Consider the following 288,358-nt stretch of genomic DNA (forward strand, 5'->3'; position numbering starts at 1 on the left):
CACATGTCTACTCTGATCACTCGATCCAAAGTCGTCACACAGCTATTCAATTACTTCCCACTGTCTGAATATTTTGCATAGCACTTAACCCCACTGGATATTTCCTGTTTATTTCACAGAGTGTCATCTGTCTCCCCACACAGAAAGTGGTCTTTTTCTCCCTCATTCACCCTTGTGTCCTCAGTACATAGAGCAGTACCGGGTACCTAATGAATGCATTATAAATGTTTGTGAAAAGAATATAAATGAATAACTTTGCCCCTCCCCCACCCAATTTTTTTCTTTAAAGGAAATCATCTACAATTCTTAGAACATCAGTACTGGATACATGTAAGTCACTTGCAACCCCCTCGCAGTAATCAGGTCCTGCTAATGGCTGAGAACTGCCACCATGCCCAAGGACAAGAAATATGTCTTCTCGCAGGAGGGCAGCATAATGGAGAAGTTCTTTTAGAGATGTGAATCTGCACAGCATGTGCAGGACACATTAGAGGGGAAAGGCAAGAGCCAAAACGACCAGACGAATGTCTATTTTATCTGTCCATGTGTGGAGGGTTGGGGCCTGAACCAGTGGCTGTAAAAGGCACAGATGCAAGGACCACAGTGGCAGAAGTAACAGGGTCAGAGGCAGATTAGGTTTGTGGAGGGGGCCACACGGGGAGCTACTGGGAGCTCAGAATTGTGGCAGTGATTTATTTTTAATATATATTTTTAAAAGTTTACTTATTTATTTTGAGAGAGGGTGTGTGCATGAGCAGGGGAGGGACAGAGAGAGGGAGACAGAGAGAATCCCAAGCAGGCTGCACACTGTTAGCACAGAGCCTGATCTAATAAATGTATAGATTCACACATTCATATAGCAGGATGTTCCTTTATAATTTGATTTTTCTTACATGATAATCATGAAAATCATGCATTCTTTTAAAGACTGGAAAAACCTATTTGGTGTCGATAACACATCAATCAAAAATGTTAAAGTAATTATAGCTATGTGCCAAATGAATATAATTATTTTGAATAAATTCAATGAAAAGCAGCAATTGGGTCTTTCCAGTTTTTTTTTTTAACACTTTGAGGATTTAGCTGACTTTTTTAATGTTTATTTTTAAGAGAGAGAAAGAGCCAGAGCAAGCGAGTGGGGGAGGGGCGGGGGGGCAGGGGATGTGTGTTGACAGCAGAGAGCCTGACGTGGGGCTCGAACTCACAAACCATGAGATCATGACCTGAGCCGAAGTCTCAGGCTAAGAGGCTTAACTGACTGAACCACCCAGGCACCCCTGACATTTTTACTTTACCTATACTTGGTATGGATTGTCAGTGTTCTATTGCTGCTGTTACAGATAATCACAAACTTAGGAGCTTAAACACAGTTCTGCAAGTCAGAAGTCTGGCACAGTTCTCACTGGACTAACCTGATGGTGTAGGCAGGGCTGCTTCTGTTTCTGGATGCTCTGGGGGGAGAATATATTTCCTTTACCTTTCCAGCTTCGAGAGGCTGCCCACGTGTTGTGACTGGTGTTCCCTTCCTCCATCTTCGAAGCCAGCAATGCATCTCTCTAACCCTTTCTCCATCACTGAATGTTTCTCTCTGACCACAGCTGGAAGAGGCTCTCTAATCCTCAGGACCTCTGCAATTAGACTGGGTCCACCCAGAGCATCCAGGACAGTCTCCCCATCTCAAGGTCTGGACCACAGCTGCAAAGTCCATTTTGCTATGTAAGGGGGCACGTTCACAGGTTCTGGTGGTTGGGGGGTAGACATCTTTGAACGGCCGTTATTCTGCTAGCCACATGTGGAATCCTGTAGCTATAATTTTCATCCATTAGAAGTAAACCTTTAAATGTTGCCAATTTCCTCTTGTGGCTGGGTTCTCCAGTGGCTACTCATGTCACGGGAGGAAAAGGCAACTCAAAAACTTGACTTGATCAATTTTATTGTCTTTGTTTTAGAAAGGTATTTTATTTCACTTATGTATACCCCCACTTTGTCCTAGGACCTTTAAGGGTCCCTAAGAATATGAAAAGGATGATGTGTCAGGTGCAGAAACATGGCCTCCTCTCTTTCCCTCTTTTCGTGTGGACCCTCTTGCAACAGTTGAGCACAAATGAGCCTGAAGTTGAGGGAGTTGATAAAACATAATACCAGGACCTGCCTCCTAAGATAGTTGTGAGGGTTAAATGAAGTACATTTAATTAATTTATTTATTGAATGATCCTAACCCTTAGAGCAAGAGCTGATGTATAAGTTTTGAATAAAAATTTTTAAAAATTATTTTTTACCATTTCAGAAGTATGCCTCAATGACCAAAGGTTAAATGTTTTCCTCCTAGGGGTATAATTTCACTCCTCAAAGTACCCTCTTGGGAGGTGCCAAAACCTCATGGGTTTCATTGTGACCTGCATGTCCTCATTCCTGTATGAGCCAGCAAGTTAGCCCATGTCTCTCGAGGTATCCAGACTTGGGGTAACAGGGGAACTTTCACACCCCAGGACTCTACAGCGTCAGCTCTGGCCTGCTTTTCTTCCAAGGAGAGATTCTATGATATTTAGAAACTCAGACTTTGAGTGGAAATCCTTAATAATCACTCTCCACATATTGCTTTGAAGATTCAAGATAAAGTTAACATCTTCTAACACTCTGATATTGCCACTCTTGTCTTCTCTTCTTCCCTAAATATCCAGGCTTCCCCCTCTGTATTTGCCTAGAAGTTTTAAAGTTCCTCTATGGCTTTTTCTAGCCTATGCTCAGCAGAGCTCCCTGGTAACCTCCCAATCAGCAGTAACTTTTCCAGGATAAGGATAGTGGCCCTTATCTCAATCACTAAGGGCTCCAGTTCTAGAAAAAAGTGAGCAGTCTGGGATGTAGATATGGGGTGACAACAAGGTGGTAAAATCCCACTTGAATTCCGCCCCCCCCTCCCTTTCTCTTCCCCTCTGAAAACAGTAGGTCTTGTCCCACAGTTCAGGCTAAACTATGGCCATATCAACTTTCCATTTTGCTTGAATACTCAAATACCCTCATGCCCTATTAGCAAGAAGTGGTATTTCGGGAAATCACCAAATCTAAGCCATTGACCAATCTCCCAGGAGCTTGCAGAGTGCAACAATATTCAGACCTGTTCCTTCACGCCAGGCTGAAAGAGCAGTGGATCGATGGCTGCACAACTGAGATGTCTTCTACCTAGTGTCACTATGGGGACCAGTTCTGCTCAGTCCTTCCAATGCTTGCCCCCTCATTTGGACTCTGAAGTGATAAGTCTTTCAGATGACACCCTCATTCTCAGGAATGTTCCATTTCAGTCTTTTCACTGCCAGGATGGCTGGTCCAGAAGAGCCACTGGTATGAATGGTGCATTGTGTAGGAACTAGCCCTGTGTCACACACTTTGAGGTCTCAGGTCCAGGTCATCAGCCTAGATGTCCTCTATGCATAAGGTTGATTTTATTTTAGGAACCTCATAGCCCTTCCCTACCCTGGGTTTAGTGGGAGCCTTCCATCCCCTTCCTCAGCAGTTCTACCTAACCAGACCTCAGAGAGCAGTTTAGAACATTGGCCCCTTGTCTTCCAAAATGTCTTGGGCTCCTATGCAAATCAGTTGTCATCTTCCTCCAAAATCAGTTTCCCCAAGCAGCAGCCTTGCTGTGTTGATAAAATTCAGATATGCCCCAAACCCAGAACAGTGAGTGCCAGTTAGACCTATATTAAACTACTAACAGAGCCACTTAAAGGCAGAGGGAAGAGACGAGCCTCTCTTGATAATACGTACACCCACACATTTCAGATGAAAAAGCAAAGTCTGAAGACAAAATCAGATAATGCAGTGTGAACTTTTTGTATCAGGCACATTTTTATTTGATCTGTCTAAACATCAAAATACATTTCACCAATCTCCTCTTTTGTCTGATTTGGGTGATCTCCGGAAGATTTGAATAATTGAGATGTACAGATAGTAGTACAGATAGTATAACTTTTCTTTAAATATGTTGTTTATTGACAGGGCTTCCAAAAAGATATTTTGATACAGAAAATCCATTCTCTCCTTGGATACAAATATTTGTTAAAAGCAAATTGCTAGCAGATGGAATCCCTTAAGACCTCCCACAGCAAGAGCAAAGTGTTGCTACTGTGGATAAGCCATGCTCAGAGTTTCCTCCCTTGTGCTGAAAGGAAACGATAGCAGGATGCATCATTTACTCTTAATTGTGTATTATAGCATAGACATAATGCTTTGTGACACATGATTTGAATAAGCAGGGAGAAACATATTCCACTCACCAGAATTGTTAAACAGTTTATGAAACACTTTGGGAGAGGCTGATCCGTAGCCAACACTATTCGTGGCTGTCTTAATCCCCAGACTGGTCTCCACTGGTCTTTTAGCCTAGAGCTTATTGAAAAACCTCAACTGCCTCTCAGAAGGAGAACTGATTAAGGGTTGTCTCTCTCAAACCCTGAATCTTTATGCCTAAGTCAGGGAGAGCAAACAGACTTTCGTCTAAAGAGCCGACTCTGATCAATAACCGATTCAGCATTTGCACCCTGCTGACAGCCAAGAGTAATGTCTGCTTAGGCATGGAGGGGCACGCATGGGGTGCACAGCTTTGCCTCACTCACCTGGGTCTTCCCAGGGCCTCCCTCAAACAGTGCCCAGCTGACAGAAGGCATTCAGTCAGAGTATGGAAAATAAGTCAGAGGATGGGCTAATTAATCTATCACTTCCGGCTTCTATCTTTGAAAAAGCACAGGGTTGTAGAAATCACACTAAACTAGAGAATGTTTGTTCTAGGGCCATCAACTACCTGGGTAAGTCTCTTTACCACTGAGTCTCAATTTCCCTCTGTATAAAATGAATCTAGCAATACCCACCCTGATTGATTAGCAGGTGAAATAATGTGCTTTCCTGAAAACAACCAGTACCCTACATTTCTATGTAGCTGAATCCATCAACCGCCACTTTCTTGTGAGCTTTTCAGCCTGCTCAACTGACACTCAGGGCCTCCTAGACATGTACATCGTGGTTTTTCAGGAGCAGCTTCCTCCCGGAAACCAGCCTTGGAAGAAGGGAGAAAGACTACGGAGCAGCATGTCAGAAAAGGTAGTTTGTAGCAAATAGACTCAGTGGTGATGAAATCGTTAACTCCTGGGCAGAATTACACCGTGAACTTTACAATAACATAATAAAAGGAGAACATGAAAATTCTAAGTGCTACACGGTGGCATTTAGATACAAGAGGTTTCCAGAGGTATCTCCTTGACAACCAAAGACATGTGGAGGGAGCATAACCCTCTGTAGCCTGTTTCTGTCAAAACAAACTATCACTTCATTACATCTGTTCTAGGTGGGGGGCCTCTCTGTGTTCCACAGAAAATCATATTTATTCATTAGAGGAGATTTCCTACTCTGTTTAAATGATTCCGAAATGAAAATCCCAGGGACTTTAGAAGATCGCTTTCAGAGTTTTTAGGGCAGTGTTCCAGCTCCTCGAAGATAGGCCCCATCTATCTCTCATTCTCTCCGCTCCGCTCAGACCTCTGCAAGAGCTTTCCATGTACTCGGAATAAAATTGCAAACTCTCATAACACTGACAGGGCCTGAATGATCTGGAGCTGCCTCACTTCCCTAGATGCCTGTGCTACTGCACTGCCCCTCACCCACTCTGCGGAGGCAGGCTGTTCCTTAAACAGCCACCCCGCCCCTCCAGACTTTTGCCTGTGCTGTGTCCTCCCCCAGGAACACTTTTCACCTAGAGTCACAAGAATCTCTCCCTCCCTTCTTTCAGTTCCCTTATCAAAGAGGACTTCGCTGCCATTCTATTTGAATTAGCAGTCCCTACCCCACCATTATTGGTTCTCTAACTTTCTCAACGTTTTTCTCCATCACTCTTAAGCTATCTGACATTGTTATTCCAATGTGTGTGTATGTATACACATATCAACAAATATATACGTTGTTTATTTGCTTTTGGTTTATCTTCCCTTATCAGATTGGAAGCCCCTATGACAGGCACTCTGCTTTGATTTCACTGCTCTAGCTCCACTGCTTGGAGCCATACCCGGGGTGGTGTGCACTCAATAAAATGAATGAATGAATGACCACCCCCTACCCAGCCTGCTCTCCCATCCTGTTCATCCGCACCCCCCTCCCCATGTGCACATTACCGTCTCATCTCCGTGCCCTCGCACACTGGGGCCCCTCCACCTAGAATGCCTTTTCCCTTCTTCATGGTTCCAGAAGGGACTCTGTCCACCACACAGGGCGGAACTGACTGAGGAAAAAGGGGAGGAGGAGCTTGCCAGAAAAAAAGTTGCAGCAGGAGAGAACTGTGACAGGAAACACAGGGAGAACTGGAGAGATAATCTGCTCTAGAGAAGAAGGAAAGGAGTGAGGGAAACAGAGAAGAGCCATTCTCCCCAACCCCAGCCTCATGCTCAGACACACACACGATGCTTTGTCACCAGCAACTGAGATGCAGGCCTCCCACCTGTCCTCTCTCCCCCTACTTTCCATCCACCAAAGTCTTCCTTTTCTCCTTAATGCCCACCCAGGGGATCCCCCACCCAGCCCCTCAGAGTTTATGCACCCTGGCAACCTTGGTCAGGTACTCTGTCCAGCATTAGAGAGGGTTTTAGTTTTTTCACATTTTTTTTCTTTCTACAACTAAATAGTAAACTCCTTTGAGAAACAAAAATATATAGACTTTTGAGAAATGTTTGAATCTTGACTCCAACAATTAGTACTATATTTCATTGAATCTAAACCAGCATTATTTTATAAACCACTAAAAACAGAAAAATACAGCTAGTTAACTGTAAGACATGATCAATTATAAAATGCATCCTGATGGCAGGGGCACCTGGGTGGCTCAGTCGGTTAAGTGTCCAACTTCAGCTTAGGTTGTGCTCTTGCGGTTCTTGGGTTGGAGACCCACGTCGGGCTCTGTGCTGATGGCTCAGAGCCTGGAGCCTGCTTCGGTTTCTGTGTCTCCCTCTCTCTCTGCCTCTCCCCTCCTCATTCTCTGTCTGTCAAAAATAAACTTCAAAAAAAATTTTTTTAAATGCATCCTGATGGCAGAGATCTGAGAATGTAAAAAGGAAACATCAAAGCATCGGTGAAATGCAGAGGGTATGTGGTCTTAGACGAGTGGCTAAACCTCTTTGAGCTTTAGACTGTCCATGTGTAGAATGAAAACCATACTTTTTAATTTGTTCAACAAGTATTTATTGAGTGTTTACGTGATACAATTTTTTGGTTGAAAGGAATAGGAACTGGCTCTGGGTAACTTTAGCACAAGTAGATTTACTGGAAGGGTATTGGGAGCTCAGAGAATTCAAGAGGCTCTGGAGAAGCAGGCTCCAGAGGAACACTGAGGGTAGGAGATGGTAACAGTCATGGCAACAGTCTCCCGCCAGGAAGGGGTCTGGTCAGGACAGAGATGCTAGTAGTCAACACTTCCTCTTGCCCTTGGGCAAACTCTTTCCTCCTCTGATGGATGGAGCCTGCCCCCTGGTGCAGGGGGCCCAGCCAGCATCTGTCCCCTTTGGCTTCTAAAGTAGGAGAGAAGCACCTGAATTTGCCCATCAAAGCTTCATACAAGAGGATAAGAGATAATTCCCCAAAGTAATTTGGGTCACTATCAGGGAGGCAAGGAATGTGGGATGGATGCTACATGGCAAAACAAAAGCCAAGATAAAGATGAATATCACAGTGAGTTCCTAATATGTGCCAGGCACCATGCCCAAAACAGTCATGGCTCCTGCTTTCATAGGGTAACTATCCAGTAAAAAGGACATTACCAATAACAGCAACAACAAAAAGGATACTTTCAATGAAGAAGAAAAGCGATTGCCGTGAGAGAGGAAGAGAGGATAACTGGGGGGACTTCCTGCCTAGTTAAGTCCTGTGACCCATTCTCAGTCCTCATTTTATATGAACTGTCCAAGCTTTGACGCAGTTGATCACTTCCTCTCTATGAAAAACCTTCTTCACTTGGCTTCAAGGAGATCATGTCTTCATGGTTTTCCTTCTCCTTCCCTAGCTGTTCCTTCACCTTTGCTGGATGCTTCATTTCCCCAACCCTTCCATGCTAGTGGGCTCCAGGGCTTAGCCTTCAGACTCCTACTCTGTCTATATCCACTCCCTTGGTAAGTCCATCCAATCTCACAGTCATAAATAATGTCTGTGCACTGATGACTGACAAATGTGTTTCTCCAGGCAGGACCTCTACACTGAGCCCCAGACCTGTGTCCAACTCATGCCTCGATATCTCCATTGGGATGTCCAATCCCAAATGGAGGTTCAAAGTTATCATGTCTAAATCTAATTCTTCATCTTTCCTCTGCCAAGCCTATCCCCTTGTCTTCTCCATTTTAGGCAATGGCAACACCATCCTCCCACAAACCTGGGTATCTCCTTTGACTCTGGTCTCTCTCTTACATCCTACAGCTAATTCACCAGCAAACCCTGTTGGCTCCAGATCTATCCACTTCTCATACTTTCACAGCTACCACCCTGGCCCAAGCCTGGACTAGGGTAACAGCCCCCCAAAAGGCTGGCCTGTTTCTGTCCTTGACCCCACTACATTCTAATTTCAACACAATGCCTTGAGTAATCTTTTAAAAGTCTAGATCGGATTATGTACCCCTCCCCAAACTCTTGTGATAGCCACCAAGTCCCCACTCGGTCTTCCTTCTGACCTCTCCAGACCTGATCTCCTGGCTCTCTTGTTCATTCACTCTGTGCTAGCAGGGGTTCTCCCTACAAGTGCTCTTTTTGTAAGTGCTCTTCCCTCCTCCCAGAATGTTCTCTCCTCTGGGTTTCCACATGTCTTCCTCCCTTCCCTTTGAGGTCTTTACCAAAATGTTATCTTCTCTATTAGGCACTCTCTCACTACCATATTTAAAATTGCAGCACCCCCAAACATGCACACACACATAATACTTTCCCCAATTCCCCATTTTATTTTCCCCATGCCATTCAGCACTATCTGGCATATTATATATTTTATCTATGGGTGTGTTCCCCACTAGAATATAAAATGCATAAGGCCAGGACTTCCATTCCCTGCTTACAATATTTCCTGGCACATGTAGACCCTCAATAAATAATTGTTGAATGAACCAAGTTGTCTCACCTTTCTGCATATCACTTGAAGAAAATGTAAGAAATAACCCCGCCTACAAGAGAAGATTTCCATAAGAAGCCAGTGAAATACTGTGCCTTATATACTGAGCTGCACTGTATACAATGAGGAAGTAGAGAATGTGTCTCCCACACGGCCACGATTTGACACCCTGCTCATTTAGCAATCCTTCCCATGGACTGAAAAATGAAGACTTGTTTTGCTGTCTACAATACAAGCTAAAGACTGAAAGGTCTTTCCCTTCCCTCTATAACAAAGGTATATTTCCTATCCTCTCCTCACCACATCCTCATAAAAAAAAAACACCCACATGAAATACAAACAGGCTGAAAACACCTATATAGCAACATTACTGTATAATAATAGTAATGATTGGTCGCCTTTCCAAAAATATGTTTTTAAAGCACCCAAATCTGTTAGGCTTTTATAAAAAGAAAATGAAGTACATGGTGGGCTAAGCTAGTAGGGAAAGAGGAAGATGAATACAGTGGGGGAGCTCACTAACCCCTTCTGTAGAAATATTCCCTGCGGCCGAACCACAGGCCGACTAGCCTCAAACTGACTTCTTCCCAGGACAGATCTGAGCCGCATTCATATTGCATCAGCCCCCAAGGAAACTGAGCGCCTGGACGTATCCCACCTGGCAGGCTGGGAATATATAATTATAAGTCTTCAGATAGCAATTGTACATGTTTCAGTGGATTAGGAAAGGCAACTAAACAGAGAGTGATTGAATGCAATGCAGTGTGTTAGGACGGGGCCGATTTTCCAGCATTTGTGTTCTTTCCAGAGGCTTCCTCCCTTTCCATCTTCATGGTTTGCCTGTCACATCAGACAAGTTGATTGCAGAAGGACTCCATCATTCTCGAAATGCAGCTGAAAGCAAGGATTATCAAAGAGGAGCACCTGCCATGAGGCAAAGCTACAGAGGACCTGAAAGGAAGTCTGCCATCTTGCTGTGACTCTTATGAGGTCATACCTGGAAGGCTGCCATGACCAAGGCTAGCATAGGGTAGTACCTTGAGGGAGGGAGAGTGGGAATAAGGGTCATGGGGGGATAATATGATAATAAGAACTACCATGAATTAAGTGCTTACTTTGTACCAGGACTCTATTAGGTACATCATAGGCATGCATTACCTAATTTCATTCTTGCACTAACCCCCCTGAGGTTGGTACGGATACGCTCACGATTCTACAAGTGTAGAAAGAGGCTCAGAGTGGTGGTGGGAGGCTTCCAGTGTTCCTCATGTGCTAACACTAAGAGCACTTCCAATTTTCATGATCTGAAGCGCCTAGTCCCAGAGAGCGGGCACACACAACAAGACTTTGTCTCCTTGTAAGAGGTCGCAGAAGGATCTTGCTCATAAAGCCGCCTCTGCCCGTCCACATTTCCTAGAACTCAGCAGGCTGGGCTGTACTCTCACCGATTTGACTAGACTCTGGCTATGTGCCCCTAAAGAATCCACCTTGATGAAGCAGAGAAGGTATGGTTTCTAAATCTGGGTTTTTATAAAGAAATATTGCCATCTGGTGGACACCTGGTCACACTTTTTTAAAAATTGTGAAAATTCTCATTTAAAAAATTGTGAAAATTCTCAGAAGCAAGGGGAAGGGTGACGTCTTCTGAACTTGAGTTGTCCTCTTGTAGCTTCAACCCTTTTCGCTTTGGTTGTGGGACCCTTGTATGTACTGCGCCATGAAATAGGCTTATTCTTTTGGTACACTCACATCAGTCTTCAGAATTTACATTAACCTAAAAATAATGTGACCACTATCCACCTGCCTACCACCCATAAAAATCAAGTCCTCACATTTTCACCATCATGATAAGTCATCTCCATCAACCCAGTTGTTTAATCCAGCAATCTGGGGGGCACCTGGGTGGCTTGGTCGGTTCAGCATCCGAATTCAGCTCAGGTCATGATCTCCTGGTTCGTGGGTTCGAGCCCCGCATCAGGCTCTGTGCTGACAGCTCAGAGCCTAGAGCGTGCTTAGACTCTGTGTCTCCCTCTCTCTCTGCCCCTCCCCCACTTGTGCTCTCTCTGTCTGTCTGTCTCTCTTTCAAAATAAATAAACATTTAAAAAAAATCCAGCAACTTGGGAGTTATTTTGACACCTTCTTCTTCCTCACCTATCCTCCCTCCGTCCCAACATACAGTCCCTCACCAATGTCTCATCAATCCTGTCTCAAAAATATACTTCAAATCTATCCACCAATCTCTCCATTCCTTTGGTCACAATGCTGGTTCAAACCACCATCTCTTGCTTAGACTTATACAGTAGCCTCTTAACTGATTTCCTTGCTCCTTATCTGAGTCCTGCCTGTGTTGTAAATCTCATATCACTGTCCCACTATTGTGCTGCATTCTGGCAACACTGGTCTTCTTTTGGATTTATATAACACCCCAAGCTCTTTGCTACCTCAGGACCTTCACACATGCTATTGTCATTGGCTGAGTTGCTCTTTGCACTTGAATATTGCCTATGTATATTTCAGGTACGAATTGGAAATACTTGACTCTCAATGTAAATTATTTCCATTATTCTTTTTTATGACATCCTTTTAATTTTTTTCTCTTAGGGCATGTTACTTTTTATAATTATACATTTGTATATTTGATTTTTCAAAAAGTTTTCCAATTCTTCACCTATGTTATGACTGTGAGTTCCATGAAGTAAAGAGCTATTTAATCTTTGTACCCTTGGTGCCTAACATGCATTGGAGATTATTTTTTTAAAAAAATGAAAGCTTACTATTATGACCAATATTACTACCATTGTCAGTAATAATACTCCCCTACCTTATTTTAGCATGTGGTTTATTAAAAGTGCTGTTGTCATTTCACCAAAGAGGACACACAGATGTTGCTATGAGTGTTCGTTTCCCCCCCAAATTCACATATTAAATCCTAATGCCTAATGTGATGGTATTAGGAGGTGGGCACTCTAGGAGGTGATTAGATCATGAAGGTTGAGTCTCATGACAGGATCAGTGTCCTTATAAGAAAAAGGGAAAAGGTGACTCTTTCTTTCTGTCATGTGAGGATACAAAGAGAAGATGGCCAGCTGTAAACCAGGAAAAGGTTCTTGGTCCTCATCCAGAACCTGACCATGCTGACTTCCAGCATCCAGAACTGTAAGGAAATGAATGTTGGTTGTTTAAGCCACCCAATCTATGGTATTCTGCTGTAGCAAGCAGAACTAAGACAAATGGCAAATAAGCACATGAAAAGATGTTCAACACTATTAGGTGTTACGAATCTCTTTACCCGAAGAAATACCTTTTTAATTGTGTTGTCCTTTGCAGTGATACCAAACTGAGTATCTTTGTACTCCTGCCCAATGAAGTCCCCGCTTCTTACTTTTATGCATAACCAAAGGGTCCACTGAAGCGTTTTACCGGCAAGAGCTGGTTTTTTCCTGTCAACCAACCTCCTAGAAAAATGTGTTCAGGTTGAGAGTCCCAATCCATTAGTGGATAGAGAAACCCACTGGTGGGGCTGCAACCAGCATTGACTTAAAAGATACACTAGAGGGGTGCCTGCGTGGCTCAGTCGGTTGAGCATCCGACTTCAGCTCAGGTCATGATCTCTCGGTTGATGAGTTTGAGCCCTGTGTCGGGCGCTGTGCTGACAGCTCGGAGCCTGGAGCCTGCTTCAGATTCTGTGTCTCCCTCTCTCTCTGCCCCTCCCCCGCTCATGCTCTGTCTCTCTCTGTCTCAAAAATAAAATATTAAAAAAAAAAAAGATACACTAGAAAAAACAGACACAAGAGGTGTTTGCAATATTGGCATTTTTATCTCCATGAAACAGAAACATGCAGAAGGGAACCTATTTTTTCTTCTCCCCACCTTTCTACCTCAACCCACAAAAAAGATAGCACTTATACTCACCTTCCAGGAGAGACAGAATTCCTACCCTTGCAGCCTCTCTATAGCCCCCCTCACAGTTGGCCCAAGGAGGAAGCCAGCAGGTGCTTATCCAAGAGATTGGAGCCTCATTCACATCTGGTGCTTCTTTTATTATTTATGTATTTATTTATTTTTGAGAGAGAGAGAGAGAGAGAGAGAGAGAGAGAGAGAGAGAGAGAGAAAGTGCAAGCAGGAAAGGGACAGAGAGAGGGAGGGAGATACAGAATCTGAAACAGGCTCCAGGCTCTGAGCTGTCGGCCCAGAGCCCGACACAGGGTTCGAACTCGGGAAAGGCAAGATCACGACCTGAGCCAAAGCTGGATGCTTAACCGAATGAGCCACCCAGGTGCCCCTCACATCTGGTGCTTCTTAATGGCTGCCTGGTCTGCTACCCGTATCCTCTTCTCCTTCATGCACCCACATGCAATGGCAGTCACACCCCGGGCATGAATGTTCCTTGAGGGTAGGCCTGGCAATACTTGTGCTGTCTGTCCAGATTTTTGGTCCTCAATGTGAGGTTGAGGCAGGCCAGTCCTCCTCTCCTGCAGCAGGTAAGGTGAGTGGATTAGAACCGCTGTGCAGGTCTTGCTGTTCTAGACTTCACCAATCTCCACTTGAGGGAGTAGAAAACCCACGTTGGCTTCCAGACCCAACCCTCCAGCTAACCAGATGTTCCTTCTGTTCCAAGCAGATACGGCTGGCTCTGTGTTTCTGATTGGCTCCCTCAGCAGGGAGCCTTGGCCGTTAGGGGCGTCACAACTCCACTTCCAACTGCATATAAGAAATACATGTGACTTTGATAAAATGTACACCAGATTCATTTCATGAATATTTAAAAGCTTCACTCATTTGCTCTAAGACTTTAGGCAAGTTTTTAACCATTCTTAGTCTAGCATTTTTAATATAAGGTGACAGGACTTGAATCTCACCCAGAGTGCAGAGAATACCTACTTTGTAGGGTGGTTGTAGAGATTTCATAAGATAATGCACACAAAGAACAGTGCCTTACACACAGTAAGAGCTTAATAAATGTTACATACTAGTGTTCATATTATTTCCTTCCAGCTTAAAAAAAAAAAAAAACTATTTTACTGTATCACAATACATATGTGCAATGACTAGGAATTTAGTCCAAAACACTCTCTCATCATGGTTGTCGAAACAAGGGAAATGTGAAAGTCAATAATAGCAAAAAAAGAAGAGAAAATTATGATTCAGGGAAGAATAAAGACATGTTCTAAGAGCCAAGAGAAAGAGAAAGAGAAAATGAGTCATGAAAATAGAGGCCAAGAAACACTGAAGCTTGTGTAGCGTCTCTGTAACCTCATTCTAAATTCAAGCAATACAGCCTCACAGAGCTGTAACTATCAGAAAATCAGAACCTGATACTACCACCACCCAGACTGGCACATTTTTACCTGTCGGGCAAGCAACTTTGTGCCCGTATGGGGAGTTAGTGATACATGATTAAACGCAGTTGATTCAACACAGAATTATTTCTACCCCTTCCTCAAATCACACTAAAATAACAATAAATGAAAGCAAAGAGGTATAAGTCACAGGAACAAGGAAAATGAGAGAGAGGGCTAAAGTAGACAAAAAATAGATAGTACATGAACAGACAAGGCAGCTGACTTAGCAGAAAAAAGAAAGCTGAAAGCCAAATATCTGAGAAGGGTAGGGGGAGTGCTAATATAAAGCAAGCTGGTTCAGGGACACCTTGCTAATAGAAAGCAAGTTGCTAGAGTGCGTGACTCCTAATCTCAGGGTCGTGAGTTCAAGTCCCATGGCCCCATGTTGGGTGTGGAGCCTACTTAAAAAAAAAGAAAAAGAAAAAAAGAAAAAAGGAAAGCAAGGTGGTTCATTCCACCCAAATCCAGAAAGACTCAGGAATTGGAGGCACCAACCATTTTTGAGGGTAAGGATGTGAAGTGGGGCTCAAAATAGAATTGGTTGAAAGTTTTTATAAGACCTCCAAATCCCTGCCACTTACTTTTGCAGCCAGCCAGCCAGCCACTTTCCCTCACTCAGGAAGCTGACTGGAGATGTATTCCTATTAGAATGTAAGTTCCGTGAGGGCAGGAATTTTCATCTATTTTGATTGCTGGTGGGTTTGATTGAAAGCACCTAGAATTATGCCTGGCACAAAGTGCAAAGGGGATACCAGGTAAGTATTTGTTGAACGAATAAATGATTGGGAACCCAGAGAGTAGGGACACGAACCACAGCTGAGTACAAGGTACTCAAAAACAAACAAACAAAAACAAAAACAAAAAAACAGATAAGATAAGAATCTAGATTTAAAAAGCAAAACAAAACAAAAACCATGATGAGATTTTCAGGCTCATAGAAGTCTGGCAGCCAGCCTTAATCCTTCCCACCTCCAAAGAGAGTCTCTGACCTCCTCCTTTCTGGCGTATTTGGAAAGTCCAAGAGAAAAAACCTACAGAAACCAACAGAGGTCTGCACTCAGAGACCAAATTTCTGCTACCTCACCTATGTAAGCCCTGTACATACACACACCCAGAGGCTCTAATCAGAACCAACCAAGAATCAGTAGACTTTTGTGGAAAGCTAGCATGAAAGACACATATTAAAAACAAGGAACTAGACCTTTTTAAAAAGAAACACAAAAACTCAAAAGAAACAAAGGAGACCATGAAAAAAATCTCCAAAAAAGAAAAATACTTTCCAAATGGATACTGCATCCATTTAACCAGAACATTTATTACTAAACGTTTTTTTAACGTTTATTCATTTTTGACAGAAAGACAGAGCACCAGCGGGGGAGAGGCAGAGAGAGAGAGAGACACAATCCAAAGCAGGCTCCAGGTTCTTAGCCGTCAGCACAGAGCCCGATGCCAGGCTCGAACCCACAAACCGCGAGATCATGAACCAAGCCAAAATCAGACGCTTAACCATCTGAGCCACCCAGGCACTCCCAGAACACTTATTACTAAAAAATAAAGTATGTGTGTGGTGGATGGGGAGAGAGAGGAGGCATTCAAAGAATAAGGTTTTTCTTTTTTTAATGTCAAGAAGACAACATCATTGGAATGTATATCTCTTAGAGGAAACACTTACAACAGGTGTTGCACTTTGGGAGAAAAGTGTGGTCCACCATAACACTTAATTTGAAAGTTTCCTGAGTATTATTCTTATATAAAAAGAGTATACAATACCATCAATATGACACTGAAATGCATGTCCACAAAATAACAATGTATATTTTATAAGGACACATACACATAAAAAGATACACATCAGAATTAGGTAGAATTAGAATGTTTGCCCATGAATAGGAAGGAAATAGGAGTAGGAACAGGGTAAAAAAAAAAAAAAAAGGAGGTATGAATGAAAATTCTATCAGATAAGAGAAGGCCCATGCACAGATTAATAATGAAAGTAAATCAAGAACTGAGAAATATGATTAGCTGAAGCTTCTGCACCTGAGTTAAAAGAGGGAGTGTCACTATATTATTCACAATTATATGGGCTGAAACGAGCCAGAAACAATGGACTGGCTCACTGAAAAAATCCAGGAGTAGTCTTCTTCAGGAAGAATTGGATCCGGACTCAAATGATGTCTACAACTCTCAGTTCTGCTCTCCCAAAATTCAGTGGCTTAGAATAACCATTTTACTTTGTTCACATGTGTTAGGAATTCAAGAAAGGCTCAACTGGACATTTTGTTTCTCATTCACTTGGTGTCAGGTGATGTCTGGCCAGAGCCAGAAGTTCGTCTTCTACAATAGCTTCTTCATTCACATCTGTCCGGTATCTTGGTGGTCTGTGTCCCCACCCCTGCACGCACGCACATATTCTCTCTCTCTCTCTCTCTCTCTCTCTCTCTCTCTCTCTCTCACATACACACTGTGCATTATAGCTTAGTTTTTATTCAAGGGCTATTTCTGTAAGCTACCTTTATCGTAAGTAACCTAGCACATCTAAAGTTCCTTGTTTCCATCATCTCTTCAGTAATTTGGTCTGTTAGCAGGGACTGATGGAGTATAGGGAAATCTTCATGACCTCACAGTTATTGTTGCAGGGCCATAGTTTAATCTCTAAAAGAAGCTAACAGGCTTTATAGAGTAGAACTAGAGATATAAATCTTGGCTGAGAGCAGATCCATGTTTTTCCGAAATCGGAGGGCCTGTAAGGCAAAGTTCAGTGCAGTATAAAATTATGATGCATTATACAAATGTGGGGGCTTATTAACAATTGTGGACTGACCAGTATGTCTGCATGGAAAAACTCCTTTCTTTCAAAGCCAGCATACAGTAAAACTTGTTTTTTTTATATCGAAGCCACAGAAGATTTGGGGGTTTTATTTCTTGTTTGTTTTGGCAGAGGAATGGAGCACAGTTCGAGGTGCCTTCTAGAAAGAATAATCTGGATTTACTTAAGAAGAATTGGGAGAGGAACTCAATCTATGATCTCTAAATATTTTCATTGTGCACTTCATCAGTAAGGACTTTGAGTATGTTGTCCCAATATGTGTTTTTATTTACATATTATTTACCTGAACTACTGTACTAAGGAAAAGACACATATTAAATGTAGCTATAATTTCCAATATTTTTTTATCTTGCCCTCAGTTGGCTCTCTTGGAGACTCGAGTCAGAAAGACCAGTGGAGAGGCTATTGCAATTATCAAGTGAAGTTTTTAAGAAAATAACTCACTTGTCAAGTTCATCATTAAGATACATATTAATTTAAGGGTGTTAATAAAGATAAGCTTTCTCTTTTAAGGAGGAGGAGTGAGCATGCTATTATGGGTGGAAGTGCTGAACACTGGTCCCAGTGTTACCAGCCTAAGAAAAGAGGTCAGGGTGGCAACTGCACTGGGAAATACAATTAATATTTGTAAAGGGCTTAGGGCCAATCAGATTAAGAGGCAGGGTCAAAGGCAAGATTCATTATTACTGCCAGGTTCCTGAATTCCAAACCAATTCCAAAAATGTGACCTAATCTACCAAGAGCTTTGGCAGATTTACAGACAGAGTAGCTTGAGTGAAGTTGCCAGCATTGTACCCCACAATGTCCTCAAATTGCTAATGAATAGAATTTGGCATATGTCCTTCTAGTCCCAGAATAAGAGCCTCTGCTCTCAACAAAACTTGTTTAATTTCCTTTCCTGGCATTCAAAGCCTCCCATGATCTGGCCCGGGTACACTTTCATTCATTCTCTCAGTATTTCATGAGCACTGTTCTCTATCAGGCAACGTTATAAGAGCTGAGGAACAACAGTAAGCCAAACAGACCTGCCCTCATGGAGCTTACAGCCTGACGAGGGAGACAGACCATACAAAAATAGTGTTAGATAATGGTAAGTGGAAAGAAGAATAATGCATAGTTTAGAGTGACAGGGGAGACCGCTGCTTACAGTCAAGATGGGGGTAAAGGAACTGGTTTATCTTCCTACCTGAAACAACCTAAAAACAGACAAAATATATGAAACAACAGTTTGTAAAACACTGCACTTCAGGTGACGAGAGAAGAGGGATTCCTGAGAGAAAAAACAAATGAGGGGAGCCCTCCACCTCGCCCAGTGTACTGCCTTGAGGGAGTTTCCAGACACAGCAGAGAGCTGGGAATTCAGGAAGAGCCTGGTGGGCCCCTTGAGTTGAGATAGTGGGGATGGGAGCTTGGGGAAGTCAAAGCAAGTAGGACAACTTGCCACTACAGAGCACCAGAGAGAAGAGGGTTGAACAGAAAGAGAACCCAGAGACTGGCAGAAGGTCCCCTTGAGTATCATGATACATATGATGGGAGTAATGAGTAATGGGAAACTCGTGGGGATGAAGCGAACCACCCAAGGCCAGGGAAAGAGCCACCCGTCAGGATCAGAGGTAACAGGGCCTGATGATCACACAGGGCCAGGAATGGTGCCTCTTCCTACCAACCAGAAGGGAAAACCTCAAGATTTCTGGAGCATTGGGTACACATTCAGGTCTTACTTCAGTAGGGGAAAAATCACTTCTGGGGTGATAACTGTTCCAATCTTGTTGAATAAATCTTAACCGCAAGACCTAAAAGGATAAATCTGTTTCCAAGTAACTTAACTATGTTCCAGAACAAAGCTCAAGGCTATTTATAGGAATACAAAAATATCTAGCACAATCCATCAGAGGCCTCTGGAAGTAGATCCATACCCAAATTGTTACTGGAACCATACATGACTAATAAATACAAGAAGAGATGTCCAAGTTTTTTGATAACTCAGGAAATAGGAAAATAACAACAAGATGGGGAGGGTTTAAAACACCAGAGGAATGTGGTCAGAACACTCCTCAAATTAATACACCTTTATTACATTCAACATTTCAATGTGGTTCATAATTCTCAAGGTAGTCTGAGGACAGAAATAGTTCATATTTCTATTTTTAGAAATACTGAGATAATAGAGTAATACTAATAATAATGCCAGGATCCTGGCATTGTTGGTATTTTTCTCTCAGTGAATCTCTCATTTTTCTAGAGCAATACCGAGACACACACAAAAAAAAAAAAACAAACAACTCATTTTAATTGCATTTTCTGAGATTCCCCTACATCCCAAAAAGCATTTTAGATATTCTGAGAACCATGCAGTGTAAATTGGAGTCACCAAGGTTGCAGGCTTGGTATTTTCCATTCTCACCAGAACATAAAGCTAAATGAAATTAGCAGGTCTGTTATCAGAGTGCCAGAGCGAATACTTTCCATTCCCATCACAGCTTAGCTCACCGGTCCACAGAATCGACTGTGTCTGAGTCAAAACCCAGTGGCATAGGCTATAGATGGACCAATAATCTAATCATCATCCACCAGGCTGCTTCCTTTTCTGACTCTCCAGGGGCCTTCTATTTTCTTCAGGGGAGCTCTGGGGTGGGTGGTTGACAAAGAGAATGTTTCTGTTGAACAATTTAATTACTTAGCATCTAAGTAGATTCCACGTCAGGGCCAACGTCCAGCTCTTCTGGCCGAGTTCTAGAAAAGAGCCAGGGCCTGGCATTACTCAGATTGGCATTAGTTACTCTTGCTCCTGTGGTTTCTGTAAGTGAGAGCATTGATGCTGGGTACCACTGACGGTGAAGGAGAAAAAAATCCCAAAACTCCTCTGTGAACCTGGAGGCCAGATGGATTGTGTGGATGGGAAACTTTAAAGAAAACCGGAGGAGAGTATGACAGGAATGAGGGAAGAGAGGGGACTTGCCCCATTCATTTCCCAGCCTTTCCCCTGGATCCTGACACCCTCCTTCCCTCCACAGCTCTGCTGGCTGTTTTTCCTCCAGGTCCGGATTGACTCTTTGGGACCTCACTCCTCATCCCCTGCGATAATTTATTTTGTCCAGGATGTCTTCAATCATTCTGTCTTGGAGAGACCCAGGCCAGAAGGAGGGAAGAACCTCAGTCCCCGTCTAGCCCTCTCTTTAGTGAAATAGCATTTGAGGGCAAAATAGAGATTGGGTATAACCTTATTTCATTGGGAAAATGAGAAGGAATTGGAAGAGCAGGAGGGCGAGGAGGAGAACGGGAGGAACAGGCAGAGAAAAGGGGGAGTAGGAAAATAGTGAGGGAAGAAGGGGGAGGAGGAAGGAGAATATGCAGACATTAACTACCCAAATATTGGTACTGTCACTTTGTTGTGTTGCTGCAATCACTACTCATGACTGGGAGGTACTTGAAATTATACAGACTATATTCCTTTAACATAGAAAATTCAGATGCATTAAAATCTGAAGAATTAGTAAAATCTAGGCTACAATTTGCCATACTGGAAACGTTTTCAAGTCTACTTGTCTACACCTCTCTAGAGTGGCAGATAAATATTTTAAGCCTTGTGACCCATAAGGTCTCTGCCACAACCTTCACTCTATCATTGTAAAGCAAAAGCAGCCAAAGACAATAGATAAATGAACGGGTGTGGTTGTGTTCCAATAACACTTTATTTACCAAAACAGATGGCTACTGGTCTGGCCCTCTGGCTGTACTTTGTCAACCCCTGGCCTATACAATGCTTTTTTTCTTCTTTTTATAATATGAAAAAAGACACATTTACAATATGCAAACAACTCACATTATTCATAGAGAAAGAAAGAAAGAAAATTCGTGCGGTATTAAAATATGTAGGTTAGCTGAAACTCCAGCACCCGGAGAAAATCACTGTTAACATTTGGGCAAACGTCGCTGCAGATATACTGATTTGGACGTGTGTGTATGTACATGTATGCTTCTTTATATGCGAGTGGGAAATGCTACGCGTGCTCTTCTATAACCTGCTTTCTATGCTCAAAAATATATTCAGGGTATCCTCTCATGTGAATATATTTACATCTTTTCATGGGGCGTTTTAGAAGGCGGTACCATGTTTTCTCTGGACATTTGGGTTGCTCCTCCCTATAGCCTCTGCACCTCTACCTTCTAGCTGACCACTGATTGAAACCCTCTACTGATGGGAATTTTGTTAGCTTTTGAGCCCATATATTTGGCCTCTAGACAACAGTATCCGAAGACTTCCACTCTCCAGAGCTAGAGGGCTTAGCTCCATAACAGCCAGATAGTTGAGTTAGTAATCACCTAATGTAAGTTACTGCCTCATCGTTGGGCCACACCCACCCAGGCCTCCAAAGGCTTCCACCCACTTGAGGATGGAACTGTGATCAACTGCCTACTGATCTGTACCCACAGTTTTGGTCATAGCTCCAGCCTGTGGCGATACACGTTTCAACAAGTTCCTTGGGAATTTCCAAGATTGTGGGTGCTTCTCCCTAACCTAACTTTTACCATGGGAAGATGGCAGCCTCTGACTGAGCAGAAAAACCAGTTTGTGAAACACTTACCCAGGTAACGTATTCAAAAGGAGGTACCTCTCCATAACTTCCAGGGCAGGTTCAGGCAGAATGTGGCCATGTGCAACAGGACAAATAAAATTCTTAGGGAGCAAATCTGATATTCTAGAAAAGTTGTTCTGAAGTCTGTGGAGATGTCATCACCCACAGACTGATCAATTTGCCCCACTTTTTTTTCTTCATCTTTCTTCACCCATCTCTTTCTGACCGATGTTTTAGTTAGGGTGCTGTTACTGAATATTGAATAGTGCTTCACATATGAATTGCAACTAATTTTAAAAATCAGTTTTTTCTGAGGTATAAAACCATTTCTCTTGCTTGTGTCATGAGGGATTATATAGCAGAAAAAAACACCTCTTTAAAAAAAATTAACTTCCATAGAATTGGAATGTTAGAGACCACTCTCTTACAATCCCTTTATTTTAAAAACAAAAAGGGGCACCTGGGTAACTCAGTCAGTTAAGCGTCTGATTTGTGCTCAGGTCATGATCTCACGGTCTGTGGGTTCGAGCCCAGCATCTAGGAGCCCAGCATCTAGCTCTGTGCTGACAGCTCAGAGCCTGGAGCCTGTTTCAGATTCTGTGTCTCCCTCTCTCTGCCCCTCCTCCACTTGTGCTCTGTCTCTCTCAAGAATAAATAAAATTAAAAAAAAATTTTTTTAAGACAAGCAAATGCCTGGTAAAGTGCCCCAAATTCACAGTTTGTTAATGGCAAAGTCAGGACTTACTCCCAAAGGCTTCATCTCATAATGTATAATATTTTGTTTTACTATACCGCCATTCTTAGGCAACTCATTTATTTATTTGTATTTATTTGTCTCAAGTGCCATTGGAGGGGTAGAAAATAAGTCGGGTGAGAACATAAAAAGGGAAGGAAAAAGAGTTTTTAAAAGTCTAAAAGAAAAAAATTAGAGGAAATTAAATAGGCTTACAGTATAAGGAAGGTTAAGTGCAATTAAAAATTTTCCAGGTGCTATGTGGAAGACCAAGGGGTCAGGCCCTCCTGGGCTGCGCTGAGTATTCCTGTTATGATTGACTGTAAGTCCAAGTGAGATCTCAGAGATCATTTGCCTAGAGTGATACTGTGGAGTTTCTCCCAGTCCTCTGTTCAGCCCTGACACCTCTGTTCCTGACCATTCATAGCTGTATCCATCAGCGGGCATTGCCCTCAGGGAACTGCTTTGCGTATGGCTTTGCCTCTTCCCAGGAATGCAGGATATGGAGGAGATATACAACTCCTGTACTCGCTGGGATTCAGGCCCAGCTGTAACCACATTGAGAGGGAGCTTCTCCCTCTGCCCAATCCTGCCAACCTCACCTCCTTACAGGTGAGATGTAACTTTTTAACCACTTGCCAATAAAACTTCAAATAAGGTGTTTCTAGGTAACTCAATCTAAGACACTACTCAAATGAACACTTTCTGCATATCACTCAGAAAGGGAATAAAGCCCAGATTTCCTGTCCCATCCTCTTATTAACCTAAACCATTCTCAGCTGTTTTCCCTCTTTTGCGGGCTAAAAAGCTCCTGTTAAGTACAACTTGACATAAGCTGTCCTCCCAGCAGGGGTAGCTTCCCAAGCTGTGGGATGCTAACTATGAGTGTGTTCTATACAATGATTATGCTTATACTGGATGGGCTGATTTTTTTACTTTAACAGTTGTTATCTTAGCTTGGGATTCCCCAGAAGCAAACCGTGCAATGAGAATTCAAGTGAAAATGAGCTATTAGCATCCAGACCAGCTTCACTGATGTGCCATCTATAGAGTCCTGCACATCTATGCAGAAACACAGGACCCCACACTTGGTCTAATACTCTGCTCTTACCAACTTGAAATTCTTTATAACTTATGAACATTCTTCTTTATCTTGCATGGGGGCCTGCAAATCACATAGTTGGTCCTGATTAGAATGTGTTCCCAGGAAATACTGGTAGGGGAATGGGACCTAGAAGGGTAAGAAGGGCAATAAAGAATGTGATATCGAGCAAAATCCCATAGAAGAGGGGAGGGAATTTAGTCTAATCTCATAGGGAGCTCTGTAGACAGCAGAGATCCACCCCGGGGTTGTCTCAACTGGAGGCAAAGGAACCACAGTATTTATGCCTCTATTCTCCTAGGTCACTGGTTAAAGGGTGTAGTGGGGACAGGGGAGCATTAATTCCCAGGTACTCCCAGCTGTCCCTGGCACAGGCAAAGCAAATCCTGCAGCTGTTGAGGGTGGTACTCTGACAATGAGATGCAGGTTGCTATGACCGCTCTCCTGGGGCAAGGCATCCAACCAGCAACTACCTCTATTTGCAGTATCCCTGCCGCAACCTCATCTAATTGTTTCACTGGGAATGATACTTGAGTAGGGGTCAGGAGGAAAGTAAGAGTTAAGGTGATGTCCTCATCGCGGTCCTTGGCTGCTAGCTTCCCCGGGCCTCACTTCTTCTCTTCAGTTGGTGAAACTCAACACACACATCCCTCACCAGTGCCACCAGACTCCATTTCAAGCATGCACTCTGCCCACACTGGTTCCGAGTGACCTACTTTGGCCTCACCTTCTCTTTTGTCTCCATCCTGTCAAACAAGAAAGCAGATACCTGGGGATACACGGGAGGTCTGCTGACTGGTAAGATTTCTGCATGCCCACTTTTTTTACTCTTTCTGGACTTTTCGAGGGTGAGCGCCTTGTCTGACTCATATTTGTGTCCCTCCATCACCTTTAGTGCAATGCTTGGCACACAACAGGTGCTCAATGAATGTTCCTTGAATGGCTGTTTGTATGAATAGTTTGCACTCTGTATAAACAGAAGTGGCTCTTCAAACTATCTGACCTGAACCCATTCAGAAAAGACCAACCAAATCCAATTAATTCATTATGCAGAGCTCTGCCAGGTATTGGGTATTTGGAAACCCAAATTTCATGGGGGAGAGATGGAGAAGCTCGTGATGGGTGCATGCACTTCAAATTCAACAATCCGCAGTTATATCTCCATTTTCTGGGAAACAAAATCTCCCCATGGCCCCAGGGCCCTTTAAATTTTACTGTGACTGTTTTCTTAAGAAATTCCTGGAGCAGAGCCTAACTTTTGTGTAGGGGGTTGGCAGCGCTTACATTCGAGGCCCAGGGGACGGTTGGCATAGGGGTTAGCGAGGCGTTTGCACGCGAAGGAAACTTTTGAGGAGTCTTTTGAGGAGCAGCACAGCGGAGGGTCGTGTGAAGTGGGGGGCCCGAGAGTCCTTGAACTCCAGGGCCTCCATGAATCTGGGAAGGGAAAACGGGGATGGCCAAGGCGGCCAGACGTTTGTGGAGGTCCACAGCTCCCGACCTCTCTACTTTGGCGGCCCGGACACGGCACTGATTCTGCGGCCGAAGCTGAGAACAGCCAGGGTGCCTGGGCCAGAGGGAGGGCCAGGGCCGGAGGAAGGAGTCAGGGGCCGCCGCCGCCCCGCCCGTCGGGCTGTCCGCCCCGCCCACCCCGAGCGAGGCGGAGCCGGCGCCCGGAGGAGCAGGAGGAGGAGGAGAGGTCGGAGCCGTCTCCAGGAGCCCTTAGAGACCGAGTCCCCGGCGGCGGCGGCGGGGGGAGCGCACCGGCAGGCGAGTAGGCACCGAACGGCGGGCGCAGGTGGCGAGTCTGGTCCCCGCGGGCACAGGGGCGCAGCGCGGGGCGTCGGCCGGCCAGTTCGGGGGCCGCCTCCGAGTTCCCAGTGCTGGGAAGCGAGATGGAGGGAGGGAACGGAGGAAGGAAGGAAGGAGGGAAGAGTGTCCTGGAGGGCGGGGACTGGTCGGGGCCCTGGGCCCCGGAGAAGGGGATGGGGGAGGGAGGGCGAGGGACGCCGAGACCCAGAGACGGACTGCGCGCCCGCCCTCGACGGGCGGCGGCCGGGAGCCGCGGAAAGCGGGGGCCCCAGGGAGCTACGGCTGGGGACGAGGCCCCGGGATGGGGGCGGGAGCGGGAGGAAAGGTCTCGCCCTCGCCCGCGTCCTCGCCGCCCCGCGGCCGTGCGCCCCGCGCCCGGTTGTGGTTGGAGGCTCCGGTGTTCCCAGCCCTTCCTTGCGGCGGTGCCAGGCTCTGGAGGCGGGCAGGCATCTGGGGGCGACTGGGGCGCCACGCCCCTCTTCCCTACTTTCTTCCGGCTCTTTCTTGGGACTAGCGGGCGGGCGAGCAGCCCCGGAACCCGCTCGCCGCTGGGTCTAGCGGGGAGATAGCGGGTCGGGGGGGAGAACCCACCTCACATGTTCCGCGAGGGACCCCCAGCAGTGAGTGGCTCCGAGACGCTATTTGCAGGTGGTATGGGGAGGTCGAGGCTCACGAGTCTTGGGTGATTTTTTTTTTTTTTTAAAGCATTGTCGGGACATTTATTGCGTGGATCGGGGTGACTTATTTTTCCCCTTAATTTTATCTGGGGCATATCAGTTAAAACTAATTTTAAAACGCTGTCACTAAAGTCGTCGGACTTGTCCCTCGCCTTATGTTTGTGCCTTGTAAACTTAAACCATTCATAACTTTCACAGAAGAACTCATGGTTCTTGTTAAATCACCGCCGTGGAGTGAAACTTTGGACAACTGGAAATCTAAGAGAAGAAACTGATGAGGCCTGTTATCTTGTAGTCACCCTTGACCGGGCGTGGTTGTATACAAACAAGGTTATAGAGAAGGAAATGGGCAAAAACTGGAGAGAAGGCAGATCCCCTGCGCCCACGTGTCGGGGCACGTTTAATGGCTGCTCCAAGTGGAAACAAACAGGGAATTTATTAAGACCTTGTGGAGTTGGACAAACTTCACATGATTAGCTTCCTTCCCATCAGTTATTTCCTCTCCTCCCCTGCTGTCTTTGCGGACACTGTTTATATTTCCTGGGGCTGTTGTAGCTTGGTCTGAATGGATTGTCTATAATGAATCTTTTGGATGTTGTCAGAGTCAGGGTCTGTGTCTGTGTGTTCTCTACTTTTAAAAGCGGAGTTCGGCTTTGTTTTTAAAGTGCTGGTCACCACACTGCACCATTGCTGGTGTTTCTGGGCTCTGCGTGTAAATTATCCCAGGATGGCGGCCCTTACCTAGGAGAACCAGGAAGGCAGGCAACGCAAGAATGACGGGGTCGGGTATTACTATTGCCAAAACAATCACATTCAAGTAAAGAGCTGTTTGGTTTGGTTTTTTTTTTTTTTTTTTTAGGCCAAATTTTATGTATTAACAAGCTCCCCTCTTTTTTTTTTCAATAAACAAACATGATTTACACACACATAATTTTTAAAAGTAATCAAACATGTTACAGACTCTTCAATGACAAAAGGACTTTGGGATCAAATGTTTAGTCCCTTTGCTTCCCTAACAGTTAACTAGCACCATAAAATGCTGGTTTAAGTCCAAAAAATGGTGAACAGTCTAACGATGGTGTTTTTGTAAAACCATGTAAGAAATGTTGTATTTACTGTGTTTAACCCAGGTAATTCACTAGTTATTGAACCCCGACAGCATTTAAGTTTCTGTAGAAATACATACAAATGTGAATCTGTTTCACAAGAGACTGAAAAGATTAATATAAAGAGAGCAAGCTCCGGTCTCATTTGGAAGATTAGCTCTCTAACAACAAGATTCGAGGTATTGGGCTTGTATTGTCACTTGTTGAAGGACATGGGTGGTTTGTCAAGTTGTGACAGCAAAGAGGCTCAGTCAAAACACTTGAGGAAATGGTTAGCTAATACCAGATTAATTTTGTTTGTTTTTTATGTTGAAAATCTCTCTGAGACCAAAAAGAGCTAAAAGTTTCAAATTTAGAATTAAGTAATTTATTGCTGGATAAATTGTAGGATTTGTTTTGGGTGTTGTTTTTGTTTTTTTAAGTTTTGTATGTCAGCTCAAGCTTAATTTAGGGAGGTAAGTTGTGGAAGTCAACATTTTTGGGGCCTGATTTGGAAGAGAAGCTGTTTCATAGTGATTTGAGGTCTGAGTTCTGGTGTCAGACAGATCTGGGTGGGAATATTAGTTCTTTAACCTTTTCAGTCTGATTTGTATAATGGGGATGATAGTGGTCTCTATCTCAATGATTTTCATGAAAATATATGAAACAGCCTTTGCAAACTTTTTGTACCCAACACAGTTAATGTTCAACATGATGAGATTTTACTTTTCTAGCTTTCTCTAGCAGTAGGCTATTGGACAGATTACAAGATGGTAGTTTGAGCCTTCTGGAAATGCTAGATAAACCTATTTATTTTATTTTTAAACTTTATTTATTTATTTTGAGAGAGAGAGCGCGCACGCGTGGGGGCGTGAATGTGAGTCCGGGAGGGACAGAGAGAGGCAGGCTTGGTGCTGGCAGCGTGGAGCCCGACATGGGGCTAGATCTCATGAACCTAGCTGTGACCTGAGCTGAAATCAAGAGGCTTAATTTACTGAGCCACCCAGGGCCCCTGGAGCTATTTTAAATTACAAAGAAGATACCTGATTTTATAGATAGAGCTATCTATCTAAAGGTATATAATATCTGTGTACATATGTGTGTATGTTTCTACCACAGTGGTATGAATAATTATGATTCATTAAAGTTTTAATTAATTAAAGTTTTAATATGCTTTTAGTGCTAAAATTATAGTCATATAATATTTTTAGAGCCAGGCAGTCAGAAACATTTCATTAATCATATTTTAAATTTAAAGAGTTTATATTTTAAAAAGTTTTGTTTATTAGTCCTGGATAGGAAATTAAACCAGGAACAGAAATATTTATCTTTAACCAAGTATGATTTTTAATTAAAGTATGAAAAAATGTGACCCAAGGGTTTCCAGTTATTTTTCATGTACTGATGCTCAATGCCAACAGATAAGCCATCAGAAGTGTTTAGTACTGATTAGGAGCATTTTGTAAACGTTTTATAAAAGTGTCGTGACCGATTGTAAACTTTTGTGAGAATGAGTGTTCAGCTGATTCAGGGACTCTACTCATCACATTATTGAATCATTTGTGAAATTTAAAAAATGCTTCTATCTTTAAATCAAATCCTTTTAAGCACCTGTTGTTTTGTCCTTAATGTATATCAGGTGCCTGAGGTTGGACTGATTGGAATCGTAGCTCGTGTAACAGATGACTTATCATTTTACTAATTGTACCACAGGGAGGCCGAGGTGGTGTTTTATAGTATTTTAAAGTAATTGTAAAGCATACAGTGTTATTATGAATCATTTCTTGCCTATGACATTATACTCTGAACCAGTGAAGGACTTGATTGAATAAATTATTGATTCTTTTCACTCCTACAACATCATAGCATAGAGATGGATTCCTGACTCTTGCTTCTAGGTGTGTAGAGTGTGGGCAAATTGCTTCATCTGTCTCTGCTTCCATGAGGTATTATGAGGGAGAAATGAGTTCATCTGTCTAAAGCGTTTAGAACAGAGTCTGTGTTCAACAAATACTAATGGTAAATTATTACTTCCTGAGATTTTCTCTTTTCTAAATGCTATGTAATTAGCACGTATTATTTTTGTAAAAAGGAAAACAACTGTATGAAATTGTAATGTTTCCCCCAAACTTGAAAAAGCTCAGTAATTATAGGGGTGCCTGGGTGGCTCACTCGGTTGAGAGTCCGACTTCGGCTCAGGTCATGGTCTCACGGTTCATGAGTTCGACCCCCCACACGGGGCTCTGTGCTGACAGCTCAGAGCCTGGAGCCTGCTTCAGATTCTGTGTCTCCCTCTCTCTTTGCCCCTCCCCTGCTCTCACTCACCCTCTCCCTCTCTCTCTCTCTCTCTCTCTCTCTCTCTCTAAAAATAAAATTAAAAAATTTTTTTAAAAAAGCTCAGTAATTATAAAGTCCTGCCAAACAGTACTTACAAAGTAAGAGAATATGATTAGGTAATTGTCATTGCATTTTTTAAATGTGAAATGGATTGCTACATTAATTTGTTCAACAAATTAATTCTCCTAGATCTCAATGCCATTTTCCTTTCTTATTAGAAACTTAAAAAGGGGCGCCTGGGTGGCTCAGTCGGTTGAGCGGCTGAATTCCGCTCAGGTCATGATCTGGGGGTCTGTGAGTTTGAGCCCCACGTCAGGCTCTGTGCTGACAGCTCGGAGCCTGGAGCCTGTTTCGGATTCTGTGTCTCCCTCTCTCTGCCCCTCCCCCGCTCATGCTCTGTCTCTCTGTGTCAAAAATAAACAGTAAAAAAAATAAAAAAAAAAAAACACTAATCCATGCAGTCTATGTTATGTTAGGTTAAGTAGGGGAAGGGAAGTGTGCACAGTTACAGTGCATTATTAACAATTACAGCTAGGTAAAAAAAAAAAGATTTATGCAGATGAAGGAAAGTCTAGAAGAAAATACAGACCAATGGATGGTGGGATTCTGGTACTTTCCTACTTTTCTTCCCCGTTTCCCCAATGAGTATATATGTAATAAAGTCTACTTGTGTAACAATTACTTGGTAAAAACTCTGGTTTATTAGCTACAAATAGCAGGCTTTTGTTGTTTGAGAAAAAAACACCAGCTTGCATAGCAGTTGAAGATCCTTAAATGTCCAAACATTTGTAGTGAAAATTGGTTAGCAGTAAAAGGCTGTTTCAGAAGTTCATATAGGTTTATCTTCCTAAGAGGTGTTTGAAATTAAGGACTGCATACAGACCAAGTCTACCAACCTTGACTTCATGGAAATGGTCACTTCTCAGATCTAGGCTCTGCATTGACAAGTTGCATGCCTACAGCACCTTCAGCTGTCAGGTGCCTCCACGATAGTCACAAGGAAGACATAAGTGCACTTAGTTTGGCAGGAAAGTTTGACAGATAAAAAGTATTTAGAGCACAATTGTGTGCTTCCATTTATTGAGCTGTTCTACAGGTGCATCCAGCGAGAGGGCCTGAGGGATGGTGGGGGAGGGGAGTGGGAGTTCCATTTAGAAGCTATAAATCAAATCGACAGAAAGATGGGAAGAGGGCTCCTTTTAGGGATGAGCTGACCCACCTGAAGAGAATTATCAGTGCCTTTACATCGGGATTAGCTGTCTTTCAGTCAGAAGGCAAAGCTAAAAATTGCCTCAGAGACCCAGCAGCCCTGAAGTGATCTGTGAAGTCGACCTCTCCCGCGCGTGGACTCCCAAAGAGGCCTTGAGTGTACAGATGAAGGAACTGGCCTGCTGAGTCCCATTCTAGAACCACCTCATACCAACAAGGCCCGGCCTCCCCACTGTTCTCTCTTAGGAAGAGTAGTGATCAGGTGGCTTGGACGCAGGGCAGAGGGGAGTGATTTGACTGAAGGTTCCTTCTAGCTGGATTTTTCCATTTATTGCCAAGTCTCTTCAAAATCATTTCTAGTGTCACTTAGATGTTTGGTTTATCACGTCAGGCTTTATTGGGTACCGTAAAAGTGTTTATTGTGAGTGTCTGGTTGTCCTCCTCTGACAAGGAGGGTTTCTGTCTTCTTTTAATGGGTCTGCATTTCAGAAGATTACTGTATGATAAAAATCAGGGTGTTGCAGACTGTTAAGACTTTTGATACTTTCAATTCTGCTGGAGAATTAGTAGCTAAAAAAAAATTTCTTGTAGGGCTGCTTAGTGAATCAGTTACTAAGCATCTTCTGTAGTTTTTCACATTCATTGATTATAAGCAGAGACTTACAGAATAGACCACCGTTCTCCTTGCAGTCAATGTCACATGATTGACGTAGGCTTCCCCGTCGGTTGATCAAGGAGACTAGTCTACATTCTGGTTTACCTGGGGTGGCGGCATCATAAATGCTCACTGGAGGGGGCTGTGAATCAGTCATCAGCTCTGCACTTGCATTCCTGTATAGAGAGTTCATCCTGAATGGCTGTGTGCAAACCACATGAGCCCATTGGGGGTGGAATCTTAACTTTACCAATATAGAATAATCACGCTTTTATTTAGCGGCAGATGCTATGGGCCAGGATGTCCCTGAGCACTGGACATTAAACCCTAACCCTCCTGGGACCCTTTGACTAAGACCCCCAGCTTGTGGGGACCTCAAATTTGTCTGCTTTTCACAGAAGAATTTCTTGCAGAAGAGCAACACAATTTAGCTCTCAACGTGGGCTAAACAAATCTAAGGATGGAAAGAGGACTCAAAATCCAAAAGCTGCTTGGACTTTATTGAGGCTTAGTAAGGACTTTGTTGATATAAAACCATCACACTGGGTTTATTCAACCTGAATCTCGGGTAAATTGGAAAAATGTTGAAACCAGCAGACTTGATGCCTGTCCTGTACCCAGACTACTGAAACCTTTTGAATTATTAGAGCATGGCCTGTGCATTACACCATGGGGCTTCGCCTGGGTGTATAAGGTCATGACTGGCTGTCAGGGGAGAGTTGGATGCCTGGCCAACTAGCAGAAGGATTGAATTGTGACTTCTTGACAGGGCTGCCTTGAACTCTTGTACACGTTGTTCACTGCACAAGAGTGTCTGGCCAAGGAACCAAGTGGGGCTCAAATCTGCTCAAAAAACCATGTGTCCTAGGCTAGAACTGTCTGCCAGGAGGAGGGGGCACTTCCTGATGCCATCAAGTCTGCAAGGCTAGGTCCACTTGGAGGGGTTGCTTTTTTCTAACTCCTGCAAAGGCACAATGTGGCTGCAGTGGCTCTGCCTCTCAAGGGCCTCTTTGGCCACAATAAACTGTAAATGCCATGAGCTGGTAGAGTCTGACATGTAGTAGGTGTTTAATAAATGCCAGTGGAATAAAGGAATAGAACCATGTTCTCTGTAGCATGTGTCAGTGCAGTGCCTGAGCCAGTGTTCTTTTTTAATCAAGTAAAATTGATCGTATCTGCTAGGAAGTGCATGTTCCCTGTGATGGGCTTCTCAGTCTTCCATTCATCATTTCTAAGGGGCAGATCAAGATCAGTATTTGGGGTGTTGTCGACATTCTTTACTGTTAGTAACACCGACAACATGCTCAGTATTGCTGGGGTCCCTGCACCCCTTTCATGATCTACCTGATGAAGGGAATACAGTGGTGACTCCTGGGAATGTGCAAAGGGATCCTTGTTATTTATTGACCAGCTTGGGCCCTCTCCTGGGGGGCAGGATGCAGAGGACAGTGGCTGCAGGAGCCTTTGGAACTTACCTGGGAGCAACTGCTTCTCCTGTAAAATGGTTTTTCTAGTTTATGGTAAGACAAGGGAGAGCCTTATTGCTAAAGCTACCAAAACCTAAGGGAGTTTGTCTGTGCCCCCTCTGTGCCAGCTGGCACTTCTTGCATACTTTCTCTTTTACGTTGATCCTTTAGAAAGCAAAGCCTACTCAGAATTAACTTCCTCTTCCTGGCTGCTCTCCCCAGAGGCAGTCCCACTGCAGGTAGGACAGGCCATGTTGAATCAAACTGCTAAGACAGTGGTTCTGAGGATAAGGGTGCTGGTTTGGACTTGGGACTTTAGCCTTCCGAACCTTTATGAAGGGACTACCTAGCTTGTGGGGAAAAAAAAAAAAAAGTCCACAGGCACAAAACCGTAAATGCCTTTCACATTTGATCTTGGTTAAGTGCAGCCTTCTTCAGGCAAACTCAGATTCCCAAAACAGAAATAGCAGGATTCCCTACCAAATTTCTTAAAATTTTTTTTAATGTTCATTTATTTTTGAGAAAGAGAGCGTGAGCAGGGGAGGGGCAGAGAGAGGGAGACCTAGAATCTGAAGCAGGCTCCAGGCTCTGAGCTGTCAGTGCACAGCCGGAAGAGTGGCTCGAACCCATGAATCATGAGATCATGACCTGAGCTGAAGGCAGATTCTTAACGGACTGAGCTACCCAGATGCCCCCCCTACTGAATTTCTTTAGGTAGTAGACTCACCTATTGCATTTACAGTTATGATTTGATTTTACAAAATTCCAGGAGGCTCAACTTTTCAGGAATATCTCTCTGTTGAATTAAGTAGAATATCCCTATACATGCTTGCCCACCCCCCTTTTTTAAACATAAATCTCTGATGAGCAGCATGCTTCAGCCATTACCGTCCAAATTGAGAAAGCAAATAAATGCCCCCGGCACATTGCCTGGGAGGTAATCTTAGTGTTTCTGTCTTTACCTCCCATTTGCCTGCAGTTCTCTGACTTTCTTCTGGCTATAATAAATAGCAGGGGCCTCAGGGACACCCCACGCCCAGCAGGTGATGCAAAACAGGGCGGAGATCACCCTCTCCAGGCTCGCCGTGCTCACCTGAACTCTGGACCAAGGTTTCTTTCATTTACTGTTGTCCCCGTGAGAACTCTCTGCCTCAGTCAAGATTTCCCAGACACCTTCTGTGCTGAACTCCTACTTAGCTTTGTGCCTTCCAGGCTGGTCTTGTCCTCTTCCTCACACTCCTGTGAAAAATGGCTTATATAGCCTCTTCATTTTTTAAAAAATAGGTCATGTATTTATATGGTCCCGCAAACCCTCACAACCATATATAAACACTGAGAAACCTTGCTGCACCCCTTCCCCATCCAAGTCTTTCCCACACTCTATAGGTTGTAACTTGTAAATATAGCAAATAAAAATATGTGTGTATATATATATGTGTGTGTGTGTGTGTGTGTGTGTGTATATTTGAATTAGGGGTGCCTGGCTGTCTCAGTCAGTAGACCACGCAGCTCTCAATCTAGGGTTGGAGGTTCGAGCCCCACAGTGTGTGTAGAGATTACTTAAAAATAAAATCATTAAAAATATATATAAATAAATAAATTACCAGTATGTCCTGGAGATCTCTCTCTTAGCACATTATTTTGCCACTGTGTGGACATACCATAGTTTATTCATCCAATCCCCTGTTGCTGGACTTTTGGATTATTTCCAACCTTTTGCTATTATAAGCAGTGCTGCAACAAATAAAGGTGTACTGGGTCATCTTGCCTGTGTGCAGGTGCACCTAAAGGACGGGTTCCCAGAGGCCGGTCTGCTGAATCAAAGGGCCCTTCCATCCCCCTCTGGAACGGTTGGCTCACTTTGCCTTCTCACCGGCAATTCTCTGGATGGTCTTTTACCCCACAGCCCCACCAGCAGGAAGTCTGTTGGCTCTGGGGCGCCTGGGTGGCTCGGTTGTTCAGGTGTCTGAATTCGGCTCAGGTTATGATCTCACGGTTCATGGGTTCAAGCCCCGCGTCGGGCTCTGTGCTGACAGCTCAGAGCCTGGAGCCTACTTCGGATTCTGTGTCTGCCTCTCCCATGCTCATGCTGTCTGTCTGTCAGTAATAAATGTTAAAAAACAACAACAAAAAAGAAGCGTGTCAGCTCTATTTTTGCTAATCTGGTTGGTGAGAAATGGTAACTTGGAGTTGTTTAAATTCTTCGGGTTATGAGTGAGGTGGTGGTTTGGGGCCATTGGTACATTTTCCCCTGTGCACTGTCCATCCTGCTGTGGGCATTTCTTGACCTTTCCTCCGGAAGCAAGCCTCTGTCAAAATCTCTTAAATACAGACTTAAGAATGTGATGGCTCTTTTGGGCCTAAGGGTAGAGGGGGCTGCCAAATTGTCAGTGCAAAATTGAGAGAAGTGGAAAGTAGGGTTTTATGCCAGTTGCTAATGTCTGATTTATAAATAGTTTTCGGCTAATGGTATTATTAAACTGGGGCTTCTCCAAAACCATTATAAGGATGATCTTCTAGTCTAGAATTTGTCTCAAACAAAAACAAGAGAAGAGATTGAGAATACATAAATTCCAATGGTATTTCCTGCAAGATCTTTTAAGAAATGTAGAATTTTCTATTTATATGTTTCACCTGAAAGGCCCTACGTGTCACATTTTTTTTGTTTCCCCGCTGAATTGGGCTCCTGTTCTTCCTTTGACTTCAGCATCAGAGAGCTGTCTACTCTATGTCCGAAGTGAAAGAGAAGAGGGAAGGACCGCGTAAGAAGACCAGCTGGAGTTCAGGATTTGACGAGAGGCGGGAGGTTGGAATTGCACAGATTCACCCCTCTTCTGGAGGTGCTCTTTCAGTCAGCTCTGGGGATGAGGATATGTTAACAGAAAAGTAATTGTCATCTTTTAAAAAATGAAATCCATCAAAAGAGAAAAATCGTGGTTTAGCAAAAAGATGAGTGTGGGTTTTTTGGTTTGCTTGTAGAAATTCATATGAGGCAGTCCTGTGTATCTCTATCAAAAAAAAAAAGAGGGAAAAGCCAAACAAACCCCACATCAGCAATAAACTCTCTTCCCCAGAGTTCACACATTTAGTAGAGGCCCATGGAAGCTCCAGAAAGGAGGACCTGCTCCTCCAGGGCCCCCTTGTTACTGCCTGAGTATGTCAATTTCTCTGGATGCTTTTTATTTTTCCTTCCAGTGCTTCTTTCTGTTGCGTTAATGCTGGCCTCCCCAACTATAGTGTTAGCTCCATAGGACAGGCTCTTGGTTTGCTGTTCTGTCCCCAGGACCTAGAAGGTTACCTAGCACCTTAAGGTGTTCCATCAACAGTAGGTGATAAATGATGCACATTAAATGGGCACATACCTTCTGGACCTGGCTGGGTCTCTGCAGTCAACCATGATAGAGGTCCCATGTCAGACATGGGCCTGGCATGGGCAGGGGCGGTGGCATGTGAGCCATTCCTGGCCTGGTCCTTCAGCAGGATTCTTTAGCCCTTATGTGATCTCTGACAGCGTGCGTGATGGTTGAGAGCTCAAGCTTGCAGTCTGAATAACCTGGGCAAGTCACCTGACTTCTCAGAGCCTCTGTTTGCAAAATAGAGATAATAACACCATATTTCATCAAATTCGAGATGCCATCAATTATGAGACATGCTATTCTGTGTGCCAATAAGAAAAAAAATTGCTGCTGATTCAACTCTAACCCACATCAACCATTATCAACCTTAAGGCTATTTTCTGTGGCTGCTATAATAGATTACTACAAATGTAACAGCTTAAAACAACACACATGTATTGTCTCCTAGTTCTGTAGGTCAGAAGTTGGCAAGGGTTTGGCTTGTTGCTTTGGGTTTTACAAGTCCTGAGTCTTATTGAGAGGTTCTGGGAAGAATCCATTTGCAGGGTCATTGAGGTTGTTGGTAGAATCCAGTTCCTTGCAGTTGTCAGACTCCTTGCTGGCTGCCAGCTGGGGGGCCACCCTCAGCTCTTAGAGACCTCTCTCTGGTCCTTGCACTTGTACCCTGCATCTCAGAGCCAGCAGTAGCATGACAAGTCCTTCTCATGCCCAGAATCTCTCTGAGGCCTCCTTCTGCTCCATGTTTGCCTCCATTCAGAGAAAGTTCTCTGCTTTCAAGGGTTCATTTGATTTAATTGGGCCCACCTGGATAATCCAGAGTATTTCCCCCCCCCCCCCCATATTAAGGTCTGTAACCTACCTTAATTATAGCTGTGAAGTCCCTTTTGCCATGTAGTATAATATATTCACAGGTTCCAAGGATTAGGACATAGCCATCTTTGGGGGACCATTCTGCCTACTCAAAGAGCCATCCCAATATCAGGGATGTAAACAGAATATGCTTCCTAGAATTGATGAAATACTATCTTTAGCTCAGGAATAAAGGAGCTACTGATATATATATAAACATTCAGTGTGTTAATAGTAAGGGCTCAAGTATTAAGGATTGTTGTTGTAATTAGTATTAGGATCATAGTGCTCACATTAAAGCTATCTTTAATTTCAGTTGAAGTTATTCACATAGTTAAATGCATTTGGAGCTGATTGGGAGAAGATAGTGTTCCAGCAGGTAATTTGATGCCGATGATGTTCATTTGCTAGGAGCTTTACATGCACTTATTCTCACCTTGCGGAATACTGGCTCCGTTTACAGGCAAGGAAGCAAGTTCTGAGAGGTTGAATACCACTTAAGAGCTCAGTAGCAAGTGGTGGTGGCATCTTGCTCTGAAGCCCGGTCTGTCTGAGGTCTGCGCTCTTCCTGGCGCATGCTCCCTGTCCCACAGTCCCTGGTGGGACCATGTGAAAAGTACAACAGGGAGAGGTGGCCACCAGGTTTGTGGGCTGGAGGGGGTGGTTTCCTGGAAAGGGAAGGAACACAGAGGAAGAGACAGTGCCCTGTGACATGTCTGTCTTGTACTCAGATGTTTCTTTGCTAAGAATGATTTAGCTCATTGAGGACAAAGGTTCTGTCCTTTCATCGTTTTTTCAGTTTTTAGTAAGTACAAAAATGATCTTTTTTCATTCAACAGATATTTATCAATTACCTTCTCTGGAGATACAGCTATGAATAATACTGTGATTTATAATAAGAAATACATATATGGTTCATCGGTCCTGGCACTAAATTCCTACAGTTCTTGGATTTTTTTAAGTGATGAGAGTGATAAACATTCTTTTGTTGTGTTAATGAGGTGACTTTTGGGCCCACCCATAGGCTGGGGGCTGGTTACCAGAGGAATGAACCCCTAATTACAAAGTGGGAACTTACCCTCCCAGAGGAGGAGAAAGGCTGGAGTTTGAATCAGTCACCAGCGGACAGTGATTTGATCAATTGTGTCTATGCAATGAAACCTCCATAAAAACCCAAAAGGAGGAGGTGAAGATAGCTTCTGGTTGGTGAACACCTAGAGATGCAGGGAGAAGACCACGCCTGGGAAGCTCACTGCCCTCTCCCCACGCTTTGCCCAATGCGTCTCTTCCATCTGGCTGTTCCTGAGTTATGGCCTTTTATAATAAACCAGGGAGGTAGTAAGTAGAAGGAGTTGAGTTCCGCGAGCCATTCTCACACATTAACCAAACACAGGGAGGGGGTCGTGGAAACCCTGGATCTGTAGCCGGTGGTTCAGAAGCACAGGTGACAACCTGGGCTTGAGACTGGCGTCAGAAGTGGCAGGCCGGGGTGGGGTGGGGTGGGGTGGGGCGGTCTTGTGGGACCAAACCCTTAACGTGTGGGGTCTGGTGCTATCTCAGGTAGACAGCGTGAGAATTGAGTTGAGTTATGGAACACTCAGCTGGTGTTGAGAATTGCTTTCTGATGTGGATCCCCCTTCTTCCCCTGTGAACTGGAATTGGTGACCAGAACCCTTTTATATACTGTGTGTGATTTTCAAAGGGAGATAAGTTTAGCATTGGGGAATTTCTGCTTTTTAAACTATTTTAAGTGTAACCAGGACAAAGGGGGAAAAAAGGAGAAGAGTGGTTTAGCAGAATGGGAGTAAAAGTAGTTGCTACCTGAATTCAATAAACTACTCTAAGATTGCGGTCTCTAGAATTTTCCCAAGGTGTAAGTGCAGATTGTCTATCTTAGGCGCTTGAAATTCAGGTAAACATTGTTGAAAACCAATATTATCATCTGCTCAAAACCTGCTTTTCTTCCTGCCCTTTCTTTCCTTCTTTATTTCTTTTTTAAAGTTTATTTATTTTGGGAGAGAGAGGGAAAGCAAGCAGGGGAAGGGCAGAGAGAGGGAGAGAGAGAGTCCCAAGCAGGTTCCGTGCTGTCAGCGCAGAGCTCAACATAGGGCTCTATCCCATGAACCATGAGATCATGACCTGAGCTGAAATCAAGAGTCGGAAACTTAATCAGCTGAGCCACCCAGTTGCCCCTCTTCTTGCCTTTTCTAATTCGACTCAAGACTTATTCATCCACCCAGGATGCCAGGCTCTGAACCAAGTCATCTGGAACCCCTCTCTCCTCCTCACCTACCTCCAGTTTAGATACTCTTGGGTCCTACCAATGCCTGCTGCATCTGCTTCCTGACCAGCCCACATGCCTGCCCTTTACCCCCACTGCCTCTCACCTGGATGGTTGCTATGGCTTCGAACTGACCTCGACCCTTCACACTGCTACCAGTGGAGTAAGTAAAACTTCAATCTGAATATGTCACTTCCTATCTAGCAGCTCCCCAAAGGTATCACAGTCCAGCAGTTAAGTGTTCATACTGTCTAGGTTCAAGGCCTGGCTATGTTTCTTACAAGCTTTGGAATCTCAGAAGAATTCTTTATTCACTTTGTATCTCCATTTCCCATCCCCAAAATGGGAGTGGTAGTAGCACCTACCAAACAGATAGGTTTGTGGAATTGAAATGAATTACTCTGTGTGGAGCAGAAAGCGCTCAGTGAACACTGTTCTCCCCCAGTCCTCGATAGCTGGAGTTCACCTTTCCTGTTGCCCCCGGCCCCACCCAGTGCCATGCAGGACTTGGTCTTCGGACGGAGCTCTCTGTTGATGAGCCATAGCTAGCGAGGTTCACATGTGCACAGTACGTATTTAGGCATTTGCGTAGCAATTTGCCAGTCATTTTAGGTCTCTTGAATCTGATGAAAAAAAATTGGGACCTGCATTTTATATTTCATTTTTCTAAGAGTTCATTTTTAGTGCATTTTATCAAAGTATTGGTCCATGATGAATTGGAAGTAAAACCAAAAATCTGATCTCTCACCACAGATAGTTTGAGAAGCACTACTGTGTTCCCACATGCCCTCTTAGTTGATTCACTCACACTGACCAGGTTACTCTTACTCACTGTGTAGCCTTAAATCTCTCTGAATTTCTTCCCATCCTTTCCTCTGCCTAGGGTTTATTACATATTTATTAAGCACCTAATTAAGTGCCAGTCTCTGGGGACATAAGGATGAATAAGATATGCCTCTACTTTTGAAAAAGTTTCCCTCAAACTACCCAGTGAATTCCTGCCTGTCTTTTGAAATCTAGCATAATTTCCATAATTTCATTCTTTCACCCACTGAGAAAACATTTATTACATACCAACAGAGGCATTACATCCCATTACGAGGCACTTGCTATCTGCTATTCCTGCCCTTAAGGATCACAAGCCAATGGGGGAGACAGACACAAGACGAATAAACAAATAACAGTGATGGGATAGGAATGTTCCACAGCATCATGAGTAGAGAAGTGTGGAGGGGCAGAGGAAGGTGTCCCTGGCTTCTTTGGCCTGGCTAAGGGGGGATGAGGAAGTCAGAATGGTTTCACAGTTAGAGTAAGTATGGCATCATCAAAGATGAAGATCAGGTCTTGAGGTCAAGCTCAGGGCTAAAACCCAGCTCTGCCACTCACTAGTCATATGACTTTGACCACATCTCTGTCTCTTCAGCTTGCTATGACAATACCATGGACAAGGTGACTTATAAATGGCAAATGTATTCCTCACAGTTCTGAAGGCTGGGAGGGCCAAGATTAAGACACTGGCAGGTTCAGTGTCTGATGAGGACCTGCTTTCTGGTTCATAGACAGCTGTCTTCTCACTGAGTCCTCAGGCCAGAAGATGGGGAGCTCTCCAGGGTCTCTTTTAGAAGAGCATTGAATCCCATTCATGAAGCCTCCACCCTTGTGACCTAATCACCTCCCAAAGGCCCCACCTCCAAGTAAGGTGGCATTGGGTTTAGGATTTCAGTGTGAATTTTGAGGGGACACATACATTCTGACCATAACATGCTCTGAACTTCAGGCTCCTCATCTGTAAAATCCGGGCAACAGTACCTGTATATCTCACAAGGGTGTTTTGAGGCTCACCTGAAATTATTATAGACATAGTGTACCTGGAACATGTACAATTCCATAAATGTTGGATGCTGTCACCTTTTTGCTCTCTGCCGTCCTCTCTGGACATTTAAATTTTTTCTTGTGTGGGTTTCCAGAAGCATACTGTTAAACTCATTATGACATTGAATTATGGAGCTTTACCTGCCAATGACAGGCACTGTCCAGTGCACAGAAGATTCAATGTTTAGGGAATTTCTATTAAAATCTAACTTTGAGGGTGTCTTTCCAAAAGCTTTGCGAGGAGTCTGGTTGTTATGGACTGAATGTTTAGGTTCCCTCCAAAATCCGGATGTTGAAATCCTAACTCCTAATACCAAGATAATGGTATTAGGAGGTGAGGCCTTTGGGAAGTGATGAGGTCATGGGGGCAGCTCCTATCCCCATAGGATTAGGTGTCTTGCTCCTGCAACCATGTGAGGACACAATGAGAAGATGGCCATTTTTGAACCTCACCGAATCTGCTAGCAACCTTAATTTTGGACTCCTAGTCTCCATAACTCTGAGAAATAAATGTTTGTTGTTTAAGCCACTCAGTCTATGGTATTTGTGCTCCACAGCACTCGTCCAACATTAATTTCCACTTTATAGATAGGGAAACTGAGGCTCTTTTTATAACATTGGTATTACTTGCCCTGGATCACGGAGTTAGCTAAGGGCAGAAGTGAGATTAGAACCCCACAACTCTTGTTTTCCTATTTTGTGCAGCCTCGTCAAATCTACCTCAAGAGCAGGAGTCTGTCTGGGTGCTCTCCAGGCTCAGAACCGCGTATCACCGCCTGTCCTGGGATGGTTGAGTGGGCAGGAACCAGGCTTGGAGAGGCCTCAGGACACACCCTCTCTCCCCACCTGACTGGCTCACTGCTGCCCCACTGGTATTTATGGGCCACACCCTTCACGGTGAGGGCTCACCTGGAAACCTGGGGTGGAGGTTGGAGGACAGAGGCGTCCTGAGCTGGAAGCAGGAGGCTGCAGGGGACTGGAAGGAGAAGGGGGACCTTGCATAGGAGTGAGTGATCTGTAAGGAAGGCAATGGAGCTAAGGAGGAGCCCGGTGAAGTCAGGCAGTTGGAGACTTAGGAAAGCTCTCGTAAGGATATCCAAAGGGCAGTGAAGCTGGTATTTTGATTTCTTTCCATCACCATAAACATCTTGATGTACTTTTCTTCCCGCCCCACCCCCACCCCCACCTCTTTGCAAGGGGTATCCTTTACACTCTGCTCCAGAATATATTCTGTGCTCTAATCTCTTAGATGGGGTTGTAATCTTTATTATGGAGGCAGGGCAAATGAAGTCACACCGAGGACTCTGACCTTGAATATTTGCTTGAGAAAAGTTTTAAATGTAGGATTTTAGCTTATCTTTAAGTAGCTTATTATTATTATTATTATTATTATTATTATTATTATTATTTTGTTTTGAACAAAAGAAAAAGTTCTCGAAGGGAATAGGATCCGGTGGCTTAGGCAGCCTTGGTAGAGGATAGACCAGGGTAGTGGGTTGAGAACTGGTCTGCACATTAGAATCAGCTGGGGAGTGATTTTGACAATCACGAAGCCCTGGCTACACCCACACAGCCCCTCTGGTCTGGGGCCCCGAAAGTGGTGGAAAAGTCCCAGGTGGGTTCAGCACACGGTCAAGGGTGGGGGGCACCGGGAGGGTGGCCTTCTTGCCGCCTGAGTTCACTCCCCATCTGCAGTGCCAATAATTGACATGAGGGGAAGTCGTGATGTGGCCACCTGTGAGTCTTACGAATCTGGCTCATCCTCATGTCATTTTGGGGTTCGGGAGCAGCCTTTGAGCACACGTCCTCTCTGCACATCCTCTTCCTTGAAACACACTCAGCTCTATCCTGGAGCTGTCTAAGCCATCCCTTAAAAAATGAAAAGCTCTTCCTACATATGACTAAATGATTAGTGTATTCTGTTAGGTAAAAATAAAAAGGAGTGTCCTTTATTTTTATTGTGGTAAAATGTTACCACCCTCATTTTAACAGCACAGTAACTCTGGGAACAAGAACAAGGTGCTCTGGTGCTAAAGGGGTCTTGATCAAAGCTCTGTCTCTCTGGCAGGTCACACCACCTCATGACCGTTTTTTGGGGAAGGCTGAAATCTGGGATTCTGTGACAGAGGTGTTACTCATGTCCAGGTTCAATATGGAGCCTAAGAGCAAATTGTTGTTTTTGAGGGGCATATGTAGGCTCTTGAATTTTGACTAGAAATGGCTTTAGTGGTCGACATAAGTTTTATGTCCAGCAGCATATTTTTACTTTGTCAAGGAAAGGAAAAATGGTGAGGGAAGGTGACCTATAAAATTTACATTCATAGAAATGATTTCTGGGTTTGTTTTGCCAGATACAAATACTGTTTTGTTTTGTTCTGTTTCAGACGGTTGGGATTGAATGTCCATTCCACATAGATTTCCCCCATTCACCCCTGAGAGCTAGAAGCCTTCTGTATGGTAACACTTTCCAGAAGTATCTGAAAGTGGAAGTCCCTCAAGAACTCTTTTGGTCATAGACTGAACAAAAATGAAAAATGAAATCTCAAGAGTGCAATGTGGTTTTAAAACTAACTTTAAAAAAAAAAAAAAACTTTTGTAACTTTGATGATGAGAAGGAGTGGAAGATAACTTTTCTGTGCCTGCTCTTAACCAGGCTTTACAAGCCTTGTAAAATCTAAGTAGTTCATTTTATGGAAGAGAAAACTGTAACTCAGAAAGGTTCAGTAACTTGTCCAAGGCTGCACAGCCAGAATTCAAACCTATCCTTGCTTGACTATACTATGCTATCGTCTAATACTAAAAAAACACGCATAACTCAACAAGCGTTAATTTTCTTACACCTTTAAGAAACTTTTCTTTTATTGTCCTGATAACCATAGAAATCATAAAAGCACATGAAAGCATTGTAAAGCTTGGGGCTTAATGGAGTCAGCGTCTACGTGAAGGACAGAAAGTCCAGAGAAGAGAAAGTGGAACTGCTTCCTGGCAGGTACCATGTTTATAAAAAGCCCAGTAATCATTCATGCAAATTTGTTTCTAAACTGGCTCATAACAGCTGCAAAGACTGGAATTATCAGTTCCCAGCTCAATTGTCTTTTTATTGTTTGTGACTTGTTCTTGTTAAAGATGGGGTTTCATAGGTAGGAACAGTTTTGCTGATTATTAACGTGCCTTTGGCTGATTGTTGTACTGAATGTAGTATTTTGGTAATTTCACCAGAAAACAATACTGAGGAAGTTTAGAGTAAATGTTGGAAAAGTGACAGAATTAAAGGGTTGGCATTGTCCCGAATTTCAGAAAGGGCTCAGAGCTGGCAGTCTGCAAGGGGTACTAATGGACATTCTGGAAACTCTGTTTGCTAAGCAAGTACAATTTTTTTTTTTTTTTTGCATGTTTTTGCAATGTTTTCTAAAGGTTTTTTTTAATGTATACTTTATAAGGTGAGACAGTGTTCATTGTCCATATTGAAAAGAGGGGTCCTGTAATGGCAGAGAACAGGAGCCTGACCAGCACCCAGCTCTGCCACTTGCTGCTGTGTGACCTTGAACAAGTTACGTAACCTTTCACTGCTTCAGTTTCCTCTCCTGGAAAATGGAGGTAGAGCCCCTTCTTCCTGGGGCTATTGTGAGGCATAAATAAGTTGATATATATAAAGTGCTGAAAGCTGTGCCTGGCACTGAGCGAACTAGAAGCCCGGTAAATGTTTGCCATTGTTAGTTTAATTAATTGGAGTTTAATTAATCTAATTGGAGGGCCTGGTGGAGATAATGGTGAGGAGGAAGGAGGATGCTGAAGTTCCCCTTAGCCAACCTTCTGCTGATTCTAGCAGGATAGGTAGTTCTTTTGGGCTCAATGATTTGAGGTTTGTGTTTTTTATTCTTGCAGTACTCCACATTTCTATTTCTGCAGTCTGGAATAGTAGAAAGATCATTGAACTATTTTTTTAAAACATGTTACCATTCTAGCTGTACTTTCAAAAAGTGTTAGATGTGACCTCTGTTGAAAATAGATATTCAGTGGGGGTAGAGCTTGACCCAGGAAGTGATTGGGAGCTCAGTAAGGAGACCGTATCCTTCCAGGTGCTGTGGGAGGGGCCTCGAGCTCAGGCATGGACTGATACCCAAGCATCTGATCCCCTGAGGAGCCAACCCCACCTCCCTCCACCCCCCAAATCATAGTGAAGAGTGTAGTTTTCACCCCGTGGTGAAAAGAAGTGTACCACTTTCTGTAGAAATATATTTTTTCTGGCCCTAAGGTCCAACCAATTTGTCACGTAGATCCTTAGGTGAGGAACACTGAGGGTAGATTCCTTAGTATCTTCAGCAGTTATTCCCAGGGAATATCTGGAGGGGTTGTTCTGGTGGCTGTTTCTTATTTTAATCCTTGAAATGATTAGAAAGATGCAGTTTCATTCTTATTCAGTGATTATGTTCCTACAGAAAATGATAAAGTCCAAGTGCATTATTCTCCTGATCTAATTTGATGAAAGGCCAGCATGAAAGTCCTAAGAAAGGAGAGTGGGGAGTCAGAAGCCTGCCCTCTGGAGTTTTAGGAGCAGAATCATGGGATGGTACAGCTCAAAGGGGCCATTGTGGTCTTGGAGTCCAACTTCTGCTTTTTACAAGTCAGGAAACTGAGGCCCAGAGATCTGCTTGAGTTCATAGCACTAATTGTGGCATCCCTGGGACCCCTGATTCCAGTTCCAGCTGCCTGATGTCCACCCAAATATGACATCCTTGTCATAAAGGGTGTTCTTCAGAGCAATTCTATGCAGAACTATCTGCCGCTACAGAAATGTTCAGTCCAGATACATGTGGCTCTTGAGTACTTGGAACATGACTAGTGTAACTGAGAAGTTGGATTTTTTGCTTTATTTAATTTTAATTAAAATTTATATAGCCACATGTAGCTAATGGCTATCATTGTGGACAATCCAGCTTTAGAGATTCTTGAGGAGGAGAAAAAGGCCTGTCTTCCCCTCCTATCTCATTCTCACCAGGTGAGAGGCTCTCTTTTTCTAGTGGTTCAGGTACGTCTGGCCTTGTGCCGAACCAGGAGACTCACCCTGGGCCAACCACCCCACTTTCTGGGTGGAAGGTGGCTCCTCTGTAAAATGAGGGGTTGGACTTAGATCTCTCTCTGAGGCCTCGTTAGACCTAGTTCTTGCCCCTCATCAGCAGTGTGAACTTTAGCGGGGCACTTAGCCCACCTGTGCCTCAGTTTCCTTATCTGTTACCTGAAGTAGTTAACACCTGCTCTGCATTTGCTCCCACTCCCACCCCCCACGCCCCCCCCCCCACGATATTGGGAGAGGCTCAAATTAGAAAATCAGTGAGGAAATCCCTTTACTACCTCCTCCTTCTTAATTGGTCTTTGTTGTCTGGAAATACGTTTCGTTTTGATATGAGTCGTGGGTGGGTTTTCTTTTCTCTCTGATGCTGCAATTGGTGAACTTCGGTGTCAAGGTGAATCTTTTTGTCAGAGTATAGACAGTAATAACTCAACAGCCCATATGAAATATGAGCTGGAAGGCTCGGTACTGATGATAGATGACAGATTTGATCAGCGGTGCTAGTTTTTCATAATCTTGCTTAACTAGGCATTCCCTCATCCACCCTTCCAAAGTCTGCTATTTCCTCCAAGAAACCAAAGCAGATCCCCTTTCATGAGAACTGTGACTTTTCTTCCTTTTGCTTTTTTTTCTCCCCACATCAGCCTCTTTAAGTCCCATGTGGAATATGTGGTGCCATATGGTCTTCAGTAAACAAACCCGCTCAGGAATTGTCTCCCCAGGTAGCACGTCTACGTCACTGGTCCTCAAACCTTGTCCCCAGGCAGTGATTCTCCGCTGCCATGCCCACAGCTCACTGGTGAGCCTTGACTCTCTCCACAAGTGCATCACCAAATTTTGGTCAAGCCATAAAACCTATTTCTGCTACAACAGAGTAGGTGTGCTGACCTCACATGAGTGGGGTACAGCCTGCTCTGGGTAGCAGGCAGTGTGACATGTAGCTGGGGCCAAAGAAGGATGGTTAGCTGGGCATTTGTGAGAAGGTTGCCCCCACACATATACAATAGTGAAGGCAGGCCAGCAATATGGCCCTTGAGGGCAACCCTAGAGGGTGACCTTTCAGCTGAAGATACCCCTTATAACCCCAGGAAGCATTATTTTACTATGGCAGGATTTGCCTTATAGTTATGGTTGAATGGTGTAGGGTTGACTCTTTTAGGTTTTTTCAGTGGTGCCACCAAAAACTGTAATATACGTAACTACACCAAAGACCACTGTTTCCTATTGCTGAGGTCCCTCAGGATGGCTGCGGGGAATGAGGCAGGACCCAGGGGGCACAAGTGGAGCCTTGCTAACCCAGTACCATCAGAGCTGTTTCAAAGTTCCTTATTTTACCTTTGTCCAAAAGTATTCCCCTGTTTATAATAGAGAAAAAAAAGTTGAAAACCACTACCCTAGGGAAATGGTCCTCAAATTTTACTGAGCCCCAGAGTTACCTGGAGGGTTTGTTAAAACGGAAGTTGTGGGGCCCACCCCTGGAGGAGTCCGTGTTGAGGCTCAAAGAATTGTGGAACTGGTTGCCAGGTGACGCTTATGCTGCTGGTCCTGGGAACACTTTGAAAATAGAACCATTGATTCCAGAGAACAGAAATAATACTCACCACCTCTTGTGTGTCGGGTTCTGTGTTAGATGCGATCAATTCAGTCTCACCTGAAGCTGAAAACTTGTATTACTACGCTCTTTTTACAAACAAGACACAATCATACAGAGTTTAAGCAACTCACCTGTCATTAAATTGCTGGTCATCAGAGAACTGGAATTTAAACTGATGCTGGATGCCGTCCCAATCTGGGATATCTCTTGCCTCTTTTGTAGATAAGGGATCTCCAACCTGCAGCCCAAGGTGGGGATGGGGGAAGGATTTATTGCAGGGGGGTTGAAAATCCGGATGTAAAAGCATGGCCTGCAGACTGAATATCTCACCTATTGGACATCTGTTGTTCACATGCATCTTTGTGATAAAGACACTATGAAGTCATGTTAAGTGTCCCAGCTGGACAAAGTCAATGTGGACTGAGCATTTTCTCACAATGGATACTAAGAGGACAGCTTCTATTACCGAGTGCTAGGAAGTTGTTTGTTTTATTTTTGATGGCAAGAAGTTGTCTTCATACTAGGAAAGATTAGGCGTTATTTCACTAAAGCATGGTGTCTGGTTGCCTTTCCTAGGTCTGGGCCTTGGGGAGAGGGAAGGTAGGCATAATATTGATGAACTGAGTCTCGTTGAAGAAGGTTGCTGGAGAAATAATGCTGTCGTGTTGATTGATTCCACCAGGAATTCATTCAGCCTGCCTTCAGTGGGGACAGGATTCAGCCCCCAGGCCCTGCCCCCATCACCTTGCCCACAGGCCTGAACCAGCTTTCTCCGCTTCCTTCCACTCTCTCCCTGCTCTGTTGCTTGCTAAACCAGCCCTTCCTCTTGGAATCTATCCCGTCCTGCTGCCTGGACCCCTTCTGCATCAGTTGTGTCCTCTCCCACTTGCATTTTTGCTTCTCTCCTGTCTCATTCAAGTAACAGTTTTGGGTGAGCTCTCCATGTAGCAGAAACTTTTTTTCCTCTTCCAACAGATGTGTTCAGGCCTGGCAGCTCTGCTCATAGTTAGGATAATCACACCCCTACAATGTGTCTGACTTGGGCTAAGAACTAAACTTGCATCTTTTGCCACTGACCCCTTGTGGGGCCCCCTACATTCTCTAAGCATCTGTAAAAAGGGAACATAACTTCCTAAGATTGTTGCGAGGGTAACAGGTAAAACGATAACATGGTCAGCACTTAACATGGGGCCTCACGTGTGGTAAGTGCTCAGGATAGTTATGGTTCAGGAAGCTGACTTATGAAGGAAAGGGGAAAAAAGTCATTCTCACTGCTCTTCCCCACACATCCCCTGCATTCAGCCCTTAAGGGTGCCATTCTCTCACCCCTTGTATTGAATCACCTTCTAGATCAGTGCTTCTCAACCCTTGGTTCATTATGACCGCATATGGAGAAAAAAATAAATATAATTAAATTAATTAGCTTAAATTTAAATTAACTTAAATGTTTCCCCCACTAAGATAAATATAATAAGTGAGATAAAGAATAAGATTTTATTGGGTAGGGTTGAGCTTTGGAGGGACATGAACTATGTAATATCTAAGAATTGTTTTACTTCCCTTCCCTGAGAACCAATTTCCACCCCTGGAGTAGGCAGTGGGCAATACTTCTCCAGATGAGAATGCATCCCTTAGATCCTTAATTGTCTAACATTTGGGAAATGCACTAACTTCTTCTGGACGTGTCTATCACCTTTGGTCTCTTCTCACACGAATGATAGCTATCCTCTGTCTGTTGCTCCTCTTCTGGTGCCTTCGATCCCAGCTTTCCTGGCCCACTCAGCCCCACAGCTGGGATTGGGCATCTGAGACATCTGGGACAGGGTCCTGTCTTGGGGGAAAGACATACCTCACTCTATTGCGGCAGGAGGAGCAGGGTCCAGGGGGAGGCTGGGAAAGGAGCAGGGAGAGGTGAGAGTGAGGTGGGGCGTGGCGGCCACAGCAGGTGGGGCCGGGGGAGGTAGCCGGCTGGACTAGCCTAGGAGACGATGAGCGGACCAGAGCTTCCAAGGTACCACTTTGAGCACTGTTCTCTCTAATGATAGTTTTGTCTCTCCATAATCTTAACAGATGACCTTAAAAATAATAAGTGCTGGGGCATCTGGGTGGCTCAGTGAGTTAAGCATCCGACTTTTGATTTTGGCTCAGGTCTTGATCTCCCGGTTTGTGATTTCGAGTCCCATGTCGGGCGGGCTGTTTGCTGACAGTGTGGAGCCTGCTTGGGACTCCCCCTTTCTCTTAAATAAACACACATTTTAAAAAGTGTTACAAGTGCCACTTTTTGAGAAATCTGCTTTTGGGGAAGCAGTGAATGCCTTTCAGGCAGACAGAGCAGAGTCTGCAGAAGTCTGGTGTCATGCAAGCATCAAATGTCAGGCTTGGCAGAGCAGCGGGAATGCCTGGCTGGAGGCAGAGATAGAGCCTAAGTGTGCCTTGCAGATGAGGGTTTGGAGCCATTAAAAATGGTTTTAAGCAGGTGCTTCCTTTTTTTGTGTGTCTCTGATCCATTTTCTCCTTTTTCCCCATTTGCCCTCATTTATAATGTCCCAGAATGTTAATTGATCCTTTACTCTGGGCCTTTCCCAGACTAAGGGAAATTCTGGGCCATTCCCTCTCCCCAGAGGACCTCCTGATCTTTGTTGCAAATCTGGCCCTTTGACATCCATAGTACCAAGCCTCCTTGGCACCTCTGTTTGGATTCCCCGTGGCCACCTGTGTATCCACTCCTTCTGCTTACCGAGGCTCGAAACCTTAGAATGAGCTGATGCTTCTTTTATGTTCTCTAGTTTGGAAACCACAGCAGGGCTTGGAGATCAGCTCTCCCTGTGGCACTGCCCACATTCACTCAGGCATTCAACAAACATTTCCTTCTCTCCCTTTTTCCTCCTTCCATCTCATCTCTGCCTTCCTTCCTTTCATGTAGCTGATACTCAGTGAGCTGAGGTGAGACCTGTGCTGGTTGCCTTGTGTGCATTTTATTTAATACAGTGATTCTATGAAATTTTATATGATCATTATCCTGTTTTGCAGATAAGGAAAGTAAGGATCAAACAGGAAGGCTAACTTGTCCAAATTCACACAGTGAAGTGTCAGAATTAGGGGAAATCTGTGAAGTGTGACACTCCCCCCACCCCCATCTGTCTTTTCACTTCGACCATGAACACAGGATCCAAACTGGTCTCTCCTGTCCTTCACTACTCCATGCCTCCCAGATCCCATTGGGATTCTTCCTCTGCCCCACAAATGCGATCATGTATCTCCCTTACCCCAAATTCCTCAGTTCATAGGCCACTCATGCTGATATCCAATCCCCCCACAACATGGCTGTGCTTTCTGTTGCTTTGAAGACATCGGTATGGTGGCAACCACATGGGATCTGGTTCCAGAAAACCTGGGTCTGGTGCTGGAGCCACCGCTTCCCAGCTGTGGGATCTTGAGCAGGTGACAAATTTTTCTGAGCCTCATGTGTTCATTTAACTCCATGAACATTCATTGTGTGCCTTTGTTGTGCTGACCTGTGTGTGAGGCTTCAAAATTCATTATGGGGAAAGCAAGCATAGTCCCTGCCTTTAGAGAGCTGCAGACTGACCTCAGTCTCCTCCCCTGCACCACAGGGGTTGGTAACCCCGTCTTACGGCTCTGTTGTGGGGAACTGATGGAGATAGAGGGCGGTGTGAATGTGCTTTGCAACACGTAAAGTGCTGCTCATCTGAAGTTAGATTTTCTTCTGCTTCTGCTCCAGTTATGTTCCCTGCATATTTCTACCTCTCCCTTTGCTCGAACTCCTCCCCACCTCGTGCACCTTCACACAACCTGTGTGGTCTTGATGGCCCCACTGGAAAAGTACCTCATCCATGAAACCTTTCCAGAACCTCCATGCTTAATATGAAGTTTTATTCATTCATTGAGGGATTCATGAATATTTATTAAGCACTTAAAAAAAATTTTTTTAATGTTTATTTTTGAGAGAGAGAGGGCAGGGGGAAGGGGCAGAGACAGGGAGACACAGAAACTGAAGTAGGCTCCAGACTCTGCACACAGCCTGACATGGGACTCAAACCCACGAATTGCAAGGTCATGACCTGACCCGAAGTCGGACACTTAACCCACTGAGCCACCCAGGCACCCCTATTCAGCACTTTTCAGAACAGTGTTTTTCAAGGTGAGGTTCAAAGACCCTGGGAGTCTCAAGATCCTTCCAGGGCATCCACAACATCAAATTTATTTTTATAATATTAAGATATTATTTGACCTTTTCATCCTATTGACATTTAGAATGATGCAAAACCAGTGGTGGCTAAAACTCTTGGTGCCTAATCATAAGTAAGGCAGTGCCACCAAATGGTATTAGTGCCCACATTCCTCACCACCACACACACTCACAGTTAAAAAAAAAAAAAAAAAAGCCATTTTCACATAAGTATGTCCTTGAAGCAGTAAAAATTATCAACTTTACTAAGTCTCAGTCCTTGAAGGCACATCTTTTTAACATTCTTTGTGGCACAATTAGGAGAATAAAGCCCTTCTGATGATAAAGTGTGATGATTGTCTCAAGGAAAAACACTTGCGTGATTATTTGAGTTGCAAGCTGAACTGACCCCATTTTTACTTGAAAGAATGTCTGATAGACAAACTATGACTATTCAGACTTGGATATTTGGCGGACAGTTTCTCGAAAAAGAACAAAGTGAGGCTGTTACTTCAAAAAAAACAACTGTCAGTATGTGTTGCCTGTGATGAAATTCTAGCTTGCAAGCAAAAATTGGAATTTTAAAGAACTTGTGTCTGCCCCCATAAGCTTGGCGACAACCCACACATTACTTCCAGTATACTCAAAGACGTTCCGGTGAGATCCGTGGTGATATTAGTGAGTGTGATTTTGATCCTGTGTGATGAAATGTGTCAACATTTGGAATACCTGTGGAATCAGGGAGCCACTGTTTCTCAATGACCAGTGTGAATGCTGCAAACCCTGCCTGGGTAAAAGTTCTATTCAAATGCAAGACAGATTATTCAATTTTCATATAGCAGAGTGTGAAAAGTTCATTGAAAGCGATTGAGGTAACTTTTAAGAACTCATCTCTTGCAGTGGTGCCTGGGTGGCTCAGTCGGTTAAGCGTCCGACTTCGGCTCAAGTCATGATCTCACACTTCACGAGTTCAAGCCCCGAGGCAGGCTCTGTGCTGACAGCTCAGAGCCTGGAGCCTGCTTTGAATGCTGTGTCTCCCTCTCTGTCTGCCCCTCCCCTATTCATGCTCTATCTCTCGCTGTCTCTCAAAAATAAATAATTAAAAGAAAATCATCTCCTGTTAACTTTTGGCATGGTATCAAAGAAACATATCCACAGTTATCTGAAAAGCCTTTCCATCTATATCTGTATAAGCCTAGACTTTCTTCATATATGACAATGGAAACAATATATCACACAGCAGATTGGACTCAGAATCAGAAATGAGAATCTAGCTGTTTCCTATTAGAGATTTGCAGAGACTTGACATTAAGTAGGTTTACAAAAACGTAAATCTCTTCTCACTAATTTTTTTTTTTGTTTTAGAAAACAGTTGTTTTTCATAAAATACTGCTTTTGTTGAGATCTGATGGATTTGTCAGTTTTATATTTATACATATAAATATATTTATAGTTTTTTGGTGTTTTTAGAGAGAGAGTGTGAGCAAGGGAGCAGGGTGGAGGGAGAGGGAATCTTAGGCAGTCTCCATGGTCAGTGTGGAGCCTGACATGGGGCTTGATCCCACAGCCCTGGGATCATGACCTGAGCCGGAATCAGGAGTTGGACGTTCAGCTGACTGAGCCAACCACACACCCCTCCCTATCAGTTATATTTTTAATGGATTAATGAATATTTTCAAAACTTCTGCTTTAATTTCTAACAGTGAATATATCAATAGGTTAAGCCAAATAAACAGAAGCCCTTTGTGAGCCTCAATTTAAAGAGTGTAAAGGGGTCCTAAGACCAAAAGTTTGAGAATTGCTCTATGAGAAGTGTGTGTAAACAGTTGCAGTGCCTGGCAGACACCGTGAGAACTTAAGTCCGTCCTCCAGGGAGGTTCACCCGTGAGTGCCCTGTGGTTCTGGGTTATCTGGCATTACCCGCTTAAGTACAGTATCAGGACAAATAGGCATGAAGTGACTATAGGCTAGTATACAGTGCTCTGTCCTCCATGGCCAGGCCTAGGAATGCGTATTTTATAAGGGCATTAGAGATGTGAAGAAGAGCCATTCACCAGAGGGACTAATAAATGTGTCTGTAGCCCCTTCTGAAAAGTCCAATTTCTGCTGCGGGTAGCAGCCCAAACTGTTAAAAATGGCCATGTTCTTAACTAATGTGACTTCTTCCCTTACCTTTCTCTCTCAGCCACAGTTGGTTGGATCAAGAAGAGCCCCTGATCCTCAGGCAGCCATAGTCTGACAAGCATCCTGATCTGCTCTGACCAGGTCACAGCCCAGTACTGCTCAGCCCAGTAAAATGGGCCTAGTCAGATTCTTTATAAGAATTTGTGCATGAAAGACACCCAGAGCAGGGACAGTTGCCCAGTGGCAGTCTAATCTGTAGGCTGGAAATAAAATCTCAGAGAGGCCATTGGGCAGGCTTTGAGTCAGCAGAAACTATGAGGAAGCAGAGGGAAGACCCAACATGTGTGGCAGGAGCAACAGAAGCGGGAGGAAGAGGCTGGGTCATCGTCAGTGCATGGGACTCCACACTCCTGCTGCTGTTGGGAGACCAGAGAATCTAATTGTGGAGGCTGTTCTGGTTCCTTCCAGTTCTTGGCCTGTTGGTTTGTTTGGTTTGGTTTTGGTCTCAGTGAGGCCCGTCCCATGGCTCTTATTGTCTGTATATACTTACAATAAGTGTCTCATAATTGAGGTCACTCAAGGGAGTCTATTTATTTCCACAAAAGGGCTTAACATATAGGAAGGTGATCAGAAGTCAGTCAGAGAGGTGGGGTTGAGGGAGTTGGCTTGGAGGAGTTGGAGTTAGCAGGGCCTGACTGGACTTGAATGGACAGAGGGCATTCCATCCAGCCCGGGGCAGCAGCATGGCTGAGAGGCCAGTGCCAGGAGGGGAAGAGGATGGGAGGGGCAGTCACCATAGTAGAGGAAGGTAGAGATTGGTCAGCTCAGGTAGCCTCGCGTTGTATAGGGCATTAGAAAACACAGAGGGGGGCCTCTGAGGAGACTGAGGATCTGGAGAGAGAGCATTTGAATCAGGGAAGCTTGTTTTGAGGCCATTTTGGTGATCCTGTAGTGCCAGTGGGGGCGCTGGTTGCCTCGGCCCTGCTTGCAACAGAACTTGAGAAAGGCTTTGGCTTTGAGGATGTGGTTTTTTGTTAAATGCTGTGGTCCACGTTAGGAAAATCCCAGAGACAGCATCCCTGCCCACTGGAACTAGACTGATCCTTTTTTCTCCATCTCCCACCCCGTTTTCTAGGTTAGAACTTCTTCAGGCAAAGTGTGAAAAGTGTAACTGCGAATCAGTTGAATGAATTCATCTGGGATTTGGGATTTTCCCAAAGTCAGAACTACCACAGCAAGGGGCCCTTTTCCTTAAGCCACATAACCCTAGTTGGGCTTTTTGAGATTTCAGGTGTGGAATGTTAGGTCTTACTTTTGTGTTATTCGTACTTGAGTTGTTGTTGTTGTTGTTGTTTTCCCCATAGTCAGTTGAACTCATGGTTTTGAGCTGCCTAACTCAACTGTGCTTGTATGTGTAAGCAGTGGACAAGCAATGGGACTGCCTTTCTCTATGTCTCATACTTGGTGACACCTCTTAGAGCATTTCCATCTTCCAGTGAAGCGTTGATGGGTAGGAGGTCTCTGCCTTTCAAGGGTCTGCATTTTAATGGCAGGACAAGTTAAGTTTGAGTGGAAAAAGAATTTTAGACATTATTCTTGTGAACATGACTTTTTGTGTCTTATCAGTTAATTTTTAACTCATAAAAGTGTGATATTCCAAGTTTGAATGAGCCAGGTATTGAAATGGGGAGAGGTGAAGTAAGAAAGATAACTAATCCTTTCTTGTTGACCTTAGCAAAATGTTAGCTTGTTGAGCAATTGACTTTAGCTCTCTGGACCCCGTCTGTAAAGTGTCAATAATTATAATACCTCCTCAGTGTGGACATGAGAATTAAATGCACTAAAGTGTAACTCTGGGTAGACATGTATTTACTGAGCTGCATGCCATATACTCTGTGTTTGGGGTTAGAGTAGGAAACAAAGTTGAAGTGGGGTTCATAAGAAGTGCTTACAATTATGTTTAGTATATAGCGAAATATTCAAGAAGTGGTACCCATTGTTGTTTGAGAGGGGTGCGCCCAAGTTCAGAAATTCTGGAAGAAGCCTGATTTAGCCAAGGGAAGGGTATGGCAATGCAGGTCTTAAGCAGAAAGCACCCCGAGTGTGCCAGTCTCAGCAAGGAATGATTGTTCCTGCAAAGAAAACTGGATTATCTGATATATAGTTTGGAAAAGTGTCACTTATTGTGCTTTTCACACACATACACACACATAGGGCATTCATTATGACATGGCCTTCAGACACTGAGAACAATGTATATGTTGAGCCTGGCAAATAAATGGATGTCTTTTACCAGTTAAGGCATTCATTTTCATCATAGGTACGTAGAAAGCATGTTTTTCAAAACTGGTCACATGTTCAATTGTGAAGATGTGTTCTGTAAGAATTCTGTCATATTGATCATAGGAAGGTCTGTGGGAATAAAACAGTAGAAAGAAAAGCCAGTTGTGAGTGGTTTTATTAGATTCTGAATTTTTATTGGACACTTGAGAACTGTTCTTAGGAGTTTAGACTCTCATTCTAATGCCCGTGTCCATGTGTGTATTTTTGCATAGTTGGGATCAGTGTGTACATCCTCTTTGTTCGTCTACTTTTGCATCTAACCTTGGTTCATGTTGCCCTTTTCCTGTGTGCTCATAGTTTACATCTTTCTCCTTACGATAGGCGATAAAATAATCCCCTGGGCTGGTAAGTAGCCGTTGGTTTAACTTTGTATCCAAGTACTAGACATTTGGGTTGTTTAGGGTTTCACAAGAATATATTTGCTATAAACATCAGGTACAGATTGCTCAGTCAGCAACTTATTATGCGCCTTCTGGACTGGCACTCTCTGCCAAGGTCTTAGAAGTGATATCAACTCATTAAACTAAGAGTCTTAAGAACTGGCATTCAGGATTTCCTGAGACAGCATCTTATTCTTTGGCTTATTTTTCTTCGTTTAATTAGCAGATATGTAGGGAGGACCTGTCATGTGCCAGAGAGTACCAGGCACTGGTAAGGCAGAAAAGGTCCCCAAATGATGGAGCATACAGTAGCCAATAGATTCGAGACGAATGTGGAAGCAAAAGGCATCATGGTGGCATCGCCATCCTGTAAACACAGTGTCAGTCAGACTTCCAGGTAGACAGTGGACATTTGGTCTTGGTGAGACAAAATGTCTAGATACAGTACAGTGTAACTACTTTAGATTCACTGCAGATGGTGAGGTGGGGGTAGTAAGAATTGCAGAATATTAAAATCAATACAGTTTTAATTATTTCTAAATTAGGCCAGCAAAGTGATGGCTAGGTTTGAAGCTGCATGGTATAGTGAAAAGCACAAGCCTATGAATTCAGATAGTTCTAGATTTGACTCCTAGCTCTGCCACTTGTAGACTTGTGGTATTGTAAAAAAATATCTAAACCTTCTCAATCTCAGTGTCCTTAACTCTAAAATGGGTATAGTATTTTTTTGTCCTTTGGGTTGTTTGTATCCCCAGTGCCCAGCACAGGGTAGGGGCTCAGCAGTTGGTTGTTGGCAGAATAAAAGAGGGATTATGGATGGGTGGGTGGATGGATGGTTGGTTAGATGGATAGCTGGCTGGCTGGCTGGAAGGAAGGAAGGAAGGAAAGAAGGAAGGAAGGAAGGAAGGAAGGAACAAACAAACGAACGAATGAACGATCACTGTGGATTGAGAAAGACTTGAGGGCCTCTTTGCTAAATAATAAAGCAAGAGCAAGTTATATTGGCCTTGGCTATATTACCTTGAGGTTTGCCAAGCAAATTTTCTTACGTCTAAGTTAAGGGAAACCAAATTAAGCCATAATTTTTTCTTTTATCATCTCACTTGTGTCAAGGCTGTAAATGGCAGAAAACATGACTAATTGAGGCCGTAACAAGTAGGGAGCTATTTCTCCAGATCTTCAGAAAGTCTGAAGGAGACAGCTGCTTCTGCCCTTTGCCACTATGGATCTGTCTGTCTCCATTCCTTTGATCTACCCTGTTTGCGGTGTTGGGTTTAAAACATAGACTTTCTTTCTGGTGGTCACTAAACGATTGTCACAGTTCTGTGTCTCATGACCAGTTTCAAAGTTGAGAACCAGTGAGGGATCTACCATGCCGCTTCTGTCATTTATGAGGAGGCAGAATCCTTTCCCAGTACCCCCACAAAGCTCCCCCTCAGGCCAGGACCTTTTCTGAACTCACAGCATCTCTTCCTGAACAAACTGGGGTTCCGTTAGCAGGGAAATGTTGAGGGCTACGGGGAGGCTGAACCACCATAGTGTTGGCCACATTTTCACATAAGTAAACTGAAAAAGCAAAAAAGGCAGAAGTGCAAGTTTGGATATGACTTATTTATAAGACTTTATCTGTGTTAGGGGCTTCAGGACTTGTAAGCCCCCAGCTAGGATGTTAAGATTCTTTTGGTTTTAAGCCAGATGGCACTGTTTTTGTGGCTGGATGTATCTTTGTTGAATGTATGGAGGTTTTTAAATTTTTTTTCTTCTTCCTTTTTGCATGGCAGAAGAAAAGAGGAGTAAAAGAGTTAAAATAGGGGAATATTTTCTAGAGTTAGTGCTAGGCCTCTGAAATGCTGCAACCCTTACTTTTGCCAGAAGCCCTACCCTGACACTGGCCAAAGGACTGTTAACAAAATACTTGTCCAACCAAGCTAAGTGAAGAGAAGAAAATATAAAACACTATTTGAGGGAAGCGGCGGGGGGAGCTTTAGGAGGGTTGGCAGTGAAACTTTGCAGAAGAGAGCAGGAATTTGAGGGTCGTTCAGAATGTCACTAGTGTATAGTTTATGTTGGCTCTGCCCATGTTCAGTGTTCAGAGAACAGAGGGGAAAAGGCCACTTGTACAGCCCGAGAGGGGTGCAAGGACTGCAGAGTTAAGTCGCACATAAACACACAAACACACATGTTCTAGGAATCCAGATTTGTGGTTAAAAAAAAAAAAAGAATTGATTTTTTGGGAGTTTTTGACTTGGATGACGAAATGCCTGATAATCAATATCTACCATTTTCCTTTTTGGACACGCCAGCCTAACAACTTGCATTCCTAAACGATTAAATGAGATACCATGTCAAAAACTTCAAAACTTTTAAGCTTTAAAGAAATACACATATAAGAAAAAACTCACTGTGACTTGCATATGATTTATTGTATTTTATTTGTTAAGGAGGTCAAAGGGCAGAACTGATGCGGATCATTGTTTTCTATTTTTGTCAACTCCAGTGTCAGAATTTGACCATATCCTTGAACCGTGCTGTGTCTGACTTAATTTCTCAAGTGATTGGAAATTAATAATGCCTTGTGTTTACATGAGAGGTCCAAAGTTTCACCCACAAAAGTTCGAGAAAAATGATGCTTTTAGAAAAGGAGAAAAGACACAGTAGACAAATGTCGCTGATTGAACTCTCTGAAGCTGAGGTCTGCTAAGAGGCCAAGTAAAGGAGAGAAAGGTGGAATTCAGAGAGTGAGATACTGGTCTCTGCAGGGTGGCATTCACTGCCATGCTGGGAAAATGCCAGAAGCCTGGGAGAATGGCTGTCCCCTCGGAGCTAACACTGACCACTTGGCGTATCATGATAAATGGGGTTCATTCATGAAGGAAAACACTGCTCTTCTGAAAAGCACCCATATTGAAGTAAGCCACCAGAAAATCCAAATGTATAGAAGATAGATACCTGGCAGGAGAAATCTATGCTTCTTTTTATTTTTTTTTTTCCAAAAAGTTTTCTTAATGTTCCATAGTATAATCTTTGGCCACTGGGACCAAACTGCTTTGGAAGCATACAACAAAAGTAGTGTAGCAAACCACTTGGCATTGAAATTTGAGCCAGCCCTATTCAGAATTAACTGAAAGAAACACTGCCATTACCATAAATAAGGCAGACAGTCTCTTTATTAGTTGAATTCTCTGAGCATTTTTTTGAAGGTAATAAAGCTTTAAGGCTTTCGTAAGAGGCAAAAGGCTATAAAACATGTCAGATGCTTGGATAAAAACTCAGGACATAGCCATGAGTTTGTGTACGTTGAGCCTACCCACCACATCACTGACCCTCAGGGGGTGGGGCACCCTGGTCCACCCCCCAGTGGGGTGTGTGAAAGATGGCAGACATATCCAAACCTAAGCAAGGGAGCTGGGTCATTTAAAAAACCATACACTGTGTGATGATTTGCTTGGGAAAGAGGGAAATATTTTCATAATATAAACATTAGAAAAATTCAGTTGCATAAAATATTTCTGGCTATTTGAGAATATGCATTCATTCAGTAACAAAAAAAAAAAAAAATACGTAGTCCCTGTCAGGCGTCTCCTCAGGCACAGTGGGTACAGCAGTGAATAAACAACGTCCTCTTCTCGTGGAGTTTACATTCCAGTGAAGGAGAGAGATAATAATTCAATAAGATAGCAAATAGAATGCCAGGAAGTGTTAAGTGCTATGAAGAAGAGCAAAGCAGGGTAAGAAAGGAGAGTGTAGGGCCTCTCTGAGGAGAGGACACTCGTCACAGAGACCTGAAGGAAGTGAGGTTGAAAAGTGTGTGTGAGTTGGAGCAGGAGGAAGAATGTGTCTCAGCACTGAGGCAGGCGATTGCTTGGCATATTTGGGTTTTTTTGTTTGTTTTGCTTTTATGTTTCTACATAAGAAATACTTTTTAAAATACGTGTTTTTTAAAGTAATCTCTAGGCCCAAACTTACAACCTCAAGTTTGGGGCTCAGACTTATAACCTCAAGATCAAAAGTCATATGGCTCTACCCACAGAGCCAGCCAGGGGCCCCTGGATTGCTTGGCTCATTTGAGGAGAAGGGGAGGTCAGTGTGTCTGGGTAGAGTGAGCCAGGGCCAGTTCATGTAGAACCCAGGAAGCCGAGGATTTAGCTCGTGTGCTAAACATGCCTAGAAGCCCTTGGAGAGTTGTGAGCAGGGGAGTAAGGTGAAGAAAGATGACACCCCCACTGCTGAGGGACACTAGACTTGGAATGGGGGGAGGAGCATAGCCGAAGCCCAGAGACCCATGGGGATGCTGCCAGCTTAGACCAGGAGACTTGGAGGAGACCCTGAGGTGTGACTGGATCCGAGACGTTTTGAAGGTAGGGCTGACGGGATTTGCTGGTGGGTTGACTAGATGAACAGTAGGTGAGAAAGGAGCCAAAGGTGAATGAGGATTTGGGCTTGAGCAAAGGCATGAATGGTGGTGTCCAGCTTCCAGCACTGGGAGCCCCAGGGGAGCAGTGTGGGGGGATCATTTAAGAATTTGGTTGTGGCCGTTATTAAGCTTGAGATCCTAATAAGGCATCCTTGGGAAGATATCAAGAAGTCAGTCGGATAAATAACTATAGAGTTCAGAGAAGAGGCTGGGGATGGAGAGATGTAGATTTGAAAGTTACTGGATTTAGGGGAGAGGAGAGGATCCAGCAGGGGAGACTGAGAACGCACATCAGTTTCCTGAAACAGCCATGGAAAGGGCACATCAGAATCTGGTTAGGGAAGGGAAGGTTTTTATGGTTTTCAAAGGTGGGTGTCATAAAAGGTTAAGAAAGACTGCCTTACATCATCAGTGTCCACAGCACTTGTAGGGGAGACATGTTCATAGGAACAAAACCTAGCTTAAGCAATAGAAGATAAATAGGAACCTAATTTCTGGATTCACAATTAGTTATAAACATGAACGTTTAGGGCTTTTTTGTTTTTCCTCCCTTTCGTTTATTGAAAACCTAGGGTGTGTTAAGCAAAGAGCTCATTCTTGTGGGAAGGAAGAAAAATACATAGAAGTATAAAGTATGGCCTGTGCAGTCACAAGGCCTTATAATCAAATTGCCTATGCAGGTGCATAAACAAATAAGAACAGGGTTGGGGGGTCAAGGAGACGAGTTGAGCATGGAAATGGCTAGCTGTACAGAACATCATCAGATGCCCTGGGCTGCTGTTAAATCCCTTCCTAGAGGTATGGTGAATAACAGGGGTTTTTTGTTTGTTTATTTGTTTGTTTGTTTGTTTGTTTGTTTTCCTTGGCTCTGGGTGGTAGGTTTTTGTTTGTTTTTGTTTTTTTTCTGTTGCAGTGAGTTCAGGCTTGTGCATTCCCCCAAAGGAAAGTCATCAGATTGTGTAGTTCAGCATGTATATAAAATGGAAAGCTCATGAGAATGTCTGGGAGAGGGTACAAACTAATGTTAACAGTAGAGGCAGCAAAGGTGGCTTTATCCAGGCAGCAAGTGGTAGGTGCAGGAACAGAGAGGTTGTGCCTGCTGTGTTGGTTTTCTTAAGACTTGTCTTCTTACTGTAGAATTATGTCTTTGAGTGGATTATGTTGAACACAGTGGGATTTGTTTTTGTAAGCTATTGATCTCTTGATGATATAGGAAAAGATGAACAAGTCCTTAGAATCTCTATATCTTATCTACTCCTTTGATTGGTTTTCAGTGACCAAGGGACTCTCACTCAATGCCCACCCGTTTTGGTGGCTACAATTTAAAACTGAATCACTCAGTGGAGTCAAAGCCCCCAAACCAGGGTTTGGGTGGCCGCTCCTAGCATCAGCTAAGGAGCATTTATCATTTGCTTCTGAGGCCAAGGCCCGGAGAAGTAGCTCATCCACGTCAAAGGTCTGGCAGAGTGAAACCAAAACCTTCCCTGTCTGGTTTTTCTGATCCAGCTCTGGGCAGTGCCCTTTGCTGCATCCTGCCCTTATTATGCTGCCTGACTCTGTGCAGCAGACATCACCTGAATATTTGTGGGATGACTGTCTTCCTCGCTGTCTCAGCATCCAACAGAAAGTATGTCATCGAAAGGAGTGATAACGATTAGAGAGCTAAGCCCAGTGGACAAAATGATTATTTTCACCATGTGGCAGAAACTCAGTTACCCGGGACACTCCCATAAAGCTGGAACTTGCAGAGGGAAACATAGTTATATATTACAGTGATAAATGCTGCTCAATTTTACTTTTTGTTTTCTTAAGTTTTCTGAGGCTAATAAAAGTTCAACCCTGCCGAGGAGCTGTTGCTGTTTTTTTTAATAGCTCTATTCAAGCATGGTTGGATTTCGAAAATATTTTTTTCATTGAAAAGTAACCAGAAATATGTTGGAGATCATTGTCGCCAGAGAAAGAGTCTAAGGCTCCTATCTCCATTCCTGTGTGCGGAGAGTTCTCACAGTGGGGAATTGTGTCTGGCTAACATTAACTGAGATTCTGGGAGGATGCCTTTGAGTCAGGATTCAATGGAGGGCCCTTGATTCCTATCAGTTTGAAGTCTCTCTGCATCTTCTGCTGCCTGAAGGCCGCATGGGCTATTTCACTCATACCCCTGTTGCAAAGAAAGGAGAACCCTTGAAGAGCTTATGCTCCCTTTTCTCAGACCAGAACCCTGTACGGCAGATGCCTGACTCAATAGCACCGTAGCAAAAGCTCAAGTGAAGCCATCATCTCTTCCACAATCCCCGGTGATGGGTTTTCAGGGTGTTGGCGGGGGTATGGAGCCAACGACCAAGAAAGAATTCTTGAAGACAAACGTCTTTGGTGCAAGACGGGACGAGGACAGGCCTCGTGGGCAGGAAGAGCTGCTCTGGGGTCGTGAAGAGTGACTGCTTATATACTGTGGGGTTGGGGGAGGTAAAGTCAAGAGGAAGTTTCTTAAAGGGATTTCTACATGCTAAAGAGGATTTTTTAGATTATTGGAGGCCTAGCTATTGTCAAGCTAAGGCTATTTTTCCCTCTAGCAAAGTATTATCATTAAGATAGTAGGGAGTTCCTGGAGATTAGGCTATTGAAGAGATATTTGTAAACTGGTGGACTCTATCAGTTTAACCATTTGTTTTCTGCCCTTTCCTTTGTGCTTGAGCAGCCAGAAGTGTCTGAGGAATATCACACAGATCCCACCTGGGGGTTGGGGGGAAGTTGTGCTAGCTTGTGCTTGGCCCTCAGCTTGCCTTACGGTCCCTCATCACCTGGTCATTTTCTTTTCTGTAATTCTGCATGGCCCAGTTTTTTGCCATCATTCATTCTCTATAGATGTATCAGCCACCCCCTGCCTGTCAGATACTGTCATAAAGTAACATCCTGTTGTGACCATAGTTTTTTGGCAGCCGTGTTGTGTTCTTTTTCTTTATCTTCTAAACTTTAACTCTGTCTGTTGAACAGTAGCAGTATAAGCCATGGCCATGGGGTGAGGCACTGTAAGATCCCTAGTTAACAAAGACACATGAAAATATGTTTGCTATATTCTGCGTAGGTAAGTAGACGAATTTATTTTAGGAAGATTTTCACTGTCACATGTTAAAGCTGAAAATGTTTGGTTAACTCTCAGTTAACAACAGCAGAAATTAAATTCAACCAGTCTTTTGGCTAATTGCTGTTTTCTATAAGCATTAAGTAAGTGGTTCTTTCCCTTCAGGACAACAGCTAGTGATCACTGGGCTCTCAACTAGTCTTTGTGCCTTGAACATATTATTCAGTAAGAATTATTGCAAATGATCTACGAGCCTCCAAGCCCCCAAGATTTTCCAGAGGGTCCCATGGCTCAAAGGGTCCAGATTAATTTCTGGGGATTAGATCACATTTAACATTGCACCAGTTCCCATATAAGAACCTGGGGCATAAACCCTTTGGTCCACTGTGTGTACCTCACAAACCCTGAGTAGGGTGACCAACCATCTTGGTTGTGTGTGGCACCGAAGGGATTTCTAGGATGTGGAACTTTCCCTGCTAAAACCAAAAGTCCCAAGCATACCAAGAAGAGTTGGTTTCCCTAATCAAAAGTAGGATCTACGTACAGAAAGGAATATCGCTAAATACGATCTTCTGAAACCAGCAACTTATCTGTAAAATGGAGATAATTCTGTCTTCCTCATGGGGTTGTGATAAGGCTCAACTATTCCTATCTGTGGGGCTGGGTAGCTGGCTATTGCTTTGTCCTTGGAGGGGACCAGCATCATCTCTGATAGGGCCCTCTAACTGCTTGCTCTCCAGAGGCCTGTCAGTGAGTCAGTACTAGTTACTATTTTTTCTTGTAATGTTTATTTTTGAGAGAGAGAGAGAGAGAGAGTGAGTGAGCATGAGTGGGGGAGGGGCAGAGAGAGAGGGAGACACAGAATCTGAAGCAGGCTTTAGGCTCTGAACTGTGAACACAGAGCCTGACGTGAGGCTCAAACCCACAAACCGCAAGATCATGACCTTGAGCTGAAGTCGGATGCTTAACCGACTAAGCCACCCAGGTGCTCCAAATCAGTACTAGTTCTTTCTGATGTGAAGATGCTAGAGATCCTGGGTCATTTCTGTTGGCCCCATGCTTCTCACTATAGTCACCCCCTTTGGGCTTTGCCTGGTACTGCCTCTTGGGTGATGAGGCCTCTCTTGCATGTAAACCTCCCCAACCCGGTGCATTAAGCAGTTTGCAGTCCTCAGTGGGCCTAGGTACTCACTTCCTCTTGGGCATTGGCACAGGTTGTTTCCTCTGCCTTGCTCACGACTCCCTCCTTTGAGTTTCTGGTTAACCTTGGGTGTTCTTCATACTTCAGCTCCAACACTGCTTCCTCTCGTAAGCCTTCCATGATCATCCCAGACTGGTATAGATGCCCCTCCTCTGTGCCCTCAGAGCTCCTCGTACTTACTGCAATTAGATAACATGCTGCTGAAGCTCTTAATTACCTCCTCATTTGTTTCCATGACTTATCGTAGGCTCCTCGAGGAGAAGGCCTATATGTTGCTCTCTGTTGTATCTGCAGCACCTTCCACATTGCCAGGCATGTGGTAGGCTTAGAGAGGCTGATGTGGGGCAGGATAGTGGAAGAACTCACCACCCTCATCTGTAGTTTGCTTTGACCTTGCTATGGCCCTGACCACCCGGTCCTGTCAGTCCTTGGGAGATGTAAGCCACTCTTGATTTTTCTCAGAAGAACCCCATCCTGTCCTTACAGGGACCATCACCCAGTTTAGCTAGGTTTTCATTCACCCTGTAAGACACTAAGCACGTTATGAAAATACATACACAATACCAACCCAAACTGCCAAGGGTTATATAAATATCAGTGGGGAGACTTAGGAACTGAGAATATTACGTAGGGTGGAGGCACACAGTTTTTTTGCTTATTTGTATATACATGGAATAAAAATATTTCTACTGTGGCGAGTTTAAATGTGAAATCCTCACATCGCCTCCCCCCCGCCCTCAGTTCTGAAGACGTAGTGACTTGTAGGCTTAATCGTGAATTTTGGAAGTTTCATTTTATAATTTGATCCAGATTATTTTTCTTTCTCCCTAGTGAACATTAATCGTTTCCTGTGAATTTTCCTGATATTAGGAAACAGATGTTTCATATTTTTATCTGCGTTTTTCCCAAATGCTGAACCAGGACTTTTGTAGTGTGTGTGTGTGTGTGTGTGTGTGTGTGTGTGTGTGTGTGTGTACACTGTGAATTTTTGAGGAATGAGTTATATCAGAATTTGCAAATAAAAGCATAACAGCTATATCTACAGAATTACACAGATTTGTCCAAGGCTGGAAACATTGTTGGACATTCTGTTTAATGTAGTTTGGTACTGTTTAGCTAATGTAGACTTCTGGCCTAAGAATGCATTAGGACTGTCTCATGTTAGTGTGCTTGTCAGAATAAGGAGCAGCTTAGCAAAAAGCACATAGTTAATGCAGCCTTCAGTGCTCTGATTTTTAACTAACTGTATTTTTTTGTTTGTTTGTTTTTACCTTGGTCTCTTAACTGCATGAAGCGCTTCATCTCTTACTAAAACACTGAGTCAGTGTTATCTCTGTGCAGAGTAGGGTGCTAGGATTTTGGGGAGATACAAACACAAATAAGATATGGACCTTGGGATCTTACTCAGTAGAAGAGGTGAAACATATACTAAAATACCTGCTATAAAAGGTAGAGAGTGATAAAGGTTATAGAAATTCATAGAGAAGAGTGGTTTCATTGAGCCCAGAAGGGAAGGAATACTGGCAAGAAGAGTGATGTTTATGCTCGTTTAAAAAAAAAAAAAAAAAAATGACAGTAAAGCAACACTTAATTTAGGTCTAAGTTATTTGGATTATTTTAACTGCATAAGGATGGTCCGTTACATAAGGCATTGTTTTGGTGGATTCTCTAAAAATAATACTAGCCAGAGAAAGACAAGTACTGCATGGTATCATTTATATGTGGAATCAAAACAAATCAAATCAAACTCCTAGAAACAGTAGAAAAGTGGTTGCCAGGGGCTGGGGGGGACACGGGGAGAGGTTGGTAAAAACTTTAAGCTGTAAAATGAATAAGGGCTGAGGATCTAAAGGGAAACATGTTGACTGTAGTTGATAACATTGTATTATATCATTGAGATTTTCTAGAAAAGCAGAACTTAAATTTTCTCACCCCACCCGAAGAAAAAGGTCAATATGTGAGATGATGGGTGTATTAATTAACTAAATAGGAGGAAGCCTTTTGCAATGTGTATCAAATCGCCATGATGGACACTTGAAATATCTTACAGTTTTACTTGTCAATTACACCTCAACAAAGCTGAATTAAAAATGCCAACATTTCTGGAGAGCCTCTAGTGCAGCAGGTGTGGTTCTCTGATGCTTTGTATAAAGGTTTTTTAATAGGAAATGAGGTAGAATTGGTGCTTGAGATAATTATCCCTTTGCACAAAAACACATCTCTTTATTTTGGTTCCTGTGGTTCCAAGAACAAAGGGCTGAGTCCAATCTTGGCCAACTCCAAGGCTCGGTGACCCTGTTTAAGTTGCCTGGCCTGCGTGGGTCTCAGTTTTCTCAGGCGTGTAGTGCGAATTGTCGTATTCCGCAGCTCACTCACAGGGTTGCTGTGAAAATAAAAGTGGGTGTAAATGAACATTGAAAAGCAATCAAAAGCCAAGCATTTTGCCAAGAAACAATGTCATAGCTCATGAGGTTTATACAAAATGTGGCTGTTGCTTATTATTTATTAAAATGCTCTGTAAATTAAAAGGTGTTTATTCTAAAATTCAAAATACAGGGAATATATTTATAGCAAAGACAAATACTAACTCTTGATTATCATATACTATTTAAGAGCTCATTGAAATTCATAACAAAAATATGAAGATCCTTCTATGAATAAGAAAAACATAAGCTTATTTTTCAAGGTGACAAACCATTAATAAACAGGAAAAAAAGTTCATTTTCACTAATTATCTTAGAAATACAAATTAAAACTGCATTAAGAATACCATTTTATGTGTAAAATGTCAACATCTCAGAAATTCCCCATTATTTGGTTGGTGGTGTTATATGCTAATTAAAGGCCCTTTTAAAAACAAAAAATTGTTAATTCTACTGTTAGAAATTTAGGGAAGCTGGGGAAATAAGTGAAAGGGACGAAAAAAGCTAAAGCATGAAGATATCCAATGTAATATTATTTATAATAATAAAGACTGGTGACAATTTGCATTATTTAGTGCAGTATGGGAGTGATTTAGTAAATCGGAACTTTTTACATGAAGGACTGATTTTAGGCCCCTTAAATAATCATTGTGAATATGTGTAGAAACACAGAAAATATTTAAAATAAAATGGAAAAAGAAAATAATAGCCGTCATTTATGGAGCCTTTCCTGGTGGCATTGGGCCAACATTCTCCCTTTTTATTCAGATAGCAACTGTGTGCTTAAAGGTATTTTTACGCGTTAGAAAATTGAGGCTTACAGGTAAATGGTTCAAGGACTTGCATGTCATCAGTGGAGAAGCCAACATTCAGACCTCACCTTCTAGAGGAGGCAACATTCAGACCTCACCTTCTAGAGGAGCCAACATTCAGACCTCACCTCCTAACTCCAAAGCTTTCTCTGGGTTTACTATCAATAGCATTTGAACTGTGGCCATGGTTACATAATAACGTGTGTGTGTGGAGCGTAACAGGCAAAAATAAGTGGTAGCATTACGATGGTGGGCATATGGGCCCAGAGATGTTTGATGTCCTTTTAAAACTGTCATTGGGAAACATACACACACCACCACCACCACCACCAAAAAAGTGCCACTGCCCTTTCCATAGAAAAATAAGAAACAATATATTGAGTAAAATTTCATTTGTTTACTCTGGCTTTTTATGTATTCTCATAGAGGTTGGCAAAATAGGAATTACATGTCTATTTTTAAAATTTCTCACTAGCTTTGGGATAATCAGGATACTTTCCCCCCAGATTATCTACAAAGTAGGTGAGGACACATCCCACCAGCTCTTTAATTAAAAACAAAATTTCAAGTCTCTAACTCTCTGTGGATTAAGGACAGTGAGCAGGTGGGAGAATTTCTCCTGATGAACAGCCCAGACCAGCTCTTCCGAGCAGGAGCCCATCTCAAGGTGGAGATAATGGGGTGGCACCATTTGGTTAAAGTAGGCCAGTTCACCTGCTCAGGGTGTGCCCTTTCCTAGGACAAAAGCCTTTGCACGGTGAGGGAAAATGTCACCATTTTTGTTCCTACTGTCTTTCACCTTTCGGGCTCAAGACTTGTCCTGATTCTTTGACGCATTACAGTATTGCTTTATAAAGTCAGGAGTCCTGGAGCACCCGAGTGGCTCAGTCAGTTAAGTGTCTGACTTCAGCTCAGGTCACGATCTCGTGGTCTGTGAGTTCAAGCCTAATGATGGGCTCTGTGCTAATAGCTCAGATCCTGGAGCCCATTTCTGATTCTGTGTCTCTCTCTGTCCCTCTGTATCTCCCTCTCTCTCTGCCCCAGCTTGTGCTCTGTCTCTCTCTCTCTCAAAAATAAACATTAAAAAAATTTTTTTAAATAAAAAAATAAAGTCAGGAGCCCTGCAACATCTAGTAACACAAATTTCTATGATAGGCTCAAGACACAGGGTATATTTTGCCTCACCTTTGTGGAACATGTATCTTTTACACTTACACCTACAGTAGGGCCTTGTATGTTTTGAAGGCCCTTTTATATCCATTTTGCCATTTGAGATAACATCATGTCAGAATTTGCAAGTGGAAATGAGAACGGATCTGACTAGGAAAGGTGGAGATGTCTTGAGAGCTGGAAACATTCTCCAACATGTTTCTCAGTATAGCCCATTCAGGGTCACTTCCTATTTTGTGGGTGGGGAAATGGAGGCACCTGTTAGTTAAGTGATTTGCTGGAAGTCGTGGTAGTCAAGACAGCTAGAAGCCAGGCCTATAAAACTAATGTTCCCCCCACCCCACCTCCTACAGTGCTATATTCTGTATTTTCTAGAGAATTAACATGAACTAGAAGCAGGTATGATCAGGATCCAGTGGCTGTTTAAAGATCTCCCAGGGCTATAATTTTGTATTTTATAATGACAGTAAATGTTATATAGTAATGGAGTCTAGCAAGTTATCACATGCATTTTAGACGATTCCTATCGAGTGGATCTTTTTACAGTGACACAAATACGTACACCTGTGCTGTTCAGTACAGTGGCTACTATGTCTACTTGATTACTTGAAATATGGCTTATGAGTCTTTAATTGTTTAAATTCCCACATGTGCTAGCAGCTATTGTAGTGGACAGCAATAGTTCAAGACTTCTTGATGCTTTCTTGACATCTCCACTTGGGTAGCTCAAAGTTAACAAGGTCGATCAAATCAATTCTTTTTTTTTTTTTTTTTGTTTCAAATTAGAACTCTTGATTTTCCTCGCACAACCTGTTTCTCCCCTAAAGAAGACACCACTGACCCAGTTGCTTGAGCCAAAACCTAGGTGTCCTCTAGACCCGTTCCTCTCTCTCCTTTCCCACAACCACTTCAGCAGCAGGTCTTAATTGTTTTACTTCCAGAACCTATCCTGAATCCATTCACTTCTCTCCATCTCAACTGCTACCATCCTGTGCCCAAGGTACCATCATTTCTCACTTAAACAATTGAATGGCCTCATACTGGTCACCACTGATCCATCCATCCACTGTTGCCTCTTCCAGACTCCTCCATGCAGCTTCCAGAGAGACATTGTTAAATTCTTCAGTAGGTCACATCACTCCATGCTTACATGGAAAAATTTGTAGAACTTGTCACTATTTGAAGTTATCTTACTTACTTCTTTGTGTACTTGTTTATTTTCTGTCTTCCATTACAGTGGGAGGGCCCCTATATCAGGAGCCTTGTTTACCTCATTTACTGCTATATCTCCAGCAGGTACAACCATGCCTGGCACATACTTTGCATTCAGTAAACGTCTCAATAACAATTAGATTAATGTTTATTGTAGAAGGAGATGAGGTAGGAAGAGTCAAAACACAATTGGTTATTATAATTTTATTGTTAATAACTGAGATAATGTTGACGTCCATATACATGGGAAGTTGGTGGTTTCTTTTACATTCTGGATGCAGTGGGAAGAGGGGCTGTGATGGCTAATTGCATTTATCGGCGAGTGGTAGGCTGGGCCAATGTCCTGATGCAATCTCTGACGTGAGCTACAGAGAGCTCTTTCTCTCCCTAGAAGTCTGTGTATGTCCCAGATCTTGAAACTCTTGTCTTTCCCACTGGTAGAGAAAGGGGAGAGTGTCCTCCTACAAGGTCACTTTTTATATTCATCCAAGGAGAGTTTAGATAGTGCTGGAAAGAAACATACTGTGGAACTGAAGGGTAAAGAATGACAAAGCCATGACTGGACAACAAAAGGAGATTTTCAACAGACTTTTATTTTAAAAATATTTGGAATATACTCACTGAGTTATTTGAAGCCAAGTAAATCCAAAAAAAAAAAAAATAGGGCTTTGTGTACTTTTTTAACTTGAATATTGCTTTTATTAAAAAAATTTTTGAGAGAGCAAGCAAAAGTGGGGGGCGGCAGGGAGGGCAGAGAGAGAAGGAGAGAGAGAATCCAAGCAGACCCCCCACTGTCAGCTCACAGCCTGACATGTGGGGCTCGAGCTCATGAACCTCGAGATCATGACCTGAGCTGAATGAAGTTGGATGCTTAACCAACTGAGCCACCCAGGCGCCCCGAATGTTGCATCTTTTAAAGGAAAGGGTCTTTTCTGTCATTCCTTTATAATGGTCAGCCAAGGCTTTCAGAGGGCATGTTATTACTTAGATCCATGTGCAAAGTTAAGGGAAGCTGATGATCTCGTTAGAGGCATGATCGAGTTGGCCAAGCTCTGAGTTATGTCTGTTCCCTCTCATAGTGAACAAGCATAGGCTGGATTTAAAACATATCCCCTCAGCACTGGCTGGATTTAAAAGATGAAGTGAAAGCTTGCTTTGCTAAAGAACATATTTGGAGACTTTTTATCCCAGTGTGTTTTTATTCACACTCTGGCTCTTGCACTTACAAGCTGGATAACTTTAGGCTGCTGACTTCTATGCCTCAGTTTGCTCACCTGCTAAATGGAGTAATAAAAGGACCTACCCTGTATGGTTACTGAGTAGATTAGAGGAACATGCAAAGCACTTGGAACAGTGCCTGGCACATGACTCCATAAATACCAGCTTTTGTTATTATCCGTAGTGGTACATAATTCTCAACTGAATTGAATGAATACTACTGTTACTGCAGAGAGAGAAAGCTGTCCCTATGGCAGCCAAAGGAGTTCACAAAGGCTTCCCAGAGGAGATGACTTTGGAACTGATGCCTACAGGTAGGCTAATACGATAGGGAAAGGATGTGTTTGACAGAAAGAACAGAATCTGCAAAGGCACAGAGGGGTGAGTGTGTGGCATGTAGGGACCTGTAAATAGGTCTGTGTAGCTAAAAGACAAGATATCTGAGTGCCCGGGAAGAGGTCAGGCATGAGACCACTGCAGCTTTTGAGACTGGGCTAAGGAACTTGGATTTGCTCCTACAACCTAGAGGAAGCCACTGAAGGACTTTCAGCAGGTTCGGGGCTCAGCATGCCACAGTGGCCTCAGTCCAAGGCCTGCTGATTCTGAACAGTGTCCCTGACCAACCTCCTTTCCTACTGTATGGGCGTGGAGTTCACACGTGTGGATCTTATTTTTCTCACTAGGTGTGACTTCTTTGGGGACCACGGATTAATCAATTTAAAAGGATATGTTTTCTGAATTCCTTTCTACCTGATTCTTCTGGTCTTCCTCTCCACCCAGCTAGGACGGATATAGAGGTGCCTATCTTATAGACCCCTTCGAGAATCTGATGGAAGTGATAGACCCTTCCCTCAGAAAAATTGTGAAGACAAAATTTTCGAAAGACCGACACCTACCCCCCCAACCCCGACACCATTAACCTCCTGCTGCATCCCGGTCAGACCCAGGCCTGCTTGTGGTGATTTTGCTCCTCCTCCATGTTGTTTTTATTTTAATTTGCTAGCACATCCCGTAACTCCTCCGTCTGCCGTCACTGCTATTATCTGACCATGTATCATGACAGCAGCCTTGGATCACTTGGTGGTTATAACTAAAACTGAAAGTAATTATCTTATCTTGAGCCATTCACATTTAGGTGAGAGTCTAGTGGCTAAAGGACATGGGATCTGGAGGCAGACCTCTACATGGATTACGATCCCAGCTCTGTCACCAACGTATAACCTTGAGTATGTTACTTAACCTCTCCACGTCTCAGTTTCCTTATTACAAAATGGGAATGATAATATGCTTATCTCATAAGGTTATTGTGAGTGTTAATTGAAGTCAGATGCCAAGAACAGTTCCTGGCACATAGTTAAGTGCTATATAAATATTTGCTATTATTACGTGATTATTTCCAGTAAAATGACATCACAAATGGGGTGATGATGGATTACTAAGAGGAGAAAAATAGATGAATAAAATCTCTTCATGCATTTGACTTGATTTACCAGAACCTGAAGGCCAAAAGTGGATTCCCTCTGTGTCTGATGTGGCTACTTGCCATTGTGGCTGTTGACTACTTGAAATGTGGTTAGTCTGCGTTGTGACGTGCTGGGTCTTAAAGATTTAGTGTGACGAAAAGAATGTGACATGTCTCATTAGTAATTTTTCTATTGGTTACATGGTGAAATGATAATATTCTGAATAAATTCAGTTACACATATCATTAAAATTTCATCCATTTCTTTTTGCCTGTTTAGTGTAACTACTAGAAAATAGAAAATTATATATATATAGCTCATGTTCTATTTCTGTTGAGCAGGACTGCCTTGGGCTCATCCTTATCAATAAAACAAAAATTTGTGCTTATTTGTGATCTATTGGGAAGCCTTGTACACTCTTCCCTATTATCCTGGAGGTTGTGCTGGACTGTCCATTTTTTTAATTGGTTCCATGCAGGGAGCTGTGGCTTGGTCCTAGCAGAAGGGGTTGAGGGACCAAGGCAAGAGCAACAACCAAAGAGGCTTCTGCTGACTTGGAGGGGTTTGGATGAAAACACTACCATTTATAGTTATACTGGCTTCAGACTTTCAGCGCTCCCTGAAGTAGAAGAGAGAAGGCTCTCTATTCAGGAAGTTGAAATATGTAGGCAAAAAACTCTCCCTCTTCCATCAGGAGCCAGAAAAAGCTTTGCTAATCTTTAACTAAAAGAATAAATACTCAACATCATGGCGGTCACTTGGGACTGAAAGCACACCCTTTGCAAGTGTGATTTACTTATGGAATGTTTGCTTAATTCTATTTCAGATTCATTCCACCACTTCCAACCTGAAAACGGTGGGCCACAGGAAGTCTTTCTGGTGAGTTCTCTTTCATTTTTAAAACAATGTGACTGTTTGACATTATTTTTGAAATGATATTCACACTTCTAAGTTAGATACATCCCTACCAGGACTATGATTAGATGTCTATTTATTCACACTTTTTAAAATTTCCTCTCTGAAAGGATTTAAGATGTTTCCATGCCTTAAAAAAAAGTAGATCAATCCACATTCCTTTGCTAAGAACATGGTCAGGGAAAAGATCTATGATTATATGCCAAATACTGTTAAATTTTCTTTTTTTTTTTTTTTTTTTGGTAATGAAACTATTTCCAGGCCCATGTTGATGGTCTGCTTGTTTTAAGCAGTATCCAAAACAACAAAGTGTTATTTCAGCCAAGGAATTCAGACAGTCCCTTGCAGTGTGTTGTAATGAAAATTGGCTTACAGCTACAACGTATTAGCTTTCTTACTGCTGGAGGTTTCTTCTCCTCTCTTTGAACCTAAATGTGATTGTTGTGAGAGAATAGTTATGCATTGGTAGAAAACTGACTTTAGAGTTAGGCAAATAATATACTTTTTAAGTGAAAAATCTTCTGGGGCTTCATGTGGCCTGACTCCCTAATACTGTGGTGATATTCTTATTTGCAGTGCGTAGCAGTTAGCTTTTGCTGCGTAAGAAACCACTCCAAAATATACTGCCAGAAATTCGAGCCGAAATTTCCTGACTCCAAATAACAATCGTTTCATTATCCTGCAATGTTGTGGGTTGGCAGTTTGGGCTGGGCTTTGCTGTGTGATTCTTCTGGTTTCCGGTGGGACCACTCCTGTCTGAAGTCAGCTACAGGTCCACGATGGCTAAGGCATGTGTCTCACCATCCTCCAGGCTACCCTGAGCATGTTCGCATGGGGTTGATCAGGGTACTGAGACAAAGTGGGAACGTCTTGAGGCTGAGGCTCAGCTGTGGCACAGCGTTGTTTCCATCACATTCTTTCGGCCAAAGTGAGCTGTATGGCTGGCCTGGAATCACGAGGCTCCAGAGTCTACCCCCTAGTACAGGAGCTACAGAACTGTACTGCAGGCAGCATGGATAAAGAGAGGGGAAGGATTGTGGCCATTTTTATAGTCCTGCCATACAGGGCTTCTGAGTCACAGGGAAAGAGAAGGGCATGGAGTGAGGACTCCAATCCATGCCTGTCCCATAGCCTGCCATCCTCTGTCCCCATTCTGCTTGACAGGCCCTGGCACTGCCAGCTGGCATCTCAGTTCAGCAGGTTTCGAGGTGTTCTTGCCAGTGTCGGACTGCCCACTCTCTGACCTTCCCTCCACTCTACACTGCCGCACTGGTCATCCTTTGGCTCATCTTTCAGGCTGTCCCTGCTTTGCTCAGAAACTGTCGGTGCCCCAGGTCACCCACAGCACCAGCCTCGACTCCTCTCTCTGGCTTCTCCATATCCATCACCTGGCTACATCCTTTCCTGCTCGCCTCTCACTATTTCCTTTATTCCAGCCATTACCATTTCTCTGGAGGATACTTCATGCTGCTCACCCCTTCTCCACTTGGAAACCCTTCCCATTCTGAAGGTCCCACTGGAATATTCCCTTCTCCACAATATGGCCTCCCCGCCTATTCCTGCCATCTGGACTCTGCCCTGCCCTGAACTATTTCAAAGCCAAACCCTGTGCTCTGTGTTTCACTCCCTTCACCTTGGCTAGTCTTCCTTCTTCCATTGCTTTGTCAGTGATGTCTTTAAACCTAGACATGATTGCCGTGAGATAACTGTTATACAGTGGTAGAAAACGGACTTTAGAGAGCAGACGGCTACCTATACTTTCCTTGCACCACAGAGGTGTATACTGAGAGTATAGCAGGTACTTAGTCCTAACATAGCAGGTATACCTTAGTATAGGTACTTAGTATATATAGCAGGAGGCAGCATGGACACTACAGTTGGTTGTCTGTCAGCAGCTCATCAGGATCACATGTGACACCTGTTAAAACACAAGCACGCGGTCCCTTCCCCTGCGCCCTCCCCATTCATTAGGTCTGGGGTAGACTCCCAGAATCTTAAAGTGCTCAGATGATTCGCATGCGATTGCTGTGCACAAGTTGGCAACCACTTGTTATGGAAAGAATAAGAAATTTATATGAGACCTGGGTCTGAGCCCTGACTCTTCTGCTGCTGGCTGTGGGACCTTATGAACTCAACCTCGTTGAGCTTCAGTTTCTCCCTCTGTAAAATGGGAATGATGTTTAACTTGAGGCCTGCCAGGAGATCTAAAAGGAGGATGTATGTGCAAGTGTTTTATAAACCATAAAAAATAATTAAAGTGCATTAACTGGTTATGGATCTGAGGCTAGCCAAGGTTAAGAAAGGGGAAGTTACCTTCGTGGTAGGGGTGGTCGTGGTAGTGATGGAGGAATAGGCAGTGAGTAGTTGTGTGGTAGTCATGGGAGGATACATAATAACAGCAGCAATAAGTCATATTAGTGTGTACTGGGGTTTTCTTTTCTTTTCTTTTCTTTTTTTTTTTTTTGAGTGCTGACTGTGTGAGCCAGGCACTGCTAACTGCTTTACATGGAATTATTTGAGATTTACGAGAAGAGCCCCCTGTTGAGTTGCATCTGTACCATCATTAGGGCCTATTCCACGATTAGTGAATGAGCCCTTTGGGTTTTTTGTCCTCTTCAAAATACCCAGTTAAAATGTGCTCATCCCTGAAAGAAGAAATACTTGATTGAATTGCTGTCAACCATGGACAGCCTGTCAGTGTCAAGTAAAAGGTCCTGTAGAAGTGTGAACTGCTTTGATTGGATGAGAGGAGATGGGAAAGGTAGAGCAACCATTAGTGGGAGGCACAGGAAAGGGCCAGAGGGCGCCCAGCTGCCCAAGGAAGGATGGAGTGGTGGGAGGTCTGCACAAGGGCCGGAAGAGGGGGAGGAGGACCAAGTCATCTGCTGACAGTTTGGCGCAGGGCTCTTCCTGGTCCAAGGCCACCACCTTCTCAGCCTGCTCACCTAGAGCTTCCCCAAACAGCTACCACAACAGGCGCATTTGTAAAACTGTCTTCCATTCACCATCCAATTTGTTTTACAAATAATAAATATTTTTACTATTATTGTTATTATAATTGTTTTGTTTGCAAGTAACAGAAATCCAACTGAAACTAGTTTCTTTTTTTTTAATTTTTTTTAAATGCTTATTTATTTTTGAGACAGAGACAGAGAGCATGAACAGAGGAGAGAGAGGGAGACACAGAATCCGAAGGAGGCTCCAGGCTCTGAGCTGTCAGCACAGAGCCTGACGTGGGGCTCGAACTCACGAGCTGTGAGATCATGACCTGAGCCGAAGTCGGACACTTAACTGACTGAGCCACCCAGGAGCCCCACTAGTTTCTTGACTTACATGATTAAGATGTCTATATTGGAATGGGCTTCTGGTATAGCTGTGTCCAGGGGTTCAAAAGGTATCATTAGGCCATTATCTTTCACTCTCTCCATTTTTTGGCTCTGCTCAACTCTGTCAACTTCATTCACAGGCAAGCTCTTCCCTCACCATGTGCCAGAGGTGGCCATCAATGTTACATTTCCATCATCCTCACAGCTATGGATCTCAGTGAAAAGGGGTTGCTTCTTTTCCCATTTTTCTAGCAATAGGACCAAGGAGGGATCTTAACGGGCCCAGTTTGGATTCTTTGCCTGAATCAACTTGGTTAGAAGCACACAGAAGACAATAGCAGTATCTATTTGGGCAAGGTTTGTTTCTGTGGCCCTTGAGAGAGGGTGAATCCCATTTCATGGAATGCAATCCCTATGAAAAAAGGAAGAATTTCGTTACCAGTAGAAGGAAGGAAGGAAGGGAGTGCCAAGCAGATAAAATTTTTAGGTACCAGAGTCCACTGATTTAGAAATTCTTAATGGGGGCACGGGGAGGGGTGTCCACTAAACTGGAAAGGTTTAAAATTAGATTCAGCTTCACTTTCATCGGCTATCTATTCCAGGTTTGGTATCATGATCAAGACTAGTAACAGCATATGGAGAGGTCAAGGATGGGTGACCCCACCGTGGGGTCGGATAGGCAGCTTTGGGCTTGAGGATCTCCTACCGCATCCCCAGAATCTATAGGAGTGATTATTAACCTGGACACAGTAAATAGGCTTCAGTAGACCTGTAACCCATTGAATGAAAAAAATGAATGAGCTTCTATAATTATTTGCAAAATTGTGTGTATGCACTTTTTTACTGGAAAAAGGGATTATGCTTCCATTGTTTTCTCTTAGGATTCCATGGCCCCTACCGTTTAAGAGCCATTGCTTCACACGTACTTAAATTGTTTTATATTTGGCTAGCTTAATCTTATGCATCCATTTCTTGTCTTGGCTCAGCTAATAAAGTTTAGTGTCCATGATAAACATAGTTCCCTATGGAACAGACACAGTGATGTCAGTGGCTGAGTATGTTGCATTAAATTGCATGTTGAGGTTTTTAGGCATATATGTAAACTTTTTACAACCATAGCTGCCATTTACCTAAATGCTTACTCTGGTGCCAGGTTCTGTGCTACGTGCTTTATGTGCATTATCTGAACTAGTTATTTATACACATGACTATAATTCCGCAAACCTCAGGTCTATAGTAACACGTACAAGAACCAGCTCCTTCTCTCTGCCACTGTGAGAATACAGAATATAAACTCCATCTTTTCTGTCTTCCCTGTATCTGCTGCTGTGGGTCCACCTCTCTCTACCTTTCTCCCCACAGATGATAGAATCATAGAATCCCAGAGTTGGAAGAGGCCACTAAGATCATGCAATTCAGGGGTTACAAGCTCTGCTCTTTGGTTATCTAGCTTAGGGACTCCCAAGAGGGAAGGGTGGGCAGGACCCAAGTTCCTGCCCTACTTCAGTCACCACTGTCTGCTGAAAACCACTCATCTGCAAGGATAAAAAAGGTTCAGGATTAGATGTCAGACTTGAGGTTGAGTCCAGGCTACTACTTTGCTTACCAACCTGTGTGACCCTAGGAAAGTCACCCAACCTCTCTGAACCATAGGTTCCTTAGTGGTCAAAGGGGATAATAACACTTGCCTCTTGGAGTTGTTAGGGGGACTGAATGAGGTAATACCTGTAAAGTCCTTGGTCTCGTGCCTGGCCCATAGTCTGTTCTTAGCAAAGGTTAGCTGTAATTAGACATTCCACACGTGGCATCCGAGACCTAATTAAGACATGGCTATATTGTCTGTTTATTCAGTGAGGTGTGTCTTTTCTCCATTTTATTTTAAAAACTTAAGCCTATGACTTCTCTGGTTTTTCTTTGGCAATAAAAAGTCCTATGGCCCCCGTAAGTAACACACACACATACCACACATGCACATTTGCTTTGGAAATTGGAAACACTCAATGTGTGGTCAATCAGCAGTCAGTATTCACTCAAGAGAAGACTCACCCCTTCCCCGCCATCTTGCCAGTATGGGTCTCCCCAGCTGCCCACCACTTCAGGCTTCCCCAGGTGAAGTAGGGAGAGAGGGAGGAAGAGAGGAAGATTCTTACCTGACTGCCATTGTCACGCCTGGTACTGGGTCCTCTAAGCCTGGCTGATGGATAAATGGACTCTTTCTCTCCTGGCTGCTTCCGTGGCTTTCTCAAGGCCCCCCTGCTGGAACTTTCCAGCACTCAGGCAGTATGTCTCCTTCTGCTGGCTGTGACCATCAGCCAGCAGCTTCTGGTTTCCATTCACGTTCTGTCTTTGGGATCCTCTCACCATCAGGCTGAATGAAGGCCGTTGGGTAGAACCTGTTTTAAGGAGACCAAAGCTGGCATTCCTGGAGCCCAGAGTTCATACTCCTTCAACCCCCCAGAGGTAGGGGGTGAGCAGTCACTTTCCCTGACACAGCCTTCTATTCTCCCACCTTAGGCCTCCTTAGTAACCCCCTCATATTTTGGTTCCTCAGGCAGAAGTCACATACCAGTCCCCACACTCTAGGAGACCCATATCAAGCCTTCCAGACATTGCCTTTGAAACCCTTTTCTCTAGGCTTGAAATGAAAGGCCAGCTCCCTCCACCCAAGCCATCTTGGGGAGGGTGGGAATCAGAGAATTTCCAAGGAATCTGCCTCACAAAATCCTCATCCCTTTCCACTGCCCTGAACCTGTTTATATATCCTCCTTATGGATCTTTGAGCCAGCTAAGTCAGCTTCTTAGAAATTTCCACATAATGGTCTGGCCCCTTGCTTTGGAATTTCCCATCTGTTGAATCTTGATGCTGGAGTGGAAACTTCCACTTCAGCATCTTGTTAGATTAACTGTTAACCCCTGGCTACTGCAAGGAACTCCTCTTCAGCGCCCCTAAAAGCGACTCTCCGTCCTGTTCTTGAAACTTGAGCGAGCATGGGGAGCCCCCCACCTCCTCCTCTTCTCCCAAATGTCTTCTTCCAATTTTCAGATAACGTGAAGTTGCTGGAAGGATGCTGCTCCCACAAAGCCAGGCCCAGCTCCCAGCTACATTCCCTTTAATGGGTATCAGAAGTGTGTGTGTGACTCCCAGTTTGAAGAAATCGGCCTGGGCAGCAGAGATTCCAATGGCAGCCAGGCTTTTACCAGCACCCTGCCTCTAAGACCACAGGGAAGCCTTTGACCTTGTCTCCGGGAAGGTTTTCCTTACCATCACACCAAAGTGCACTTGTTATAACCGCAAGAGAAAGCTAGTATTTGGAAACTCCATGCTCAATCACCGTCTCCCATGCTCATGACCCTAACATAGTTTTTCTTGTTCTGAGGGCTGATGGGGGCCATGCTTCATGGGGATTTCTAATCAAGGCTCCGTCCATAGTTTATGAACCCTGAAAAATCAAGACTACAGAATATGCCCTACTGTCCTGCAAAGACCACCCCTTCCCCCCTGTTTTGTTTGTTTGTTTGTTTTGTTTTTTGCAGTTTTTCTTTTATGCTTCAGCATCCTTTGGAGTCAGCAGATTTTTCTGCCTTCTCCAGCCCCAGCATTGTGAACCTGGCCTCTCTGGCAAGGTGCCCTCTTTTGTCATGTGCAAGTTGGGCCACTGTGATGGTAGGTAGATCACTCTGTGTTTAGGTCCCCCACCTCCTGGTAAAGGCAGAGTGTCAGATGAGCAAGTGACACATGCTAGCAGGACACTCGAGTCAGAGTTGGAGTCGCTTTGGGGATGATGGCCTAAGAATGTATTAAGTGCATTTTGGGCAATTCCATCATTGGACTGGTTCCCCCAGCAAGACTCAACGTGTATCCAGATGTGAACCTGCCTTATGCCCTCCTGTTAGTTTTTCTGGCTGTTTATAAAGACGGTAGGATCTAGCTCCCTTCTCCTCCATCCCCTGCTCTGTGTCCTCCTTCAAACCCCAGGTGATGTTGGAGACAGAGGCTGACAGGGCAGAACTGAACCCCCCGACCGCTTCTCACCTGTTGTCTTCTCTTGGCCTCCAAGGATACAGCACTTTCCATTTGGCCATTCACATATCTAGATGTATGAAATAGCTAACAGGCTGTCAACTAAAACATTCTTTTTATTTGTGTGCATTTTACAGCAGGGAGGTGTATTGTGTAGACAGGTAGATCAGAGTCCAGACCTTTCCTTAGCTTTTGAGATACTTTGGGCAAGGTCTCTGAGCCTCAGTTTCCTCATTTGCTAAATGAGGATAATGCCAGTTGCCTCATGAGGTAGCTGCATTGAGGAAAGCATTGCATATAATGAATTCAGCACAGCGGCCTGTCACATAGTATATGTTCAATAAATGGTAGGTGTTACCATTATTTGCTTTTGACTGTTGCAATGATTTCTTAAAAATCCTTATAGCCTTGAAAGAAGAAGCCCAATTCTCCAGCAGTTTTTTCTTTTTTGGATCAAATAGGATTTTGAGAAAAAATCAAAATGTGTGCGACCACCTGCTTTGAAAAAGTAGCTTGCAAATCTCATTAGTTCTTTGTCGTGTACAAAGTGACTTTTTTTGGTTGCACAGGCAGCATGCCTCAAGGGCTAAAAATAAAGGTCAACCTGTCCAACCTCAAATCCACCACTAAATACCTTGGGCACCGTGCGACCTCAGGCAAGTCACTTACTCTTGAAGCCTCAACTTCTGCATCAGTACAATGAGGATAACACTGCACAGGGTTATTGAGAGAATTAAGTGAAATAATCCACGTGAAATGTTTAGTACACAGTAAGCACCCAAATAATGGTGGCCACTATCTTCACATCACGATACTACCTTTATTTTGCAGAACATTTCTTTTTCCTTGTGATAAATGGCTTCATGGAGACACTTTTATACGTAAGAACTTCTCACTGTTTTATTCAAGAAAGAACAAGAACATTTAGGAGCAGGTTTGCTTATAAATACCAGGCTGTAGCATATACAAAAGCAAGCTACATTAACTAAACAACTTGTCATATCTTTAGACCTCCTCTCATTTCCTTGTTAAGATTTGAATAAGTGATTTTGCCACTAGATTGGGAGAAGTTTATAGATTATTTTTACAGGGACTGTGAAAATATGCAAACATAGCTATATTTGGCTAGGTGCTTTAAATTCACATCAGTTTCTTTTCTGTTGTCAATAGGACTGGCATAGTTGGAACCTTTGTGGAGCCCAAGGAGGTCTCAAAAGGAGACCTGACCTTCCCATCAGGAGGAGGGGGAGAAGGCAGGGTCTGAGCCAACGGGATGACCCAAAACAAGGGCAGAGGCTTGGTCAGGCAGGGTTGGAAAGCTGGCCAGTGGTGGAGCTCGGATTCCTGATTAAGGAGGTTCGTTCCCTCTAACAGGAATCACGGGGAACACTTCCTTCCTAGGATCCCCCTGGGGCTGTGGGCACTCCGGAGCCAGTAGAGCTCCAGACTTCTTGCATCTTACCAGGTGCCCATGCTGTGCCAAGTACAGGGTTTGTATAGAATGAAGCGGCATCATGATTTGTTGGACTGATTTTGAAGTTTAGGTAACTCATGCCTGTACATCTTTGGTGAATGAATTGCCCAGGGAAGCAGAAACCCGCTCTTATGTTGGGTTTGACTTACCCACCTCCGCAGATAGACTGTTCAGGAGTACTTCCTTTACTTAGAAGCTTAAAACCTGGCTGGTGAGCTAGAGAAAAGGGGAGGCAGTACAGCCTTCAGGGTGGGACGGGTAGGTGGGGAAGCAGTGGGGCCACTTCTGTTGTTTGGTTGGGAGGCGTTTATTGAGCACCTGCGATGTGCCTGGGGCAGGGTGAAGAAGGAGCAGAACCTATGGGGACACTTTTGGCCGCTGACCACCTCGCACTCTCTTTCCCAGCCTCTTAGTCCACTCCCTGAGGTGGGAACTGAGCCATGTGACCATACAGAAATCACCCATTGCCATTTTGTGGACAAGGCTTGCAGGAGCCTCTTGCCGACACAGTAACTCCTCAGCCACCAGTGCTGGCCACAGAGCTAATGACAGTTATGATGCCTGAGTTTCAGGGTCTTTCACCACTGGGGACCCCTTCTGAGATCCTATAGCTAATGTGCCATTCCTAATTTTATATTCTTCTGGTAAAGGGGCCCCCAAATCGAATAAGGCTCAGGGTCCACAAAAACTAGATCTGTTCCTAGGCCAGGGAGAACTGGCACACACTCAGGGTCTTTCCTTCTGCCCTGTTATGCCATCACCAAGAGACTAAACCTACAGTTTGCTTCAACTTTGAGAACAGGTTATGCCCTGTGTGAGACCTCTTCTGTGGCTTTATCTGAGTTCCCACTGGGAGCACGTAATCCTTTCTGTGAAGGGAAGGAAGGCCAGTGAGGAATTGCTGTCTGGGCTCCTTCCTGGCCACCAGACACCCTCAGGAGGTGGCAAGGTCCCACCATTCCTCCAGGAAAGCAGGGCGGGTGCTCTCAGGCCTCCAGTGGCTTTGTGGTTGCACAGAGGGAGGCCCTGCAAAGGGAACCCTGTGTGAGGCCCAGTGGAAAATTCTCCTAAAAAAAAAAAAAGTAATATCCTTGAAACTGTACCAGCTTTGGCAAAACCATAACCCTGATCTCAAGTTTTAGGAGAGTAGACCTGCCAACCTACAGCACTATGCTGATAAAGTGTTCCTGCTCACTGCCTTAATCATGTCCCTTCCCTCATTGCACAAAAGGGCTGGAGTGCTTGTTAATCAGTGAGAATTAAATGTATTGACAAGAAGCAGGAGGAGGGGAAAAGGCCCATTTTGTACTTGAATATCTTCCTAGCGCTTTGCAAAAAAATCCCGTTTGAAAGGAATTTCCTTGTTTCAGTGAAATGCTGGCCAACTTCGCCCCCTGGAGGAGAATTGGAGAATTGCATAAAACGAGCCATCTAAGGCATCCTTATTGTTCTGACAGATAGTCTGGAAAGAAATTGTCAGCCTGTGATGAGTCAGGATAGGGAAAGGGGCCTGGTCTGTAAAACTTTTTGGGGTTTTTTTGGTTGTTCTTTTCTTCTGCCTTCAAACAATTATTCTAAACCTAGGTTCAAATACTTGTTTTGTATCTATAAAGAGTAAAATAGTTAAAATGTTACCAGGTTTAAGGCTCACACCTATTAAACTACAGTGGGCACTTTTTTTTTTTTTTTTTTTTTTTTGGCCAGGTCTCGTGACCAATGCTAAGGATTGAGCCTCCTTTTATCCCTTGAAGTTGTGGTAGAGACAAAAACAACCAGAAAATAGAAATTTTCAACAACCAACTAGATACATATTAGTGATCCTAACTTAGAAACTGCAGCTCACCATTGCCTACATTGGAATCTTTTGAGTTAGTCCTGCTGGTTTAAATTACTTGCCTCTGGGGCGCCTGGGTGGCTCAGTCGGTTAAGTGTCCGACTTCAGCTCAGGTCATGATCTCGCGGTCCGTGAGTTTGAGCCCCGCGTCAGACTCTGTGCTGACAGCTCAGAGCCTGGAGCCTGCTTCCGATTCTGTGTCTCCCTCTCTCTGCCCCTCCCCCGTTCATGCTCTGTCTCTGTCTCAAAAATAAACATTAAAAAAAATTTTTTTTAATAAATTACTTGCCTCAGTTCACTTACACTTGCTACTAGCACCTGCCAGAAAGTAGCTTTCAGTCACAATTAGGCTAACAAAGTAAGACTTACTTCCCTACTACTTCCTATACTTTTAGTATATTTTTAAAACCAAAATGCAAAACAGAAGGGTAATAGCCAAAATATAAAAACCTTCCCATGTATTTCAGCTTTTGTTAAGAGATGATTTTGTCCTGACGCTTTTACTAATCCTTTGTTAATTACTCAACTGCTTTTAATTACCAGATCTGACCCAATTATTTAGCTTCTGTTGTGTCTTCTATAATTAGAGCCTTCATAATAAAAATCTCATCTACTATCTTTTGTTCACCAAGTGGTAGTTCATGTCCCCGGGTGAATGTTTATCATCTCTATTGTTCTAGATTTTCATCCCCCAAGTGGAGGATACAATCACAGTATTTTTATTAGTAATGGTACTAATAGTTTAATAGTTATTGTTTTTCCTTTCCCTGCTCTCAGGAATCCTGAGACACACTTCAGTATTTGAGGGCATGGCATTGTTAAGAGGGTGTTTGTTACTTCTACATCAGATTCATTGCCTACTTGGGGCTGTGTGTCCTTAAAAGAAGGATGGGAAAGGGAAGAGTGTACACATACCTTGTAGGTTATTATTGTCAACCTTTTTTTTCAACATTTGACAGAGGTTTCTAATGATTATTGATCATATGTGTATTTATTGTGTATAATATTTCATCTTGTGCAATTTTTATATAAGAAAATCATTTTTTTAATGTTTATTTATTTTTGAGAGAGACAGAGCACGTGAATGAGGGAGGTACACAGAGAAAGGGAAACACAGAATCCAAAGCAGCCTCCAGGCTCTGAGCTGTCAGCACAGAGCCCCACACAGGGCTCAAACGCACAAACCATGAGACCATGACCTGAGCTGAAGTTGGATGCTTCACTGACTGAGCCACCCAGTTGCCCCAGAAAACCATTTTTTCACTGTACCATCTGTTTGCTTTTTGCACCCAATGTATGGAAACCAACTGTCCTAAGTGCTAAGTAGGCATTACTGGGGGTGGGGGGGGGGTATATTTCCCCCAGGATAAGTTCCTGGGAGATTGCTCTTGTGTCTGGCCTCTTCTTGTGTCTGGCCTCTTGACACACTCTGACGAAGCTCAGAGCAGGTAGTGATCCTGGGGAGCGGGAATTCCTGCTGGCCCCGTCTCAGTCCACAGCACAGGCTGGTTTCTTTTCTTTGTGAATACTTACCCTCCTTGCCTACGGCTGCAGCCACCACCCCTGTTATTTGGAGGAGAAGACACACACCTTTCTCAGTCATCTGCCCCCTTTTCATTGTTGAAAGTGACCATTAATCTAATGTTGAGACAGCCTGATTCATTAATGATTCCTTGATGTTCAGATAATTGCAAGGCTGAGCCACATCAGGATGGTTTGCAAGTTTCCTCTCATTTCAGAATTTTCAAGCTTTCATTATTCGCAAACTGCAACATGCTGACGTTCAGACTCTGCTGACTAGGACAGACAGGAAGGAGAAGGGCAAGGTTTGCCACCGAGAGATGGGTGTTTGGGATAGGGCAGAATATGGCTTCGTGTTTTTCGTAAAGGACAATGTTTTACAGACCTTTTGATGCAATTCTGTAGTAAGCACTTTGAGATGAAACAAGGGACACTGAGGCCTGACCCATTCCCCTTATGCTCCCCAGCTGTGGCTACACCAGTTCTGTCTGTCTCAAAGTACCAGGCTCTTTCCTGTCCCCACCCAGAGCACCCCCTCCAGTTACTTATTACTGGAGTATTTCATGGCCCTTAGTGCAATCTGTATTATCATGTTTATCTCTTTACATTGGAGCTTGATGTTATCACCTAGAAGGACACTGGCACACAACTGACAACTCGGAATATTAGCTGAATGAAGGAAGGAACACACGAGAAAATGAATGTATTCAGTGTCATCAGAGGAACAACAAACACCCTTTGTAAACCATCCCTTAAAGATGAAGTCTACTAATACAGCATTGCAATATTTTTTGTCTTTCCAAATCAACCTATATCTTACAACATGCCAGTGTGGAAGGCCAGTTAGCCTGAGGTGGAGTAGATACTTTTATCGGTTATGGGTCTGCACACTGACAGGAGCTTTATAGAAAAAAGCAATAAATATATTAACACTTAAAATATTCTTGAAATAACCTGAAATCATTCTTTTAACTTTGAGTTAATCATTAATGTAGAAATTAATGGAGACAAACCGGTAGGTAGTTGATAGGAAGAAAGAAAAGGAGCTTCATTTTGGAATTACAGCAAAATTATACAATAGCCCAAATTCCATGATGAGGGAATGTTTACATAAAATGGAATCCTGCCAAAATCATTAAAAATCATGCATACTCACTTCTGTGGTCCAAAAGTGCATAATTTTAATCTAGTCAGGAAGAAAGAGCTGATAAACCTAAACTGAAGGGTGTTTCATAAAATAGCTGGTCTTTACGCAAAAGAATCAGTATCATGAAATACAAAGACAGACTCTGGAACCATCTCTGATGAAAGGAAACTAAGATACGACAGTTGAACTGCAGTGTGGAATTTTGAGTGTTCTTTTGCCGTAAAGGACATTATGGGGACAACTGCTGAAATCTGAATACAGTTGTAGATTGGGTAATATCAATATCAATGTTAGTTTCCGGATTTGACTAATGGGTTATGTAAGAGAGCTCTTTATCTGTAGAAAATACATACTGAAGTATTTAAGGGCCAAGTAACATCATGGCTACCTCTCTTTCTCTCTCATGCTTTCTGTTGGAAAAGAGAATGCAGGGATTAAAGTAAATACAGTAAAATGTTCCCATTTGAGTAACCCAAATCTGGGTGAAAGAGAATTATTTTTGCCATTCCTATAACTTTTCTCTAAGTCTGAAATTATGCCAAAATAAACGTTTTAAAACATGATGCTTATGAAGACTTTGTGATCACATAGGAAAATGCCTTTGCTGAAAAGGAGCAAACTAAAATTGTATGATAGAATGTGATTTCAGCTCCTTAAAAAAAAACTCACGGAGAAAATAGTAGAAGGAAATAGAGCAACGTGTTAACTTCGGTTCTCTATTATCCACATTAATAAATGCTGTACATTTTTCTCTAAGTAGCAGGTATTTCTTGAAAGATCAGGAGGAAAAAATCTTGTAGAAGAAGATGGTAGCTAACTCTCAAAGAACTGAGTGAGCTTCGCCCTTAGTGTCTTTGCCACCATGTACCCACTATACTAGAAGGGTGTCACACATGCGTAGACGGTCTCCAACTTACAACTTTTCGACTTTACAATGGTGGAAAACCAATACACATTCAATAGAAACTGTACTTTGCATTTTGCTGTTTTTCCAGGCTGGCACCGTGAGCTAAGACACTGTCTCGTGGTGCTGGGCACTGACTACCAGCCGCACTCAGCTCCCAGACAAGGACATGATCACGAGGGTGAACAGCAAATGCACTGACAACCATTCTGCTTTTCACTTTTAGTACAGTATTCAATAAATTACATGAGCTATTCAACACTTTATTATAAAATAGGCTTTGTGTGAGATGATTTTGCCCAACTGCAGGCTAATTGAGTGTTCTGAGCGTGTATAAGGTAGGTTGGTATACTTTTCTTTTTTTAAGAGTCGTCTTTATCGACGTATAATTTACCTAAAATAAACTGCACCCATTTAAAGTATATAGACTGTGGGGCTCCTGGGTGGCTCAGTCGGTTAAGCTTCCGACATCAGCTCAGGTCATGATCTCCCAGTCTGTGAGTTTGAGCCCCACGTAGGGCTCTGTGCTGACAGCTCTGACAGGTATAAGGTAATATCTCATTGTGGTTTTGATTTGTATTTCCCTAATGATTAGTGATATTGAACATCTTTTCATGTATCTTTTGGCCATCTATATTGAAACAGAAAAATGCTGATTCAAGTCCTATGCCCATTTTTAATTAGGTTATTTGGGTTTTTTTTTTTTTTTTCTATTGAATTGTGAAAGTTCATGTATTTTAGATATTAATCCCTTATCAGATAAATCATTTGCAAATATCTTCTTCCATTCAGTAAGTGGCCTTTTCGTCTTGTTAATGGTTTCCTTCACTGTGCAAAGTCTTTTTATTTTGGTGTAGTCCCAATAATTTATTTTTGCTTGTGTTTCCCTTGCCTCAGGAGACATATTCATAAATATGTTGCAAAGGCCAATGGCCAAGAGATCACTGCCCATGTTTTCTTTTAGGAGTTTTATGGTTTCCGGTCTCACATTTGGGTCTTTAGTTGGTTTTGAGTTTATTTTTGTGTATCGTGTGAGAAAGTGGTCCAGTGGTGGGTGAGTATATTAAATGCATTTTCAACTTACGGTATTTTCAACTTTTGATGGTTTATTGGGACATAACCCCATAGTACGTCAAGGGAGATCTGGAAGCATACATGCATACACACACACTTTTTAAAACCTCTGTTTTTCTGTAATGATGTTTTGAGGGAAATTTTGTGTTGAGCAGGAGTTCAAACATGATGGTACCTCATAAACTTCTTCCCAACTCTGAATTCCTTGCTTTACTTTCCAGTTCTTTGGAAGTCAGCCCCTTTGCAATCCAGACACAATGCTAGGTACTAAGTACATAAAGATAGATGGGCCTCCCAGCCTGTCTTCTAAAGATGTTCACAGTCCACAGCCAGACAAATCTGTGATTACAATCTTGTGCTGGGAACTTCGGGAGGGTAGCAGTTTCCATGAGAGGCAGACTTGGCTTGGGGCAGCTGTGGTGGTCGGGCCAGGCAGGCGTTGATCTTTAGACCTAGAAAGTTAAGTGAGATGTTGCCATTCAGAGAAAGGTAGCAGAGCATTCCAAGCTGAAAGTTCCAGCATCTCTAGCACATGTTCTCTCTGTGGCCCATTCAGTATCATTGGAGAAACCGCCGGCCAGGGAGGCGAGGTGTTCACGAGACCTGGGGGGCACGGGTCCTGTCCTTCAGGGGCTGCTATCCCAGGTGCTGGAGGAAGTGGTCCTGCTGCAGGGAGCCAGAGGTGCTTTCCATAGCCCATGAACTTGATGCCTCCACTTGCAGAATCACTGCAGGAGTTTGCCTGATTTCCCCCACTCTGGAAACCAAATGCTGCCCCCACCCCCACCCCCACCCAGGGAGGAGCAAGCAACGCTTGATGGTGGTACCATTTTGGAGAGTTTGCTGATCTCTCACTCTGTCCTCAGTGGCACTCCTGAAACATGCCTTATTCATTTGGAATCCTAAATCAAGGGGTCAGGTCTACCTGGCACTTGGCCTTACAGGCTCCATAGCTGTTTCTGAAGTCCCAGAGTTACACCAAAGTAATGTTGAGAAGTGTGTTCCCTACTTCATTGGACAGTAATTCATCTTTGAACCACCATTTACCTGGGCCCATCATTCATTCCAGTCGTGAGAGCCTGAGGACACCAATATATAAGTATTTTTAATCTACCATGTAACCAGATCAAACAGGCAAAGCAGTTGTTAAGAATCCCATAACTGTGTTATGTTGAAAGCTTCTCCATTGATCTTGGGACCTTCTTTTTTCTTTTTGTAATCATTTGAGAGCATGATTTTTTTTTTTTTTAACTCAGGTATTATTTTTGATTTTTTTTAAGTTTATTTATTTATTTTGAGAGAGAGAGAGAGAGAGAGAGAGTGAGCCAGGGAAGGGCAGAGAGAGAGGGGGGGGGGGGAGAGAGAATCCCAAGCAGCCTCTGCACTGTCAGCACAGAGCCCGACACAGGGCTCGAACCCACAAACCATGAGATCATGACCTGAGCCGAAATCAAGAGTTGGATGCTCAACCGACTGAACCACCCAGGTGCCCCAGGTATTATTTTCATTTCAAAGATGTGTCAGTCCTAGGAGGATCTGAGCTGGAAAGAGGCCTTACAAATCGCCTAGCATCTAGTCTAACAACCTCATTTTCAGAAACTTCGAAAGGTAGAAGAGGCCTAAGTTTATTGCTCTTAGCGTGAATGTTCTCCCACTCATTTTTTAAAACAAGAATAACAGTTGCACCACCATCCTGTGACCATTGCAAGGATTACATGAGTTAAGTACCTCAGGCTTTGGCACAGTATCTGGCAGCACAGTAAGTCCATAATTCGTATTAACTGGTGGTGTTACTGTTGAATCCTGTGCAAGTGTCTTCCTCTCCTGTTTGGCTGGAAAGACAAGAGATTTGTTGCTTATCATCATGTCCCCATCATCTGGCACAGTGACCAGCACTTGGTTAGGTGCTCCATCTTGTTTCTAAATGATTGAAGACAGTATTTTGCTGAAGGTAGAAATTAGATGAAATCTGAATCAGAACCCAGGTACTAACTCTAAGGTCTAGGCTTTCCATGCTGTTCCACGTTGGCTTCCTTCTCTCTTTGATTCTAGGCAACTTGCTTCATTTCTCTGAGCCTCTGTTTCCTCACTTTGGATGTGTCCATCAGATCCCTCTAGTCCTGAAGCTCTGTGTGCCCCACCCACCAGCCTTTTAAGGAGACATACTCTCAACTGGCCACTAGGTGTCACGATTGGCCAAGTAGCAGAAAGGGGGGAAAAAAAAAAAAAAGCATTTAACTGGTGAACTGGTTGCCCTAAGAAGAATATTAGTGGGAGTGATCTTGTAATTGGAAACCGTTGCCCTTGGATGAGTTGGAGGGAGGCAGTTGTTCCAGGATTTGTAAGCATGGACTTTGGAGCCAGGTATGGGTCAAAGCCCATAGCTCTGTTCACACCAGCTAGGACCTCCAGTTCCCTGGAACTTGCTAGGGCCCTTGTCTCAGTGGTGTCATGCATATAACATGCTCTGCACCTCGCCAGGGTTGAGGAAGAGCCTCACGACGTTAGCGGCTATGAGAGCTGCTTCTGGTATTTGATACCATAAAACTCCACTTTTCTGTTCCCTCCAAGCCAAGTAGACGGGCTTCAGAAGCCTTTGTGGGTTTGCTCCCTGTTTTACAAAACCACACTTTTAAGTAGTCCCTTAAATGGCAGGATGGATGGCATGTCAATATCAAGTTAAAAGGAAGCCTAGAATATCTGGAGGAATATCAGAACTCCTGGAAGAGTCAGCATGGAGCCTAATTAGCACACAGCAGGGTGTCTGGAAAGTAACTAGAACTTGGGTGGAGGGGGGTGATGGGAGCATTGTCACAAAATGACATTGTTCAAAGAAGGGATTTCTTTGTTGCATGGACCATCATTTATATGTGGGTGTCTTATTTTTAACATACTTCAGGGAGAATCTTATAGGAACAACAGTGACTAGTATTTATCGCACACTCACTATGTGTAAGTTATTATACTAAATGCTGTACATGCATCATTCCCTTTAATCTTCACAACAACCCCGTGAGGTAGGTTTACCTCTTATGTCTATTCTCTAGATGAGGAAATTGAGGTGCAGAAAGATTAGAATAATAATAATAGCTAATGAGTACTGTGTACTTACTAAAAGTCAGGCATTAGTCTAAGATCTATAAGTATCCCTCCCACAATAACCCTGTTTACAGATGAGGACTCCCAGGCACAGAGAGGTTATGTAGCTTTGTTGAGGTCACACAGGGAGTGGGTGGAGCAGTCAGGACACAAACCCTGGCCCACATGATTGCAAAGTTCTTTTTTTAACTACTATACTATGCTGCCTCCTACAGCCCTTTGCATGTATGCAGTAGGCACTTGATCAGTGTTTACTGAGTTGAATAGCTCTCAGACTATAATTAGCCAACACAGAGAAGTTTCTCTGAGGAAAGGACTCAGTTCTTGATACTCCTTTTACGCAAAACCACACCTCTGCCGGCTTTCGTAACACTCCCTGAGCTGGACTTTGCACTGAACTTTTTGTCGGTAATAAGATCATTATTCTTCCATTGGAACAGTCAGGAGAAGGCTGTTCCCATGGCGAATGTTTTCAGGAAACTTTTCTACAGGGAGCTTCTCAGCTGACTTTATTTTCTTCACGTTCGTCTGGTAGACGTTCCTTGGGTTTCTTCTGGTAGAGTGGTGTCCAGCAGCGTCTCTTTAGCCCATTAAATCCATGACCAGAGGGTTGCCAGGGTGTCGAGCCAGCCCTCCATGCTGCAGTCAGGGCATAGGGCACTCCCCAGGCCTGACACCAGGCCGATCCCAGGGGACATGAACAGCAGAGGACCTGCTTCCCTGGTTAGTAAGCTGGCCACGGCTACCAGACAACATTTTTGGTTGTCACGATGCCAGTGAGCTCTGAGGAAGGGAAACAGGACCTGGGCCACAGTAATCATTGTCCAGATATAATAATTCAGTCCCAGCGGTTTGATCGATTGGTGTTTTATGTGTGCCTTATGTGTGGGAGGTTTCCACTGCAGTAGGAAACCCAGATGATGTTAGGCTGAAACCTCCTTCTCAGACCTGTGGTTCTGAGCACTGAGACTTGTTTCGTTGCCACTTTTTCTCTTATTTTATTTTTTTAAGTTTATTTACTTTGAGAGAAAGGGAGAGAGAGAATCCCAAGCAGGCCCTGCACTGTCACCACAGGGACATGGGGCTCAAACTCACAAAACCATGAGATCCTGACCCGAGCCAAAACCGAGAGTTAAATACTTAACCGACTGAGCCATGCAGGAGCCCCACCACTTTTTCTCTCGAAGTGAACTGAGTCATCTCGAATCTTCCTTCGAACTTTGTCAGCATCTCTGGGGGCCTGTGTGAACTAGAGACTCGGGGGTCAGCCTTTCCAAGGAAAGCAGTGTTTTTCCTTCTGAATATTTTTCCATCTAAAAATGAGATATTTTTCCCCCATGGTGACCAAAATTATGCATATTAAAGGAGACAGATGGAGAGTTTGGAGCTGTTGAGGGTGGGGATGATAGCCAATAGAGGGAGGTCCCCAGGTAGACAGAAAGGCGTGAGATGGAGAGAGCACAGGGACGGAGGCTTCCATCTGTCGTTGCGCCTTTGGCCCTTTTACTTATCACCTTCTGTGTTCACCTTCCCAGGATGCAGTTGGAAGCAGGCTGGTGTTTGCCTTGTCATTAACACAGCTAGTGGACACTTGAGAGATAGGAAGATGTGTAAGGGATAGGCCAAAGGAGCTTTTGGACTCGTGGATTTTTTTTTTTTTTTAATTAATGTTTGTTTGTTTATTTTTGAGAGAGAGCGAGCGAGAAAGAGAGAGAGCATGCAGAAGCAGGGGAGGATCAGAGAGAGAGAGGGGGAGACATAGAATCTGAAGCAGGCTCCAGGACCTGAGCTGTCAGCACAGAGCCCAACGCAGGGTTCAAACCCACAAACCATGAGATCATGACCTGAGCCGAAGTTGGATGAAACTAACTCAGAGCACCTCACGTGGATGTTTTTCCTTGTCCCATCTAGAACAGGACTTCCTGCTTTCTTCTTCATAATGGCATGCTTAGAAAAGTCATACTATAGTATGGAGGATAATGCCCATGGCCTGAGGCCCGGATAGCCAGGTCGTGCTTGGCCATGTGGGCTGAGGCTCTCCTAAACCTCAGCCAGGGGAACTGAGTGAGACATTGTACTCCATACAGTCAGACACCTCAAAGCACAGACCACCCCTGCAGTAGGTTAGCAAGGTGTTTTACCGAACCCTTCTGCTGCAAAAGGTTGGAAATTCAAAGCAGTTGTTGGCTGTAAAGATTTCAAGGTCCAGATCCTTTGTGGACCTTGTGAGAAAAAAAGAGTCAAAGAGACTAGAGCCTGCACAGAGGGATCAGCAGTATTGTTGGGACCAGAACTATCTCTTGCCTAACTATAGAATAGGCGTGAACGAGGAGCAAGTACTTCATATCACACATGCGTATGTGTGACACACACACACAAATACACCCCGGGTTCAGAGCTACTACTGTGCCTTTTTTTTTTTTAAATGTTTATTTATTTTGAGAAGGAGAGAGAGAACGTGAGCAGGGGAGGGGCAGAGAGAAAGGGAGAGAGAGAGAATCCCAAGCCGGCTCCACGCTGTCAGCACAGAACCCAGTGCAGGGCTCCATCCCACGAACCATGAGATCGTGACCTGAGCCAAAATCAAGAGTCGGACGCTTGACTGACTGAGCCACCCAGACGCCCCTACTTCTTCTAAAGTAACAGGTTTTCATATTTTCATTCTAATAAAGTATTGTATAACCAAAGAGAAATTTTTAATCGCTGCACTGTACCATGCCACGTCCAAAGCAGACCCCTTCCCCATCCTCAACCCAGGAGGTGGGAGGCTGATGTCCAGAGCTGTCATCCTTTGAGCAGCAGCCACAGCACCACAAGCTCCTGGGGACCCGGGCCCGACAGCATTTGTCTTCAGTCTGTGTCTAGCCTGAGAAGCCCGTGTTACCCGGCAGTGTCTCACCACGGCAGCCTCCCGGCTGGTATCCCCGACTCTTGCCTTGTCTCTCCCACCCCATAATGCAGTGCGCTTTTTATAAACTATAAGCCTGACAGGGCCATTCCTTTTTCTTTCTTCCTTTGTCCCTCTGAGGAACTAACTTCCGTCTGCAATCAGGTGCAGCCCACAGTTCCTCAGGGAGGTCTTCCCACCTCAGCAAGCGTGCATCAGGCATCGCTGTTGCAGCCTCTGCTGGACCTCTCGTCACAGTTTCCACACTGTTGTGAAGTTGTCTGTCTCCCTCCCTCTGCTCCCAGATGCTAAGCCCCTTGAGGACGACGGTGCTGTCTTAGCTGGCGGTAACCCAAGGGCCTGGCACAAACAAGATGGGCCTTCAGTGCACATTCACCAGCCACTCCTGCCGATCGAACCTTCGTCTTTGGCTCACTCTACGAGGCCTAGCTCTGCTTGTGGTTCTAGCTGAAAGCCTTAGCATCTTGGTGGTGTCAAGGCTTTCCTACAAACAGAATTTTACCACTAGTGATATCCCAAGCCCAGGATATATTTAGCATGGTTTGTCGGTAATTACTGTTCATCATCATGACCCTGGGACACTGTAAAAGTCTTAAGTGCCCTTGACTCATCGCAGGCAAATTCAATTATTCATTTGGCAAACATTTTGAGGACCCACTTTGCACAAAGCATGTGCTCGGTACTACGAGGTATAGAAGGATGGATAAGGTAGGGTTAGCCTTCCAGAGTTGACCATAAAGCTTTTATATTTTGCTGATGGTTCCTCCTATGTTGAGTGTTTAAAAAGTACACACAAAAAACAAAAACAAAAAACAAAAAAATTAAGCCCTTGAAGAAGGCAAGACCTATTTTAAAGGTACTGAGATGGGGCACCTGGGTGGCTCAGTTGGTTAAGTGCCTCTTGACTTTGGCTGAGGCCATCATCTCCCAGTCGTGAATTTGAGACCTGCATCTGACTCTGTGCTGACAGCGTGGAGCCTGCTTGGAATTCTCTTTTCTCCCTCTCTCTGCCCCTCCCCTGCTTGCTTTCTATCTCTCTCTCAAAATAAATAAAATAAACATTAAAAAAAAAAAAAAGAGTACTGGGATCTCACAGTATAAATCCAGAAGAACTGTGGGCTCTTAGTTCAGCACAGAAATGGAATGAGCCACACTGCCTTTGGGGGATACAACGATAGATCAAACATAAACCCCACCCTCAGAAAGCCCATAATGGAACAGAAAAATAAGATTTTTACCTAAGTACTATTAAGACAATATAAAGTGGAAAAAATTCCCTAAGTAGCTATATCCATTTTGACTACAAGTAGAAAACCCAACTCATCTAAAAAGAAGTTCAGATGCAGGCTTTCCACAGGTGACCAATTTAGTAGGTCATCAACATCAAGTTCATTTCATCTATTATGTCATCCTCAAAGCATTAGCTAGCTCTCCTGATGGGTACAGAAAGGCTGCAGGCAGCTCCTTCTCTCCTGTCAATGCCAAGGCAGACAGAGAACTTTTTTATGCATCTCTCCTTAAGAATGAAGAGACCTTTAGAAACCCGTGTCCCGACCCCAGCTGACTTCTCCTCATGTGTCATTGGCAGAACTGGGACATATGCCCACCCCAAAACTCATCCCTAACAAATGGGATGAGGTCATTTATGTGGTGTAGACCAATCTGCATTTACCCTAGTCACGTGAGGAAAGGGCACACTTGTTCTGTCAGCAGAGTGGAGGGGGGAAATGGCTATCGAGTGGCAGGTTAGAGTGCCGGGTACATAGGAAATCATAAAAAATGTCACACTGTTCAGGAGGAGAGCAAGGTGGGCCCTCATAGAGGTTGCTTCCAGTGGAGAAGACCTATAAGCACACTTAACTGTTTTAATGGAAGAAGTACAGGTGCTGTGGGAGCACATCAGGAAGGCTTCCTGGAGGAACTGACATTTAAGCTGTGGAAGAAGTCTACAAAGGGGAAGGACACAATATGATCTTTCTTTCAGGAAGTTTACTCTAGCTGTGAAGAATGGAGTGGCAGAGTCCGGATGGCAGGTAGACCAACTAGGAAGCTGTCACAATGTTTCAGAGATCAGTGGCAAGCTGCTTGTAGTCCCAGCTAGCTTTGTGGCAGTGGGGCTATAAAGTACATGAATTTGAGAAGGTCCGCATATGCAGAAAGAGCAGGACTAGGAGATTATAAGAAGAGGCGCAGTGGGAGAGAGGGGGGCCCAGGGTGACTGCAGAGCGTCTGGCTTAAGCAGCTGCCTGGATAGTGGGGCGACTCCCTGAGTCGGAGACCATTAACAGTGGGCGGTTTGTGGTGGGGATGGGAATGTTGAGTTCAGGTATGACTGGAGCTTGGTGTGTGGGAGGCGGGTGGGGTAAGAAACAAGCTGGAGAGGTAATCACGAGTCAGAACTCTCAGGGCCTGTGGGCCCCGCTGGGAGGTTATACTTGATCCTCCTAAGAGGCTGTGCAGGGAGGTGATGAGGAGAAACGGAGGCAAGGAAATTCTATGAACTATGCTGGAAAGGTCATAACAAGAAGGAGATGGCAGGTTCTCACATGTCACAGCCAAGTGGGCTGCAGGAAGCGGGGTCGAGGGGGGCCCAGGGTGGCTGAAAGGGGTATGGTGGTATTCTAGAGAGACAACACCAGCTCCATACCCAACAACCTCACAAAAAGGAGAAGTGATAACTTAGCAGAGCATTTAAATACGTGGTCACGCTCAAGACGCACCACCTGTCGGGGGCGGGCATTCTCCTACTAACAAGTACAGAAACAGCCACGGAATGAAACCGCCCAGGGCCGTCAGGGCAGTTCTGGAAGCCGCTCCCTGTGCTCCTGACTCAGGCCAGTGCTCTTTTTACTACAGATCCTTCAAGGAGCCTTTATGCACCACTGCCCAGACACTGGACTAAGTGCTGGGATCACAGAACTGGGGAGAACACAATCCAGTGTGGCAGGCAGAGAAAGGCACGCAAGCAAATAAACAAATAAATAAATGCAGGCAATGAAGCATGAAGGCAGAAAGAGAGCTATGAGTGAGCACAGCACTTTCAGTGCTCAGGAACGGAGGAGGGGTGGGGGGGGTGGTGCCAGAGAAAACTCCTGCAAGTCCACTGAGGGCTGCCCTGGGCCTCCTTTATCTCTGGCTTACCTGACCAGCACACCTTGCTTTGTGATGTAAATGACCAGCACTGGTCCTGGATCCTCCATTCACTGTAAAACCGGCCTGAGTTGAAGCGCTGAGAGTATTTGAAAACAGGAGCTTTAAAAAAAAAAAAAAAATTCTTGCAACATATATACTGAGCACCCACTGTGTACTCAGCTGTGTTCCAGGTATTGGGCATTCAAAGGTGAGTGAGATGTGGGGTCTTCATTGAGTAGAGAAGACAATTGCATGAACTTGCCATTGTAGTGCGATGAGGTCAATGCAGTGGTGGCACTGGAGGGCGCCGAAAGAAGGCCACTAATTCTGCCTGGGAGTCACTAGGGAAAGTTGCTAGAAGCTGTAATACAGATCAGATTAAGCTACCCTTCTCTGCTTTGGAACTTGTGTAAGGACACAGGGACATAAGTCAGCACTGACTAACAGCATCTGGCACATAGTAAACATGCAATGGATGATAGCTAATACTATTTGCAGCTAGATTAGTGAAGGGATCAGCTAAGAATAAAGAGAATGTTGCAGAAAAGTAGATCCTTTAGTCAACTGTCAGTTGCATAAATTTACATAAAGTGTTTGACATCAGAGCAGGAGTAGCTAACTGTTTTCAGCATATGCGCCACCTAGGGTCGATGGGAGCCAGGTGTTGAAAAGAGGTATTAATTAACTCACATCTGGCCCCAATAAGAAAGAGCACTGTGATCTATTAGTGATGTCTGCCATGGGCACGGAGGGGGATGAGGCAGAATACGTGCCACACATCTGCCGTCCTTAAATTAGAATAAGAGCTCAAATAACTGAGATCTGACTACATAAAACCTATGAACCCCACTCTTGTGCACTTCACATTTTCCAGAGACAAACAACAACGCCCTGTCCATATGTGAAATTTTTGGAAGTAATCATACTTCAGACTTGTCTGTTGGAATCTAAAGTACATTCAGCCCAGTCCCTTATATTGGCTCCAGCTAGACAGCTGTCTTCTTGTCACTGATCAGAAGTAGAATCCTGAAACACCAAGGAAAGGTGAATATAGGGTAATTGATTGCCATGTTGATTGAACTATATTCCTCCCAGTGGTGGGAGAGTAGAGGAACTTATGTTAGATTTTCTGTAAGAGCTGATACGAGAAAGGAGCTGCTGGCTAGACTATGCCGTTCTTCAGGGCTTCCGATTAAAGGGTCAGCCCAATCAGTCAGTGAAGGATGAGCCACACTGAGTTACTACCAGGCACCTTGAGGGGAGGTGGAGAAGAAATGGCCGTTGCTTGTGTTTTGGCAATAACTCTTGCTGAAAGACAGCTGTGATACGAATGCGCTAGCTCTTGTCATGCTTCACAATCATTAACCTGACATCTCTGTTTTGCTGTGCTAAATGCTGGTTTGGGTTAGAAAGGCAGCCAAGAACTCAAAGACGTAGTGAGGCATGTTCAGTACATGAGTTTAGCATGTTAAATTTGGAAGATCTTCCTGTTCACTATTGTTCTGGTCTCCCACTTAGAGAGTTGTCCACAGGTTAATCCTTTTTGTCAGTCTTAGAGATACAAGAGATCTCTTGCTTTTCATGTTGGAAAATCATTTAGGTTTATCTTTTCGGGCTACTTTTGAATGGGAACGAGGGCCAAGATAAGGCTGTTTAGGTTACCTGTGTCCAGAGGCTCTTACAGGGAGCCATACAACAGCAAGCATTTGGGTACATGTGACCTTTTCTACTCATGGTCACAAACACAGCAACCCAGACTTGCTGGAAGGCCCCACCCTGGCAGTTAACAGTTAATAACAGTGGCTCCCTTAGAGCCACCACACCGCAGGCTTGAAGGAGATTGGCCACCTCAGCCACAGACTTCACCATGGTGTTTGTCCTTCCCTGAAGCACAGAAAACTTTTTTCTATGCATATAGTATTATTCCCAAAGGCAGACCGTTAAACATTCTCCTTATGCCCCAGCAAGAAAGTGTCTTAAAGATTCTGCCTTACGTAAAGTAAAATGTAGCTTTTACTTTAAATTTTTTTAAATGTTTGTTTATTTTTGAGAGGGAGTGGGGGAAGGGGGCAGAGGGGGGGGGGGGGGGGATACAGAATCCCAAGCAAACTCCAGGCTCTGAGCTGTCTGCACAGAGCCCAACGCAGGGCTCAAATCCACGAACCGTGAGATCATGACCTGAGCCTAAGTCGGACGCTTAACCGACTGAGCCACCCAGGCGCCCCTATAGCTTTTACTTTAAAAGCTAATGTCACTTATTAATTTAGTGGCCAACAAACATATATGATATATATATTTATTGTAATAAATATATATATTTATGTGTTAGTATATCTATGAATATGAATATATATAGGTGTAGTAACAAAAATATGAATGGCCAGTCATGGAGGCTGTGATCTTTACTATAAATCTTTTTTGAAAAGAGGTAAGTATGAATGGATATACAGGGGTGTGTGTGTGTGTGTGTGTGTGTGTGTGTGTAATAGTTGGAAAAATCCTGAGTGGCCCAAATAATTGTTATAGTTAAAAACTGTTGAAAAAATATTTTGATACAAAAGGAAAGACAAAAGTGTTATCTTTTTTTAAATGGTGAACAAAAATAACTCTTTGTTAATGTTATTTTTAAAGTATCTGATATACAGATTATTACTTACATGAAGTGTCATAAAATAGGAAAATACATCCAACGAGGGGAAATACCTGTGCAAGTCACTGATGCTGTAACTAAAGTGAATTCACTAAAGTGAATCATTAAAGTAAATAGAAAGAACTGAAGTTTATTCTGCATGTGATCTGCCAATCTGATAGGAGTCTGGCTCAAAAAGAGGGTATATAAATATGGACAGGATATTCTGAGAAATGAGTGGGCCTGGCAACACAACCCCCAGTTAGAACACTGTTTCTGTGGGAAAATATGCTTCCTAAGAGCCTTCTTTGAAACCAGCTTTTGAAATCCTGCTGATTTATAAGTCGGGGGTTAAGGGTATAAAGTGATCACCTACTGATCTGTAAAATTCTCAGCACTATTTAGTCATCAGGGATTTATTGAATAACTGCTGGGTGGATTATGCTGTGTGTGATAAGCATAGCAGGGTGAGACAGAAGAAATAAAGGAGCATTTCTGCCCTCAAGAAGCTTGTACCCAGTCGGAGAGAAAGCCTGCGTGCAAAGCAACCGAAGAGCTTTGGGGCCCGAGCCTGCAAAACAGGAGTCCTCCAGGGGGCAGCAGAGAGGAGGGGTGCAAGGCAGTGTGGCTAATCAGGACAATGTGGGGTTCCACCGGCAAAGTGTGTTCCCCATTAATTTGTAATCCCCAGAGGCACATCGAAGAGTCTTTCTCCTCTTCCTGGAGAGCCTCTCACACAAGCTTGAAGCAGTGGCTGCAGTGAATGTCATATGATCCCAGAGTCCTGAGCAATTCAAAACCACAAATGGCATGTGGCATTACCTTATTAGGAAAGGTTCGGACTTTTTCTTTCCTTTTTTTTTTTTTTTTTTTTTTTAAATTTTCTTTTCTTTCCTATTCTTTTCTTTCTTTCTATTTTTTTTCATCTCTTTTTTCCTGGTTTTTTTTTTTTTTTTCTTCTTTTTTTCTTTTGGAAGGTAGGCTCTTGGTGGGCTAGGCTGTGATGTATACTTCCCATCCCCAAAGTTCCAGTTCTGAAGCACGCCCTGGTGAATCAGCCTTTCTGAGATTTGGAACCTGACTTTGTGTGTTTTGTGTCATTTTCTGGGAGAGTCTACAAATGGAACAAGGCTTAACCAGTGACTCAGTAACAGCAGGCAGGGTCCTTGCCTTATTTGTAAGGAGAAGCTACAGCTTTTCATTTTTCTCAAGACTGGGGTCACCAAAAGTGACAAGGGACATGGTGGGGGGGCAAGTTGGCTGTAAATTCCTGAGCCTGGGGCTGTGCTGCATCCTCCTGGGAATGACTCTCGCCTGTGGAGAGGGGGCTGTGGCTGCGGCTTCGGCTGCCAGGTACACCGTACAGATCAACCACTGTGCTCTGATTGGAAATGCCTAAAATAGGCCCTTTGCTCTGTTCTGCACATAGCCTCTGAGAAGTGCTTCCCAGGGGCTGCGGATCAGCAAATAATTGCATCCAAGCCGTACTTACGGATCTATTCTTGAGTGTTTAGAAGCAGGGAGTCCTTGTTCCTCCTTAGGCAGCAGGGGAAGGGGGGGGGGGGTGGATGCCATTCCTCTCCAAAGTGTTTACATTTTACATTGTTATCTCCATTTTGCCGATGAGGCAAGCCAGGCTTAGGAAGGTTAAGTAACCTATCCAGAGCCTCCCTGCTAGTAAATTACAAAGCCAGTATGCAAACTCAGATCTGGCTACCTCCACAATTCATTACCAGACTTTGCTTCCTCTCAGACACAGTGTTATTTACAATTGCTTACAGTTCTTTTACTTTAGTCTCTTGTGTTACTTGGGAAGGAGGAGAGCTTCCCCTTGCACACCCACCCCCAGACACTCCCAGGGGAGTGAGAAGAGGGAGAGGCGTTGGAAAAATAAGTCAGAGATGAATTTATTTTGAAAAAGGAGGGTTAGTGAGGGAAGTGTTGACATGGCCGGCACAGAAGGAGAGGCTATTCAGGACTTCGCATGCATTGCGGAAGAATGCATGGAAATGAGTGGGAGAAACAGAAAGTAAACTGGGACAGGGCAGGACCCAACAGAAGGAAACGAGATAGTCAGCAAAGAAAGGGGCAGTCCTGCCTTCAAAAGCAGTGTGTTAATGATTAGCACTCTGCAAACGTTTCAGATCTCACGCGCGCTCACCGGCGGTATGCAGAACCCTCTTGTCTGGAGGAGAGTTTTGCTTTCCCGAAGACAAAACCGTGACATTTAATTCTGAGTTTCTACAAGGACTGGATGAAATCACCACTGGAAAAACAAGAATGGCAGCACATGTTAATTATTTCAGAACTCTAAGAGGGTGCAAATAAAACACTCGCCACCCCAAGGAGAGATGCTGCAGACAAGCCTTCCTCCACCCTCTCTTTCTGCTGCTCCCTCCCCCACAGTCATTCTGCCTCCTGCCCCCTTGCTGCCTGGATCCCACATCCCAAAGTTCCCTGTGAAGAAAAAAAAAAATGCATAAAGGAAGGGTTTTTTTTTTTGTTTTTTTTTTTGCAAAGTAAACTGACTCTTCCCAGAAACCAGTGGTATCCTTGTTCGGCTTCTCTGACCTTCCTATCACATTGATCTTTGATTTGGCATCCTGCCCCCTAACACTAGCTTCTCTGCCACCAGCATCTGAAAAGCCAGGGATTTCTTTATTGATCTTTAACCAAACTCTTAAATACCCAGGACTTACCCTCTTCAAAAGAACCATTTTGCAAGCAGAAGAATCTTTTTGAAAGTGAATTGTAGTCCACTTTGCATATTCTCTCCCCCCCCCCCCCGCTTTTTTTTTTCCCCTAAAAGGAAAGCTCTTCATCCCTGCCCACCCTCCCCTCCCTTCCACCCTCCCCTCCCTTCTACAGACTAACAGTCTCGGGTTTTAATATAGCAAGTTCTGTAACTATTTGTCTTTTGCAGATTAGGAGAGTGAAACATTGCAGCCGCTCTCTGCGGGTTCCCATTCTGCCCCAGTGAATAGAACTATGCCCCACCATCCTTCTCCTCCTGGCCAGTGGCCTCAAGTCCCCTGGTATCTCTGCCTTGGCACAGGGAGCTGACATTGTTTGCATAGCGTACATTCCTGGACAATTGAACTAGCCAGTTTAACCTTCAGAGCATCCCCATCGGTTTGTGGGTGTTTGTTCCGGGGAGAGGGGGAGAAGAGACAGTGGCTTTCATGGTTCACACATGATGCTACCCACACACATAAAATTCCAAATCCTTATACTCTAGAGATTAGCTGAACACTGTGCTGCCGAAATTCACAAGTGAAATCAATTGTTGAAGGTACTTCAGTCTTTCCAAAAGCGGGATACCATTCATACTTTGTTCTTACAGCCCTCCCTGTTCACCTCACTGCCGTCAGAGGAAAGCCTTTTAAGACGATTTCATGTGAAATTAATCTTCATTAATTAAGATGCAATAATAGCACATATTTCTTGAAATACATTATGACTGGCATCTAATGAGGGAGACTTTAAAAGTCTTTTCTTTCTTTCTTTTTTTTTTAATGTTTATTTATTCCGGAGACAGAGACAGAGTGTGAACAGGGGAGGGGCAGAGAGAGAGGGAGACACAGGATCTGAAGTAGGCTCCAGGCTCCGAGCTGTCAGCACAGAGCCTGACACGGGGCTCGAACCCACGAACTGTGGGATCATGACCTGAGCTGAAGTCGGACGCTTAACTGATTGAGCCACCCAGGCGACCCTAAAAGTCTTATCCCAAAGATCAAATCTTTGACCACCCAACACTCAGAAAAATTTTTTGTGCTTTTAAAGCTGCACGTTATAAATTATTTCCAGTTTTGTGTACATGAAGGTTGGTTCCAGAAATGACATCAGGAAAGATACAAAAGTTGAATCTCATCAATTTTTCTTCATTTTGAATGAATTATAGTCTCCCCCCCACCATCACCCAGCACTCACCCTCATCAAAAAACTTAATATATTACTTGCTTTAGGGATGTTTAGCAGCCTTTTGCTTTCAAATTGGAGTTTAAGCCTACCACGTCTATTATCACCTTTCACCTTCCCCAGATTCTAAAAGAATAAATGTCTTAGAACCTTGAAATCAAAAGAAAAAAAAATTGCAATCTCTCTGAATTCCTTGCCGCTACTCACTAGGTTAAGCATAACTTTTTCTTTTTTTTTTTTCTTTTTTTTTTTTTTGCACATAATTTAAAAATCAGAACACCAACCGGTGGATTTAAGCCAAACCCCTATTTTTAGAACAGTGTTAAAAAAAAAAAAAATCACAGATTTTATTTTCGGCCACACAGAGGGACAGTCATGGAAGAGGCTCCTGGGCGTTTCTCCGTCCCTCGCTGAAGAGCTGGTTTGAACACTCGCTGAAGAGCTGGTTTGAACACCTCCTCCCCTGGGGAGCTGCCTCCCTCCTGACGCCTTCCCCAGCACAAGCCAGTTCCAAACCTCTGACGAATTGGTTACTGGGAAGAAAGGATGTTGCAGGCTTACTTTAAAAAAAGAAGAAAGCAAACAACAAAAAGTGTTTTGTAACTTTCCTTTTAGTTATAGTGCATTTGACAAAGTGCTCAATGAGCTTGGGGGGAAATGGAAACTTTTTTTTTTTTTTTTAATTAAGAATGGAAGAGAAAAGTTTCCTTATGTATTCTTACAGGAGTCAACTTAATTATGCCTTTGTCAGCAGGTAGTTTATAGGGGAGTCAATTTTTAAAAAAGGAGAAGGCTCTGGCCTTTAATTATCCCAGTTGGTATTCAGCTTTAGAAAGTCAGCGTACCTGCTGAGTATGTTAATTTAACCACTTTATAGCATCTTAACTCTGCTGCCTTTCCTCGACCAAACCAATTCCCCAAAGAAAAGAATTCAGAGGAGTTAGGTGATACAGGAGAGCTTTATACCTTCGTATCTTCTCTTCTGTTTAATCTATACTTAGAGCTTTAATTAAAATCTTTAGGTCAGTTTTTTTTTTCCTTAAAGTCATTTACTCATTGATTCACATATTTCTGCATCCCACAAATTCAATCAATAAACATTTAAGTGCTTGCTTTTCACTAAGTGCAGGGTCATAGATAGAGATATCCTGCCTTCAGAAACCTTAGATTCTAAGGGAACAGAGACAAGTAATAAGGGGCTTATTCCAGACCATAGTAAGTGATCAAATCATTTCCACAAATATTTATTAAGTGTCCACCTGCTACCCAGAAATAGGAGATGCTCTTGTAGAACAGTCTTTGCAGAGGGGCTCTCAAATTTGCTTTCGTTCTTCTTCCCTAATCCTGTGAGATAAAGGGGGACAGGTGCCATTTTCTTCATGTTCAAGGAGAGAAAATTAAAATTCAAAGAAATGAAGCCATGGGTTCCAAAGTTACAAAATCCCCACGTGGAAGAACCAGAACAGGGCACTTGGCCCGGTTTCTGTCCTCATTCTTTCCCTGTGCTGTGCATCCTGGTCACAATGGTCCCAGCAGCTTTTAACGCAGGTGGATTTGGGGCCCAGGAGAATACAGTGCCTTTTCCCAATTGCACAGCTAATTGTCAGATCTGGGACTAAAGCCTAGATCCCTATTCTAAATGTATTCTTTCAGTTCAGCAATTCAGATCAAAAGCCTGCTGGGTCCCACAGCCAGTGGACATGGTGGGCTTGCAACTTGGCCACAGCGAGAGTGAATTTCAATACATCTTCCGTTGATAATATATCCATTGCCCCCTGCTTGGTTTATCAGCTATGTATAGGTGCCCACATTAGAGAGATTTGTATTTTATTTCACAACATTTATGAAATATTTACTATGTGCCAAGCACTATTCCAAACACTTTACAAACATTAACTCATTCCCTCCTCAATACAACCTGAGAGGACAGGTACAATTACCACCCTCATCTTTGCAGATGAGGAAAGAGGCACAGAGATAATAAGTAACTTGCCCTCAGTCATACAATTAGTAGGGGGCAGAGCTGGTCAAGCCCAGACAGCTTGGCTCCAGTCTATGAACTTAGCCACTACTCCAGGTTGCTAAAAGGGATCACATTTTCCCTTAGGCAATGTGCTAGGAGGGATAGAAGATTTGGAACCAGAGAGGCCTAAGTTCAAATCCCAGATCTGCCCTTTAGTAGGTGTGGGATTTGGCACAAAATCATTCTTCCCATCTGTAAAATGGGACAAATGCATACTTCATAGGGTTGTAGTGAAGATGGAAGATATTTCCATAGCTCCTCACAAAAACACCCCAGTCCTAGCAGCCACTCAGCAGGTAGTGGTTACACATTCATGGTTCTAGACTCAAGCCTTGTCTCCATCTGTTTCTGTAAAGCTGGCTAAGTAAGATATGTGCGCTCTCTGCAGGTTACAAATAGGCACCCCTTTTCATGAACATTCTTTACCTATCTGAAAATTAGTTGGAGAGGTGCCTGAGTACGATGTGAGGCCTAGTGAAGAAGAAATACCACAGGTAGCTGTTGCCTTTCCTGGGACATCTGAGAATTTTGGCTTGGGCTCTAGATTCACATGTAGCAGTTGACTAGTTCAAAAACCCTGCTGCTTAACCTGGAATCATCTTGCTCAGAATGTAGCCAAGGAACTCACGTTTAAGAGCAAAGGTTTGATTTCGTCTGCCTGAGGTCAGATCCCAGCACTGTGGCACTTGCTAGCTCCAATTTATTTAATTGCCTTGTGCCTTAGTTTCTCCCTATGTCAAGTGGGGAGGATAGTAGTTTCCCCCCCCCCCCCCATAGGATTCGAATGAAGATTTAATAAGTTAATCCTCATATAGCATTTAGCACAGTGCCTGGTACATAGTAAGAGCACAGTAAGTACTGTTGAGATAATCATTAATAGTATTCTCCTCATTCAAGCAATATCCTTTGGGGACCCCGCCCCCCAACTTCCTCCCTTCTCTCTCTCACACACACCTGAAGTGGCTTATTACATTATTAAGGTACTGACCATTTTCAGTATTCTACATACAGGTAAATACCATTTTCTCCATCTCAATATATTTCTAGAAAATTATTTAGCATCCAATCTATGTTCCCCAAGTCTCTGAAAGAACAATACTTTCGAAGAAAGCTAGATGACTGACCTGCCTCATAACTTAGCTCCTGCTTCCAAAAGCATTACAGACACCTTTATTAATTATATTGCTAATTAACAAATTATAATTATAAACTAATTATAATTAATTGAATTTTCTGAAGTCTTAAAAATAGGTCTTAAATTTAAATAGGGGCTCTTGGGGTGGTTGTTTGTTTGTTTTGTCTTTTGGGGTTTTGTTTTGGTGACAGTCAAGAAGCAAATTCAGACATAGGCAAATAAGAGTAACCTCAACCGCCTTCTTTCCCTGGGGCCTCACCTTGCAAAGGGTGCTGCTTCTGCCCAGAGCCATTCCGGCCTGTCATCCTCCCTTCCCAGTCCGACCAGCCGTATCTGGGGTTCACACTGGCTGTGCCAGCACAAATAAAAAATCTCCATCACGTGCTGTACAGGAATATTCATGCCGCAAGATTAGGAGTTTTCATTATTTGTTCACAAAAATTTGTTGCATCTTGCTTTATTTAACTCTGTGTTGATGATGTTGGCTTACCTGGCTTTCCTATGCAAGAAGAACCTTGCCTCCGCATCACATACTGGGTACGGTACATACTAAATCTTGATGCTGAGAATCCAAGATCCAGATTCCCAAAATACCACATGGCATTTTGTTTTCTTTCCGCCTAGCTTCTCCTCCTCCTTCCCTACTTCAGACCCTGGAAGGTGGCTTTCATGATACCACCACCCAGAGATGTTCTCCTTCCTGAATCCATCAGTACTCTGAATTTTGCCCTTCATGATCAGAGACCTGTGTTCTTCTGATTAATAAGTAGACAGCTTGTGACTTCACTCTTCTAATGAGTAAAAACATCAGTATTTTGCCTACCAGTGCCAAGAGCATTTATCATACCTGTATAGCATCTAACAGCATATGTTTACTGTTTTTCTTTAAATCTATTTCAACTTAACTCAGTTTCTGAGGTAGCCTTTCCTTATGCAATATCCTCAAGAAAACCATTGGTCTAGAGTGTGATTATCTTTTTCTAACAAACATCAAGCATTAACTATAATTATTATTAAAGAATGTATGTCTCTGACCACCAAAAATTATTGAATGTTCCAAAGAGTGGAAAATAGCACTCTTTGACATCAAGACCAATCACATGGTATAATTTGCTAGCATTCTTTCACAGAGTAGTGACTTTGTTTATAACCAAAAAAAAAAAATTTTTTTTTTTTTAGGTAGTGTGTGTTGCTTTGTACACACTGTTCTGCACTATTTTTCTTTTTCTTCAGCTTCTTTGGACTCTATCATTTAAGGCTCTAAAATATATTCCTCTCTTGAGATAATAATTATCCTTATGGTCTAACATGAGTATAAAAGCTCTGAGCACAGTGCCTGGCACAGAATTAGGGCTGTCAGCTCCTCTTTGGTCGGTGTGGGTGTCTTCTTCTCAGCTGAATTTTTCAAATCCTTGGAATCACAGAATTCCTAAATTCTTTGTGAATATATAGTATAGTGGCTTCTTGCCAGAGGAAACCCAGCACGTGCTTATTAAATGAATAAAAATTGGACAATTGGGGAATAGGGAAAATAAACAGAGACTGGGGGCAAGAGGATAAAACGTTTCTCGATGTTAGTACACATTGTTGTGTACGGGTCTCTTTTTGTGACTGCCCTTATTCAAGTGATTTCTGAAAGGATGTTGGAGAATCTGTCTCTGGCCAGTTACCCCTCATTTATGCCACCTCTAAGAGGAGGAGAAAGGACTGAAATCATCTCAGGACTTTGAAGTTTGGGTCACTGAAACACTGAAATAACTTTCCAGAACATCTTTTACCCCATGGGCGAAAACTCAGCAGCTGAAGGACAGTGGAGCAGTGAATGAGACCCACCTCCCCCCGGGAGCATCTGTCTGCTCCTCAGCCTTAGCCCAGCAACCACATGGGAATACGTGCTCTGGAAAGATGCCAGAAGTCTGTATTTTTATGTGAAAACTCTCAATTTTAAAATGTTGGCACTGGTTTTTTTTTAATTTTTTTTTTGTTGTTGTTAATGTTCATTTTTGAGAGAGAGAGAGAGAGAGACAGACAGACAGGGCGCAAGTGGGGAGGGGCAGAGAGGGAGAGAGACACAGAATCCGAAGCAGGCTCCAGGCTCCAAGCTGTCAGCATACAGTCTGAATCAGGGCTCGAACCCACAAACCTTGAGATCATGACCCTAGCCGAAGTCAGATGCTCAACAGACTGAGCCACGCAGGTGCCCCCTCTTTTTTTTTTTAAACTAATTCTCTGTGGGCCAAATAAAACAGGTCTGCAGGCCAGCCCCAGACCTCCAGCTGCCAGTTTGTGAATTCTGACTTACTTGATTTTAGAGTTTGTCCTTGGATAATATAACATTTTTTCAAAAACTTGTTCTAATGTCAGGCAGCTAGTTTAATTGTGATAAACTCTGAGAATGCTGGAATGAAAGAGCAATTTGTAACTTTCGTGGTCACTTCCTGTTGGGTGTGATCCCAGCTCTTCCAAAATCTGAGAACCAGCTGTTGGCCCTCAAGCTTGGGCTCAGATCTTTCCCCTCTTTGCAAACAAAGGAAACAGATGCCAGGCAGTTAACCGCACAGGTAACATCTTAGTAGGAGGGGCTTCTGTTAGAATACAGTGAGCTCTCTTCCAGAGTCAATGCATTTTTGTAAAGCAATAAGGAACAGCTTGGAAGAAAAGTTCATGTTGGCTGCACATGTCAATGACCTTAACCCAAGAAGGTGGTGGCCTTGAAGTCCAGGTGTGCAATCATTTAGAATAGCCAGGAATTCTGACTTGTTTATTCTTCTCAAAGACCAGAAGAGCTTTAAAAAGCAAACAAGGGGCGCCTGAGTGGCTCAGTAAGTTAAGCGTCTGACTTATGATTTCAGCCTAGGCCATAATCTCATGGTTCATAGGTTCAAGTCCCACGTCGGGCTCTGTGCTATAGATTCTCTCTTGGGACTTTCTTGCCCTCCCCCTCTGCCCCTCCCCTGTTCATGTGCTTTCTCTCCCTCTCTCTCTCTCAAAATAAATAAACTAAAAAAAAAAAAAAAAACTTCTTAAAAAAAGCAAACAAAAAAATTTAAATCATCAGAAATGCTTTTTAGTTCTCAGCACTAATAATCTTTAAGAAGTATTTTTCTGTCTCCTTTCCCCAGTGTATAATTTATAAAAATGAACTGAGGTCCAAGTTAGATAAGAAGCTATATGATTGATGCATGACCTTCATATCTGACTTGAAGTGGGAACAAACAGTGGTAAGAAGTATTTGGGCAGGTAGTTCATTTTAATTCTTTTTTTTTTCTTTTAAGACCTTGTGGATGAAAGTATGAAACAGGTGATATACCCTCTTTATTCACCCATATCCGTGGCGTACCTGTTACGTTATATATGTAGTGGACTTCTGAATGAAGCCATAATCTTTCCCTACTCGGTGTCAGCGATGGGCAAACTTATTCTTTAAAGGGCCAGATAGTAATTATTTTAGGCTTTGTGGACCATGCAGTCTCTGTCACAGCTATGCAGTTCCACCATTGGAGGGTGAAAGCAATCATGAATAATACATAAACAGGTGGGCATGTTCATATTCCCATGAAATCTTATTTGCAAAAATTGACAGCAGACTGGATTTAACCTTCAGGCAGTAATTTGCCTCTTGAGCTGAGTGAGGAAGAAATATGGGAGACTTCATTATATTTATTTATTACATTCTTTATTGGTTCCATTGCTGAAACAATAATAGCAAAAGCATAGACCTACCTTGGCAAATCAACTTCATCTTTCTATGTTGTAATCACTCTTTGTCCATTTACATATGTAATTTTTAATGTTTATTTGAGAGACAGAGAGAGGGGTAGAGAGAGAGAGAGACAGAATCCGAAGCAGGCTTCAGGCTTTGAGCTGTTAACACAGAGCCTGATGTAGGGCTTGAACCCACAAACTGTGAGATCATCACCTGAGCTGAAGTCGGATGCTTAACCAACTGAGCCACTCAGTCACCTCTGCATATATAATTTTTATACACCTTGTGAGTAGCGGAAGTAAAAATGTTTTCCTTAATGTGATTCCTAAAAATCTGTATATAGCAGTACAGTGTTCAGAATTATACCTTAAGTGGTGTAGGGTAGGGTACTCCTTCTTGCTGACTTACCATAATTCATCCATTTCTGTGTTTTGTGAATTTTTATTTTTTTCCTTCATTTTTAATTTTTCAACAAGTAATATGGCAGTAAATATCTCTATGCACATGCCTTGTACTCTGGATTGTTTCCTTAGGATAAATTCCCTGAGTTAGAATTATTGGTTCAAAAGATAGGAACTTTTTTTTTTTTATGTTTATTCATTTTTGAAAGACAGAAGCAGAGCACAAGCAGGGGTGGGGTGGAGAGAGAAGAGGACACAGAATCTGAAGCAGGCTCCAAGCTCTGAGCTGTCAGCACAGAGCCCGATGCGGGGCTCGAACTCACGAACCGTGAGATCATGACCTGAGCCGAAGTCGGGCACTCAACCGACTGAGTCACCCACGTGCCCCAGGAACTTTTTTAAATACATTTTGAAAAGGATTGAAAAGTGACTTTGAAAAAGTTGTAACTGTTGCCCACAGTAGTTCTTGTTTCACAGTGGCTTTCATGGCCACGTCAGGCTTAGATTAAGCGGGCCACTGGATTTGGAATATCTGAACTCACTGTGTCTGCTTCATGCCCAGCTCTGGGGTGCTCCAGCCTGCAGGAGTGGAAACATAACACCTCCCTCCCCACTGAAGCTGATCTGCCAGATATTCTTAGTAATGGGGGGATCATTAGGAGTAAATCTCTAACTTTCCAAGTAGACAACTCTGAAGCAGCTCCTCCTTTGAAGGCTAGATCTTAAACACCGCTTCCAAAAGGCCATCCCTGATGCTCTGGGCCACTTAGAACCCCTTTGCTCTATGATTTTCTTGGCATAGAGCACAACCCCATACAATACCCACAACACATTTTATCACCTGTGAATGCCAGCCTTCCCTCACTGCTCTATCCCTGATACCTCATGTGGGTCCTGGCATACAATAGGTTTGCAATAAACTTAGGTTGAATTAAGATCATGCTGGTCCCTGTGTGGCATCTCTGTTGTGCATTGGTGGTCAGTGGATAGGACGTTGTAAAGACTCACTGTGCTCTGCAGCACAGCCTAGAAGTAAGATGGTCTTCTGAGTCCCAAAATGGCAAAAATTCAAGCACAGGGGAGGGATGGACCGTCTAGATGTCACCAGAGGGAGATGATCTCAGAGCAGGAAGAGCTAGGCCCAGAATTCTAATCACGGCCTGTCTGAGTATAACAGAAACTCTGCCCCTGGGGTTCCCCTGTCTGAGGACAGAATGTGTCAATGGAAAGCAGGTGGTCTGCCAGGAGTCTGGAAGGGAGAAGAATCAGTTGATGCTTACTGAGCATTGTTCGGGCCAATACCTGCTAAATCCGAGGTCACAGGAGAAGTGGGCCAGTGTGCCGGCGGGCCTCACCACAGCCCAGCTGATCCATCTCACTGTTATTCACCTCCCTTTGCTTAGACCATGTGCTCCCCGTGCAGCCTCCCAGGGTGTCCCCTGGCATCCTTCCTGAAGCACCTGATCCCAGGGAGGGCTGACCTGCGTAGAAGAGCAAGCCTACTGGTTTCTCTGTCTCTTTGAGCTTGACTAGCGTGGGTCATCCCCGGAGAGGATTCCCTCTGAAGGTAACTGATGGGGTTTCAGAACCTGACAAGCTGAGGCCTGGACTTGACCATAGTGTCTCACTGTGGTGTTGCCTGGCCCAAGCCCAAAGCTAAGGGTGGCTGGCATTCTGCCTGACGGGCATCTTGCCTGACTTCCTTGGGCACCTTCCACCTGCCTCAGAACTGTCATTCCTAAGGAGAGCTGCACACATGGTCGGAGAAATGGGCTTTGGAGTTGAGCAAACCTGGAACCTGTTACTAATAAGAGGCAAGCAGGAGCTGGTGGGAAGACAGGCCATGGCTAGGACTGGTTGAGCCACTGGGCAGCCAGGGGTTCAGAGTTCCCTGACACCATCATCACCACCAAATCCATTAAAGGACCTATTACTACTTCTTCAGTGGCTGCTAGAATAATTTCTGTGATCTCATTCTCAGAGAAGTGTCAGGATCCCACTAACCCCTGGCCCATCCAACAGAGTCACTGAGTCACCCACACACTGGGCCATTTCCTTGGGTTTCTTATCTCACATTTGCAACTGACACCCAGGTTCAAACCTTGTCTCTTCCAGTCAGTGACTGTGAGACTGCAGGCAGTTCACATATACTTTCTGAGTGCGTTTTCTTGTTTGTGAAATGGTTGTAATATTATATACCTTGTCAGGTTTGCATATGGGTTATAGATAATGTGAAAAACAGAAGCTGGCAGGCATGTAAGACACATTCAATAAATGATATTTACGGTATTTCTATCACTCAGTCATTCATTCAACACATACATTCTAGGCACTGTTCCAGGAGCTGGGCAAACAGCATTGAAAGAGACAGACCTGTCGGGTGCGATAGTGTGTATAGAAAGCTATATGGTCCCAGCTACTTGGGAGACTGAGCAGGAGGATTGTCTAAGCCCATGAATTCTGGGCTGTGGGACCCTATGCCAGTTGGGAGTCCACACTAAGTTCGGCATCAATGTGGTGACCTCCCAGGAGCAGGGGACCACTGAGTTGCCTAAGGAGGGGGTGAACTGGCCCAGGCTGGGAAAAGACAGACCTCTCTCTCATGGAGCTCAGGTTCTAAGAGCAGAGGCAGGCAAAAGACACATAGAATGGAATGCCAGGCACTGAGTGATCCCTGTTCAGAAGAAAACGGAAGCAGAGTAAGAAGAAAGAAAGTGATGGGTAGAATAGAGTAGTGGCTATTTCAAGCAGGGCAATCAAGGAATGCCTTCCTGAGAAAAAGGATGTGAGCAGAAACCTGAACAAAGAGAATAACCCATATACATATCTCAGGGAAGGACATTCCAAGCAGGAAGGGTAGCAGATGCTAAGGCCCTGAGGTGGGAGCAGGCCTGGCATGTTTATGGAAAAAGCCAGTAGACCACAAAAATTAGGGAGAGGAGAGTGGGAGAGAAGCCTGGAGTAGTGGCCAGTAGCCAGATCTAGGGTCTCCATGCTAAGACTCTGGAATTATTCCAGGAATTATGGGAAGCCACTGAAGGGTTTTGAATCATGTGATCGGATTAAATTTAGAAAGCTTTGGGGGCACCTGGGTGGCTCAGTCAGTTAAGCATCCAACTTTGGCCTACGTCATGATCTCATGGTTCTCATAAGTTCGAGCCCCACATCAGGCTCTGTGCTGATAGCTCAGAGCCTGGAGCCTGCTTCGGATTCTGTGTCTCCCTCTCTCTCTGCCCCTCCTCTGCCCATGCTCTCTTTCTCTCTCAAAAATAAATAAACATTTAAAAAAATTTTTTAGAAAGCTTTGCTCCAGCTGCTGATTGTAAAGTAAACTGTAGGGCAGCAAGAGAGAGATGGAAAAGGCCAGCTAACATGGCATCTCAGAGTCCAGGAGAGAGACAAGTGTGGCCTGGACCATGCTGGGGGCATGGAAGCAATAACAAGCCCAAGACGTGTTTTTGTAGGGGGTGCCAGCCAGTTTGGTAGGGGGTTCAAGATTGACTTCTGGATATGAAAGGAGTCCGGGATGCTCCAAGTATTCTGGGCCTGAGCATTGGATAAATGATGTCGCCATTTCAGAGACGGGGAATGCCAAGGGAGGAAGGGATTTTGGCAGGTGTGGGGGGAGGAAGCCAGAGGTAACTTTACACGTGTTAAGTTTGGATGCATTTCAAGTGGAGATGTTGAGCTGGCAGGTGGATATTAGAAGCCAGAGTCTCCAGGGGAGTTTGAAGCTGGAGATTAAAAAGAGGAAGCGTTCAGGATTGTGGGAAAGAGTTGCTGTAGACCAAAGCTCTGGGAGCACCGTGTCTATTTTATTCACCTCTGTATACCCAGCACAAGCATTCAGAATGTATCTGACGAGTAAATGCATCCATTGCACAATGAATGTGGTTTAGTGCCAAACAAAATCATTAACTGAAAGTTTGCTTTATTATTCCCAGCAAAAAATAGAAACCTGGTGTATAGTTTCTTAAGAAATAATTGGCTTCTGATAACATCAAAGTTTGATACTGAAAGGAACCTTTGAGGCCATTTAATACAAAAGTTCAAAATCTGTGGACGGAGGATGGTAAGGAGAGTAAACACTTTATTGCCAAGGGTGGGAGGATGTTTATAGGGGCCACACATTGACAATAAGCTGATTAAATAATGTCTTGAACATCACGGCACTGTTATTGTTCAAGTATATGAAGATGTTGCCATTAAAGAGAACAACATTTCTGTTAATTTTTTGTCATGATGTGTTCTCATAACCAATAGGCTCCAAAAGAACAACTATCTTTGGGGGGGAGAAAGTTCAGTGAGTGTTTATATATAAAAAGGAGTCTTTTTACTGAAGTGGATCCTCATTTTGTGAATGAAGAAACTGAGGCTCAGGTTAAGCAATTGCCAGAGTGCCAAAGTTAGCTAAATGGCAAGAGCCAGAACTTAAGCTCTGTTCCTAATAACTCCCTTTGCCAGCATTTATTCAAATTGTGGTCAGCCAAACACACTGATCTCATGAGATGTTCCTCGGAAACCAAGTCTATGTTCAGGATGGGACATATCTGAAACACCGATCTAACCCATGCCCCTTTTTTTTTCAATTGGTGCAGAAAGGGAATAGGGGTGGGAATAAGTGACTTGAGTAATTTAAGCAGCTAATTAACCAAATGGGCCTAGATATATCATAGGTCTCCTTAAGCTGGGCCTAAAGTTCTCTCTACCACCCCTATGCCCATTCTGTCTCTCAGCACCAACTTTTCTCAGACCAGTGACCGAGGTCTTGCTTTAGGACATCATTCATATCTAGCCATGGAATTATTTTGGTGATTTATTTTGCTAATGATTTAATACAAGGATTATAATTAGACTTTGTTTTTGCTGATTTCAGAATCCACTTATAGTTGCCTAAACACATTCCGTTTGGCAGTGTGTAAGAATAAATAGTCAAAGAAGGGTCAAGGAAAGTGAAATTTTTAATGTGCAGTAGATCATTTACCAAGTGAGTGATTCTCATGTTGAAAATTAAGACTCGATTTTAGTTGCAAACATCATTTTAAAGAAGCTTAGAAACCAGTATGGAATTTCAGGATGGGACACATCTGAATATCCACATTCTCAGTCAAATCCCAACTCCACAGTGTAACAGCTGTGTGGACCGTGGCCATTCCCCCTGCTCCAAGCCTCAGTTTACATATGTGCAAAATGAGCAGGGAGATACTTCCTTTCCAGTGTCGCCGTGGGCATTAGGTAGCACACACATGTCGTGCCTGCACGGATGAGTCCCTGGGGAAAGAGACGAGCTCCTCTCATCTTGCATGTGGAGAAACTGAGGCCTCCCGGGAACTCAAAGAAACCAGTCTGAGTTTAGCCTCCTGGAGTCCAGTCCCCCTAGGTTTTAATTACTCTCCAACTCAGATCCCATCTCCTGATGTTCTTGGCTCCTGTCTAACCCAGGCTGTACTTGCCAGGACACTGCCTGTCCATACTCATGGACAGTTTCTCTGGCAGAGAAACTGCCTATGAGGGGCCCCTGCCCCTGGGGTTGGCATCACAAGTCTGAGCCTGTGGGCTGTTTGAGCAAGTCCCCCCCGAGAGGCAGCCGAGGTGGCTCCATTACTCACACATCCCTGCCACGCAGTGCAGCTGGCCCTGGCCCCAGCACAGGTTCATTTACATAGTTGCACAACAGGAAGCAAGTCCAGTGTTTAGAGCGACTGTGGCCCACTGGGAGCCAATTACTTCAGGTGCCCTGGGTCCTGGAAGCTTGGGCTGTGTGTGCCCTCGGCTTCCACTCTTGCTTCAGGAAGCCGCAGTCTTCCACTGCACTGCGGCTTGGTGGGGTTTGGGGGTGTGTGTGCGTGTGCGCGCGCGTGTGCAGGTTTTGGCTTGGTGTTTGTCAACTGTCACATGTTTGGCAGGCATGACCGGAAGGGGGGTTGCTGTGTCAGGCGGTGGGGGGGGGGGGGGGGGGGATGCCTCTTGTGGAGGCAAAGTTCCTGCACAGAGTTCTCCCACAGCGGCTGCAAGTGAAATGGCAGATGCATGTGTCACTCCGTCAGACAGGAACAGGAAGACATCCTGTTGATGCCAAGCCGTTTTGAGTTCAGTTCAAAGAACTGATCCCTTCAAAAAGTGTGCACCGTCCTCCTCTCCCCTGATGCAGTGAGTCCAGTACCTGGCTCTGAGGCTTGTGAAGGACGTCTCAGCTTGGTTTAGTGCTCAGGAAATTGGCTGGTGTCCTCCGTCTGAGTCTGTCACAGTATCAGAGGACCCTCCTGGCCAAGGAAACTTTCTGCCTGACCTGCTCTTTGAAAATAGTCTCCCTTGTGTCTCCTTCCCTTGGAATGGTAATGCAGTCTATGGTGTTTTCGGATTTTCTTTTGTGTTAAATGTTTTTCATGTTTTTCTGACAGGAGGAGCTGTTGTTAGTGAAGATCATTTAGAAGTTATAGTATTTATGGGGATTCTCGGCTCCTTTTAATGGAATTTTCATAATTCCCTTGTTCTTCTTAATCAGTATTCTTGCCAGTCATTTTCATGGCTGCCTTTATGGAATGCTTAGAGCCAGGCACATTTTAAGAACTTCGCTCATGCACTTAATCCTCACAACAGCTCCATGAGGTAGACAAACAACCATTATTCCCATTTTGCGAATTAAGAAACTGAGGCTCAGGTTAAGCAATTGCCAGAGTGCCAAAGTTAGTTAAATGGCAAGAGCCAGAACTTAAGCTCTGTTCCTAACAACTCCCTTTGCCAGCATTTATTTAAAGTGTGGTCAGCCAAACACACTGATCTCATGAGATGATCTCGGAAAACATGTCTGTGTTCAAATAACTGGGGGAAATGCTGCAAACCATATGCCTCTTGCAGAGCATAAATGCATTTTACTGCAGAAAGACCACGAGAAGTCGTGCATGAAAGAAGCCTGTTTATCTTTGTTTCACTAGAATTTCCAAAATATATGTGACATGGAACCTTATATCTGTATATGCCTATGAAGTTAGAAACATATTTTGAGAAACCCCACACTAGCGTGGGAAGGCATGCAGTTTGGTGGGTAGGCTTCAGATTCCTTGCCTGCTACTACCTAGGGAAATTATGTAGCTTCCCCTGCCTCACTTTTCCCCTCTGTGTAACAGAGAAACGTACAAGCACCTTCTCACACCCAGGGTGATTGTGAGAATTAAGTTAGTCAGTGCATCTAACGGACCTAGAAAAGTCTTGTGGGCTGGTGGAGAGAAGTAGTTGATGTTCTAAATGTAGCAGAACAAATCAAAACATGTGCTACCTGTGGGGTCTGACCACAACCAAAATGCTGTTTCACGATGTTCAGAAAACATCACAGAGGCGCACCCTCTCTTTTCCCTCTTTCTCTCTGCAGATCCTGACTCAGGAGCAGAGACCGACTTTTCCCCTGGTGCTCTCTCTAGCTGTCCTGGATTCTCTCTGTCCCTCACCATCTGGTTGGTCCAGATAGCAGCTCAGACCTGGGCTTGGGCCTCAGCCTTTGAGTCAGGATTGGCATGCACCCCTCCTGGGACAGAGGATAGCTATCTGGCTTAGCCACATGCTTGTGGGTGGCCCCGGGTAGAATCTGCAGGGAGAATGTGCTGGTGAGACAGGAACTCAAGTTCCCTATTTAAACAAGATAGCTGCCCTTGCAAACCCATGGGCCCCTGGATTTCCAGAAGGGGAAACAATTGCAAAGCATTGCACTTTCACTGAATTTGCCACTGCTTCTGTCACCCGCATCTGACCAGAAGAGCCCTGCCAAGGGGAGTGGATGCTGGGCTAGGAGTCTTGCAATTCTGTAGACTCAGCCTCTGGGTGCTGGTCTCCCAGCACCCAGCCTGCCTGAGCCACCTTTCACAACGGCCTGCAGCAGGCAGATATCGCCCTGTGGAGGCTTGCTCTTCCCCCCTGCATGTTCAGAGGTTGGTCCTGCAGTGACTCCCAGGATGATTAGGGACAAGTCCACTGGGGAGAAGGAGGGGCAATTGCAGGAATCTACTACTTTTTAAAAATGAATCCTATATATTTATGTTGCCCTTCGTGCTTTTTTCTGTACATTTTAGGTATCTCAGAATGAGAAAATTAGAAAAATGTACCACTCTCTGTATGAGCAAGCCTGGTTGTTCATAATGTATTTATTGTTGAGTGAAAAAAAAAAAGTAATTTGCAGAACTGTATGTAAATATCCCATTTGTTTCAAAACCCATACACATGTGTAGGATGTGTGTGTTTGTGAAGGCCAGAAGAAGGTGGGGAAGGAAAGAAAAAGACTGTATGGACCGTAGGTACCTCTTCTGAGTGAAATTAGAAGGGTTGTACTTTTCATTCTATTCACATGCATATAGTTTGAATTTTTTACCACATTCATTTTGTTATTTAAAAAGGGAAGAAAATAATAAAAGGCAAACACCCAAACTAGTTCCACAAATAGGGCCAGACTAAGTAGTAGTGGCTAATGATGGGTGTTGCCTGACTGGCTGGGAGATTTTGCAGTAAGAAGGAAGGAAACCCAGACCAGACCAGAAAATGGGCCAATTCCAGTCACCGAGCCGTGTGCACTCGGCAGCGTGTGGCTTCAGAGCCTGTGCACTTGCAGATGGTGCTGCTGAGTTTTGCTTTTCCTTCCCTACCCCTTCCCTGGGGGAAGCCACACAGGCTGCTCAGAATCTCCAGAGTTCAGCTCCCCCGAAATTGCCCTGAGTCATGTTAAATCACCTTCATCACCCAGGCCCTGACCACCTGCAGAGACCCACCCCAAGCTCAGATACAAGTGGGTAACTGCCAGGAAGGCAGTCATGGTCACCGAGCCACCTCTGCAGAGTTCTTGCTCCCTATGAAAGCTACTCCCCCAAACCTGGAGCCCCGCCAAGTGGAAAAGATCAGAGAGCATGGGATCAGGCAGGGAGCCCTGTCTGGGAGTCAGGAGCCCCAGTGTCTGGGGTTCTCTGCTCAGTTCCCGGGGGCCTTGGGTAAGTCATCAGGTTTCCTTTGGCCTCAGTTTTCTCATGGATGGACAGAGAATCTAATGACAGGGTGGTTGAGAGATGTGATAACAATTGGAAGCGCTTCAAAAGGTAAAAGGTGGTGATACACAAAGAAAAACTGATCTTGTTAGACGTATTATGAGCAGTACTGTGTTAGGGCACCTGCAGTGTCTGGGGTTGATTTCTCCTTCTGTTTTGATTTGCAGGCAGAGCCCCTTTCTTTGCAGCATTCAGAGTATCTGCTGTCCCAGAAATTCCTTTTTTACAGATAAGGACCCGAGAGGTGGAACAGTCTGTCTCTTTTCCCCACACTCCCAGCTTCCATGTGCTAGGGGCTCAGCATTTAGCCAGACTCTCCTGAGAGAAGAGTCCCTTTGATTCTGAGGGCCTCCCTAGAGGATTGTCAGCATTCATTTAAGAACATAGGGTGAGATTCCACTCCCCATGTGCACTTCCTGAAGGGCCTTGAGGAAACTTAAACATTCTCCTTTGTGATTGTGGAGTTTTCCTTCAGATGTCAGTCATTCAGAATAGTGAAGGCATTTAGGCATAGAATTCAAATCTTAAGGTTGAATGGAGCACCTGAACTGGCCAGCTCATTTGTGTGTCTTTTCTTTCCCATTTTCCCACTTTCTTTCCTCATTCATTCGAAAACCATTTTAAGTAGACCTTGCACATTGATTTGTTAAGTAAATGTTTATTGAGTGCTACCACGTGTAAGACCATATGCTAGCACTAAAACCAGTTTTGTCTTCCATTAGCTTAAGTCCTGTAGGGGTGGGGAGCACAGAAACGAAGCACCCAAATAACCACATTACAAAGCAAGAGGCAGTTCAATGCCACACAAACAGAACACAGAACAATGTGTTTTAGACCCTTAGAGGAAGAGCAGACCATCTGGATCCATCTGACATAACAAGGAGGCACATCTCTGATCAGATCATTCCCTGCTCAACAATTTTTCAGTGGCTCTCAGTTGCCTACAGCATATAAGTTCAAACTTAAGAGCCTGGCAGCCAACCTTTTGACCCCCATCTCACACCCCTTCTAACTCCTCTTCATAATGTCTCTGCTCTGGGATAGATACCTGACCTTCCCTGCACAGGATCAGGGCTTTCATGGCTCTAGCCTTTGCCCCTCTGTTCAGAATGCCCTCCCCTCTCAGCTCCGAATCATGCAAAGCTGTGTCACCTCTTCCACAAAGCCTGCCCAGATTTCCCCCAACCAGAAGGAATCCCTCTGTAACCTGAACTCTCCTTGGACTGACCTCTCTCTGTTCTGATACTTTTCTGCTTACAGTTATTTGTGGATACATCTGTTTCCCCTCTACTGGATTGAAAGCTCCTTGAGGATTTGTTTATTTGTACATGCTTGTGCTTGGGGGAGGATCAGAACAGACCCTGGTAAACAGTTGTGGGAGAGAGGGACAGGGTAGTTTTGGGGTAGAGGATCATCAGAGACCTGGTAGTAGAGGTAACCTGACATGACTTGAAAGCAGGGGTGGAATCTCAACAGGGGAAGGTGGGAGGGTCCAGGGCTTTCTGAAACTAACAGAGTAAGTCACAGCATTCAGTTTCAGAGATCACTTGGGTTGCTACAAGTAGGATGATTTGTCTTTTCCTCTTGGATTGTGTGGCCCCTTGGATCAATGCTATAGACCCTTTCCCCAGAAAATGTACATACCCACAGCATTTCACAGAGAGTACCTGGACCCTCTAGAGGCAAAGAATCCCCAAAGCAAAAAAAAAAAAAAAAAGTTGAGAAAAGACAAGAAAGGTGAATTAGAGCCATATTGTAATGGGCTTCTCAGTCACAGTGAAAGTTGTGTTTGGTTCAACAGTTCATTGGGGCAGGTGATGGTTTTGTTTGTTTTAACTTTTTATTGAAGTATAATCTCATGCAGCTACTTACCCAGATCATAAGCATAATCCTCCCCCCGCCACCCATGTCTGTGGCTGAACACACACATGTAGCCAGCACTTAGAAAAGCCCCTTAGTGCCCCCTTTGCCACCTTCTCCTTCAAAAGTAACCCCTAGCCTGATGTCTAACAGCATAGATTAGTTTCCCCCTGTTTTTGTACTTAATGGACACCTATGGCATATATTCTTTTAAGAATCTGGCTTTCAGTTAACATTATGTTTGTGAGATTCATCCATATTGCTTCATGTATTTGAAGCTTGTTTGTTGTCATTTGCTGTAGAGTATTCCATCGAGTGAGTTACTATTCTCCGGTTTTGGTCATTTGGGCAGTTTCCATTGGGGACTGTTATGAATGGTGTTGCTCTGAACACCTTAATGCGTGTCTTTTTTTGAACACATTTCTGTTGGTATTCACCTAGGACTAGAATGGCAATGTGTAAGTGTTCTGCCCAAGTGAATACTGCCATAATTTACATGCCCACCAACCAGTTGATGGTTTTTAAGGAACATCTTATGACTGGAGCTGAATTTTAGATTTATCTGGCTGTGGTATCTTTGATGGCCCAGAGCACTGGTTTCGAATTGTGTTTCAAAGAGCCCTGGGAATCTGCAGAGTCCCCTTCTGGGCGCTGCGCCAGGGGAGGGAGAAGGGAAGGTTGAGTTGTGGTAGTGCTTCAGGCTGTTCATTCCCAACCACCCTCTAGCAGAGCAGGAGAGCTCTTATCTGTTGATTAGCTTTTGCCATTATCTAGGATTGCTGGCCCACCACCAGCCATCTGACAGGTGCACAGCTGTTGGGGGAAAACTCAGGGAAACCAAGAACGCCAAGGCCACTACTGTCCTCTCCCAGCACACATCAAGGGAGGGCCTGACCAAAAGGTCAATGGCAGGGCCACCAGGGGGGGAAATGTGGACTGGAAAATAGAACATGTAGGATGCGTCACCTCACTGGATGTCAAGGAACAAGGGGATTGTTGCTGAGACAATGTCCTGAGTCTAGATAACTATAATAAAGGCTGTTGTATTAGCAGGGAGATTGAGAAGCCAAATCCAATGAAGGACCCCCTGTGTCAAAGAGGGGGAGTCCGACTTCTGGTGAGTTTTAGGAGCAGGCAGGGCTATCTGGATGGGGTTCCTGCAGACAGGTGTAGGGCCAGATATAGATGTAAGAGCCTCTGCCAGCCCTTGGGAGCAGATGAAAAAGAGATTGGAGAGAGGAAAAACAGGCACTCAGGCACAATCTTCAAGGACTCCGACAGGGAAGATGTCAGCCTGGAGACAGAAGGCGATCAGAGACATGAAGATGTAACCAGAGAGGACAGGAGACAAGTCAGGAGGGTGGGACAGTCCAGCAGTGTCAGTGCCAGAAAATGGACTTGTCCAAAGAGTTCTTCAGCTTTATCTAGAATCATGAAATTTCACGGAAGTGTCTTCTTAACCACCAGTTATATTCAAGGTTATGTGCATATTGTGCTGTTATCTTTGAAAACTGGCAACAGTGTGCCCTTGCACATGGTAACCAGAAATTTCAGTTTACTCTGATACCCTTTCCCAGAACATCCAGGCTAAAAGAGAACTTACTGTATTTGTGGGCGTGGCTTTAATTTTAAATGCCTATAGACACTATTTTCTTTCCTGTATGCTTGCTAGCTTTAAAACCCACTTGGTGGGAAAGCTGTGCTGCCCCTCCCTCACTTAGGCCGGTCCCCAATTGTAATGTCTTGGAGGCTTCAGGAGTAGCTCTGTACTGACCACCCCCCCCCCCGCCCCCCACAACGTGCGTAATACTTTCAAGGCACTAGATGCAGCTCTGTCCCCTTCCCAGTCGACTTTAGTGGCACATATAGTCCCTGCTTTGGTCATTGGTCATTATGATAATAGGTAAATATTAAGAGCTTAAACCAGTGGTCTGGGTAGTTCTGAAGAGCAGGAAAGGAATCTAAAAAAATATGAATAAACAAATAAAAAGCAGAATCAGACCTATAAATACAGAGAACAAACTGATGGTTGCCAGAGGGCAGGGGGTTGGGGGAGGGCAAAATGGGTAAAGGGGAGTGGGAGATACAGGCTTCCAGTTCTGGGATGAATGAGTCACAGGATGAAAGGTACAGCATAGGGAATATTCTCAATGGTATTGTGATAGCGAGTGGTAACAGACACATGTGAGCGTAGCATAGAGAATTTGAATCACTATGTTGTGTGCCTGAAGCTAATGTAACTGTGTACTCAGATTTAAAAATTACAAAAGAAAGAAAGATGCATAGAAGAGGCACAGAGCACTTGTATTGTTCTCCCTTTTTGAGGATGAGGAAGCAGAGGCCCAGAAAGAGGAAGTGACTTGTCCAAGGCCACCAGCTTAATTCAGGCAGAGCCATGAGGGAGACCCGGGCATTGTACCTTAATAGCCCTGCTACGACGTTCAAGTCCTATGGCTCTTCCCCTAGAATACACATCCACATCACCCGGAGCTTTTGCCAGGACCTACCCCTGATATTTGGATTCTGGAGGTTTGGGAGTGAGGTTAGGAATGCAGGTGCATTGAACAAGCTGCCCAGGTGATTCTGAAAGGCAGCCCTGTTAGAAATTCAGTTTCTAGTCACTTTGTGGTTTCTGCCTTTTGCTCCACATTACCTGTTAAGTGCAGGTATAATCTGCTTCTAAGAAAATGTCATCAACTGGGTTATATTTAAGAGAGGAAAAACCAATCCTTCCTCCATTTAAGAAGTATGTGAGGGTGCCCGGGTGGCTCAGTTGGTTGAGCGTCCGACTTCGGCTCAGGTCATGATCTCGAGGTTCTGGTGTTCAACCCCGTGTTGGGCTCATTACTGTCAGCACAGAGCCCTCTTCATATCCTCTGTCCCCCTCTCTCTAACCCTCCCCCACTTACACTCTCTCAAATAAAACATTTAAAAAATAATAACAATGAAAAAGAAGCATGTATATATTAAAAGTGGAAATACACTACATATTAAGAGGGGAAGCACCTGACAGGTTACTAAGAAACAGAAGTCTCATGAGGTAAAAGAATTCCAATATTTTACCAATTATCTACAAAAATATCTTACTAACTGCATAAATTTGTAAGCTAAATTCAAGCAGTTCACAAGTCCATTAGTAGAAATTAAAATACAATTCAGTCGTTAATTGACCCCATCTAATATAGACTGTATACGAGAAGGCACTTTATAAATTGCAGTCTTTTAATAGCATTATTGTTATATCAGGCTTACTACATTAGAAATAGAATATCAGATTCTACATTGGGTAAAGGCAGAAGTAATATACAAACACGTGGCCCTATCTGCATGTGACACTTAAGTGTGTTTTCCCAGAACTGAGCTTGGTATGGCTTTCATTTGTAAGGGAAGGCACAGGCCTCCAGTGGTCATGTGGTCACTGAGTCTGTTCGTTTTTAAATGTTGACACTGACAGGCGATAGCTGTTTGTAAGACTTGGATGCGTGGATTTCTTGGATGCGTGTAAGACTTGGATTTCTCTGTAATATAAACACGTGCTGTTTATTTTGACTTACACTCTGTATAAAAGTGTTCCAAAGAATCTCATGCACTTCTGAAAATATCCCAAGGACAAACTTTTGATAGAATCAACTCAACCTTCTAGAACTCATATTTGGCCACAGACAACTGAATGCTGATCTCCTGTGATCTCTCTCAGGAGTTTAATCCCTGGATTCATTAAGTGTTAGAAAAGTTTAAGTAACTTTACAGTTAAATACATGAATGAATAAAAAGTATTGATATTGCTGTATGAACTGTTAGGATTTGCTTGAAAGCGTATATTATGCCCAAGGCTGCTCATAAAATGAATTACCCTTGGGAAGCAGCCTTCCCTCCCTCCACTTTAAGTAACTGACCTGTGCAGGTGAATTTAAGCAGCGGAGGCATTTGGGGCTACTTCTTTCTTCCCAAGCCTTGCAGCAGCAGAATTTTACTTTCCTGTATCTATCCTTAAGGGGTCACAGGTCTCCTAAAAGCAAAGTCAATACCACCCTCCCTTTCACACGTACAGGAAGGAGGACCATATACACACTAGTACTGTATTTTGGAAACCAAGTAGAACTGTACTCAAGGCAGAGAAGCAGTTGTATAAAATGTTACATTATAGTTCAGGGATGTTTAGTATGGTTCCTAATTGATATTTAATTAGAATCAGAGCTAAACAATGAGTTTCTCTGACTTAACCTCTTGGTCCAGTAGATAATGCATCTGGGAAAGTATTATCTGAAGGAATCCTTTGTGTTTTTTGTTTGTTAAAATATTTATTTATTTATTTATTTATTTATTTATTTATTTATTGAGAGAGAGAGAGAGAGAGAGAGAGAGAGTGTGTGTGTGTGTGTGTGTGTGTGAGAGAGAGAGAGAGAGAGAGAGAGAGAGAGAGAGAGAGAGAGAGAGAATGCATGCAGGGGAGGGGCAGAGAGAGCCTCTCAAGCAGGTTCCACACTGTCAGTGAAGAGCCTGACACAGGGCTCGAACTCAAAAACCTTGAGACCATGACCTAAGCCGAAATCAAGAGTTGGATGCTTAAGTGTGACTGAGCCACCCAGGCGCCCCTCTGAAGGAATCCTTTTGTCATGTGACATGATTCCATTTATTTGAGAAATTCTGATGTTCATACACGGGGTTCAGGCCCTTACCACTCACCTACGATACTGCCACAGATCCTTGTGTCATCATTTATTATTTATCATTTACCACTTACGGTAAAGTAGTTATTGAGTTCCTGCTCTGTGCCCGGCCCCAGGACTACATCATCCCTTTCGTTTCCTAAATTATGAAGAGGAAAAATTGCAAAGCTGTCACTTCCTGCCAAGACCAATGACTTACTTCACTTAACAAAATACCCTGTAGGTCCATTCGTGTTGTTGCAAATGGTAAGATTTCATTCTCTCTTTGTGACTGAATAATATTCCATTGTATGTATAGACAACATCTATACCCATTCATCTCTCTGTGGGCACCTAGGCCGCTTCCATATCTTGGCTGTAGTAAATAATGCTTCAGAAAACATAGGGGTGCATACATCTTTTCAAATTAGTGTTTTCGTTTTCTTTAGGTAAATACCCAGTAGTAGAATTACTGGATTGTGTGTTACTTCTATTTTTAATGTTTTGAGGAACCTGCATACAAAATAACAAGTACTTTGAACTGTGAGGGCCAGCCCAGATGTTCATCTTGCTGGTCACCCTGGGAATCCCGTAGATTTTGCTTTTCCTCAAAGCGGTTATCAAGTCCGGACATGTTGGAAAGGAGGTAGGACATGTTTCCTGCTATACAGTTAACGGAAGGTGAGATGAAAGAGGAAAGGAAAAGTAAGAATCCTATTTTGTCTTGTGGCATTATGGTTATGGGTATGTGGACCACGGCCTTTTTGTGTGTGTGTGTGTGTGGGTGGGTGAATGCAGGGAGAAGCACTTCCTGGCCGGTTAACACCGGCATCTGTGACCCAGAGCCTGAGCACTGTGTAAAGTGGGCAAAGGGCCCGGATTGTGGCTGTTTTAGGCCCCTGTGTGCCTCCTTAAAAGGCAGTTACTTCCTCCACATTGTGGACATTGGACATACTTGCTATATCATGATCTGGAGGAGGAAATGGTAGATAATAATTAACGTATCTTCCATTCTTTAATGCCAGGGCTCATCGTCTAGTGCTTATTATTATTGTGTTACAGGTTGTGAAGTATTTAGGATCGTTGAATTTTACTTTTAACCTTTAATTCTTGAGATTTTCAAACCTATACAAACCAATACAAAAATAGAATGAATTCTGTGTACCCATCACTCAACTTCAGCAATCAGCCTGCGATTGTCAAATGGCCAGTCCTGCTTCCTCCATCCCCTCCCCCACTCTCCCCACTCGCCTAGTTTCTATCACATTTGTTTTGCCCTGAACCTTTTTTTCTGTCCTGAGAGATCTAATTCAACTTTGCCCATGAAATGACCTGACAAAGTCCCTAATAACACTTGTCTTTAATTCCATAAAATAACACTAAAGTGATTACATGCAATTGGGATTTTTCTTTAATTTGAGAGAAAGAGAGCACTAGAGAGAGCAAGCATGAGCAGAGGAGAGGAGTAGAGGGAGAAAGAGAATCTTAAGCAGGTTGCGTGCTTAGTGCAGAGCCTGACGTGGGACTTGATCCCACAATGCTGGCACCATGACCTGAACTGAAATCAAGAGTGGGACGCTCAACCGACTGAGCCACCCAGGAGCCCCAACTGGGGTTTTTCTCAATGGTGATGCTTGATGCTGAGAAAATTCCCTGGACTTCCTATGCATGGAATTAGACAGCAAGGGCTCTTTGTGCCTGGCTTCCTTTGCTCAGTGTGATGTCTGAGAGATCCGTGCATGTTGTTTGCTTGCACCTCTGCTTGGTTTCTCTCTGCTTCCCACCTATAAGCTCCCTTCTGGCCTGAGCTGCTGGGTGCCTGCCTCCCTGCTTTTCCATCTCTGTGTCTTCCAGGCCTCCTTCATCATCCTGGAGCTCCAACCTGAGCCCATGCTTTCTGGCCCTTACTTAACCTCTCTAGCCTCCTCACACTCTCCCTGGTTGCTCAATGCTCCTCCTCCGCTTTTTGAAAATGCTCAGATGACAGCCATCTCTTGAAACAATCCTCCCACCCCTCAGAGTTCCCGTCAAGTTCCTTGTCTTCACTACACTGCCACTTCTCTAAATATTCCTGACACTCAATCACCTGAGTTCTTGGATTAATAGTTCTCTCTTGTGCCCCTTCTCATTTGACCTGCGTTCACTTTGTGCTCTGGAAAGCTCACCCGGGGGTCCCCAGGAACCCCTTAACCACCCAGTCCTATGAGCTATGGTCACTCCTTCCTTCCTGTACACAACCCCGCCCCCCCCCCCCCCCCAAAGTGGCTAATGACTGGCCCTCCTCCTGGTTTTGTGAGTTACAAATGCTGGGATTGATTGAGATAGATAGAGATAGAGATAGAGATAGAGATAGAGATAGAGATAGAGATAGAGATAGAGATTAGATATAGATATAGACTGTAAAAATATGACATGTGGATGCGAGCACAAACTCTGGAACCAGGCTGCTGAAATCGGAGTACCAGCTCCTCTGCATCTGCTCCTGAACTGAGGAAAGCAATAGTAATAACCCCATAGCATTGTTTTCAGGAGTAAGAGAGTTAGTATCTGTAAAGGTGTTAGAACAACACTTGGCAAGCATACAACGTGCTATAGACGTGGTAGCTGGTGAGACCAAAAAAGTAAAAACTTACAAACTGCAGGAGTGCATAAAAGCAATTCTCAAAATCCCCCAGTTCTCACCACCTAACAATAGCTACATTTTAGAATATATATCCTTCTAGTATGTTTTCTGGGTGTAATGTATTTTTAAGCAAGCATATCTATATAGCATTAACTTCTGCCCTTCTCCCCAATATTCCTCTCTCCTCTTAGCTGTCCCTGCCAGTGTCACCCTGTCCTGGCAGCCCCCTTGGCCCCCTCTCTGCTCCTTTGAATCTGCCCTTTTTGTCCACACCGTGTGAGGAAGACCCCAGGAAGCTTCCCGCTCTTTTCTTCAGGCCCTCCCTCCGGTGTGGTGCTAAACCACCACTTCTGGGCTGTCAGTCCCCATTCAACCCCAAGAAGGAAGTCTTGTTCATTATTAATGTCTCCTAGCTCTTGGATCCAGCTCTTTCTTTGCATTCCGGTCACCTTCATCTGTTTGATGAAGTCCTAGGAACAGTAATGACGGGGACAGACAGCCTGTGCCAGGCTCTTTTTTTGTAGGATTGCATTTAATCATTACAGTCCTGAGAGGTAGGCACTCTTGTTTATCCCATTTTACAGGCAGAGAACCTAAGAGTTCAGTGAGGCTAAATCATTCATTCAACATCCTGCAACACTAAGTGACACAGCCCAGATTTGAACCCACTTCCTTCTGACCCCAAAGCCTGGGCTCTTTACCGTATTCCCTGTCCCTAGGCCTTCCATGGAAATAGTCTATCTTGTCTTTCTCTGTCTCCCAGTTCTGTTCCATCCAATGTCGCTCGGTTGTTTTTCTGTTAATACTCTCTAGGTCTGTCACTTCTGCTCAGAAACCTGTGGGGCTCCCATTTTCACATAACAGAGTCAGCTTTAACCTACTTTCTGCTGCTCCCTCCATATCCATTCTGAAATTCTCTTCACTCCTTGGCTACCACCTACCCAGTTCCTTCCCTTCAAGGATTGATTCGTTTAAGAAATGTATCCTTCAGGGGAGCCTGGGTGGCTCAGTCGGTTAAGCGCCCGACTTCGGCTCAGGTCACGATCTCGCGGTATGTGAGTTCGGGCCCCGCGTCGGGCTCTGTGCTGACTGCTCAGAGCCTGGAGCCTGTTTCGGATTCTGTGTCTTCCTCTCTCTCTGACCCTCCCCCGTTCATGCTCTGTCTCTCTCTGTCTCAAAAATAAATAAATGTTAAAAAAAAAAAAATTAAAAAAAAAAAAAAAGAAATGTATCCTTCACACACCTCTCTGCTGCCCCAAGCTCCTATGCTTACCTTTGTCTTGCTTTATTGGCCTTTTATTCCTTATTTTCCCCAAGACTTCCTCTATCCTGTTGGGAGTCCTAAGCCTTTTAACTATCGGTCTGGTATATGCTACATGCCTTGTTTGTTAGGCGGCATAGCCCCCACCGTGACTGTAGACTCTTGTCAGCCTTCTCTTTGACCCTGCTCCTCCAGTGCCTCCAAGCACCTGGCCCCTTCAAAGCAATAAAACGGCTGCCTGGTTGCCTCTTAATCTAAAATGGATGCAGCAGCACTTGCCTGTTTCTTTGCTTTCAGTCAGTGGTTTGTCCAAATGGACTGCAGGCAAGCAAGTGAACGTCTGTCTGCTTAGCAATATCAGAAAGCATGTCCTTTCCTTAAAGTAGATCAGATGCTAGGCCTTTATGACCAGAATCCAAAATATCTCTGTTCTTCTGCTTTTGAGGGTAGAACAGCTATGTTGTAGAGAATGTCCTGGGCAAGGGATCCCATTGTAGATCACCTCCATCCCTGCTCAGCTAGGGCAGGTGGTAGGGGGTCCAGGAAGGCCAATGGGAAGGACTCCCAGTTGGTCACAGACATATGGAAAGGAAGGTACAAGTTCTCTGGGTGTGGGTATCAAAAAGGCCACAGACAACATTACAGGTCAGAGTTTGTTTGGAATGTATGCCCCCTTCCTTTGACAGCTTTGGGCCTGTGTACTTTGCCAGGAATAACTTCCTCAACATGAAGGCTGTGTGCCTGTTTAGTCCTAGGATAATGCCAGGGATATGGACCAGGCTTGGTTTAAATCGACCAATTGTTGATTTATTTAAAAGCTGGATTCTGCTCCAGTTTAAAAAGTTCTAATTCAGAAATCACCTCCTCCTAACATAGTGGTTCTTCATTAGGGAGCATCTGAACCACCAGGTGGGCTTGTCAAACTACAGACTGCTTGGGACACCCCACCCCTCCAGAGTGTCTGAATCAGAAGGTCCAGGTGGGGGGTTGAGAATCCTCATTTCCTTTTTTTTTTTTTTTTTTTAATGTTTGTTTATTTATTTTGAGAGAACATGAGAGAGAGCATGCCCCCACATGTGCACGAGTGGGGAAGCAGTGGGGGGGGGGGGGGGGGGGGGGGGCGCGGTTAGAGAGAATCCCAAGCAGTCTCCGTGCTGTTAGCACGGAGCCCAACATGGGTCTCAATCCCATGAACCATGAGATCATGACCTGAGCTGAAATTAAGAGTTGGACACTTAACCAACTGAGCCACCCAAGTGGCCCAAGAATCCTCATTTCTAAGAAGTTCCCAGTGACGATGTTGCTGTCTGCTGGTGTGGAGACTAACCAGTCTATGGGGACTTCTCCACTGGGGCCACTCCCCGCTCTGAGACTGCTTCCCTTCACAAATGCTTATTAGCACCTCAGGGTACCAGGGAACTGTATCTCGAATATGTTCTTATGTTGTTTGGAAATCATTCTCTCACTTCATATAACATCGTTTGCCGCCCCCCGCCCCACCCCCCCCACCCCCAAACAGTGAGTCCTTTTAAGGCAGGAGATTTGTCTTCTGCTTCACTCATCATTCCCACTTCCGCTTTCCAGCCCCAGCAAGCTCCTCACACAGGACCTGCAGGTGGCTGCAGTGTGCAGTGATGGTTAGGAACACCAGGGTTCATTTCAGCCCTGGCACTTACCCGCAAGGTATCCCAGAGAGCTTTGGTTTCCTCATTGGGAAAGTGGTTAATAATCCCACCCTCATCATGATCTCCAGAATAGAGTGGTAGTTAAAAAATAAAATAGGGGCGCCTGGGTGGCTCAGTCGATTAAGCGGCCGACTTCGGTTCAGGTCATGATCTCTCGGTCCGTGAGTTCGAGCCCCGCGTCGGGCTCTGTGCTGACAGCTCAGAGCCTGGAGCCTGTTTCAGATTCTGTGTCTCCCTCTCTCTGACCCTCCCCCGTTCATGCTCTGTCTCTCCCTGTCTCAAAAATAAATTAAAAAACGTTAAAAAAAATTAAAAATAAACTAAAATAAAATAAACAGGCTACAGAGCCATGCATATAGCATGCTCCCGTTGGTGTTTTTTAAGAGAGATATTAAATAATCATGCTTGTGTATGCATCACATGTCTTCAGAAGGCGACATGAGGAACTGATAACAGTGATCACCTCATGTAGTCTAGAGTAGGACAGCTAATTTTTGTTGTATGCCCTTTGGGTAAATTTGTTGTTTAAAATTTTTACTAGCAGCATATTGTTTTAAAATTTAAAAATTAGTTAATGAAATAATAAGTTCTTTTTCAGAGTAAATAAAATGACTTTAAATAAAGCCCATAACAGTGCCTGGCACAGAAAATCACTCTGTAACTGTTAGCTTTTGTGTTGAATATTAAATAATTATAGAATTCATCCATGTATTTATTAACAGACAAGATTGCCAGCTGCCCCTTAAGCCAACCATGCAAATATGAGCAAATCATTTCTCAAGCTGTCTTGCTATGTTAGGTAGAGAGGAAAACTTGTTTGCAAAGGTCATACTCATTGTTGACTGCAAACACATGCTTCTGCTGGATCCTGGCCTGACATATAGCCTAAGGGGCTGGGTCCTGCACCCCTGTAGGTCACCATCACACAGCTGCGCCCTACGGCCCCCCCTTCACTGGCTGAAAACCTGTTTGGGCACAGTATGGGGGTACAAAGCAATCAGCACTGCCCTCAGAATCTGGGTGCTACACAAGTGGCCAGCCCACGCTGAAGGTGAATGTTCACGGGCAGCTTGACCCCGTCAAGTCCCTGGGACTCCACCCAGGCTTCTCAAAGCTGTGAAGGGAATCAAACAGGTGGGTAACCTTTGGCTTGGAACAGTCTGTATTTTGTGGGATACTTGTGGGAAGGAGCAGCAGGGTGTATCCTGTTTCTAAGAAAACAAACACCCGACACAAACACCCCAGAGTGAGACGTTCACTGGCTGATGTGTTGGTGGCTACATCTTACCCAACTGTTTATTAAGGCCCCATTCTCTGCATTAGTCAGTGTGACAGAGAAGATGGCGTGCGATAACTCACCTGTCTGGTTAAGGGTGTGGCTTTGAAGTAAGAGAGATCTGAGTTCAAATTCTGTCTCTACCACTTACTAGCTATCTGATCTTGAGCAAATTATTTAACGTAAGCTTTAGTCTTGACAGATATGATAAAACTGAGCTCTTACGGTTGCAGATGATAGTAAATGAACTAATAACGGTATAGAGTATTTTTAAATAGTACCTAGCACAGAATAAGTAATGAATAAATGTTCCTGGTATACTATTATTATTCAGCTAAACTTCCCACAGTCTGGTGGGAAGACAATATTCGTACATACAAAGTCAGTTACATAACAATAAGCATTAGCTGCCATATCATTAGCACCAAAATAAAACTGATGGATGAGAGCTATACATATGTCTTCCTTCAGAAAGAGTAAACATAAGTACACACACAGCTCCTGCTCCCTGCCTCTCTCGTGCCTGGGCCATCCCCTATGGGTCCTTGAACTCCTAAGCTTTAAGCATTTAGCAGGAATTCGTAAAGGGAATAAATTACCGTAAGCAAAAGCAGAGAGGCCTTCCTAGAAGAGATAAAAATGTGAACTAGGGCCTAAAAGAAGAGAGAATTTATTTTATTTTATGTTTTAATGTTTATTTTGAGAGAGAGAGAGAGCATGAGTGGGGGAGGAACAAAGAGAGAGGGAGACACAGAATCCAAAGCAGGCTCCAGGCTCTGCTGTGTCAGCACAGAGCCCGACGCGGGGCTCAAACCCACGAACCGTGAGATCATGACCTGAGCCAAAGTCGGCAGTCAACTGGCTGAGCCACCCAGGTGCCCCCAAAAGAGAGAATTTAAATAGGCCAAGAGAAGCAGGCAGAGAACTTGCTCAGATACTTGCAAGAGGACTTGTAAACACAGCCCACAAGAAAAATGGGGAGTGTGGTGACAGCTCCCTGGCACTAAAGCAGCATCGCAATGAAGCTTCTGGGCCTGGCCTCTGGAATCAGACTGCCTGGGCTCACATCCCACCCAGGCAGCTTGCTAGCTGTTTGATACGAGGCATACACTTAACTTCTCAATGGCTCAGTTCCTTCATTGGTGATGAGAAGGTTTTTATTATGGTGGCAGAAATATTAGAGAGGATCTGGATTGCAAAGCTGAGCCCTTTGGACTCTTCTGGGGGGACTGGAGAATCCTCTTCTGAGACCAGGGGAAATAAATTGACAGTGCCATTGTATCTGTGCATATACTGGTCAGGATAGATTAGATCGGAGAAAGAAAGACGAGAGACATGAGTCCTGTTATGGGGCTGATACAGTGGCCCTAACATGAGGTGCTGGGAGCCAAGACAGAGGTCAAATAGCAGTGGGGAGAATGGGGAAGAATAAAAATAAGGGGTTTGTCAAAACATAGGGATCAAGAGAATTTGGGAAGTGCCAGGGTCTGAGGATGCACTGTCTGGTGAGGCAGCCACTGTGTGACTCATGAATACTTCAAGTGCGGCCAGTCCAAATCAAGATGTGCTGTATCTGTAAAATGCAGACCGGGTTTTAAATATTTAGTACCAAAAGAAAGTAAAACATCTCAGTAATTTTTTACATGGATTACATTTCAATTTTGGTCATATTCATCTAAAGAAGAAGAATAAACCCATATTCACTGGGTTTTCCATGTGTTGTGTTTAAAGCAACTGGGCACCATTTCGCATGTAAATTTTTTTTTGATTTTTTAGTGTTTATTTTTTGAGCAAGAGTGAGCAGGGGAGGGACAGAGAGAGGGAGGGAGGGAGAGAATCCCAAGCAGGCTCTGCACTGTTAGCACAGAGCCCAACGTGGGGCTCAGCCCCAAAAACTGTGAGATCGTGACCTGAGCCGAAATCAAGAGCTGGATGCTCAACTGACTGAGCCACCCAGGTGCCCTACATGTAAATTTAAACAGGCTTTCATTTAAGACATTGAGATTGTGGCAAAGCATTGTATGCGAAGTGCATTGGTCATAGCTAACGTCATAAGGGTAGATCAACGTCTACTGAGGACCAGTGTGGGTCAGGCAGGTGCTGTGTAATGTATATACGTTCTTTCATTTCCTCCTGGTAACAACCCTGTGAAGTAGGTACTATTATTATCCTTTCTTATTTTACAGATGAGGAAACTGAAGTTCAGAGAAGTGAAGCAACTTGAGGTGTAGTAAGTGATGAGCCAGGATCCAAATTTATCTGTCAAAGCCCTGTTCACTCTGCTACATCAGTCCTCCAGGACGGAGCCCCTGAGAAAATTGAGTCAGAGGAAGGAGCCGTACTGTAGAAAGGAATATCACTGGACAAGCAAGAACAGGATAGTCTAGCATCACTAAGAGGAGAAACTTTTCCAGAAGGAAGTGGCTGTTCAGAAAACAAAGTTAGACTTTTATAGCAAAGAACTATGTTAGATGATAACAGCTATTTCAAGCTGAAGGGCACTGAATCCTGTAAGTTCAGGTCATTAAAAAGGAGTTAGTATTTTCCGGGGCTTGTTCAGAACCCTGGAAAGTTAAACATGGATAGGAAGTGGCGTTCTTTTAAATGGACATATTTTATTCCCAGGCAAAAATAAACGTGAGTAGAACCAAGAGGCAAGACTCTGGCAATCATTATTGGTGTTTCTCAGGAAGACCAAATCAAAATTACACGGGAAGCTTTAAACAATTTTTTTTTAAATTTTTTTTATTTTTGGGACAGAGAGAGACAGAGCATGAATGGGGGAGGGGCAGAGAGAGAGGGAGACACAGAATTGGAAACAGGCTCCAGGCTCCGAGCCATCAGCCCAGAGCCCGACGCGGGGCTCGAACCCACGGACCGCGAGATCGTGACCTGGCTGAAGTCGGACGCTTAACCGACTGCGCCACCCAGGCGACCCTACGGGAAGCTTTAAATACAGATTCTTGGGCCCTGCTGCAGACCTATTGAATCAGATTTTTTTTTTTAATAAGTGCCTCAGATGTTCTAGATATACAGTGAAGTTAGGAACCCACTACTCAGGCTCTGCAGCTCTCTCCTGGATTTATTACCCAGATTGGCTCATTCTCGTGGCTTCCTACCAGCTTCGCTAGGGATGATGGGATCATCCTCTGTCTTTAGCAATAGCCTTACCTAGAATCTGGGACAGTCCTTCTCTTAATGAAGAGCTACCAATTCTTCTTCACTTCAGTCTTCTTCCAAGGCCACTTTCTCAACACCTGCTGTCATTGCTATGGAGACCACCTATCTAAATGAGTAGTGGGCCCTAAATGGAGGTCATGTCTTCTTTTGTCCAGGGCTCCTGACTGACAGTTCCCCCCCTTCCTTCCCATTCCTTCCTTGTACTCTTAATGTCCAGAGACAAGCAGTATAGGGTGATGATTCAGAGGATGACCTTGGAAGTCAGGTGGCCTGAGTCCCAGCTCTGCTACATAAATCAGCATACTCTTCAGCAAGACTCTTTTGGCCTCTCTGTGTTTCATCTGTAAAACAGAAATGATAAAAGAACTCGTCTCTAAGAGGATTAAATGAAATGATTCATGGAATTCACTTACCAGGCACATAATAATAAATGGTGGTAGTTGTCACATTTTGTCATTATACCTACAACAGTAACATTGTCACCACCATCATCATTATTATTCAGGGACATGTGGCTGGATGGCAGGTAAAGTGAACTCATCAAAGATACCAGATGAGGACCTCGCAGGGGTCTGTAAGTATAAAAGCATGCTACTTTTAGAGGACGCACTCTTCAGGTCTTGAGGGAATGCTGTCCTTACTCTTTTTCATTCTGCTCATTCTGAGCCCATATAAACTCTTAGAAGAGCTCCAGTCACTCTGTCTTCCCCAGCCGCGGTGGCATTTTCCACTGTTCCATGCAGCCCTTCCTCATCACGCCCTCTCATTTTTCTCCCCCATGGGCCGGTAACTTGTTCTTTTTGCTCTTTGCTCTCAAAACTGGACAGGAACAGGGCAGGACATGGGGCTGGTCACAGGTTCACCACTCTTGATCTTACAGCCTGTGAGCTCTGGTTGGGGAGAAGGAGAAAGAGAATGTTATGGCTTGCATCTCCACGTTTTCAGGTCTTAGGGTTTGATGTGTTCAATCATGGCATGATAATAATAGAAATCATAGCTAGCCTTTGTAAGTTATTTACAGATTACAAAACAACAGATTAACAATTGTGTATCAGTCAGGGTTCAGTTGCCACAAGCAGCGTGCTTGGCAGTGCGAGCAGAATGGGCTTTCGTACAGGGGATGAGGTGCTTGTGTAATCAGTAGGAGGGCTGGAGCAACTGGTTCTTGACTTCTCGACCAGGACCAGCTTCCAGACATCACCACAGAACTGGCCCCGGGGGCCCAGCAGGAGGTGGAGAATTGGGAGACTGCTGTAGCCACACAGGTTCTTAGCACCACATCGCTAGCGACTGCATGCTGGGATGCTCCCAAAGAGCAACTTGCTCACCGCCCTGCTTGCCAGCAGAAAATAAGCCAAGCCGCAAGCACCGGCCTTCTCACTTCCACCTTCAGATCTCTGATGATCACATCCCTATCCCTTTGGCGGAGCCCGCATCCTCCAGATCCCTAGTTGTAAGAGAACGAGCCGTGGCTCGTAGATGTCCGTCTTCTCCCTGCATCTTCACATGTTCTCCCCTCTGTGCCCATCTGTCTCTAAATTCCCTCTTCTTTTTTCTTGTTTTTATTTGAGAGGGAGAGCGTGCGCAAGCAAGCAAGGTAGGGACAGGGAAAGAGAGAGAGAGAGAGAGAGAGAGAGAATATCCCAAAAGGTCTCTGCACTGTGAACACAGAGCCTTGATGTGGGGCTTGAATCCACAAACCTGTGAGATCATGACCTGAACCGAAATCAAGAGTTGGATGCTTAACTGACTGAGCCATCCTGATGCTCCCTAAATTCCCTCTTCTTATAAGGACACCAGTCATATTGGATCAGGGTCCACCCTAATAAGCTCATTTAACTTAATCATGTCTGTAAAGGCCCTATCTCCAAATACACTTTATTCTGAGTTATGGGGGGTTACTTTTCTTTCCATCAGGGCGGTTCAGTAGGGCGCCCCAGGAGGAAGGTAGGGCAGTTGTTCAGTGCCAACCATCGGGGACTGCAGGTGCCTAGAGTACTTCTCAGGGGATGTGATCAGAAGGTATAGGTACTTAACACTCAGCAAAAGTATTCTTTGTATTTATTATACTCACATGCTTATGTTATCTGATGCTCTTAACAGCTCTTTGAAATAGGAAAGTATTATTATCCCCCCTTTTCCCATGAGAAAATTGAGGCTTACATGGGTTGCGAGTCCTTCCCTGGGGCCCCAGAACTAGGCAGTGGCAAGGGCAGGAGTGAGCTCAAGTCCCCTGCCCTAATCCTTGAGTATGTCCCTGGAACTAAATGTCCAAGGCATAGTACAAAGGCCATGTCACAAGTTCAAATAGAGGGATGGGCAGGTATGCCAGCAAATGTTAAAGCAGCAGCCTCTACTTAGATTCAGCCCAGTTTTATAAAATTTTCTGATTTTTCCAGAAATCTTTCTTTGTCTTAAAGTGACAGCTCAGTTTTTCAAATGTTGACAATTTAAAGTTAACCACCCCCCCCCCCCCCCCCCAGCCACACACACACACAGTTGAGTTAACCCTGTGCGGGGCCCAATCAAACACATCAGTAGTCTGGATTCAGCCTGCAGGCTCTGATTTAAAAGAAGTGTTCAGGAGATAGAGACACTGTTCTACGGATCTGACTGTCCTTCCTCTAAGGCCATATTAGAAACATGTTGCTACCCAATCATATTACCTTGACATTCTTCTTTTGCTCTTTTGCTGGGTGAATTTTTCTCCTGTTTCACACCCGAATGCATGATTTTCAGTCTTGTCAGTGAACCAAGGGACCCAACATTATTAAGTATCTGTGTGTACAGGCTACGTACTGATAGGCTCTCTTGTTTCTCTTCCCAACAACCCTGTGAGCTAAGTATTGCTGCCTGCACCCCGTTAATAATGAGGGGGACTGATAAAGGGCCAAGCCAGGGTAAGACATTAAGACTTTGATAGTTGAAGGAAGATCAGATGGAAGACTTTTTTTTTTTTTTTTAACCTGCTCTTTTATTATAGACACAAGGGGTGTATTTGCTCAGAACACTGGCTTCGGTCCAGTGCTTCAGTTATTTGCCCGGCCAGGATGACCTTGTGATTCAGCTGCTGCTTCCCCAAGTATGCTCCCTCACACACTTTCCATCCCCACCCTCTCCGTGCAACAGACCCCTCTGGACAAAGGTTAAGATGCTCTTCTTTCCCTAATGGGAAATGTTGTTCCTAGGAATTTCTAGGAACCTAAGAATTCAGATGAACAACAGCCTTAAAACCAATGCCAACTATTTGAATCACTAAATATTATGTATGTTTATTCAGATTTGCTCCTGTAAAAATGTGAACAAGGCTGCAGAAGCTATAGCCAGGGTTTCATGAAACTGGGGGTCTGTGCAGGCCTCTGCCCTTTAGGGAGGCAGAGGCAGGGCTGGTGGCTCAGGATCTCCAGATGCTGACCTCAGTCCTTGCCTGGTCGTGACAGCTAGAACATTCTTGCTTAGCTTGCGGAAAGGAGAGGGGAGGCCTGTTTTTCAGGACACCGGATAAACAGATGCTTTCTGCACCAGAAGGGCTGTTGCACAGACACAAAGCAGTCAGCAAGCCCACAACTCCAGGTCATCAGTGTCAAGGTCACCCTAGCCCTGAGTGTTTGTGAATCAAATTAACTGGAATTGTATCCTTTCCTTGGTGCAGTAGGAAGCACGGCTTCCGGGGTGAAAGGCTTATGAGCTGGTTCGGGGCTTATGAGCAGGGTTAACTTGAAGCAAGTTTTTCTAATTTCAGTTGCCTCATCTATAAAATGAGTATGAAATAGTAATAACACCTTTCAGGATCGTAGTGAGGCTTCACGGACTGCTGCGCATGAGAGCAACGTGTGCAGTCTAGGGTTTCATACAAATATCTGGTGGTGTTTGCCTTGGAAGCTTTCTTAAAGTAAGAATAAAGCAAGCTTTTTATCCACGTGGTAGCACAAACAGACAGACATCCTTGCCTTTGAGGGAAGAGCAAAGAAAACCCGCTCAAGGCACAAAGATGGTTAGAGATACCTGTTCTCTCGGTCCAGCTGTTGAGGAGATTCAGAGAAGCTGCAGGTTAGGAGGAAGTCCTCAGCTAGACCTCCAGCTCCTGGAAACACCTCCTCTCTCTCCACAACCAAATAGTAGTGGCCGTTTTTGCAGTGACAGGAGGCATCTCAGCCCTGGGTCCCTGCATGGGGCTCCTTAAGTTGAAACCGTAACTTTGATCTGACTTTTCTCTGAGTTAGAAGAATGTTGTAATAAGAGATGATGTTCTCCAGTGGCCTGGTACACAACTTTTTCTAGGAATGGCCACAAATACCCCATTTAATTGACCTGCCAAACACTATTCCTATATTCAGTAGGAAGTTGGTGGTGGTTAATAATCTGTGAAGCTGTGAAAATCACCCATCTCCTAAACTTTAACTACTTTTCTGGGTGAGTTTAGACATATGCTAGGAGAGGGAAACAGACTTTGAGAAAAGAACTCATATTTGCGTTGGGAGCCCAAGATAAGTTGGTGGGGCCAGAGGACGGGCTCCACTCCCCCTGAAGCAGAAGAGAGAGGGTCCCCAGGAGAAGGAAGCAGGAAGCTGTCTGAGAAACAGGGAGGACTGTGAAGGGAGCAGATATCAGAATAGGGGAAACCTGCCAGAGGCGCTAAACCTGCAAGTGTGATCTGTGAATTGCTGTTTTCAATCACAACTATAATACACGAAGAAACTCACGGGTACTAGAGGCAAAGTTTCTTACCGATTTCAGAGGGACCTACCCCAGTATTTTTAAAAATTTTTTTTTAACATTTCATTTTTTGAGAGACAGGGAGAGCGAGCCGGGGAGGGGCAGAGAGAGAGGGAGACACAGAATCTGAAGCAGGCTCCAGGCTCCGAGCTGTCAGCACAGAGTCAGACGCAGGGCTCGAACGAACGAACCGTGAGATCATGGCCTGAGCCAAAGTTGTACACTTAACTGACTGAGCTACCCAGGTGCCCCTACCCCAGTATTTTATAGAGCCTGACCGTGGGCTCTTTGCTCATAGCTACGCGGGTGGGAGCAACGAGTGGTCCAGGCCTGACCGATGTGAACTGGTGTGCAGTTACAGGGAAACTTGCTCAGGCCTTGGAAACTTTATGCCCTGGAGCCTGAGAAGAGAATGCTTGGCGTTATTCTCATTCAAAGGGACATTTAGAAAGTCCTTAGGATGCAGCCTGGAAACCACAGGCCCTTCAGAAGGGTATCATATTCACATTCTGGAGGTTGGGGGCCAAATCTCAGAAACCTCGCCAACTGGCACAGGAGCCCCGTTTAACATGCTGCAGGGCACAAAACGTGGAACTAGAATGCCATGAATCGGGATGCTTCACTCTGCTTGCAGGGAGGTTTGCCTTCTGCCTCAGTCCTATTTCAAAGGCTCTGTTAATAAATGCTTGCCTGGGAGCACAGAACAACACTGGGCCAGGCCGCTGGGTATGAGCAAAACCACTGGGAGAGGACCCTAGGCCTCTCCCTTGGGTGGGGCGGGATGATTGGAATCTGAGGAAGAGGCAGCGAGTCAGGGAGTGTTGAAATGAGGTCGCCAAGGCCTAGGATTAAAGCCGGGCCACCCTGCCCTGTGTATGATGTATGGATGATTCCTCCTCCCAGTTTCCTGCACTGGTGGGACATCCTTATTTCTAGGGGAATCCTCTGTTGTCTGTCACCAGCCATTCCATTCTACCCTGATAGCGGAGTGCAGCAGAATCACCTAAGGATGCACTTACAAGGGGCCTCATGCCATGGCCCACCCAGGCCCTGTCATCAGAATCCTGGAGCCTCACTGACCTGGGCGAGGCAGCCAGGTACACAGGCAATTCTGATTCATCATGCTGGGTGTGGCCTCCCAAGGATAAATACAAGAGCAGCTGCTATTTTTGGGGTGCCTTGGTCCTCTGATAAACACTACATGTGCATCAGCAAAGTGGCTCCTCAAAAACTATCATCTCCTCAAATTATGCAGAAGAAAGCTTGGGCTCATAGAGGTTAAGTGATCAGCCCAGTTTCACCCAGCTAGTAAATGGCAGAGGCAGGGTCCAAACCCAGGAACATGAAGCATGACGATGAGGCTGGATGTCAAAGTTCTGCACACAGTTAAAAACACAGGTTTATTTGTACAATTGACCCAAAGCCACCTCTGACCAAAGCCCTGTCTAAATCTTGGAGCCAAGCCCTTGGGAGCATTCCAAGTGTGGCAGAGCTCAGGCAGAGCACCTTGGTGCCCACGTGGTGGACACCGTGGAGCCTGGGGGTTGCGGGCATGTTTTGTAGCCCTGCCTGGTCCTAGGCCTTTATGGCAGAGATGCTTTTTGCAAGTGCGGCCCTTCCAGAAGGTTGAGTCAGTCTGGGTTTGCTGCAGGCGCCACGGTGCCCCAAGACTTTGCTGAGCCCTTGCATAGTATGAGGGAGGCATACCTACTGTCCACCTGCTTCTATGAGTCACAAAACTGCCACCCGGCCTGCCAGCTCTGCATTTTCCCCCACTCGCCACCGTGCCAAGACAGAACTTAGCCATATATGGCAGGGGCACCAGTAGTGCTTTTCCCTAGCCTGCCTGCCTTTTGGAATATGTCCTTGGACAATCAGCCGGGTTAAAGCTCAAGGTCCAGGAGGTTTCATTTCCTTTTTACCAGGTGGCTGGGGAGCGAGAGGAAAAGAGCAGCCTTGGCTCCAAGGGCTCAGGCCCGAGAGGAGAGTCAACCCCCAAACATGTGGTGGGGGTACAGGATTAGCAAGTGCCCTGGGCGCCCCGGCTGAGGCCAGAGAGAGGTAAAGGAGGGAAAGATAGAGTTCTGTTAAATATTCAGGCTTTAGGCTGCTCAGTGTATCCCCTTTGACATTTGCAGGGGGTTCATCATTGAGAGTCTTTCAGCTGAAAGGTTCCCACTTTTTCTTGAATAAAGGCTTCCTTATCTGCCTAACTAACATTCCTCAAATGATTGCAAACCTCGATAGCACCTAAAAATGCACCCTTTGTGCAAAGTTCTCCAGAGGCACTCTCCTTTGCTGTTTTCTGTTGCCAGGACTTGAATCAGTGTAATAGTTGGGTAAGAGAGCCAAAATGAAATAAAATCAAACCTTCTATTAAAGGACATAGCAGTAATATTAAACTACACACGTAATGTGGCCTGTGCTTGCATACGCTCATATGTGCCGGAGGCCCCCTAACTACTGCAAATGTTTATGTATATTTGTTTCCTCTCAGAAGATGCTAGAAAAGGCTCCATTATGCTGCGTGTTGGGGTGGATGGATGAAACTAGTACTGGGTTTCTGCAAAGGAAAGATCTATGAAGGAGCTCCAATGGGAGGGCATCCTCGTAACTACCTCACAGAGCCCATGATGACTGGGAAAAATGCATCCTTTTCCCCTAAGTAATGCAAACTTTAGGAATGTTTAAACAACTTACATTCTTTTCAGGTTTCAGGTAAAAACAATACCTGACAATGTCAAGCAAAACAGCAAGCACCAACAACATCGCCCAGGCAAGGAGAACTGTGCAGCAGTTGAGAATGGAAGCCTCCATTGAGAGAATAAAGGTAAGAGGCCTGGATGGGATCAGACGTGTTTTCTGATCAGGCCCCTCTGCTCCCCACGGCGGGGCCACGTTTCCGAGAAGGCAGTGCCATTCCCTGCGGCTTGGGGCCAGGATTTTCCTAGGGCCGGCTGAGAGCCTCAAAATCTAACGTTCATTTCTGCCCGGCCTGGGCTTCATTTCAAAAGCACAGGCAAGCCAAAGTGTCTGAGTTAGCCTCTCTGTTGGAACAGAAAACCTAGACCCAATGACAGGATTCCCCAAGAACCTACCTTCCCTGAAGGAACACAGCCAAGTCCCGTGATCTCTGTGTTCTGCACTGGTACAGTGGTTCTAGATGGATTTTATAAACACCCTTGTTATCCCTCTGGAATTTACTAAGTGCTTTAGAGTATAGTCTGGCATAGCAAGTCAACACTCGGGGTCTCCTTTTTTAAGACTACGCACTTTTTTAAATGTGTGTGCACTATTTTAATGACCACATTCTGTACCCGGGGTGAGTAATGCCAGCCTTAGTTGAGATCTACGAGAAAGGGGAAGGCATTTGTTAGGTCACCTGACTTCGAAGTCTTTTCTCCCCAAATCCCAAGAGAGAACTAGGCAGTGTGTGCCCTGGAATGTTGTGAGTAATGCTGTTTCCTAGAAACTGAAGCAGTCACCTGATACATTCCTCTGGGCCTGGAGATAGTCACCTGTCTTCAAAACATGAGGCTGCTTATGCTGTATTTGACGGGACTCAGCTGCCCTGTGTTCCTTGCCTGAGGACACTGATCTGATTATTCTGTGGAATAGCCCACCCAGACTTCTGAACAGGGTGTGGCATTTTCTGTTTTTAACTTGTGCCAGAGGAAGGCACTGAATCTTCCCATTCTGGTTTTATCCCTCCTTTTATTTTTCTAAGACCAACCTTTAACAGTAGAACCTAAAGCTCTTCTCTCAAGAATACGGACTCCAAGCCCATAATTCAGTTCCAATTTTGTATCAAATACTAAGATACAGCCTTCCCTTGATTCACATATACTTCCCCATTCCCATGCTTATTTTGAAAAGCATCAAACCTGTAAAAGAGCTATCACAACAAACACCCATATATACCCTTTGCCACGATTCACCAATTAACATTTTGCCACATTTGCTTTTTCTGTGTCTTGTACACGCACCCACACAACACATACCCTTTAAACCACTTGAAAGTTATTTGCAAACATCGTGACTCTTCACCCTTAAATACTTCACCTTCCTCATAACCACACTACAGTTATAAGTTTCGGGATCATCTAGTAATATCTAACACACAGTCCACTTTTGAAGAATCCAGGCCACTCAGAATGGCCCTCCCATGGGATACCATTGCTTGCCGATTCTTCGATGCCGGCTAAATGTTTTGGCAGGAATAGTTGCTAGCTGGTGGTGCGTCATCTGTGCTCACCCTAGGAGACACGTGATGTCATTTTTCTCCGATCTTTAGATCCGATCACTTGGTTAAAGAAGCAGAGCTACCAGATTTGTCCGTTTACAAATCTTTTTCCTTTTTAACTGACAAGTAATCTGGGAGAAACGGGGTCTGTAAAGCTCACTCCACCAGTCTTCTACGCAGAGGACCAACATTCAACTACCCTTTTAAAGTTTGTGCATACATTATTTTCTTGTGTGTTTGCTTTGGTTCATCCACCTGTCAGGTCTCAAAGGCATCGGCGGACCTCATGTCCTACTGTGAGGAGCACGCCAGGAGCGACCCTTTGCTGATCGGGATACCAACCTCAGAAAACCCTTTCAAGGATAAAAAAACTTGCATCATCTTATAGAGGAACACGGAAACCGTCCCTCGCCTCTTCTCAACAAAGCAAATTATGAGCAGCTCCTTGGAAGACATTTACCTTCAGCTTATTTGGTAACCACTGCTAATAACTAAAATACTCTAACTTGGAACGATTGACTCTGATGTCTTTATTTTCCAAGCTGCCCTTTCTCTAAAACACCTTTTACTCATTTAATACAGAATAACAATCTTCTTTTCCATTTGATAACTATGGTGTCCTATTGGGTTACTGCTTCAGAAAAGTTGGTCTGGGCCATTTAAAAAAAACATTATCTGCTTTTAAATATATGAATAACCCAGTCATATCAAGACTTAAATTACCTAAGTACCTGTCTAGGTTAAAATGCCAAGAATAACTTACTGAAACCTTTATATCATAGTATGTTTTTAATAGGGTTGTGCCAACCTGTACAGTGTACATGGGTGAGGAGTGTTTTGTGTATATATATATGTCTTTGTATATACACATATCAATGCTATTTCCTTTTTAAAATTTCTCTCTCCATGCCATCAGTTCGACTCCAGAAGTTATACCTTTGTCTTGAGCTGTATGTAGATAGAATAAAAGTTTTTCATATAGTTATTGTACAAAAAGGTATCCACTGTAATTGAGTTGTGAAGAAATGTTGCTGACCTCTTAGGCTAGAATTAACTATACCGATTAAAATTTAAAAACTGAACTAAAAACCCTCTTATCAGGTATTGACAAGGGAACCTAAAAAGGCTCCCATGATCCTGAGTCTAGAAGAGGGGGGGAGGCCTCTGGGCCAGACTCTGGGGCTCATGTTCTCTAGATTGTGGAGAGACACCTCTGAAATGTCCACCCTAATGCCTAGAGTGCACGTGAGCCCCACCCAAAGGAGAGCAGGAATGTGTGAAAACCAGCTGCTTTTCTCAGCCAAACTTTGTAATTTCACTCTCTCTGCCCTGCCCTTTGTCTTTCCTCTCCCACTAGAACATCTCTTTCCAGAGGTGGTATTCACCTCCCCAGCCCCAAGTGGGTGGAACATGGTGGGATGGAAATACATGAAACACAACAGTATCAGGCACTTTTCAAATATCTATAGTGCCAGTGTGTTCCCTACCTTGTCCACAAACCACCCGAGGCAGGCTTGGATTCAGGGATACATGACTTGGGCTTCAGGGTTCCAGCAGCAGGTTCCTTGATTTTCCTCTGGACATGAGTACAGCCCTCACATCCTTGGAATTTCCAGTGGGCATCCCAAGGAATCTCCTGTGCCCAGAGAGTATTTTAACTGTATCAGAGAAAGAGAAAACATTCTTAAAAAAAAAAAAAAAAAGTGCTCACCTAAGGGCTCAAACCATTTACAAGCCTTTGATATTTTAATTCATCTTTAGTTCATTGAAAATAACTACTGATGAAGGATTAAAAGCTTATTTTCAAAAAGGAGTCAACCCCAAAATGGAATTATTTCTGATGGTTTTCCCTAGTTCTGTACAATCTTGCCCTGCAACACAAGCCCCTTTTAAAACCTAATGTCTGGTTTTAAGTATTAAGCAGATTGTGGGTGAACAAATGTAGTGCTATTTTTAAACTGTTCAAATATAGTCAGTATTTCCCCAGTCACCTATCTGTTCAGTATTGTGAACTGCCCTCACTTTTCCAAGATCATGTGAAAATCATGCCACTGGCCTTATCCTCTTGTCCTCTGCCTCTGGGTTTTGCAATATGACCAGTTTCCACATAAATTGTAGGCACCTGTTTAGGAGAGATAAAGGTGAAATTTGAAATGTACACGAAAAAGACAACATTGCATTTAATGCTTCACTTAATGAGACATTTTCTTTTAATAAGTGTATTTTTCTACCGATAGTTTCAGAACACTAATCTTATTTTCACTCTGATTTTTAACATGTTTCTTTAAATATTTATAATACAGCTTGTTAAATATTTTTATGAAATTTTATTATACCTTTTCATTATATGTGCACTTTTTCAGTAGCAAGCATAGTTCATTGCTTAGTACTAAGTTATGTTCTTTTACCTAATGGAAAACAAATATGTTTTGCTCCCTATTTGTTAATGTGCTTATAGTGGTAAGGAATGGACTTGAGGTCCCTGAAGATTTCATTTTTCCTGGTCAGATATCATAAAGGCTAGGAGTATAAATATCATGTAGCTTCCTAATGATGTATAGGGCATGTTTAAGAAAAGTGAAATCACATCCTTTGATGCTGGACCCAGTGGGGAAAAATTGTAGTTAAATGTTGATTTACTTAAAACTAGACGTCTATGTGAGAAAGTACATGTATAGGACATATAGAAATCACTTTTGTCAGGCTTTATTTTACTTATGAAACACCATTTTTAACTGTTCTACAGCAGCTGGTTTATGATAATGGACAAATGCCCAGTATGTGTTGTTTTTCCAACTACCACTATAAAAACAAATCACATATATACATGCAACTTTTGGCTTCATATCTGTGAAGCTATTTAAATGTGTTCATTATACTTTTGCCTTTAATACTGTTTCTGTTAACGGTGACTTTTTTTCATTCTTATATGTTCATTAGTGCATAAATCTGTCCCAATTGAGGCCTCAGGACCACGGCAAGATATGCTAGATAAAATTTCAGGACTCCAAAGTATTTTACAGAAACACATTATTCCAGTTTGTTCACCAAGTATAGGTTGTAGCTATTTTTTCTTCTACAGAGAATCAGGTTTTTACATTTCCTTACCTTATGAAAATGAAAGTGCCATAATTATCTTTTAAAGGAAGGACCTGCCTTCTTTCCATACTGTTTTTGTACTTTACTAATCTTTAACTATCAAAGAAATTATACCAGTGACTTAGTAATTTTGAGGCATAGGTTAGTTTAGGTAGTAGAGGATGCACCAAACTTTTTCTTCAGATGCCTTCTTCTCAGCTAATTTACAACTAAGTGTCATCTGATTACTCCGACTATTGACTGAAGATCTGTAGAAGCCCAAGAAATGAACTATAGTACATGTCTGTCCTTCTCCATAAAATATAATACTAGAGTGTGTTATGAATTGTATTGATTTCTTTTATGATCTATTAACAGGAACAAAATACGTGAATCAAATAGAATTAAGTGTAAATTAAAATAGAGCACTTACCTAAAATTGGGTGGCCTGGATCATAGCCTTGGATCCTTTTTTAGCCAATGTGGTGCCCCTGTGTCGTGTGACTCTGAACAAGGCACTTCATCTCGCTGGGCCTCCGTTTTGCCATCTGTAAAACAAGGGGCTTGAAGTAGATGATGGTGGCGATCCCCCTGCCCCTGCACCTCCACTCTCCGAAGCCTCGGTCCAATGGCCTACCCTGCTACAGGTCCTGCCAATGTGTTGGTGCTATAAGCTGCTTCAAATATAAAATGGTTCGTCTATCATATATGCTCACTTAATAGCTTATGAAAGGCCTTTTTGTTATAAAGCTTTTTCTGGTTTTATGGACTTGATTACTGTAATGTTTTGTTTTTAGCCGTGTAACTCTAAACATCATTCACTTGTCCCAGTAATCTGGGATGGGATTTTGTCATTTTATGGCATTCTTTGGCTACTCATCTGTCCAGCATCTTATTAACCTAAGCACTGTGATCATTGTTTGGAAATCTGTCCTATGGAAAGAATAGAAACATTTCCTTCACATGTACTTCACAGATTCAAAAGAAGTTTCATTAAAACATCCTTCTCTTTACTGGATCCGTGCCTCACTGTATCATCCTACTCGTGTTTTGCCCAATAAATTAATAGAAGACCAGCTCTCTTCCATTCTCCTTCATTCAGTTACCATTTTCTTAACACCTGCTGAGAGCCAGATGTTGAATACCAGGCTCTGGCCCTCCAATGAGTAAGACTCACACCAGCCTGTGCAAAGCTCACAGTCCGGAGCAAGGAGGGTGGCATGGCAGATAGAGAAACTGACAATCGAGCAGCAGAGTACCCTGTGTGAAGGTGAGCACATGGTACTGTGAGAGCCCAGAGGAGGAAGGACCAGCTCCACAACAGTGAGGTCTGAGGAGGCTTCCAAGGGAGGTGATGTGTGAGCTGGGTCTTGAGAAAAGAAGAAATTTTGTAAGCACTAGAATGAAGTCTTGGAAGAAAGTGAGGGAAGAGGAGGAGAGTGGGCTCAAAACTAGAGTACAGAGTAATTCCCAAACTACTTGTTTGTCCTGCAAGCAACAGGAAGGCAGTGGAGGTTATTAAAGAGGAATGATGTAATGGTATCCAATGTGTAGAGAGGGTGGTTTCCCAGCCTGAGACTCAGCTGTGACCATGGAAACAGATAACAAATGAAAAAGCCATTACGCTCACAATGACTCATATTCACCAAGTATTTGCCAAAGGTACCCTGCCTCCTCCTCAATTCCTTCCCCTAAGGCTGGGATTCCCTTAGAGATGAAGGAACAATATCATCCAGAAAGGAAAAAAAGGCAGCCAGTGAGTGTCTGGTTATGGATCTGGGCAGCTACAGAGATGACCCTGGCTTCTGAGAATCAGTACATACACACTATAAAGGGTAGGAGCAAAAGAGTCCTTCAGCCCTTTCTAGGAAAGGACTGAAGAATTGAGATTTTGGTCATGAAAAACAGCAGCTAACATGCACTTTCACTGGTTCAGACCAAAGTATCAGAAGTTCCTGTGACTTTCAATGGAGGATAATTGTATTAGGAGATGGGACTGGGTAGGGGTGAATTTAAAACAAAGGGAAGAGAAGGTAATGCAAAGGATAGACAATGTAAGTAAACATGGCAGATGAAATGTTATACTACCTTAATGTTATGAACAAGGAACTCAAACCTACAGTGATGGTGGTAGCTTGGCGTGGAGATTCATGTCACGTGGCTTTCCAACTCTCCAAGATACGGGGGGTGAACACCTTCTCATTGGCAAGATGGTCAGTTACAACATACATATACATGTGTATAGTATTTATAAGCCGCCTTATTTGGTGGTAGGTAGACACCTGTTGAGGATTTCTCCCTCCTTCCTTCCCTATCCCTAGGTTTACAAACCTTTGGCTTACAGCTCTGTAGAACCTGATTCCACCATCAGCTATACCCATCTTTGCACCATCTGGCATGGATATCACCTTTAGCTTGTCTTCAGAGCATGGCCCTACTGGCTACTTTACCTCTTTACCACTGTAAGCAGCAAACAACCTTTGCCTTCAGATGAGCCCTTCTGCTACTCCAATTACTATTTCCTTATCAGAGTCATTCATGTCTATCAAGGCCGTTTAACTGTAGGCCAGCCTTGGACAAACATGCACAGTTGGTCTCAAGAACCCTTCAATTATCAATTTTTTCAGAAACCAATGTTCTCTTTATCCTGAGGGAGAATGCAATCCAAATAAATTCATTCTAAGATGCTAATGACTTAATGGTTAGAAGATCACTATGGAAAGAGCAATGTTTAGCATAAAGAAGTTAATAGTAAAGTTTTAGATATCATTAAGAATTATTCATATGAAGCATTCCTATACCCTATAAATCCTAGATAATCTTCTTAATTATAAAAGCAAGTAATTGAAATCATTGAGATGCATAATGGCAAGATCCCAGGCTTGGAGGTCTAAGAAATTTGCAGCCAAAACATCTATGTACAAGTTGCTACTTCTGGTCTCTAGATCCGGTCACCCCCCCCCCCCCACCCTTCCACACACACATCCTACTTAGGTAGAAATGAGAGCTTCATTGACTAAGAGACTTTAAATCTGGTCCTAACATAAAATATTCATCCTGTGACATCATGGGGGACCCTGTGGATCTAGAAGTTGTTGTTCTACTGGGGGCAAGCCTAAGGCACTCACTGGAAGAACATGGCCAGCAGTACCTGCTTTGTTCCTGGCACTGACTGGCACAGAGCATTCATGTCTCCTGGGATCTGGTTAAGGATAACCCTAAGTAAAAGTTGACATGTGAACAAAAGAGAAAACCCAGAAATAAACCCATGCTTATATGGCCAATCTATGGCGAAGGAGGCAAGAATATACAATGAGGAAAAGAGTCTCTTTGATAGACAGTGCTGGGAAAACTAGACAGCTACATGCATAAGAATGAAACTGGACCACTTTTTACATTATATACAAATAAAATGGATTAAAGACCTAAATATGAGACACAAAACCATAAAATACCTAGAAGAAAACATTGGCAATGATTTCCTTAACATCGGCCTTAGCAACATTTTTCTAGATATGTCTCCCCAAGACATAACAAAAACAAAAGCAAAAATAAACTATTGGGACTACACCAAAATAAGAGACTTTTGCACAGGGTAGGAAACTAGCAAAATGAAAGGCAACTTACTGGGAGAAGAGACTTGCAAATAATATATCTGAAAAGGGGTTAATATCTAGAATACTTATTCAATTCAATACACACACACACTAATAATCCAATTAAAACTGGGCAGAGGACCTGAATAGACATTTTTCCAAAGAAGACATGCAGGTGGCAAACAGACTCATGAAGAGGTGCTCAACATCACTAAGCATCGGAGAAATGCACAAAACCACAATGAGGCATCACCTCACACCTGTCAGAATGACTAGAATCAAAAAGTCAAGAAATAATATGTGTTGGTTAGGGTGTAGAGAAGAGGAATCCTCTTACACTGTTGGTGGGAATACAAATTGATGCAGCCACTGAAAAACAGCATGGAGTTTCCTAAAAAACAAAAAACAAAAAAAAACCCTATCATCCAGTAATTTACCTGCGAGGTATTTACCCAAAGAAAACAAAACACTACTTTGAAAAGATATATGCACCCCTATGTTTATTGCATTTTTAAAAATTTTAATTCTAGTATAATTAATATGCAGTGCTATATTAGTTTCAGGTATACAATATAATGATTCAACAATTCTATATATTACTGAGTGCTCATCAAGATAAGTGTACTCTTAATCCCCCTTCACCTATTTCGCCCATCCACCTCACCTACTTCCCCTATGGTAACCATCTGTTCTCTATAGTTAAGAGTCTGGGGTTTTTTTGTTTCTCTTTTTTGCCTTTGTTCATTTGTTTTGTTTTTCAGGTTCCACATATGTGAAATCATACAGTATTGGTCTTTCTCTGACTTATTTTGCTTAGTGTAATATCCTTCTAGATCCATCTATGCTGTTGCAATTGGCAACATTTCATTCTTTTTTGTGGCTGAATAATATTCCATTATATATATATATATATATATATATATACACACACACACACGCACACATATATATGTACATATATGTATACATATATATGTGTATGTGTATATATATGTGTGTGTGTGTATATATATATATATATATAAAACACTTCTTTATCCATGGACATTTGGTTGCTTCCATGTCTTGGCTGTTGTAAATAATGCTACACTGTAGCCAAATTATGGAGGCAGCCCAAGTATCCATGGATAAATGAATGGATAAAGATGTGAGATACACACACAATGGGCTACTACCTCAGACATAAAAAAAGAATGAAATCTTGACATTTGCAACCACATGGATGGATCTAGAGGGTATAAGGTTGAGTGAAATAAGTCAGAGAAAGACAAGTACCATACGATTTCACTCCTATGTGGAATCTAAAAAACAAAACGAAAAACAGAAACAGACCCATAAATGCAGAGAAGAAATGTGATTGCCAGAGGGGAGGGGGTTGGGGGATGGGCAAAATGGATGAAGGCAAGCGGGAGGTATAAACTTCCAGTAATGAAATGAGTCAGTCATGGAGATAAAAGGTACGACACAAGGAATATAGCCACTGATACTGTAATATCACTGTATAGTCACAGATGGTAGCTATACTTGTGGGCATAGCATAACATAGAGAGTTGTGGAATCACCACGATGTATACCTGAAACCTATGTAATACTGAACGTGTGTCAATTTTAAAATCTCACAACAGACCCACGAGGTAGCTACTATTATTATCCCTACTTTACATATGAGGAAATACAAGTGTGAAGAGATCCAAATGCATATTTGCTAGGTCTTTTAAAAACACCGAATTTTTCATGAGCAGCTAGTATGAGGTAAGAGAACACATGTCCTGGAATCAGGAAATGTAGGTTCTAGTCCAACTGCCGCTAATTTGCTATGCAACCTTAGGACCTTTATGACTTCTGGTCCTGCTTCCAGGAAAAAAAAAAAAAAAAAAGAAAGGATCTACTTTTTAAAAAGGACTTAGTCTAGGTAACTGTTAACGTTTCTTCTAACTTTACATTTTACACAAATTTGAGAGGTGAGCAATTCACTTTCAGGTGCATTTTGCCATCTTCACCCCAAGTCATTTTATATTTCCTTCCTTGAATTAAAAATCAGGAGAACCAAGTCTAGAGTATGAGGTCAGAGGATATGTGGGTTTGCTGCGTGTAATTATAGGTATTTAAAAGATATTTAAAGAATCACTTCCTGATACTTCAGCTATTGACTCATCAACAGGACTGGAAAGAATTTTTAAGTAAAAATGACTTGCAGAAAGGTATTTTGTCTAGAGGCAATTAATAGAATTAAGAGAGCAAAGTGCCAACAATGCCTTTCTAAGAGGAGTTCAAAAACATAACTACAAAAAGAAAAATCGCTCATCCAAATTTTAAATGTGAGTAACAGAGAATTTGGTTTTTAGAAGCAAGGAAAAGAGGAATTCATTCATTTGTTAATGCCCTGCTAGGAATGTAGTAGTTCCCACTGGCAGTATGCTAAATATGTCCTAGGATAAACCCAGAAAAGACAGGGATCTCCCAGGATAGTTGAGGCAGGGGTTATGGGGATGGGTAGTAGGAGGTAAACATAAATTACTATGCATTGTGGTAAATGCTATTATTAGAAGTTGGCTCTGAAGGAACATGACAAAATCACAGCAGGAGATCTAAGCAGAAACAGAAATACGTAATCTATCTGATAGAGAATTTAAGGTAATGATCATAAAGCTACTGATTTCAGAAAAGAGTGGAGGATGTCAGTGCGACCCGTAAAAGGAGATAAAAACTAACATATCAGAGATGAAAAACTCAACAAATGAAATTAAAAATGTAATAGATGGGATAAATAGTAGGCTATAGAAAGCAGAGGAATAGATCAGTGACCTGGAGGATAAAGTAATGGGAAGCAATAAAGTTAAAGAGGTGAAAGACAAACAAATACTGCATGATGAGAACAGACTTAGAGAACTCAGCAACACCATTCAGTATAATAACATGCACATTATAGGGATCCCAGAAGGAGAAGAGAGAGAAAGGGGGGCAGAAAATGTGTTTAAAGAAATAATAGCTGAAAATGTCATGATTCTGGGGAAGTAAACAGAGATTCCCCCAACAAATTCAACCCAAAGAGGTCCACACCAAGACACATAGTAATTAAAATGACCAAAAAAAAAAAAAAAAAAAAAAAATAGTGATAAAGTGGTTTAAAGGTTGCAAGAGAAAAGAAGACAGTTAAGGAAATCCCATAAGACTATCAGCTGATTTTTCAGCAGAAACTTTGCAGGCCAGGAGGGAGTGGCATGATATATTCAGGGTGTGGAAAGGAAAAAATCTTAAGGTAAGAATAGTCTATCATTCAGAATAGAAGATAAAGAATTTCCCAGACAAACAAAAGTTAAGAATGCATGACCACTAAACCAGCCCTACAAGAAATGTTAAAGGGGACTCTGAGGGGGGAAACAACAACAACAACATAAAAATAAGAAAAATAGGAAGCACAAAAGCAAAATAAATAAGTGAATAAATAAATAAATCTGTAAAAATCAGTCAAGGAAGGAACAAAATAGAAGGATGTAAAATATGATACCAAATATCTGAACCTTGGAGGGAAGAGAAAAATGAGTTCAAAATTAAGCAACCATTAACTTAATATAGACTGCTACAAGCAGATGATGTTTTATATAAACTGAATGGTAATCACAAGCCAAAAAACAGTAAATAGGTATGCAAAAAAATGAAGAGTAAGGAATCTAAGTATATCACTAAAGAAAACCGGCAAACCATGAAGAAGAAAAGGAGGAGAAAGGATCAGAGAAAAACTACAAAACAACCACAAAACAAGTAAAAAAAAAAAAATAGCAAATAGTTATCTATCAATAATCATTCTGTATGTAAATGGACTAAATGCTCCAATCAAAAGACATAAGGTGATGTAATGGATAGAAAAACAAGTCATCTATATGTTGCCTAATAGAGACTCATTTGAGACTAAAGACACATGCAGATTGAAAGTGAGGAGATGAAGAAACATTTATCAGGCAAATGGATGTCAAAAGAAAGCTGGAGTAGCAATACTTATATTGGGCAAAATGGACTTTAAAACAAAGTCTGTAAAAAGAGACAAAGAAGGACACTATAAAATCATGAAGGGGACAATCCAACAAGAAGATATGACAACTGTTAATACCTATGCACCCAACATGGAAACACCCAAATACATAAAGCAACTAATAACAAACACAAAGGAACAATTCAATAATACAATAACAGTAAACAAATAACAGTAAAAGAACACCTCGCTTACATCGATGGACAAATCATCCAAACAGAAAATCAACAAGGAAACAGTGCCTTTGAATGACACACTGGACTAGATATATTCAGAACATTCCACCATAAAACAGCAGAATACACATTCTTTTCAAGTGCATACGGAACATTCTCCAGAATAGATCACATATTAGGCTACAAAACAAGCCTCAACAAATCCAAAAAGATCAAAGTCATACCATGCATCTTTTCTGACCACAATGCTATGAAACTAGAAATCAACCACAAGAAAAAAATCTGGAAAGTCCACAAATACATGGAGGTTAAATAACATGCTACTAAACAATAAATGAGTCAACCAAGAATTAAAAGCAGAAATCAAAAAATACATGGAAACAAACAAAAATGAAAAAAAATATAAAAAAGTAAAAAAAAAAAAAAGAAAGAAAGAAAAGAAAAGAAACAAACATGAAAACACAATGGTCCAAAACCTGTATGATGCAGCAAAAACAGTTCTAAAGAGGGGAGTATATTGGAATACAGGCCTACATCCAGAGGCAAGAAAAATCTCAACTAAACAGCTTAACCTTACACCTAAAAGAATTAGAAAAAGAACAATAAATAAAACCCAAAACCAGAAGAAGGAAGGAAATAATAAAGTTTAGAGTAGAAACAAATGATTTAGAAAGTAAGAAAACCAATAAAACAGATCAATGAAACCAGAAGCTGGTTCTTTGAAAACATCAACAAAATGGATAAACATCTAGCCAGATGAAAGAGAGAAAGGGAAGGGGGGAGAAAGAAAAGAAAGAACTCAAGTAAAAATAACAAATGAAAGAGGAGAAATAACAATGAACACCACAGAAAGACAAATAATTATAAGAATATCATGAAAAACTGTATGCCAACAAATTAGACAAACTAGAAGAAATGGATATATTCCTAGAAACATACAACCTCCCAAAAGTGAAGCAGGAAGAAACAGAAAATTTGAACAGACCAATCACCAGCAAGGGGATTAAAGTAGTAATCAAAAAACTGTCCACAAACAAAAGTCCAGAACCAGATGGTTCATAGGTGAATTCTACCAAACATTTAAAGAAGAGTTAATACGTATTCTACTCAAACTCTTCCAAAAAATAGAAGGAAAACCTCCAAATTCATTCTATGAAGCCAGTATCACCCTTATACCAAAATAAACAGAACTACAGGCCAATATCTCTGATGAACATTAATGCAAAAATCCTCAACAAAAGTGCTAGCAAACCAAATCTAACAATACATTAAAAATATCATTCACTACTATCAAATGGGATTTATTCCTGGTTTGCAAGGGTGGTTCAATATCCACAAATCAATGTCACATACCACATCAATAAAAGGATAAAAACCATATGATCATTTCAATAGATGCAGAGAAAGCATTTGACAAAGTATAACGTCCATTCTTGATAAAAGTCCTCAACAAAGTAGGTTTAGAGGGAACATACCTGAACATAATAAAGGCCGTATATGAAAAACCCACAACAAGCATCACACTCAATGGGGAAAATCTGAGAGATGTCCCCCCTGAGGTCAGGAAAAAGACAAGGATGTCAACTCTCATCACTTTTACTCAACATAGTACTGGAAGATCTAGCCACAGCAGATAGACAACAAAAATAAATGAAATTCATCCAAATCAGTAAGGAAGAAATAAAACTTCTATTTGCAGATGACATAATATATAGAAATAATATCTAGAAAACCTAAAGACTCTACCAAAAAATTACTAGAACTGATCAATGAATTCAGTAGTCACAAAAGACAAAATCAATGTACAGAAATCTGTTGCATTTCTATACACTAATAATGAACCACAAGAAAGAGAAATTAAGAAAATAATCCCATTACAATTGCATCAAAAATAGTAAAATACCTAGGAATAAACCTAATCAAAGGTGAAAGACCTCTACTCTGAAAACAATAAAACATTGATGAAAAAAACTGAAGATGAAACAAACAAGTGGAAAGACATTCCATGCTCATGGATTGCAAGAAAAACTTAAAATGTCTATACTACCCAAAGCAGTACGCACACTTAATGTAATCCCTATCAAAATACCAACAGCATTTTTCACAGAGCTAGAACAATCCTAAAATTTGTATGGAACCACAAAAGGCTCTGAATAGCCAAAGCAATTTTGAAAAAGAAAGCAAAGCTGGAGGCATCACAATTCCAGACTTCAAGTTACATTACAAAGCTGTAGTAATGAAATAAGTATGGTCCTGGCACAAAAACAGACACATAGATCAATAGAACAGAATAGAAAACCCACAATTATGTGGTCAATTAATCTTTGATGAAGCAGGAAAGAATATGTAATGGGAAACAGACAGCTGTCTCTTCAACAAATGGTGTTGGGAAAACTGGACAGCTACGTGCAAAAGAATGAAACTGGACCATTTTCTTACACCATACACAAAAATAAATTAAAAATGGATTAAGACCTAAATGTGAGACCTGAAACCATAAAAATACTACAAGAGAGCACAGACAGTAATTTCTCTGACATTGGCCATAATAACATTCTTCTAGATATGTCTCCTGAGACAAGGAAAATAAAAGCAAAAAATAAACTATTGGGACTACCTCAAAATAAAAGGCTTCTTCAAAACAGGGGGAACAATCAACAAAACTAAAGGACAACTTACTCAATGGGAGAAGATACTTGCAAATGACATATCCAATATAGGGTTAGTATCCAAAATATACAAAGAACTTCTACAAATCCACACCCAAAAACCAAATAATCTAATTTAAAAATGGGCAGAAAATGAACAGACTTTTCTGCAAAGAAGACATCCAGATGGTCAACAGACACAAGAAAAGATACTCAACATCACTCATCATCAGGGAAATGCAAATCAAAACTACAATGAGATATCACCTCACCGCTATCGGAATGGCTAAAGTCAAAAACACAAGAAACAACAAATGTTGGCAAGGATGTGGGAAGAAAAGGAAGCCTCTTGCACTGTTGGTGGGAACGCAGATTGGTGCAGCCACTGTGGAAAACAGTAGGGAGTTTCACTAAAAAGTTAAAAATACAACTACCCTATGATTCAGTAATGATGGTACTGTGTATTTACCCAAAACATACAAAAACACTAATTCAAAGGGATACATGTACTTCTATGTTTATAGCAGCATTATTTATGAAAGCCAAATTATGGAAATGTCCATCAATAGGTGAATGGATCAAGAAGAAGAATATTATTCAGCCATAAAAAAGAATGAAATCTTGCCATTTGCAACAACTCGGATGGATCTAGATGGTACTATGCTAAGCTAAATAAGCCAGTCAGAGAAAGACACATATTATGATTTCACTCATATGTGAAATATAAGAAACAAAACAAATGAACAAAAGAAAAAAAAAAAGAGACAAACCAAGAAAGAGACTCTTAACTATAGAGAACTGAGGGTTACCAGAAAAGAGATGGGTAGAGAGAAGGATTAAATAGGTGATGGGGATTGAAGAGTACACTTGTGATGAATGGAATTCACACCAGGTGATGCATGGAATTGTTGACTCAGTATATTGTACACCTGAAACTAATATAACACTGTATGTTAACTATACTAGAATTAAATTAAGTTGTATTTTATTGTTTTATTATTTTGAGAGAGAGAAGGAGAGAAAGAAGAGAGAGAGGCACAGAGAGAATCCCAAGCAGTCTCTGTACTGTCAGCACAGAGCCTGACGCAGGGCTCAATTGCATAAACAGGGAGATCATGACCTGAGCTGAAATCGAGTCAAACGCCTAACCAACTCAGCCACCCAGACCCCTAAATTAAAAATTTTTTAAATGATAAAGAAGGTGGCTCTGCCTAAATCAAAAATTCTCACAGAGGAGGCAATATATCAGTTGGGTCTTGAAGGCTGGGCAGGAGTTGGTTAGTGAAGAACAGGGACAGGATAGTCTCAGCAGAGAAGACAGTGTATGCAAATGCACTAGGTTCTAAATGAGTCTAGGGTATTCAAACAACCCAGATATTTGTGGCAGGTGTATGAGGAGGAGAAGGTTGATGAGGCTGGGAAGGAAGTTTGAGTCAAGTCAAAGGCTATGAGTTTATATTGATTATACAGGCAAGGGAAGGGAGTCGGTAGAGGTTTTTAAGCAGGGTCCTGCCATAGCCTTTGTTTTCATAAAGGTAATTAGAATATAAGAGGAAAATAAAGTAGTGGAGAGAAACTGGCAGTAGTGTTTCTAATCTCTGCTGAGTCCCCAGTAGTGTCTCACAATTCTTTCATTTGACCTGTCTAGTTCCTTCATTCCAAACCATTATCACCCTCCTCAAACCCTCCTACTTATCACCTTCCTACCAGGCAAACAATTCTGCCTTCCCCATCAAACAAACAAAATGTTGGGGCCATTTGGCTCGAATTCTCAAACTTCCTATCTTCTCACACTCAAATGTCTCCATCACACCCATCCGAGTATCTTCCATCAGATGCACAGGTTGAGAAGCAACCTCGAGGTCAAGTCCAAACCCTCCAGCTATTCCCAAAGCCCCTTGCCTTCTTCTCTCCTTTATTAAAATTTTCCAAAGAGTGATCAGCCTTCTTTGCCTTCTCTGCCCCACCTCCCTTCTTCTCAATTGGCTGCAATCCTGCTTTTACTCCCACTATTGTAATGGAACTGATTTCACCCAGTAAATTGGCCAGTGAACTCCCAATTTCCAAATTCAATGGAGCATTTCAGTCTCTGCTTCAAGGACCCAACTGCTTGAATCATTCTTTTTCATAAACTCACCATTCTGCATCACTGACTTCTGTGATATCAAACTCTCCTTTTTCCCTCCTGTCTCTTCATTTTTCTGCCTCCTAAAATTCCACCCTCAGTCCCAAGTTTCAATCCTTAGCTCATTGCTGCTCTTCCCATTTTACTCATTCTTCTTAGAAAGTCCATCCATTGTCACTGCTATTCATATGCTAAAGATTTCCAAATCTATACATCCAGCCCATCTTTTGTCCAAGCATCAGACTTACCTACCCTATTGGATATTTTCAACAGATAGCACACAGGGACTTGGAACATAATGTGTCGAAATCCATCTCCCTTCCTGAAATTTAATTGGTAGCACTATCACTAAATTGCCACACCTGGAAACTGAAGAGGCATTCAAGAATCTCCCCTCATCTCTTACATCTGATCACCCATTCTTGCCCATTTCATTTCCCAAATACTTCGCAAATCCATCCTGATTTTCCTCATCAGCTACAAATTCGGCCTATATCATCCCTTTTGCTGAACTACTGCAAATCCTCCCATCTGGACTCCAGCCTATGTGGCTGCCCCTGGCATTGGGGTAACCAACTATCTTGGCTTACTTGGGACTATTCTTGTTTGGGCTCTAAGAATCTCACATTCCAGAAATCCCTCAATACCCATTGTTCATGATACTTTTAGTTGCAAATGAAACTTGCTTAAGCACATTACTGGAAATCCATGGGCCTCACTTCAAGTAGAGCTGGATTCAGGAGTTCTGCTTTCAGGTTTCATCTCTGACCTTTCCTCTTGAATAGACTTCTCTATGAGGCAAGCCTGCTGCTAAGCAACACAGACACATGCATCAGCCCAACACCAGAAAGAGATTCTCTACTCTAGTGGAAATGTCTCAGGAAGTTTTCTGATTGGCCCAGCTGAAGTCACAGGTCTATCCCCAAACCAATCACCATAGTCAGAAGGATTGGCTAGACCTGTATTACAAATCTACCCTTGAAGTGGGGAGAACTCCTAAGAAAGAAGATTCACAGAATGAAGAGGCAGGGAGTCAAGATGGACAACAATGAACGGCTATCCCCTTTAAGTCCCATCCAGCGTCCTGTAGTCTGGCCAACTGGACCAATCTGAGAAGAGTGCACCCTAGAACACTCCAATTTAACCATGTTACTTTTCTACATAAAACCCTTAAAATTCTCTCAATACTTGCAGGACAAAGCCCATGCTCTTTGAAAGGGTATACAAGACTATGATCTGGTCTCTGTCTACCTTTTCAGCCTACCTTTCTCCACTCCCTTCCTTAACACTTAATCCTCTAGTAAATACCACAGACTACAAGAGTCCCTCATGGGCCACACCTTTGTCCCCTGACTAGTTATTAATCATGCTTCAAGACTCAGGTCAAGCATCTCTCTTTCCTGGAAAGCTTCCTTACCACCACCACTACCCTAAACACACACACACACACACACACACACACACAGCACATGCCCAAACTTGCCCTGACACCACACCAACTTGAAAATGTGTCAGCTTCCTCTACTAGACTGCAGGTAGAGACCGTACCATAATCATGTTTTTTTTTTTTTTAATTTTTTTTTTTTTTTTTAACATTTATTTACTTTTGAGACAGAGAGAGACAGAGCATGAATGGGGGAGGGTCAGAGAGAGAGGGAGACACAGAATCTGAAACAGGCTCCAGGCTCTGAGCGGTCAGCACAGAGCCCAACGCGGGGCTTGAACTCACGGACCGCGAGATCATGGCCTGAGCCGAAGTTGGCTGCTTAACCGACTGAGCCACCCAGGCGCTCCAACCATAATCATGTTTATATAGCAAGTTCTAGCACAGTGCTTAGCATGCAGTATGTGTGTGACCTTTGATCTTGAACAGAAAATGTTCTGATAAATAAACAAGAAAGAACCAAATTCAGTTAATAGAAGTGGAGGACAAACTAGCTTAGTCGAAATGAACATAAGCTAAGTAGATGGTGTCTTTCCATATTCTGTTCCGTTGGGCTATGTGGTTTATTGGGGGTTTTCTTTTTTCTTTAAATCACCCTCTAATTTGCAAATACAGAGTAATTACATACAAGACATACATAACATACATACATAGAAGATTACTCATGGGAGATGTAATTATCATTAGGTTGCATAGATCGAGTACTTCCAGGAACTGATCTAAGTGTTTTCTATGCACTATTCCTTTAATCCTCATGACAAACCAATGACATAAGCCTTGTTTATTTTCCCATTTTAAAGGAGAAATAATTGAGGCTTAAAGAAGTTACACTAACTTTCTCAAGTTCTAGCGAGGATCAAGGATCCAAGTCCTGGTCTTTCTGGTTATAAAAGCCCATTGTCTTAACTACTACACTTTTAGTCTTTATCTTTTTTCAGCTCAATCCTTAACAATTACACAAGGAAGCAAAAGGAAATCAGAAGGCTCTTCTCCAGGTAAGCCATTTCTTGTGAAGTTAGTATTTTGATAATTATAATACAAGTACAATACAGTGATATAATCAGGTCTTAAGTGGTGATACTAAGAAAGTTTGCTGCTTCTGTGCATATTAAATTCTTTCTCAGACGCTTGATTGTAGAAAATGAGTTAGCATAAAAGCATTAAAGCACCTAGGGACAGAAATCACTTTTACCTTGACGAAGTTCTAAGATGAAAGAGAACAATTCTTAGAATTCTCCCCTGGTTTTTGTCTCCTTTTGTTTTCCTGAGGCTCTGTCCTACTTACTGGATAAGTAAAAGATTAGATCCAATTGGTTTCATCCTCCCCCAGGCTAACCTGTGCTGTCTGGTTGGCCTCTTTGAGAGATAGCTCCAGCATACAGAGGAATGAGTTCACAGTAAAATTTTGATTCTTCTTCCTTGCCTTGTGACTTTGGAAGTGTCTTTTGACTTCTCTGAACCTAAGTTGCTTTAGCAAGGACTCAAATTAATAAATGCGTAAGCATGTTATAAGCCAGACAGTTCTAACTGATATGATAAAAATACGAACTCTATTCGCTTCCCAAGCTCCTACCTTGTGTCTGACAAGAAGCACTACTCCATCAACAACCGGTTGTTTTGATCATTCTGATCAGGTTCTTCCTTGTCTTGTCCAAAGTGCCCAGTGTTGTGTTTAGCACATAATAAACAGGTCTGTCAGTAGGCCAGTTCGAGGCAGTGCTAAGCGCCATTCTGTTTTGCAGACTCTTTCGCCTTTTGGAGTTCTTGTAACTTGTACAGTAACCACCTTAGTAAACTAGTAAATTCTAACTCCATCCACAAGTAGCAAAGATTTCTGGTTTTATCACTTCGCTGAAGATCTCTTCAACCTTTGCAGAGAAATGTGTATTCCTTAGCTCCTAGTGGGTTGGCATCAGGGAGACTGGAGACTGATCAAATGAGAGCTTCCCCCTCCTTCTCTCCCACTCCCCCGAGACTTGTAGAATGGTTTTGCTGAAATTCAGCGGGAAGAACGCCAAGAGTTCTCAAACTTCTCTGATAATAAGAATTACCTGAAGTGCTTGTTAAAAAATAAATTCTGAGCCTTATCTCAGCCGCACTTAATCTGAAGCTCCTGGGAAGGGTTTTGAAGCTGCATTTTTAACAAACATCCATAGGTCTCATTATCAGAACAATTGGGAAATCCTGATAATGCAAACACCTCACTTTATACAGGAAAGTTCTGAGGCCCAGACTGAGAGATGTGAATTGTTGGAGGTGAAGGGTGAACCCCCACATGCTTAAAACGATTAGGAAGGGAAGCCTAAGTGAGTCCAAGCAGGCTTGAGTTGACAATTGGGAGGGGTAAGGTCTGTGGCAAACAGGAAATCCTTGTTTAAAAGGGAAAAGCCTCCTCTGAACTCCAGCCAATTGTTGCCACAGATAGCAATGGAAATCAGAATTTTTCTAAAAAATGTCTCCATGTTTAAAAGTTGACAACTGATTTAAAATAAATTTTTTTAAACATTTAAAAGCCAAACTTCTCTTAGCTAGCAGTTTCTAACCTTGCACTAGGACTTTGTGAGCCATAGCATCTTTTCCTTGCCTTTCATGCTGGTGATAGCATACTGCCTCTTTTCTCAGTGTTAAGTGGTTTAAAAAAATTTTTTTTCTTTTTACTACATAATCTCTATGCCCACCATGGGGCTCAAACTCACGACACCAAGATCAAGAGTCCACATGCTCTACCAACTGAGCCGGCCAGGCACCCCTAAAATAGCTTTCTATCACCTAATAAAAAAGGCTGACTAATAGGACGGGCCCTTCATGGTCTGGTTCCTACCACCTTTCCTACTTCATTACCCATCATTGGAAAATAAGAATTCTTGACCCAGATTACCTCGGTCTGCATCCTGGATTTGCAACTTCCTAACAGTAATATGACTCCAGGTAAATATATCTCTTCATTTTCCAAATGGCAACAATAGTACCTACTTCCACCGGGTTGTTGTGAATATTAATGTGTTACCGTAAAGCTCTTAGAACAGTGCTCGGCATGTAGTAAACCCTCTATGTGTTATGGTTGCCCCCCCAGAAGCTAGCCCCAAAGATGCCTTGAATTCATACCTTCGGAGCTGCAGTTCCCCCTCCTGGAACAAATGTTCTTTACAGTCCCCTGGCCGAGCTCTTGATTCTTCAGGTCTCACTGTTCTGGCAATGCTCCTCGCCCAGGAACACTCAGGCCTTGAATATTACTCATCATCGCTTATCACCCTAAATTGCAGGAGTCAGGCATCTCCACTAAAGGCAGAGACCTTGCTTTTTCACTTTTGTAGCCCCAGGACCTAACACAGTATCAGGTACATCCTTTCAATAAATAGTGCTAAAGGAATAAATGTGCTGATCTTGATTTTCTTATTTGATTATAAACTTAAGGGCAAACCCTCCCATAGGCTACATCTATGTATTCTCTACAGCCCCTAGCAGAATTATATTCCATAGTCAATCAATTAAGTAATTTCTGCGGTTTGCAAAATACAGTGCTAGCTTCGGATCAAAGAGCTTATTACTACAGTTTGGTCCATGCCATCCCCACATGCCCTCCAGGGATTTCTACCTTTTGAATCCCATTAGCAGTTCTCCGGGCCTTTCTTCTGTTACTGAGCACTTTTCACCTTGGATTATATCTACTGATGTGCATGTCTCATTGCTTCATTAGACTATGAACTCCTTGGGGCCAGAGTATTGATTTTTTGCAGACTTCAATATAACTAGCATAGTTCCTTGCCCATAGTAAGGACTCATTAAATATTTCTTGGTGGTCTTCATGATACAGCCTTTTCACAGAGTTTCTTATGTTTCTCTAAGGACTGTTAAAAAGAAAAAAAAAAAAGGAGGGGCACCTGGGTGACTCAGTCAGTTAAGCATCCAACTTCGGCTCAGGTCATGATCTAGTAGTTCGTGAGTTCAAGCCCTGTGTCCAGGTCTGTGCTGACGGCTCAGAGCCTGGAGCCTGCTTCAAATTCTGTGTCCCCCGCCCCACCCCTGCTTGTGCTCTCTCTTTGTCTTTCAGAAATGAATAAACATTAAAACAAAATTTTTTTAAAAAGGAGAGTCGTCTGGGTGGCCCAGTTGGATAAGTTTCCGACTCTTGGTTTTGACTCAGGTCGTGATCTCACAACTTGTAAGTTTGAGCCCCCTGCATCAGGCTCTGTGCTGACAGCATGGAGCCTGCTCAGGATTCTCTCTCTCTGCCCCTCCTCTGCTTGCTGGTGCTCTCTCTTTCATAATAAATAATTAAGCTTAGGGGCACTTGTACCCCAATGTTTATAGCAGCACTCTCAACTTTCTCATAGCCAAATTATGGAAAGAGCCTAAATGTCCATCAACTGCTGAATGGATAAAGAAATTGTGGTTTATATACACAATGGAGTACCATGTGGCAATGAGAAAGAATAAAATATGGCCCTTTGTAGCAACGTGGATGGAACTGGAGAGAGTGTTTTCACTCTTATGTGGATCCTGAGAAACTTAACAGAAACCCATGGGGGAGGGGAAGGAAAAAAAAAAAAAAGGTTAGAGTGGGAGAGAGCCAAAGCATAAGAGACTCTTAAAAACTGAGAATAAACTGAGGGTTGATGGGGGGTGGGAGGGAGGGGAGGGTGGGTGATGGGTATTGAGGAGGGCACCTTTTGGGATGAGCACTGGGTGTTGTATGGAAACCAATTGGACAATAAATTTCATATATTGAAATAAATAAATAAATAAGCTTAAAATAAATAAATAAATAAATACATAAATAAAAAGAAAAAAAAAAGATTCAGTGCAGTTTCAGGGACACCGGTCCTGTCTTATGAATCATGCCATGGGGAGTTTTGTTCATTTGAAGGAAACACATGTCACACTGTTTGCAGCTTCTTACCACATATTGAACAAAATTTAACCTCTATAGTTGAAATTTGAGGAAACGATGATTTCACAAGGGTTACAGCAAAGCATCTCAAAAGAAACTTTGGAACTGCTTCCAGTTGACAGTATACAAATGCTCTTTCCTAGAAAGAACCCTTTTTGTTTATTTGGAAAGTAATGTATATTACAGGTGATTAGTTACCTTCACGAGTCCTTGTATTATAGAAGTTTAACTTACTGAGGGCTTTGGTTAATTGTAAAAGGAGGAGGCAATGCCATCTATGACACTGAGGTGAAGGTGCCAGTGGAAAAAATAGGTGTTTTCCACATTCAGCACACCTGAGTTAGATGAAGAGAGCTTTGTTCCTGTTGTCACATTTCCACCTACTTGCAATAAGTAGGTTTTCATAACATTTAAGGCAACAACTGAAGAATATTAACACCAATTAGAGGGAGAAGTTGTCTGGGTAGTTGCACACGTGTTTACAATCAACTGTTTCATGATTGGGTTTTTCAATGCAATGGTAACTTTGCGTTATGTTCCGTCAGGGAAGAATAACAACAGTTAAAACTTAAAGCAAAACCCAAAACAAGAGTTCTGCATTAATTGTTGGGACCTTCCTGAAACAAAACACTCTGAAGAATGTAGACTATTAATTGCTTCATACCTCTAAGCACTATGGATTTAGAATAGAGACTCTAAACTCCTTTCTCAAAATAAATATATTTATACTGTGTTTTAAGGCATCAGAGAAATCTGTCTGATGGATGGTTTTTAGTTTCCCTATTGCTATTGCAGTTTAGTAATAGACACACTATACTGAGCACTTATTTATTATATGCCAGGTAGTTTGCATTCATTATTTCTAAATCATTCATTGAGTCAACAAATTCTAATTCCATACCTACTGCTTGCTGACAAGTGTGCTAAATCCTGGGCTACAATTATGAACCAGACATTAGCTCTTACCTTTAGGGAAGATACAGTTTTGTAGAAGAGGTAACGATTCTGCAAGCTGGGTAATTTTACCTCCATCTTTAGATGAGGAGAAAGAGATGCAGAGGGGCTAATACTGGCTGCTCCCCATGGTCTTCAACACCAGGCGACGCTGCCGATCTCTTCCCTTCTTCCTGCTTTAATTTACTCATCTTTGCAAGGGTTTTAAATCAGGCAACTGAGGAAGAGGCTTGAAAATCCTTAGTAGGGGGGCACCTGGGTGGCTCAGTCGGTTAAGCGGCCGACTTCGGCTCAGGTCGTGATCTCACAGTTCTGTGAGTTCGAGCCCCGCGTCGGGCTCTGTGCTGACGGCTCAGAGCCTGGAGCCTGTTTCCGATTCTATGTCTCCCTCTCTCTGACCCTCCCCCGTTCATGCTCTGTCTCTCTCTGTCTCAAAAATGAATAAAGGTTAAAAAAAAATTAAAAAAAAAAAAAAAAAAAAAGAAAATCCTTAGTAGGAAGGCAAGAAAATTCTATTGAAAACTCACTGCTCTCAATCTTTTGGGAAAACAAGTATTAAATACTAGTTATGCTTTGGATTAGGCACCAGCTTAAATAAAATACAATGAGCTTAAACAAGGCCTAAAAACCCACATTTCTGTAAGATGTGGAAAAAGAGAAACTTAATTGCAAGGTAGAAGGCACACGGGCTCGTGTTATTCTTAAAATGCAGAAACTTGGAGCTTTTTGTTAGTATTAGTTGGTTTGTTTTTCTCTCCAGACTTTTGCTTTTCCCTGATTATATGTGGTCATGACAAGGATGGGAGACAGATGGCAGGGGAGCCATTGAGGGTGCCCTTTGCCAAATAGGCCAAAAAAAAAAAAAAAAAAGAAAAAGAAAAAGAAAAAATATCCCATGGACTAAAGCCATGTTAGACTTCTCAGTAAGCATTTTTGCTTTCTTTGGCTATACCTACAGGAGATTGTTGCAGTTAATTATCAAGTGACTGTTCCAACTAAGAGATGATTGTTCTGCTGAAGGCTTTCATTTATTTAGTTCTCTTCTTCCATCTGCCCCATCTAACTTAACCAGACCCCTCAAAACCATAGCAGAAATGCTCAGCTGGAAAACATACAGCTCTGGAGAGAATAAGGGCACCAGAAATCTTTGCCAGGCCACTTCCCTATTCCTTAAATATGGTTCTGCAAAATGCACAGCCTTGGACTGGTACGGTCACTTCCTGGTTGGCATTACCTACAGCCTCTTATCCCAATAACCCCTTTCACAGTCCCCGGTGTTATCTTCCTAGAACACTGATCACGTCACTCCCTATGTGAAGGCCTCTGCTGAATCCCCAAAGTTTATAGAAGGAAGCCCAAATGCCTGAGGGTGAAACAGAATGGCCTTCATAGTCTGGGCCTAATCCCCACCTACTTTTTCAACCTTATCTCTCCCTTTTCTTTTCTACACCAGAGGCGCACACACAATCACTCTTTGTTCCCCGAACAGGGTTTGGTCTTTCAGGGCTCCACACCTTTGCACAAACTAGTGTCGCTGCCAACAGCATCCTAGCTGGGGAAATGACACGTGTTTTAAGACCCACATAACTTGCTGTCTCCCCAATAAAACCTTCCCTGGTCTTGCAGGTTAACTTCAGTCACTTTCACCTTTCTGCTTCCTTAGTATTTTGCATATAGTCTTCTTATAACATTAATATCACTGAACTATAACTACTCAGATTTTGCAAGTATAGTCTCTAACACCTTTTCCCTAACTGCGACCCCCAACTCCTCTTAAATCACCTTTGGTTTTCTGACTTTTGACACCATGTAGAGTAGGGCCCTAGTAAAATGTCTGTTAAATAAAGAATAAAAAATAAAACTATGCCACGTCCAGCTCAAATGTTTAAAAGTGGAAAAAAATACACACACACACACCAGAGATCTATCTATATATATAGATACACACATATACTATATATATGATTTCATAAGGGTTTTAATTTTTCCATATAAAAAAAACTTATTTAAAATACATTCCAAGTTAAAAGAAACAAAAGCACACATTAAGAAATGATGCAATTATTCCATACCAGTTTATTGTAGGTATTGTGTTTCAAAAAATTTATAGCATAAATAACTTCTCATGTCATAAAATAACTTAGTACAATTTATAATAAAACTTTGAGAATTTAACATCTCATCAAAATACAATAAAATATGGTTTTAAAATAGGATCAACCCTTTCTGTTTTTCTTTTATTTGAGGGCACATAAACCAAAAATACCCAAACTACTGCCGCACATTTGAACTTTAACAAAGCGCATTTGGTTTATTTAAATGTAACTCAACCATTCTAAATTAATACATAGTTTGTTTTCCTTCCTGCGTGGTTCTTTGTAATTTTTGTTCCTTTTGACTTGTATTTGTTTCAACACAGCTTCCTTCTTCATTTTCACCTCTTTCCATCTGCAAAGTCATCTATCTCCGGGCCCTCGGAACATGTAGTTGAACTCACTCAGCCCCTTGACATCAGTTTCTGTAATCCTTGCATCAGTGTGGGGAGTAACTGCTTGAGTAACTACAAAGGTATTTCAAAACTTCAGTGCAATTTGGTTCAGTTATTTTCATTCAGATGCCATCACCGTTCGGGGAGATTAATCACTGGAACCCACTGATCCATGTAGCGACTTTCCCGGCAAAAACAAATAAGTTGACTTAAGGCAGGATCCTTCCACTGTGATGAATGTGGATTCTGGGAACAAATTGAGAAAAATAAATTCACTATTTTAAAAAAAATCAGCATTTGCTAATAATTCCACTCATTTTAAGAGGAAGACAACCTGAACGTTCTATACTTTGGCTGTGTGACATAGAGACCAGTTACAACCATAAAAAATAAGCTTTCTTCTAGGTAGTTGGTTTCCTGCAAAATCATTAAGGGTAATTCTCCACTAAACCATACTCTGCAAAGTTTGATGCATGCAACCCTCTGAACCATTTTATATATATATATATATATATATATGCATGGTATTTATTTAGTTTTGCACGAGAGCATATTTATTTAGTTTTGCATGACATTATCATTCACAGGTTTGTCCTACCAAAGTTGTACTGTGGAAGAGACCTGAGTGAAAACAACTCTGAGGAGTATTTCCATGCTGTGTGTGCAATGGATGAAAGCTGCATAGCAGTTAACTAGAAATGCCACCTGTTATACCTCTCCAAAGACAGGAGAGGAGTAGTAATTTTCAAGAGTACCAAAATGGTTAGGCTGCCACTTAACTAGACCAGTCAAAAAGAGTAAAATGTAAAAGACAAAGCTATCATATTACCTCTGAAAACACAAGTTCTCTATCTACCAAAGGTTTTTACCAGGGAAAAAAGGCCCATTAAAAAAATGTAAGATTGCAGACAAAAAATTCCCACTCTATCCTCTTCAAGTATTTCTAGGGAATTAATAAGGTCTGTCTCCTACACCATTTCTATTTTTAACTCTGAGTGGCGGCGAATGAAGCTGACTCCTTAATGAGGGTGAGCCAGGAATTTATTTGGCTTTATCTAATCTGCCCTACTAAAGGAATTAGTCACGGGAGGTAGTGCAGATGTAGGTAGGGAGTAGCTGGGCTGACAATGCTGACTCACAAGGATCTCTTCCGCTGCTGGCAGCCTCCAACGTGCTTAGACATGTTCTGTACCAGAGAAAATCCTGATGATGAAACTAGCACATCTCGGCCGAAAGTCCAGCCACACTCTCTAATGGGGCAAAAGCAGCCACGCTCTTGCCCTCCCCCTCATTCCAGATCTGCAGTCAGGCGACTCTGAACCCTCGCTCACTCCCCTCCAGAACTCTTCACTCCAGCCGGCCCGCAGCCCCCCTCTCGCTTACCGTCACCAGGACGCAGTGCAGGTCCGGGGGCTGCTCGGCGCCCTCGCTCGCGGCTGGGCTTGCGTCGGTCTCCAGGAGCAGGAGCTCAGCCAGTCGGCCCGGGTTGCTGACGCGCAGGATGTTGATGTCGTTCTCGCAGCAGAACGCCTGGATCAGGGTGAAGTGGATCTGCAGAGCCACATCCCTGTCGTCGTCCTCGTCCGCCGCCAGCAGGCACAGCACCACGTTATCCGGGTCGCTGAGGGCAGCGGGAGGGGCGGGTGAGCGCAGAGACACCACCCGTCCGCGTGGACACCCGCAATACCCGCCCGGGTCCCGGGGTCGGCCCCGTCCTGCCCGCTGCCCGTGGGGCAGGTGGGAAGCCGCAGGAAGCTGCGCTGCAGGGCGGGGGGCGCTCGGCGAGGTCGCCTCCGACGGGGCTGGGGAGAGAAGGGGGTGCCACGAGGAACTCGCGAGGGCCCCACTTACACGTTGAGCAGCTTGGCCGCCTCGTACACCCCGACGGTGATGGTGCGCTGACTCAGGGCTTTGCTGAGCACTTCCTCGAGGGCATCCCCCACCTTATCCATCCTACACGTGAGGGAGAGCAAAGGGGTCCCGTCAGCCCCGGTCCCTTCGGGGCCATCGCCGCCCCTTCGCCCTGCACCGCGACTCTCCCTCCCGAGTTCGTGCGCCACCGCGCCGCTCCGCTTTCTGCAAACCCAAAGCCCCCTCCCCCCCGGCCCTGTCACCCCCAGTGAACCCTCACACGCCCAGAGGCCGGGTGGCCTGCGAAAAACCCCGAGAGGGCCACCCGCCACCCTCCCCCGAGGGCGCTGCCAGTCCCCGGCGCTGGGCGCAGCCACAGGCTGCCAGCCGCAGGAGCGGCACCGGCAGGGACAGTCCCTTCTGCCTTTTGCAAAGGCCCGGAGGGCTCGGCCGGGTTGGGGGCACGCTCCTTCCGTCCACGGACGCCTCGGGGAAGGCCCCCGGAGCGAGACGGACGGGAGGTGCCCTCTGCAAACTTTTAACCGCTCGCTCCCCGCCAAACCTTGCCCAGAGGAGCCGCAATGGGGTGCACGCAGTGGGCGAGCAGAGTTCAGGGAGAGACTCCGGCCGCCTTACCTTTCGGTCTTCTGCTCTCCAGCCGAGAATTCCTCCAAAGTCATATTGCAACTGCAAATCCCCCTCAGAGAGAGCGCGGCGTGCGGACTGCTCCTGCCACGGTGGGCGCTTGGGCGCCTGCTCTCTGCACTCCCTCACAGGCTCTTCCAACTCCCGCTGCCACCGCGCGGTCCGTCCGTCCGTCTGTCCCTCTCGCCCCACTCGCTCGCCCGCTCCCGGCCCCCTCGCCTCGCCACGGGCCGCGACTCCGACGGGGCAGCTGCCTCACAGCCACTGAAGGACAAAGGCCCCGCTCGCCCGAGTTATCCTGCCAACCTCCAGCCAACCACCACCAGCGTCATTTGCATACGCACAGCCATTGGGTTATGCAAATCAGCCTGCTCTGACAATTTGACCCCAGCTCCTGGAACCGTGGGGAGAGAAGCGGAAGGGGGTGGAGCCACGCGGAAGGCGAGCTCAGGACCGAGGGCGGTGCAGGGACAGGGGAGGGCGGGGTCCGGAGCGGACTCTCTTAGCCTGTTGGAGGGGCCCGTAGGAGGGTGGGGGGCCCTTTGCAAAGGCCGGGCGGGAGGGGGGTGTCTTCCAATTGAGTCTGGAGCAGGCTGCCAAGTGTTTTTCTAGTTAGTGCATTTTTTTTTTTTTTGGTCGTTTCATGTCTTTTGTTTTTAGGGGTTGTTATTAAAATCTATTTCCAGGGTTAATGCACCCAAGTCTAGTAATTATTAGTAAGCAGGTTACATAAAAAGAGTGTTTCAGACCTCTGGGGCAAAGTTTACCTCAGAAGTGTTGTTTATGTAAGTCTAGGCAAAGCTGCTTATTAGTAGTAGTATTATTTCGGTGCCCTGATGGCTGGTTTGATTTATTTTTGGAAGGTTGCAAGGGTTGGAAGCTCAAAAAAGAAAAATCAACAGTTTTGTGTTTGGTGATGGCAGGGAACCAAGTTGGAATCTTTTCCACAGAAAGGCTTCCCACCTGCCCAGGGTAACTCTGGAAAACCGTGTTCAGGAGGAGCTCGTTTCCACATGTGTATATCCTAGCCTTACAACCCAAATTCACCTTTCTCAAGAGAGCTTTTCCCAAAGGAGAATCCTCCTGCACAGGCACCAGCTAGGAGACAAATGTCTGACACCCACACAAGTCTAAATTCAAAATACTCTCAATATGCCCTAAGCTTCCTTTCATAAGGCAAATATGTCACTACCTTCCACAGAGAGCCTATGATCTCACTGTGAATTATTGATGTTAGATGCTGAATCATGAAGCTGCAGCTATAGGACCTTTTAGTCATATGCTAAAATTTCACCTTTGAGATCATGGCAACCTGTGGGTGGAAAACAAGCAGTAGTTACACATTTTTGAAAAGCAAACTTCAGTGCATAGACTTTGACTTAGTAAGTTGAAAATTCTTTGTTTTATGAGTATATTGCAATAAATGCAAAAACATGTCTTAAACCTATTGAAGTCACCAAAAGTGGTGAAAATGCCTCCCATATGCTCTCATTCAAAACTGCCTGCATTATTAAGGTCTCTGGATAGCCAAAGGTTAATTTTTTGCAAAGGTACATAGGAGTTTTTGCACCTGCATGTTTGTATCATTGTAGACAAAATATTGTCCAGCTCTCTTAATTTTAATTTCGTGGAAAAGAAAAGTGATATGTTGGTTTTCTGGTTCATTTGTTTGAGCTGACATTTTGCACTGAATTCCTAACTGCATTGTCAGCAAGGGGCAATGTTTGAGTAAAGGAATGGTTATGGCCAATGCATAATTTACCCAAGGATGCTTGTGTATTTCATATCTATTCCTAAATCCAAACATGTGATGCCTTTGTTAAAGAATTCCTTAGCATTGAAATTTAGGTGGTTGCTGAAAAACTTGCAGTTTTGCAAACAAAAGGTGAATTACACAATATGGCCTGAGTCATCATTTGGAAATTGTTGAACTGAGTTCTGTGGAACTCCAAGGTTCTATCCACTAGGTATTTCTTGGAGGTTCTTTGGAAGAAAGTGTGATCACAGCAAGCTGACAAAGATTTAGGGAATTTGTTGATAGCAGGGACTGTGACTTCATGAACTTAGTGTTCTCAGCATCTCACACAATTTCTGCATTTATTAGAAGAACAGTCAATGTTTATTGAGTTGAATAGAATCTGACAGTTGATCGAGATCTCAGGATGCTGCAGTCCTGTTCAGTGCATGAATTTTCTCTAAGATACTATACATTTAACTTTAATTCAAAAAAGTTTCTTTGATGTCATACTATATACCAAGAACAATGCAATTCCTGGTCCTTTGCCTTTAAAGTGCTTGCCATTTAATTGGTATGCCCATGCTTGGACTGGATTTTGGGACAAAATAGTGTGCACTGTCATCAGCTAGCTATGCTGAGAGTCCCATGACTTTAGTCATCTGAACGGAAGCTGTAGGATGGTGGAACCCGTGTATTGTTTATGCCAATTCAAATGAACCACGGCCCTAATAATGCCCCGCCCGAGTCAACTATATAGGCCTAGTTCCTCACTCAAAAACTCTACTGCATGCTGTATTTGGCCTCATGGGAAACTGATTTGTTCAAGCATTGTGGGGTTGTTCTCTGTGACAGAAACCTAGCCTTCCAGTATTCAAAAATATTCATTTGTCATACTTTCTGACTCAGATATGTTACATAATTTCATCTCATTGCTGAGTCTACCTAGAGTGTTTCATCAGTGATCATCTTCCAAGTTGGTCCTCGTGGCTGAGAGTAGAAGCTCCCATTTCACTACAGTTGGATTACAATTATATTTTCAGATGATCACAGATTATTTATTTCACAACACTTATTAGTCCCGGGGGAAGTTGCTATCCAATGATAGATCGGAGGAATTTCCCTAGATTGGTATAGAAAATGTATGTATATGTATTGTTTAAAATAACTCTAATATGTGAAGTCATTTTAAAAACTACCCCAAATAGCCCCGAGTTCTTCAACTGCACAGGACTGGAATGACCTGTAATAATATTTGTAAGGATGCCAAATGGTTATATTCAGAAATTGGATGAAACTATGTACTCAAGAATTGTTAAATTATTTTAGTATCGCTACCTACTTTGTATGTTTAGAGCCTTTTTCATATTTTCTTCACTTTTATCATACATATTTTCCTACTATTGGTTCACAGTGTAGAATGATAATCTTTCTCTTTAGAGCTTAGTCAATCCTTTAACATCTGAAAGAAATATGATGCTTACTATTGCAGTATTAGATCATTGTTTGTATTAAAGGAGATCAATTAGGCTATGACATGGTTATATATGTATAACTATGTAACTATTATATTTTATTATTAAAAATCATAAGTTGTCTGATATAAACTGATATAAGTCTAGTGAAACTGGTTTCTAAAGGCAGGCTGTGAATTTTCTTCAGTTTCTTCCCCAGAGAAGATTATTCAGACAAAATTTATTGTCACCTAAAAATGTGTTTTTTAGGGCAATATTTTCATTTGAATTTAACAAATTTGAATTTCACAAGTTTAAATAAATGTTTAGCTTCTTGGGCCATCACTGTGGTAGGCAAATTCTAAGATGACCTCGATGATTTTTAACTCCCTTGGTTTAGAGGTCTATATAATCCTCTTCCCTTGAGTGTGGGCAGAACCTATGCCTTGCTTCTAACCAGTTGAATATGGCAATGGTGTTGGGTGTCACATCCATGATTATATTACATTCTAAGGTAAAGGTGAAAGGATTTAGCAGATGTAATTAAGGCCCTAATCAATTGACTCTGAACTAATGGAAAGGGAGATTATGCTAGGTTGGCCTGACCTAATCAGGTGACCCCTTAGAAGAGGGCCTAGGTTTTCTCTGAAGACAGACTAGAAGCATCAAAGACTCTCCATCACTGGCTTTGAAGAAGCAAATTTTCACAAATTCTACAGTGGCAAGGTAATTAAGTTTGCCTGCAACCTGAGAGAGTTTAGAAACGGATCCATCCCTAGTGGATCCTTCAGATGAGAATGTAGTCCTGGGTAACACTAATTTTAGCCTTGTTTAGCCTTCTCTCTGAGAAGAGAACCAAACTGAGCCATGCCTGAACTTCTGGCCTGTAGAAACTGTGAAATAATACATGAATGTTGTTTTAGATCACTAAGTTTGGGGTAATTTGTTACAAAGCATCAAAACCTAATACAATCCCCTTAATGCCATCTTAAGGGGCAAATCCTTACCCTATGCAAATTCTCTTCAGTTATTAATATACATGGAATTAGAGTCATTCTGTTTTTTTGAGCCTTATGCCAACCACCTTGTGTTGCCATCAGCTGTTCACCTTTCACCAGCCATGCAGGAGCCAGCGAGATGAGGTGTCAAATGAAGAGACTCACTGGGACATTTTTCAATGACCCCCTCACCCCATTCCTCAACTCCCCACTGAGTCATGTGTATGTCACAAGGCTTCTATTATAGTAGGAATTGTCTCTCTGTGAATGTCTCTGAATGGTAGACTAATCAGTGGTGAGGGAGGTAGATGGTCTGAGGTGGTAATTGGCCAATGGTAATTTGTTCTTGAATAGGTTTCTGAATTTTTTATCTCTGAAAGAGAAGAGGTCATTCTTTTCACCCATCTACTTCATTGCAAAGTTTGCTTCTTCCTATGTCTTAACAGTTTAGTCCTTGGACCTCTTCTCTTCTCTGTCTACACTCACTCTTTTGGTGACTTCATCCTTGGCTTTAAACATTTATATGCTGATGACTCCCAAATATACTTCCAATATGGTCACGCATCATTCTTGAACTTCAGGCTTACTCATCATCTCTGTCTTAATATACGATAAGCATCTCAAACTTAAAATGACAAAAGTTGACCTTCTGATTGTTCTCCTATAGGTCAATCCTTCCCATTTTTCAGCCTCCACATCATGGTGTCATCCTTGACTTCTTTCCTTCACAACCCACATCCGCTCCATCAGCAAATCCTATCAGCTTACCTCAAAACGTAAAATAATTCAACAATTTCTCAGGGCTGCCACCACCACCACCATCATCTCCCACCTGGATCACTGCAACAACTGATCTCTCTCTCTGCTTTTGCCCTTCCTCTGCTCACCTCCAGCAGCCAAAGTGATTCTATAAAGAGCAGGTCAAATCCCAGTCGATTCTCTGACCCAAACTTGTGATAGATCCTCTTTTCACTGAGAGTAAAAGCCAAAATGCTTACTCTGGCTTAAAAGAACCTATAAAATCTGTTCACTATGATGAAAATGTTCTAATATTGATGGTAGTGCTAGTTGCAGAACCCTGTTAATATCTTAAAAACCACTGAATAGCGCATGTAGGGTGAATTATATGGAATGTGAATTATATCTCAATAAAGTTACTATTAAAAAAATATATCAGATCCCTACGCCAACCTCATCTTTTACTACTCTCTCCCATGCTCATCCTGTTCTAGGCACACTGACTTTCCTTTTGTCTCAGGGCCTTTGTACTTCCTGCTTGCCTAGAATATTCTTTCTCCTGATAACCACCTTGCTCACGCCCTTCAAGTCCCCTTCTTAATGAGGCCTGACCTGACCACTCTAATTAAGTTGCAATACCCAGCATTACTGATCTCCTAAACCCTGTTCCTTCTCTCTTTAACAAACTATATCATTGGTCACTTTCTAACATATATTTTTACTTCTATATGTTGTCTATCATCTGGCTACCCCCTCAGCCCACTCTACTCCCCCAGTACAAATTCAATGCAGTAGGATTTGTTTTGTTCACTGGTTGATCTCTAGGTGGTTAAAATAGTGCCTGGCACAGAGTGGACCCTCAATAAACATTGAGTCAGACACTGTTGAAGGAATAAAAGTTGTCCAGATTAGGGGCACCTGGGTGGCTCAGTCGGTTAAGCGTCTGACTTCAGCTCAGGTCACGATCTCGCGGTCCGTGAGTTCGAGCCCCGAGTCGTGCTCTGGGCTGATGGATCAGAGCCTGGAGCCTGCTTCCGATTCTGTGTCTCCCTCTCTTTCTGCCCTTCCCCCATTCATGCTCTGTCTCTCTCTGTCTCAAAATAAATAAACGTTAAAAAAAATTTTTTAAAAATATTAAAAAAAAAAAAGTTGTCCAGATTCAAAGATGTAATTGATGAACTAGAACATAAAGCTATAAGTAAACTTTTAGTCTCTTCTTATATATTGGAAAGGAAGATGTCTTGATTGAACGCTGTTTTTATTGGTTGTATTTTTTAATTACAGAGGCTTGTGCACCCTTATCTGCATTTTATATTCTTCTACATACTTCCTCAACCCCCAACCTGACAATTTTCTAAATATTTTTTTTTTCAGGAGCTATAAACTGGTCCATTTTGTAAGCTAAGGATTTGTGACCTCTACCAGTCTGTACTGTATACACATATAAAACCCAGTAGATTAAAAGGTGCTTAATTGCCAAGCTTCAAGTCTTGTTCTTTTAATGTAGCATAAAGAGATTATAATGATGAGGAAAACAACCTTGAAAGGTTTTATGAAGGTGAGTTTTGAAGTGGGAGATTTAAAAGGGCAAAGATGGGGTGTTTTGTTATAGAAGCAACATACAAGAAACACAGTGGAGATGGACTTAAAGAAACTGAGTAGTATTTAGGACACCGTAAACAAAAGAAATAAGGGGTAAAGGAAAATAAGAACATTCTTTACTCCTATTTGAACTTTTACGTTTTTCTGTGGCTTCAGTGCTTGCATAAGCATTTAATCTCTATTCACTGAAAGTTTTTGACAGTAGAGCTTATGATTTGAAATTGCTTGTAAGATCTGGGCTGTGAATAATATACATTCTTATATTTCTCTCTGGTTCTCTTTTACTTTGGCAATGAAATGTCAATCTCAAGGCCTGGAAGGTATTAAATATTAAAACAAGATAATTTACGATTAAACCCTGTAAGACTGGTCTTTTGAAGAGGGTCTAGGACACGGTCTTTTGAAGTGCTCATTTCTGGCTGGCTGGGCTTGGAGGATGTCTGACAGTACTCTATGTGGCTACTGTTTGACTTTATATTGTAAAGGTCCAAAGTAGCCTCATTTTTAGTAACCAAAGAATGTGGAGAGCAGACTGTTATCTGGCTGTCCATTATGAACACTTTACTCCTGTGCTCCATGGACCATATCAGTTTGTGGCAAAGTGATGGATTGTGTTTAACATTCTGTTGTTGACCTATAAGGATTTTTGCCATATGTTCTAGCTCATGCCCTTAAGATATAGAAGGGGGAGAGCATATTAGTATCACTGACCACTAAGCAGAAATGTGTCGGAGATTTTGCTTTCTCAGCTGGAACATCACCCTTGGCAAGCCGTCCCTCCCTATTCTAGGAAAACATCACCATCAAATACAAGAAGGCCTGTTTATAGATTAGTCTGATGGTTTGTATTATGTATCTGTATTTTAGGGAAGTTTTGAAATAATGCTGTAAAATTAAGATTTATGTGGCTACTTTGCATGCACAACCAACATAATTCTAATTTGATGTCCTTTCAAGAATGTGGCTTACAAAGTGATGCATGATATTAGGCAGGCTGTTCACCCGCTCCATACCTCAGTTTCCCCATTTGTCAACTATTTTGTAATTTGTTTTTTAGAATTCCGTCTCCCCAGAATAAATAGTAGGCATAATCCTTACATACAGATAGATAAAAGCAGAAGTGTTCTGGCTGCAGTAGCCAGATAGGGATGGGGGTAAAGGAAACAGAGTTCTGCAGATTTAGGTCTCCTCTCACTCCCCTCCCCCAACTCAACCCATAGTCTCTGAAACACACATTGGTCACAGTTGGAAACTGAAAACTTAGTCCTAAGGGACTCTTCCAGCTGTAACGTTTTTTTTTTTTTTGCTTATTAATTTTGTTATTCTATAATTATTCTATAATTTTCACAGCCCCTGAGAAACTTCTATCTTTACCACCGAAATGTTTTTCTGGGCGTAGACAACGTAATCAAGTAATTTGTGTAAAGAATCAAAAATACATTCATAGTCTTCTGCTTTGATATCAATTTTCAAAAATTGCAATCCATTTCAATAAATTTAGTTGAGATTATGTTACAACTTGCCTCATTAATCTTAATGTATCGCCTGGTTACCAAATGCTTTGGAGTATGGTTTGGCCCTGTGTCTTAATAAACAGGTCGCACCTGGGAGCTAGTGGGAACTCTCCCATCTGAGAAGAAACAGCTACAACAGATGGTAAAACGACTGAAAACCAGGTGGGGGTCATTGTTTAATGACCATACGAATTAAGTTTGGTTAATTTGGCGTGCCTCTCATTATCCCTGGCAACTGGACCCTCTACTCCATTTTGTAAGTTTGGATTTATATCTTTTACATAAACTATGAAAACAAGTCCATCTGTGATCCCAAAGCTACACTCGCCTTGAATCCAACCACAATGTAAATCCTGATTTCTTTGGTTCTGACTGTGAAGAACCCATAAACACGGGGCTTTGGCAGTACTCTGCAATTTATTTTTTTTTTTAGTTCTTATCATCCATGACAGGTTCCCTTCACTCTTTTTGAAGTTTTTATTTGTAAACAGAACTTAATTTTCAGCCTAAAACACATATGAGCATACTTTCCAAGAATCTGAGATGTCAAAATTTCAACCCATGTGTACCCCTTTAGAAGATCTTCTTCTGAAAGCTGTGTGTAACAGTGAGTGACACAGGGATGTTTCCAAACAGTCCTAACTCGACTTGTGATTTGCTAGTGAAAAACAGCACATTTGTTAAATGCTTGTCATGTACTTGGCACTATGATAAGATTTTTATTTATATGACATCACTTGACTGTCATGACCCTCTTTGAGGAGGATATGGTTATCTTCATTTTATTGCTGAAGAAGCAATGTATGGCCTATTGGAGAGGTTAAGCTAGTTACTAGCTCAAAGGCCCCACAGCTAAGTGGCAGACCCAGGATGCAAATACACATCTGTGGGACCCCGGACCTCACCTTCTTAGCCATAGATTATCTTCCTCTAGAACAGCTGTAGTTCACATAGCATCAGAGCATCATACTCAGAATGCAGACTCTGGAGTCAGGCTTAGGCAGGTCACCTAACCTCTTTGGTCACTTTCCTGAGTAATAATAGTACCTATCTCATAAGTTCGTTATGACAATTTAATGAGGTAATATACATGCAGCATTTACAATGCACGGTACAAAGAATGCCATACATGTTACTTACACAGCACACATTTTTCCAATTCCCATTCTAATTTTTTTCATTCCCAACTCCTTCATCTGTGTAAAATATCGGATTTTCCCTTTCCTCTAACATCTCGGGCATCAATCGCTCATGGTAAAAGTACTGGGCTTCCCTGACCTCACCTAATGCTGTGAAAAATTCCACTGAATTTTAATACAGCCACAGCTGAATCCAATATACGTGTCCCCCCCCCCCCCCCCCCACCTCCCCTCAACTACAGATTACAGATGAACCAAGTTTTCTCCGTTTGTGCACTTCAGACATTCACGCAGTTTTGAGAGCGTGAATGATGTTCTTCTGCAAGGACCAAGTCTTGATGTTATTCAAACCCTTCCTGTGTGTGTGTGTGTGTGTGTGTGTGCGCGCGCGCGCGCGCTTGCAACCCCCACCCCTCCCAGCGCGTGACCTCGCGCACACATGTTTAATACAGAACAATGAGTTTCTTAAATTGTAGAATACCCTTACATTTCTTTTATCCTCTGAAAGCTTCCTGTATTTGTGAACTCCTTTCAAATCAGCAACTGCAGCCTCAACATCTGGGTCCTCCCTGCTGTAGGGAACATAAATTAACTGGTAGCATCCTGTAAATGTTACGGGTGGGAAATTGGGAGTACAGAGAGGCAGGCCAGAGTGCGTTCGGTATCTAGCAGCTGGTCCCGATGTAGTGCCTCAGAACTGGTTTTAGCTGACGTCAGATAACGCTGATGTGCACCAGATTGGCTTGTAGTACCAGTAAAGCTGACCCCTCCCACTTCCCCTACTGCCCCCGTGCTTGCCAGAATGCTGGAGACCATTATGAACTCACAGTTGTCATTTGATCTCCATCTGGCTGCTGTCACTAAAGCTGCCTTTTATCGCTTGCCAGAAGCGTAAAGCTAAAGACATTTCTCTTTCTCACAGATCTTTGCTTCTAGTCCTTACTTTTTTAATTTTCTGGGTAGTTCCAAATAATTCTCCTTCTGTCTGAGTCTATGTACCACCATCAGGAAACTAACAAAGGACCCACTGGAGTATTTACCCACATGTCTACTTGATGAACTAGATTTAGCAATAGATTTTTAGGAAGTGTTAGAGGTGGACTGTGGCTTTGTTGACTTCAGATATTATGTCTTAAACTCGATGTGGTTTGAATTTCTGAGATAAATGTGAGATTTGCGTGTATGATCTCATGCTGTGGTAAATTTTATGGAGCTGTAGATCACAACAGTCTAGCCATACAATTATAAGGGTCTCTGTACTGAATTAGAATCTACACAAATTAAACGATAAATATAAGACCAACATGCCATAAATTGGATCTTATAACAGCTTAATAATCTAAGGAGGACAGAAGAATGAATTCTGAGGTGATGTTTAATGTACTTAGTCACTAGAATGTTCTTAGTATAGAAAATTCATTGTAAATCTGGTACCAGCTGAAAGATGTGCTGTTAGCAATGGTCCAGTAGTTAAGATTTTGCAATCTTAGCACCACAGCCTGAAGATCATTCCTGGTCAAGAGACCTCTTGAGAAATAACATTTCACATTCAGTAAACGTTGTTGATGGACATGGATGGAAATGGGCTCTAAAAGTTTTAGAAACAAATTTAGGATCCTGATTTTTAGTTAATGTAGCAAATTAATCCTTTAAGGAGTAATTATAAAGAAGTTTTTATGTATGTTTTCAGTATACTGTTTCTAAAAAAAAAATAGGAGTCACTACATTCTGTATGAATCCATATGGTGTTTGCATGTAAAAAATGAAATAATGTGGAAGGACATACATCACAATGAAAACATGTTCCTCTTTGATGGGATTACAGGTCATGTTGATTTTCTTATTTTTACTTACTTTCATTTGATAATGTTTCATAAAATAAGCATGTGCTACTTTTTAAAAATATTTTAAAGAGGTAAAACTTACCTTCAATGAAAAACACACATCTTAAGTGTACACTTTGATGAGTTTTGACAAATGTATACACTCATTTAACTCAATCAAGATATAAAGTCCAATTAAGGTATAACCTCAGGGTGCCTGGGTGGCTCCTGTGTCTCCCTCTCTCTCTGCCCTACCCCCACACTCACGCTCTGTCTCTGTCTCTCAAAAATAAATAAACGTTAAAAAAATGAAAAAAGATATAACCTCAACAGTATATATAACCCCAATCATGATATATAACATTTCCATTTTCCTAGAAAGCTCCCTTGTACCCTCTTCCAAGCCCCACATCCCATAAGCAGCCACTCTTTAATTAAAAACACAGCACAGTTTTTTTAAAGAAACTTCTGTGTAGACTGAGATAGGAATAAAAAGTAAGTAAATAAATAAGTTGAAACAGTTCCCTGCATTCTCATCTCCTGTCAGTGAGGAAATGAGAGAAATGATAGAGAAAGCATGGAAGAGAGAATTTAAGATCTAAATCATGTAACCCAAGAAAACTCGGAGAAGAGCAAGATAATATCTAAGATTTGATAAGATCTTAGATCCATTATTTTATTCCAGTAGAAAAAGGGGGAAAGACTACTAGACAATAAGCTCTAAGAGGTCAGGGACTGTGTTCATTTTGTTCACCATATCCTCAGTAACCTGACTCAAGAAATGTTTGTAGACTGAATAAGTGGATACTATTATTCAGTTACACAGTCAACAAATATTCATTCTTCCAATAAATATCTACTGACCTCTTACTATGTGCCATGGATTGTGCTAAAGCCCTGGAGACAGAATAAAAGACAATGGTCCCTAAAAATGATAGAAATGGTGTCTAACCTCATGAACCTTACAATATGTATTGTCAGGAAGACTGATGTTAGCTGTGTTCTAGAAACAGAATGACACAGTTGGGGAATTAAAGAAGAAGGAGCTTGGTGAGTCTGAAGAAGTGAGAGAAGTCCACTGCAGCAAGGGCGAGAAAACAAGAGATGGGGGTGCAGAGTTAGTCAAGGAGATGATGCAAACAGGACCTTGTTGGTTGTCAGATGGATTTGATATTTTATCCCAAGAAGAACCTGGAGCCATTGAAGGATTTTAAGCAGAGGAAGGACATGGTGAATTTTGTGTTCTTAAAGTATCATCCTGGCTCTTGAACAGAGAGAACGGCTTGAACGAAGATAAAGGCAGATATGGGAAGACCAGTAAAGAGGTTCTGGTAATAGTGTAAATAGTGTGGAGGGCTCTGGAGATGATGGCAGTAGAGGGAGGAAAGAGATGTGGAGTTAAGGCACATTGAGAGGTAGAACTGAGCCTTGGCAAACCGATTGGCTATGATGAAAAAATGAGTAGTGTCAGGAGTGACTCCAGGACTGGGCATGAGCAACTTGGTTGATGGTAGAACCATTTAATTTTTTTTCCTCTCAGATCCAATGCAAAAGAAACCAAGCTCATAGCCTGACAATGGTGAGGGTCACACCTCTGTTGGGCAGAGTTCAAACTATGGGTCTATAATGTGTCCACTGCAAACCTGAGGCACATCCCACAAAGGTGGTAATTTGGAATGGCTGGTATAGTGCAACATGGTGATGATGCAAGGATTTTTATGCCCACTCCCTTTTTTCTTGGGTGCCTTTCTTTGATCTTGCCCATGTTTCTCCCTTTCTTCCAATGACCCTCTTATCCTTTTCAGGTGTCTGATAATTCAGCTCTACTAAGATAATTACTGATAATTGTGGCTCTAAGCCGGAGTTGCCTTTTCCCTATCTCCTAGACCCTACATATCTTGAGTCTTTGCTTTTTAAAAGTAATGGGATGGATATCACAGGGATAGGATGGGTCACATAGCCAGTTGTTACAACTATAATTTCTTAGAGAAATGAAGCTATCCTTAGCTTGTGTAGACTGGGCCCCTCCTATCGTTCTTTATTTCCCCTATTATTTTCTTCCTTTCCCTTTTCCAGTATTTTCTTGGCACTCTCTATCAATTGTTTTTATTTTGGATCCTAGCTCTGTGACCTTGGAAAGTTTACTTAAGATCTCTGAACCTCAGTTTCTTCAGCTATAGTTAGGGGATAATATTAATGTCAGTGGGTTTAATACCTTCTACATGATAATGTGTCACTATTGATTGCTTTCCGCCACCACCCACCCATTGGCTTTATTGCTGGCCATCTTCAGGAAGTCATTGTCAGACATAATCAACTTCTATAGGCAAGCTGAAAGGTACTGCCACAGTTGGATTTGGAAGGTGTTTCTCCCATCTCTGTTCCCCTCCTCACTTGTACACTACATGAGGACACGCCATCTTTGAGAGCTGGCTATTTGTCTCATCAAGTTATGAGTATATCTCAATGGACACAATATTGATTAAGGGATAGAGTGTGGCTAGACCTGCACAAGTCATCTCCACGATGAGAAAAGCAATTCAGTAAGTGTTCTATAGTGATTACCAATCACAAATGTCCTTGTGTATAAAAACTAGTCCTTTGTTTGAAGAGTACACATATGAATCAAGCAAAACAACTCCTATCATTTATGTCTATGAATAATATGTGTGTTTCATCAAAAATCAGTTAACAAGGGCTCAACACCCACTCATTTGTAGTTATGCATGGTCATTAAGCACCTACTACATACAAAGCGTGCCCCAGGATCTGGGTTCACAGTGATGAACAAGACAGAGCTCCAATGGAGTTCACATTCTCTTGAAGAAGATGCACTCAAAACAACTAATTGCAGAATTAATTGATCAATGATAATTGTGGTAAGTTCCACAAACAATTACAGGCTGCTATGAGAGTTTATAGCAGGGGATCTGATCACATGGAGAGGTTAGGGAGGTGGGAAAAGACTTCTGAGGAAATTACTAGTAAGCACTGGATTTGAAGGCTAAAAAGCAATTCCTGAGAAAAAAAAGAGAGCTCTCCAGTTGTGTGAGAAATGATGATTCTGAGTTTCCCAGTGCCAGTAGTGTCTCAGGATCTGACCCCAGCAGAGCAGACTTCAGTTTCAGTGACTTGGTGTTCTGAAGCTGCAATCCGTAAGGATCTCACCACTTGGTTACACCCAAACGGAAGAAATACACTAGGTGCTCTCAGACTCAACCAAGAAAAATTGGGTAGAGAGTATAGAGGTATTAAATTAAATAACATTTAATTTCCCTTACCAAAGACACACACAACCTACTCAGGACCCTTCACTCTATTCTAGCTTTGGGACGCTAGAATACACATCCGGGAGCTCACTCACCCCTACACTAATCTTGCAATGCAGATATGAACCCACTTCACACCCAGGGGAACTGAGGAAGAGGGAGATTAAATAACCCTCCCCAAATCACACCTGTACCAACCCTCATCCCATGAAAGCTCATGATCTTCCAGCTACACCAAGCTGCACCATTGTTAGCATATTGTTAGATGACTGCTTTCCTCTTTAGAACCACTTAGAACATTAAAGAAACAATTTAAAAGTGAAAGGGAGCCCTGGAACCAGAGAGGTGTTAAACCCAAATACACTCTGTGATGTTCCCATTAAAAAAAAATTGTTTAATAAAGATAATGATGACTTGTGAGCAGGTTCATGCTTTGACTATTTTAGTTTGTGTGTGTTGCTATTCTGGCCCCCTAAGTTTTACCAGCAAAGAGGTGAGAAAGGGAGGTTAAGGTGATTAAGATTTCTACAAATGGACTGAACCTTGAAAAACTAAATAGATCACACCATCAGATGGTTAAGGAGGAGTAATTTAGTTTTGTGAACCATTGTCAGCTTCCCAGGATCTGGATGTTTACTGTCTTCATGTAAATTAAACTATGCTGTATTTATATTGAACTTCCATTTTCAAAGCACTAACATGTTATTTAATTTTATCCTTAGTATATTGGAGATCACAGTCAAATAGTGCCAGAAAACCAAAGAGCACTCGGGAAGCTTCTTGAGAACAGTTTGGCAATTGAGAAATCACATTGGAAGGGTTTTAGGATTATTTCTTTCTCTGTTCCATGGGAAAACTCAAGTGACCCAAAAAACCATGGTTCTTTGGAAAGAGATCAAGAAACAAATAAATAGACTCTTCATGCGCCTCTTTGCTTGTGGGAGTTGGAGAAGTGGAAATCCGCACAAAAACTTCATTTCTTGCAGTTTGTGCATTGGCCTCTTCCAGAATTGGGAGTGTCCCTGATATAAATGATAAGTAATTACATGAAGCACTACTTTAAATTGGTCTGGTAGGCCTAAGCAAAATGATGTGCTCTCCTGGACCCCGCACCTTTGGTTGAGCCTTGGGTCTAATTTCTCTTTCCTCACAGGTGCCTCAAGCGCCTTGAGTGTTATGCTCCTACTCATTTCTCTGACATCCCCACTGAAAAGCATGAGTTCAAGCCTTGAGCCTCTCCGTATCCATATAATTGCTACTCCTCCTGTCCTACACCCCCACCCCCTCTCGCCGCCACCACCACTTTCCTCCATATACTCCCAATGGGAGTGCCGGAAGTATATCTTTGCAAACTAAACCAATCAGGTTGCATCACTTCTGAGAAACTTTATTTGGCTTTGTTTAACTATGGAGCAAAGTCCAAGCTGCACAGCATGGCAAAGGATCTGACCTCTGCTGGCCTCCTCAGTGTCATTTCCTGTCTCATAAAGTACTTGTGCCCCCAGGTACTTCTTGTTCCAGCAATGCTGGAGCATTTATGGCGCCCAATAGGTCTGGCTTCATGGATTTGCAACCTATGCCATTGCATAAGTCACCTTGCCTAGAAGGGCTCTTTGATTTAGTGCTCTGCTATAATAGTTTGGAACTCTTAATAATTTATGAACAAGGGGCCCCACATTTCCATTTTGTGCTGGGCTCTGCAAACTAGAGCAAACTAGACTAGTGGCTGGTCCGGATACCCAGACATCATCCAGACATCATCCTGCTTCCCTCCTCTGTGCCTTGCAGCTACTCTTCTCTCTGCCCAGCATACCTTTCCATGTGTCTCCATTTCATGTGTTCTTTGTAGTCTTTCAAACCTAACCTGAATACTATTTCTTTAGTGGAACCTTCCCTAAACGCTTGTCTTTTTACCCTCAATGACATTAATCACTCCCTTCACTGTGCTACTTTTTATGTTGCACATACATCTATTATTGTGCTTCCATGCTATATAGTGATTAATCACTCCCCTTCCTATCACCCCCAACCTATGAACTTCTTAATGTTTATTTATTTTTGAGAGAGAGACACAGAGTTTGAGTTGGGGAGGGTCAGAGAGAAAGGGAGACACAGAATCTGAAGTGGGCTGCAGGCTCTGAGCTGTCAGCACAGAGCCTGACGTGGGGCCCGAACTCACCAATGGTGAGATCAGACCTGAGCTGCAGTCAGACGCTTAACTGACTGAGCCACCCAGGCGCCTCATCAACTTTTGAACTTCTTGAGGACAGAGTCCATGCAGGCCGCAGGCAGTGGAGCATAATGATTAGGAATTCCAGAACCAGACTATATGCCTAGGTGTTACCCTGGCCAGGTCACCTGGCTTGTGTCTTCGTTTTCTCTCTTAACAAAAGGAGGGTAATCATAGAATCTATCTTGAAAGGTTGTTACTGTAAGGTTTGAACAACATAATCTATGTAAAGTGCTTAGAACAGGGCCTGGCAAATTGTAAGTGCTCAATAAATGTTTCTTGTTCCTTTACATTGTTCTCTTTGGTTTCCTAGAATGTAGTTCAATGGCTAGAACATTTGTTCTTGAACATTTATTGAATACTGTGCACCAGGTTTTGAATACTGTGCTGGCTGCCTGAGAAGCAAAGCAAAATAAAGCATGACTTCTACTCTCAAAGAATTTAATTTTTGACAGGGAGAGAGACAAGCAATTAACAATTACAGTCCAGAATGATAAAATACTAAGGGCAGATTACTTTGAGAGCACAGAAGAAAGGATCTGAATCTGCCTGGGGAGGTGAAGCTTGATCTGAATTGTGCAGGATGAGCAGGAGTTAGCTAAACATGGAAAAGGAGGAAGGTTATTTCAGGGAGAGGGAACAGTATATGCAAAGGCACCTAAATGTGACAATCTTGCCTGTTTAGGGAGATAAGTGTCATTTTATGTCATTGAAGCAAATGGTGTTTGGTGATGCTTGGAAGTCTAGAGATAGCCTGGAAAGACTAGCAAATAGATTTTAACTCTTGTCTAACGGTGGTAGTTGCCTGGAACATTGCATTGAGAACGATTCCCAAACCATGTCCAGACTGTGGGAAATGTGAGAAAATACATTAGTTCCATTTGTTAGGGAAGTAGAAGAGGAGAGTGGGACCCTGCATGTCACATATCTGCCATTATTGATAGATCATGAAGGGCCTCATATGCTGTATTACGGAGGTTGGATTTTATCCTGAAAACTATAGGGAATAATAGAAAGATTTTAAGTGTGGCAGTGACATGATCAGATTACATAATAGGTGCTCCATAAATGCTTGTTGAATTGAACTGACTATGGGCCCTTCTTCACCTATTAATGATTTAGTGTATCAAATGCACCCAAATGATCTGAACCCAGCAAAGAAAACATGCATAACTGAGCCTATCGTGCTCAGAGGCACTGTGCTGAGTGCTGAAAGAATTAGAGCAGCATCTAAAAGGTGCTTAACATGCTCCCATGGTGTGGTTTACACAGCAAAACAGGCTGGTTCACACTGCAGTTTCGAACAGAGGATTAAAGTGGTATTAATAATTTACACAGCTATAATATTTCATGCTATGAGCTGGACATATCCCAAAAGAAAGACTTCCAGTGGCTTTTTGAACCTTTAACCATTCTGCCAGTTACAAATCAAACAGTAAGGAAATGGTTGGAAGAAACAGACTGTAATGTTTTTAAACATAAATGTATTAATACATCTCTTTATAAACATATCTAATAGGTACTTCATTTGTAACTAGATGGAAAGGGCCCTGAAATTTGGACTATTAAAAAGTAAATACCCTAATTTATTATTCTTAAGAAAATAGGTTAATCCTATAAAATTAACATTTGTTATTGCAATCATTATCTTTCAACCGTGGTTTGAAAAATCTTGTGAGGAGCTGAGTTTCTGATAGAACATACAAAGGGAAGTTGTCCTCAACAAATCTAGCATAGTAGCTGAAGGCATATATTTCTATTTATTTTCCTTTATCCCAAAGGGATTTAATAACAATTCAAATGGTATAGCAAGGAAAAATTAATTTAAAATAACTATGAAAGATGCGGCAAAGGAAATTTGAATGTAAGAAAATCCAATGGAGTCCATGTGTGGGATTAGTGCACAACATAAAAAATTAAATGCATCTCAACACACTCAAGCCATGCAACATTAGAGCATATTATGTGCCAGAAAGAAAACTGTGGTAATTGATATTAATTATAATAAGTAAAAAGACAAAAAGCAGATATTTCAGATACTGCCTAGATATGATTACAAATATCAATGAAGATATCAAGATTAAAATTTCACTTTATTGGAAACAATTTTTAAGTTTTTTTAATTGAAATATATTTGACATACAAGGTTACATTAATTTTAACTATATGACAAGATTATACTTTACGCTATGCTCACCAAAAGTGTACCTACTTTCTGTCACCACAGAACACTATCACAATACCATTGACTATATTCCCTATGCTATGGCTTTTATTCCTGTGATTTCACTCTTTCTTATGTGTCTAATTGTTTTGTCTATAGCTTTTAGGAATTTCCCCCCTTTGACTTCCTATCATTATAAAGGCTGACAATGCTCATAGATCAGCATGGAAGAGTTTTGTCTTTGTGTAAATATCTTTGTTTGCATGGGTTGAGGGTAAAAGGAAAGCATTTGCACTGCAAACAACTTGAATAGTGTTATGTCTATATCACTAGTATCTAGCATAGTTCCTAATATATTAGGATATATCAATACTCAATAATTGTCAGTTGAAAGAAGAAATGAAGCTTCACAGAATTTACTAATCCTTACGAAAATGCATAACCACTAAAGATTTATGCCTCTATGACACCTTTATCATAGCTTCAAGGCTCAATTCTTAATATATGTGGTCATGTTACCTGGATATTTTCTTCTACAAGAATCTAAGCTACAATGCAGACCCCAGAGGAAGATACTTTAGGAAGACAAGGAATGCAAGTCAAAGAAAAATCAAAGAGAGAGAAATTTCTCTTGCTTTGCTATTACTCCATTTGCTGCCTCCATAACTCATGAATTTGTAAAAACAGGAAGACCTCCAGAGCCTCAGACAAGACTCTCCCACTCCCATCCAGCTGCCTCTTACTCTCTGAAAGGATTTTTTTTAAGCTTCCTTCCACTGGGACTCTAGAACACTCAAGAGATTTGGGAAGGAAACTACTTTTTTTTTCTTTTTCTTTTTTTCTTTTTTTTTTTTTTTTTTGTAGTCTGCGTTGTGCCACATACTATGCAAAGCAATTTAGCAGAAATTGTATCATTTAATTGTCACGGAAAATTTGAGAGGCAGGTACATTCTCACTTTATACATAAAGAAACTATGGCTCACAAAGATATCTGGCTTCAAGGATCACAAATAATGGGATGGAGCTGGGATTCAACCACATGTGTACTCTGTTTCTTTCCCCTGTGCTCTGCAAGACTGGTATTTCTCTGTCTCTCAAACCTTACTCAAGGTCTTTCTTGTTTTAATTGTTGTTCAAGACCCTTTATGTTCAGTCATCATGAGGATATAGTATTTGTACCTTAGAATGGGCATTAATACATTGTTTATGTTTCTAATACATTTGGCATGAACTGTTAGGATAGCAGATTGATCCAGTTAGCCTGATACTTCACAACAATCTACTGTTTGAGGAGAAAAAGGAGGCCATGGCAAGTATATAGAAAAAATACTTTCTGTACTGTCATAAACACAAGAGGTCTCCAGTTCCATGAGTTGACCATTAAAGTGTGTTACTCAAATTATCAATATGATATAATGACTTTATGGAGAATAATTTGGAAAGCAGCTCCACTGGAGGTAGAAAAACTGTCGAGAAGGTATGGGCACACTCCTTCCCAGCGGTGGGGGTGTGAAGGATGCATGAATAGGATTGGAGAGGGAAAGGCCAGCGTGGTAGACAGTAACATGCATTTAACATGTTTAAATACTCCTATTATGTCATTTAAACTTGAAGCAGGTGTTATTGTCCTCACTTGTCAGATGAGAAAAGTAAAGCTGAGGGACTTGCTGAGTTCTTACAGAACTAAATGGCGGAGGTGGGTTTGAACCCAGATTGATGTTCATGCCCCTATTTTTAGCCATGATGCCATATAGCCTTACACAAGAACAACTGGCATTATGTTGCTATCCCTTAGATTTTAGTTTTGCTTTCATGTCTCTACCAGAATTGCATTTATTAGATTTCTTTTTCTGGTGTGTGTGTGTGCGTGCGTGTGTGTGTGTGTGTGTGCATGTGTGTGTTGTATGTGGTTGTAGTTAAGTCTGCCCTAAGGGAGAATTCAACCAACAATTCCATAGCTCCAAGGGTCCTCTTAGCCAGGATATACTAGTTTATCATGTAACTTAATTTCATTACAACTTACAATGCTTATTTTTTGTAATAGTCTTCAGGAAATGCTATTGTTTTACTTCATTCGTGTATCTGCATGTATATATTCACATATATAATATGAAAACATTGGGCATATAATCTCAGTGGCATTATTTACCTTTAAGGTGAAATGGTGTTTCCTCTCACGACCCAGCTTCTGCCACTTTTTACTTATTTAATATGTATTTGAGTACCTGTTATTAGTTAGATACACTGCTAGACATCCAGGACATGCTGATATAAGGACATGGTTCGTGTACTCAAGGAATTTATAGAAACTTATTCTACTTTATGTCTTAAACACAGATAAGGTTGATCTTAAATCAGTGGAATAGTCCAAGTTTAATTAAGTGAAATATATTCCCGTAATCCTATCCCCCGCCCTCCATACAAACTCCTCTATGAGGTGGCAATAATTTATAGAGTACCTATGTTTAGTGTGCAGAGTAAGAGATGCCCAATAGCCTGCGGTTGAATTCTAGTTAGTTCCTGCTAAAGAAGTTCCCCAAAGTTCTGGAACACTAAATGTTGGAGGAGTCCCAGAAATTAAGAGATTACCTTCACAACTATTGGAAGATTCTGTTATTTTAAATATATTATCTAAAGCCTAGAAAAACATGCCTACAGTCAAATCCTGGCTTCTTCAGCCACTATCTGTATCATGTTGCTATGTTATATAATCTTTCCTGAGTCTCAATATCCTTATTTGTAAAACAATAATAAGATAATAAAAATAATAAAATAGTAATAAAACCATAAAAAGATGATAATGCCTTGGTTTGCTTATGTATTTATTCATCCAGAAAACATTTTTAAAAATATCTACTTTAAAAACTTTAAAAACATCCCAGGCCTTGAGCTATGGACTATATATAAATAATGTTCAACAAGATAGACACTGTTTCTACCCTCATGAACCTTACAGCCCAGGGAGGAACAGAGGCAATAAATGAACTGGATGCCATGATAGTTAATGAAGGAGAGAAACCTGTTTTCTAGTGGATGGTCAGCCAAGGCCTCTCTGCAGAAGTGACATTTAGGCTGACATCTAAAGACTGCAAAGGGTGAACTTTGTAAATGGCAAGTGGGTAAAGTGTTTCAGGGAAATTATTTGTGCAAAGGCCCTGAGTTGGTAAAGACGGGTTGAGAAACTAAATGTAGTCTAGTAGATTGGAAACTGAAAAGGAGGGCATCTTCCTAAAAAGTGAATATTAACTATGCTCAAACCCAATAATTCCACTTCTGGGTATATATCCTAGAGAAATTCTTGCATGAGTCTACTAGAAGACATATTTAAGAATGATCCTAATAGCGCTAAGATAGCACAAGATTAGACCAATCCAAACACTGACAGAAGAAAAAAGATGTCAGTTATTGTATGGTCACATAATGCAATGTTATACAGCACCAAAAATAAGCTACATGGACCAACAAAGCTGACTCTTATAAACATTACTTTGAGTGGAGAAAACAAACCATTAAAAAACAACTCATGATATTATTTACTATGCATTTAAAATCATCTTAGAATACCCAACATTTTAAAAATATTTTTTGTAGATACATATTATATTGTAAAAGTATTTTTAAAAAGGAAGGAAACTGAACCTTCTGCTTCTAGCCAAGATACTGGAATGGAGAGTAAATTTACTGTAACTAAGAAAGTATAAGATTGTATGAAACAATGCTTTTTAGAAATTGAACAACAGCAGAGCAGGACTGTAATGCCTGAGTGAAGGAAAACAAACAAGGTGAGATCTGTAATTATACCAGCTTATCTCCTGGAAGGAGTTTCTAGATGGTAGTATAGGAAGGAGGAACCCAGAGGCCAGTGATCTTGATGACTAGAGTAAACAGAGACTGGAGTGAAGGGAGAACAAGGCAGCCACAGTTTGCCTGACAGAATACTGCAGAAGAGGGAAGTTTGTAGAAAGAGAACTTCAGAAGGTGTGATGGGAAGGGGGATGGACTAAATGGGCAAGGGGCATTAAGGTGGATATTTGTTGGGATGAGCACTGGGTATTATACATAGGGGAAGAATCACTGGAATCTACTCCTGAAATCATCATTGCACAATATGCTAACTGACTTGGATGTAAATTAAAAAAGAAAAAAGAAAAAAGAAAGAAAAAAGAAAAAGAAAAAGCTCCAGAGATCTGCAGAGGAGTCACCCTAATGTTTTTGGCTGAGTATGTATCTATGCTTGAGTGAGACAGGCTTACCCAAGGTCAGGGAAATACCCATTAGAAAGGAATGGGTCTCATACAGGACTTGGAAAAGCTCCTGTACCCACAAGTCAGAGTGAAAAGATCTCATAACATCTGTGGCACCAGGTAGGAACCTTAGAAGTCAAACACCTTAGCAGTGGGCTTCAAATCTGACTAAAGGCTGAGGTGGACCCAAAATAACAAAGCTTAAAGCAAGCTTGAAAGGATCCAAGTGTGAACTAAATAACTGTGTGCCAGAAAAAACAAACAGACAAACAGACAAACAAACAAACATGATTTAAAGGAATACAAGAAAATCTAGCAACCAGCAACATGAATTCATAATGTCCAGTATCTGCTAAAAATAAATAACTGCGAGGCATGCAAAGAAGCAGGAAAATAATGACCTGGAACCTAGACAAAACCAATCAACAGAAACAGGTATAGAGGTGATATTGATAATTAAACTAGTAGACAAGGACATTAAAACAGCTATTATAAATGTGTTGTGTGTGTTCAAAGGTAGGAGAAAATATAGCAATAATGAAGAGAGAATTTAAAGATGTGAAAAAGACCCAAGTGGAACTTCTGGAGGTGAAAAATATAATAGCCAAAGTGAAAAATACATTGGATAGCATTTGTGTCACTGCATTTAAAGTACACCTCTGGCAGAAAACATATATTGAATATTGCTCTCTATTTTTTTAATGTTTATTTGTTTTGAGAGAGAGAGAGAGCAGGAGAGGGGCAGAGACAGAGAATCCCAAGCGGGTTCCACGCTGGCTGCAGGTGCAGAGCCCAACACGGGGCTCGAAATCACGAATCGTGAGATCATGAGCTGAGCCGAAACCAAGAGTCAGACACTTAACTGACTGAGCCACCCAGGCACCCCTGGATCTTGCTTTTTAAAATCCAGTCTGACAATCTCTGAATTTTGGAGTGTTTACTGCCTCATATTAAATGTAATTATCAAAATGGTTGGATGAGGTAGGCCATTTTGCTATTTTCTTTTCTATCCCTCTCATCTTTTTTATTGTTGCCACTCCCCTCTTCGTCCTTTACTACTTTTTGTGCTTAAAACTTATTTTTTGTCTTCCATTTAAATTCATCTGTTAACTTGATTGCTGTATGTCTTTGCATTATTTTTTTAGTCGTTCCTCTAAGGTTATAATATGTATCTTTAACTTCTACCAATCTACCTTAAGTACATACTGATAAACTTCTGCTGAAATATAGGAATTTATCAGTAGCCTAATAGCATTTCTCTTCCTTTTGTGCTATTGTCATACTGATTACACCTGGATATGCTGTAAACCTCATAATACAGTATATAATGTGTGCTTTAAGATTCATATACCTCTTAAAGAAATTAAAAGAATAAAAGGAAAAATATATAAGTAAGTATAATCTTTCATACTTATGCTCATATTTACCAATTCCAGTGTTTTCCATTTCTTCCTAAGGGAGAATGAGCTACCATCTGGTGTCATTTCCCGTTAGCCTGGTGGACTTCCTCTAACATTTCTTTCTTTTTAAAAAAAAAAATTTTTTTTAACGTTTATTCATTTTTGAGAGACAGAGCACAAGCAGGGGAGGGGCAGAGAGAAAGGGAGACACAGAACCTGAAGCAGGCTCCAGGCTCTGAACTGCCAGCACAGAGCCCCACATGGGGCTCAAACTCATGAATGATGAGATCACGACCTGAGCAAAAGTCTGACTCAACCCACTGAGCCACCCAGGTGCCCCTTCCTCTAGCACTTCTTATAGTGCAGATATGCTGGCAACAAATTTCACCAGTTTGTTTATTTGGGATTGTCTTTATTTTGTCCTCATTTCTGAAAAATAGTCTAGACATAGAATTCTTGTTTTTTTTCTTTTAACATCTGAATTTTCATTCCAATGTTTTCTGGCTTCTATTGTTTCGTCAGAAACAGAAAGGAGTGGACCATTAATTACATTGTTTTCATTCTTTATTCATTTAAATATGCTTTCTGCCACTTTATTTTTCCTCCCTTTGTGGGATTTCAACTACATGTAACATGAACTGTTTCATGAGATTCTGTCCATTTTTTAAAATCTTTTTTCTCTCTGTTCTTCAGATTTATAATTCTATTCATCTATCTTTTTTTTTCCATTTTTATTTATTTATTTATTTTTAAAATGTAATTTATTGTCAAATTGGCTTCCATACAACACCCAGGGCTCATTAAGCTCGCTGACTTTCCTCTGCCAGGTCGAATCTTCTGTTGAGTTCATCTAATACATTTTTCATTTCAGTATGCAACTTCTGAGCTCTAGAATTTCCATTTGGATCTTTTTTTTATAGGATCTGCTTCTCTGGTTCCTTATTTGTTCTCTCATTATTAGTATATTTTCCCTTAATTATTTAAATATATACATTCTTAAAAATTCCTTAGACATACTTGTAACAGCTGCTTGGAAAACTTTTTGTGTTAAATCTAACACCTGGGGCCAATTGGAATCAGTTTTCATAGACTGATTTTTATTTCTGTGTATGGGTCTCTGTATATCTAATAATATTTTGGGTTAAAAAGCAAACATTGTTAACAATCTGTTTAGTGATTTGGGGGTCTGTTTTATTCTTCTTATGATTGTTGGGTTTTGTGCCAGTAGGTAACTAACTTATCCGCACGAAAAATTGTAAAAACTCACCTTTTCCAGAGTGTGCAGCCATTGGTGTCTCTACTCAGTTTTGTTCTGTTTTTTCCTGGAGGAGGATGCTTGGTTCCCTAAGGTCGACCCTATGCCTACATAGCTTATTGGTACGTCAAAGCTCTGGGTACGGGTTATACTTGATCCTCAAGCCAGTGAGGACATCGCTTTCTCCTGAGCTGTGTGTAGGTTGAGGAGCACATTTAAAGATATAGTGAATTCACAAATATCCTCAGACTTTCCATTTTCACTGGATTCTTTGGGGTGCACATGTAGTACAGCACGCTATACTACATGCAGAACTATGTGGAAATTTTATTTATATCAGCCCTCCTTTAACTGTCTTATTTCTAAACTTTCCCCATACTAGCTATCCCACTGTCTTCCCCCCAAGCCAAGACAACCACTTTACCCAGCTGATAAAACTGTATGTTTTTGTTCCTCGACATGGGGGTGGGTCCATGGGAATGCCTCCTCCTGTGCCCTGACCAGCATGAAGGTCACAAACTCATTCTTTTTATTTGGTATGGTAGAATCCACATGAACAAAAATTTGTATATTGTTGCCCGTCTTTGGTCACTTTCCAGTGCTATGAAATGGTTGTTGTGAGTAATTTTGTTCAGTTTTATACTAATTTGCTTCTGAGGGGAATTTCTCTACCTCTTCTTCATGCCACCATTATGGCAAGGAGAGCCTCCAAGCAGACTTTTTAAACAGAAATTGATTCTAAGATTCATATGGAAATTCAAGGGAACTAAAATAGCCAAATAATCTTGAAAAAGTAAAAGAAACTTACTTTACCTGGCTCCCAAAAACTTACTGAACAACTAGTGTGATATTAGCATAAGGAGAAACACCTGTTGACCTAGATCAACTGAAAAGAGTAGACCCACTCCGGAAATAGACCCACTCATGTATGGTCAATTGATTTTTGACAAGGGTGTTGAGATATTTCAACAGGGAAAAGAGAGTCTTTTTAACAAATGATGCTACAACAATTGGCCCTTACCTTATGTCACACACAAAAACTAACTTGGAATGTATCATTGACCTAAATATAAGAGCTAAAACTATTAAAATTATAGTATAAAAAGTCTTAGGAGAAGATATTTGTGACTTTGGAGTAACAAATTTTTTTTTTTTTTTGCTAGATCACAAAAAGTATAAACTATAAAAGAAAACATTTATAAACTGGTTTTCATCAAAATTAAAATCATTTGTTCTTTGAAAGACACAGTTAAGAAAATGGAGATGCAATCCACCAATTGGGAGAAAACTTTGCAAAACATGTATCTGGTAAAAGACTTGAATCAGAACATATAAAGAACTCTTACAACTTGATAAGAGGACAAACACCTAATTTTAAAAACGAGCAAGCAATATGAAAAGATATTTCACCAAAGAGAATATATGGATGACAAACACATAAAAAGATGCTCAACATCATTGGTCAAGAGAGAAATGCAAATTAAAACCATAATGAGATACCAGTACATGCTCACTAGAATGGCTACAGTTAGAAAGATCAACCATACCAAGTGTTAAGGAAAATATAAAGAAACTGAAACTCTCATATATTACTGGGGGGGGGGGGGGGGATGGTGGGAGGATGAAAAAACGGTGCAACCACTTAGGAAAAAGCTTGTCAGTTTCCGTAAAATTAAATGTACACTTTCCATAGAACCAGCAATCCCTTCCCCAGATATTTACCTAAGAGAAATAAAGACATATATTTACAGGGATGCCTGGGTGGCTCGGTAAGTTGAGCATCTTGATTTTGGCTCAGGTCATGATCTCACAGTTGTGAGACCAAGCCCTACGACTGTGGGTGAGTGTGCTGTGTGGAGCCTGCTTGGGATTCTCTCTTTCCCTCTTTCTCTGCCTCTCCCCCACTTGCTTTCTCTCTCAAAATAAATACATAAACTTAAAAAGAAAAAAACCATACATTTAAACAAAGACCTGTACCTAAAGGTGCAAAGCATTCTTAGTAATAATAGCCAAGATCTGGAAACAACCCAAATGTCCCTCAACTGGTGAAAGGATAAACACATTGTGACATATCCATACATGGATTACTCTTCAGCATAAGGCATGAAGTATTGATATATATAACAGCATGGATAACTCTCAAAAGTATTATATTAACTGCAAGAAATCAAACACAAAAGACTGTACTATGTGATTCCATTTATATAAAATTCTAGAAAAGGTAAAACTATAGTTATAGAAATCAGTGGTTGTTAGGGGCTGAAGGTGCTGGTGGAGACCGACTACAAAGGGGCAAGAAATTTTGGGGACCGAAAGAAATGTGCTAGATTTTAATTATAGTGGTGGTGACATGAAGGTATATATTTATACCAAAATTCATCCAATTATATTGTTAAATTATGTTCATTTTATTGTATCTCAATTATTTTACAGTATGTCTGATTAAGAAAAACCAAGGGCATAATAAAAACAAAATTCAGATAGGGTTAACTTTGGAGGAAATGTAGGGAGACTGAATATGAGAGGTGTCCATAAGAACCTTGAATATTGCTGATCCTTCTAATAATCTTTCTGTATATTAAGTTCAAATAAAAAATAATAGGTTGGAATGAATAGGGGAGAAGAAATGTGGACACATGCAAAAAACCTTAGAGAATTAAGGCAGCAGCTACAGAAGAATGTGATAGCAAGGCTTTTGTTTGTTTGTTTGTTTGTAAATGCAGGAGACCTAAAGCATATTGTTATGCCAATGAGACTGACTCACTAAAGAGGAGAGAATTTTGATGGAAGGAACAAAGAAGGAGTGAAGTCCATAGGAGGGACTTTGGAGCCAACAGGAGAGATCACTTTTGGTCGTGGGAAGTTTTCTTCCTCCATGGTAAGGGGAGAATAAAGGGAAGAGAGGTATAGATTCATTAGGCTTAGGAACTTGGTGCTGGGAAGATGAAGGAATTTCCTTCTCAAAGTTCCAGTTTTCTCAATGAAGTGTGGGTGAAGGCCATCAGCGGAACTGGGGAGGAGTAGGAGATTTGAGGGCAGGGCTTAAAATGGCCATCTGGATCGAGTAGTGAGGATCCCATCAGGGAGTGTATGCTTAGTGCTGGTCCTTCTACATCGTTCACACTTCAGCTACACTGGGTGCCTCCTCTGGTGGAGGGTTATTTACTCCGGTGGCTGAGGTCTGGAGGGAGAAGTGCTCAGTAATGAGTAAGAGTCAGCAGAGGAGGCAGCTGTCTCCCTGGCAGTCTCCTTGTTCTGGATCTGCAGTCGAAAACACTGCTAGAGATCTGTTTACAGCATTTTGCAATCCACGGAGGGCAAGAGAGGCCTCTTCTGAAAGTTTTGCTTGCTAATCTAATGTTTCCAGCTAGGCCACTGCTAAACAGAATGTTTTCTTGCGTAGTTTTGTTTTGGGCATGTGTACAGGGTGTTGTTGTTGTTGTTGTTTTAATGTTTACTTTTGAGAGAGAGAGAGACAGAGAGAGAGACAGAGTACGAGTAGGGGAGGGCAGAGAGAGATAGGGAGACACAGAATCCGAAGCAGGCTCCAGGCTCTGAGCACAGAGCCTGATGCAGGTCTCAAACTCACGGACCGTGAGATAATGACCTGAGCCGAAGTCCAATGCTTAACCGACCGAGGCAGCCAGGTGCCCCTGTACATGGTGTTTTGATGTGTACTAAATACATCAGTTGATTGCTCCTTTTGCTCCCACTCTCTGTGCTATGCTGTAATATACACTATACTATATATGTATGAATATGTATACTATAATTTATGGTATATTATAATAGTATTTCTTACTTACAATTTGTGCTTTACGTTTCTGTCTTAGATTGTAGGTATTCATTCCATGTGGAATGGATTAATCAACCAACCCAAATGTATTTATTGAATGCTTTGTGCAGGCTTGGGAGACAGGCTTTTGTAAGGAGTGTTGACAGACACTGCCCTGAGATCCCCTACAATCTGGTAGGTAAGACGTATACATATTAAGGAGATGATGTGGTAAAATACCAACGTACAGAATTTAGATTTGAATTTGAAATTTATAGAAGCTAATTATATTTATAACCTTAGGCAAAATACTTCCTTACTTCCAGGTCCTTGTTTTCCTTGTTCATAAAAAAATGGGGGCGTGGATTGTTGTAAGAAATAAATAAGGCACTATAGGGAAACTGACTAGCATGGTAACTGAGCATAGTCAGAACTCAATAAGGTTGAGCCTGCCACATGAAGATATCTTGTGAGTTAATCACCACATCAAAGTGCAGACAGCTGTTCTCTCCTCTGTAAAACAGAGACCACAGCAACACCTACTTCTTAGGGTCACCATGGGAATTGTGCGATAACAATGCTAAATTGATTACCTGTATAATTTCATTTGTTTTTCATAAGAGCCCTGTGTGGTGGGAGAATCAATGTCCATTTTACAGATGAGAAAACTAAAATACAGAGAGATTAACTTTCCCAAGGTCACACAGTTAGTACGTGGTAGAATCAAGGGACAGAAACCCAGGAAGCCTTTTAACTAAATGTTAGTAATGGGAGTGGTATTAGTAGTACTGGCTGTACTGCCAATAGAAGTAGTAGAAGTAAGACCTAAAGAGAGATCAACTTGGGGGCCCCTGGGTGGCTCAGTGGATTAAGCTCTGACTCTTGATTTCAACTCACGTCATTATCTCACGGTTCGTGAATTTGAGCCCAGGGTTGGGCTCTGTGCTGACAGTGTGTGCACGCACGCTGTCTCTCTGTCTCTCTCTCAAAAACAAATAAATAAACATTTTAAAAAGAGAGAGAGAGAGAGAGTGAGGTCACTTTGATGGCAGTAGACACAAAAGACTTCTGGCCGTGGGGTCTGAGATTGGATTTTGAGTATGGCAAGATCTCTGTAGGCAGGGAGGAATGAAGGCTTCCCAGAGCAGAGGGCAATCGTCAGCCAAAGTTCACAGTCTGGGTTGCTCAGGTTTGCTCGCGGAACTCGGCCTTTTTGACCCCTGCAAAGAGTGTGTTTTATGGGGAAGCAGTGTACGATGAGGCCAGAAAAGATGGATAGAGCCTGATTTAGAGAGAAATAAATACTGAAATAAGACATTTGCCTACAAGTCTGTTGTGAACAAAGGGAGTCTTTGATTGGATGTGCCAGCCTGGAACTCGGGACAAAAGCTAGCATAGAACTAAATATTTGGGATTTGTGTGCACAAAGGTGGTAAAGATTTCAAGTCTTACACAGAGCTTTAGAGTTTGCCTAGTGCCTTCACATCCAAGGCTTTTGCTGATGTTCACAATAACCTTGTCATTGGGGTGTGCAGGTAACTAGCGCATGTGAATGCTTGCATTAAAGTGGATAACTTAATTAAAGTCACTTCCTTGTTTATAGACAAGACAATAAGGGTCAAAGATGTTAACTAACTTGCCCAAGTTCACAATGCTAGTAACTGTTGGAGCTAGGACTTGAACGGTTTCTTTGCTCCTAGCTTATTCACTTTTCCACACCTTATATTGTCAGCCCAACGGTTAGTTCTGTACAATTAATTCATCCAACCAACAACTGAGGACCTACCTACCGTATGTTTCATACAGCATTATGCTACAGGGCTGCAGAGACAAATATGTGTAGTAATGCTCACAACCATTAGGGAAAATAGATTTAAAAAAACAAACCGAATCTGGCAAGTGCAGAGACAGTGGTGGGAGCACAAGTGCTACAGAGTGGGGTTACTTGGGGGAGAATGTCTTCACAAAGAAGGAAAAGTTTGAACTGAACTGCGTATCCCAAGTACACTCTCCCAGATGGTCTGTCTCCCACTTAACCCTCCCAGAATGTAGTGGAAGTGGACATGCTGGAACTGTGGGTGTGCTGGAGCCTCTCAGAGGAGAAACAGTGTGAACAAGAGATAGGAAGGAGATGGATGTGGCAGCCAGAAGACCGCACCCTTGGATCTTCCTCCAGAGAACCAGATGTGAGGATTACAGGAGCTGACAGCCTCCAGCTGCTGCCCCTCCAGGATCCATGCTGCCTTCTTGCTGAGCTGACGCTCCCCTGGTTGCTCCTGGCCAGTGTCAGAGCACAGCAAAAGTAAAAGGTATTAGAGCCAGCTCATTCTTGCCCAGCGGGGGAGTCCTCAAACAGGTACTCTTTTCTCTGGAGCTCATCAGCCTGACCAAGAAAGTTTCTCAGAGCTGCCAGGCAGCCTGGGGCGATTCCTACCCAATCCTCCTTCATTCCCCTCTCCTCTTACAGGCGTCACATCTGCATCAAGGTACCAGGTTCTCCAAAGGTACTCCCTCCCCTTGCACTGACACTCAGGGTTAGACAAGGAGAGACACCAAGGGTGAAATGCTTGGAAATGCCTTTCTTTTTATGAGTGCGGAAGGAGAATGAAAAATGCCATGGAGGTAAGAGGGCACTCCGCAGAAAGCCTTGTGACCACCATGTAAAGAGAGCGAATCTCAGGAGGATGATCCCCAGCTGGATTCTGAAGAGAAAACAGGGGTGGTGAGAACACTCGCAGCTACATTCCAGGCACAATGGTCAGTACTGGAAAAGCATTCACTGAATGAATGAACAGAAATGGAGAACACCTCAGCTATGTAAAGCCAGCAGCTGCCACAGGAAAAAAAACAAAACAAAAAAACAAATTCTCATTTGGTTTAACCCAGTAAAGGTTTGTTTTTCATTCACAGTGAGACCAGTGCTGGTCAGGAGACCCTTCCCTGTGGCTTGTCCTTATCAAGCAGGAGTTGTCCTTGATGCCAAGAAAGGCGAGGAGGGAGCTGGAGCACGGGGGTTGGGGGGTTTAAGGGTCTGCCTTAGAAGTGGCCTGCATCACTTCTCCCCACACCCCATTGGCTAGAACATAGGCACATGGCCCCTACCTCACAGGGAGGGAGGGAGGAGAAAAGAGTTGCTCCTGAGTGCCCTGGAAGAGGAAGATGGAACAAGGCTGGCTACACCACACCATGACCTCTGCCACACGGAGTACGCCCTAGTGCTTAGCAATTAAGAACTCACTACTTGCACAAGATCAATGCATGATTTTTAAAAATCTATGTCTAATTATAAATGTATTCTTTCAGTAAGTGCAAAATAGAAACACTACAAGATTTTTTAAACATCAAGTCCTAGTTTAATTAGCAGTGTTTTTTCTTTCATAGTAGTTTTGATATTAGGATTTTATAATAAGAAATACATACAGTAAAAAAAAAAAACAACTCACTATAAACCTCCAAAAACATGAGTGTGTACATGAGGGGTGGGGGCATTTAAACCCACCAAATGTTTCAGTAGTGGAAGCCGGCACTCCAGGTGCACGGAGTGGGTGAAACAGCAGAGGGCTGTAAGCAGGTAGAGATAACTCAGTGCTGCCCACTTCTCTTCTCCCTTCTGACCCCCGGGTTGAGAACGGCCCTCTCATTTCCCATACACACTCTGCATTTCCCCCTCCTGCAACTGCATGAAAAGGACCAGTTCCATTCACGGAGCTATGAGCTCTGCAAGGGGGGGGGGGGGTGTGGGTACGTGCTTCAGGTCAGTGTCCCCAGCCCCTCGCTCAGTGCCTGGTGCAGAGCCGCTGTCTGTTGGACAAATGAAAAATAGTCTCCACTCTGGAGATTCTGATGGAGGAATCTGGGGTGGAGAAGGGGCATCCTCCTTTTTATTAAATTTATTAATTTATTTATTGTTAATTTTAACCTTTTTTAAGCTTATTTCTTTATATGGAGAGAATGCACGCCTGGGGCAGGGGCAGAGAGAGAGGGAGAGAGAGAGAATCCCAAGCAGGCTCTGCACCACCAACGCAGAGCCCAGTGCAGGGCTTGATTCCACAACCGTGAGATTGTGACCAGAGCCAAAATCAAGAGTTGGACGCTTGACTGACTGAGCCACCCAGGCGCCCTTAAATTTATTTTTTAAAAATTGCTGTAAAATATACATAATAAGTAGTTTACCATTTTAACCATTTTTTCCATTGTAACCATTTTTAAGTCTACAGTTCTGTGGCATTGAGTACATTCACACTGTTGTTCATCCATCACAACCACTCACTCCAGAACTTTTTTCCTCTTGCAAAACTAAAACTCAAAACCCATTAAACCATAACTCTCCATTCCCCCTTTTCCCAGCCCCTGGCACCCACCATTTTACTTTCTGTCTCTATGAATTTGACTGCTCAAAGTACCACAGATAAGCAGAATCATATAGTATTTCTCAGTGTACTCAGAAATGGATGAGAATGGGGCACCTGGGTGGCTCAGTTGGTTAAGCGTCCGACTTCAGCTCAAGTCACGATCTCGTGGCTCACGAAGGTGAGCCCCGCATCGGGCTCTGTGCCGACAGCTCAGAGCCTGGATCCTGCTTCAGATTCTGTGTATCCTTCTCTTTCTACCCCTTCCCACTTTTACTCTGTCTCTCTCTCAAAAATAATAAAAACATTAACATTTTTTTTTTAAAGAAATAGATGAGAAATCATTAGAAGGCCAGCAAGGTGTCTGTAAGCACTCAGTCAGATGGCACCTGGCAGACTATGTCACATGGTGGGCTTGGGGGCTCCAGGGCAACGTGGAGAAAGTGGATCATGGAAATGATCCAGGATTGGAAATGGGCCAGAGGATGTGGCAGAAGGTCAAGGGAGGGGAGGGAGGCTAAATGCCAAAGAAGTGCTGAGCATTGCATACCTAAACAATTCCATGGCTTCACAGAGGTTTCTTGGTACAAATAAGGAGAGTTTCTGTCCTATACATGGACACCCTTATCTTATCTCATCAAAGCAATCACAATGCCCCCTAGAGATCAACTCTATGCCTAGACTGATGGTCTTTCCAGCCCGTGAAAACTTGCCTTATAAATCAAGATCTTCCAGATTGCACTCAGGAACCAGAATTCTTCCTTGCACCTGCCTCATTGTTCTGTCACTGCAGCAGCCAGCCCAGTCCAGGGCCACGAGGAACAGATTTCTAAGACCTCAGGGAGACCCCTAATGAGTCTAGGTAAGCCTGGAAGTTCCAGAAAGCCTTGCCCTTCCTACTTTACTATGACAGCTGTGGGCTGCAGTGACAATGTCTCCAATGATCTCATTTTGAGCTCATCTTTGTAAAAAGGAAAAAAAAAAATTAGAAGTTTTCTAAGCAATTGTACTGAAAAATTCATTCCCATCCTCCTCCCTTCCTCCTAGATGACCCAATCTATCTTTTTGATCTGGAACTTTCTTTATCTGGAATCTATGGCAAATACAAAGCTTTTTTCATATTTCCCTCTGATGCCCCCGTTTACCCCTAAGTCTTTGTTGGCATTGTTCCATCGCTTTTCATTGCTCTGTGGGTCTCAGCTTCATCCCTGTGTAATTGCTCAGACTGCCTCCTGCTTGCTCTGAGAGATCTGTCAGTTGCTGCCTGCTGCTTGCTGTCTGTTATCTTTTACTTGCTCCACTGGGCTTTTGGCTGCCCTCTGGACATTGCTGCTGTTCTAGGACTAGATATAGATCTGTTTGTTTTTCTAAGTAGCCTCTTACGCTAGCATTTTGCTGTCCAGATTTTATTGCCTTTCTTTCTTTCTTTCTTTCTTTCTTTCTTTCTTTCTTTCTTTCTTTCTCTCTCTCCCTTTCTTTCTTTCTTTCTTTCTTTCTTTCTTTCTTTCTTTCTTTCTCTCTCTCTCTCCCTTCCTTCCTTTCTTTCTTTTTCTTTCTTTCTTTCTTTCTTTCTTTCTTTCTTTCTTTCTTTCTTTCTTTCTTTCTTTCTTTCTTTCTTTCTTTTTCTTTCTCCTTGTCTACTTCCTGTTGAGACCAGGCATGTTAGAGGCACTCCAGAAAGCAGGCAGCCTAGGGAAACCACCATCCTCCTGGAGTCCTTGGAAGTGTCCAAAGTGACAGTGTCCTTCAATTGCAAGTGTGCAGGCAGCCTGGCAAGTGGTCTGCTGACTCGGGGACAACCCAGTCCTCAGAGGATATGGAGGGAATTAACTTTGTTTAATAAATAGAATAGCCTGACAAAATTAACTATAAAGATGTGGGGCTGGGAATTGAAAAAGATGCAAAAGGAAGTGTCTTCTTGTTCTTTCTTTGGTGTGCACCAGGGCAACATTTTCGTGTGCCATGTGTCTTCTAACTGATAATGAGAAGTGAGGCTACTCCAGGCTCTTCTTGGAAAGGCCCGGGACCCTCCCAGCTCCTATTCCAGCCTCCTCCCACCTCATTCCAGCTTCTGCAGAGCTGCTGACCTTTATACTTTCTGTTTACCTCTAGAAACTGGTGTTGGCCCCTGGCTTCCTGTGTTTGTACTGCTAGCACTCCCTGGGGATCCAGGCTGTTTCAGTTCTTGGCTGCCCCAGGCGGAACACCCCACACTAGTTTTGGTCCCATTTTGTACCAACTCTAGACACTACAGTCTGGCTTCTTCTCTCCATCCAGGCCTTCAGAGGCTGTCCAGTTTGGGGGATGGAGGGGTGGTGGCACATATGTCACAATGAGTGTCTGAAGAATTCTTGTCCCTGGGTGGTAGAAATGTGAGAAGAAATGATCTTCAAGAAAGGAACAGAAAGTGGTTCAGAATAAATTCTTTGCAATCTGAGTAAAAGAAATCCGGGGGTGGGGCGCTTGGATGGCTCAGTCAGTTGAGCGTCCGACTTCGGCTTAGGTCATGCATGATCTCACAGTTGGTGAGTTTGGGCCCTGCATCAGGCTCTGTGCTGACAGCTCAGAGCCTGGAGCCTGCTTCCGGTTCTGTGTCCCCTTCTCTCTCTGCCCCTTCCCCACACGTGCTCTGTCTCTTTCTGCCTCTCAAAAATAAAGAAAACTAATAAAAAAAATTTTTTTAAATAAATAAATAAGATATCTTGGGGGGAAATGAGAGCATCAGTCAAATGGTTAAGAATATCATGAATCTAAAACTGGTAAAAGTCTTAAGAATTGGGGGGAAAATATTGAGTTAGATATTGGCATTGAACATAAGAATCTGTGTAAGAATCCGATCTTATAAAATGCGGGTAACAATAATCCAGATCACCAATTTGCAGCTGGCTGAAACTATTCAAGGTAAATACCACTCCATGATCAAAAGAGTGAGAATAGCTGGCCTATGTTTTCATTGCTTCACTGACCTATTTTAGAGACATTCTGAATACCACCCAAGTGCCTGCCTGGTGGTAGATGCCATGGAAGATAAAAAGAACTATAACACATAGTGCATGCCCTGCAGATAGTTAAACACATAAAAAGTGAAGTTAGGGTAAAGAAACAAAAGGTGCTACAAGAGAAAATGTTGAAGTACCAAGTAAATAAGTACTATGTGTCCTCATGAGGAAGCATCCCTGGGGGCTAGAGGGAATCACAAAGCATTCATGGAGAAGGTAGACCTCAAGGGACCTTGATGACTAGGTAAAATTGTAAAGGAAAAGAGGAATCATGCTTAGTGATGGTTCACTGAGTTCTCGTTATATACGACCGACTGTGGAAGAGCTGTCTCAAGTTGAAATCAACAAAGGACATCTTTGTTGTTTTCCCAATGAGAGAAAATAAGATTCAATGAAAAATGTCTGGTTTCTGGTTGTTGAGTCATTGTGTGTTTCAGATGCTGTATAGTATCTTTATCATGGTACCTATCTGGAAGGTATATTCTGTGACCTAGAGAAAAATATAGGTTTAGGATGCATTCACCTTCCAAAACAAAAGCTTGATAATGGTGGCTTAATCAATGAAGAAGCTTAATTATCTCACAAAACACGAAGTCCATGGTTACTATAACTACGCGCATATATCCTGGGGGGGAGGGGGAAGGGCAAGATATTATTTCCATTACCCTGTTTTTTGCATGCCCTCAGGCTAATTTCCCCATAGTCACAAGATGGCGACTGCAATTTGCACAGCAATGCATGAAGAAAGGGTGAGAGCCAAGGACATTCTCCTCCTGAGGCTGTCTTCCCATGTAAGAAGAAACATCTTTGACAAGCTCTCCAGCAGCTTTTCCCTGAAGTCTCATTGGCCAGAACTGAATCATATGCTTACCTCTAGCGAATTACTGGCAAAGATTTAAGCCCTTCATGAGTCATCCCCTCAGTCTGGGGTAGACGGCCAGCTTCCATGAGGTCAAGGGATCTCTACTCACTTTCTGAATAAAACCAGAGTTCTCTTTGGCAGAGGAGAGAATGGGGATGATGGATGAGGAGACAGTGAACAGTGTCTTGCCACATTCACCAGTGCTAAAGGTCCCTGTCCATGTGGCTTCTCCAGTGGCTACAGCCAGCTTCTTCCTTTGCTGTAACCAGCCTCTGACCTTAGTCTTCATTTACAACTCTGATTTTTTTCCCCCAATTCTTGAAAATTATTGTTCTTGCAAAATGAATCTGACTTATGCAAGAGAGGTAACTGAAAACTCCAGTCAGTAAACCCTTATTCAGAAAAAAACCCCTGTCTATACCCTATAAAATTGGTGAATGAATGTACTTTTATAGGTTTTAAGTTTTTTTAATATAAAATTTATTGTCAAATTGGTTTCCATACAACACCCAGTGCTCATCCCAACAGATGCCCTCCTCAATGCCCATCACCCACTTTCCCCTCCCTCCCACCCCCCATCAACCCTCAGTTTATTCTCAGCTTTTAAGAGTCTCTTATGTTTTGCTTCCTTCCCTCTCTGTAACTTTTTTCCCCCCCTTCCTCTCACCCATGGTCTTCTGTTAAGTTTCTCAGGATCCACATAAGAGTGAAAACATATGGTATCTGTCTTTCTCTGTATGGCTTATTTCACTTAGCATCACACTCTCCAGTTCCATCCATGTTGCTACAAAAGGCCATATTTCATTTTTTCTCATTGCCACATAGTATTCCATTGTGTATATAAACCACAATTTCTTTATCCATTCATCAGTTGATGGACATTTAGGCTCTTTCCATAATTTGGCTATTGTTGAGAGTGCCGCTATAAACATTGGGGTACAGGTGCCCCTATGCATCAGCACTCCTGTAGCCCTTGGGTCAATTCCTAGCACTGCTATTGCTGGGTCATAGGGTAGATCTATTTTTAATTTTTTGAGGAACCTCCACACTGTTTTCCAGAGCGGCTATACCAGTTTGCATTCCCACCAACAGTGCAAGAGGGTTCCTGTTTCTCCACATCCCCTCCAGCATCTATAGTCTCCTGATTTGTTCATTTTGGCCACTCTGACTGATGTGAGGTGATATCTGAATGTGGTTTTGATTTGTATTTCCCTGATGAGGAGCGACGTTGAGCGTCTTTTCATGTGCCTGTTGGCCATCCGGATTCTTCTTTAGATAAGTGTCTATTCATGTTTTCTGCCCATTTCTTCACTGGATTGTTTTTCGGGTGTGGAGTTTGGTGAGCTCTTTATAGATTTTGGATACTAGCCCTTTGTCTGATATGTCATTTGCAAATATCTTCCCATTCCATTGGTTGCCTTTTAGTTTTGTTGGTTGTTTCCTTTGCTGTGCAGAAGCTTTTTATCTTCATGAGGTCCCAATAGTTCATTTTTGCTTTTAATTTCCTTGCCTTTGGGGATGTATAGGTTTTAAGTTTAAAAAACATTAAAGTTAGGTACGCTTTTCACCATTCTTCCTAACTAAACTGGCTAAAAATGAATCTCTAGACCCAACTGCTTTAGATAACAAGGCTTCTTACGTTGTAATTATTAGCTTCTTGGCCCAAATTCCCCACTGGATTAAAATCTAGAGGACAGAGTTCAACGTCTTAAGCAAGTCTGCATCCTAAACTATAGAATTATGCATTTCAATGCAGTAGCCACTAGCCACACATATAGTGACTAAGTATTTGAAAGGTGACAAATGAGACTGAGCAACTGAATTTCTAATTATATTAAATTTTAATGAATTTAAGTTTAAAATCGAATTCAGTTATTGGGAAACATCTAAGCATGCTTGGAACAATTCAGGTATGTGAGTCTATTTTTCCAACTACAAAGTTTATGAAATCTAAATACAGGTTGACTATTTCCAATGAAAACTTAGTGTCTGAAGTGAGACAGGCCATTAAATGTAAAACATACATGGGATTATGAAGACTTGATATGGAAAAAAGAATGTAAAAAAACTCATAAATAATTTTTAATTTTTTTTTTTGAGAGGAAAAGAGAGAACACAAGCAGGGAAGGTGCAGAGAGAGAGGGAGAGAGAGAATCCCAAGCAGGTGTGCAGAGCCTGACATGGGGCTTGATCTCACAAAGCATGAGATCATGACCTGAGCCGAAATCAAGAGTCCGAAGCTTAACAGACTGAGCCACCTAGGTGCCCCAATAATTTTTATATTGATTACATGGTGCAGTGGCCATATTTTGAACATATTGGGCTTAATAAAATATATTAAAATTAATGTCACCTGTTTCATTTTACTTTTCAAAAGTCATTTCTAGAAAAAATTAAATCACACATGTGACTTACTTTATATTTCTCTTTGATGGTAATGCTCTAGCACATAGCACATTCAAATGTTTGTTGAATGAATGAATGAGTTCAGGGACCTGACCCAGGTCACTCAGAAAGGCTCAAAACTGAGTCTCAGGTTCCACTGACCCTCACTGCCTCTTTCTTTCCACCACTCATTGTAGCCTCCTCTGCTCCACACAGTGCTTCCTCGTCACAATCTCATGTCCAAGTGTAGATCAGAAAACTTCCTCATGGAAGTCAGCTCTGTAAACTCTGACGAGCATCTGTGTTGAGGTTCTGTGTGGAAGTGGCTTCTAGAAAACGGAGCCCTCTTTGAGGGACAGAAGTAAATGACTTAGGGTGCCAAATCTCAGAGGACCTTTTTGTTTCATATTTTGCTGTTTCTGGGTATCTTTTCTGAAATCTCCAGTCATCCCCATGTATGTTGCCATTCTGAAAATTCTTCCAGTAAAAGCGTGGTTTTACACTCTCCTGGGCAGACTTCTTGCCATCCCCTGGGCTCTGGTGACACAAAAGAGACAGGAGTAACGTAGGCTGTCTGCGCACAACTGGAGGAGGGCCGAGAAACTGTGGCCACCCACGCTGCTCCTCGCCAGAGGAGCTCGGCACTCCCTCTCCAGTGGCTGAGAGAGCAGCTGCTTTGTTAGACCCTACACCAGAAGATTCGCTCCAACTCCGTGGAGACCGCTCCCCCAGACTGCAGTCATTACAGAGCGGTGCTTCACAAATCCTGCACAAAGCCATCTGGGCCTGTGACTCGTACGCTGGAGTGAAAGCACTGTAATTTCTCAGTTTTAATTTTAGGTCCCCACGTTCATGCTGAAAGTATCTTTATTTATGAAAGATTTCATTTAACAGACATTCATTCGACAAATTTTTATTGAATACCTGTCACGTGCCAAGTGATGTGACGTGCCAAGATGAAACCATACAGACTGATTTACTGGTCTGAACTGTACAGACATTACTTCCTTAGCTGAACTATAAATAAATTATGTATAAATGTATCTGAACTATCAGAGGCAAGAGAGGCACAGATAATTTTTAAGAGCATAATCCAAAGATGCATCTTTATATAAAATAGTAGACTTACCATCCTGGCTCACAACTAGAGTTCTCTCTAGACCAATTTTTTTGTTTTTTTGTTTTTGTTTTTGTCTCTGACAGTGGCATCAAAACACTTGGTGTAATTCTAGGAATTATTCTAAGGAAATGATCAGATATATGGTGTAAAGATTTATAATATATGAGTGGTAATTGCAGTGTCACTTAAAAGAGAAAAAATGCAAACCCTCTAAATGTTGAATAAGAGAGGTTTGATTTTTGTGCCTCTATGTGACCGAAAATTATTGCAAATCATTACAAATCAAGTTTTGTTATTTTTATTTCTTAAAAGTTTATTAATTTATTTTGAGAGAGAGAGTGTGTGTGTGCAAGTGGGGTGGGGAGGGGGAACAGAGAGAGGGAGAGCAAGAACCCCAAGCAGGCTCCATGCTGTCAGCGCAGAATCTGGTGCAGAGCCCAATCTCATGATCCCGTGAGGTCATGACCTGAGCCGAAATCAGAGCTGGATGCTTAACTGACTGAGCAACCCTGGTGCCCCACAGATCAAGCTTTAAAGAATACTTAGTGATGTGGGAAAATGTTTCCCTTATACATTAATATTTAAAGGTCAGGACATAAAAGTACACGTGGTTTATGTTTTCAATTTGAGGGAATACCTATATAGTCAGAGAAAAATCCTGGGAGGATGGATATTGAAATTAACAACATCCCTGGGGGTGAAATCATGCAGAGCTTTTATTTTCTTCTCTCACCTTAATTTTTTTAATGTTCTGCATAATTGTTTACTATTTTTGTAGTAAAAATAATGAAATTGTTTAATTTTTTAATTTTATTTTTTTTTATTTTTTATTTAAAAAAAATTTTTTTTTAACGTTTATTTATTTTTGAGACAGAGAGAGACAGAGCATGAACAGGGGAGGGTCAGAGACAGGGAGACACAGAATCTGAAACAGGCTCCAGGCTCTGAGCCGTCAGCACAGAGCCCGACGCGGGGCTCGAACCCACGGACAGTGAGATCGTGACCTGAGCCGAAGTCGGACGCCCAGCCGACTGAGCCACCCAGGCGCCCCTTAATTTTTATTTTTTAATACAATCTATTGTCAAGTTGGCTAACACACAGTGTATGCAGTGTGCTCTTGGTTTGGGGGGTAAATTCCCGTGATTCATCACTTACATACAACACACAGTGCTCATCCCAAGTGCCTTCCTCAATGCCCATCACCCATTTTCCCCTCTCCCCCACCCTGTCCCCATTAACCCTCTGTTTGTTTTCTGTATTTAAGAGTCTCTTATGGTTTGCCTCCCACCCTCTCTGTTTGTAACTAAAAAATACTAGCTTAAAAAAATATCAGTGCATTTTCCTCTATAGAACTAATTTGCAAATATTAAAAAAAAAGAAACTCATCTCTGTACCCTTCCCCTTCCCCCCTCGCTCCCCCCCACCCCGCCATCCCCCCCTCCCCCCACCCCAACATCTCCACCTTTCCTCAGATACACATTCTGGATCTGTCACACTAACTCTGTTAAAACTTTTGAACCCTTTTGTAACATTGTGGTAAATTGTGTTTATAAGACACATTGCATGGGCAATTAAATCTATAAACTTACTTTCTGAGAGTGGGAGGTATAATGCTGTCACTTCCCTGGGCGATTGGGAAGACACCAAGTAGGGAGGAAGCTAGTGCAGTTCCTGGCCTATAAGGAGCCCTCCTTGTAGGGAGCTTCTCTTCTCCCTGCCAGTATTTATCCCTTTACCACTCTCTGCCTTGTAGGGTGTTACATGTTTTTATATTAAATAATTCATTTCTTTTTTCATTGTGCTAACATATACATAACATAAAATTTACCATTTTAACCTTTCCAAAGTGTCCAGTTCTGTGGCATTAAGCGCATTCGTGCTGTTTTGCAACCATCAACATCATCCATTTCCAGAACTTTTTTCATCTTCCCAAACTGTAACTTGGTACTCATTAAACAATAACTCCCCATTTCCTCCTCTCCCCAGCCCCCAACCACCATTCTGCTTTCTGTCTCTATGAATTTGACTACTCTAGATATCCCATGTAAGCAAAATCTTACAGTATTTCTCCCTTTATGACTGGCATAATTCACTTAGCCTAATGTCCTCAAGGTCCATCCAATGCTGTGGAATGTGTCAGAATTTCCTTCTTTTTTAGCGCTGGATAATATGACATTGTATGTATACAGTGCATTTTGTTTATCTGTTCAGCTTTTGATGGATGCTTGGGTTGCCTCCACCTGGTTACTGAATAATGTTGCCACTAACACGTGTGTACAGATATCTATTTGAACAATTCTTTTGCTTGAAGTAGTGATCGCTGGATCATACGTTAATTCTATTTTTAATTTTTCAAGGAACCAACACACTGTTTTCAATAGTTGCTGCACCATTTTACATGTAATAGTGTTATTTTTATTCACTTTTCTTCCCCCTAATTAAGTTGATATCTTCTTGAGATCAAGTACATTCACTTTGGAATCCCCCCAGAGCAATTAGAGAATTGCCTCAAGCATCATAGATGCTCAATAAATCCTTGATGAATATAAGTTCTTTTTTCTAACTTCTAGAAGCTCATTTCCATGGTTAGTGTGTCCTTTTTCTCCTCCTCATTCTTTCCTCAGCTCTCATAAATTGTGATTGAGCAGACCTCTGCCAATAATCTCCATATCTTTAATGATGTATGACCTTTGGTCATGCAGCTTCTGGTTTAGTGTCACTCAGCCGTTAAGAGCTTGGGCAATGGAGTCAGAAAGATGTGGCCTCAAGTCCTGGCTCTGCCACTTGTGAGGCATATGACCTTCGGTGAAGTTCTAACCTCTTGTTTTGGATATTTATTGCTGTATAACAACACACTCTGAAACTTAGTGGCTTGAAACAATAACCATTTCATTATTCATTACAATTCTGTGAGTCTGCTGAGTCAATTCTTGTACCCCACATGGTGTCCACTGGGGTCATTCACATGGCTGCATTCATCAGTGAGCTTGGCTAGGGTTCAGATAACCAAGAAGGCCTCACTCACATGTCTGGCTTCTCAGCAGGGAGGGCTAGAATCACTGGGGACTGGCTGAACCTTTCTCTCTTTTTTTAGTCTCTCATAAAAACTGGACCTCCTTTTCTGTGAGGTCTCTCTCAACAGGTTAGTGAGACTTCTTTACATGGCAACTGGCTTTCAAGAGAACAAAAATGAAAATTGCCAGTCATCTTACAACATAGACCAGAATGGGCCCAGCATCATCTCCAATCTAGTCTGTACAAAGAAGTCATGCCCAGCTGAAACTCAAGGGAAAGGGAAATACTGTAGAGAGGCAACACTTGGTGGGACGAGGGCCATATGCATAGTGGGATGGGGAAACTGGTAGTCATATTTACAGACAATCCCTCTCTAAGCCTCTGCTTCCCCATCTGTAAAATGGGAGATAATAATAATAGTTATTTATAATATTATAGTGAACATTCAGCATGATAAAGCATGCAAGATATATACTAATCATGATGCTAATTATTATTGTTATCTTATTCCAATCAGGGTGGAAGTCATTCAGGCTCTTTCCGAAATTCACTTCTCTTCTCTTTATCTAATAAGATCAATACTGCACGAATCATCACCACAAAGAGTACTGGAATCAACACAAAAATCCTTACTCTCCCTGGAACAGGCCAAGACTGGCCTCCTGGGAATCCTCAGGGCTTTCCAGTCCCCACACCTGTTGCTCACTTCCCTCTTGAGGTGTGGCTCTTGAAATGAGAGGTCATCACAGTCTTTGGAGGTTACTTTCGAAATGCAAGAGCTTTCTGTCATTTGTTTTTATGAAATCAACATTTTGCTTATTGAAACATTTTAATGCCTTCTCTTTGGGAACTTTGAGATTTCATTGTGTACTTTCATGAAAGAAAATAAAAAGCAGAAGACAGCACAAAACGCACGTATTTCATAACTCAGATACTCAAAGAAAAATGTCATTTCCATGCTGATCTGGTTTTCTCACCAAATCGTATCCATTGGTGGGTAGGAGGAAAGATTTGCTTGGTTCGATCTGATTTAAAAGTGTAGTCTAATCTGATCATTCCAACAGCTCCTTTCTAGATGGTGCACTATTTTTCTTGGATAAAATGCTCTGTATCTTAGTCCTGCCCTTCGTCTAAGATGGTCTCTGGATATAAGGGGGAATGATATGGCTTTTAGTACTTCTTGGACAAATGGAAGAGCCAGAGTCCTTGGGGCCATGTCCTATGCCTCCTCTGGTCTCCAGGGTGATGCCTCTTGTCCACCTGTTTACTTCTTGCCCCACAGGCACGGGCAGCTGAAGCCTGAGGCTGGTAACTAGTCATTTACTTTTCTGGGTTTAGGCAGCACTCCTAGTGCCACCAGCCTGATTCAATTTCAGCTGCATCCCTGTGGGTGCTGTGGCCAGTTGGTGACTCAGGCAGTCGGCTTTGCAGCCCTCTCTCAGGAACAACCATGCCTCAGTACAACAACCTCTCTGGCATTCTCGGCAGCTCAATTCTCAGCCCCTTCTGCGTTCAGCCTCTCTCTGGTTGACCACACTGCCAGTGCCATCACCTTATCCTTTAAGGGTTTTGCTCTCTCAGGGCACCTGGGTGGCTCAATGGGCTAAGTGTCCGACTTCGGCTCAGGTCATGATCTCACGGTTCATGGGTTTGGGCTCCGCGTCGGGCTCTGTGCTGACAGCTCAGAGCCTGGAGCCTGCTTCAGATTCTCTGTCTTTCACGCTCTCTGCCCCTCCCCCACTTGTGCTCTGTCTCTCTGTCTCTCAAAAATGAATACATGTTAAAAACATTTAAAAAAAGAAGTTTCGCTCTCTGAAATAATGCTTTGATAAACATATTGTGTGTGGCTGGTGTCTTCCAGGAATGGATACAAAGGAGTGGAATTGTGGTATTATATTTTAAAATGGTCCCATTTACCTCCAAAGTCACTATTGACTATTTATACTTTATTTCCCCACACCCATGTTAATTCAGATTATCAACTCTATAAAGTTGGCTAATGTGATGGTTCTTATAAACGGATTTTAGTATTGCTAAGCATTTTTTTCTTATGTTTAGTGACCATATCTATTCTGTGAATTTCCTGTTCATATCTTGACTTCTTTTCTATCATTTTTTTTTCTTATGGATTTACATAACCAAATGCCTACATTAGCTTGGGCTGCCATAGCAAAATACCATAGACTGGCTTAAACAACAGAAATTTGGTTTTTCATAGTTCTGGAGGCAAGAAGGTCCAAAACCAAGCTGCCTGCCAGGTGGGCATCTAGTGAAAGCTCTACCCTTGGGTTACAAAGTCTTGTTACTTTGTACCCACTTGGGCCTGTTTTGGTGCTTGCATATGAAACATGAAAGACTTCCCTCTTCTTCTTATAAGACCACCAATCCTATTAGATTATGATTATTTAACCTTACTTACTTCCTAAAAGCCCTATCTCTAAATATTATCACATTGTGGGTTAGGGCTTCAACATATGAATCTGGGGGTGAGATGGGGGTGGGGAGGAGACATAATCAGTCCATAACACTAGGGTAATATTCATTTGTTTGTTACACAATTTTGCATACACACATATGCCTATGTGTGTATGTATATGCATATACATTCATCTTCAAATATTTTCTCTTAGACCATAACTTGACTTTTAATTTTGTTAATTGTGTCTTCTGTCATAGAGAAGTTTTTAGTTTTGCTGTGTGGAATTCATTCATCTTTTTTTAACAGGTTTTTTTAAACTTTTAAGAAAATTTTAATGTTTATTTTTGAGAGAGAGAGAAAGAGGGAGAACAGAGTGTGAGCAGGGGAGGGGCAGAGAGAAAAGGAGACACAGAATCCGAAGTAGGCTCCAGGCTCTGAGCTGTCAGCACAGAGCCTGATGCAGGTCTCAAACTCACAAACTGTTAAATCATGACCTGAGCTAAAGTTGGACACTTAACTGACTGAGCCACCCAGGCACACGTTTTCATGGCTTGCTATTTTTATGATTTGTTTAAGAGGGCCTTCTATATCCCAAAGTTCATAAACATATTATTTGTTCTGTATTTGAGAAGAAGAATTTGCACATATGCCTTTTGAGACTGATGCCTTTTGCTGGGGCGGGAAGGAGGTATAGTTTTAACTAATGGTTTAATTTCTTTAATGGTTATTCATTTAATGTTTTCTACTTCTTGGACAAGTTCTGATTATTTATATTTTCCTAAAAAAAATCATCCATCTCATCTGGGTCTCAAGTTCATGGGCATAAATTTCTTCATAACGTTTCCTTTAAAAATCACCCTTTATATGTGTACATCTGTCCTTTTCATGCCTAATATTACCTACTGTTTTCTCTGTTTCATTAATTGTTCTAGCAAAATGAATTTTGGCCTTAAGCAAACCTGTAGTTTTATTGATCAAGTTTGCTGAGTTTTTCTCTATTTCATTAATTTCTTTTCCAATGTCAATTAATTCATTTCTTACCACTTATTTTGGCTTCATTCTGTTTTTCTTTTCAATATTTTTTATGTTCTAATAAATAAATGTAAGGCTAGAGTTTTCTCCTGAAAATTGCTTTGGCCATATCCCATTGGCTTTGATGTGTGCTGTTTTCATTGTGGTCCAGTTCCAAGTAGTTTATTTCCTCTTTAAACCAACAGATCTTTAGAAGTGTTTTTATATTTCAGGAGTATAGACTTATTTTGGCTCCCTGTTTGTTAATTTCTAAATTTATTGCATTCTGACCAATGAATGTGGCCTGTATAATAACAGTTTTTAAAAATATGTTGCCATTTCCTTTGGGCATAAAACAGAGCCAAATTCGGTGAGCTCTGTATGTGTGCTTTTAACTGAGACAAAAAAAAAGCTTAATGTTGTATTATTTTTTGCCTTCCCATTTTGTCATAACTTCTGAGACAGGCAATCATTTAGTTGCATTTGATAACAAAGCTATCTTTGACTCGTTTATTCAACAGATAGTTATTGAGTGCCTTCTTGTTCTAGGCACCATCGGCTTTGGGGGACACAAAGGTGAGCAAAACCAGACTATCTGCTCTTCTGTGTTTATAGTCTAGTGAGAGTGGCAGACATGAACCGCCTGGTCCCATCAGTGAGACAATGCCCCAAAGCAAAGATATTTGATTCTATGAATGCATGTCACAGAAGATCCTGTCTTAAGGAAAGCTTTCCTGATGCTCGAGTAGAAAGCCAAAAGGGGAGTAAAGGGCTGAGAAGGGAGGAGAAGAGTGTTGTAGGCAGAACAGCATGTTGCAAGGCCTTTCTGTGCAATGTGAACAAGGTGTCCCAGGTCCTGGAAGCAGGCCAGTGTGCCTGCAGTACCCAAACCACGTGCTCAGCAGTGCTGGCCAATGCTGGGAAGAGTACATGTGTGTGCATGGGGGAGGGAGAGGGGGTGAAGACCACACAAGGCCTTAGGAAGAGGTTTGTCTTTATTTAAGAAAAATGGGAAGCCATGAAAAGAATTTAGGCAGGCTTACAGGATCACATTTGTGGGTTTAAAAAATAAACTGGAGGGGCGCCTGGGTGGCTCAGTCGGTTGAGCATCCGTCTTCAGATCAGGTCATGATCTCACAGTTTGTGAGTTTGAGACCCACGTCAGGCTCCATGCTGACAGCTCAGAGCCTGGAGCCTGCTTCAGATTTTCTGTCTCCCTCTCTCTCTGCCCTTCCCCTGCTCATACTCTCTCTCTCTCTCTCTCTCTCTCTCTCTCTCTCAAAAATAAATAAACAAAAAATTTTTTAAAAATAAATAAATTGAAGAGAAACTGGTAATGTTTGCTCCAGGGAGGTTTTTTTCTTCCTTGATGTTGCACACACAGAGGTCCTATGTTCCTTCTTGCTCCCTCCTTTTAGTGAAGTTAAATTAAATGTGTTTAAGAAAAATAATTGCCCAGTGCCTAGTTCATTAGGAGCCTACAAATTTGCCCTGTATGTTTGGACCAAGCCTTCCCTGGTGGTAGATTACAATAATGATGACAGCAAGAGTCACATAATAAAGAATGATAACTATCATTTTTTGAACATTTACTACGTGTCCTAGCTCTGTGCCAGATCCTTTACAAGTTTTATCTCACTTAATCTTTACAACAACCTTAGGAGATTTTTTAAAATTTATTATTATTATTATTTTTTATCACATTCATCAATGACTATGTCTGCCACCCCTTCTAAGGGAAACTGCCTTGACCACCACCTTGGCTGAAGGAGGGCTGCCCCCAGTGGCTTTGATTTTTCCAATGTAATCATTTTCAAACACACATGCATGGGTCAGAGGTATACACACACCTCGACTGGGTCAGAGGTGGTACCTGGACCCAAAAGCAATCAACCCATTGGTCCGCCAGCGGTTTTTAGGGTACCATAACACAAAAAGACTTGTCCAAATACATTCTTGCTTTTTAGAAATTTCAAGTTGAGATATATAAAGGAAGTCAGTTAATTGTGGAGACTGAATTTGGAAGACAAGAAGCCAGAGAAGCCACGATGGGCCTGTATGAGTTGAGGGCATGAGTAAGGAAAGGTGTAAGTAGGCAGAAGCTGTGAGGTGGAGAAAAGACACCCAGGGGGAGGATGAAGAAACTGGTTCACAGAGGGAAGAGATGCAGACCTGAGAAGACGTCAGCTCTTGGAGAAGAGCTGAGTCAGGTGAATGCTGGGCACCAAAGAAAGGATCCGTATACTCATGCCCTGGGATCCAAGTCTAGTCTCTGAAAGCCCAGCTCTGAGCTTTGCATGAGATGCCTGCCTCCCTCCTCAGGCCTTACAGAAGCTCATTATAGAGTGTGTCTGAAGGAATCTCTGCTCCATGCAGTAAAAAAGAGACTTAGCATTACCACGTGCAGATGAAGAAACAGAGGCTCAGAGGTTAAGTAACTTGTCCAAGTTGGTAGAGCAGAAAATCAAACTCAAATTAGTGTGAATATAGAACCCATGCTCTTTTTTTTTTTTTAATTTTTTTTAAAGTTTATTTATTTTTGAAGGAGAGAGAGACAGAGCATGAGCGGGGAAGGAGCAGAGACAGAGGGAGACACAGAATCCAAAGCAGGATCCAGGCTCTGAGCTGTCAGCACAGAGACCAACGTGGGGCTCGAACCCACAAACCGGGAGATCATGACCTGAGCCAAAGTTAGATGCTCAACCAACTGAGCCACTCAGGCACCCCAAGAACCCGTGCTCTTAAGCATAATACTATTAATAGTATAGCAACAGGAATTATCTGTTCAAAAATGTTTGTTCAATAAGGGAAGGGAAGAAAAAATAATATAAAAACAGGGAGGGGGACAAAACATAAGAGTCTCTTAAATATAGAGAACAAACTGAGGGTTGCTGGAGGATTGTGGGTAGGGGGATGGACTAAACGGGCAAGGGGCATTAAGGAGGATATTTGTTGGGATGAGCACTGGGTGTTATACATAGGGGATGAATCACTGGAATCTACTTCTGAAATCATTAAGGCACTATATACTAACTAACTTGGATGTAAATTTAAAAATAAAAATAAAAAATAGAACAAGCTTTTAGTTCTCTTTTTACCTTGAACACAAACACAAGGAGCATAGAACTTTCAAATCAGCAAACCAAGTAACTTGGCATTATTGGCCTGTTAAGTATTATGGTGTAACACTAGCTGACGTAAGAAGATCCTCGCTTCTGAGGGGACTGCACAAAAGCAGTGTTTTTGTGTCTGCTATTTGGACGGGGGGGGGGGGGGGTGGGTGGGGAAGTGGGGCAGAGACACATCAAAAGATAGGCTTATAATTCCTCTTCCAAGAACTGGCTAGAGCCGTGCAGGTCTTGGACCTGATTATCTCTTGGCCCAGGGAATGGCCCTTCGTGAACTAGATCACGCAGAAGAAAACTTCCAGCAATCATTGGGAAGTAGATTGCCGCTAATCTAGTTTTTGGTAGTGGGGGCGCAGAGCTAGGTGTCCAATCAACCCTAATTGTGGCCCTCTATGTAGAATGTCTTCTTCCTTATAAAAGGGTTTGCAAGTGAAGTGGCAAAGAGAAGGAATCCAAAACATTTAAGGAGTGCCTAGAAATATGAGACCTTGTGCCCAGGTAAAGAACATAAAGATGAGAGTCGTAGGTCCACAAAGTTTGAAGTAGGTCACCTTCATCACTATGACACAGCGGAAAATCTCTGCGGCTGCAAACTTCTGGTAAACGAACAACCCTTTCTTTCCTGAAAACTTGCTCAGAATGCGTGCACTGACCCAGCTGCCTCTCTGGATTTTTCCAGGTCCTGTACTGTGGGCAGTGGGGATCCTCCTCTTTATCCCTACCCAGCAAGCCCCTACATATCCTGAGCCAACTGCAGCTGAAGACATTTCCCCTCTTGACCTTTGCCAAACCACCTTTTACCTAATTCCTGTGTTTACCCTGTTGAGAGGGGTTGTGGTTAGCACCCAGGGACCAGACAGAGCCACCAAGATGAGACAGATTAGGAAAGTCCAGGTGGGATGCATCAAGCCCCAGCTGGATGCTCCATGAGGGTCGGTTCCTTGAGAGTCAGAGAGCCCAACGGTGAAGGTCAAAACCAAGCTCTGAGGGTGTCCTCAGGATTCCACAGTTTATTACCTGTGTCTATCTTGATTCTTCTTTCCTTACTCAGATACCCATTGCACTATTACTTACTTAATGCTTTTCTTCTAAAATTTTACTTTTTAAATTAATTAAAGAAAGCTTTATATAAATATAGCAAATGAAAAATGAGGATCACTTGTCAAAACTAAAGAAGGAAACCTTGAAAACAGCTTTAACTATTAAGGTAAAAATCGCCTGCCCTGGTTCAACTATAATTGCAGCTCACTGCCGTTGGAGAGGGCCTGCCTCCAGCTGGGGTGCCTGTGTCTGACCAGAGTCAGTTCCGTATGCAGATCCTGTTTCCTCGAGGGGCAATTGAGAGACCTCAGAGAGGGGACTTAAGCTAGCTGAGCTTGTTTCCTTCCTTGTCAACTGGAGACAACAACAGTACCTGTTTTGTGGAGACCAGATGAAATATTGCAACGAAAGCACTTAGCACAAGACCTGACGCACATTATATGCTCCATCAATGCTGTTTATTTTCCCCAGTTCTCCCTATACGCGCACTTGTGATTTTCAGACCATCCATCACAAGGTTTGTTTGGGAATATTGCTAAGACCAAAATTCAACGTGAAATAGAAGACATAGAAGTTAAAACCAGTGAGAAAGATATAATTATGGAGCTATTATCGATAAAGACAAGAATCAGTAAGCTAGAGCAATGGTTTGTGAGGACTAGTTAGCTAAGATTAAATATATCTTTATGAAGGGGGTCCAGGGTTGCCTCTAGTAGAAGGTGTTGGCCAGGTCCTCCTTAAGACAGCCCCCCATCCAAACAGTCCTTCAGAGAAACCTAACTCTAGATTCCTGGCAGCACAGGCTAGAAGCAAATCAGGTCTGCTTGGGTCCAGAGTCCAGATCCTCAACCCCACTTGGCATGGCTTTAACCACAGGCCTGAGCTTTCCCATCATGCCCAGTTCAGGCCAGAGGTATGGCTCTCTGTAGTCAGAATGCCTCTCAGCCCAGGTCAGAGGGGCACATTTGTGGCTAGTCCCCAGCCTCCAGCACAGCAGCTCCAGACAATGCCACAGAATTTTCCCAAATGAAACATCCCCCTTCCTGTACGGCTTAGCTCTGGCCACCTTGACCTCCCCTCACTTTCAACCACTTCCTTTCTTTCCCAATACCAGCTTCCCTCTACATGCCCTACATTCCCTCTGTGTTTCTTCACAATGTTGCTTCACCCATCTCCCAAGATACTAACGTACCTTTCTCCTTTCCTCTTCTATCACCTCTCCCTTATTCTCTCTTTCTTCCTCTTTCTATTTCATTCCCTTCCTCCATATGTTCTTTCCTTCTTTCACACATGTTTATGTGGAGCATTTACTGATGGGCTAGGCATTATGCTAGGGGTTACAGTGGTAACAGGATCCTTATCTTCATTGGATGTTTACCCTAAAAAGAAAGTCTAACACTAACAAATCATTCCTCAGATAATTAATTATTCTAGCAATAATGCTGTAAATAAGGAATCTGAGTGGGTCAGATTCTACGGAACTCATTTGACATTTTCCATGTCCAATTGGCATATCTGATGTACTAGATTGTGACTACCCTATAGAGTAAGGATTATGTTTGCTCTGCATTATATTTCTCGTGTCTCGTGCAGAGCCTGGCAAAGACACAGTATACACTCGATATTACTTGTGGAATAAGTAAATGAAGTGCTTTTAAATATAACTTTTTAGTGCTCATTTATATATGGGAAGCATGAGGGAAAGTCAGACTTGGCAGACATCCCCTTTCTCCATCCATCCCCCACCAATAGCCAGGTGATTAATAGCCAACTAGCTGCCAAAAGTATGAGCTGTCAAGAAATGGACGAAGTCAAAAGTCCTCCTAGATTCCCTGCCTTCTGCTCCCCCACTGAGGAACATCTACCTGAGAACTCCTTTCCAGGAACCCCAACTCTGGGGACAAAAAAGGATAATCATTCTTCCTGGCTTGGTAGCTTCCTGAATATGGAGGTATTTTGACAACTCTCACTATGGCCAAATAAGTGTCTTTCAATTCACATCCATTTTGGGACTTTTTACTCTACCCATCTCAATTATGTAGTAAGCAGTGGATTACTGGAAATCACATTAATAGGATCAGCTATGAAAAGAAATTAATCCCAAATGGGGGGATGGGTGCAACTTTCAGAAATAACCACAAGGAGAAAATGTCCAGAAGATATTTATCCCTGTACATTCAAAATGGAAAATACTAATAAGGTATTGGAGGATGGGAGAAAACAAGCTGAGAAAGAAAACAAAGCCCTTCCATGACAGCAAAAGCACCATTCAGAAAGAGAGTGGCAAGGAAACAGAGTACCAGTCCCACCTCAGACCCTCCAGAAGATATGTGGAGGTCATGGAGCATGAGGAGCAAGACGATAGGGCATTATGGGGGAATCAATGGGCCTTGGGCTTGACCTGGATGTGACCTGGCTCTGATAAGAATCTGTCCAACTTGGCAGTAATATGACAGTAAATTCCACAGGGCTAAAGAGCACACTTCATGCCAAAAAAACTTGATTGCTTTTCTTGGACAGAATTATCCTCATTGTTATTGTGTGCTAGACAAAAAAAGTGCAAGAGATGCAGCATCTCTAACTTTCTGGCTCACGACACAATCAGCCCATTCTCCTGGTACCCAAGGGAAGTAGGCTGCTGTAAGGGCTCATGAGGTCACCTTCTACGCATGGGGTGCCCTGGCAAGCATGTCAGAGTGAAAGGGACGGATGCTCAGCCCACTTTGGGACGAGCAATAACTCCTCGTACCCGGTTCATAAACTCAGAATTTTTTAGCTACAAAGGATGTTAGTAATTGCCCCATCCCAAAGCCCTGAACTAGTTCAACTCCGTTGTTTCCAAGGTGAGACCGAGGTCAAGACACGGGAAATGACTTACTCAGAGAAAATTGCCAACTTAGTAGCAAAGCCAAGACCTACTCACAAGGTGTCTTCCTCCACTTTCATTTCCTCATAGTAAGTGCTCAATAAATGTTAACCATGATGATGATCATCATCGCCACCATCACTTACTATTATGTGTACTTCACACATCCAGTGGCAATTAGAGAGGGTCTTCCCACTCTGTGAGTGCAGAAACCAGCTGATTTACTGAGGGCCACTCAGCTAAGAAGTGCAGCAGGCCTGGACCCAGGTGTTCTGATTCTACTCCCTGTGCTGTCTGTCCTGTGATCCATATATCATGAGGCTACAAGCTATGAGCTTTCATACTCAAAAAGACCCTGTGATCATTGGCTCTGGAGAATAACTCTGCCAGCTTTGTCTACACAGGAGCTGGGTTAGTAGGATGCTCCCCAGGAGTTGCTTCTAGACTTGGAGGTGAGGCTGAGAGGCTGTGCGATGGTGCACAAGAGGTGTCCAATTCATGAGACATCAGGTGGGGCTGTCCAGTTGGCAGATGTTGTAAAATATCTAAAGCTCTGGGTAGAGGTCAGGGCTGGAGATGAAGACTTGGGGATCATCAGTGTACAGGTGATTGTTGAAGCCATGGGGGGAGAGGAGCCTGTGGAAGAGCAGGAAAGGTCAGGGAAATACAAAGAAAACCTGGAAAGTGTGGTTCCATAGGAGCCAATGAGGTAGCGTGTGACAAGGTGGTTGATTTGATTGGCTCTGAAATATCACGTGCCACAAGAAATCCCACCAGGTTTCGTGAGGAGGGAGGAGGAGGTCTTGGGAGAAAGAGATCAGGAGGCCTTGGGTGCCATGGGCAAGAGGAAGTTTGCTAGAACTGTGGTGTTGGGGGCCAGAAAACAGAGGGCTGATGTATGAAAAGGAAGAGACTGGAAAGAATAGTACAACCTGTGTAATTACAAAGATTGCCCTCGAGCAGGACGAGGACAACAAAGACATGAGAATAGATTTAGGTCAGAGATCTGCGAGCTGAGAGAGATCAGACAGAACAGCCTTAATTTCGTGATAAAACAAGATTATGTGCTAGGACCACAGAGTATGTGAATTAGAACTGACCATCTTCCCTCTCCCACTGTGAGCTTTGCACCTGGGGATTGCAAGAAGAGTTTGGTCTAGCATTTAGTTACCACTACTAGTCCCTTACTAGGTCTCTGCTGAGCATGAACAATGTACTAGGCCTCATGCCTGTAACTGAGGACAACACAAGGATGACTGTGACTTAGTGCCCACGCATAAGGAGCTCTTAGGGTTAAAGCCTGAGAATTAGCAATACTCCAGAGGAAGCTGGAAACTGGGCTGGGCCAGGTATGCTGATCTCCTGTCCAAGAGTCTATTCATTCAACCAACAAATTCACTGAGGGGCTTTTATGTGCCAGACACTGATCCAAGTGCCAAAAACACAGCAGAGAACAAAACAGACCTAAGGTCCACTCTCATGGACCTTATATTCCAAATGGGGTGTGTTAGCCAGGAGAGTGTATATCACCTGCAAAGTATCAGTGGTTTAACAAAACAGTGTTTCATTTATGTCTCTTTTACACAAAGTCCCCTGTGATTCTCCAGGGCACCTGTCCTCCATGCAGTGACTCAGGGGACCCGGAGGCATCACCACCTCAGACTGAGGTTGCTTGGTGGCTACAGCAGAAGAAGGGAAGGAAGCCCAGAGAACTTGCAAAGGGCTTGTCAGCACTGCAGCTTGGAAAGGACCTACCACACTTTCCCTCAGGGCTGGTCACATGGCCTCACCTAATGAAAAAGAGACTAGGAAATCTGAAGAAGCAACTAGAATATTTGGTGAGCATCATACTCCGTGTACATGGGAGGAAACAGTCCACAGGTTTAATAAATAAATTATATACTATATAAGAAGGCAGTAAGTGCTCTGGGAGAAAGTGGGGTAAGGAGAGTTCATTTCTGGGTTTTCTATTCTGTTCCATTGATCTATGTGTCTGATTTTGTGCTAGTACCATACTGTCTTGATCACTACAGCTTTGTAAAATATAACCTGAAGTCTGGAATTGTGATGCCTCCAGCTTTGCTTTGCTTTTTCAAGGTTGCTTTGGCTATTCGGGTCTTACGTGGTTCCATACAAATTCTGTGATTCTTTGCTTAGCTCTGTGAAAAATGCTGGTTGTATTTTGATAAGGATTGGGTTAAATGTATAGATTGCTTTAGGAATTTTCTCAAAAAGTTAAAAACAGATCCTATGATCCAGCAATTGCACTATTAGGTATTTACCCAAAGGACACAAACATACTAATTTGAAGGGATACATGGACCCCGATGTTTATAGCAATATTCTCAACAATAGCCAAATTATGGAAAGAACCCAAATGTCCATCAACTGACGAATGGATAAAGAAGATACAGTATATGTATATGTATGTGTGTATATATATATATATACATATATATGTAAATATGTGTATATATATACATACATATATGTGTGTGTGTGTATATATATATATATATATATATATATATATACATATATATATACACACACCATAGAATCTTATTCAGCCATAAAAAAGAATGATTTCTTGCCATTTGCAATGACGTGGATGGAGCTAGAGAGTATTATGCTAAGTGAAATAAGTCAGAGAAAGACAGAGAGCATATGATTTCATTCATATATTGAATTTAAGAAACAAAACAAACAATCATGGGGGGAAAAAGGAGAGGAAAACCAAGAAACAAACTCTTGATTATAGACAACAAACTGATAGTTACCAGGAGGGAGGTGGGTGGGGGAAAGGGTTACATAGGTGATGGGGATTAAAGAGGGCACTTGTTGGGATGAGCACCGGGTGTTGTATGTAAGTTATTGAATCACTAAATTCTATACCTGAGACTAATATTACACTATATATTAACTACCTGGAATTTAAAGAAACACGTATCTTTAAAAAAAAAAGTGGGGTAAGGAGGATTGGCAATGCGGGGTGGCGGGGAGAAAGGGTAGCATTTTTAAACAAGATAGTCATGGTAGGCCTCTCTGAGAAGATGGAATTTTAGCAAGGCCCTAAAGGAGATGATGTTGTCATTTAAATATCTGGGAGTGGGGCACCTGGGTGTCTCAGTCGGTTAAGCGGCCGACTTCAGCTCAGGTCACGATCTCGCGGTCTGTGAGTTCGAGCCCCGCGTCAGGCTCTGGGCTGATGGCTCAGAGCCTGGAGCCTGCTTCCGATTCTGTGTCTCCCTCTCTCTCTGCCCCTCCTCCATTCATGCTCTGTCTCTCTCTGTCTCAAAAATAAATAAAACGTTAAAAAATTAAAAAAAAAATTTAAATATCTGGGAGAAGAGTGATCTCAGCAGAAGGAACAGTCTGTGTCAAGGCCCTGGGGCCTTGTGAGGAGGAGAGAGTAGTAGGAAGTGAGCATAGAGAGTTAAGGAGGGGAAGAAAGAGAAGAGAAACAGTGTTCAGATAGTATAGGGCCTTAGAGGCCTTTTGTCAAAGGTCTGACTTTGACTCTAAGGGGAAAGAGAAGCCATTGTAGGATTAGAGCAGAAGAGTGTGATCTTTGATGTGACTATTCTGGATGCTTGTGGAGAATAGACTATCGGGGCAGGGAGGCTTCAGGGAGATCAGATAGAAGATCATTGTAGTCATCCACGTGGGAGATGATGCTGGCTTGGACCAGGATGGTAGCATTGGAATTCTGAAAATTTTTTACAAGTCCATCCCATGGGGTGAAGTTTCTGGAGTTTCTATGCTTCACAGGCCCTGACTGAGTAGGTCCTGGCAGCCCAGAGTCCCTGAGAAGAAAGTATGTCTGAGTCTGTGACGGAAAAGGGCTAAAGGGAAGGATTAGGCAGGGTGTTCGGGGCCAAGGCTGAGAAACAGGCAGATTCTAAGCTAAGTCCTGCATGTGAGGCCTGCCAATGGACTTGCCTCCAGAGCATGGGGAGCATGCCGCAGGAGTGACCATGCACATTTCCCGCAAGATCACAACTCTGCCACCTCTCCATCTGTCTTCCATCAAACACATACACACTGAAGAGCAAGGGAAGAGACTGATGCACGATGAACTAAAAAACCAGCGTCACAGTCAGAAAAGGAATCCCACTGCCCTGCCTCCCAGCTTGGAGCTGCTGCTTCCTTCTCTTGCTCTTCCCTCTTTTCACCCATCCTTACCAAGATCAGGAGAAATGGGGTGAGGGGGTGAGGGAAGGGGTGTGAGTAAAGCATAGTGAATCTTTACATACTTCAGCCACGCCCCACTCCCCTGCACTCGGCATAGGTGCCCAGCAGCACTGTGTAGATCCAGCACTATGAGGTAGGTGGACTGTGTCAGGAAGGACAGCAGAACAGCCACAGTCTACAGAGTGGGCAGAGATGAAAGGTGCAGATACCGGTATTAGAACTGATTCCACAGGCCAGAAAGGAGTGGCAGGATATATTCAGTGTGCTGAATCAGAAAAATATGCAGCCAAGAATTCTTTATCCAGCAAGGCTTTCATTCAAAATAGAAGGAGAGATAAAAAGTTTCCCAGACAAACAAAAATTAAGGGAGTTTGTGACCACTAAAACAGCCCTGCAAGAAATTTTAAGGGGGACTTTCTGAGGGGAGAAAAGATGAAAAAAAAAAAAAAAATATATATATATATATATATATACCAAAAGCAACAAAAGATTAGAAAGGACCAGAGAACACCACCAAAAACTCCAACTCTACAAGCATCATAATGGCAATAAATTCATATCTTTCAGTACTCACTCTAAATGTCAATGGACTCAATGCTCCAATAAAAAGACATAGGGTAACACAATGGATAAGAAAACAAGATCCATCTATATGTTGTTTATGAGAGACCCACTTTAGACCTAAAGACACCTTCAGATTGAAAATAAGGGGATGGAGAACCATCTATCATGCTAATGGTCAACAAAAGAAAGGTGGAGTAGCCATACTTATATCAGACAATCCAGACTTTAAAGACTGTATCAAGAGATACAGAAGGGAATTATGTCATCAAGGGGTCTATCCACCAAGAAGACCTAACAATTGTAAACATTTATGCACCAAATGTGCAAGCACCCAAATATATAAATCAATTAATCACAAACATAAAGAAACGCATTGATAGTAATACCATAATAATAGGAGACTTCAACACCCCACTCACAGCAATGGACATATCATCTAATCACAAAATCAACAAGGAAACAATGGCTTTAAATGATACACTGGACCTGATGGTCTTAACAGATATATTCAGAACATTCCATCCTAAAGTGGCAAAATATACATTCTTCCCCAGTGCACATGGAACATTCTCCAGAATAGACCATATACTGGGACACAAATCAGCCCTAAGTAAGTACAAAAAGATCGAGATCATACCGTGCATATTTTCAGGCCACAACACTATGAAACTTGAAATCAACCACAAGAAAAAAATTGGAAAGGTAACAAATACTTGGGAGACTGAAGAACATCCTACTAAAGAATGAATGGGCTAACCAAGCAGTTAAAGAGGAAATTAAAAAGTATATGGAAGTCAATGAAAATGATAACACCACAACCCAAAACCTCTGGGACACAGCAAAGGCAGTCATAAGAGGAAAGTGTATAGCAATCCAGGCCTTTCTAAAGAAGGAAGAAAGATCTCAGATACACAACCTAAACTTATGCCTTAAGGAGCTGGAAAAAGAACAGCAAATAAAACCTGAAACCAGCAGAAGACAGGAAATAATAAAGATTAGAGCAGAAATTAATGCTATTGAAATAATAAAAAAAAAACAAAACAGTACAACAGATCAATGAAACCAGAAGCTGGTTCTTTGAAAGAATTAACAAAATTGATAAACCACTAGCCAGTTTGATCAAGAAGAAAAAGGAAAGGACCCAAATAAATAAAATCAAGAATGAAAGAGGAGAGATCACAACCGACACAACAGAAATAAAAACAATAATAAGAGAAAATTATGAGCAATTATATGCCAATAAAATGGGTAATCTGGAAGAAATGGACAAATTCCTAGAAACATATACACTACCAAAACTGAAACAGGAAGAAATAGAAAATTTGAACAGGCCCATAACCAGAAATCGAATTAGCAATCAAAAATCTCCCAAAAAACAAGACTCCAGGGCCAGATTGCTTTCCAGGGGAATTCTATCAAACATTTAAGGAAGAGTTAACACCTATTAACTTGAAACTGTTCCAAAAAATAGAAATGGAATGAAAACTTCCAAACTCATTCTGTGAATCCAGCATTACCTTGATTCCAAAACCAGACAGAGACCACACTGAAAAGGAGAACTATAGACCAATTTCCCTGACGAACATGGATGCAAAAAACCTCAACAAGATATTAGCCAACCAGCTCCAACAATACATTAAAAAAATTATTCACCACGACCAAGCGGGATTTATACCTGGGATGCAGGGCTGGTTTAATATCCGCAAAACAATTAACATGATTCATCACATCAATAAAAGAAAGGACAAGAACCATATGATCCTCTCAGTAGATGCAGAGAAAGCATTTGACAAAATACAGCATGCTTTCTTGATAAAAACCCTCAAGAAGTAAGGATAGAAGGGTCATACCTCGAGATCATAAAAGCCATATATGAACAACCCAACACTAATATCATCCTCAATGGGGAAAAACTGAGAGCTTTCCCCCTAGGTCAGGAACAAGACAGGTATGTCCACTCTCGCCACTGTTATTCAACATAGTATTGGAAGTCTTAGCCTCTGCAATCAGACAACACAAGGAAATAAAAGGCATCCGAATCGGCCAGGAGGAGGTCAAACTTTCACTCTTCAGTGATGACATGATACTCTATATGGAAAACCCAAAAGATTCCACCAAAAAAGTGCTAGAATTGATTCATGAATTCAGCAAAGTTGCAGGATATAAAATCAATGCACAGAAATTGGTTGCATTCCTATACACCAACAATGAAGCGACAGAAAGAGAAATCAAGGAACCGATCCCATGTACAGTTGCACAAAAAACCATAAAATACCTAGGAATAAATCTAACCAAAGAGGTGAAAAATCTATACACTGAAAACTATAGAAAGCTTATGAAAGAAATTGAAGACACACACACACACACACACACACACACACACACACACACACAAACGGAAAAAGATTCCATGCTCCTGGATAGGAAGAACAAATATTTTTGAAATGTCAATACTACCCAAAGCAATCTACATATTCAATGCAATCCCTATCAAAGTAACACCAGCATTCTTCACAGAGCTAGAACAAATAATCCTAAATATTGTATGGAGCCAGAAAAGACCCCGAATAGCCAAAGCAATCTTGAAAAAAAAAAACCAAAGCAGGAGGCATCACAATCCCAGATGTCAAGGTATACTACAAAGCTGTAATCATCAAGACAGTATGGTACTGGCACACGAACAGGCACTCAGATCAATGGAACAGAATAGAGAACCCAGAAATGGACCCACAAAAGTATGGCCAACTAATCTTTGACAAAGCAGGAAAGACCATCCAACGGAAAAAAGACAGTCTCTTCAGCAAGTGGTGCTGGGAAAACTAGACAGCGACATGCAGAAGGGTGAACCTGGACCACTTTCTTACATCATACACAAAAATAAACTCAAAATAGATGAAAGACCTAAATGTAAGACAGGAAGCCGTCAAAATCCTCGAGAAGAAAGCAGGCAAAAACCTCTTTGATCTTGGCCACAGCAACTTCTTACTCAACACATCTCCAGAGGCAAGAGAAACAAAAGCAAAAATGAACTACTGGGACCTCATCAAAATAAAAAGCTTCTGCACAGCGAAGGAAACAATCAGCAAAACTAAAAGGCAACCGACAGAATGGGAGAAGATATTTGCAAATGACATATCAGATAAAGGGTTAGTATCCAAAATCTATAAAGAACATATCAAACTCAACACCCAAAAAACAAGTAATCCAGTGAAGAAATGGGCAGAAGACATGAATAGACACATCTCCAAAGAAGACATCCAGATGGCCAACCGACACATGAAAAAATGCGCCACATCACTCATCATCAGGGAAATACAAATAAAAACCACAATGAGATACCACTTCACACCTGTCAGAATGGCTAACATTGACAACTCAGGCAACAACAGATGTTGGCGAGGATGTGGAGAAAGAGGATCTCTTTTGCATTGTTGGTGGAAATGCAAGCTGGTGCAGCCACTATGAAAAACAGTATGGAGGTTCCTCAAAAAACTAAAAATAAAACTACCCTATGACCCAGCAATTGAACTACTAGGCATTTATCCACGGGATACAGGTGTACTGTTTCAAAGGGACACATGCACCCCCATGTTTATAACAGCACTATCAACAATAGCCAAAGTATGGGAAGAGCCCAAATGTCCATCGATGGATGAATGGATAAAGAAGATGTGGTATATATATACAATGGAGTATTACTCGGCAATCAAAAAGAATGAAATCTTGCCATTTGCAATTACATGGATGGAACTGGAGGGTATTATGCTCAGTGAAATTAGTCAGAGAAAGACAAAAATCATATGAATTCACTCATATGAGGACTTTAAGAGACAAAACAGATGAACATAAGGGAAGGGAAACAAAAATGATATAAAAACAGGGAGGGGGACAAAACAGAAGAGACTCATAAGTATGGAGAACAAACTGAGGGTTGCTGGAGGGGTTGTGGGAGGGGGTATGGGCTAAATGGGTAAGGGGCACTAAGGAATCTACTCCTGAAATCATTGTTTCACTATATGCTAACTAATTTGGATGTAAATTTTAAAAAAGAAAAAAAAGAAAAAAGAAAAAAAAAGAACTGATTCCAGCCCCAGTTTTGTCACAAATTAGTTATGGTACCTTGGGAGGTTACTTCAGCATTAGTAAGCCTCAGTTTCCTTACCTGAAAAATGGCGGTACTAAACCTCTGACAAGATTGTTCGAACAGACATAATATATGTAAGGTTCCGTCTCAGAAGAGGAGGATGTGACAGAACCTATAAGCTGGTTCACTCAAACTCTATTCTCAAACATTTTCTTCTTTGTTTTCCTCTTCTAAGGAGGGTAGAAAAGGAAATCATACTCAAAATCCTGGTTTCCCTGTATCTAGGGGTGGCCACAAAACCCAGTTATGGCCAATGAGATGTAGGCAGAAGTCCTTGACTTTTCAAAATAAAAAGGTAGAGCTTCTGAGCAGCAAGTTCTTATCCTTCTCTCCCTCCCTCATACTTTCTTGCCTGGAACTCAACTGTGACGGATGAGGTAGAGCCATCCTGAAGTCATGAGCTAACAGGCACAAGGATCACAAGTGAAGGATTATGGGGTGGCAAGACAGAAAGAACTGGGTGCTTGATGACACTGTTGAGCCACTATTTTAGTCCATGGCTACCTGCCCAGAAATTATTTTTGTGTGAGACAAATACCTCCTTACTGATATTTACCAGTGTTTGTTGGGGTTTGGGCTATGTGAAGCAAACACAATTAAAGAACAATAGCTATCACCACCAACACCACAGCTGCTGCCATCATCATCGTCACCATCATCATCACCATCGTCATCACCATCAGCATCATATCTGTTCTCTGACATCTGCAACAACCTCCAACTCACAGCTTTAGATTTTATTATCTAATTGGGGAATAAATTACGATTTATTAAATGAACCTCTAAGGTATCATTTCCCAGAGAGTATTCCAAGAACCATTGGTTCTTCAGATATTAAGTGTTCTGAGAAAAGGCTCTATTGCCAAGTGAACAAATGGTGGTTCCTGGTAGAGATCATTATAACAGTGGTTTCAAGTTGGTATCCCATTTGAGGGCTTTCCAAAAGATGTGTGTAAAAGGATATTTTTAAAGAATCCATTTCAGATGCTCATTTGCCATTAGTACTCTTTCTAAAAATTAAGGTGTCTAAGGAGTTCTTATTATGGCTCGCCTCTCTGTCTTTTCACCACATCCATCCTCCCAGCTTACGAAAGAAAGGCTCATCTCCTACTTGACCAGAAATCACCCCGGTGTGTTGTGTTAAAGTGTAGAAACCTCTGTGCCACAGAGGGACAATTCCAAATACTGGTGTTTAACTGGATTCTAATGGCTGGGTAATAAATCCTTGTGCAAGCCATGTGGTTCCCAATTCTCTGTTTTCAATAGAATTAAAGGGCATCCTAATTGAATTGTCAGCTGACAGATCATTAAAAGTTATTTCAATGCTAAATGACTATGTGATCTTTGTTTTGCACCCCTGAAATAGTACAGACTTGAGTGGCAATGCCATTCAATCCATTTTCACCTACTTATTTATGTGAACACCACTTCTCAATGCCTGTGTCTGTAAAATTTATAAGTGGGAACAGAATGGATCCTGCACCCTCTCTCCCTCAGCAATAAATACCTCACCCACAGATACAAGAAACAGTCAAGGAAAGGAGCTACTCAGCTTATTAAGGAATGCAATTCCAATAAACATTTACTTTTTATGTTTCATAATTATGCAGCAAAATAGATAATATTTGTCTGTTGTTTTGACTAATTCTGTGCTAATGATAACTAAATGCAGAAAAAAAATTTACAACACTTTGAGCCTCTAACTTACGTTGTGTGTGTGTGTGTGTGTGTGTGTGTGTGTGTGTGTGTGTAGGTAGGCAGGTAGGTAAGGAAGTACAGCAGAATGACCAATAAAATACTTTCAAGCATCAAAACATTATTTAAAAATTCTGTTAGAGAAGTAGAATGGAGTAACCATGGTGAAAATGTTGATTAAAGAAAAGCTTGTTCAAGTACTTTTAACTAGGTGGTGATGGAATATCTAATCATAGTGGTAGGTGTCAAATTGCTGTGGTATTTCGAATTCCTTGAGAAACACTTAAGAGAGTAATGTAAGAGCTTTATTTTTAAGTGGCAATATTTAAAATATGTCAGAAGTCACATCCTTTGTAACTATTTAAATTTATTAGGTGTTTACTTTAAACATGGATGAGGGGTATATGGTTTTCAAACTTTGGGGGGAGGGAGTATGACAGAAATGTAAAGATCATTGCCTTAGCGGATCTGTTTTCATGAATAGATTAAAGATTACAAGTAATTAAGAATGATATTGTGGAAATAGTTCTTCTACAACCATTTGTTCTTTTTACGAAGGCTAATTACGATCACTGCCTTGCGATTATACATGTACCTGGCACACTTTTACACATAGATAATGTAAAGGTAAGCTTTACCTCCTGTCTCTCTCCCATTTAATCACCAAAGACAGGTGTTTGGAATCTATTATAATAGTTCATCTAAACTGTGAACAAGAAGCTAATACTGCCCACAATCAAGTAGCTTAAAAGAAAAATACATTTGGGGAACAAAATATAAAAAAAAGAAGAAAGAGGATAGAACTCATAACAAAGAGCAAATTGAATATGTTATCAGTGAGGGTGTGTAGGAAAAATGAGCAGTGCAACGGGATGACAGTTAAATGTTCAGCTGCAGCTGTCTTTTGTAGGATGTATTGTCAACTTTTATAGGATACATATGTTGGGCTCAGTATTTCTAGAAAGAGATGGAAAAGGCAAAGAATAGCAATCAAGAATAATGAAGAGCTGACTGTACAGAAAGGTCTGGATACACTTTAAAGTAGTACATTTATTAAAAGAGTTATGCTTCTCTCTAAATGTAACAGGAAGTCAAATGGTAACCCAATGGATATCTTAGAGTCCAGCTTCTCTGGAGGGAATTACTTAGTGTATACTAAAAATGCATTGAAATATTTTTTGAAGAGATTATTTATTTTGGTAGAGAACCTTGGGTGATCAAAACTCCTGCTTCAATTTCTTCCACTGTGTAAAAGGCAAAAGGAGATAAAAGAAAACAAAGCTTTAAGTTAACATGGCATTGCCACTGTGGTGAGATGATCAAATTGTGGCTTGAATCAATTCTAATAACTAAAGCTAACTTTTGGTTAATAATAATGATAGATGTTGTTAATTAACCCCATTTATTGGTTAATAATACTAATAATTGAATAAATTATCCAGTTTCACACCTAATTTCCGAGCTTCACGTAAGACAGAAATCCTAACATTTCTTCTGGTAGGGTGTCAAAATGATCTAAAGACAGAAGGGAAGTGGGAAATAATCTGATTGATTGACAGCCGGGACTCTTGATATCTGAAAATAAGGAGTCGAGTGAGTATAACAGGAAAGTTTCTTTTCCAGTCTACACAAGAAGGAAGACCTGCTTTCAAGAAAACAAACTAATTCTCCCAATTCCAGCCCATGCCAACATTATATATCAAGGGTTGGTTACTATGGTATGAAGAATAAGACTCTTCCTCCGAATTTGCTCCTCCTTCTATGTTGCCTCACTCACCATGAGTCTACAACCTGTGCACTTGCACGTGGCAGCCCTGATCTACTCTCCACTCATTTGATTAAACTAGAAACCTGAGGATCATCCTTGATTTCCTCTCTTTCCCTCATCCGCTTCTCTGCCTTTCAACTCCTAGTCCCCCAAGCTGCTTTCACTTTGGAGCATTTGTCTCCCAGCAGAAAGCTCAGTAAACATGTGTGGAATAAATGACCTGATTTAATATGATATGTGATTGATCTCTTACCTCAAGGAGTGCTCTCCCAAAAATAAGGGGATAAATATAAGAACTCCTTGTCGTTTAGGCTCTTCAGGTGCCCCCTCCTCCAAGAAGCCTTCCAGATCTTCTCCCACCAATCACACTGGGGTACGTGACCCTTCTCTGATCTCCGAGAGCACCCTGTGTTTACCTTTGCAAAGAACTTATAATTCCGATGTGCAACAATTGATTTATTGAAAGCCACTAGTTAGGGGCTTTCATAACTGGATCCCCACTGCCTAGAGAGTACCCAGTGCCAAGTAGAACATCAATGAATGTTGAATGAATGAATAAACAATACGAGGAATAAGTCAATAAGAGGTCACACAAAATAGTCCTAGGTGAACCCAGATGAAAGAGCTGCTAATTCTGTTATTGGGATGAGTGGTGAGTTACAGTGAAAAACACCTTGTTTTGAAAGATGACTTAGAGTTTCCCTGGAGATCAAGGCAGGGAAGGGTGTTAACAAGCAGAAGGAGCAGCATGAACAAAAGCATGTGGATGAAAAAGCACACAAGGTATTTAAGACAATGGGAACCTGGCAAAACTCAAGAACAGCTTTGAGTGGGAGGAAATGGGGCAGATGTGGCTAGAAAGGTTGTTTTAAACAAGTTGTTAAAGACCTAAGGGGTCACCAAAGGGTTTGAAGGCTGTAAAGTCACTGAAGTCTTCAAGCTAAGTAATGCCATGATCAGATCTTTAAAAGAAAAAAAAGTATTTGTGTCTTTTTTAGTAATTAAAAATCAGAGATCTAACCTCCTCCATTTTTATATTTCTTGCTACCTCATGAAGAGAAAAAACAAAGCCCAGCTGAAGCAATTCTTTCTTTGCCTGGTCTGAACTAGGCGTACTTTTTTTCTTTTCCTTGTTTTCTGGCCAATCATTTGGTGAAGTGAGTGCATCATACAGCTGGGAAAACACGAGCTTCTCCAGTTTGTTTGGCTTCAGAGCTATGTGGGTGAGCGCGAGTCTGGGCAGTGTGTCAGCTCCTTCCTGAAAGTCTGGGTCAAGGAAGTCCACAACACAACCTTGTTTACTTGATTTTGCTTTCAGTGTCGAGAACACTGGTTCTGAGGACTGCAAAGGTGTATGTGGTCACTGTTGGCTCACAACCCTGTAATTCCTTTGAAAAGATGATTTGATTGGGACAGCTGTGACCTTATTTTAATAACTCAGTGCCTTTTGAAACACCCAGATGAAAAGTGATGCGTTATTTTCCTAGTGGCTTTTGTTCCTGGCTGACCATATAGCTTGCTGGATCACTGGGAGTAATTCTGCAGGACCGAGTTTGCTGGACTGGCAGACTTGGCGGGATGGATGATGAGTGACCAGTCTGAAGCAATTCCTTTGGCCTGGACATGTGAAGTTACAGTTAATCAACAAGTGTTTACCGAGTGCGTGTTATATGCCAAGCATTGTCTTGAGCACTGGGATGAATAAGAGGAGTAAGACAATTTCTAACAGAGTCTAGTAACTAGACTGAAAACTTGTCAAAGGTAAAAAGCCAACTCTTTTTTCTCTTTACATTTTCCAAAGCGCATGGTGCAGTGTCTAAGTCAAGGCAGTGCCTCAATAATTACTGAATGTCTGAATAAAAAGGTGTATTTCAATTTTGCCCAACAAATATTTACTAAGCACCCACTATGGCTCGACGGTGTCTTACGTAGTAGAGAGGCAAAGATGAGAGAGACAGAGCCCATACCTTCTACGTGCCCACAGTCTGGTGGGAAAGACAGACATTGAAACAATTACTTAGTGTGTATGAATCTGAGCCTCAAGGAACCTGAGAACCCGAGAGCCTCTTGCCACCAGATCCCTCTTCTGGAACCCCCAGAAGAGGGTGATGGCATAAAAGAGAGATTCCAGGGTGCTGACCCAGCACCATGTCCCTTCTGATCGGTTGATGCCTTGCCTTTTTGACTGATAATACTTTACTATCATTCCTGTAGGTGGTTAACAGAGGCACAAAGCACTCATATACAGGGATCAGAGGAAGAAATAACTTCATGATATGAGAACGGTGCCTGATGAAATCAGTCTGGAAGGGAGGGATGCAACCTCCAGCCAAACCCAACAGATCAGGTGATGTTTTATTTCTAGGTATCTACTCAAAACCCCTGTCCCTGTGGGCACAAGGGGGACTCCAGATTCACGGCACTTACAATCCAGATGCAAGGATGCCCCTAACCGCTATTTCATGTAAGTAAAGGATTCCAGATACAGAAAATCATTCTGAAATGGTATTATAAAACATTTCAATTTTAAAGTTAATTTATATATTGTTTTTATTTCTTCCTATTCTAGAGCAACCATTATCCACAAGCCTAGTTTTATAACTGTCTTGGTTCAAATAAACTTGTTATCTGCTGAATCATTGGACTCACTCATGTTCAGTTGTGATCCAGAGAACCTTCCAAGAACCAGTTAAGAATCTTTAGAGCTAATCCTCCAGGCAGGGGAAAGAGGAGTGCTTTTGTTTCCTTTTCATCCCTTGCAGAGCTGATACTGAGAGTTTAGACATATTATGAAACCTTTAACATTCTGAAGAATTGAAAGAGATAGGAAGGCAGTGAGAGGTAGAAAGGAAGGACAAAAGAAGGAATGAAAGAAGGAGAAAGGGACAGAGGGAAAAGGAGGGAAACAATCAACCACACAAAAAGCATACATTACTTCCCAAATCTCTCCTCAGATGTTCAGACTACAGATTCATAAAGTCCTCCAGCTGGAAAGGTCGATTTCCCACTTGTAAAAGCATCAAACATCACCTGAGCCAGTTTTTCAATAAGAACCACAATTATTCCATGGACACATGTCAACAGTTCTCTGCTCAATTTTATGAGCAAAAACAATGAAGCAAATTACACTTGCCTGTGTTCTCTAGATAATTGAAGCTGGCTTCTTAAAATTCAGGTGTTGGAATGTTGAGAAGAACATGCTAGCTCTTTTATTAACTCTTTTGTTTTTACACCATTTCACGCAAAGCAGGATTTCATAATATTGACTACTTTAAAATAAATGACTGGCACAAGACTGGGCTAGTCTCTAGTCACTTCTCTAACCTTGCCTTTCTTCACCTCTTGCTTGGCACACAAACTATCATGCTTGGTTCCTGTGCAGACACCACACCATTTCCCCTCCAGGCATTGCCCATGTCCCCTCTCCATGGAATGGCCCCTCCCCAAGTATAGCCTTCCCCAGATGACCTTCCCCTCCCCTTTTCTGTCCTGGATAAGGAGCCCTTCTTCTCTCCTATCTCACACTGAGCACATCTCCATCGTTGCCCTTACCACCGTGTGTTGTTAGTACCATATTTGCACATACACCTGTCTCCTCCTCTCCCCAAACACAGTGACCAGGCATCCCTCATTTTTCACATTCTTATGGCCTAGCACAGTACCTGAAAATAGTAGGTACTTGTATTGGCTATCTATTGCTGCATAACAAATGACCTCAAAATTTATCAGCTGAAAACAATATTTACTATCTCACAGTTTCTGTGGTCAGGAAATCAGGTGCAGGTGCCACTTAGTTGGATGACTGTAACTCAGGGTCTCTCACAGGACAGCAGTGAAGCTGTCAGTAAGGCTCAGTCATCTCAAGGGTCAACTGCAGGAGAATCTGCTTCCAAGTTCACTCATGAGGCTGTTGGCAGGCCTCAGAAAGTTGACTTCCAAGCTCAATCACATGGCTGTCGGCAAGCTTTAGGGCCTTGTTGGCCGTTGACTAAGAATATTATTCCCTTGCCACATGAGATTCTCCCTAGAGTTACTCAAAACATGGCAGCTGGATTCTCCCAGAATAAGGGCTCAGAGGGAAAGAGACAGAGACAGAAACAGACAGAGACAGAGAGCGGGAGCATTCAAGCAAGATGGAGAAGTCAAAGTCTTCTTGTACCCTAAACTCAGAACTGACATTCCATCACTTTTGCTATATTTTTGTCTTTTAGAAGCAAGCCACTAGGTTCAGTCCATATACAATGGGAGGGGATTGCACGAGGACATGAATACCAGGCGGTAGAAATCACTGGGACCATCTTACAAGCTTCCTACCACAGTGCTTTTTTTTTCAGTATACTGAAAAAATAGATGAATTTCTCTAGTCAGGATGAGTCTTTCCTTCCCTGAAGATCCATAGTGTTTGAACTCCTTACTAGGGAACACAGCACAGTATGACTTTCCAGCTGAGCATAGGTTTATGTACACACCAGTGAATCATAAGCAACTGTGTAAAAACAATGCCAAATAATATGCTGGCACTCAATAAATAATTGTCGATTGGGTAAATAAATGAAAGAAAGGTTGGCAGAGACTGGTACGTGTCCATCAATATTTTTCTTTAATAAAGGAATTTGTAATTCTTAGCTAAATACATAGGTGTGCCACTGGAGACTACATTTCTCAATATCCCTTACAACTAGAGATGGCCATGTTACCAACTTTTGGCGAGTGGGAGGTGAGTGGAACATGAGGTGATCACATCGTTTTCTCCCTTCCCCTTGACTGGAATACAGAGGTTTGGGTGGGATTCTAAGAAGGAATAAATACAATGAATGTGGCAGGGCCACCCTATCAGCCATCTACCTCTCTACTAGTACATGAAGCTGTATCTTGCAAAAGTCACTGTGCTCTAGGGTCTTGTTGTAATATAGACTATTTCAGCTTAGAGTATTACCTGTCTGGTAGAGGATTTAAAAAGCAGGGAAGAAATAAGTCTCCCTACCCCAAAGCTAGTCCCAAGCTTTAAACATACTATACAAGTTCCTTAAATATTTGCTAGATTATAAATTGTGCCTGCAGACCTGCTGGGATGTGTTGGTAGATAAGAAAGGAACATTTAGTGCAGCACAGGGGATATAGTTAATAATATTTATGGTGACAGACAATAACTAGACCTATTGAGGTGATCATTTTGTAATAGATAAAAATATCAAATCCCTATGTGGCATATGTGGAACTCATATAATATTATATGTCAATTATAATTCAATTAAAAATAAATATTAAAAAAAGGAGTTTTTACCACCTTTCCCCTCGGTTAAGCAAGCACAGGCTTCTTTGGGTCATCTCTTGTAAACTTCGGAGCTGTGAGACTCTTCAGAGAAGCAACCCGTTAAGTGGCCTTAATTTTCAAAGCCTGAGGCAGAAAGCCACCACGGAGACACATAAGTCAGAATGGATTCTTCTCAAGGAAAATCTATCCACAGATTGAGGTTTCCTCACAGGAGGTTGGTTTGTTTTTCCCAAAAAGGAGAAGAGTTCTCAGCACATCCCCTGCAAAGGGCCAGGCTAGCAGTTTCTCCAAACTCCTGTGGCTGTCAAGGGCAGGTGGCCCACTGGGCAGCAGCAGCCACTGTCGGCCTTGCTCCCCACTTCTCTGCTCTTGGAGGCCAGCCAGCACTCGATCCTGGACGAGAAGGGCCTCTGCCTTAATCTGGAACTGGACAGGATCCATGGCCTCAAACTGAACGTTTTTGTTCTGTTTGTGTTCTTTACAGTATACAGACAGAAGGCTCCAACCAACACCATCCTCAAATGCCAAAATAAAATGCTCACCCAGCCAAACCATCTCTGCTGAGGCTAGCTCAAGGAGATGACAAAACCTTGTTAAAATACAGGAAGGGGATAGGAAGGAAGTGGGATAAACTTTCCTTGCCTGGATTGAAAATCTGTTAATAGGACAGATACATGCCAAGTACAGAGTCATTTGAAGGTGTTTCTCTTTCCTGGGAAGGTGAATTTGAGAAACCAGAAAAGAAAGAAGGGATGAGGAACTCCAGTTGAAGTCTAGAAATTCAGGTGTCTTGAAATGTAGGAAGGCTTAAAACACCTGCTACTCCTGGGCCTTCCAGAAGCATTCAAGGTACTTAAGAAGACAGCCATGCCCATTACCAAAGATGATTCCATGTGGAAATGTTCTCATGCTGTTGGTGTTAGAGGGAGGGAGACAGTAAATCTGGCTGAGGGAGGGTGTCATGAAAGTGAACTGGAAGAACTCACTCTTGAAGGGTAATTAAGATTTCCAGGTGGTCACTGGCCTCCAGTGGAGGGCATGTCAGACTTCCACCCTCCGGAAGTCTGAGAGGCCAAGGCATGTTTCTGGAATTACTAGTGACATAGAAATATAGAATTATAGGGTACTCAAGTCAGGTCTTCAATAAGAAAAGTAGGGATGACTTCAGTTAAAAAGTATGTAGAAAATAGTGCTAAGGAGATGGAAGGAGATGAAGAGGCATTGACAGACCAGAGAGAAAAGAGAGATCCTGCTCTGTGGACTCCAGCTGTAACAGTGGCATAGGGTTTAGCAAAATGGCTATATAACTTGGTGATTTAACAAGTCTCAGGCTCTTGAGTCATCCACTGCATTAGTGTCTGTAACAAACTACCCCAAACTGAGTGGTTTAAATATCAGAAATCTATTGTCTCACAGTTGTGGAGGCTAGGAGTCCAAGATCAGAGTGTTGGCAAAATTAGTTCCTTCTCAGGCCTACGAGGAAGAATTAGCTGCATCTCTCTCTCTTAGCTCCTGGTGGTTCACTGGCGATCTTTGGTGTTCCTTGGTTCGTAGATGCATCACCTCGTTCTCTGCCTCCATTTTTAGATGGCAATTCCTCTGTGTCTGTGCATTTGTCTCTGCCTAACTGTCCCTCTTTTATAAGGACATAGTCATATTGGATCTGGCCCACCCTAATAACCTCACCTAAGATTAGTTACCTCTTTAAAGACCCTCTCCCCAAATAAGGTCACATTCACAGGTACTGGAAGTTAGGACCTCAACATCTTTTCAGGGGGGCACAATTCAACCTATCACATCCAGCTAGGTTTGAATCCCAACTTGGCCACTTTACTGGCTGTGTGGTTTTATGAAAATTACTAGCTGTGTGGTCTTGCAAGGACTGCTTAATATCCCTTAGCCCCAGTAACCTGTTTTAAATGGGACAAAGAGCACCCTTTGTGCAAGTTTTGGACAAAGTAACGGCTTCATAAGCATCAGTGGTTACCACTGCAGGCACTAGAGGACTATGTATGGAAGTCAGGCCCTGGCATCACTTCTATTTCAGGAATGTAGACAAAGGGACCACTGACAGATCCTTATTTTACTCATTTCTTTCCTCCCCCACCCCTGGTGCCTGGAATCTTGGAGGCTCAATAAATATTTTCTGCAGATTATGACTCTATAACTCAACTTCATTTTAATTTCGAGCCACTGTCCTTGCAGGGCGACAGAAACCAAAACTCTGCCAATTTGGAGTTTCCCTCTCCATTTTCCTGGGATTGTGGCTAAATTGCAGTGCATTGCATCATGCCAGGCCTTGAAGTAGAAGCATGGGAACTGGTTCCTATTTCACTGGTCTACTGTCCCAGTGTCCTGGTTGGTCCTCAGGCAGCAGTCGCCACAGGCCTTGTTCCCATTTGAATGCTGCCCGAGGTCTGTGGGGCTCTCCACCACCTGCATGCTGCACCAGGACATGGGTCCCTTCTGTTGCCTCCATACTAGCCTGGAATAGAGTCTGTCTGAGGCTTCATGTCTGCAGCCCCTCCCTCATGGGGTCTCTTTGTTTCCTCCAGGGCTCTGACAGTGAAGGAGGTAGAGTACCTCCTTTCAGAGGACCTGCCCAAAGCTTTCCCCTCCCCATGCCAGCCCCTCATTCTGAGACCATCATACCTCGACTCTTATTAACATGCCCCTCTGCCTCCCCAAACCCAACTAGATTGGAGGGATCTTTTATCTTCAATATTCCCCAGACATTTTGGGTATACCCCAATCCTCTCCATTCCCTTAAGGGCTCCAGTTTTGGAAAGCAATGCCAGGAAGAGGCCTGTGGGCTCTTTATGCCTTCTTCACAGTGCCTCCCCCAACCCTTCCCCAGACCAGTCTTTTGCCTCCCAGGGGAAATATACCAGGAAAGGAAAAAAAAAAGTTAATATTTAAAAAATATTATTCCAGCTTGTTTCGGTAAATAAATAAATGAATACATGGCACTGGCCCAAGGTGCTTGATCCTGAACCAGTTTCATGAAAAACCTCTCTCCTGAATTTCCACTAACACCTTTGTGCCTGTCAGAAGGGCTTAGAGCCCCCACACCTTTCCTACCAGAAGTCTGAGCTCAGGGTCAAAGTTTCTATGGCATCTAGGTGCTGCCTGTCCACCTGCCCCGCGTGGAATCACAGGTTTCTTCCCCTGTGCTCTCAAGCATGGCTGGTGGTTCTAATGAACACTTAGCACTTAGCCCTGCTGCCCGACATTATTACAGTTAATATTTTACATGGCTGACCTCCTTACTGCCTGGAACCAGTTCTTACTCAATCTGTGCAACAAAGGGAAAGCTTTGCCACCTTCTACCCAGTGACCTTGGGTGACTTACCTAAGCCTCTCCAAGCCTCATTTTCCTCATAAGTAAAATGGGGGTAAGAACACCCACCTGTAGGTTGCTCTGTGGATTAAGTAACGTGGCCTAAGTAAAGGCCTGAGCCCGTAGCCTGATAGCGGGTGGCTGTTGCTGTGCATGACTGAGGCTGTGGCTGGCTCTACCAGGCTCTCCTGAGCCTCATCGGTACAGAGAGGGGCAGTCATGCTAATAATGTCACCACAGCTGAAGGAACCCTGCCTGTGGATTTCACCCAACAGAAGAGCACTCACTAAAACCCACGTTTGTGTAAACTACCCCATATTAAGATCAGTGTTCATCCATTCAGTAGCTAAGCACTTAGACACATCAACTACGAGCCTGGTATTTTCATACACCTGAAAAAAAAGGGGCTCCACAGGGAGAAAGACAAGGATAGAATAATACCACATGGGCTAAAACAACATGGTTTAAAGTACCAAGGGATCATGGAGGGAAATAATCTGTCTGCTTGTGGTCATTTATTTACTACCTTCATAACCACCTGTGTTTCCAGAAAGGATCTAAGGAAGCCTGGGAGAAATAAGGAAATTTGCCCAAGAGGCCATCTGTGAGCTCAGGCCCTAAAGACTATCACTAGGCACAGCAGTGAGGACAGACGCTCCCTGGCCCAGGGGTCAACCTGTGCAAGGGCCTGGCCTTGTGGACACACCAGGTCCAACACGCCACTTTGCCCAGGAAGGACACAGAGTGCTCGTTCCCAGATATCCACATGCCTTACTCTTTCACCTCTTGCAGGTTTCCGTTCGAATGTCGCTGTCTCAACAAGACCTTCCCTAACTACCAGCGGTAAGCTGAAGCCAGCTACCACCAGCTCGCGAGAGTAGATGGTGAAATTTTCAGAAAATCTGCAAGCCAGTTAGTATATACAATCATTAATGTGAGTCAAATTACATAAACTTACAATTGAATTAATTGTATTAGACATCAAGGTTCAAGATACCCAAAATTATCCCTTCTTAATTATTTTACATCTTACCAGTGTATACTCAGTTATTTATGTGTATGGTGTCCATAAGGTAGAAATACTATGTAATGTTGTGCTACTGTGTGCACTTCCTCCTAATTTCTTATTTAATGACCTCACATTCATAGTTTACAATCTTCCATGACACCACTGAAATTGGCCACTACTACAGAATCGGGACATTTCTGCCCCCAGAAAGCCAGTTAGGCAACATTTACCAGTACACTACTGCTAGCCACCTTCCCCCTTCCCACCGCTGGCCCCACGTACCTGATTGGTTTTTACAACAGAACCTATTGCTTTCTATCACGTTGCCCAATTTTTCAGTATCATCCTTTCCTGAGCCATCACAGAATATAAGCTCCATGAGGGCAAGGATTTTTTTTCTATTAGGTCCTTCATGCATCCCCACACCCACAAGAGTGCCTGGCACCTCGCTGGCTCTCAGTAAATCTGTCTTGAATTAATATTGGTGAATGCTGGTCTCTGAGTAAGACCGTGGAGGCAGCGGCCCCTCCCCACCACCTTGCCTTAGCCCAGCTGCGTCTTCTGACACACAGGCTGACCTGACTTGAGGCCTCTCTTTTTCTCCCTCATTCTGTCTGTCTCTGCAGTCTCCCTGCTGTCTGCAGCGTGAGGAAAGTCTTGAGTAAATGTGTTCCTCGTGGGGTCCTTGGGTGGCTCATTCGGTCAGGCGTCCAGCTCCTGATTTCAGCTCAGGGCACGGTCTTGCGGTTCGTGAGAACAAGCCCTGCGTTGGTCTCTGCACTGACAGTATGGAGCCTGCTTGGGATTTTCTCTCCTCCTCTCTCTCTGCCCCTCCCCTGTTCCCATGAGCTTGCTCTCTCTCTCAAAATAAATAAATAAACATTTTTTTTTAAGTGTGTGCCTTGAGACCCCAAGTCAGGGGAATTGTCTTTACCTTGCCAGACTTAGTCACAGGCCAAAAGTATTCAGCACATGTCTCTTATGTTCCCGAGACCAGTGCTATGGCACCTCTAAGGCAGTGGGTTCCAAGTGGCCCAGACCAGTAGCACCAGAAGGACTTTGCTAGAAATGCAAATTCTCAGACTCTGCCCCAGTCATACTGAATCAGGAATTCTGGGGATGTGAATTCTGGCTGCTGTAACAAAATACCCATAGTCTGAGTGGCTTATTAACAATAGAAAAGTGTTTCTCACAATTCTGGAGGCTGGAAGTCAGAAATCAGGGTGGCAGCACGGTTGGGGGAGGGGCCTCTTCTGGGTTGCAGATTTCGCGTTTATCCTTACATGGTGAAAAGGGCTTGGGAGCTCTGTGGGGTCTCATTTTTATAAGAGCACAAATTCCATTTATGAAGACTCTGGTCTCATGACCTAATTACTTCCCAAAGTCTCTACCTCTTAATACCAGCACACTGGGGGTTAGATTCCAACACATATGCTTTATGGGGATACATTCAGACCCCAGCAGAGGGCCAGCAATCTGTGTTTCTGAGATGCCAGTGCAGGAGATTCTGAGATATGCTGAAGTCTAAGAACCACTGATCTAAGGCAGTGGTTCTCAAATGCGGCTATGTTTTCATCTCCCCTCTCCTCCCCCAGTCCCTCCAAGGAGACAATAGGCAGTGGCTGGAGACACTTTTGGTTATCACAGCTGAGAGACTGGTACTGCTGGCATCTTGCGAGCAGAGGCCTGGGATACTGCTAACCTCTTACAACATACGTGGCGGCCCCCGTACAAAAGAATTATGTGGCTGAAAGATCAAGGGTACTGAGGTGAGTGACCTTACCACTCTAAGGTAGCCTCACTCCCCCACATCCACCCAGCCCTCCCTTCCTTCTTTTCTGTAGGGTTTTCTCAGCACCTCACAGCTGTTAATAACCGACATGCCAACCTCTAACAGTCAACTGTGAGGAAGACAGAGGAGACTGCGGACTTGCTTCAGGATTCCCTGAGCTGAGGAACACAGACACTTCAACTGACCTTTACAGCCCAGTGTGGTAAATGTTAGCATTGGGGAAATATGAAAGGGGTTATTAAACCCAGGCTTGGAACATCAGGGAGGACTTCCTGGAGAAAGTAGCTTCGGTGTTAAGACTTCAGGCAGAGGAAGACTGAATCGTAGAAGGGTGTATGGGGGATAGCTTTTATTATGGAGCACTTTCTGTGTTTGGATCACTATGCTGAGTATTTTACTATCTCATTTAATCCCTGAAATGCTTTCTGAGGTTTATACTATTGCTATTTCCGTTTTATAGCTGGGGCCACTGAAGCCTAGGTATATTAATAACTTGCCTAAAGCCACACAGCTAAGAAATGTTGAAGCAGGGCTTTGAACCCAGGTCTGTAGATTCCAAAGCCAGACAGGAAGGGATTGCTACTTACAGAGGACAAAAGGGTAGACTGGGAATTTTTTTAAACACACTTAACCCTTGTGTTACGAGCTGAGTTATGTCCCCCCAGAATTCATATGTTGAGGTCCCAACCTCCAGTACTTCAGAATGTGTCTATACTTGGAGAGAAGGTCTTTCAAGAGGTGATTAAGCTAAAATGTGGCCATCAGGGTGGGTCCCAATCTAATATGATGGATGTCCTTACAAGAAAACGAAATTTGGACACAGAAAGAGATATCAGGGATGTGCATACACAGGAAAGACCACGTGAGGACACAGTGAGAAGGCAGCCATGTGCAAAAGAAGAAGGCGGGCTTCAGAAAAAGCCAAACCTGCTGAGCACCTTGATCTTGGACTTCTAGCCTGCAGAGCTATGAGAAAATGAATTTCTGTTGTTGAGGACCCCTCATCTGTGGTATTTTGTTATGGCAGCCCTAACAATCAAACTGTCTGGTACGTTGTTTCGATGGTGGGAAAGTTTAAAAGGCATATTAGCTATGTTTTGTTTTCTCTGCTGTAAAATAGAAGAGAATGAGAAATCTAGGTCTCTGCCCTCCCCTCCCCATGACGACATGCAACTCCAGCTTCAGGGGCATCTGCTGAGCCAAAGCTGCTGGGAGACGTTTCTCTTTCCTGGCTTTTGCAAGAGACAAATTCATTGAGATTTACACAGTACATCCTAGAAGGGAAGGAGAGATGGGAGGGCCTTAAGCGGTAGAGGTGGAATCTCTGAGGTGAAGAGGTGATAGAAATATGACGGTGCCACCAAGCGGGACCCAAACCTCATTTCCTTACAGAACCACAGGGAATGATCTTTGCCCAGCCAGGCAACATTTGGCCAATGTTGCTGACCTGGGATACTGTGCAACAGAGCACTGGCACCTCAAGGCATAGATCATGGACATCTTGGCACCTGCCAGTGTGGATCCAAGACTGCAGGCAGGGACTGCTAAGAAGTTTTTCTCTACTATGGACCCTAGAACTGATACTGCTTCTGTAGGATGTGGGTGCCTTTAGTACCAATAAAAGTTGAGACAAATCTCCCATTAGCCCAGAGAGATGGACCCAACTTAGACTGAGCTGAACTTAAAGGTAAGAAGAAATGTGATATTTTTTTGCACATCCACACTTGTGCATTAAGATTCAAACGGACCGGGGCGCCTGGGTGGCTCGGTCGGTTAAGCGTCCGACTTCGGCTCAGGTCATGATCTCACGGTCTGTGAGTTCGAGCCCCGCGTCGGGCTCTGTGCTGACAGCTCAGAGCCTGGAGCCTATTTCCAATTCTGTGTCTCCCTCTCTCTCTGACCCTTCCCTGTTCATGCTTTGTCTCTCTGTCTCACAAATAAATAAACGTTAAAGAAAAAAATTAAAAAAAAAAGATTCAAACGGACCACGCTTTATTTTCAAAACTGGGATACAGAAAAGCAGGCAGAAGCCAGTTCAAGGCCAACTGAAATCACTTCTGTCAGCAGGGGAGACAGTGAACGCAGGAGGAGTAAGCTACCCTGTGTTTTCTTCTGGCTCTGCCGCTGTCTCTTGGCTCTGTTTTGTCTCCTGACTAGACCTAATTATGCTTGTCATCTGCATCAGAAGGATGGGGCTAAGATTAACAAGTTAATGTGGGTAAAAGCTCTTGGAGCTCAGTAGATGAAAGGAGATCTAATTAGCAAGGCCAGCAATGACCGCAGGCAGGCCAGTCAGGGCCGACTCCGCCCTTTGTACTCACCAAAGAGCTACTTATAGCTCCTGGGAGGGGCCTCTGCAAATTCCACCCAAGCCTTCAGCACTGAGAGAACCTTCCACGTTTTCTCCTTGCCCTAGGATTTTGTGATTCTTCGTGGGTGGAGCAAAATGTGCACTCCTCTGAACAACTGAGGAAAAGGATCAACTCTCATTTCTTTTTTCTCAAGGCAGGGTGATCTACACAAATAGGGGTTAATGATGCACAGGGAGGCAAGCAGAGCATAGAGGTCAAGTGAGTTCAGCCATGGCAAGAGATGGATGAAGGTTCAAATCCTAACTGCCATTTACTGATATGAGAATCGAGGCAAAACACTCAATACCCTTGAGACTCTGGTTCTTCCTTTGCTCACATAGGATAATACTTCCTACCTCCAAGTTGTAAGGCTTAGATTATTCATGCTGGACGCCAAAAGCACATGTTTTAATTAACATTAATCAATAATAGTAGCACCTGCTACATAATAGCTGCTTGAAAAATTGGTTGGATTGAACTCTTTCATCCGACAAATACTGAGTTATCTACTGTAGGCCAGGGAAAATGGGTGTTGCACACCCTGGGTATACAGTGATGAACCACAGACACAGTTCTGTCTTCACAGAGCTAATGTGTCTATCAGATGGCAACCTCTCTCAGCTCTCAAATTTTCCCTCCATGTTGTCCTTCTACTCCTAAAAGGCGTCACTTGAGAACTTTTTTTTAAATTAAAAAAACCCCTAAAACCTGTTCACAGGTTTCTTTTCCTAAAAGAAAAAGACTGTTGATTCCACTCTAGAGTTAAAGGAGATTATTAGTTTGGAGTACCCAGATGAGCCAAGAATTTTAAATGCCAGACTCAGTCTTTTAACCTTTTCCCTTTAGCTCTGTGGCGTATTCCCCAGAGTTGAGTTGCTATTTTACCTGTTATATAAATGGCAGCCTGGCAGGAGTAGAACTGGGGAGGGGGAAGAGACTGTAAGAAAGACTGGTTCTCATTGGCCCTTCTCCTTCCGGGCACTCACTTATCACACCTCCCCTGACTCTGGTTGGTGTAAATATTTAGTTAATGGCTGTGCCCCACACTGCACAGTGACCTACAGGAGGACAGAGACCCCGATGCTGTGTCCTGGTTGAACCTCCAGGCTGGCGCTGCCTTCTCTGTGTGTGCTGTGGCAGGCAGCCTTCCCTGGAATTACCCTGCAGCCACCCTGAGAAGTGGCGCTCTGATCCAGCACCTTTTGTGCATATGGAATATGAAGCACAGCAGGGTTCATGACTTGCTGCAATTCTACAGCTAGTGAGCTGCAGAGCCACGCCTCAGACCATACAGTCAGGCTCCAAAGTCCTCACGCTCACCCCTTCCACCATGCTGACAGATACTTGACAGATATTTGGAGGGTAGGGATAGGTAGGGGACAGGCTGGCTGGACGGATGGGTGCTTGGGTGCAGCAGGGGCCACATTCCAGGTCTGTGGGCTTCAGCTGCTGAGCTCCAGAACTGCCCCAAGAAGAGAATATGGTGCAGGCTGGTCTCTCTACGGATGAGCTGGATCACCTTGGGCAAGTTACTTCCTATTTTAAGCCTCAGCTTGCTCTTCTGCAAAATGGTGATTTAAAAGAAACAAACCAGTAAATCAAAACCACAGTAAGATAGCACTTCATGCCAATTAGGATGGCTACTCCTTATAAAAAAGAAAAGAGAAACAAAATAACAAGTGTTGGCAAGAATGTGAAGAAGTTGGAACCCTTGTGCAGTGTCAGTGGGAATGTAAAGTGGCACAGCCAACTGTGGAAAAGAGTTTGGTGATTGTGCCAAAAAACTAAAATAGAAATACCATATGAACCAGCAATTCCACATCCAGGTATATACCCAAAAAAGCTGAAAGCAGAGTTTCAAAAAAGGTATCAGTACACCTATATGTTCGTAGCAGCATTGTTTATAACACCACAGGTGGAAGTAACCCAAGTGTCCATCAAAGATGAACAGATCAACAGCATATGATATATACATACACCAGAATATTATACAGCCTTGAAAAGGAAGGACACATGCTGCAACATGGATGAAACTTGAGGATAGTATGCAAAGTGAAATAAGGCAGTCACAAAAGGACACAGACGACATGATCCCACTCATATGATGTGCCTAGAGTAGTCAAATTTGCAGCGACAGAAAGTAGGAGGGTATTTGCCAGGGGCTGGGGTAGGGGGAAGACCAAACGAGTTATTGTTGGGCGGATACAGAGTTTCAATTCTGCAACAGGAAGTGGGTTCGGGACATTCACAACAATGTGGATGTACTTAACGCTACTGAACTGTCTACTTAAAAATGGTCAAGTGGGTAGATTTAATGTTACGTGTTTTACCACAATTTTTAAAATTAGTAAATTAAAAAGAATTTCTTAGCAGGAGTGTTGTGAGGGTCAAATGGGATACAGTCTGGCACATGAACTGTAGGGAGTTAAGGGGTTAATGGCCCAACTATCTTAGGATCTCCCTCAGACTTTGCACTTTATTTTTTTTAAATATGAAATTTATTGTCAAATTGGTTTTCATACAACACCCAGTGCTCATCCCAACAGGTGCCTTCCTCAATGCCCATCACCCACCCACCTCTCCCTCCCACCCCCCCACCTCTCCCTCCCACCCCCCCAACCCTCAGTCTGTTCTCAGTTTTTAAGAGTCTCCTATGTTTTGGCTCCCTCCCTCTCTAACCTCTTTTTTTTTTTTCTTCCCCTCCCCCACGGTCTTCTGTTAAGTTTCTCAGGATCCACATAAGAGTGAAAACATATAGTATCTGTCTTTCTCTGCATGACTTATTTCACTGAGCATAACACTCTCCAGTTCCATCCACGTTGCTACAAAGGGCCATATTTCATTCTTTCTCATTGCCAAGTAGTATTCCATTGTGTATATAAACCACAATTTCTTTATCCATTCATCAGTTGATGGACATTTAGGTTCTTTCCATAATTTGGCTATTGTTGAGAGTGCTGCTATAAACATTGGGGTACAAGTGTCCCTATGCATCAGCACTCCTGTAGCCCTTGGGTCAATTCCTAGCAGTGCTATTGCTGGATTATAAGGTAGATCTATTTTTAATTTTTTGAGGAACCTCCACACTGTTTTCCAGAGCAGCTGCACCAGTTTGCATTCCCACCAACAGTGCAAGAGGGTTCCCGTTTCTCCACATCCTCTCCAGCATCTATAGTCTCCTGATTTGTTCATTTTAGCTACTCTGACCGGCGTGAGGCGGTATCTGAGTGTGGTTTTGATTTGTATTTCCCTGATGAGGAACAACGTTGAGCATCTTTTCATGTTGGCCATCTGGTGTCTTCTTTAGAGAAGTGTCTATTCCAGACTTTGCACTTTAAAAGGTTTCTATACCTTTAGCCCTAAAGAAGTGATGAGTACTACAAGACTTTTATCCTGTGTGGCAGGCCACACAGAGAGGTTTATTGTTGGTGGTAGTTTTTTTTTTTTTTTAAAGCAGGGAAGACTTTGGGTGCAATTGCCAACTTCAAAGCAGATACCTCTTACCACTGACAGCCCACAGGCCCAGGGAGTGTTTGGAACTAGCCTCCAGGCAGGGTAGGGTTAGAACAGAGCCTTACGGGGTGAGGTCCCATTTTTATGTCTCTGCCAGACACTGGTGCCAGTTTGCTACCAGCTGCCGGCATCTTTGATGCTGCCAATAAAAGGTTCAGGAATGCTCACCAAGCCAGAAATGCCAGGCCTCCACCCCGGTCAGCGCCCAACACAGCCATCTGCACTAACTCTCTGAACTGTCTGCAGAGCAGGAACAACAGATTCCAGGAGCGGAGCCCTGGTGTTTTGCATATTTAATCTCCACAACAATCTAATAGGGTGAGTGTGGTGATACCCACATTTTCGGTGCGAAAACTGAAGTTCAGAGAGGTAAAGTGACTTGCCCAAACTGGTGAGTGGAAGGAACTAGATTCGGACGTAGGTCTGTCCGGGGCTGCTCTCCATTTCATCACGCTGCGTTGGAACTGAACGGATGACAGGCTGACAGACTGACTGACTGACAACTTTGGGGATTGTGATTTCCAAATGCCTTTCACCGGAGGATTTCAAAGCGGTTTTCAAGAATTCAACAGTAATTTGTTGAATCTCTCCCCTGCAGACATCACAGGGTACTGGATTTGTACAGTCAGACATAGTCATCTTTGTCCTTAGGGAGCTGACAGCCCATTGGGGAGCAAAATGTGTGATAAGAGCAATAGCTCACATAAGCTGACCTCCTGGGCTAGCTTTCACAGGAGCTGTTTTATTTAAGCATACCAAACTAATAGCCTGTGAAAGAGATACTATCACGAGAAGTCCATTTTTCAGATGAGAGGATAGGCTTAGGTGGGTGGAAAAACTTACCTATGGTACTAGACCTCACCACTGCTCACTGTGTTGTCCTTGGACTTTCCTGCTTGTCAGCGGTCTGCTAACAAAAGAAGCACAGAAATAGCGTACCCGTGTTTTGCAGTAACTCGACAGAACAATGTTATGTTTGTTGAATATTCTCGTATAACGTTATGTTCATTTCTTTTTACTTCATCTCATTTTTAATGAATTCTATTTTATTTTACAAGAGTATTGGTCTGCAGCAGATCAGGGGTGGGGGCTAGGGGTGGATCCCTGCTCCTTGGCCACAGAGAGATAGCTGGGGAAGCATTGACCCAGCTTGGGATTTGACCTGGGAGTCTAACTTCAGAGCTCGTGCTTGTCCTCAGGGTGGAAAAACAGCTGCTGCCCCTCCAGGCACCCCACATGCATTCCAAGGAGGAAGATGGGAAGACAAAGGGCAACAGGGACATGCCAGCTAAGCCACATGCTTCCTTGGGGTTTGGCAGTCATGCCAAGTTTGTTCCCTAACGCACAGCCTTTGTTCTCGGTATTTTCTCTTCTGCCGATAACCAAATGGCTCGCCCCTTCATTCCATGCAGCTCTGCATCAGAATGTCACCTCCTAAGGGAAGAGGCAGTTTCTTCTCCTTGTCTAAAATAGCACCATTGTCCTTTTCCTACTAAGCTCTGTGCCGTCCAGCATAGCAGGCACTAACCGCTCATGCCCGACGGGCACTTGAAATGCGGTCGGTCCAAATTGAGGCGTGATGGCAATGTCACATACACAGTGGATTCGAAGACTTAGTTTGAGAGAAAAGAATGTAAAATATCTCATTAACAAATTTTATATTTACTACCTGCTAAAATGACAATGTGATGGGTATGTTGCATTACTTTAAATAAAATATACCATTGAAATGAATTTCACCCATTTTTCTTTACTCTTTTAAATGGGGCTACTAGGAAATTTGATGTGACTTTCATTACATTTCTGTTGGACAGAGCTATTCTAGCTCCTGGCATTGCTTTATTCTCCCTCATGAGAACGATCACCACCAGACATTGGAGGATATATTTATGTTTTATTTATCATGAGCCTCTACCGTTGGAATGTTAACTCCACAATGTCAGGGACTTTATTTCCTGTTCCCCAGTGCCTAGAACTGTGCCTGGCATAAAACAGGCATTCCAAAACCTTTAGGAATGGATGAATAAGTGAACAAAATCAACCAGAGAGTCTCTCGGTATCATTCCGTATGTCTGACAATTCACTTAAAAATATGTTTTTGTAAAAACTGGGATGCATGTTTGCATATTAACTTTAATCTCTACTACCCTCAAGGTAGTTAGACAATATTCAAAGTGCCCTACTTCACAATCCATACTCTAGAGATTGCTTAAGCTTTTCAAATATAGAAACCTATACCAGGTGCTCGTTAATTAGCATTAGAAATGCCAAAAATAATTATTCGTTGCCAAGTAAAGAGCAGTGCTCCAGGTAGCATAGCTAGAGAGACCATAAAGCTCAACTTGCTTGCAGAGAGCTAGGTAGAAAAATCGGCAAATTTGGTAGCATTGTACCCCAGAGCAGTTCTCGAGGACCCGTGCCTCCCTCTTGGTGTAGGACTTTTATGCTTGGTCCCTCTACCTGGCGGGTTGGAGAGGATCTTTCCACAGGATGCATATGGGATTTTTCCCCTCCTCTCTCTTACACATAGGAACTGACCATGGATTTTGTGCCTAAATTGCTAATACAAGTCTGGCAGAATTTGGTCCAAAATGTGCTTTCATATGTAATAGCACATCCCCAGGTGGCAAGATGAGTGGAATGGGATGTGTGCCCTCATTCCCATCCCATCTTCTGTGATAGCTGGAGGCTGCTGATATTTAGGAAAAGAAACTGGCAGTTGTTAAACCAAGAGACTGGCTTAGGCCTATTAGTGAGAGACAGATTTTCATCCAGATGCTGCTCCTTAGTTATGATTCATCTTCAAGCTCTCCCTCCCTCCGAGGAACAGAGCCCTGACGCTGGCTCAGACAGTGCCTGTCTGCACTTTGGCTCAGTGTTTCTGGTCTCTTCCACGCCTGTTACAACAAGCTACGGCCAGGGTGGCAGACAGCACCTCCACAGCGTCAGAGGTCAGGGCGAGTTGCTCAATCTAAGATAAAATTTCAGAGACAACTGACATTCTCACAGCCAGGCCTCTGGAATTAGCTCTGGGCCTTTATTCCCCCTTTCGGGGACAGAGAACTTCAGCTTGTAGAAACTCTGGTAGGCCCTACTTCAGATCCCCAGCCCAGGGGCTACTGCCCTTGGCCAGCCCCGGGCATTGCAGACAGGCGGTTTGTCCACACATATACCAAGCATCGTCTGTGGGCTGAAGAAACATGTTTCTCACATGCATACACAACATTTTCTATGCTGATAGACAAATAAAATTCATTTTGCTTGTGTTGCCACCTTCACAGAAACTTGGTGTCCATATCTGAATCCATAGATCCTAAAGGCGCAAATGCTATCCCTCAGGGTCACCATACTTAGAGGCTGGATATAATAAGCAGAGCTTATTATAAATTTCTGAGCTGGAAGAAAGTCCAGAGAGCACCAGGATCAGTGACTTTCAAATTCTGGGAGGCAACATCTTCTTTTTCTAACTAAAATGCAATTTTAAAAAGAGAGACAGTGGTAAAACCCCAGAGGTCTCCTTACACCAGCATGCACAGAGCGGCTGGCTCACCCCAAGCCTACCCTGGCAGGTCTGAGCTGATCCGCTTCTCAGTCACTTGTGTTCCACACACGGCTCCAAGCCCTGGACCTCTTCAGCCTGGGCCTCACCACCCCTCCTTCTGGAGGGGTCGTCTATTCATTCTGTTATCCAACAAACATTTATGCTCACCTACTGTGTGCCAGGCCCTGAGAAGAGATTGGGACGTGAGCCTGCAAGGTTGGTCACACAAGTGCACGGTGGTAGTGTGGCAGGGAAGGCCACACAACCAGAAGTGGAGCCTGTGCCCCTCAATGGGGCTGGGGAAAGCTTTCTGCAGGAAATGATGTCTTGGGTGACCCCAGAAGGTAAGCGGGTAGAGAAAAGGGTGGGAAAAGGGTGGGTCAGAAAGATGGTGAATTCCTGGCTAGGGAATCTCGCACAGAGGGAAAAATTACAACTAGCCCACGTGACAAAGATCTAAGTGCTTCTGCAGGTATACAGTTGTCTAAGGTAGGTGCTATCATTTGCCCTATCGTGCAGGTGAGAAAACTAAGGCACGGAGCAGTTAAATAACTTGCTCAAGGCCACAGATCTAGAAAGTGGTATAGCCAGGATTTGGGCCCAGATTGTCTACAACCAGAGTCTTTGTGCATAACCACCGTGCTGTGCTGCCTGAGATATCAGAAAAGCAGAAAAACCCAACTTGACCAGGTTCCTTTTGATGTGGCTGGCTCAGAGGTATGGCTGGGGAGGTAGGAGATCTCCTTACACATGCCAACTTTGTTCATAGTGCTGAGGAGTCTGGGCTTGTTGAAGGGTTTTACACAGAGATGTAAAATGAACAGATTTCACTAAATTTTCTGCTACCAAGCCAGATTCTTATGAGATCACCCACACTACTCTCATAATTTCCCACCTCCTTGTTCACCTCAGTCATCTCCAGAAGGTCAAGGCCCACTCTTAAGTCACCCACTGTCACCCCAACCCTTAGCTCCATGGTGCTCTGCACATCTATTAACCTGACCAAGCGTCACCCTGCCCACATTTTCAGCAGCCTCCCAGCCCATATCTTTACCCCTTCTTAGAATGTTCCCCTGAACTCTTGCCCTGACTAGTGCCTGAATTTGTCCTAGAAGTTTTGCTTCCATTGCTGCTACTTGAAAGCAGGTTGGCATTTTCCCCTTCACACCCTGCCAATGCCACACAACCAGAAGACGGGATGGGTGTGTACCTTGCTTCCCATGGCCACTTCCAAACGATTTTACTTCCTTTCCCTTTCACTCTCTTCCTTGGAAGTTCATTTCATCAGACCTCCCCCTCGCTTCTGGATCGCTGCCCTCTCCTGTCCACTCTGTCTCACCCCTTCCACTGATGACCTATAGCATATTCTCATTCCCTTGCATCACCATCATGCTTGGTCACTCATAACACAGAGGGCCATCCATCCGATACCCAGGCTGCTCAACCGTCACCCCTCTCACGCTAAAGGCACCTTCCTCCATCCTACCTAGCTCTCCTCCTCCTTGGTCACGTCAAGTTGTAAACTGCACTAAATGCACCGCCTCTGAAACTTCAACTTCAAATGTCCTAGCCTCTATGTTCCCAGCTCACTTTCTCTGGTCCAGTAAGTTTTCAACCTGTGGAGACCTCCAGTGATTCTTAATCCTACCACTTTGTTGTCAGGCCTCACAATCCCCACTCACCTTGGATTCACATGGACTCACGGTTCTTTCCTATAGTCTAGACTCCCTCCACCAAGCTCACCTGCCAAGCTCCACCTTTCCATCACTCACCTGCACCTGAGCCTCTACCTGTTCTCACTGAAGCCGCTGATGATGAGGATGGGATTCCTTTTATATCTATGGTGCAAATCTCCAGTGGGCAATCTCCACCAACTGGCAAACACTTCTCTAGTATCTTCACTTCCCACCCTCTCGGGAACTATTGTTCACATCTCCTTTCTCCTCAAAATTCCTACACCACTCCTTCCCTCACTCAGTGGATGGCCTTGACTTGTAGTTCACTGAGAAAAAAGAGAAACGATCACATAGAGACTGCCACATCTTCTCTCTGACAAAACTTCCAACTTAACCCAGCCTGTGCCCGCATTCCTCCTCTTTCTGTAGAGGGCATGTCCTGCTCAGGTCAGCCCCAGCCCCAGCCCCTCTTCATGCCCAGATGGAATCCCCTCTTGCCTTGTCTTGGACAGTGCTTCTCTAGGTATCTGTCTTTCCTGCATCAATTTCTTCCTTTCCACTGGATCGTTCCATTTGTCCTCCTTCCCCTTCCACAGAGGGTCAAAAATCAAGGCTCTCAAAAATGAAACCAAAACAAACTTCTTAGCCCCACGTTCCCCTCCAGCTATTGGTCTACAGGTCTACTCTCCGCCACTATAAAACATCTTAGAAGTGGTTATCTACTGCAGCTGTCTCCCCTTCCCTCTTCTCTTCCCCACCCACAACTTCTGAGCTTCTGCCTCCCCATTTTGTTAAGACGGCTCTTGGCAAAGTGGCTACTGACCTTCAGATGACGAACCCAATGGTCTGTTTGCTGTGCTTACTAGAACTTTGCAATAGCATTGCACGCAGCTAACCAGACTCTCCTTCCCGAAAGACTTTTTTTTTCTTTCTTTCTTTTGGTTTCTGTGACACCAAACTCCCCTGGTTTTACCACTACCTCACTGGCAGCTCCTTCTTCATTTCCTTTGCTGGAGTCCTCCTCTTTGACTTCAAATATTAGAGGTCTTTTCTATATTCTTTCTCCCCCTTGGTGATCTAATTCCATCCCACAGCTCATGTACCAATTTAAGGCTATGTTTCTTGAATCTAAATCTCCAGCTGTGTACTTCTCAGCAGATTTCGAGACTTAACATCTCCAACCACTTCCTGACACCTTCATGAGGGGAACAAATAGACCTTTCAAATGTAATGTGGGCATAGCCCTGCTTTTCCTTTCCCTGTCACCCTGAACTTCATCGGGCTTCCCAAACCTGGTCAATGACACCACCACCCACTTAGATGTTCAAACAAACAAAAAAAAAAACCCTAGGATTATCTTGATTTCCTCCTCTCCTTTGTCCCCATCAGCTATTGCTCTTTGCTTTCTCTTCCAAAATACTCCCGGTATTCATCCGCTTCTCGCCTCCTCTGCTATTGCCACCCCCAAGTCCCAGCATCTTTCAGCTTGACTCCTGCCAAAAAGCTCCTACTCAGACTCTCTGATTCCTCTCCTGCCCCTTCCCCGATGATCCATTCTTCACACCCCTGCCAGAATGACCTTTTTGAAAAGTAAAGCATAATATGTCACTTAAATCGTCCAAAATGATCTGAGATGACTTGGAATAAAATCCACACTTCTTGTCCCAGCTCACAGAGTCCTTCAGGACCTGTTCTCTGCCTACTCTCCCTCTTGTTAGCTCTGCACCACTCAGCGACCTTTTTGGTGCTTCGGATTCAAAAGGTTGTTCCAGCCTTGGGACCCTAGCTCTGTCTCCACTCTGCCTAGAATGCACTTTCTCTAGATGTTTGCATGTATGGATCCTTCTCAAGCATCAGCTGAAGTACAGCATCCTCAGAGAGGCCTTTCCTCACCATCCAACCTAAAGAATCACTCCACTACCATCACCACCACATACACATGTGATCACACTCTCTTGTTATATTTTCTTCAAAATTGGTGAAGAAAAAATACCTGGCATTTTCATATTTATTTGTTTGCTTATTTAGTGTCTGTCTACCTCCCTCCCCTATACCTTTGCAACCCATACACATACGCTCTAGACTGTAATCTATGCTTTTTCCTGTTCACCAGCCTAGAAGAGTAACTGATACTCAAAAACATACTGGATGAATTAGAAACTATGGATTCTACATTCCAAAGTCTAGAATCTGTCCCTATAGCTAGATGTATTGTGAGAGCAAGCATGAGCAATCAAGAGAAAGATTTTCAGATGAAATATAAAAAGGCCTTTCAAATAATTAGAACTATAAATGGATTGAGCTCTTCTAAATTTTTTAATGTTTATTTATTTTTGAGAGAGAGAGACAGAGCATGAGCAGGGGAGGGGCAAAGAGGGAGCCACAGAATAAAAAAAAAATTTTTTTTAATGTTTGGATTGAGCTCTTCTAGAAAGAGGGAAAGGCTCAAGGAACTATTATGCAGTACCTTTATTATTTAGTACCTATTTAGTCTCATTGTCACAACAACCCTGCAAGGAAGGTATGTATCATTATGTACCCCATTTACTTACGGAGAAGCAGGTTCAAAGGTGTTAAGTAACTGGCCCAGGGTCACACAGTAGGAAGCAGCATCTGAATTAGGGATGTTTATTCTAGATCCCATGCTTTTAACCGCCACACTAACCTGGCCCCCCTACTTTGCTCCTCAAGCCTCAGGGCCCTCAACTGCAAAAAGATGGCAAGGACATGCTTCAGAGGCTGTCACGAGAACTGCAGGAGATAATGCACTTAGAAGAGCTTAGCCAGTGCCTTGCACACAAAGTGTACTTATTACCTGTCCCTTACAAGTAGTATCAGTATTGCCCAGTATCACAGTTAGTGAATGGGAGAGCTAAGACATGAAAACAGGCCTGGCCAACTCCAGAGCCTATGATTTTCCCATGGAGTTGGGTGGGAACTAGGCAGATGTGCTATAGAAGGAAAGGTACTCAAGGACAGATGATCCTCACAATCCCTCCTGACTGAGAGGGTATAGTCCCTGCCTTTATCTTTATGGGCCAACAGTAATCAGAGTTAGGCTGGGTAGGGAAGGTGGTCCTTCATCCCGCTCTATTTCTGAGTGGCCACGGCATGACAGAAGCCAGACAAGGTCACTTAGCGTGATGCTCATTAGTCAAACCAAGATGAGTGTGCATACCTCCCCATACTGCCTAGGGTGAACAGGCAAGTCCCTTCATCTCCTGAGGCTGTGGTTCCTTCACCTACAAAATGGGGATAATAACGGGACTTACCCTCAAACATGGTACGGATTAAAAGTGTTAATACACATATACTACCTATTACTGTGTCTACAGAGCCTTGCAAAGGCTAAGAGGACCTTCTCTAAGTAGCGGTTATGGTAATTATTCTTACCTGGGAATCCAGGGTGAGCAGTGCATTGTTTAAGGACCCAGGGAAGCCATGTTTGTGTAGAATTCACTTCCTATTGTTGGACCTGTTGGATTTGTAATCAGCAGATTAGAATGTGCTCACGTCGTATGAGGGCCAGGATGTGAGAGGGGACAGATCCCTGTGCAGAACACATAATGAGGCAAACAAGTTATACTGTTCCTGTTTTTGAGCTGCAGGGAAAGACCAAGGGCTATTTTTAGTCATGGAAGGTTTGGGTTCTGGGGAGGGCACCAGGCCGTGTTTGTTACATTACGTTTTAACATAACACAGAGTAAGCTGGCTGAAGGGAACTGTTTCAGGTTGTTTTTATTAATCAAAGAGTGTTGTTTTTATTCCAAGTTGAGATGTTCAGACTTAACAGGCAGCAAGCAAACACTACCCGATACGCACAGATTTATCCTAATAAAAATAAATCCTTTGTTCTGTCAAGTTTCCATGAGCTATCCTGAAAACAGGAAAGAAATGTCATAAATATAGCATTGCCTTCACTTGAGTAAGTTGCTCTTTCAGAGCAAAAATATTTTGTGATTATACTATTGTATATCTCACACAAGTGAACTGTGGAAGAACGTTTTCTGATTCAAAAACAAAATGCAAGCAAAACCTACACAGAGCATTTTTTTTTTAGCTCTTTCAGGTGCAGACAAGACACTTAAATTTCTCCTGAGATGGCAGCAAGCACAAAATGTCAACGATGGGGAATGACAGCAGGTACAGATCATCTGGGTTTAGGAAATTAGAAGCAAAATGCATATTGCTGGGATGTAATAAATACTGTCCTCCAAAATCAGACCCAACGAAATCACTTAAGACATAATAGCTGAGTGCCTAGGATGGCCCTGACACTGGAGATGCAAAAGGGAACAAGATTGACTCCCTTGCCCCAAGGGGGCTTGTAGATCAGAAGGGAAAACAGATAAGAAAACAGTGTGACAGGTGCTCTGACAGAGCAAATACCCTACTAGACCAACTCAACAAGACCCATGTTGCTTAATATTCCTGAACTTCAATTGCTTCATCTCAGAAATGAGGCTAAGAATTTCTATTAAAGATGGCACGTGAAACATGAGCACATACGGTCGTAACCAAAACCTCCCATGGTCTCTTTCTCACACTCCAAGCTAAAAGAATAATCTAAAAAAGAGGAAGGCATGGCGCCCACAAATAAAGAGTTCCAACCTCAGAGAGAGGCACAAGGCAGGCCCAGGCCGATGGCAAAGGGATCTTGGGACAACAGTGCTAGCCCAGGCATGGAGGCCGCCTGTCCAGATCAGAGCCAGGCAGAAGGCCCCCAGGGAGATTGCTTCAAAAAGATGAAATTGATAGAACATCAAGTGTTTTTGAAAATATTTAGAAAAGCTTTATGCAACTGTGGACAGTTTTGAGGCTGAATTGGAGGTAAGTACACAGAAAATGAAGAAAGCTTAAAATACAAGAAAATGATTACCAGGGGAATAAAAAATTGTGGAGGAAAAGTGAAAAATCAAGTGTGCTAGATGACACAGCTATGAAAATGCTGACCTGGCTAAAAGGAAGTGGAATCTATACTGGGAAGGCGAGAGAACAGGGAGAAAGTATGTGTATACGTTGTACGTGGGACGGGGGGTAGATGTCAGAGCCAAATCCTCATCTTCTAGTAGTAGGGAATCAAGAGATCGTGCCTAAACCTGAGAAATCAGAGTAGCAATATAGGTACATTGGTGAGAGAGGTGGAGTAAAGAGAGTAAATAAGGTGCTGAAATGGTTGTTGCTGGACCATGGGAGGCTGCACTATGGACATTTGGAGAAACAATGGGAAACAGGAAGATAGTTACCGTCTTTCATATCAAAGCATCTTCTGATTGTTTAACTACATGCACATATAACTTTGATAAACATAGACCTAACTTGAAATAATAGCTACACAAGAACAGAAAGTGCTGGAATTTCTCGCTGTGTTTGTTAACAAATATAAAAGTCATGGGCACATCACATGAAACCTTTTCTGAGAAGGAGTTGCCATCACATGCTGTGCCAGGCTGGCTGGCTCTTCATATTATTTCTCAGATTTTCAAAGTTGGCTTGTTGATAAAACATCCTTTGCTTAAAAATGAGAGGGAGGATAATAACAGCATTTACCCCCATAACGCGGTTGAGACAGTCAAATGAGAAAAGGCATTTACTTAGCATGGTGTTCTGTAAACACTGGCAAGTTGTGTTGTCTGTTCTCTTCCTCTGTTGTAATCATGCAATTACCCCCAGGTGACGCCCTTAGGATGCCAGAGAGAAGGGGCCTGCTCTCTTCTTCTAGCACTGTCTTAGCTCTGGCTGCTGTAAGAGAATACCATGGACTGCATGGCTTAAGCAACGAATCTCTATTTCTCACAATTCTGGAGGCTAGAAGTAAGAGATCAAGGTGTCAGCATGCTGGGCTCTCAGTGAAGGCTGTCTTTTGGGTTTACAGACTGCTGGCCATTGTATCCTTACATGCTGTGGTGACAGAGGGAAGGAGGGAGGCAGGGAGGGGTGGTGCTCCTGTGTTTCTTCTTATGAGGGCACTAATCCCATCATGAGGGGTCTTACTCTCATGATCTAATTACCTCCCCCAAGCCCCATCTCCAGATACCATCACACTGGGGACTAGGATTTCAACATATGAATTGTGGGGGGCACAAACATTCAGCCCATGGCAACCACCATACTGGCTGGATAGCTGGGATATCAAATATGGTGCTGAGCCATCTGGAGCCATGCCAGCAAGGGCCGTCCTTCAGGTTAGTGGAACAATAAAATCGAAGGACACATGACCTGCCGCCTCACCCCTGATCTCGTCTCTTAGAGGAGAAAGGAATATACTTTGATCTTGTCTGTGCCGCAGGCAGTGTCTTATATTCTAACCAATACTCCTCTTAGTTTCATTACTACTGCTACTAGTGGTAGTGGTAGTAGCAGCAGCAATTAGTAACAGCAGTCATTTATGGTGTGTTGAAGAGCAGCACCTATCTCAGACCTGGGGACCTGAAGTCCTGACACACACACAGGATTGAAGGAACGATTAGGCATTCAGCCAAGGTAAAGGGCAAGAATGTTCTGGGCAGAGAAAACAGCATAGACACCAGCACTGAAGGGGATACACATGCAGAGTTTGGGGAACAGAAAGAGTCGGGGATAAGGGAGGGAAGGAAGTTGCAAGAAGTGAGGCTGGTGACGTAAGCAATGTCAAGGCCTTAGAGGTCATGTTAAGGGGTTTTGACTTTCATTCAGGGGCAATGGAGAACCAGTGAAGGTAAGATGCTGTGACATGATTTTTTTTTTTTTGAGTGTTTGTGGGATGGGATGGTGAATGGACTGGAGATGGGAGAATGGAACCAAAGAGGCCGATAAGGAAGCTGTTTCAGTAATCAAAGGAGGATATCAAAGGGGCCTGCACTGTGGTAGGGGTTGTGGGGATGGACACAAGAAGACAGATTTGGACAGATTCAAATAACCGGGGGTAGAATCAATTGATTCAACATGAAGGCAGAGGGAGAAGTGGGCGTTGTGGAGTAGGCCCAGATTTCTGGCTATTACCCTGGAGGATGACTGAGCCATTCTTGGAGGCAGAGAACAGAGGAGGAGGAGGAGTGGGTTTGAGGAGGAACATGGAAGACGCTGATCTCAGTTCAGACACACTCAGTTGGTGGAACCTGCAAAAAACATCCAAATGTTCAAGTTCAGGGGTCAACTAGATATTATTCATGCGAGTGTCTGAGAATACGTATGGATTTGTACGCAACCCAGAATGAGACTTTTCAAAGCATTTCGAAAAAGTGAATTAGGCACACTTCTGAATAGCCACATTAGGTTAGCGATAAGGGAATAGCCACTTATAGCAGAGGAAATGGAGCCCAGAAAGATCCAAAACCTACAATCAGGGAAGTTAGAGGGTTAGTCCCTTAGGTGTGCTAAAAATTAAATTCAATTAATAGCTAGACCATACAGCTAAACACAACATAAAACCCTGGATCTTTGCAAAACCGCTAACCTATACAGTTAATCCTCTAAGTCAATCATTTTCTCACCAAACCATAACAGAGAACCGAGAGGTGCTTTGTGTAGTCCCGGGAGTTGCAAACATATGAGGCTAACAAGGCAAATTCTCACCTGAATGATTTCTTATATTGAAGAGGTTATTTTAATTGGGCAAGACAGAAAGTCAACAAATAACAACAACCTAGAAAATGTCAGGTAGTGAAGGATAAATACTATGGCCAGGTGGGAAGGATTGAGAGTGACAGGGGAGATACTTTAAATTGGATAATCAAGAAAGACCTCTCTGAGGATGTGTTGTGAATATCAAGAAGATCCAGCCATGCAAAAAGGAAAGAAAAAAAAATCTGGGAGAAGATCATTCCAGGAGGAACCTGTCAGAGCAGACATCCTAAGGTAAGACTGAGTTTCATGTGGAAATGCAGTGGGAGGCCTGTGTGGTCAGGTGGGGTGAGCCAGGGGGAAGAGCCACAGAAGATGGGGTCTGAGAGGTGGGTGAGGGCCCAGAGCAGGCGGTCTTACAGGTCAGAGCTGGGATTTTATTCCAGGTGTGATGGGGACCTGTTGGAGGCTTTTAGTAGGAGAGTAGCCTTCGTGCATATTCACACTCCTGATCCCTCTGGCTGTGGCCTGGAGGGTGGACTGGGCCCCGGGGAGCAGGGATGAGGACCCACATCCCCCTCCTGCTCAGGCTCACTTCTGTGCTCCCATCACCTCATCACAGCCTCTTCCTCAAAACAGCCAGGAGAGGTGGGGGTTATCACGCCCAGTTTTCACGGAGGATCCTATTATCATCTTCTACAAAGACAAGCGCAGTTGGGGGCATGTCGCTGTCCCTTTAATAATGTTTGATGTTTGATTAATAAGTTAAACAACCCATTGATTCCATGTATTCAAAGACTCAGACAAACCAATTAAAAGGCCTAAAAACAAAGCCCAGACATAGCAGCTGTTTGCCAGCCCTGGTCAGTTGCTTGACCGAGAAAGCTTGTCAAGCTCAATCAACAGGGTGAAGCTAAGACTTCACAATGACACAAGAGTTCCCCAAGTCTGCCATTGTTCTCTCTTACTAACGTTAATCTGCATCTCTGCACCTCCAGGAATCTAGAGGAAAACAAAACATTTTTTGTCAAACCTGGTGTTTTCAAGTCTTTAGTCATTCATCATCATCCAGCCTCACTAGGAGCACCCCCAGGCTTGGGTGTGGATCAGCAGGGCGCACTGGGCAGAGGCTGCTCCTTCTTTATCTGCTTCCTCCCAGCTTCGAGACTTAACGCAGGACCTTTGGGCTTTCCTCACAAACAGGGACTGAATCACTACAGAAGCCCGGGAAAGGCCTCGTCATACTTCCTCTCCCAGCTATCCAGTTCCTGGGCCTGGCTGAGGCATCGAAGCCAAACACTGGATCACTGTCATCTTCAGACAAAAGTCACGGGGTACCCACCCAGCCCCTCCTGGGGGAATCCCCACCCAGCCCTTGTGGAGAGAGTGTAAGATTCCATGACCCATGGTTCAGCAGTGAACCCTGACCCAAAAGGGTTTTCTACAGAGTGACCTTTACCTTGCAGCATGGCATGAAAAGATAAGTGATCAAATTACTCTCCCAGGATTTGGAACCCAAAAGCAGAGACATGGTAGTCAGTCGTAAGTGGGCCCTAGGCTGGGAGGTGAAACAGTAAAGGTAGATCCAATGACTGTGGCTGACCACGTGGGGGGAGGGGTGGGATTCAGAGGAAGCTGGGTGGGGTGCACATGTGTGCATGAGAGAGAGAAGCAAAGTTTAGAACTATGCTGTCCAGTTTAGTAGCCGCATGGGGCTATTTAATTCTATTCAAATAATAATTTTATTTGATTGGTTTAGTTTGTTTAAAGTTAAATTAATTTATTTAAATAACATTAGAAATTTAAAATTTAGTTCCTCAGTTGCACTGCATAGATCTAGAACATTTCCTTCATTACAGATAGTTCTATTGGATGGCACTGGTCTAAGAGACACACTAGGATAGAGAATACGAAGTCTTAGTTCTCGGTTTGCATTCCTAATTCCAATTCACATATTGGAATCCTCTTGCCCATGTTCCATAAGATTACTTGTATCCTTATAATTTTCACCTGCCACTCTACCTCTCCCACACTATCTTTTTCTTGACATAGATTTCAGTCCTCGTTTTACTTTTTATATTCAAAAGAATCTTAACTAATTACATTGACTGATATTAATAATAAAAAAGAACCATTACAATGTATTGAGGGCTTATGTGCATGAACACTATGCCTTAGCATTTTGTATTCATGCTTTTATTTAATCTTCATAGGAAGCTTACAATATAGATCTTTTATCTCCATTTGACAGCTGAAGGAACCAAGGCATAAAGAGGTTAAGCGAGTTGTCCAAGGTCACAGAGCCGGGAGGTTGATAAAGTAGGAATGGAATTAATCTTCCATCTCCAGTGATTGATGCACAGGAAGCTGGCCTGACTTCTAACCATGGAAGCAGACTGTGAAAAGTGGCAGATATTCTACCCTGGGACATGGTGAGGAGGAACTACAAGTATGAGACTTCTTTAGATATCTCTGGATTCTTGGACACCTTCTTAGGGCCACTGGTCTGGTTCCAATCATTTCTCTGCCTAGCTTTTTTTTTTTTTTTTTTCCATTAAAGAACAGGAAGTTTGAGAAGTGACAGGGAATGGGCACAGGCTGACTGTGCTGGGAAGAAATAGCCCATCAGGAGCAAACCGTATGTCCTGTGAACCCAGGGATCTGCCAGCAAAATTCCCTGATGCTAGAACTCTGGTTAGAGAACGTAAGTCGTGTGCTGATTGTTGTCAGAAGCCAAGTTTGGTGAGGGGGAGGGGAGTCAGCACATACTTCTCTGCTGAACTCCATTTCCCATTTGGTTTGGCAGCTTGTTTTTCATGAAATGAGGCCAATCCAAGAATTCCATGTCAACATCGCTCCTTTTACTGGAACCACAAATGCAGCCCCTTGGGACCTGGCTGTATCTCTGGGCAGACTTCAAAAACAACTCCTTTTTACTTTGAAATCATAACAGTCTTCTAAGAGCTACCCACTTCCTTACCTTTTTTTTCCTCTCCGAGGAAGAAAGTAAGGGCCAGGGTTTGTGGGCTGCAGCACCCCAGGATTTACTGTTGGCACAGAAGGCCTCTGGGCTGGCCAGACCAAGGGGGTTCTCCTGGACTCTGCTGTCGTTTTTCCTTTCTTGTGCTTCCAAGGCCTCGTGGTTCCTTCCTGCCTGTTTGTCTCTCTTCCAGGACCAGCTTGATGAGTAGGCATGGCCTTCTCCAACCCCCTCTTCATCCTCATCATGAGCTGCCCTCATCCTGTGACTTCAGGAGGCTTGCAAAAGATGCTGTCACATCTGAAATCCTCTTGCCATCAGTGACTAAAGCCCTTCCCCAAAGGAAAGGAGTCCCTTTTTAGCTGCTCCAACACTTGACAGCCCAGCTGGGGGTAGGGATGGGCAGGAGGGTAGGAGGAAAGTAGGCATGTTTAGTGAAGGGAAGTAATAGTGGTTAGTGATTAGTAAACAGTAAAAATTGGACTTATTGGTGAGTGCTACATACTGATAGGTCAACAATGAGGCTTGCTGCACGCAAGGTTTTTTCCAGAAAAGAAGAGGAAGAGACTTTTTTACAGCCTGTCCCCTGGGGCATAGGATGACCTGACCCCAGGTCGCCTTTCTCTAGCAAGGCTTCTGCAACTCCTGACCCATTCAAGCATGGATATGTGTCCTCTTCCGTGTCTTCATAACATCCTGTTCTTCTCTCCTTCATGGCTTTAAGTACCCAGTTATTGCCTCTTCGATTTCCTGCCTTCCTGACAAAATTGTCTTCCTGTTTTTCCTGTGCACCCAGTACTCTTATGTGTACACAGTGAGGCTAACAAACACCTCCCTTTGTTGAGTGAATGAATGAATACTTGCTGTTCCTTGAAGTGCCTGGGGAGGAGCACATGAGGGAGCGGTACAGTTGTTACTGTGTGCACTAACCAAAATTGAGGCTCTATTCAATTTTTGTGGTTACTGGTTATGTAGTGTGCTTGGGGTGTGAATCTGGGCTCCATCACTTACTAGGCATGTGCTTGGTCAAGCTGTTTAATGTTGGTGCCATTTCTTCATTTATAAAATAGGGATGATGATCTATCTATGTATCTATTTAATGTTCTTTTGTGAGAAATAAATAAGTTAATATATCTAAAGTCTTTAAAACAAAGTCTGATATATAATAAGCTCTTAATAAATGTCAGCTTAAGACATTTTTCAAAGCCCTAGAAGAGAGTCACTCTTTAAGCTGTCATCATTTGTTGCTGACTTCCTGTATTCCCTCCTCACGGACCTCCTCCTATTGCTCTAAGGTACTGGTCGATTCTTGCCTCAGAGCTTTTGCATCTCTCTTCTTCTTACCTGGCATGCTCTTCCCCAGATAGTCATGTGACTTCCTCCCTTACTTCATGTAGGTCTTTGCTAAAGTATTATTTCTTCAGAAGCCTTCCCTTTAGACCCTATCTAAAAGAACACTTTGGGTTTTATCTCATGTGTATAGTATATGGTATTATAGTGCCAGACACAGTATTTGTATATTACTTTGAGTTTTGTTTGTATCCACACTAAAATGTCAGCTCCAAGAAGGTAGGGACTTTGCCTTACTCACTCTATCATTCCTAGTGCCCTATAGAATGTTTGCCAATAGCAAGTGCTTAGAAATAGTTGTTCAATGGATGGGCAGATGGATAGATGGATGCATGGATGAATGGGTGATTGGGTAGGTGGGTGGGTGGATGGATGAGTAGGTAGGTGGGTGAGTGGATGGTAGATGGATAGGTGAGTGGATGGATGGGTGGATGGTGGATGGATGAATGGGTAGGTAGGTGGGTGGGTGGATGGTGGATAGGTAGGTGGGTGGTAGATGGTTGGATGGATGGTGGATGGATGGATGGGTGGATGAGTGAATGGTAGATGGATGGTTGGATGGTGAATGGGTAGGTGCATGGTTAGATGAGTGGATGGTGGATGGATGAGTAAGTGGGTAGGTGGATGGATGGGTAGATCCATGAACATTTTGGGAAGCTTCTGTGTCCATTTCTACCAGGCTTCCCCTCCCTTTCCCTTGACTCCTGCTGCAGACTTGTTCTCTTGCTCCTTTCCCCTCAGTCGGCCTAGTTTGCCAAAGCCATGAACTGTCTCAGAGGTGGGGTTCCTACACAAGCAATTTGGTATTGTTGACTAATTCAGAAAAATCAGATGCCCAGTGTCAGCTGTTAAGGGGACACAGTGAAGGAGACAGACAGTACAGTGGGAGAGACAGATGAAGGGAGATAATTATATGTGCATTGGATCTGGGTCAGAGAGAAGCCCAGGAGTGGGGCCACAGAGGAGGGGCCCATAACCCATACCTTGGGCAGGAGTTCCCCTTAGATCTAAAGCTAGGCTCCATCATAGAGCCTCATCTTAAATAAAGTGCATATAGATGACACATAGCTAGACTGTCAGATTCATCCTGAGCTGAAAAAATACCTGAAGAACCAAACTCTTGTGAAATCAAAACATTTTATCAGTCACAGGAGCTCAGATTTGATATCATCAGAGAAATATTTTCAAGACCATGGGGAATGGCTGGCAGTATAATTTGCAGGAAGTAGAGCACCTCCAGCTTTCAAGGGAGAAGAGAGCTTGGGCTCCAGATGCTATGGGGCCAGAATCAGGGGGTGGGGAGTGACCCTCAAATTCCTGGCTGGAATTTTTCCCTGGAAGGGAATATTTCACCAGCCTTGGTCTTGTGCAAATCACATACTCAAAGACCATTGTGGTTTGTTTTTTTTAATTTTTATACTCCCAGAAGATTCCTAATCAGAGTTCTTTGACATGATTTTAAAAATAATTTTCAAGAGAAGAATGTTATGGATTGAATTGTGTCTCCCCATCCCCAAATTCATAGTGGGCATATGTTAAAGTCCTAACTCTCAGTACCTCAAAATGTGACCTTACTTAGAGATAGGAACTTTGCAGATGTAATCAAGTAAAATGAGGTTATTAAGATTGGCCCTAATCCAATAGGTCTAGTGTCCTTCTAAGCAAAGGAAATTCAGACAAGACATAGAGGGAAGACAATGTGAAGAAACATAGAGAGAAGACAGCCATCTACAAGCCAGGGAGAGAGGCCTGGAGCACATCCTTCCTTAATGGAAGCAATCCCATGACACCTTTATTTTGAAATTCTAGCTTCCAGGACTGAAGCAACAAATTTCTGTTGTTTAAGCCCCCCATCTGTGGTACTTTGTTATAGTAGGTACAGGAAACTAATACAGAAAATTAATAACAACTCTTCTTTAGATCAAGAAAAAAGGACTCCATCCATTTTCTAATCATTGGTAAATTCAAGTATTTCACAGGGCAGTTTATTTCCTCTATGATAGTGTACATGTTGTACGCAGATTATACGTTTGATGTGGTACAAGACAGAGCATAACCATGCCTTTAAAGTTCTTGAGGGGACTGGTGGTGTGTTAAGCATGGGTTCAGCTTAATTTCACAAATATCTATTGATCCTACCATGTGCCAGGCGCTGGCCTAGAAACTAAGAAAATAGAGTTCCTGCTTTCAAGGAACTCACAATCTGATGGAAAAAGCACAAGGGTATAAACAATTATATCTGAGAGCGATAGTGCAGTGATCAAAATGTGTACAGACTGAAAATTAACAGGAAAAAAGTGACCAACTCAAGGGAAGGGGGCTGGTCAGAGATCGCTTGTCTGGGAGAGGTAGGGTTGGGGAAGCGATTGGAGCCAAGTTAAACCTGCAATCTTCTCCTTGAGTTTACAAATCACAGACACCTACAAACCTATAAATCAGTGAAATAGGTTGATATATGCCATCAGTCTGAATATGTTTTCAGAAGCTGAAAAATCATTTGTGGATCACTGCAATTTTGTTTAGAATAGCTAAAAAAAAAAAAAAAGGAAGCATCCCAAATCTTTTTTTAAATTTTTTTTTAACTTTTATTTTATTTTGAGAGAGAGAGAGAGAGAGACAGAGTGCAAGTGAAGAAGGGGCAGAGAGCGAGGGAGACAAAGAATCTTGGAGCTCTAGGCTCCAAGCTGTCACCACAGAGCTCAGTGCAGGGCTCAAACTCATGAACTGCAAGATCATGACCTGAGCCGAAGTTGGACGTTTAACTAACTGAGCCACCCAGGGCCCCCCCCTCCTTTTTTTAATGTTTATTTATTTTTGAGAGAGAGAGCGCACAAGAGGATGGGGGTATGGGCAGAGAGAGATGGAGACAGAGGATCTGAGGCAAGCTCTGTGCTGATCGCGGGGCTCAAACTCAAGAACTGTGAGATCATGATCTGAGCCGAAAGCGAGTGCTTAACAGACTGAGACACCCAGCTGCCCTGGAAGCATCCCAAATCTTTAATAGACGGTGTTAAGTGAATTATAATATATTCATATAATGGTCACACCATGGAAAATTATGAAACTGTTAAAAATGAGGTAGATTCATATATACCATCATGGAAGGATCTCCAAGAGGTATTTTTAAATGAACAAATTAAATGTGAGAACGATGCACATAGTATGATACCATTTATGTTATAAATATGAGGATATATGCATAGTTACTTATGTTTGTGAATGCATAGAAAGAACTCTGTCAGGATGTATAAAAATTGGTAATATTAGTAGCCTGGCAAGATGGGGGAGGAGAGACAGGGATACTAGATACAGATGCATATATTCATTTAATCTTTTACAACAAAAGAGTTTTTAAGGCAAAACAAATTTTTAAAACATCCCTTGTATGAATGGCTAGTCCACCCATAGGCTTGAGGCCCTGAGGCCCTGGGAATCTGCTCTGTGTGTCTGAGCTGACTAGCAGGGAACTCACCTCCCACCCTTGGTCCTCATGCTCTGTCCACCTGGTCGACATGTCCATTTACACAGTGGCTTGCCCCAGTTCCCCACAGTCATGTGCCAGCTGTTTACTTTGCTACACTTGTACCTAAGAGATTTGGGTTCAATGCAAGCATACCTGGCTTCAGGTCCCAAATTTTTCACTCACTATCTGTGTGACCTCGAAAAAACTACGCTTACCCTCTGAGCCTCAGTTCTCCCACCACAGGATGATCGTGAGAAGTAAATAAGGCAATTCCCAGTAAGGGCTGAATAAATCACAGCTTTGAAAAGATAAATAACAGAAATCAGCTGTTGACTGTGTTCAACTCATCCCCACTAAAATCAAACAAGCCCCAGGTTACCCTTACCTGGGGACTGTCTACCTCAATATAACTGACTGTACTTCACCACTTTTAGTGAAAAATTAAATCAAACCAAAAGGAAATGAACAATGGAATTTAAATATTTGATCAAGAGTGCTCATTTTCGGTACATCAGAGTCCACCTTCTTCCTGTGCATTCTTTGTCGTCACCTCCCACAACACACACATGCCTTAAAACCAAGAGGTTGTGCAGACCTGTTCCCATGGGAAGAAAACCCAATATGACACTATCAAAATGTGCAAATTTGCTGTATATTTTATCAGAGCATTCATCAAGAAGTTTCTTTAAAATGTATGTCCTATAGCATCAAGCATATACTTATAGAATAAATGCAAATACTAAATATTTATTCAGTCATCACATTATTAAAAATAATAGCATCATTTTCAGCTACCCAGCATCTGAGTAGGCTTCCTATTTCAGGGAATGCTCTCATTCTGTGAGTTTGGGAAAGAAGCAGGAAACTTCCTCCCCCTACAGAAAGCCGAAGAAAGGCAGGCATTTTCCAGCCCATTCCCTGGCAGCCAGGGCTCTGATCTGTATGTTGGGCTCAGCCATTCAGATGCCTCCATCTGGAACTTTAAATCGGGAGCAAGTGGCACAAAGACAGGGGGATGGCCGAGATGGTCACAGTCACACAGTCTGGGTGTCTGGCAGCAGCAATACCAGCCACAGGTCACAACCAGACAGTTCCAGAGGCAAGGCTGGACTATGTTCTCAACTGCCCAGTCTACCTTGGTTCCTGCCCATTTTCCACGCCTGGTTCTCTAGCCTTCCTGTTGATTCTGTAAGCCACCCAATATCCCTTCAGTAACTTCCTATTTTCCTTAAGTTAACCAGAGTCGGTGACTATTGTAACCAAGAACCTTGGCCGGAACTAATCACTGCAAATTAGTGAGCAGCTATGAGCTAGGAATTATTCTAAGCTCTTCATGTGGAGTATCTTACTTAAACTTCATAAGAACCCAATGAGAATGGACCCTGTTATTCCCATTTGACAAATGGGAACACTGAGGCTTGCTAAGGGTAAGTACCTTATTCAAGGTCAACACGCAGAAAAGAGGCAGAGAGTCAGGATTCAGATCCATCCGAGAAACTCTTCCTTCTACTCAGCTCCCAAGGATTTGTGGATCAGTTTACTAGTTACTCAAAGTGTCTTATAGATTGTTTCATGTAATCCTCACAAGTCTTTGGGATTGGAATTTTTAATTCCTATTTTACAAATGAGGAAACTGAGACGCAGAAGGATTAAAAGTGACTGGCCCAAATATTTATCATAAGCCTTAACACCGCGCATACCCTTTGATCCAACAATTCCAGGTCTGAGCATTTATCCCAAGGAAAGAATCACATGTATGATCAAAGATTGCTCACTGGGCTTTAATTTATTACTAGAAAAAATTAAACACCATCCTTAAGGTCTAACAGTCAGGAAACAGCCAAACAAATTAGGGCATCCCATATGATGGAGCACTGAGTGGTCATTGAAAATCAGGCTGTAGAAACAGATGAGGGGTTGCCTAAACCCAGGAGTAACATGAGGGCTGACTTCAAAATGGTGTTCAGGAACTTTGGGGAATGATAGAAATGTTTTAAATCTTGACTGTGTTAATGGTTACACAGTTGTCAAAATTCATCAAACCATACTCTTAAAATGGGGGCACTTATTGTACATAAATTATACCTCAATAATTTTTTTAAAAAATCTTCCATAGAAAAGATTTTTATCAAAGGCAATATTCACAAAATATTAAGTGAAGACATTTACAAAACAATATTTAGAGAGTATTTATTTCCATGTTTGCTGTACGCATAGAGAAAAGAAGGAAATATACCAAAAGAACAATAGTGGTTATCGCTGAATGGTAGAAATTATGGATAATTTAGACCTTCTTTACACCCTTCTGTATTCTTTAGTCAGAAGAAACAAACACTAAAAAAAATTAATGACTTGTCATACGTCACATAAGTATTAAATAGCGGAAAAGAGGCTAGAAATGAGGACTTTGCAGCCAAGTTAATTGTACCTTCTACTGTGCCTCAGAGTTTCTGCTCTGTACCAGGAATTGCTATAATGCACACTTTGGGAAATTGCCTATAAAACATGTTCTAGCCTGTGAGGAACTTGAACTCTGCACAGAAGGGTAAGGAGGGAGTGATTGCATCTGGTTAGGGAATCAAGAGAGGCTTCACGGAGGTGGATTCTATGATGAGCTAAAAAGGATGAGTGGGGCTGTAACAGGCAGAGACGAGGGAGGGAGGGCGAGACAGCGACATGCTTGTGGGAACACAGAGGCTTCAGTCTAGACTGAGAAAGTCGTGTGGAGGGTGGTGCTGGGTGATGAGGATAGAGTGAAAACTGGAGGTACACTGGGAGGGGCCCTGGAATAAGGCCTGAAATTCGGTCCAACAAACTGCTTTACAGATGACAGGTCAGAGGTACCCACAGGTCAGCAGTGCTTAATCTCTGTTCCCAACAGAGAACCTCTGAGTTATAATGTGAATCCATGAGAAAATGAAACAGTTAAGTACTGAGAAATCCAATGTAGGGCTACTTTGGGGGACACATATGATGAATGTGCCTGTCCCATAGCTGGTACAGACATTCAGGACACCTAGAATCGCTTGTGGTTACTCGGCTACCTCTCCCTCACTGCACCATGGGGATGCCAAGGGCGAAATCAGGAGCTTATTGGGCTTTGTAGCTCTGGGGCCCATCACAATGTGTACCTGTGACTGGTACAGAGTAGGTCAGCAGATGGCTATGGAATAAATGAGCAGACATTTACATCTCTTTTTTTTAATTTTTATTTATTTTGAGAGAGAGAATGCGAGCGGTAGGGCAAGAGCAGATAGAGAAAGAGAGAATGAGAATCCCAAGCAGGCTCCATGCTCAATGTGGAGCCCAACACAGGGCTCATTCTCATGACTAGGAGATCATGACCTGAGCCAAAATCAAGAGTCAGAAGCTTAGCCAACTGAGCCACACAGGTGACCCATAATACATTTACATCTTAAAAAGAAATCTAGGAGAGGAGGTATGGTGTAATGATTAGAGCATAGACTCTGGAAGCAGATAGCTTGGCTTTGAATCCAGGCTTTGCTACTTACTGACTATATAGCTTTGGGAACGTTATTTAACCCCTCTATGCTTTGGTTTCCTATTTCTATAAAACAAGATCACAAGAGTAGCTGCCTCCTAGGGTTGTTGTGGGGATTAAATGATTTAGTAGATAGAAAGCTCTTGGAAGCATACCTAGCACAGAGTAGACTCTATATAAAGTGTTAGATATTATAAGAGATCTTGCTAGTCCAACCTTCTTTAGAGATAAGGAAACTGAAATCCAAAGAAAGGGTAGTGACTTGTCCAAGGTCGTAAAAGGAGTTGAAAGTGGAACCGAGTGTTCTCTGCCTCTGTGAATCAATAACTGTCTGGAATAAAAGGACTTATTGGTTGGCTTCTTCTCATGTGCCTGGCACTGTCCTAGATCCTGTCTGGGGAACATGCTTCCAGCCTTTGGGTTGGGATGAAAAGATGTATACACAAGAAACAACTTTAGACCAGTGCAATGCAATAGGATGCATTCCTAACCAGACAGCTGGAGAAAACTGGGGCCTCCTGGAAGAAGTGGGATTTCAACCTGGGATTTGTAAGGTGAAGAAATAATTAGAACAGTGGCTTTCTGGTTTTTCTGGCTGAAGGTTGATTAGGAAACATTAGCTACTCCTTCTCCACAGACTCTCCCTCCACATTACAGTGAAAAGAACAAGCCCTTTGGAATAAGACGATCTAGATTGAAAGCCTGGCCCCCTTGCTTCTCAGCTAAGTGATTTTGGAACAGTCACTTGCTATCTCTGAGCTTTAGCGTCTTAATCAATAAAATGGAGGTAAAAATGACCTGTTCACAGGGTTATTGTGGGGCCAAAGGAGCTAGTATATGAGAGACACAAGATGATCAAATAAAATCAATTGCTCCCCCCACCTACTTTTTTTGGCCCTCTTCCCTGGCCTACCAGATTGAGGAGTACTTTACTACCTCTGGAATGAGGGACAGGCTGGAAGCTGCTGTCAGAGAACAAATCAAATTAAATCATTGGAAGAGTTTAAATTATCTTCCCCTAAGTCCTGAGACAAGGGCTTTTTTCTTTTGGGGGGGGGGGTTGGGGCAATGGGAAGAAAGTGTTGAGGATGAGGGTGAAGGGAACATAAGGTGTTAGAAAAGGCTGTGGTGAGGACTACAGAGGAAAAGCCCAGAAAGGGGGAGGTAGGTGCTGAAGACATTAGGTATGGCCAGCCGCAAGCAGGATGTCAGCTTTCCTTTGGTGGAAAGGGAGGATACCAACATGTGTTGAGCATGACTAAGTGCCAATTATTGGGCTGGATGCCGGGGAGACGGCCTTGAACCACGCATGAGTCCTGCCCTAAGAAGCTCCAGGCTCTTGGTAAACATTAGTATGAAAATAAAGTATTAGAATCCAAATAATTTAAATGAGAACAAGAGAGATAACACAGAAGACAGCATGATTGATGTTATGAGGAGGTCATATGGAAGGTGGGTCTTGAAGGATGAATAGATCAATTCAGGGAGGCAATCTATGGAAGGGAGAATGATGCAAGGTTCACCACTGCTGGAGTTAAAAGGGTTTGAGAGATGAGGCCGGAAGGGAGGGAGCGTCTAGATGATGATGGCTCACGTCAGCCTTCTTCCTGGAGTGATGGGGGCCAAGGAAGGGTTTTAAATGAATGGAGAACTCTGTCCAATTTTTCAGTTAGAAAGACCCTTCTGGCAGCAGAATGTGAGGTGCATTGGAATGGGTGAAAACGTGGAGGCAGGATGCCAGTGAAGACACAGTTTCTATGGCCCAAGAGATAGAGCAAGGGTCTGAACCGGGAAACCAAGTGACCGTCTTCTCCCAAGCTCCTTGCAACCACATGCAATCTTGTCCTCTTCGAAACCACAGCATGCATATCCCTCACTCATGACCCTGTGACCCTGCCTGTGTTGGGACTATCTGTCTATTTGTCATCCCGCCACTTCCAGGTTGGGAGCACTTTTCCCTCTCAGCAACACTGGGCCCAAGAGCTCATTCACAGTTGGCACTGATGAGTTCTGAGGGTCATGGGGTTTGAAAAGAAGGGCATGAGGTGAATGCAGCATGTGGTCCAGTTCATGAGCCAAACAAGACCTCCAGGCCGTCTGCTCACTTCCCCTTCTCTATTTGTCCCTAATCAAACTGTGCAAAGAAATGTTTTAACTGACTTCTGTATTGTTTTGTGAATCAACAAAAGAGTCTTGCAATGTTTACCAACCAGAGCTTTAAGGAAATAACGTATAATCAGGGGAGGAAAGGCCAGCTGGTGGTAGTTGGAGTTTGCCTGCATGGTTGTTTGTTTCTCCTCCAACAGAAAAGTCAATCGTGGTTTGTAGCCTCGGGCATTTGCCAGAGGTGAATTTGCTCATACACAAACACACTTGTAGGCAGTATTTTCTCCCTCCCTCTTCCATGACTTTCCCTTTGCTGCCTCTGTTACATCTGCGTGGGCACAGATAAGGTGGTTGCAGGTTAACTAGGGCCGAAAAGTTGTTATCACCTGACATTTGTGCCAACAGCTTATGTAAAACAAGCTGATTCCAGCAAGCACATGTCCCAGGCAGGAGCCAGCCCACTGCTGGCATCTTCCAGGCGCCATTGAGCTGCGTGCTTCCGAGGGCCAAGAATGAGGCAGTGCTGAGGGCTGGGGCCGTGTGGGGCATTGGAAGGAGCTGCCTCTGACAAGGGCTGGAATATGTGGGCAGAGGAGTCCGGCAAGAAAGGCTTGCAAGTCCCGAGCAGCACCTGTTCCCAGGGAGTAAATAATACTTGGCCCTTGTGTCATAACGCCTGCCTGTCGCCCAGCAGGCATCCCGTTCATGCTTCATTGTGGGCCGCCAGTCTCACACCATGCTGCTGGTTTAAAATGTGCTTTGGAAAAGACAGCAAAAGTCCTGATGGTTTCTGCTCAGCTGAGGGTCCCTCCCCAACTCCCATTTCACAGCTGCTGTCCAACTGCAGGGCTCACAGGGTGGGCCAGCCAAATATTTGGATCTGGTGCCCCCAGCTCTGGAGAGAGGCTAGGGGACGGGGGCAGAGAGCCTGAGACAGCACTCGGCTGTGGTCCCGGGAGGACAGGTGCTGGTGGCTAAGTCTCATCCTATTCCCCCCACCCTTCCTCTCCTCCTCCCTCTTGCCTCTCTGTTTACAGTCTATTCACGGGACGATATTTGAAGTATTCAAAATATGGACATCACAGCCCAGGACTGAATGCCAGGCCCCTTGTGCGGAAGGAGAGTTAGTCTGTTTAGAGACAAGAAAGACTCATCAGTCTGTTTGGGAATGAATCAGAACCCAGCGATGACTCTGTTTTGAAAGGACATCGTTTATGGGTTGAAGTAATAGAGCAGTGGTTAAGAACTTGGGTGCTGAGGGCAAATAGGCCTGGATTAAAATTCCAGCTCAGCCAAACTGAGCATCAAAACTATGTCTGGGTAAATTTCTATGTCCCTGTTTGTTGGGTGACCAACTCATTCAGGTTTGCCCAGGATTTTCCAAGTGCTGGGAGCCCCCTCTGCTTGGATACATGCAGAAGATAACGATCATGCTTAGCTTCTCCACTGTGAAGACGACCCTGCTGGGGTTATCACAGTGCCTGGCACACAGTGAGTGCTCCGCTAAGTAAGCTAGTATGATGCCCTTCTGACGACCCAAAAGTGTTGGGGTATTCGAGTCACCCCATCCCAAGTCACCTGGGACCCTGCTGGAGTGCAAAAGACATAGCTGCAAACATACCTGTCTCTGAGCAAGCATGGCAGCATTTATGCGTGGAGCTAACCCTGTTAAGTAGCCAATGTTATCTCTCTCTACATCTCGAGGGGTAGGACCTGCCAAATGTGAATTGCTAGAAAGGGAAGGACAATGATCTTGAACCCAGCTCCCCTTCATCAAGCCCTGAGTTCTGTCTTAGACCATTCCGCTTCCCTTGAGATAATTCCTTCTACATCTTGAGTACTGCAATAAGCCTTTGCTCAAACTGTCCCCTCTTCCGGAATGCCCTTTCCTCACTGTCATGGCCTTTCAGCCCTCCATCTCTTCACCTGGCAAGTTCCTACTCTCCTTGGGTACCTAACTCAGGCATCACCTCCAGAAATCTGTACTGACCCTTCTTATATGCTTCTATTCTCTTAACACCCCTTATGTATTTCTGCTGCTACATCTCCCTCATACTATTATAATAATTTACTAATGGACTCTCTCTGTGAGCTCCTTGAAAGGACTGTTTCTCTCTTTCCACCTCCCCCAGAACCAAACAGTCCGACGCATACAAGGTGCTCCAAGAATGTTGTGGAACTGAAAGTATAACATGATTATTTTGACTTGATAATAGATATGATTACTTGAGTGCTTATGATGTGTCAGGCACTATGCTGAGCATATATATTATCTCATCTAATCCTCACAACAAACTCATGAAGTCTAAGGACAGATAGGAAAACAAGGCTCAGAGAGGCTAAATATCCTGTCCAAGGTCACACAGCCAGTAAGCAGTAGATCCAAATTTTGAGTCCAGATCTGCCTATCATGCTAT

General features: G+C 42.9%; 2 protein-coding genes and 1 long non-coding RNA gene across 5 annotated transcripts; 2 read left to right on the forward strand and 1 right to left on the reverse strand.

Moving 5' to 3' along the window:
* Positions 1-25,042: 25,042 nt before the first annotated feature.
* On the forward strand, positions 25,043-151,829 carry GNG12 (G protein subunit gamma 12). 2 transcript variants are annotated; one of them, XM_019448928.2, is made up of 4 exons: positions 25,043-25,474; positions 74,819-74,871; positions 146,144-146,262; positions 147,938-151,829. In XM_019448928.2, exons 3-4 carry the CDS (start codon positions 146,170-146,172, stop codon positions 148,061-148,063), a joined length of 219 nt encoding a protein of 72 aa, XP_019304473.1. In that variant the 5' UTR covers positions 25,043-25,474; positions 74,819-74,871; positions 146,144-146,169; the 3' UTR covers positions 148,064-151,829. The 2 variants fall into 2 exon arrangements, with proteins under 2 accessions (XP_019304473.1, XP_019304472.1); XM_019448927.2 differs by having other exon boundaries at positions 25,044-25,498.
* A 20,844-nt stretch (positions 151,830-172,673) lies between these two features.
* On the reverse strand, positions 172,674-175,882 carry GADD45A (growth arrest and DNA damage inducible alpha). Its single transcript, XM_019448931.2, has 4 exons — positions 175,593-175,882; positions 174,957-175,058; positions 174,489-174,726; positions 172,674-173,351 (listed from the first exon to the last, which is right to left on the reverse strand). The coding sequence occupies exons 1-4, from the start codon at positions 175,634-175,636 to the stop codon at positions 173,238-173,240; spliced, it is 498 nt and encodes a 165-aa protein (XP_019304476.1). The 5' UTR covers positions 175,637-175,882; the 3' UTR covers positions 172,674-173,237.
* A 68,822-nt stretch (positions 175,883-244,704) lies between these two features.
* On the forward strand, positions 244,705-253,954 carry LOC109266628 (uncharacterized). Of its 2 annotated transcripts, none has more exons than XR_002079788.2 (3): positions 244,705-244,965; positions 251,909-252,050; positions 253,721-253,954. It is a non-coding gene; the product is annotated as an uncharacterized LOC109266628 (long non-coding RNA). The 2 variants fall into 2 exon arrangements; XR_002079790.2 differs by having other exon boundaries at positions 244,705-244,848.
* Positions 253,955-288,358: the final 34,404 nt, after the last annotated feature.

This window comes from Panthera pardus, unplaced genomic scaffold, assembly GCF_024362965.1.
Source record: "Panthera pardus isolate Hobbes unplaced genomic scaffold, ASM2436296v1 HiC_scaffold_11, whole genome shotgun sequence".
NCBI classification, from domain to species: Eukaryota; Metazoa; Chordata; class Mammalia; order Carnivora; family Felidae; genus Panthera; species Panthera pardus.

Excerpts from the sequence above, each read along its gene's own strand:
- GADD45A (XM_019448931.2), bottom strand. The coding sequence starts at position 175,636 with ATGACTTTGGAGGAATTCTCGGCTGGAGAGCAGAAGACCGAAAG. Across the intron at positions 174,727-174,956 it reads GCGGCCAAGCTGCTCAACGT|CGACCCGGATAACGTGGTGC; the intron begins GTAAGTGGGGCC and ends CGCTGCCCTCAG. Across the intron at positions 173,352-174,488 it reads TGCACTGCGTCCTGGTGACG|AATCCACATTCATCACAGTG; the intron begins GTAAGCGAGAGG and ends ATTTGTTCCCAG.
- GNG12 (XM_019448928.2), top strand. The coding sequence starts at position 146,170 with ATGTCAAGCAAAACAGCAAGCACCAACAACATCGCCCAGGCAAGGAGA. Across the intron at positions 146,263-147,937 it reads CCTCCATTGAGAGAATAAAG|GTCTCAAAGGCATCGGCGGA; the intron begins GTAAGAGGCCTG and ends TCCACCTGTCAG.